The sequence below is a fragment of the Ochotona princeps genome, chromosome 17, assembly GCF_030435755.1.
Source record: "Ochotona princeps isolate mOchPri1 chromosome 17, mOchPri1.hap1, whole genome shotgun sequence".
Taxonomy (NCBI): Eukaryota; Metazoa; Chordata; class Mammalia; order Lagomorpha; family Ochotonidae; genus Ochotona; species Ochotona princeps.
The window spans coordinates 35,954,041-36,170,104 of NC_080848.1; the positions used below are offsets into that span (position 1 = coordinate 35,954,041).

The 216,064-nt window shown below is 49.9% G+C and overlaps 6 protein-coding genes and 1 long non-coding RNA gene across 14 annotated transcripts; 3 read left to right on the plus strand and 4 right to left on the minus strand.

Annotated features, from left to right (window-relative positions):
• Positions 1-4,696: 4,696 nt before the first annotated feature.
• On the plus strand, positions 4,697-8,742 carry ERAL1 (Era like 12S mitochondrial rRNA chaperone 1). Of its 2 annotated transcripts, none has more exons than XM_004593921.2 (10): positions 4,697-4,982; positions 6,192-6,319; positions 6,433-6,510; positions 6,862-6,908; positions 7,068-7,129; positions 7,275-7,387; positions 7,479-7,712; positions 7,847-7,996; positions 8,114-8,194; positions 8,299-8,742. In XM_004593921.2, exons 1-10 carry the CDS (start codon positions 4,697-4,699, stop codon positions 8,419-8,421), a joined length of 1,302 nt encoding a protein of 433 aa, XP_004593978.2. In that variant the 3' UTR covers positions 8,422-8,742. The 2 variants fall into 2 exon arrangements, with proteins under 2 accessions (XP_004593978.2, XP_058532179.1); XM_058676196.1 differs by lacking the exon at positions 4,697-4,982 and adding an exon at positions 5,551-5,828.
• Positions 8,743-26,282: 17,540 nt separating this feature from the next.
• On the minus strand, positions 26,283-45,665 carry FLOT2 (flotillin 2). Of its 5 annotated transcripts, none has more exons than XM_036495947.2 (11): positions 45,443-45,665; positions 36,806-36,887; positions 33,039-33,129; positions 30,462-30,585; positions 29,268-29,386; positions 29,044-29,157; positions 28,823-28,942; positions 28,520-28,734; positions 28,037-28,220; positions 27,574-27,723; positions 26,283-27,486 (listed from the first exon to the last, which is right to left on the minus strand). In XM_036495947.2, exons 1-11 carry the CDS (start codon positions 45,489-45,491, stop codon positions 27,448-27,450), a joined length of 1,287 nt encoding a protein of 428 aa, XP_036351840.1. In that variant the 5' UTR covers positions 45,492-45,665; the 3' UTR covers positions 26,283-27,447. The 5 variants fall into 5 exon arrangements, with proteins under 5 accessions (XP_036351840.1, XP_004593979.1, XP_058532698.1 ...); XM_004593922.4 differs by lacking the exon at positions 33,039-33,129 and adding an exon at positions 31,506-31,596 and having other exon boundaries at positions 45,443-45,661; XM_058676715.1 differs by lacking the exons at positions 33,039-33,129; positions 36,806-36,887 and adding an exon at positions 31,506-31,596 and having other exon boundaries at positions 45,443-45,661.
• A 142-nt stretch (positions 45,666-45,807) lies between these two features.
• Positions 45,808-49,681, minus strand: DHRS13 (dehydrogenase/reductase 13). Its single transcript, XM_004594018.4, has 5 exons — positions 49,385-49,681; positions 49,186-49,304; positions 48,120-48,243; positions 47,671-47,982; positions 45,808-46,709 (listed from the first exon to the last, which is right to left on the minus strand). The coding sequence occupies exons 1-5, from the start codon at positions 49,509-49,511 to the stop codon at positions 46,255-46,257; spliced, it is 1,137 nt and encodes a 378-aa protein (XP_004594075.2). The 5' UTR covers positions 49,512-49,681; the 3' UTR covers positions 45,808-46,254.
• Positions 49,682-51,170: 1,489 nt separating this feature from the next.
• Positions 51,171-102,651, minus strand: PHF12 (PHD finger protein 12). 3 transcript variants are annotated; one of them, XM_004593923.3, is made up of 15 exons: positions 101,980-102,646; positions 101,128-101,309; positions 72,280-72,352; positions 69,079-69,472; positions 67,213-67,333; positions 65,903-66,035; positions 62,226-62,390; positions 59,358-59,516; positions 58,006-58,801; positions 56,333-56,458; positions 55,557-55,700; positions 54,172-54,270; positions 53,460-53,542; positions 52,725-52,863; positions 51,171-52,417 (listed from the first exon to the last, which is right to left on the minus strand). In XM_004593923.3, the coding sequence occupies exons 1-15, from the start codon at positions 102,043-102,045 to the stop codon at positions 52,083-52,085; spliced, it is 3,015 nt and encodes a 1,004-aa protein (XP_004593980.1). In that variant the 5' UTR covers positions 102,046-102,646; the 3' UTR covers positions 51,171-52,082. The 3 variants fall into 3 exon arrangements, 2 of the variants coding, with proteins under 2 accessions (XP_004593980.1, XP_058532697.1); XM_058676714.1 differs by lacking the exons at positions 101,128-101,309; positions 101,980-102,646 and adding an exon at positions 73,007-73,121; XR_009247005.1 differs by lacking the exon at positions 51,171-52,417 and having other exon boundaries at positions 52,807-52,863; positions 55,557-55,647; positions 101,980-102,651.
• Positions 102,652-106,374: 3,723 nt separating this feature from the next.
• On the minus strand, positions 106,375-150,521 carry SEZ6 (seizure related 6 homolog). The gene is made up of 17 exons (XM_004593924.3): positions 150,385-150,521; positions 127,913-128,575; positions 127,462-127,595; positions 119,017-119,212; positions 114,642-114,827; positions 110,765-110,933; positions 110,461-110,627; positions 109,757-109,951; positions 109,400-109,538; positions 109,102-109,298; positions 108,345-108,539; positions 107,844-108,035; positions 107,538-107,735; positions 107,247-107,285; positions 106,880-106,997; positions 106,687-106,795; positions 106,375-106,518 (listed from the first exon to the last, which is right to left on the minus strand). The coding sequence occupies exons 1-17, from the start codon at positions 150,437-150,439 to the stop codon at positions 106,489-106,491; spliced, it is 2,982 nt and encodes a 993-aa protein (XP_004593981.2). The 5' UTR covers positions 150,440-150,521; the 3' UTR covers positions 106,375-106,488.
• A 9,119-nt stretch (positions 150,522-159,640) lies between these two features.
• On the plus strand, positions 159,641-162,960 carry LOC131482449 (uncharacterized). Its single transcript, XR_009247006.1, has 3 exons — positions 159,641-159,772; positions 162,074-162,785; positions 162,917-162,960. It is a non-coding gene; the product is annotated as an uncharacterized LOC131482449 (long non-coding RNA).
• A 27,097-nt stretch (positions 162,961-190,057) lies between these two features.
• PIPOX (pipecolic acid and sarcosine oxidase) lies at positions 190,058-203,421 on the plus strand. The gene is made up of 8 exons (XM_004593925.3): positions 190,058-190,199; positions 191,353-191,501; positions 199,900-200,113; positions 200,381-200,563; positions 201,271-201,417; positions 201,711-201,869; positions 202,461-202,536; positions 202,797-203,421. The coding sequence occupies exons 1-8, from the start codon at positions 190,086-190,088 to the stop codon at positions 202,925-202,927; spliced, it is 1,173 nt and encodes a 390-aa protein (XP_004593982.2). The 5' UTR covers positions 190,058-190,085; the 3' UTR covers positions 202,928-203,421.
• Positions 203,422-216,064: the final 12,643 nt, after the last annotated feature.

Here is a 216,064-nt window from a genome sequence, read left to right on the forward strand (position 1 = left end):
TGTAGTGGCTAAAGTCCTCGCCTTTTACGCCCCGGGATCCTATATCTATATGGGCGCTGGTTCTAATCCCAGCAGCCCCGCTTCCCATCCAGCTCCCTGCTTGTGGCCTGGGAAAGCAGTCGAGGACGGCCCAAAGCCTTGGGACCCTGCACCTGCCTGGCAGACCCGGACGAAGCTCCTGGCTTTGGATCAGCTCAGCTTTGGCCATTGTGTTCATTTGAGGAGTGAATTAGCGGACAGAAGAACTTCCCTCTGTCTCTCCACTTCTGTATGAATCTGACTTTCCAATTAAAAAAAAGTAATTATGTACTTAGAAACTCTGATATTACAGCATACACTACTGACTGGGAGGCCCTGGGAGATCTGAGGTCTTCAAATTCAGTCCACATTTCCCAAGTGCATGCTATGTACTGGCTGAGAATCTCTGAGGCAACCCATATTGGCATCAAGAATTTACAGGAATGGGCCCGGCGGCGTGGCCTAGCGGCTAAAGTCCTCGCCTTGAAAGCCCCGGGATCACATATGGGCGCCGGTTCTAGTCCCGGCAGCTCCACTTCCCATCCAGCTCCCTGCTTGTGGCCTGGGAAAGCAGTTGAGGACGGCCCAATGCATTGGGACCCTGCACCCGCGTGGGAGACCCGGAAGAGGTTCCAGGTTCCCAGGTTCGGATCGGCGCGCATCGGCCCGTTGCGGTCGCTTGGGGAGTGAATCATCGGACGGGACATCTTCCTCTCTGTCTCTCCTCCTCTGTGTATATCTGACTGTAATAAAATGAATAAATCTTTAAAAAAAAAAGAATTTACAGGAATTTGAACTGTAATACTGCAATAAGGTGGAGCAATCCACCATGGGGGGTGGGGATGGGGAGGGGATGGGGGAACATCAGAGCCTATAAAACGATGTTATAAAATGAAATGCAATAAAAAATTTTTAAAGATGCAAAAAAAAAAAAAAAAATTTACAGGAGTAGTTCCCTGCACATACAGCTTTGCATAGGCTGACCGTATGCAAACTGGTGAAAAAATCAAAACTTTAGCCTAGTGAGGCCCAACTTTGAGCCCCAAGAGACCAAACTCAAGTCCTAGGACTTCAACATTGCAGACTTCAAAATAGTTGTCATGCTATGCATTGCCACCAAACAGAAGAAGAAATACAGGATTAGGGACCTCAGCAACTTCTTTCATCTCACCTGCAAGACGAGGAATTTAACTGCTAAGCTAGCGTGTCGGCCTGAAGATATTTTTCTCTTGCTCTCTGTGTAACTATACCTTTCAAATAGGTTTTTTTTTTTTAAAGATTTATTCATTTTATTACAGCCAGATATACACAGAGGAGGAGAGAGAGAGGAAGATCTTCCGTCCGATGATTCACTCCCCAAGCGACCGCAACGGGCCGGCGCGCACCGATCCTAAGCCGGGAACCTGGAACCTCTTCCGGGTCTCCCGTGCGGGTGCAGGGTCCCAATGCATTGGGCCGTCCTCGACTGCTTTCCCAGGCCACAGGCAGGGAGCTGGATGGGAAGCGGGGCTGCTGGAATTAGAACCAGCAAGCATATGGGAACCCAGCAAGGACATTAACCACTACACTATCAAGCCAGGCCCAATAAATAAATCTTTAAAAAACTATTTGAGGGCCCGTCGTGGTGGCCTAGCGGCTAAAGTCCTCGCCTTGAACACGCCGGGATCCCATATGGGCGCCGGTTCTAATTCCGGCAGCTCCACTTCCCATCCAGCTCCCTGCTTGTGGCCTGGGAAAGCAGTAGAGGACGGCCCAAAGCCTTGGGACCCTGCACCCGTGTGGGAGACCCGGAAGAGCTCCTGGCTCCTGGCTTCGGATTGGCTCAGCTCCAACCACTGCAATCACTTGGGGAGTGAATCATCAGACAGAACATCTTCCTCTCTGTCTCTCCTCATCTCTGTATATTTGCCTTTCCAATAAAGATAAGTAAGTTTTTTTTTAAAAAAAAAATTGATTCATTTTTATTGGAAAGGCAGATATACAAAGAGGAGAGACAAAGAGGAAGATCTTTCATCCGATGATTCACTTGCCAAGTTACTGCAACGGGTACAGCTGAGCCAATCCGAAGCCAGGAGCTTCTTCCAAGTTTCCCCTGTGGGTGCAGGGTCCCAAGGCTTTAGGCTGTCCTTGACTGCTTTGCCAGGCCACAAGTAGGGAGCTGGATGGGAAGTTGGGTCTCCAGGATTAGAACCAACACCTATAAGGGATCCTGGTGTGTTCCAGGAAAGGACTTTAGCTGCTAGGCTATAATGCTGGGCCCAAATAAATATTTTTTAAAGTATTTTTCCAAATGAGCTATTAATAGCTAATTAATAAAGCTATTATATGAACGACACAATATTTCATTTGATTATTTTCTCCTCACAAAATACAAAATTCCCCCATGTTATCCTTCATGGGAAAATTCTTTAGAATTTAAAAATGCATTTTGACTGATCTCCCTCAGTCCTATGTGCCATCCCTGGAATTCTTCCACAGTTTTATCCAAATCTAGCATAGCCGTACTTTGTTGGAATTTCTTGGATGATTTTGCATGTATATATTTAAGTTCCTCATCTACCTGTTTAGCCAGAACATCTTCCTTCACCCGAACTGTAGTTGAAATTGCATTTCCCCTCACTTTCCATCAGACTCACATTTTTCTGCTTATTGGCTGTCCCTCTTATTTGTTCTCTGGGTACCCATATGCCCAAAGAACATTCAGAATATCCTGTTCCTTCTACCAACAGAGCAGGCGGCCTGAAAGCTGGAGCCTGGCACCCTTTGCAAACCATCACTATGTGTGGCTCTGTCAATCCTGGCCATTCCAAGAGCCTCTGTTCCTGCTTCAGCAGCCTGGCAGGCTGCATCTCTCCACTCCTCCAAGTTCACCCCTTTCTACACCATCAGTTTCTTTTTCTTTTTCATTTTTTCTTATTTTAAAAAGATCTACGTATGTTTTTTATCATTTTTCTTATCACTTCTCGGCTGTTTGGCTAAGATCAAATTAAGATTTATGTATTTATATTTGACAGTCAGATATATAGAGAGGAGGAGATATACAGAGAGGAAGATCTTCCATCCGATGATTCACTCCCCAAGTGGCCTCAATGGCCGGAACTGAGCCAATCTGAAGCCAGGAGCCAGAAGCTTCTTCCAGGTCTCACACGTGGATGCAGGGTCCCAAAGCTTTGGGCCGTCCTCCACTGCTTCCCCAGGCCACAGGCAGGGAGCTGGATGGGAAGTGGGGCTGCCGGGATTAGAACCAGCATCCATATGGGATCCCATCGTGTTCAAGGCAAGGACTTTAGCCACTAGGCCATGGCGCCAGGCCTTTCTCATTCTCTCTTACACTCTCTCTCCATTTAAGCTTTCCCCCAAACTACTGTACTGAAATGTCCTGTCACTAATCTTTCTCTCTCTCTCTCTCTCTCTCTCTCTCTCTCTCTCTCTCTCTCTCTCTCTCTCACACACACACACACACACACAGAGTTTTGGATGGCCCCAGGACACCAGTGTGTTACTCCTGTGACAGAAATTTTTGTCCAAATTGCTCAGTGCCTCTAGCAAATGCTCAGGATTTGCACACGCTGCTTACTATATCCGCATATTGACAATTCCTGCAAGATTTACATTTCAAGAATTTAAGAAGCTTCAGACGATGAAGAGGCTCAAGGACACAAATGGGTCAAGATCCTTCCTTCCGGTTCCTAACAGCCGAGTTGTAGGTTCCAGATGGCTAAGCAGATCCCAGATTTTCCTCTAGATTGGAACAGGCTTAGAGAATTTTAGAGGGTTACAGGGAGCTGGGGCTTCTGGGGGGCGGAGGGAGGGAGGGAGAATCGGGGTCAGTGGCTCATCCCCGCACTGATCAGGGCCCCCTCAAATGCAGGGCCCAGAGCGGTAGCCTAGAGGTTTTAGTCCTAGCCTTGCACACTCCGGTTCTAATCCTGGCAGCCTCTCTTCCCATCCAGCTCCCTGCCTGTGGCCTGGGAAAGTAGTAGAGAACAGCCCAAAGCCTTGGGACTCTGCACCTGCGTGGGAGACCCAGAAGAGCTCCCGGCTCCTGGCTTCGGATGGGCTCAGCTCCGGCCATTGTGGCCACTTGAGGAGTGAATCATCGGATGTTAGATCTTTCTGTCTCTCCTCCTCTCTGTATATCTGACTTTCCAATAATTTATTTTTATTTTTTAATTTTTTTAAAGATTTATTTATTTTTATTGGAGGTGCAAAGCAGAGGTGAAACCGCTAGAGGCCGCGCGCCCAGATTGCCCAAGCCGGAGCGGGACTGGGAGGGACCCCCACAGGCCAGAAGTACTAAGGAACTTCAAAACAAACAAACACAACAAAACAAAAACCCCGCCCACAGTCGCTTTACCCTCCCACTGCTCATGGGAGATGGAGTCCTTCAGGAGACGGCGCTATCAGGGCCTTTAATAGAACAGACAGAAGGAAGAACCGTCACTCGTACGAGAAATCCTTTGCGTTCTGTAAACTCTCACAGACTCTAAATTCTACACGTTTCCCTTTTCTCCACCTCGACCGTTCTCCAAAGCTGTTTCTCCTGACTTTACCTCCGGCATCCCGGGAGTCTCGGCTCTGCCCGGGCCTCTCTAGCTCTCTTCTCGTTAGTTCGTCGGCCTCTTTGTCCAATCGCAGATGCGCTCCAGGTCGGCTCCTAGGGTGCATTGCGGCTGTCATGGCTGCCCCCAGCCGGCATGGGGTTGAGCTTGTTCGAGCGGCCTTAGGGGTCTGGCGGCTGAGCCCCCACGCTGCGAGGGACTGGATGGCCCCGCTCCCCTCGCTAGTAGCCAGCTGTCAATTCAGGCGCGTGTCCTGTGCCGTGGGCGCGGCTTCTTCGGGGCGCCGCCTTGCCCCAGACTCTGGCCGTTCCAGCCAGGTCTCAGCCCTGGACCGCTTACTCGGATTCCCTCAGCCCGACAGTTCACTGACTGCCTGCGCTCCCGCCGTATCCATGCACAGAGGTAAAGGATCCCGAGAGATTTTTCCCGCAACTGTCACGGTTCTCAGTACTCAGGAGTTCCGCGTCAAGGAAACCCCTGCCGTCTCCGGAAAGAGTCTGATCCTGTTTGAAGTCAGTTATTTTGACACCCTGAGAGAAGATCAGCTAAGTGTCTCCCAGCACAGTGATATTAGAATCGGGCAGTTCGCAGGGGAAAGGCAACCGACCTGACCATGAGCAGAAACACTAATGGCACGAGATTGAAGCGCCACAGCTAGCCACGTGGAAAACGATCCAATAAATGCTTGTTAAGACAGTGAGTTACACCTTGGAAATAGCATGCTTTATTCTTCAATTAGCAAAGACTAGAATCAGGTGGGGAGGCTGGCTAACCAAATGGGCATTACCGCACAATGTCAAGGAGCTGATACAGAAGGACTGAGGAAACTTGGCAGCACTGTTAGCGGAATGAGATGGCCAGAGCTGGGGGAAATTCTTCTAAACTTCCTGTCCTCTATACCTGCACATATATTTTCCAGCTGCAGAGTAGAGATACCTACAGTAAGTGCCAGCTACTGGGACTGGTGCAATAGCTCAGCTGGCTAATCTTCCCATTACAAGTACCTGGATCCCATATGGGCACTGGCTTGTGTCCTGGCTGCTCCACTTCCCATCCAGGTCTCTGCTTGTGGCCTAGGAAAGCAGTGGGGGATAGCCCAAGACCTTGGGGTCCTGCAACCACATGGCAGACTTGGAGGGCTTCTTGGCTTCTAGCTTTGGATCAGCTTAGCTCCCACCATGTGGCCATTTGGGGAATGAACCACCAACCAGATGGAAGATCTCTCTCCCTGTGTCTCTCCTTCTCTTTGTAAATTTGCCTTTCCAAAATAAATACATACATAAGTAAACAAATCTAAAGGGGAAAAAAAGTAAGTACCAGCTACTATGCTGAATGGTTTTTAAACAATTGCCTATTGTCAAGGGAAAGTTACAAAGAGGCAAGTTCGAACTGTTAATATCAACTCCATTTTGCAAATGAAGAAATTAAGAGTTTTAGGCTAGAGAAGTTGAGTTAGTTACATCAGTAAATTTTGGGCCAAACTAAGTCTCAGCGTCAGGGCTAGGTAGCCTCAAGTTGGTGCACTGATCTTGTGTCGCTGCTTTCTTTGTGAGCTCGGAGACTGAGCGCTTGAGAAGGAATGCAGATCCCACTGTTCTCACCCACACACAGGTGAACAGGATCTCCTGTTGGGCCACCCCCCTGACATGCCTGAGAATCCCCGGGTCCTACGAGTTGTCATTCTTGGAGCCCCAAATGCAGGAAAGTCGACACTCTCCAATCAATTGCTGGGCCGAAAAGTAAGCTGCGCCTCTGTCACAATTCTCCCTTTCCATCCCATTTGTTTCTTTACCTTCATATGTGGTCCTGATGGGGATCTAGCATCTCACTGGGACTTCTTTGTTTCTGACAGGTGTTCCCTGTCTCCAAGAAGGTGCATACCACTCGATGTCAAGCTCTGGGAGTCATTACGGAGAAGGAGGCCCAAGTGGTGAGTACCTATAGAGGGGGTTCTGGGAACAGGATGGAGGGTAATGCTTAGATTCACGTACCTGAAGGAAGGCTGGTTCTTCCCTGAGGCCTGTGTAGTTCTCTCTTCTTGTCTTTGACCTCTGATCCAGTAGATCCCATTTCTTTTTTGCTGCTTTCTAATCTCTCTTTTAGTCACAGCCATATTTTTTTCTCTTGTCTGCTCTGGAACTTCAACAACGCTGAAATGTAAAAATTTAAAAGTCACCAACAGCTCTGCCAAGAAGGGAGGGCTAAGAAGGGATGGCCTCTCTCCCCAACTCTTCAGTTTCATCTTTTCTCCTGGCTCTGCATGTCTCTCTTCCCTGTTCAGGTTCTGCTCGACACACCTGGAATCATCAGTCCTGCTAAACAGAAGAGGTAGTGGCTTTGGAAACAAATGGTGGTAGGAGGGAGGAACTGAAGTGGGGATGGGGAGATTCCATCACAGCAACTGGAAACCCCCCTTTATCACATCCCATCATTCATTAGGGTTGCATCCGTCATCAAACCCTTTACTACCTCATGTCTGTTCCGTAGGCACCATCTGGAGCGCTCTTTGTTAGAAGATCCATGGAAGAGCATGGAATCTGCGGATCTTGGTTAGGTTTAAGAACATGATGCTTTTTATTCCTGGCAGTGTGGAGGGAAGGAGGATGGCCAGAGCCTATACCATGAAAGCTTTCATGGGGACAAGAGGAAGAGTGGTCATATCCTTGTCCTTCTGCCTCCTGTTCCATCTTCTAGTTGTAGTTCTTGTGGACGTCTCGGACAAGTGGACTCGGAACCAGCTCAGCCCCCAAGTGTTGCAGTGCTTGACTCAGTTTGCCCAAGTCCCCAGCGTCCTTGTCCTGAACAAGGTGAGCACCGTCCACCCAAGGAAGGGGTCTGCCTCTTGCCAAAACAGCCATCTTGCTGACCTCAAACCCTTTGCTCTTCCTGCATGCCCAGGTAGATTGTCTGAAGCAGAAGTCGGTCCTCCTGGAGCTTACAGCAGCCCTCACTGAAGGTGTGGTCAATGGCAAGAAGATCCCGATGAAGCAGGCCCTCCGCTCAAGCCCCAACCCAGCAGCTAAGGGCTCCAGCACACAGTCCAGGGAAAACCCTCAGCGGACTGGCTGGCCCCACTTCCAAGAGATCTTCATGTTATCAGCCCTAAGCCAGGAGGACGTTAAGATGCTTAAGGTCGGTTAGCCTCGGTCATAGTCTAGCCCTTGGTTTTTCCCCTGTGGAGACAGGCCTCAGATTTTCTCCTGAAAACCAGAGTAGGAAAGTTCTGGCTGGGGTGACATAGCCACCCGTTCTCTCTGGGTCCACAGCAATACCTTTTGGCCAAGGCTCAGCCCGGGCCCTGGGAGTTCCACAGCGGAGTCCTCACTAGCCAGACACCTGAAGAGATCTGTGCCAACATCATCCGAGAGAAGCTCCTCGAGTATCTGCCCCAGGAGGTGCCCTACAACGTGCAGCAGGTGTGGGCCGAAGGAAGGGATCAGGCAGCCTCTGGGCTGAGCAAACACCCAGAGCAGTACAGCTGATACCAGCGAGGCAAGGGGATGGGCTGATGTGCCTGATGTCTCTCTGTGCAGAAAACAATGGTATGGGAGGAAGGACCAACCGGGGAGCTGGTAATCCTACAGAAACTTCTGGTGCCTAAGGAATCCCATATGGTAAGTAAGGCTAGGCCCAGGAGAGAGACCAAGGCTGTGTTAGGCCCACTCTCCGCAGGCAACCATGCAAGCAAAACATGGCCTTCTCTTTGACCCACCCCCAGAAACTCCTGATTGGTCAGAAGGGCCAGATGATCTCTCAGATTGCACAGGAGGTGGGCCACGACCTCATGAACATCTTCCTCTGTGATGTCCGGATCCGCCTCTCTGTAAAGCTCCTCAAATGACCACCCTCTACTGCCCCTCCCAGGGCTGCAACAGGGGAAGTGCCCCTTTCCTGGAGGCCTGACAAAGACGTGAGGGTCCTGGGTGCTGGCTGGCTGGCCTGGCCTTGTCAGCCTCTGCCCAGCCATGATGCCTACTAGAGAAGCCTCAGCTCACCATCAGGTTGTTCTGCCTGGTGCCACAGCTACTTTGGCCTCAGAAATTGGCCCCTTGGTGGGAGTGATGGCACCCTACCTCCTGGGGCATTGGGCCTGTGGTTTCTCTATGAGTTGCCAGGTGTTAACAGTGAAGATCTCTTCCCCCAGGAAGCTTTGAAGGGTCCAGGTCCTTGCACCTGTTCCCAAGACTATAACCTCTCTTACCTCTCCCTCTCCCCAGTCTCAGATGCTAAATAAATAATAAATAATAAATAAATAAAACAAGCATTGTGGTTCTCATCTTTATTATTATTTTGGAATAGGAAAGAAAATATTACCTATCCTCCCCACCCCCACCTCCCTCCCTTTCTGTCATTCTGTCGCAGAGTCTTGATCTCTCTTCCTGGCACCTTCTTTGGGTACAGCAAGAGAACCGTTACCATTACTAAACTCAGTAATGGTAACGGTTTCCTCGCCATTCCCCAGTGCACCGGTGGTTGGCAGGCTGTGACAGGCTGAGTGGTGAGCCCCTTGGGCTTGCAGCACCTCCCCTGTGTCTTCAGCAGGCTTCAGAGATGGGGGTGCCCGGACTAGTACATCATCTATACTGTAGTGTCTCATCTCAAACTTACAGTATACGATGATATCCCAGCCAGGGCCCTGCTGGGGATGCAGGAAACAGGCCGTGGAGGGCGCTGCAGGCTGAGAGAGCCAGGGGGCTGGGTAGATCAGTCTGGGTCAGGGCTGGAAAAGGAGGTTTCCTCCCACCCCCCAACACCTAGGTCCAAGGCTCCCTCCAGGGCCAGCATCTTGATTCTCTGCTCAGGAGGTTAGGGTAAAGGGACTAACCCAAAGAGGGCCCTGCAGAGTTAGGATCTGTTATCTCTTAGGGACCCAGGACCAGGTTAACAAGCCAGAGTTTAACGAAGCAGAAAATTCTAGTCAGGCCAAGAAGCAGAGGGACACCCAGAGGAGGAGCACTTACCTACAGCTGTGGCTGGTACCAGGCAGGCCCTACCTCTGCTCTCCAACTGCTGGCTTTTTAATCCACCAGCTCCTCCCCTTGGGTGGGGCACTTTTCCCGGGTTGTAGAAGGTCCTGCCTCTTAACTCTTCCCATGCTGGTAGTAGCTATGGAACAAGGACCACTGGCCCTTCTCCCTATAGGCCTTTATTATTACTTTGAGACTGCTGCCCACAATAGCAGCGGTCTTCCACTGAGTGGCAAGGATTGAAAATTACTTGAGTCACCACCTCTGCCTTCTAGAAGGATCTGCCTTAAGCTAGAACGATGGAATCACAAACCCAGGCACTTTGGGGTGGGATGTAGGTGTTCTGAGGGCTTAACCATTAAAACAAATTCCTGTCCATTTATTGGATCTACTTTCACACTTTCTAAATTTGAAAGGCAGAGAGACACAGATCCTCTATCTGCTGGCTCATTCCCCATTGCCTGCAAGGATCAGGACTGAGCCAGGCTTCAGCCTACAGCTCCATCCAGTCTCCCACACGGGCGGCCAGGAACTGTTGGATCAGAAGCAGGGACTGGTTGCTCCCGTCTGGAGTGCCAGTGTGCCAAGTGGTGGCTTACCCACCATTGTGGCTGTCGCCTTCATATGAGTGTTGAGGGATATTACTAAACCTAATAGTCATCCTTAACTCCCATCCCCAATTTAGGGCTGAATTTCTGGTCCAGGGTTGGGTTTTTGGCATTTTCTCCTGCTCCCGTGTTTTGGGTTTTCCTGGTGGATGAGGGAGTGTTAGCTGAATCTCTGCCAGGTCTTCAGAATTTGTCCTCAGGGCAAGCTCACTGGACCCTTCAGTCTAACTCTCCTTAGGCTCTATCTGTGTTAAAGCTGAGCCTAAGATGCCCAGAACTAGTCAGGCAGGGAGAGTCCCTGCCTCCCAGGGTGCTGGCGAGGTCTTCAGCATGGGGAGTGTTGTGCTGGGAGGTGTGAAGATAGTGGGCATCCAGTTCTTGTGAGGTCAGCCTGAGAGACGGAGGAGGACCCCCTCTCCAGAGCCCAAAGTACTTACCAGGAGAATCCTGTCTCCAGGGTGGGGGTCCTCTGAGGAGCACTCCCTCCTCTTCACCGATGCTGCATTCATGGAGGCAGTGAGTGTTCTCTTCTGCAGGAATGGACTAGACTCGATATGAAGTAGAAGCACAGACCTCATCCAGTGTGGGTTCTTCAGAGGTGTTCTAGCTCCTTCTGCCACAGCACTGGAGCACATGCCTGCCTTTCACTCGGGGTCATCTTCTCTCCTTCCTTGGCCAGTTAACCCTGTTGTCTTCAAATAGCCAGGGTCGATATCGACAAGGAAGTCTTCCTTTGTGGCATAAAGGATTACTCAAGTTCAGTATATTTGCAGTGACTAGCATCAGTTGGGCCTAATGTGATGTGAGGGAGAGAAACCTTGACTTGGACAGGAGGACACAGAGCTGTGGCTCTTACAGACAAACCACTTCTCTTAAACCCTTCCTGCTCTCCGTAGTAAATAGGAATAATGACGTCCCTGATGCACAGTGTTACCACGGCAGCCTGTGAAGCACTTAGCACAGGACTGGGGCTGGTCCATGGAAGTGGTTCAAGCAGATTAATTCTCATCCTTTCCCACCCTGACACCACAGGTGAGGCCAATTATAGACAGTTGAAAGCCATGGAATATTCTTCTTTAAAAAAACGTTATTATTTGAGGGCCTGATATGGTAGCCTAGTGGCTAAAGTCGTTGCCTTGCACGCACCGGGATCCCATACGGGCATCAGTTCATGTCCCTGCTGCTCCACTTCCCATCCAGCTCCCTACTTGTGGCTGGGAAAACAGTAAAGGGTGGTCCAAAGCCTTGGGACCCTGCACCCACGTGAGAGACCCAGAAGAGGCTCCTGGCTCCTGGCTTCAGATTGGCTCAGCTCTACCTGTTATAGCCGCTTGGGGAGTAAATCAAAGGACAGAAGACTTTCCTCTCTGTTTCTTCTCTTCTCTGTATATCTGATTTACCAATAAAAATAAATAAATCTTTTTAAATTCTCTTTAAAAAAAACCCCAAAACTGTATTATTTGAAAGGCAGAATGACAGAGAGAGGGGGAGAACTTCCATCTGCTAATTTACTGCCCCAATTTGCAACAGTCCAGATTGGGCCAGGCCAAATCCAGGGTCCAGGACTTCCATCCTGGAGCCATGACCTGCTACCTCCCAGACATGTTAGCAAGCAGCTGATCCAGAAGCTGAGAACTCTGATAATGGGATACAGGTGTCTCATGTGGCAACTTACCCAAAGCACCACAATACCTGCCCTCACAGAATATCTTTTTTTTTCCCCTTAAAAAAGGATGTATTTGTTCGTATGAAAGACAGAGTTACAGAGAAAGAAGGGAAGAGAAAGAGAAATCCTTCATTTGTTGGTTCACTTCCCAAATGGCCATAACAAAAAGGACTAGTTTAAGCTAAAACTAGGAGCCAGGAGCTTCATCGGGGCCCCCTGATGTGGGTGGCAGGGGCCCAAGAACCTTGGCATTTTCCTCTGCTGCCCAGGCCGAATCTGAAATAGCACAGCTATGATTAGAACAGGTACCTGTGTGGAATACTGGCATTGCAGGCAGCAGCCTAACTCACTAAGCCACAAGGCCAGCCCCTTGAAGGGGGCTCAGAACTACTGAGAGTCAGATTTAGAAGAAAAGGGTCCTGAGTGACAATCTCAATACCACTATATTCAGTTCTGTGACGCACCTGTTTTGTTTGGAAGGAAGAAAGAGTTCATCCTTCTATTGGGCCACTCCGTGGGTGCACACAATAATTGGTCCTGGGTCAGGTCAAAGGCAAGAGCCTAGACCTAAATCCAGGTTTTCCATGTTGGTGGCAGGAGTCCAAATACATTGGCCATCACTGGCTGCCTCTCAGGGTGAACTCCAGCAAGGAGCTGGAGTGTCTGCGGAACCTGGGTTCAAGCCCAGACATTCTGATGTGGGATGCAGGTGCTGCCTAGGCAGCACGTAGCTGCTGTTCAGTATGCCCACCCACTGCAGCCCATGGCTTTACACCACATGCTTTCATAGTCAGTCTCTCAAATGTAAAGTGTGAGTTAAAACTGTCTTATTTATCCGGTGATTGTGAGCACTAGGAGCACTCCTCTCAGACCCCCAGAGCACAGCCAGCTCTCAGGATGCTGTTGGCCTCCCTTGCTCCCTCTGTCCTCCCCTCTTCACCGCATGACAGTGCAAACTGCGAATCTCTGAGTCTTCCCACGTTGTAAAAACCAAGTAGGAAAACATGGGTGAGAAAGCATCAGGAACTAGGTGCTCTAACCAGGCAAGGAATCACCACTATGTCTGTGTCTGCCTCCCTGCGACCCCTTTTCCTGTCCTGTCCCCAACTTGCAAGGCCACCCCTACTCAGAAATCCCACAAACAGTTCAGGCCCTTTACTGGTCTGAGAGAGCTCTGTGCACTGAGCCCACTCTTTGTATCACTCACTGTCTAGACCCCCACTCCAAAGGAGAGCACGGGCAGAACCAAGGGGTTGTGGAAGCAAAAGGGGGAGTCCTCAGGCAGCTCCCGGCTGGGGGACAGGGGTGAGGCTGCTATGATCAGGGTGTGGGCTGGAGGAGTCTGGGCCTGGTGGGGTAGTCTGGGGGCCTTGATAAGTGGACATAGGGCTATCAGGGTGGGGGCCCAGAACCTTCTGCTTATCAGCAGGTTGCAGGTGCCAGAGCAGGACCTTAGATGCTTACCCTCCCTCACACCCCAGGCAGCCTCCATGGATGGCTGCTCTTCCATTCCTCTACCTTCCTAATGCTCCCGTTCCTGCCTCTGGACCCAGGAGCTCGAGTCCCTTGCTCTGCTACGGATCACCTGGAGACCCCGACCAGCATGGGGCTGGGGGAACACCACTTAAGTCCTTGGGCCTGGCCTCAAATTTTGACAGCTTTTGTTTCAGACCAAGAGTACCTGAAGCCTGTGCAGGCCGCTCTGGGACCTTTATCCTTTTGAAATCTCTAACTCTAAGGCCTCCACTGTAGCTTTATGGCACTGACTCTTGCTTAGAACTTCCTGGTAAATGATGAAATCAGGACCAGACCAAATCCAGGAACTAGAACTTCCATCCAGGAACCATTCTGCTGCCTCCCAGGCACATTAGCAAGAAGTGGAACCAGAAAACACTGATATGGGATGCAGGTGTCTCATGTGGCAACTTAACCTTGGGCATGTTTGTAAGAAACCTTCAGAATTTGGCGATCCAATCCTCCATGTGTGTAAGAGAGGACATTGAGGTCCAGGGAGGGGAAGAGAGCCATCCAAATCCTCAGAGACTCCTCCCCCTCCAGTACCAGGGACTAAGGCCAAAAGACGAACAGAAAAGGCAGTAACAGATATCCACAGGTACACAGAGGGACACACATAGTATGCTCACCTTACTCTCACACACACATACACACACAGGTAGGTACCCAGCACATAGAGAGACCACATACATACAAGATTTTTATTTATTTGAAAGGCAGAATGACAGGGAGAGGGTGAAATAGAGATTTTCTTCCATCTGATGGTTCCTTCCCCAAATGTTCCTAGCAGCTAGAGCTGGATCAGGCCAAAGCTAGAGCTTGGAACTCCATCCAGTTTTCCTATGTGAGAGGACTTGGGCCATCTTCTGTTGCTTTCTCAGGCACATTAGCAGGGAACTGGACCAGGAGCAGAGCAGGTGGGACTGGTGCTCTGATCTGGAATGATAGTGTTACAAGCTGCAGTCTACCTGCTGGGCCACAAGCAACAAGCCCTGGAATCCCCAGCTTCAGAGTCCACTTCTGTCAACGCATCTTGGGTGGGAATATGTGATGGCTCAAGTCCCTGGGCCACCGCCACGCATGTGGGGGACCTGTTTGCCCAAGCTGGGTCACCTTGATACATCTGTGACACTCCTCTGTCCCTCTCTGACTCCTGCCTCTGTGACTGGGCTTCAGAGTGACTCCTTCTGTATCCTTCATCCTACTCTGGCAACTTTCCTAACACTTTGTCTCTAACTCCTCTGCGAATGGAACCCTTCGTTTCACTTTCCTCCTTGGCCCAGCACCCTTCCCAGGCTTTGTCCTTATACTTTACACTGAGCAGATGCTGCTCCCTGGGGACAGCATGTGCTCATCACTCAGCATGTCCCATCATACCCCGTGTACCCCTCAGCCCCACAGGCGACACACACATGTTCCCAGAGCCCTGAGGAAGGTCCCAGGCATGGGCTCTGCCTGTAGCCATCAGTTTCCTAAAGACAGCTGCACGCCCAGTAGAGAGATTCAGGCTCAGGCAGGCTGTAGCAGAGCAGTGAAAGAGATGGGTCTCTAGATTCCAGACCCTGGGTCTGTGCACAAACCTCCCGTGACTGTGTCTGTGGGGTCCCTTTTGAGTTTTCAGAAGCAATGTGCTTCTTCCTCAGATATGCCAGGGACAGGTAATGTGATTTTGAATGTATCGCTTACTTTTGGTCTCCAAGCCTCGGTATTTGAAACAGGGATAACAAAGACACCTATTTTCCAAGACCGTGGAGGAAGATTCAGTGGGTGGGAAAGCTGCTCAAGGACACAGGCATTTCCTCCTTATGTCCCCTACCTGGGACTCCGCCTACCCATCCCATCGCCCATCCCATCCCTTAAGCATTTTTCCCCAGTTTATCCCAGTATTACCTTTGTTGTTCATTTGCCAAGTGCCCTTGATGGCCAGGACTGAAGCTTCGTGTACCAGACTGAAGCCAGGAGTGGGAAATTCAATCCAGATCTCTGCTCGCATATGGGTGACAAAGACTTGACAGTCTGAGACATTACCTGCTGCCTCTCAAGGTCTGTTTTAGCAGGTAGCTGGAATCAGAAGTGAGAGCCAGGTATCAAACCTGGCACTACCATGTGGGACACACACACACACACACCTTAAAAAAAATGATTCATTAGATTTATTTAGGTAGAGTTACAGAAAGAATCTTCCTTCCTCTGGTTCACTCCCCAAATAGCTGCAATGGCTAGGTGGTTGGGGCTGGACCAGGACAATACCACGAGCTTCATCTTGGTCTTCTGCATGCTTTCCCAGGCACACTGATTGTATCAGAAGTGAAGCAGCTAGGACTCAAACCAGTACTCATAAGGAGTGATAGCATCACATGTGGCAGTTGAACCCACCTGCCACAGTGCCAGTCCCAGCACATGTATCTTAACTGTTGTGCCAAATGCCTGCCCCTTTAATCACCTGTTTAAGGGCCCGTCGTGGTGGCCTAGCAGCTAAAGTCCTCGCCTTGAATGCGCCGGGATCCCATATAGGCGCCGGTTCTAATTCCAGCAGCTCCACTTCCCATCCAGCTCCCTGCTTGTGGCCTGGGAAAGCAGTCGAGGATGGCCCAAAGCCTTGAGAGCCTGCACCTGTGTGGGAGACCTGAAGGAAGTTCCTGTCTCCTGGCTGCAGATCAGCACAGCACCAGCTGTTGCGGTCACTTGGGGAGTGAATCATCGGACGGAACATCTTCCTCTCTGTCTCTCCTCTCTGTATATCTGACTTTGCAATAAAAATAAAATAAATCTTTTTTTAAAAATCACCTGTTTAAGCCTCTTTCACTGCTGCTCTTGGTCAGCTTCAAGCTAGTAACTGTTCCCTCTCCTTCCTCTGTCTTCCTACACCCTGCGAGCCACTCACACTCATTCACAGTTCCAAGGCCTCATGCCTTGAACCACTTGCTTGTTTCCCTGACTGCTCACAGCCGACAGGGCAAAGTCATAGTCTGGAATTTGTCAGAGACAAATGATGGTGGCCTCTGCCCCGATCTTAGAGCCTTGGTTTCTCCATATATATATTTTTTCCCCTCTGATGGCTTCGAAGAGTAGACAAGATAGAAAGGATGAATATTTCTAACTCAGAGCCTGGCCCATAGACAGCAGTTCAACAAATGCCATGCTCCTTCCCTTGAGGAATTGCAATGGACTTTCCTACCCAAATGTGCGTGTGCTCACATAGATACCTGTGCAGACGTATGTGACAGTGTGTCCCTTGCACACCTGCTGAGACACATGAGTCAGAAATGGCAACTTTCCTGTTAACCCCTCCCTAAGTCTATGTTCATCAGTAACCGGTTCCTACTCTTTGGGTTAAGGCACCTCTCCCGTGCCCCACATCCAGATTTGGGTCATGTCCCCTCCAGTCTCCAGATACCCTCTTGAAGGAACTATTGGGTTGAAAAGGATCCCCAGGGAGCCTGGATGTCCCTGTGTCCTCAAATCCTTCCCGCCATCAGCCAGTAACTTTGCTTCCATCCCTCCCTGCCAGGGCGACCTGCCCATCTCACAGCTGCATTAGGAGAGATAATAGAGCCTGGACAGCCTGGAGAGATAGGCAGCCAGACAAGGCCCCTTGGTGACAGTTCCACCCACTGTGGAGGCAAAGGCTCCAGGACCCTAGCCTTAAACTCTCTGTGCTGGCCCCTCAGATCTTGGGCCTCAGGGGGTCAGGGAAGGAGTAGGTCTGTGTCCCTTACTCAAATTCCTAAAGCTGGAACCATGAGAACCAGAAAGTAGGGAAGCACATCACCTGTGTCCTCAAGGAGTCCAGTCAGCATGCTGGGCTTGGGGAAGCCCCAGGTGAAGAGGGGTGATCAGGGCAGGTCTCTGATGGTGTATCATCCACTCACCTCTCCCCAAGACTGGTCCAGGTACTGAGATGCAGGCCTGGTATTGCTCATCCTGGAAGTCCCTTGGTTACAGCACAGACACTGTTAAAGCCTCTGCCCCACACCTACATCATTTCCCTTACTCCTCTCCAGCATCCTTCAAGATTCTTTCAGGGGTCAGCACCATGGCACAGTGAGCTAAGACACCACCTAAAATGCTGGGATGCCACACTTGAGTGCTGGTTTGAGTCCCAGATGTACAGCTTGCAATCCAGCTCCCTATATATCTGCTGGGAAGGCAGTGAAAAATGGCCCAAAGTGCTCAGGCCCCTGCCACCAGGCTCCTGGCTTTGGCCTGGCCCAACCCTAGCTATTCATTGTGGCTATTTAGCAATGAGTTAGTGAAAGGAGGATCTGTCTCTCCCTGTAGAGATAGATATGGAACTATTATAAAACTCTCTCAGATAATAAATACATCTTCGGACCGGCGCGGTGGCCTAGTGACTAAAGTCCTCACCTTGAATGCACCGGGATCCCATATGGGCGCCGGTTCTAGTCCCAGCAGCTCCACTTCCCATACAACTCCCTGCCTGTGGCCTGGGAAAGCAGTTGAGGACGGCCCAAGGCCTTGGAACCCTGCACCCGTGTGGGAGACCTGGAGGAAGTTCCTGAATCCTGGCTTTGGATCTGTGCAGCTCCGGCCGTTGAGTCATTTGGGGAGTGAATGAGGGGATGGAAGATCTTTTTGTCTCTCTTTCTCCCTGTAAATCTGCCTTTCCAATAAAAAATAAATAAATCTTTAAAAAAAAAAAAAAGAGAAGGAAACACACACACACACACACACACACACACACACAGATCTTTCACTGAGTCACTCCCCAGATGGCTGCAATGACTGGGACTGGGCCAGGATGAAGCCAGGATCCCGGACTTCATCCACGTCTCCCACGTGGGTGCAACATACTAAGCATTAGGGACATCATCCTCTGTCACTTTCCCAAAGCATTAGCAAAAAGCTGGACTGTAAGTGGAACATCTTGGACTTGAATTGGCACCTATATGGAATACTGGCAGTGCAGGTAGCAGCTTAACTTGCTGTGCCAAGCACCTGCCCTCAGACTCAGTAACTGAAACTCTTCTTTGATTATTTTAAGATTTATTATATTTTAAAAATATAATAAAATATATTTTTATTTTGGGACTCTGCACCCGCGTGGGAGACCCATAAGAAGCTCCTGGCTTAGGATCAGATCAGCTCTGGCCATTGAGGTCAATTGGGGAGTAAATCATCTGATGGAAGATCTTCCTCTTTCTCCTCCTTTCTGTGTATCTGACTTTCCAATAAAAAATAAATGGATCTTTAAAAACAAAACAAAAAACCTTGAGCCACTTCTTTTACCTCTAAGGCAGTAAAAACAGCTAGATGGAATGCAGTTTCCAGGACTTGAGCCTGTATTCCAGCAAGGTATGTGCACAACCCAAGCTATAGCTTAATCTGATTACCACAGGACTGCTGTAAATTAACTTTTTATTGAAGTAGAAGGAGATTTTACAAAGATCATGAAAAAAATGAAATTATAAAACAAGTTTATTTTGGTGCCAAAACTTCTGAAATCCATTCATAGTTTTTTCACGATATATATTTTCCCTAGACTTTTTGAAGACCCTCTTGTAGTGTGCATTCCAAAATTTTGTGCACCAAGATAAACTTTATCTCTTATTTCAATTTTCCATGAACTTTTTGACGTATCCTTTAACAAGATACTTAGGAGCCTAAGTGAATTATCACAAAGTGAACACACCCATGTAACCACCACCCAGTGCAAGAAACCAAACATTGTCAGCATTTTACGAAAATATTCTCTGTCACTTTTTTCCTCCCCAGAGGTGAATTCTATCCTGACTTCTAATTTCATGAGTTGGCTTTGCTTACTTTTTGGATTTTCTGTAATGGAATGATACTATAAGCAACATTTTCAATCTGTCTTCTTGCACTTAACATTATGCTTAAAGGTTTATTCAAGCAGTTATGTGTAGCAGTAGCTGCATAATAAGTCATTTCATGAGTACAATATCAAACTTTTATTCTACTGCTGATGAATATTTTAGCTGTTTGAATTTGAGGGCCATGATTTGTAATGGTGCTATGAATATTTCTGTATTACTTTTCTATGTATGTTTCTGCACAGTGAATTGTTTTAGTTAAAGGGGGTGTTCAGGTTCACTTTGATGGATTATTTTTGTTTTCAGGTCTGGCATTGCAGTGCAGCACGTTAAGTCACCGCTTACAATCTAGTACCAGTTTGAGTCCCAGCTGCTCTTCTCTGATCCAACTCCCTGCTAACGTACCTGGAAAGGCAGTGGAAAATGTAACAAGTACTTGAGGGTTCCTGCCAATCACATGTAATAACAGAATGAAGTTTTTAGCTCTGAGCTTCAGCCTGGCCCAGCCCTTGCCAGTGAAATAGATGGACACACTCTCTCTTTCCCTTTCTCCCTCTTTTTTTTTTCTTTCAAGATTTATTTTTATTGGAAAGGCAGTTTTACAAAGAAGGAGAGCCAGTGAGACCTCCCATCCACTGGTTCATTCCTAAATGCCTACAACAGCTGGAGCTGAGCCAATCTAAAGCCAGGAGCCAGAAGCCTCTTCTTGGTCTCCCACGCAAGTGCAGGGCCCCAAGGCCTGGACCATCTTTTGCTGCTTTCCCAGACCACAGGCAGGGAGCTGGATGGAAAGTGGAGCACCTGGGACACCCAGCGCCCATACTGGATGCCAATTTTTGCAAGCAGAGGATTTGCCAACTAGGCCATTGTATCAGCCCCCAGTCTGCCTTTTGTATAAACAAATAAATCTTTAAAACATAATTATGTTAAAGGTACAGAGATACAGAGAAATAGATAGCTCTTTCATATACTGGTTCACTCCCCAGTACCTACAACAGCCAAGACAGAGGTGAGCCGGGAGCCCAGAATTCAGTCCAAGTTTCCCACATATGCTGCAGGAAGTGGCTGGGCCATCAGCTGCATCAGCTACTGCCTCCCAGAGTGTACACTAGAAGTAGAGACAGAACTTGAACCCAGAGCACTCTGATACAGGGTGTGGGCATCCTAAGCAGGATCTTAACCGCCATGCCAATTGTCCATTTCTAGCTCTATTAGAATTTGCCACACAGACTTCCAGCACAGTTGTATGGAGACACATTCCTACTGGCAGTGCATGAGAGTTCAATCGTTTCACATTTTGATTTATACTTGGAGTTGTCAATTTCTTCTATTTTAGTCATTCTGGTGGACGTGAATTTGTATCTCATTTAGTTTTCATTTGCATTTCTCTGCTACCTAATGAAGTTATGCATGCTATTTACATTATTAATTGCCATGTAAAAAACCATCCCAAATCTTAGAAGCTTAAAAAATTAAAGTCTCACACAGTCTCAGTCTCTGGATTTTAGGACGTTGTCTGGGATTGAACTGGCTTGGGGTCTTTCTTGCCTATGTAACCATATGGAGGCTGCAGAAGCTGGGCCTGGCCAAGTATTACTCATCATACAGCCCAGGTCCTGGTCCTTGGATCTGGGCTTCCTCATAGTACACACTGCTTCATGGTGGCTAAAAGCCTAAAGAGAAAGTATTCCAAGGGCCAGTGTCTGGTCTAGCAGTTAAGACACTGGATGCAATGCCTGTGCTCCACATCTGAGTTCCTGACTATGGCTTCCTGCTGCTGCAGATTCTGGGAGGCAGCAGGCGATGGCTTGAGCAGTTGGGTCCCTGTCAGCCAGACAAGAAATCTTGATGGAGCTCAATGCTTTCAGCTTTAGTCTAACCCAGCCACAGAAGTTGTGGCATCTTCTCTGGGTGGCTCTCTCTCCTTGCCTCTCAAACAAGAGAGTAGAGAGAGAAGGGACAAGATAGGAGGAAAGGGGAGGGAAGAGGAGAGATCGAGGGGAGGGAAAGGAAAAGGAGAAGAGAGGAGTCGTGGGAAGGGAGGAGAAGAGGAGGAAAGAAGAGCAGGAGAGTAGAAATTTCAGTTAACAAAGCAGAAGCTACAACACTCTTTACGATGTAGACTCAGAACTTAGTGTCACTTCTGCCCTGTCGTACTGACTTAAGTAATTAGAAAATGCATCCAGAGCCTGGTGCAGTGGCCTAGCGGCTAGAGTCCTTGCCTTGAATGTGTGCCGGCACCCCATATGGGTGCCGGTTCTATTCCAGCAGCTCCACTTCCCATTCAGCTCCGTGCTTGTGGCCTGGGAATGCAGTCGAAGACAGCCCAAAGCCTTGGGACTCTGCACCCGCGTGGGAGACCCAGAAGAAGTTACTGGTTCCTGGCTGCTGTTGGTACAGCACTGGCTGTTGGGGTCACTTGGGGAGTGAATGAGCGGATGGAAGATCTTCTCTGTCTCTCCTCCTCTCTGTACATCTGACTTTGCAATGAAAATAAATAAATCTTCAAAAAAGAAAATGCATCTAAGGGCCAGTAGTGTAGCATACCATATTGCACTGCTGCCTGCAATGCCAACACCTCACATGAGCATCTGGCCGCTTCACTTTAAACTCCCTGAATGCAACCAGGAAAGCAGAAGATGGACTCCCACCCATATGGGAGACCTTGAAGAAGCTCCTGGCTTAGGCCTGGCACAGCTCCAACCATTATGCCCATTTGAGACGTAGGAAAGCAGATGGATGATCTCTCTCCCTGTAACTCTGCTTTTCTAATAGATAAAGAATTAAAAAAATTTTAAAGAAAAATTGATCCAGTTTCAGGGGAAGAAGGCTTGGGCTCTCCTCCACGTGGTAGAACTGACAGAACCACAGTGTGAGACAATTATATGGAATGGGTGACACTGTCACCACTAACTTTGCAAAATATCCTTTGTCTTACGTATCTACGTCCATCAATTGGACATTCTGTGTACTGTCTAAGCCTGTCATTGGGCTATTTTTCTGCTTTTTAAAAAAGATTTATTTTTATTGGAAAGGCAAATGTACAGAGAGGAGAGACAGACAGGAAGATCTTTCATCTGACGGCGTGTTCAAGCGAGGTTAGCCACTACGCTATCGCAATGGGCCTTTTTAAAAAAGATTTATTTATTTTTATTGCAAAGTCAGATATACAGAGAGGAGGAGAGACAGAGAGGAAGATCTTCCGTTTGTTGATTCACTCCCCAAGTGACCACAACAGTTGAAGCTGAGCCAATCCGAAGCCAGGAGCCAGGAGCTCTTGCAGGCCTCCCACTAGGGTGCAGAGTCCCAAGGCTTTGGGCAGTCCTCAATTGCATTCCCAGGCCACAAGCAGGGAGCTGAATGGGAAGCAGAGCTGCCTGGATTAGAACCGGCGCCCATATGGCAAGGACTTTAACCACTACGCTATCGTGCCGGGCCCCATAATTAGTTTTTCAATCAAGAACTTCTTTTAAAGAGAATTGCAACAAACTTATCACTTGAGAATTGGTATATTTACAACAGTGAGTATTGAAATTCATGGGTACGGCATATTAAGGGCTTTTTAATATTTACTTATTCTTAATGGAAAGTTAGATTTACAGAGATGGAGAGATAGAAAGATCTTTCATCCAGTGGTTCACTCCCCTAGTGGCTGCAATGACTAGAGCTCAGCCAATCTGAAGCCAGGAGACAGGAACTTCTTCCAGGTCTCCCACGTGGGTGCAGGGGCACAACACTTTGGGCCGTCCTCTACTGCCTTTCTAGGCCACAGGCAGGGAGCTGGATGGGAAGTGGAGCTTTGGGGACATGACCCAGCACCCATATAGGATCCCAGTGTGTGCAAGGCGAAGATTTAGCCACTGAGCCATCGTACTGGGCCCATAGAAGTGTTCTTGACTTCTCTTTTGTTCTCATTCTTGACATCAGCACTTCCTGTTATAAACACATCCAGCACCTGAGTTCTACTCACCACCTTCAGTGATCCAAGGGGCTTTCACATTTCATTGGCAACATTGATGAAAAGCAACCAGATTTTCCGCCGCCTTTGCCTCTCTTTTCTCTTCTATTTTTTTTTTAAGATTTATGTATTTATTTTTTATTGGAAAGGCAGATATACAGAGAGGAGAGACAGAGAGGAAGATCTTCTGTCCGATGATTCACTCCCCAAGTGACCACAACAGCTGGAGCTGAGCCAGTCCAAAGCCAGGAGCCTCTTCCGGAACTCCCACGCGGGTGCAGGGTCCTAAAGCTTTGGGCAGTCCTCCACTGCTTTCCCAGGCCACAGGCAGGGAGCTGGATGGGAAGCGGGGCCACCTGGATTAGAACCGGCGCCCATATGGGATCCTGGTGCGTTCAAGGCGAGGACTTTAATCACTATGCTATTGCATTGGGCCCTTCCATTCTTGTTGTGGCTGGGCATTCAGAGTGGTGTCCCTACTGAACTAATACTGATTTGTAGCTCTTCTTATATATACTGAATAAGTTTTTTATTAGATATCTACAATGTAAGTATTTTTCTGATCATGTGTTTTTATTATTACAGACTTATTTTTCATTTGGAAGGCAGAGTTATATATACAAGACAGAGATCTTCTATCCACAGATCCACTGGCTCACTTCCCAAATGGTTGCAAACACCAGAGTTGGGGTAGTCCCACGTTGGCAGCCAAGAGCCTCCTCCAGGTCTCCCACATGTGTGTAGGCCTCCATGCACTTGTGCCAAACTCTGCTGCCCTCCCAGGGACACCAAAGGAATCGGTATTGGAAACGGAGCAGCCAGGACTGAAACCTGTGCTTATAAGGTATGCAGGCACTGCAGACATAGGATTAGCGTAGTATGCCACAGTGCAAGCCCATATTTGCCTTCATTTTGGTTAAGTTTCATCTGATACATAGACTTTAGTTTGTTCACGAAAATGGAATAAAAATGTGAATTTATTTTGGATATAAAGGAATTTTGAAACCTATAGTTTAGAAAGAAGGGTTTTCCGTGAACTTTCTGAAGGCTCTTCATATGGATTGAATTGCAAACTATCTTGCACAAAAATAACTTTTATTCTCACTTTAAAAGACAGAAAAACACAGGAGAATGAGAGACACAGTGCTCCCATCACTGGTTCAATATCCAAATGCCTGCAGTGGCTAGGGCTGGAGCTGACCAATGGCAGTGGCCAGAAACTCAGTCCCAATCTCCCACATGGACTGGATGGCAGGATCCTAATTACTTCAGCTATCACTGCTGCCTCCAAGGTCTGCATTAGCTGTAGTTATTCCAGGCATGCCAATGTAGAATGTGTGTGTCTTAACTCTTGGGTCTTCTCATTTTCCATAATTTTTTGAAGTACTGTCATATGTTGTCTAATATGTTAACATATTTTATACTTTTCTGAATTTATATTTAGAGCAAGAGTGAGATCTTCCAACTGCTGGTTCACTCTCCAAATGCCCCCAACATTCAGGGCTAGATCAGGCCAAGGCCAGGAGCCAAGAACTACAACCAGGACCCCTGTGGTTGGCAAGTAGCTTTCATCTACTGCCTCCCAGGGCGTACAACAGCAGGAAGCAGGATGAGAAGCAGAGCAACGGGGCCTTGAACCAGGTACTCCCAAGCAGAGGTTTAACCTGCAGTACCCCACACCCATTCCTTCTGGTTCTTGCCTAAGGACATCCTGCCTAGGCTAAGGTCATGAAAACACCCGACTATCCTGCAACCCCATGGTTTTTGTTTTCTGACATTAAGTTCATGATCCATCACAAACTAGTTTGGTATATGAAAGGTACATGAAGGTGGGGTTTCTGATTTCATTTTCCCCTAAATAAACCCAGGTGTTCCAGCACTAATTATTGTAGATTTTCTATTTTTGAATTGTCTCAGTGAAAAGCCCAAAATATGCTTCGTTGACATTCTAAGGGGGTTGTGGTGTTACTGGCACCACGGTGTAACATGCTAATCTTCAACCTGCGGTGCTGGCATCCCATACGGATTCCAGTTTGAATCTCAGCTATTCCACTTCTGATCCAGGTACTCCGAAACAGAGGCTCTTTGTTAATGTACCTGGGAAAGCAGCAGAGGATGACTAAAGTCCTTGGGCCCCCGTACTCATGTGGGGGATTTAGAAGAAGCTCCAGATTCCTGGTTTTGGATCAGCCCAGCTCTGGCCATTGTGGCCATTTGGAGAGTCATCAGATTGAAGACTTCTACTCCTGTCTTTGTAAATCTGCTTTCCAAATAAAACAAGTAAGATTCTACAGGCTGACCTCAGTCCTGTTCCTGCCCTGCTGGAGGTGTCCCCATGTTCCCTTCTCCTCATTGCTCTTCCCACCACCTCTGTCCCGTTCCTGCCCCACTGGAAAAAAAGAATAATAATTAAAAAAAAAAGATTCTACAGGATGTGAAAACAAGTCTATGTCCTGATGTCACCTACCAAGGTTCTTGCTCAGTTAGCTGCTTGTTTCCTAGTACACAGATCCTGCTGTTCCTTTATCACACCACTGTGGGTAGAAAGCCTACCCTTTAGGCACGTGCATGACTCATCCCTGTATTTTCCTCAGCGCCACTGTCTCAATGAGGCCTTCCTTGGAGCCCAACAGCTCAGTACTCTACTTTTCGTTTCTTTCCCTGTTTTTTTTCCCTCATTATTACTGACCATTTTCTAGCACACTGTACATTCAATTTTTACAAAACATTTTTATCTATAGGTAAGCTGTAGAAGGCATTGTTCTGCTCATTGCAGTCTCCCCATTTAATACAAGGCCTTACACAGAGCAAGTATTAGACATGTTTGTAAAATGGATAAAACTACTGACACCTATGGAGGTAAAATTGTCCAGGGTTATACAGGTGACACCAACAGAGCTGAGATTTAAACCAAGCAGAGTTCATACCCTCAAGTCTTGGAGGTGGGCTCCAGCAACTGAGTAGCACACAAGTGCAGACAGCCTGGTAGTCCCTGCCACCTTTTCCCTGTTTGCCCAGCTTCTTGGTCAACCACCACCAAGCCCCAGGCTGTTTTTGGGGGGCAAGGCCAGTGTGCTAATGCCCCCTAGTGGCAAGGGTGGGAAAGGACAAGTTGAGGGCAGCCTTGAGACAGAGGAACCTGATTGGTTCTTGGTTCCCTGTCTCTCCTTTCCCAGAGACAGAGCATAGGGGGTAGGCAGAAGAGATTTTTATTGGACTAGAAAGGGCAGGCAGTGGGGCAGTGCAATATCCAAGCCCCAGACCAGACATGCAGCATCCACATGCAGGAAGAGCTACACAGGCTGGGGCAGGCCTGGGGGTTGGGGGTTAGGGCCCAGGACTAGGGGAAACCCACAGCATCTGCACCAGAGTGCTTGGGCCCTGGGCTTTTCTGCCTCCACTGGAACAAGGAGACAAGACTGGGCTGTGTCCACATGGCTGAAACCTTATCACTCTGGCCAGGAAGATGGCACATGGGGAATAAGGTCTGGCCAGTCTATAGCACTTGATTCTATACAGGGTTGGCACAGCCTTGCCCCCGACAAGGGCCTGGTACCCAGGGCCATGCAGCCATAGCAGAAAGAGGATCTACACATATTCTTGTCCCCAACAGGGCTAGATCCTGATCCCAGACAGACTTAGCCCACGCCCCACCCCACCTATCAGGGACATGCCCATGAGGAGGCTCTCCCTGAGCACAAGCAAGGACCTCCTAAGGCAGTAGTGGAGTGAGGGAGCTGTTAGACAGGAGGCCTTGCCCCTGTGCCCCTAGGGTAGGGAAGAGGGCGGCAGGAGAGCAGGTCTAGGCCTCAGGAGAGATGATGGAAGACTGGGATCTGTAGCCATGGCTACCCAGGTCTAGAGGGGCAGGGGTGAGAGAGACTATGGGCTCCCCAGGGGAGGACTTAGGCTGGGAGGACCAGGCCAGGAGAGGGGAAGAGTGGTCAGCTCACCCAGAACCCCTGCTTAGCTCTGGCCAGGGCCACAAGAAATATAGTCAGATGCACAAAGAACTTCAAGGCACCAGGATATGAGGAGCAGCAGGGCCACCCTGCCACAGATAGTGATTACAATAAACATCTTCAGTCTAGGCTACGTGATGTGCACAGGGAGGAAACAGAGGAAGAGACCCATGAGGAAACTAGGTGGAAGACACATGAGATGAACATGGCAGTGAAAGTGAGAGTGTTGGAGAGAGGAGAGGAAGGGGAGACAGACAGGAGAGGCAGGAAGACAGTAGAGATGGCCTGAACACGCAGCACTTCTGGTCCCTACAAATAAGGCACCAGAATCAGTAATGTTTCCGTTGTTCCTGTGGTGGTAAAACAGGCGCTGAAGGGGACAGGCCTGCGGGAGCCTCACACCTGTGCACCGGTGGCCTTCTTGATCAGGGGTATCTGCAAAGATGAGAGATGCCATGAAACCTTGGTGCTGGGCTTCTGGGCCTCTCCACTGGGCCAGCAGGCATGTGGGCAGGTACACACCTTAGATAGGTCCACACCCGTGAGGGCATGCACGGAGGCAGGTAGCTCGGCCAGTAGCCGGTTCACTTCTGATGTCACCTTGCTGTTGTCCCCGCTGAGGACTACAATCTCGTCGACTTTGGTCAGAGGAGCTGCGATTTTGGCGGCGATCTAGGAGGCAGGGTGGGGAGCAGAGTATGGTTGGTGCCACGATGCTATCCATGCACTTTGCCCATCTTCTCTCCATACTTTCTCTGCCTCACCCAAACTGCTTACTTAGAAGCTATGGTATGGGAGAGGCCTGTGGTCCAGGGGTACCTGGGCCTTCTGAGGGAGTTCTGTTTGTGCTGAGCGTTTCCTGCCCCATTCAACTCTTCCAGTCTGTGACTGCTACAGACAAGGCCCCTAGAAGCTCTGGTTCTTATCCAGCTAAATAAGTGAGGACACGCCGCCCCCAGGTCTCAGCCTGGAGCAGGAACCTTACCTGGGGCAGGGCCTCCAACACTAAGGCCATCTTGGCTGCATCTCCGTACTTCTGGTAGGCCTCTGCCTTCAGCCTCATCCGTTCGGCCTCAGCCTTGCCCATTGCCTCGATGACAGCTGCCTCCGCCTCTCCGATTTTGCGGATCTTCTCGGCCTCTGCCTGTGCCAAGAGGACCTGCTTCACCCTGAGGGAGCCCAGGCAGGCAGGTGAATGGCAGGTGCTTGGCTTCCCTCCAGCCCTCTCTGGTCTGACAGGTGCCAGGAGTGGGAGACAACTGAAGGGGGTGCCCAAGGAGAGGCTACTGGCTACCAGCTACAAGGGGGAGGAGGACCTGAACAAGCTTTTGGTACCTCTCTCCCTGACTTGGTTATCCTGGCAACATTCTCCCAAATGGTGGTTGGTGAGGTGCAGGGGGTGTGCTGATGGCAGAGGAACCTAATGGGCCCTACCTATAATCCCGCCCCCCATCCTCATGGCTCTCACTTTTCACCCTCAGCGATTTGCTGTATGCGATGGGCTTCAGCCTCGGCAGGTCGGCGAACAGTGGCGATGAGCTCCTTGTCTGTGCGCAGGATCTCCTGTGCCTCCACTGCGATCTGCTTCTTGCGCTGCACCACCTCAATCTCGATCTCTTCCTGTCGGATCTTCTGCTGCTCACGGGCCCCTTGCAGCTCATAAGCCAGCTGGGCCTCGGCAGTCTGTGGTGGGACAGCCAGCATGTCAGAGCCCGGCCACACGAGGCTGAGCCCTGAGTTCTAACCCAGGCTGCCTGGCACGGCTTCTCACCTTGATGTTGACCTCCTCGCTGAAGGCTGACTTCTGTAACTCAAAGGCCCGCTTGGAGTCAGCAATCTTGGTGTCTGCCATGAATTTGACATCTAACATCTCTTTCTTGCACTCGGCTTCCTGGGGGCAAGAAGGGAAGGTACTAAGTGTCTTCCTAGGAACTATGGTCCCATGGTCCCCCAAGGCCCAGTCCCTGAGGGTGGGGAGAAAATCCCACATACCCGGATACCCGCATCCCGCTCAGCCTCTGCGACACCAATGTCAGCGTCTCTTTGTACCACGGCAGTCTGTGTCTTGCCTAGTGAGCTCAGGTAGTCTACTTTGTCATACACATCCTGGGGAGGGAAGGGGAGTTGTGCCAGGCAAGAGTTATAAGCCCAAAGAGGACGAAACTCCCACATTCCAGATGCATGCTGGGGGACATGGCTCTCCTGGCACACCGTACCTTGATGGTGAAGCTGAGGATCTCAATGCCCATGCGGCCTACATCAGGTGCTGCCACCTCCCGCACCAGCTTGGCAAACTGGTCCCGGTCCTGATAGATCTGCTCCACTGTCAGGGTTCCTAGGGGCAGAAGGGTCACAGGCTGGCTCCACAGAACCCCCAGCCATCTGGGAAGAGAGACGGCACACAAGACCAAGTCTGGGCACACATAGGGGTTGTGCAATTCTGAGCTGGGTTTTGCTGGGATCTTTTAAACAGGGTTTAACACCTGAACAGCACAGACTGGGGAACTGGCGGACAGTGCCAGTTGCGTGAGCACATGGCCAGCCTCCAACTCCACCCCAATGCCCTTTCCTTCACTCAGGTCATCTGAAATTTTTTTAAGATTTATTTTATCTTGGGGACGGAACGGTAGCCTACTAGCTAAAGTCCTCACCTTGCAATGTGCCAGGATCCTATATGGGTGCCCATTCATGTCCCAGCTTCTCTACTTACCTTCCAGCTCCTTGCTTGTGGTTTAAGAAAGCAGTAGAGGATGGCCCAAAGCCTTGGAACACTGCACCCACATGGGAGACCCAGAAGAAGCTCCTGGCTCCTGGCTTTGGATCAGCTCAGCTCCAGCTGTTGTGGCCATTTGAGGAACGAATCAGCAGAAGGAAGATCTTTGTCTCTCCTTTCTATAAATCTGCCTTTCCAATTTAAAAAAAATCTTGAAGAAAAGATTGACTTTATTTTTACTTGAAAGGCATAGTTATTAGGAGAAGGGGAGACAGAGAAAAAGAGAGCTCTTCCATCTGCTGGTTCACTCCCTAAATGGCTGCAATGGAAAAGCTAGGCTGGTTTGAAGCCAAGAGTCTGGGGTTTCTTCTGGTCTCTCACATGGGTGTAAGGGCCTAAAGACCTGAGCCATCCCTCTGCTGCTCTTTCAGGCCATTAGCAGAGGTGGATGGGAAGTAGAGCGGCTAGGACACAACCTAGAGCCCATATGGGAATGGTTGACATTTCAGGTTCAGAATTAGCCTGCTATGCCACTGTGCCAGCCACAAGTCATCTGAAGTTTTGACATGAAGTACTAGTAGAAGTAGTGTTTCTACTTGACACCTTGGTAGGACAGTTCCCCTGCCTGTCCTAGGACACCTCCATGGCCCTAGCCTGGGGACCCCTCAAGGCTCCTCCAAGGCTGGGCAGGACTCACCGAGGATGGACCGTAGATGCCCCTCCAGGGTCTGCAGGACGACGTTTTTGATGTCTTGCACATTCTTACCCAGGAACTGCTCACAGGCCACAGCTAGGAGCTCCTTCTCTGTCATGATCTTCACCTGCCAGGGTCACAAAGGTGCCTGAGTCAGGCTGTAGAGGCAGAGGGAGACCCCAGACCCAGAGGAGTGGAGGCTGGTGGCCATATCCGTCCTCCCTCCTCAGACTGGAAAGCCCTGGGGTCTGTGAGGGGGGTCAGAGTTTATCTGAGGTCTCTCATGGGGAAGACAGGCAGTACCGGGAGTTCTCCTTACACTGTAAACTTGGCCTTCATTGGTGGCCCCAGGGCCTGACCTGGCCTCCCGGGCACCTGGGTCTCACCCCTCCACCGCTGCAGCCAACTGCTCCCTTACTAGCTGAGTATAGGCTCCTCATGGATGGGAGACTTTCAGGCTGAGGAACAGGGTAGGAAATGGAGAATAAGCAAAGCAGGGCACAGCCACCAAGCCAGAACAGGAGATGGGTCCAGGGAGCATCCTTCCCAAGATGCTCAGTCAAGACCCTTACCAGAGGCTCACTTGACGCTTGAGCCTCGCTGCCCTGGGAAGTCAAGAGGGGAATTAGGGGAAGAACCCCTCACTGAGACCTCAGTCTATGACTCACAGAGCCCAGCGCTTCCCTGCCTCACGTGGCCTCTCCCTCTGGGCCCCTTCCACCCCCTTCCTGGGGAACAGGAGAATCTAGGCTTGGTATTTCCAACACCTGCAAAGAATGGGATGGGGTTAGTCAGATGGGAGCCCTCAGCACTGGTTCTGTCCCTCGTGGGCCGCTGAGAAGAGAAGGGGTGTCTGTTAGTCCTGCTGGGTGGCCAAGGGAGCCGAGTGAGTATGTTCCAGTAGCAACGACCCTCTCAGGAAGTGGGGGCAGGGACAAGGGCACCAGGGAGACTGCCCCTGGCTGCCATCCTTTCCTCCTCCCCCCGACCCCAGCATGAGGACGAGGTAGCTGAATGGACATGCGCAGGGCTGCTGAGTTACTATACCTGGGCGACACCCGTCACAGTTAAAGCTACCCCCTCGGCCGTCTCTACGTCCTCGCAGCGGGGCTGCAACGTCATAATCTCTAGGGAAATCCTGCCAAGAAATGCAAAACAGGGGCATGGGTCTTGGGAGGCCCAGGGCCTGAGGGCCTGGGAACAGAGTCCAATGCCTCACTGCTCCAGCTGGGCTGGGCCAAGGGTCCTTGTGAGGGTCGTAGCTGGGAACGTGTGAGAAGCTGAAGGGCAGACAGAAGGTGCAGTTAGCACCAAAGGAAGGGGAAAAATGGGCTATGCATGAACATATGTCCTCTGCTCCAGTCAGCGTGGCTTGAATGGCAAGGAAGAGCAAGGAGGAGGTAAGCAGCTATGGTGACGCAGGGCTGGGGGCATCTCGGTATAGCTGTGTATGTCCTCGGACAGCACGCGAACACTGGTGTTTCATGCTGTGTGTGTGGGCAATCCATGGGTGCTGTGTGAGCATCCCTCAAGGGCCCTTACTCCTTCCCTGAGTCTTCCCTGGATCTTCTCCCCACCCCAGGCTGCTCCGGGAGGCTACCTAGAAAGTTCTACCTGGTAGGCTGGTAGGCTGGGGGTCTGAGCATTCCTAGGTCAAGATGGAAGTGATTCTGTATCTGCCCTTGACCAAGGAAGCCTGTGTGATCTCATCATTTAGCAACAGGCTATGATTACAAGTATATTGTCTGACATAAGGCACATTACAGTCCCCTCGGCAGTAAGTATTAGCTCTAGAAAGAGGGGCTCTGCCCAGTCAGTCTGACTCCTCAAAGGACCATAATTACTCTGCTTAACAGGACTTGGGCATCTGTAGATGGTTCTCCTAAGGGGAACAGGGAGGGGGATAAGGCCACTCCAGGGTCTGGAAGGGGGCCTTGGCCCTGCCATTCCATACAAGGGCCCCCCTGAGTTGGTTCTCAGGCCTCCACAGTGATGCTGGCCCTCCCATGGCCACAGTGCTGCTGAGACAGGGATGACCCCCTCTGATCAGAGCTGGCAGGATGGGAGACAGGGATAATGAGGCAGGGCATTCTGCCTGAGAAGATGGAGGGGTAACTTAATGCAGAGGGAGGAGGGTTGGCCTGCATCCACCCCAGGGACAGAGGCCTTCTAATGCTGACGGCTGCATTTCCAGGACCTGAGATCAGGGAGGTGTTCAGCTGGAGAGCTGGTGAGTGAAGAGAAGATGATGGAAACGTGTACCTTACAGAGAAAACTGGGGGTTGCCCAACCTAGCCCAGAACTAATCCACCAGCAGCGGCCACATGGTAATGAAGGCTTGGCATCCAAGGACAGCCCCTGGCCGACCAGAAACCTCTGCTCTTTTCCCACTCACAGCCCTAGGGGGCAAGGGCAAGAGACCTAGATATCTGCAGGGATCCATCCTGACACCCAAAGCAGCAGAGGTGGGAACAAAGGGAAAGGAGGTATGCTCTCCATCATCCGACTCCTGCCTTCTGGGCCCCACCGGGCAGCAAGACAGAAGGTTAGAAACAGAGGAGGAAGCAGGTGGGTTATTACCTGTGCAACCCCTGTTACGAATAGCGGGACCCCCTCCGACGTCTCAATATTCTCACAGCGACACAGGATGGTCATAACCTCCAGAGACAGTCTGAGGAGCATCCGGGGAATAGGGAAAGGTAGGGGCAGGAAGGGGTAGGAGGGGACACAGCAAACACACACAGTGGTTACCAGATAAGCACTGATGCCTGATGCCTGGGGGTGGGGTGGGGGTGCTCTCAGGACTTCAAACCCCCACTGCCAGTTCAGTGAGGGCCTACACTCTTCCACCAAGGAGCTGCTGGGCCGGGGAGGATCCTGGGGCAGGAGGCTTGAGCACAGAGAACCTGTGTTGCCTGTCTCACCTCTTTCCCAGAAGACTCCTCTCACCTCCTGGAAGATACAGCCTCAGCTCCTACCATAGCAGGCCAGCCCAGGGATTACTAACCCACAGGAAATACAGACTCCTGTTCAGGGTATAAAGCCTGTGCCAGCAATACAAAAACCTCAGACCTGGGGCAGGTACTGTGGCACAGTGGGTTAAGTTACCACTTGGGAGACCTGCATCCCATCATCAGGGTGCTGACTGAGTTCCTGCTCTTCTATTGCTGATCCATTCTTCTGCTAATGTGCCTGGGAAAGAAGCCAAGCATTCAAATATACGGGTCCCTGGCAACCATGTGGGAGACCCAGATGGAGTTCCTGTTTCCTGGCATTAGCTTGCTCCAGCCTGGTTGTTGCGGGCATTTGGGGAGTGAACCAGTGGATGAAATATCTTTCTCCTCCTTCTCCTTGTCACTCTGCCTTTCTAAATAAATAGATCTTTCAGAAAAAAAAAAAAAAAGGAAAAAACCCCAGTTTGTATTACATATGGCTCAGAAGGTGACAGACAATTTAAGGCCAAAAAAGTCCAGAGAAAATTTGAGATTTTCTGGCTTGGGCCTGGAGGCTTTGAAAAAGATTGGGGGAAGAGGAAATGCTCCTGCCAGGGTATTCACAGGGACAACTGACAGAGTAATCTGCTCTGGGATTTTTGAAGCTGGGCAGGGGCAGAGAAAGAATACTGGCAGGCCTGGCACAATGGCTAAATTCTCGCCTTATAAGCACTGGGATCCCTTATGGATGCTGGTTCTAGTTGCTCCATTTCCCATCCAGCTCTCTGTTCGTGGCCTAAGAAAGCAGTCGAGGATGGTCCAAAGCCTTGGGACTCTTTACTCAAGTGGGAGACCTGGAAGAGGCTTTTAGCTCCTGTGTCAGATCAGCTCAGCTCTGGCCACTGCAGCCACTTCTGAGTGAAAGAGTAGAGAGAAAATCTTTCTCTCTGTATCTTCTCCTCTATAAATCTGCCTTTCCAATGACAATTACAAAAAATACTGGCAAAGAAAACAGGCACCCAGAAGTGACCTGACCTAGCCTGCCCTACCTGTGTACCTGAGCGGGTGTGGAATGGCAGGTTAGGCAGAGGCCAGGCTGTGGACACAGCAGGTCTCCTTAAGGCAGGAGAAGGTACGGAGGAGAAGAGGCTGAGGCTTAAGGGCCAGGACCAGGTAGATACAGGGATGGAGAGAAGGAGGCACTGTGGAGTCCCCAACTCAACCCTGCAAGGGCTGCTCTCACAAACATGCAAACATGCAAAGGTTGGTTAGTTTGAGCCCCAAACACTAGCACCCTTGGTCCTGCAAGGACTCTCGACCCAGCACAGACAGGAACCCATCAAGCTCTCTTCTGGGGAAGGTGAAAAGGAGGCAAGGAGGAAGATAGGAGGGTAGTGGAAGCCGCAGCTCAGATGCCAGGGGTGGAACTGCGCAGGTAGGGGAGGGAAGGGGGCTCACGTCAGGGCCATGAGGTAGCACAAGAGGAAGCAGCCAAATGCAGCAGGCTGGAGTTCACTGAGACTGAAGCCTGGCTGAGAAGGAGGGGTGAGTGACATGCCAAAGATGGTTGTTCAAAGTGCCTCAAAAGAGAGGATGAGCTTTCAGGCAGACCTAGAAGCTTCTATTCTGATCCGAGAGGCTCAGTCTATGTAGGAGAGGGGGAGGTAGACTACCTCCAGAGAAGGGAACAAGAAGGCTTGGGGTATAGGCTCTGACTATCCAGCAAGTAGGACCAGAGGGCAGTGCCAGAGCCTGGTTCTGAGCATCTTCTTAGGGTGAGGTCAAAGTCTTCACCTCCACTTCTCAACTCCAACCCCACCACTGAGGAGGAATGACCCTGCTATTCCTGGAGCTCTGCTACCTTGGGCAAGAAGGGAGAGCTAAAGACCAGGATGTGAGGGAAGGGCTGCAGGGCCACTGTCTTGGCAGTGGCTGCCCACCAGGACAGGCCTCTGGGCAAGGTGCAGCAGCGTGACCTCTTACCAGGCTGCCTGGGCCACTCCACAGTGTGATCCTCTCACGTGGAAGTCCACTACTGAGGACTCTGACGGACACCTCTCATCTTGGATGAGAAGAGCCCCTGAGACTGCTCAGTTCTGCTAGGGTAAATGTAGAGGAGGGGTGGGAGAGTAGAGGAGGTTCCTAGAAACCCAGGAAGTTATCAAGCTGTGCTGTGCTTCCCACCTGCACCCGCAGACACCCTCAGATCTCAGGGGCACCTCTCTACTGACTGCTGGGCTTAGGAAGGGGGGATTTCCAGTGGAATCTTGAAAGCTTTCCCTCTGGGATAACTGATCTCCTTGCAACACACTCACAAACTCACAGCTCTGTTGCACTCGTTGCCTGAGTTCTGCAAGGATCTGCCCTAGGAATGGGGTGATAGTGGAAAGGTGGCTGGCCTGCCTCATCTCCTGGCGGGCAGTGAGGGTGCAGGAGAGGCCAGCCCACTGGTGGCACCAGCCAGTGGGACCGGAAGGCAGGCGCTCTGGAAAGCAGAGTCTTCCTTCCTTGGTGAAGTATTTCAAGTTGACTTAGGAGGTCCAAGCTGTCTGCCTAGCCCCAGCATTGGTTCATCAATTTCCACCCCCTTCTCCTCATCCTTAATCCGCCCACTATTCTGCATCATAGAAACCACTTCTGATGGTACGGTGTCCCCCACGTTCCATAGGGTCTGGTTCCAGCACCCTCAGACACCCAAACCCCTGAATGCTCAAGTCCCTTATGAAAAAATGGCACAGTATTTGCATATAACCTGTGGCTGTCATGTTGTCAGAGTTGTTTAAATCACCTCTAGATGATTTCTAATGGTTAACGTGGTATATGGTATAGTAAATGTTCTGGAGATTGCTGTATTGTGTGTGTGGGGCGGAATATGTCAAGAAATAAGTCTGCACATGTCTGGCATGTCTGTGGTTTCTCCCAGTATTTCCCATTGGTTTAATCTAGGGACGTGACATCTGCAGGATGGACACCGACAGCATGTCCAATCCCTGACACTTGGCTCAGGGTCTGCACAGGCAAGGCTCTGTGTATGTGGTGTCTTCAGCATTTCTTCCTGGCAAACACCTACTCTAAAACAAGTGTATAGCTAAGAATTCCTTGATAACTTGCAGCTAGAATTGGGAATCTGAGATTCTGCTAGAGCAGGACCTTGAATTCTCTGGGATGGAGATGATGTCACCTCTTGTGGAAGAAAGAGCACGCAGCAAGGGGAAGGGTCGACCTTGCTGCTGTGCACGTCTCAGGTCAGAGTCAGCTGTTCCACCTGCTGCTTAGGAGACTCCCACTCCCCAGAATGGCAAGTGGTGAATGGCGGGGGCTCCTGGTTGACTTGTGGGGTAGGTGGGTGCAGATGATGGAAACCCTTCTCTTCCACACTCACGATGACAGGTTTTGGGGATCCCAGGCTCTTACCTCTGAGTGTCGGAGATACACCACCAGGCCCAAGCCCAGCCGCCGTAGACATACTGTTTATAGTCGGAACCACAACAGCCCCCTGGAGAGCAAAGCAAACCACTGCTGGTGAGTTCTCAGGTCTCTCCCCCTCCCCAGTTCCCTGAAGGCAGCTTCCCAGTAACTCCTGAGGTGCTGGGTTATACATAAATGGGAGACAGAGGGGTTCCTTTGGCATTTAAAGGACTTACACTCTATCTGGTAGACAATTTGCTTCAAAAGGCTATTCAATGAACACTTCCAGAGAAAGAACAGGAAAGTGGGTGGGGCTGGTCTGGGAAAGCATCCATTTTTCACTCAGCTCAGAGTGTTCTTTTGCACCAGATACAGAGCAAAAAGACAAAAGTCACATCCGAAGGCGGGAAGATGAGGAGGAGGAACTGCTTCCTGATAGAATTACTGTAACACCAAGTGGTTCACCTGCTATCAGCTGGTGTAGTGGGAAGAAGGGTGGAGTCTAAGGAAGGCACCTTGCTCCCTCGGGCAGGCACATCCAGGGAAGCTCCTGCCCCCAGGCATTCAGTGGTTCTGTTGCCCTTGTGGGAGTGAATGGGGAAGGCAAGGCTTCAAAAGAAAGTGGTTCCTGTAAACTGGGTATCAGCCCAACAGAACATGCCATGAAGCCAAGACCCTGATCCAGTGTGCTCTCTTTATAGAAATGGAAATAGACTGGAAGGATAGGATTTCAGCAGAAGCCTGAAGGTGTCATCACTTCTGTGTTCACAAGCTTGGGTTTTCCTGAAAGCCTCAGGTGCCTGCCTCCCAAGAGCAAGGCTCTGGTACAGTTTTACGTAGCTGGGTTACATGCCTCTGAGGATTCTGGAAGATGTGGGTGGGGCAGCAGAAGGCACATCACAGAGTATGTGGGAGTGACTAGGTGAAAACTGCATGTTGGAAACAAGAGGCTGAGGTCAGAGAGAATGGGCAGAAGCCTCCTACACTAACCCAGGTGAGGCATGGCAGCTGAAATGGGGTATCTCCTAGAGCAGTCTTACCCAAGAATGTGTCTCTCTGTGAAGACAGAATCTTCCAGACCCATACTGTGTGATACTGCAGTCACAAGTTACATGTGGTGTTTGTGCATTGTAAATATGGCTGGCTATGCCCAAGGAACTGAATGACTAATTGAATTCAAATTGCCCTGTGTGGCTAATGGTGTACCACATTAGATAGTGCACTCTAGCACCGGGTTTGGGTTGGGTGGTAAGGTCAATGAGCATAACAGGGATGATGGAGGGGAGAGCCGAGTTGGGTGAGTGTAGGGCTGGTGCTGTGATACAGCAAGTTAAGCCGCAGCCTGTGACACTGGTATCATATATGGGAGTGCTGACTGGAGTAGCTGTTCTGCTTTAGAGCTTGTTCCCTATTAACACACCTGGGAAGGCAGTGGGAAACTGTCCAAGTACTTGGGCTGCTACCACCCATGTGGAAGATCTGAGAAAAGTTCAGGCTTCTGGCTTCAGCCTGGTTTTAGTCCAGCTGTGACCATCTGGGGCATGAACCAGCAGATACTAGATCTCTCTCTATGTCATTCTTTCATTTATTGGAAAGGCAGATCAGACTTACAGAGAGTAGAGGCAGAAAGATCTTCCATCCACTGGTTCACTAAGTGGCTGCAATAGCCAGAGCTGAGCCAATCTGAGTTCAGAAACCCAAAGCTGCTTCTGGGTCCCCCATGTTGGTGCAGAGTCCTAAGGCTTTGGGCCTTTCTCAGGCAGGGAGCTGGATGGGAAATAGAGCAGCCAGGACATGAACCGGCGTCCATATGGGATCCTGTGCTTGTAAGGTGAGGATTGGCCCCTCCACCTCCCTATTGAGTAGGGAGGGTTGACATCTGAGATTGCTCACACCCAGCAAACTCAGTGTCTTGGGTCTGCCATGATGTAGAGTGCTAGTGCAGGCCGAGCACCTCCAGCTCCCAAACCCCAAATCCAAAACGCTGTAAAATCCAACAAGAGCTGTAACAGAAGCTCCAACATGATGATACAAACAAGAATTCTGTACCTGCCTCAAGTGATGGGTAACAGTGAGAACATCATCGCACCAGAAATATCATATAAAATTATGTTCAGGGTAGGTGTACAGGTATATACAAAACACAAAGGAATTCTGTGTTTAGATTTGGGTTTCCTCCCTAAGATATCTCCATCTGTATAAGCAAACATCCCCCAGGGTGATATAATTAAGATGCAGTCTGAAACACCTCTGGCCCACAGCAGTCAGATAAATGACACCCAAGCTGCAGGAAGCACCAGAGGCACAGGGATATAAGAGTAGCCCCACCCAGTGGGGGCACAGGCACTAGCAGGCAGACCTCGGGTGTTTCTTTTGGGTGGAAACATCCGTTCAACATCCAGCACAAGCCATTACAGGCTTCTCTGGCCTGGAAGGCAGAGTAGAGAAAACCTCTGGAGGACAAGCAATCTGAAACCCAAACCATCTCGGGATCAAGTGGAGAGGGAAGAGGGCCAACAACCTCCACTTTAGTCCACTTCCCAGGCCTGCTGGGGGCTGGGGCATGCTGCCTGCAGCCAGTGCCAGGAGATGGCTCACTGTGCTGTGGTGGAGAGGGAAGGGGTGGTGGAACACTGCAGGTGTCCATTCTTCATCTTTAGTTCATCTTTGACCTTGGGAGCAGGCCACCTCCTCTCACATGGGGCCTCTGTCAGGGGCAACATGGCCAGGTTCTCAAGGGCAGCAACACAGTAACAATAGCAAGCTGGGACTGGTGGCCTGCCCCACCTCCCAGAAGGCTTCATCCTCCAAGCTACCTCTCCCAAGAGTACAGTTAGGTGCCTGTCTCCCATGATTGCTCCAGTTCTCACACAGCTGCTGACCTGCAAGTCTCTCCTACTTTCATCTCCTTTTTAAACCCAACTCATTCTCCCTTACTCTGCCCCCAGTCAAGCTGAAGAAACACAAATACATCCAAAGCAACTTCTCCTCAATCTCTCAGTCTTGCCAGACACAACTTCTACTCTGCTCTCTGAGAAGCACCCTGTCTTCCTGCCACCACACTTCCATCATCATCTTCTATTAGCAGGCTCACACTCTGCAGGCGGGTTTCAGTCTTTTATCTGCTAACCCTCTTCAGTGGTTTGGCAATGCCTAAGGATCCCTCCTCAGAAAGTTTAGAGATACAGGAAATAAAATTCCAAAGAAGGGCAGACATTTAGCCTAGCAATTAAGATGCCAGGGCGCCTTAGCTCAATTACCTGGGTATATATATACACACACATATATATTTACCTCATATATGTGTGTGTACATTTAAGGTTTACATGTTCATTTGAGACAGTAGTGCTCAAGACAGATCAAGTCATTGGGTGTCTCCGTTCCATATGGGAGATCAAGACTAAGCTCCCAGTTCCCAGCTTCAGCTAGCTCAGTCCAGGCCTGTGGGCTTTTGCGGGAGTGTGTACCAGTATGTAGGTACACAAACTATTTCTTTCTACTTCTCAAAACAAAAACACACAAGAGGGGCTGCTATTGTGCATAAGTTGGTTAGGCTACCACTTGTGACACAGGCATCCCAGATCAGAGGGCCGACTAAAGCCTTCCAGTCCAGCTTCAGGCTCTGACACTGAGGGAGTCAGCAGAAGACAGCTCAAGTACTTGGGTCCCTCCACCCATGCGAATGACCAGGATGGAGACTCCTGGCTCCTGCCTTGGACCTGATCCAGACCTGGCTGCTATGGATATTTGGGGAATAAACCAGTGGATTGAAGATCTCTCTCTCTGTCTTTTCCCCCCTCTGTTATTCTGTCTTTCAAACCAATTAATCTTAAAAAACAAAACAAGGTAGGCATTTGGCGTGGTTGTTAAGGTGCCTCTTGAAATGCTTGCATCCTTCGCTGAAGTACTTGGTCTCAAGTCCTGGCTATTCCACCTTCGATCGGGCTTCTGCTAAGGTGAATCCTGGAAGGGCAGTAGATGATGGCTCACATACTTGGATCCCACTGCTCATGTGGGAGACTCATTGAGTTTCAGGTTCCAGCCCTGTTACAGTCATTTAAGAAGTGAAGAGGTAGGTGGAAGAATCTCTTCCTCTCTCTCTGCCTTTCAAATAGAGAAAAGCTACTTTAAAAACAAGAGAAACAGATATTAAAAGTTATCAAAATGTTAAGACAATCAAGGGTATTATATAATATTATACATAATAAGCTGCAGCTGGAGATCTAATTACTACCTTAACTTCAGAGCAGCAATGAGCATAAATGATTTTCAAGGCACCTGCATCAACTCTAGTACATTAGGGAAAAACCTGCTAATGCTATCAGGGATTGCTGTCAGCACTTATAAGAAATACTATATTGGGCCTGGTGGCGTGGCCTAGCAGCTGAACTCCTCGCCTTGAACGCCCCGGGATCCCATATGGACGCCTGTTCTGGTCCTGGCAGCTCCACTTCCCATCCAGCTCCCTGCTTGTGGCCTGGGAAAGCAGTCAAGGACGGCCCAAGGCTTTGGGACCCTGCACCCGCGTGGGAAACCCGGAGGAGGTTCCTGGTTTCCGGCATCGGATCAGCACACCACCGGCCCGTTGCGGCTCACTTGGGGAGTGAAACATCGGATGGAAGATCTTCCTCTCTGTCTCTCCTCCTTTCTGTATATCCGGCTTTCCAATAATAATAAATCTTAAAAAAAAAAAAAAAAAAGAAATACTATATTTTAGCCACAGTTGGCAAAAATGACAACACACTCCCTTTCTCCCCCAACCTTAGGAAGATTTCCCCTGGCAAATATTTTAAAGTAAGAAAAAAGATTTTTTCTTTCTTTTTTTTTTTTTTTTTAATTTTACAGAATGAAGGAGGGATGTTAGATACTGAGAGAAAGGAGATGAACATGAGTTTTCTACAGAGGCTGGGCTGAGGCATAAATCGAACAGCAAGGGGTACATGGCTGGGCCTGGAGAGTCCATGACCACTGCCTTGATTTCCATAACCCCCAGGTCCTACTGTCAGACACTTCCTCTCTCCCCCTACCTTTTTTGGTCTTAGTGTCCTTAAATTTCCGCATGCTCCCTTCCCCATCTTTACAACAGCTTTTTTTTTTTTTTTCAATGTTTTAATGCTAACCAAACTTTATTGTATATTAACAATTCTCCACCCTAGAATTTCAATCTTAAACAAAATTTGCTATAGCTGTGAAAACTGCTTTCCAGCATTTTAATATGACTCAAAGTTTTCTTCAAAAATATAATTCTCCTTTCTCAGTGTTTAACTATGATAATATTGTTCTTTGTCTATGAAAAATGACATTCATTTCCAAAATTTTCATGCTAATCAAACTTTCTTTCTGCCATGAAAAACAGTTCTCCTTTCTAGAATTTCAGTCTTAGCCAAAGTTCCCTACCAGTACGCAAACTTATCTCTTTTCAAAAATTTTCTGTTAATCTAAATTTTGTTCTGCTATGAAAATGAGTCTCATTCTAGATGGTTAACTTTTAACAAAAAATAAAATTCTTCAGCTATGAAAAAGCATGTTGTTTCCTAGCATTTTAATCTTGATCAAAATGTATTGTATGACACAGAACTCTCCTTTCTAGAGTTTCAACCACAGCCACAATTTCCTACAGCTTTCTTTCTTTTTTTAATAATTAATGAATTTATTTATTTTTTATTGATTACACTGCATTTTGTGACAGTTTTATAGGCACTGGGTTTCCCCTCCTCTCCCCTGCATGGTGGATTCCTCCACCTTGTTGCATTACCACAGTTCAAATTCAGTTGAGATTCTTTCATTGCAAGCATCTACCAAGCACAAAGTCTGGTATCTTATTGTCCAGATAAGTTCAACGGTTTCTTGGGAAGACCATCTCTGGTCTGAAGGTAGAGCTGGCAGAGTATCATCCCGATCAATTAAAAGCCCCAACATTACATCAGTAACAATTTATACCGTTATGGAATTAGTTGACATGGTATTGAGTAACCAATATGTTAAAAGAGGTAAAAAAAATGCAAGTTCTAAACCACATCCTGTGACTTCTACATTGACATTTCAATTATTAGTTTATATACAACCGGGTTCTATACACCTTAAAATGGCTATAGATTACTATTCAGCTGTCTCATGTCTATTTTAATTTTAGTATTTAGCAGTTCATAGTGTTGAAGCATGATTTTGCTGAACCTGGCTGTTTTTCGGGTAGTCTAACTCTATAACTCTAACAAGACATATGTCAATAGTGTAGGTGAACAGTTTTTGGGGGGGTGTACAGAGAAATCTTCCATACCCCAGTGAGGAGTAACTAATCTTTGTTTCCCACCTAGTGAGTTATAAGTGCATCCCCGCTGTTTCCTGTCTTGTTTCTAAGCTTTCCTTGTTTTCTTTGACTATCTATTCTAGTTTGTTTGCTTGTTTGCTTGTACAACAGCTTTCAAAAAATGTGAACATTTCAACAAATTTCTGAAAGCTGCATCGTTTTTTCATAACATGTATTTTCTATGAACTTTCTATACAGCATCTCCTGGACCTCTGGCCCAAGCAATAAGTTTCCTGTAACCATAAGACAGACACTCACACACTCACACACACACACACACACACACACACACACACACACACGGCTGGTGTCATGGCTCAACAGGCTAATCTTCCACCCTGTGGTACCAGCATCCCATATGGGCATTGGTTTGTCTCAGCTGCACCACTTCCAATCCAGCTCTCTGCTTTTGGCCTGGGAAAGCAGTGGAGAATGAATCAAGTCCTTAGGACCCTGCACTTACGCAGGAGAAGCAGAAGAGACTGCTGGCTTTAGACTGGCTCAGCTCTAACTGTTGCGGCCACATGGGGATTGAACCAGCAGATGGAAGACCTTCTCTATATCTCCTTTTCCCTACAACCTACATTTCAAATAAAAATAAATCTTAAAACAAAAAGAAAAATTGCTAAAAAAGAAACAGAAAAACCAGGCAGAGTGGCAGGTGGTTGGCACAGTGGTTAAGGCACTGCAGCCTGGGACTCCCACATGACATCTGAGCATGCCCAGGTTGGAGCTCTGGCTCTGGGTCCTGGCTCCAGTCTTCTGCCTTGGTGAGTAGTGGGGGTGCAGCTCAAGCACTGAGCTTCAGGCTGGAGTTCCCAGCTCCTGGCTTCCACCTGGCATAGTCCCAGTTCTTGTGGGTACTTGCAGAATGAACCAAGGGATGGGAGATCTCGGTCTCTACGTTCTGAAAGAATTACTAAAAATATTCAAAAAGTGTTGGGTAGAGTCAGGTTTTTACACGCCTTCTCTAGGTGTGAGGGTTGGTAAGCAGTCTCCGCCCCTGGTGTTCTCCCTCTTGATCCTCCACACGTGGGGTCTCTTTTTTCCCTCACACAGTATGGCTTCGGTCAGGGATTGTGGGGGAATGACCAGGTGGAAAGACTCAATTAAAAATTTTTATTTGAAAGACAGAATGAAGACAGGAAGATAAGACAGAACAAGATCTCCCATCAATTGCTTCACTCCCCTAGATCATCATCCAGGCTGCCTCTACGGGTGGCAGGGGTCTAAGCATTTAGGCCATCTTCCTCTGCATTCTTAGACATATTGTCAGGCAGCTAGATTGAAAGCAAAGCAGCTGACTGGAACTCCCATTCCAAGAGGGGTTTCCCAACACAGGGGTCCGAGAGATTGAATTTTTAATTCAAACTGAGCCTGAGGCCCAGCTTTTGGGGTGAAAGCTTTTCAATCATGTGCCAGTCTAAGGGACAGACTCAGGGATTCTAACCCTCTCTACCTGCTTCAGCAGCCAGTCCTACCAGCTTCACCACAGGCTGAAAAGCAGTAGAGGGAGATCACACTTGAAGAGCTCCTACAGCCTCTCTGACAACACAGTCCCTTCCAAAGAACCCAGGGTGGGGGAGGGGGACAGGGGCTACACGATGTGACAGCTAGAAAACACTCAGCCCTCTCCGATGGGCTCCCAACGCGCAAGCTAACAGCAGGCTGAGGGCAGATCCAGCCTCGGCCCCTCACCTCTGCACACCCTTGCAGCAGCAGTCTCTGAGCCCCAAGACATACGCCCTAGTGTAGCATTTTGCAACTGGAGCCTCACACTCCACAGCCGGATTTCCCAACCTGTAAGAGGCCGCAGACGCGCCTGCAGGGCGGGCCTGCCAGGAAGGCTCAGCAAGCCCCAGCTTGCTCGGAATTAACGGGTCTGACTGAACCCTGAGAAAAGGGCCCACGTCCCGGCCCCTCCCCCACAGGCACCTGCCGCTAGGGCTGCGCGCCCTGGAAGTCAAGCCCGAACTGCCCAGTTCTGGTCACCACTGACTCGTCGCCGCTCCCCTCCCCCGAACCCACGGCTTCCAGAGCGTGACTCCCGTAAAGCCCACCGTGGAGCCGAAGGGAGGCCGTGCCTGAGGAAAAGGAGGCGGAGAAAAGAGGAAATAAATACGGGAAAACACGCGGCGGGCGGGCGGGGCAGCCTCCAGTGGGCGTCTGAGGAGGGGGCTCTCCGGCCAGAGGATGAAGGGAAGCTCCCTTCTAGAAGGGTCTCAGGTGCGGCCGCGGGGCCGGCGTGCAGCGCAGCGCAGCAGAGCCGGCTCGAGCCCAGCCCGCAGCGCCCCCACCCCTTCCCGCGGCCCTCCTCGGCACCGGGCGCCCCTCACCTGAAACCACCAGCGCCTCGTTGGGCCCCACCGTGTGGCAGTTGCCCATGGCGCGGGCGGGACGCAGGGCCCTGGGCCCGGCTCCGACGCGGACAGCAGCAGCGGGTCTGCAGCGCCCGGCCGCGCCCAGCCTACGCCGCCACCCCCAGCACCGCCCGCTCGCGGCGCCCCTCCGTGGTCGCAGCCCCGCCGGAAGTGTGGCGCCGGAGGGCGGGGCCGGCCGGCCGAGAGAGGCAGGGACGAGCGCGAGCGTCGCGGCCAGCACGCTTTATTGCTTGGGACTCCGTGGCGACCACGCTAGGTCGCCGCCTAATCGCACTCCGTGCCCACTGGCTTCTTAGGAATCACTGCCCAGACAGCCAGTCAGTCGACGAAGCCCTGGAGTCCCAGTCCCGGGTTCGAAGCCCAGCGCCTGCTCTCAACTGGCTATGAGACCTGGAGCGGGAGTCCCATCCGGCCTCCAGAGAAGTGGAGGGTAGCTGAGTCAGCTAGCTGGTCTGCTGAAAGGGCTCTGTTATTGTCAGTGTCAGCAGGGCCACCCTGGCCCTGCTCCAGCTTCCAGCACAGTCACTGAGGGTGGGGACTGGCAAACTGCCATTCAGGGTTAGCACGCCTCCCACTCAGTCTGGGGTCCCTCTGTGGAAGAAATGTCAAACGACACCCATTACTTGGAACAGAGCCATCTGGGACACACCTGGAGGACCCCACAAAGCAACCTTGGTGGCAAAGCCCTCAATGCCCAGGGTCCATGTGGGTCTAGCTGGAGTGGGCAAGGGCCACCAAGTGCCATGGGAAGCATCCCAGCCTGGAGCCTAGAGGTCTTGGGACTGAGGTCCAGCTTTAACCGGAATTCGCTGGGTCACCTTAGCCCAGTCTGGTGAGCTCTTAGGGCTGGGGGAGGGTTCCGAACAGGTAGCCTCTTCTGTGTGGGGGCTGTTCCGAGATGACTGGGCCCCTGGGTCTTCAGACTGGGGCTTTTCCTGAGGTTCTTCATCCTCATCCCCAGGCCCAAGCCCTGCCAATCTCTTGCTGGCCTCCCACAGCCGGTGGGCTACACGGTCATCTCGGGCAGCTGGGGAGACCTCCTCCACGTGGCAGTTGGCAAAGTATCTCCCAGTGAGGGGTTCAAGGCCCTCTTGCAGAGCACAGTACAGGGGGGTCTGAGCACCCCCTTTTGGTGCTCGGAGCACCAACCAAGCCACTGGACGCAAAAGTGGGCGCAGCCATCCAGGGACGTGGCGCAAGAACAGGTCTGAGTTCACAGGGCCTGTGGGCAGGAAGAAAGACAGGAGTTGTCAGGATAAGGGCCAAAGGGACTGGGTGGGGCGTAGAGGACACAACCTTTTCTAGGGCAATATCCACCCCAGGCATTCAGGGGCCCTAAACCTAACATCACTCATTGCTAAAGGAGGCCTCCTTCCTCCAGGAAAACTGCTTGACCATCCAGCTCTTCCAGGTTTGGGTCATGCTGGGTCCCTGTTTCCACAATTTTGTTTCTTTCCATATTTTCTTTTAGCTTGAGCCCTGTTCCTTTGTGTAACGAGCATTTGTGAAGCACCTAAGGTATAGCAACCACTGTTTCGACATTAGGAATGTGGACTTGTATTAAGGCCTAATGTTGCTGGTGTCTTCGTTATAATTACCAATGAGCATTAGGCAGTGATTTCCTAAAATGCAGGATGCTAACTCATAAGGGTAGGGCAGATCTCATACAACCTATTTCCTAAACGCAAAGAAGAGTCAGTGCACTAATGGTTTACTCAAAGAGTAAACACCACAATGCCTACAGCGGACTGCCAGCCCCTCATGACCCAGTCCCTCTCTGCAACACTATCTCTTGCCATTTTTCCCTTCTCTTTATCCACACAAGCCTCCCCTGAGCACACCAGAAACTTGTGCCATAGAGCCTTTGCATTTACTATTTATACTCAGCAAATGCTTCCTGAATGAATGTATGATTATTAGCTATCATCGTCATCATCATTGTTATCATGTTCCTCAAGGGTAGAGCCTGCATCTGCATTCATGGGAACCTGCCCTATATTCTGGACCGAATTTGTGGTGTGAGAGGAGGAATTGGAAGACAATCTGACTGTAAGGCCATCCCTCCCTGGACAGGGTCTTTTCTGCTTGAGATTCTGTGCCTTAGTGAGTGGAAGGGGGAAGCACAGGATGGAGCAAGGATAGGAGAGGGAGAGTCAGGAACAGCCAAAAAAATCTGGCCTTACCTGGGTGAGCTGCATAGCAGGTGACACCAGTGCCCTCAAGCTGGTTGGCAAGCTCCCGGGCAAACAACACATTGGCCAGCTTACTGTCGGCATATGCCCGCAGCTCCTGCTGCCAGCCTACCACGGGGCGGTCCAGGCAGGTGAAGTCAAGACGTCCACGTCGGTGGGCAGCCGAGGATACTACCACCACACGACTGGGTGCACATGTCTTCAGCCGGGGCAGCAGCAGGTGCGTCAGCAGGAAGGGGCCCACGTGGTTCACCCGCAGCAGCAGATTGAAGGTCTCCCGTGTCCGGCCACAGGAGCTGATCCCTGGGAGAGGAGCTGGGTGTGAGCTGCTCCACAAACAGTCATCAGTGTACCCACAGATCCGCAGAAAAAAACTGGCTGAGGGAGACAGTTATCTTTGGTCACTCCCCACCTCCCCCACAGGGATTGCTGCTCCTCACCAGCATTGTGGATGAGGATGTCCAGCCGTGGCTCTGAGCTCAGGAAGGCAGTGGCAAAGGCCCGCACTGAGGCCAGACTGGCCAAGTCCAGCGCCATGAAGATGATCTCGTTGTTCCCACTCTCCTGTGGAGCGACACAGGCTGGTTTGTCACCATGCAAATTCCCTCTTTTTCCTTCTTCCTAGACCCCAAATTCTGAGTCTCCCTCCAAATATTAACATAGGCCCTAAGGGCATTAATGTAATGGATAAGTGTGTGGATTTAAATCCTGATGTTGCCTCTTAGATTGCAAACTAGGGTCAAGAAAGTTAGTCTCTGTGGACCTCATTTCTCTCACTGTAAAATGGTAATAATAATATTTAATAGAGCTGGAAGGATTAAAAAGCTGATGTATGTAAGATACATGCAATGAGTATTATGTTGGGACTTGCCATTATTATTATTATTATTGTCATCCCCTTTCGCTGTTGCTACTCACCCTGAAATCTATGGCAGATTCTTACTGGTCTTCTCTTACCTTCTCCTGACCCCTCCAGTCCAGGTACCACATAGCTACCAAGGGGGTTTATTGCAAGGGGCCAATCTGACAGTCCAGGGCATGCTAGGGACCTGCTGCTCATCTTGCTGCCCACCTTTAAAATCCAAACTCTTCCCAGGATCTCTCAAGCCCCTCCAGAAGTGGCCTTAGCTCACCCTTCCAGCCTCTTTATTCTGCTTCTCTGCCTCCTACTTCTTGTTTTTGCCTTGGTAACTCCCCTCTCAGCCCCCAGTTTTTCTAATCAGGTCAGCTGTGCTGCCTCTGGGTCTTTGCATGTGCCATTCCCTCAGCAGTTCCCTTCCTTTTGTTTGCCTTAACTCCTACTGAGCCTTTGACGTCACAACTGCAGTTACTGCCTCAGAGTCTTCGCAGTTTGGCTCTGGCTTCCCTTCCTCGTCCAGAACCCTTTGCACCCCTTCTTCTAGGTTTAAAGAGCTCCATTCGCCTCACCTGGGGGTTAAGACTGTGTCCCGATGCGGCCTGGGCTCAAGGGCACCCCATCCCCCCGCCCCCGCCGCCTTCCCTCACCTGGCGGAGGTCGAAGGCGGCCGCCTCCCCGCGTTCCCGGCTGCGGCAGGCCAGCACCACGCGCGCTCCCCTGCGCGCCAGCTCCAGCGCTGTCATCTTCCCGATGCCGCTGTTGGCGCCTGTGGATGGCGGGCAAAAGCTGAGCTGAGTCGGGTGGGCCGCTGCCCCCAGCCACCCCGACCGCCCCCGCAGCCCTCACCGGTCACCACGGCGGTACGGCCCCGCAGGCTGCCGATGCCGCCGCACGGAGGAGCCTTCACCAGGTTGTAATAGATTAGCACGTAGGCGCCCAAGAGCAAACCGGCGCCCAGCAACAGCGCCTCCATGCCGGCGGCGCTTCCTGGCTCCCGCCCCTGGCCCGCGCGATCCTGGATTGTCGCCCAGAGGCTGCCGATCAGCCCGTTCGGGCCTGGAAAGTCAGGCGCGCCTCGGCCTTCCGAAGGCGGAGGCAGGCAGGAGTGTTTGTGTGCGTGCGAGTGCGTGGGTGCCCTGTGAGCGCCCCCTAGGCGTGCGGCTCCGTGGACCCTTTCAAGTGTATGTGCTCATCACGGCCACCCCGGGAGGGCGCGCTAGGTCCTACGTGTCTGTGCGAAACCTCTGGGTGTGAATGACTTCCAGGTGTGGGTGTGTCCTCGGGCCCCACGGCACACTGCAGGCTGGTAATTCTGTGCTTGGGAAGTGAGGGAAGCCCCTTCAGGCGTGGGCGTGCTGTGTAGTCATCCCAGCGCCTTTGCTATTGTGGCTGAGGAGCTGCTGGAGATGTGTGTGCATGTTCCTGTGTCTCTTCAAATATCACCAGTGCGGGTGCCGTTTTTCTTAACACTTTAAATAAAACAATGTATTTGAAGGGCAGAACACAGGCAGGGAGAGATCGCGAAAAAAAAGGTTTTGTTTTGAGTTGCACTATGGACTCAGGATTTAAATTTTATTTGCCATATATCTTTCTCTGGAGAAGAAACTTAATTTCCTATCCTCACATCTAACCCTCAGCTTCTGTCTTCCCAGTTCTCCCCATACAGGCCAGAGGTGACCCTGTGCTCACAGTGGTGTTGGCAGTTAACGACTATAAGGAATGGAAGGTTCACTCATTCCTTCTTTCCTCTAGCCAGGTTCTGAGGGGAAGCAGGAAGAGAGGTCTTTGTCTTTCAGGAGTGGAAAACAAGGAGGTCCCATCACACAATGGAAGAAACAACTATGGTGTTGAGGAGGCATTCCTGACCAGGAGGGAGGAAATCATTGCTGCAGAAATCCTGATCCAGGATAATCTCATAACCAGTTGTTGCACTTTGGTTAGCCTCAGGAATACTGGGCAAATGTGTGTTTCTGCTGTTACCAAATGCAAGAAGCCCATCAGGCAGAACAGAATGACTGAGGCCAGAGTCAGAGTGGATGGAAGCCGGATAGCCCCAGTTCCAGGGTATGTTACCTCACTTAGCTGTACTATGTGCTCAGGGTTCAATTGTAGGTGCTGTGGGAAAAGGCCAGGGATAAACTGTTTCCTCTGTGTCACCAAGGCAAAATTCTGATAACCCCACAAGCACCACCTGCTCACCCGAGACTGTTCTGAAGAGACTGTCCTTAGAAAAAACTCCTGGGGAAGATTCTCAGGCCTGGGGGAGGGAATGATGGAGGCTGGTTGATGAGGACTTCAGAACTAAGGTAAAACAGCAGACTCCGGTTCTGAAGAGGAACTGCCACTGTAGAGGAGCCAACATTGCAAGTCACTTAACTATGAGTGGTGTGAGTTTCTAAGGACTGGAGGGCTCTCCAGAGGATACCCCAACCCCACACTGAGTAGATGCACCCCGTAATTTTCCACTGTTCTCCACCCAGCTCAGGCTTCTTTCCCCATATGCCTTCCCTCACTCTCCAATTTCCCATAGGGATGGAGACCTGTTCTAACAGTCTCCCACCTGCTGGACCCACATCGAAGGGAGGGTCCCCTAAGGGTGATGACAGGTAGGACAGACAGGCAGAAAACATAATTTGAAATCTTTTTGTTTTTTTATATACAGAATACAGGAAAGTTTCTGTAAAGTCTAAAACATTACAATTACTATGTACATTGGTACTAGTTGTGGGGGTGGGAAGAGAGGAGGGAGCCAGGGATTGGAGGAAGAGAGAACAAAAAAAGGAGACAAAACAGATTTACGACAAAACATTTTTGCTACAATAGACAATTTGAAAACGCTCTACCACATGTAGTACTGTACAGTTTTTAAAAACATTGAAAAATGTCATCACTAGATGTATTTACACAAAATCCAAATACACTTTTCCTTATCTGAAATAAAATAGATGGACAGCCAGAAAAAGAATCCATTTCTCATTTGTCCATAATACACAGTAGCTACCTGTAGTGCAACCGCTGCAGAAAGGGAAGTAACTCGGAGGGTGGGGATTGTGGAAGAGGGGTGGGTAGCGCTTTATATTAAATAAAACAATGATATTGTATAGATTTTGCTGTATGAAAACTGTATTTTTTTCTTTTAATATAAAACTATTGTCACTGCCACAAAATAGAACAAGTTTCTGATTATTTTACAACGGCGGGCGAGGGGGAGGGAGCAGAAGGTGGGTGGGGAAGGGCTTTGTGTTGGAGGAAGTATCCAGGCCACAGGTCTTCCCCTCCCTGCCCACGCTGTTCCTCAGCTCGGGTCTGCCGCTTTCCCATGAAATGTTGAGTACAAATATATGTGCAAATGCCCCCTAGAACTTGAGAAAAGAAAAAGTTTTTTTTTCCCTTAAAAAACAGTCAAAAGGTTTTCTTCATTTCATGCAAAGATTGTAGTTGAAGGGTTTCTGGCAGAGTCTAGAAAACACCGGGCTTGGTTTGTGTACATTTTTGCATTGCAGGAGTCTTGGGTGGATAGGCTAGTGGCGGGGTAGCCACTGCCCTAGGGAACAGAGTTGGAGCGCAGCACAGGGCCCTGGTGAGGTTTGAGAGAGAGTTTCTCTGCTAAGACCCCATCCTGCAGGAGGCTGGCATCGCCTTTGGGCTGTTTGGTCGCAAACTCAGTGATGCTGAAGACGAACTGCAGGCAGCCCAGCTTGATGTAGCTGCCATGGTGCAGCAAGGCCGTGCCCTCCCAGCCGGCCCCACTGCCCCCAATCAAGCTTGAGCTGCTGGCTTTGCAATTGCAGGGCCTCCGCTGCGGTCCCTGTGCCTGGGAACTCATCATGGCTGCCTCCTCACTTGGCTCTTCATCCTGTTTCTGGTGCCGGCGGCGCCCTGGGAAAAATGGGGACGGTCACAGGAAAGGAAAAGCGTACAGCCAACCCATCTGGGCTGCTGGCCAAGGCGGGGCCCCCGCATCTCCCCACTCCAACTGCTGCATGACTAGGGATGAGGGATGCTCAGAAAGAGTCTGAAGTTCCCAAACAGGGCTGTAAACAGATGTGGGTGGCTCAGCACTTGCTTCTCTGTAGCCTTCCCTGGACCCACAAGCAAGGAGAGCTTGGCCAACAGGATAGGGAAGGCAGTGAGTCACAAACACCCTGCCTTAGCTTTGGGGCCATAGGCCTCTGCTCCAACTTACTGATGACACTCTGCACTTTGGCAACAATACTGCTTGGGGGGGTTGGCGGGGTCTTCTCAGAGAAGTCACAGGAATACAGCACATTGTCCACCGTTGTCCCGTGCTCACTGTAGTTTAACAGCTCATAATGTTTGGTATTCTGAGGAGGAGGAGGGGAGATAAGATGTGTGGTCGGCTGCGTGGGGCCTGGGGCTAGGGGAAGAGAGGACACATGGAGAAGGCTGTGCTGCTCTACCTAGGGAGCTCTCCCTATCTGCCCTCATCATGTCCCTAGACCTGTAAGAAGGGAGCTTGGGTTATACCTCCTTGGGGAACCCCTCCTTCCCACTGTACCACATCCCTTTTCTCCCACTGATTAGTCTCTTTCTTCCTCAGCACTGGATCCACTGAGATGATGCACACTGGCACAGCACCAGAACATAACTCACAGGGCTTGGTCTTTCTGTGCTGGTCCCCTCCCCTGCTTTAGGATTGGCTGCCTATGATGCACTGTGACCAACCTCAGGTGAAATGATAGCCCTGCTCCTAGGAAGCAGGCAGCACTGCAGGATGCCCTTTTACCCCCAGATTCTTCTCCAGGGAGGGAAGTGGGGACCCAACTCCCACCCACCCCAGAGCACTGAACAATAAATAAATAAATTAAATAAAGTAAAATAATAATAATTAAAAAAATCCCAGTCTCTGGGAGAGGCCCTAGGTTGGAAACACTCCCTCCCACCCCACGTCTGTCCTTACCTCATCGTAAAATATACAGGCGTGTTTCCCGGACACGTAGTTACAGTGACCATAGTTTGTAAGGCACACATCCATGTCAGCTCCTACAAGGTGGCAAGAGTAGAGGAAAAGGAAGGCACAGAACAATCTGTAAGGTGTACGTGTGGGACAGGTGAGGGAGGGAGGAAGTTAGCTTCTGTATGGGTACCAGCAGAGATGCCAAGGGGAGAGAAGGCTCAGGGCCCTCTCCTCATACTTTTGAACAAAACTGATGTCTCTTCCACGCACCTGCTCCTGCCAGCTGATCTGCTTCTGAATATATGGCTGCTACTCAGAGGGGCAAAGTGAGCTACCGAAGAGAACACAATACGGGAGTATCATTTCTGTTGAGACAGAGGCATTTTGGGGCTTAGGGCTAATTTGTCTGCCCTGTGTGCCAGCTGCAGGGCCAGGTATGTGTGAGCCGATGGCTTCTGCAAAGACCCCAGGGACAGGCATTTGCCCTCTCCTCAGTCTCTTCCATGGTGTTTATAAGAGGATGCCTGATACTACACTGAATCCAGATAAAGACAAAGAGCCTGAGCCAGGGCTTTATTAGTCTCTCTTACTTGGTCATCCATCGGGTTACACCAGTCACTTTGGCAAAGGGCTTCTCTCACCCTTTTCTAGGAGTGTCAATCTTTTAAAGGCGCAGACAAATTCAGGCCATATCCCAGCTTCCTGGCTGGCTCACCTGTCCCGATGTAGAGGGTTCGATAGCACATGTTCACAGCTCCTCCCAGCCCTAAGAGGGGGTAGAACACAGCTCGGGCCTGTACCTCCTTTCTTTGTACTGTAAGACAAACACAGAGACAGAATAAGTCAGAAAGAAAGAACCCGTGATGCAAATAGTAATTAACAAAGCTAGACCTTTGGTTCAGGGCCTGGGGAAAATCCCACTGAACGACTCATCTTTCCAAACTCATGCCTGACACAGAACCACTTTCAGGTAAGATTCTTTCTCTCCCCACTTATGTTATACCCAACATGGTTGTCGAGGGAATTACCTTTGAGGATGGTCATGCAATTCATGGACAGCAGTATTTAAGGTCCTAGGATATGGGTTGGCCATATCCTATGGGATATGAGATAATGGGATATCTCAGTGGACATTACTCCGACAAAACAGGGGAAGGCATAGATTAGTAGTTCTCAAATTTAATGTGAAAAAAAAAAAAAAACCACCTAGGGCTTGTTAAAATGCAGATACGAGTCAGCTAGTCTAGGTGGGCCTGCATTCTGCATTATTTATGAGCTTTCAAGTGATGCAAACGTTGCTGCTCTAATGATCAGGCTTTGAAGAAGCAAGGCTCTCAGAAAGTAACGTTTAGAGATATCTATGCAGAGTTAATCATCTGGGAAGAAATTCAAGGAGCCTCGCCTGCTTGTTATTCTACTTGGCCTTCTAAAGTTCCCTCTTGGGCAATCCTTCTAATTGAAATATTTGAAAGCAACTCATTAGAAAGCACACCACATATATCCAAAGGTATGGGGAGCTGCTCAGCTGTCTTGAAATGGACTCATATGAAAGTAAGTTACTTGGGCCTGGCGCCGTGGCCTAGCAGCTAAAGTCCTTGCCTTGAACACGCCGGGATCCCATATGGGCGCCGGTTCTAATCCCGGCAGCTCCACTTCCCATCCAGCTCCCTGCTTGTGGCCTGGGAAAGCAGTCGAGGAGGCCCAAAGCATTGGGACCCTGCATCCGCGTGGGAGACCGGGAAGAGGTTCCTGGTTCCCGGCTTCGGATAGGCATGCACTGGCCATTGTGGTCACTTGGGGAGTGAGTCATCGGACGGAAGATCTTCCTCTCTGTCTCTCCTCCTCTCTGTATATCTGACTTTGTAATAATAAATAAATCTTAAAAAAAAAAAAAAAAGAAAGAAAGTAAGTTACTTTCCAGTGTGATCTGCCATTTTGTTCCTGCTCTGTGGGAGGTAGGGTGGTGGGCTTTACTAAACCATTCCAAGGCACACAAGGACATATGAGATACTGGAAGCTGAGTTTCTCTATGGAAGTTGGTGGCTAATCACACACAGAGGGGAGAGCTGGCAGTTTACTGGCAGGTGTGTGCATGCGCACCTTCTGTGTGGTGCCCTCCGGAAGCCGGTGGATGTGTTCCAACACTGCCTGGTGAAGTTTGGACCCGGGAAGGGAAAAGCTGATGTATTCTCTGCAAGGCCAGAAACTTGATCAGCTTCTCGTCCAGCATATTTATCTCGATTTCTATTAATCAAAGAAAAAGATTAAAAAGCAGCTGAGGTGGAAATGGAATATGGAAATAATTAAAAGTCAGAGCAAACAGTTCAGCACTTCTGAAATCCAGCCACACGGCACTGAATACAGAGTCAGGCATCTCGCCATGTGACTTCAGGGAAACTGGTCCTAGAAAGGCAGAGCAAAATAAACCACTTGCCTGTCTAAAGGGACAGGCTGGTTGTCTGGCTTTGAGACTTGGGTTTCTACCCACTCTCCTCTCTTCATAGAGGTCAAGGATCTGTACCCGTTCCCCTTGACTTTGGGGGTTTCCCAGAGATGATTCCTCGACTTAGAGAAGGAAGCTCCTGGTTTTGTTCTGAAGACCAGGCGATCTGCTAAAGTGACTTTGTTCTTTGTTTTCTGGTTTGTCTTGGCTCTGTTGACTCCCTTACAGATACACGCATGTGCAGAAGACAGAACTAGCTTTCTTAATCCAATTTTCTACCCAAAGTGATACTCCACACACAAGCCCCCATGCCCTAGTCCCTTGAGATAAGGTGTTCATCCCTTTTCTTCCTCTCTGAAATGAACCACCAGACAGATAGGAATGGCCCCGACACCATAGCAGTCGGTAGGACAGAAGCAGCTCACTTACTCACCTCCGTTGACATCCATAAATGCTCGAAGTGAGTTGGTGAGGTCCACCATGGCAGTAGAGTTGGCTGGGAAAGAGGGTACGGTTAAAGCGCTTCCTATGGATAACGTGCCGGGGCTGACCTTGCCATCTGGGGACGGAGCAGGAAAACTTGTTACTTACGTCGCCTGAGGTAAACCCACTGATCCAATCCCCCACTGCTGAGACAGGTCTGGATTTCGGACCAAAGGTGACGTTCCCTTCTTGATTCTCAACTCATAGGCTCTGGAACTCCTAGAGCTAAAAACGTGTGGTGAGGAAGGGCAGATGGAACGACAATGCACCTGGACACGCAGCAGTCTCCAGAGCAGAGAGCCACTGCAATGCACTGTTCTGGGAAAGTGGTGGGGCAGCTTCATTTTCTGGGCCTGGTCACCTCTTCCCTGCTGCCTCTATCTTAAAAGTAATACCTGCCCCTGCAGATCCTACCTATTGAAGTCTGACTCAGCGTGCAAAATCTATCCATGGTGGTAGTAAAAGATATAGAGACAGGAAAACAGCCTGAGAGTAGGGCCATGCTGGGACCAAGAGCCCCCATGCAGGGAAATCAGTCGCCTGGTTACCCAGACTCCCAGCTGACTAGGAGGCTGACTTCAGTTCAGATGGGAGAGACCACAGGGGGTTTCAACAGTATCTAAAACTTGGTTCAGGTGCTGGGGGTCAGTAACTTTGGGGTCCCGAGAGGTTGCTGGGGCAGCTAAGCAAGCAAGCCCCTATTCATCCAAGTACAGACTTAAGGGATGGCCCTTTGGGATGGAGTCTGAGGGCAAACTTCTAGGCCAGATCAACCCCAGTGGGCATCCCACTCAGCAGCTACTATATAAGGCAGTGCTACTTGCTGTTCCTGTTTCCCTGATATGGTAGCTCCTCAAATGAGCTAGCTCCAGTCTTACATGGAACATGAAACTGTAAGGCTGTCACTCAGACATTGGTGATCCAGAGAGCATGCACTACTTCTGAAGATGACAGAACAAAGCAGGTAGAAGCCTACGGCCTGGAAGGTGGGAGAAATCAGGACATCCAGATTATAGTTCCAATCCTGCCGCTGACTTTGCAGGTCACAGTTAAGGAAATCATTTGAGCTCTCAGGGCCTAAGCAGTCCCATCTTTAAATTGGGACAGGTTCACACATGTTTCCTCTTCTATTACACAAACAGGGTGGGGAGGAGAACACAAACAATAGAGATCACAATCCTATATGGCTAGCACTGTGCCACAGAGGGTCAAGTCAGCATTTGTGATACTGGTATCCTGTATTAGGAATACTGATTTGAGTTCTGGCTACTCTCTTCCAAGCTAGCTTCCTACTAATGTGCCTGGGAAGGCAGTGGTGGATGGCCCAAGTATTTGGGTCCCTGCCACCCATGTGGGAAACCTGGACAGAATTTGTGGTTCTTAGCTTTGGCCTGGTCCACAGCAGGCTATGGTGGCCATTTGGGGAATGAACTAGCGGATGAAAACTATGTCTCTTCCTTTCTCTCTCTGATGCTCTGCATTTCAAATAAATAAATAAATCTCAAAAGAAAAAAAAAGTCCTGTGAAGTATTCACAGGAGTGTAAGTACTTCAGAAATTTTAAGTCTTATTTGCTGGGCAGAATGTAAAATACCAAAATCACCCCAGCCTAAGCAGCACTCACCTGATGATGGCGCTGGTGAGCAGAATCGCTGGTTGGCTCCTGTGGTCAAGATCCCGTCTCCTGCTGCTTGAGGGGGAGTAAGCACCCGGGTGGCATTTTGGGGTGATCCCAGTGGCCTTGAATCTGTCAACGGAGGTCCTATCTGTGGTTGGACAGTCTTTCTTTGCAAAGTGCTGGTGTTCTCAATGCTGGCACAAGAGCTAGGAATGGAAGGGGGCAGGCTTGGGACAGGAACCAAACTCCTCTGGGGGCAAGAGCTAGGGCCAGTGGCATTCTCTGTCTTCACAATGATGCCGACGGTGTGGTTCGGAAGCCCCCCAGCCGCTGGTGGTGTGAGGGGCCGGGGCCAGCCTTGCCGGTGTGAGAAGCTTGGTAGGGGGGTGCTGGCGCCTGGAAGTCGCCGGGGGTCCGTGGAATCAGTGGGGCTGTTGTAGAGGTGAGGACCATTGGCTTTCACCTCTGTGTTCACTGGCCCATTGGCAGTCCCACAAGGGGCTTTCTTGGATTTTTCCGCACAAGAACTGCAGCTGATGTCCTCTAGGGCTGAGGGCTGGTGGGGTGGAGAGCAGCTCATGGAGTTTTGGGTGCTAAACCCTGAGGGGCAGGACAAAGGGTAGTGGGCAGATGTAGGTGCCTTGTCAGCTGTTTGCAGGGAAGTGGTGATTGAGCTGTCAGTCACAATAACAGGCTTAATATCAGCCTTCTCTGTCTGTTCAGAGTCCCACTGCGAAGGCATCTGCTTAGCAGATAAATGTTTCAATATGCTGCACTGGAGCGCAACAACACTACAGAGCCACTGCAATGGAAGGAGAGGAGAGGATGGTGAGAGGCCTGGGAGGCGCTGATCCTTCCCGCCACAGCAGAGCCGACAAGCACTGTTTCCGAGGTCCCGTGGTCAAAGCCCAGAAGGGGTGTGCTTGACTCCTGATAGGATTCCATTTCCTTTCCCAAGCAAGACTTGTTGGTACCGTCAGCAGGCAAACCTGGTCAGCAGAGCATGGGATTTGCACTTGGGCTCTGTCCCTAAGGCTCACCTTGTGACCAATATTCAGCAAGAACCCTAGATACTTGTTGCGGTCCAGCATCATCGCTTCACCTATCTACAAGAGCTACAGATGTGCCCATCTGACAGTGTACTGGGACCGATGGAGAGAAGCAGACCGTTGACTGTAGTTCTGTCTTACTTGCCTTTGGGATCTGAGCCAGTGGTTGTCTGTGGAACATTTACTGGGGGATAAGGGCAGGGATTGGAGGTATGGAGATGGGAACAATACTGAGGCTACTTTCAACACCAGCTGTGTGAGATGGCAGAAGACTGATTTGGAACCCAGCCCTGTCCTGTCTTCACTCACCTCTTGTTGCTCTGCCTGGGTAGCTAAGTGCTCAGAGTTCAAAAGGTGCGTCTGTGATTCCTCAGGGATCCCATTGCAGATCAGCTCCCCATCCCGAATGGCCGCGGGTGCAATGAGAGGGGGTGGAAACTGGTACTGAGATTTTATAGCATCAGGAACCTGTTTAGGATGGACAGAGGGAAGGAAGGAAGGATGATATGCCAACATGCGCAGGTGCTTCTGCCCTACCACACTGCTCTGTGGTCCTGTACCCGAGGAACCATCCACTGAGGACAAGGAGGCCATGTATGCCACAGCTGGTCTGAGTCCCCCATCTCAGTGACTGATACATGCATTGGCCTGAAAAGGCACAGGCATGAAACTTGGATCCCCCTAGTTTCTTTCTCAAGAACTAAGGCCTGTAGACCCCAGACACCATTGTCACGTGTCTTCTGCATCAGCCTAAAAACATCTGACTGGACAGGGCTTCAGAGTAGTATTCCAGGTTCTTATTGCTTAGTGTCAGGTTTGGGAGACGGGTAAGCAATCACTGAAAGAGATGCTAAATGAGGTCTATTCATGGTGGAAACGCATGGCATGAGGTCTCACTCTAGATATGCATGCAATCAAATTATAGCTTTCTTCATCATTCATTCAAGACGCATGAAACAACGGAAGACCTCTTTTTTGGACATATAGAAGATCTTCTTTGAATCACAGCATGCAAGAATGAAAGAGTCACGCAAGCCAAGAGTCATTCATACATTCGACCAACATTTATTGAACACCACCTCCTTATCGGGGCTCTGTTCCAAGTCCTAGAGATCCAGAGGTGAACAAAATTCAAGCCCTGCCCTCAAGGAGCTCACAGTCTAGTGGAGAGAAAATGGAAATACTGTTCTATTCCATAGCAATAGAGGAGCAGGGGCTTAGCCTACAAGTTAAGAAGTCTGTGTCACAAGTAGGAGAGGTCTAGGTTCCTGACTCCAGTTCCCTCCTATGAGGCGGTGGGCGGCAGTGCTGACTTAGGTAGTTCCTTTTATCCACATAGGAGATAAACCTTAGCTCCTAGCTCCCAGTTTTATAATGACCTCATTCCTGCCATTATAGGCACTTGGGGAAAATGGACCAGCAGACCAGGGACTCTGTCACAAACAAACCCATAAAGGTGTGAGTGCTTATTTTAATTTGGTGGACAGGAAATATGATTATAGAATATTTTATAGGAAGTAATTATTTGAGCGAATCTTGGAGGTGAAAAAGGAAGCTGGCAGACATGGAAGAAACAAGAGAAGGAGAGGAAAACATACAGCCCAGAGCTGTGAAGTAAGTAGTGGATTTGAATAACATCCAGTGAACCAACAGATTTGGTGACCAGGTCCTTTCAGAAGAAAGGAGCTAAAAATGGTTTCTAAGATTTTAGGCTTGTGGGACTGGGCAGAGATCACAGTCATTAACCAAAACAGCTAACATAGGAAGAACTAATATGGAAAGGTGGAAGACTTTTAGTCTTGGGCAGACTGATACTGAGGTATCTGTAGGATAAGCACACCAGATATGAGAGAGGGGAAAACCACTGAATACAGAGTTCAGAGTCATCTCCCTGCGTTAGCCAGTGTGATGGTTTTTTCTTGAGATCACCAGGAATGCAGCAGTGGGCTAGTTTAAGGCTGTCCCCATGCCACTCCCTGACAAGAGTGAAGAAATAGGTGGAACAAAAACCTACAACACAGACATTAAGTTTTCAGCAAGGAAAAAGGTTAATGCTCTGGAGAGAGCTGGGGTTCACTGCTGTCCTATGCTGCTCCAGTTGTCATTTCAATCTCCAAGTGCAAAATGCTTTTCAGAGAGCTGATACCCTTGGATTTTCCTCACAATAGCAAAAATACTTCACAAATGCTGTGTTCCTAATCTACATGGTACACGATACTCTGGATTGCTCTTAAATCTGTTTGAGGTAGGAGGTATGCCACCTCTAACATCCCTTACATTCAACCAAAAATACTTTAATTTTTAGAAGATCTGTGTTTCCACTGAAGTATAAATATTTACTCAGGAAAGAGTTTGTTATTCAATTTTCAACAAATAGCATCTTGCTAGAGCCAACACCCTCTGGAGGTGATGGGAGTGGTGTGATTGATTTCATAGTGTGGCTGCCACCAAGTGGCCATATTTCAGAACTACTGATTTCCGTTGGCACAGAGGATTATCAGATCAATTAAGAGAAAAATGAGTTTATATTTGGGTACACAGTGATGGGCTAAGTTAACTGAATGAGGCAACTGAACATCACCAAATGTGATCCTCAGCATCACCAAAAGTTTTTCAATGAAGGACATTTTTCTGTTAATTTCTGTGGTCACTCTCAAGCAACTATCATACACAAATGTTAGATATTATATCAACACTACAATTTGGGCTACTGGTTATATAACATCATTTGATGATGTAATTGGTTATTGTTTAAAAAAATTAATTTTCCTTTAGATATTTTCCTCTTACGCTATTTAGCTATGAGTAGCTCCTCATTTTTCATGGAGCGCTCTCTGCTTAGGCAGTCCCATTTTTAGCTAACCAGATAGTTCTGAGACAGACATCTAACAAGCAGAGATGGGATGTGTCAGGTGGCAGGAGCAGCACTAACAGAGCACTTACCCTTCAGAGCACTAGAAACTGGCAGACTTTCAAGGCTGACTAGGGGCTGGCCTCCATAATCTTCACCACTACCAGCAAGTACTAAAACGTAAGTACTTGCCACTCATTACTTGCCAAGGCACCACACACATCTCTAGGGGGTCCAGTCTCTCCTTAAAACAGGGACAATTCTTTGTCTATCCCATAAAGGCCCAGTGACTCCTATCCTTCTGTTTGCACCAAGCTGTATCTCACCTTCAAACTTCTTCTTTTGACAGACTGGAGCACACGGCGATTAGGAGGGTGTTTCTTATGGATTCGGTTCAGGAAGTCCACTTTGACAACGTGCTGTGAAATGGTGTCCTGGAAACGATCAAATACCTGACACCGATTACTCAGTGTCATATTCTTCTGGTTCAGCTGGGGACAAAGCAAACAACCATGTGATGGGGCTTGAAAGCCAACCCTATCTAGCTAACCCTATTCTCTGGGCTTAAAAAATAGGCTTAAGGCGGTGCTGAGCTGTAGGAAATAAAGCTGGCACTTTCAGGGCTGCACACCATATGGGCACCCAAATGGTTGTTCCACTTCTAATCCAGTTCCCTGCTAATGTGCCTCGTTAAGCAGCAGAGGCTGGACTCTGCATCTACAGGGGAGATCTGGCAGAAACTCCTGGCTCCAGAATTTGGACTTGCCCAGCCCTGACTGCTGTAGCCACTTAGGGAATGAACCAGTGATGGAAAATCTCTCTTTTCTCCCTTTCAAGAAAGGAAGGAAAGGAAGGAAAGGAAGGAAAGGAAGGAAAGGAAGAAAGAAAGGAAGAAAGAAAGAAAGGAAGAAAGAAAGAAGAAAAAAGATGTCCTTTGCTAAATGGATTTCAATCAGGGGAAAGGATGTCAACACTTCTGTCAGAAGGCCAGGGACCATGGCTGAGAATCTGTCCTCCCTATCCAGTGGAGTGCTTCACATTCCTGTTCCCTAGAGGGATTTGAGGGACAGAAATGAAATTCTGCTTTAGCACAGAGCATCCTTTGTCTGGGGACCCTAAGAGTAGCACAAGTTTCAGAGGAGACACACACGGGCTTTGGCCCTCAAGAAACCCACATTCCCTTTCAAGCAAAAGGGAGTCTGACAGGAAGCAGAACTGTGTTCTACACAGGGGCATAGTTGAGTGCTGGGTCAGCACTACCCTGTGTGCCCTGCCTTATTCATAGTCCATGATACCATGTCTTTCCAGTTACACTTTTTGTTGTTGTTCATTTCTTTTTTAATTGGAAAGGCAGATCAAATTTAGAGAGAGAGATATTAAGAAATAACTTCCATTCGCTGGCTTACTCCCCAAGTGGCCATAACAGCTGGAGCTGAGCTGATCTGAAGCCAGGAGCCAGGAGCTTCTTCCTGGTCTCCCATATAGATGCAGGGTCCCAAGAACTTGGCCCATTCTTTACCGCTTTCCCAGGCCAGAAGCAGGTAGCTGGATGGGAAGTGAAACAGTTGGGACATTAACCAGTCCCCAAATAGTATCCTGGCACTTGCTACGCAAGGATTTAGCCATTGAGCCATTGTACCAGGGCCCAGTGAACCCATCTTAGCATCACAGTCTTCTATGGGGCAGTGTGGGGAAGCGGTGATCTTGGAAGACTATTAGAGGTCAAATGGAGGGAAGAAAGTAGAATTTCTGCAATAGCATATGCAAGGCATACTGAAAATATGGCCCCTATTCTCTTAACACATCTATCTATATACTTTCGCACCAAAAATTGTTTTACAGAGAGAAGAGGGAGGGAAGCAGGAGGGAGGGAGGGAGAGAGATCTTCCCTCCACTGGTTCATTTCCCAAATGGCTACAACAGCTAGAGCTGGGTTGGTTCAAGTCAGGAACCAAGAGCTTCTTCTGGGTCTCCCCTGTGGATGCCAGGTCCAAAGCACTTGGGCCATTCTCTGCTGCTTTCCAAGGCACATTAGCAGGGAGCTGGATCAGAAGTGGATCATCCAGGATGTGAATCAGTGCCCATGTGGAAAGCCAGCACTGCAGGTGGAAACTTAACCTACTATGCCATGATGCTGGCCTTGACCTACATATTTTAATTTAAAAGAAAAGAAGGATCTGTTGTGGTAGCTTCCTAATTAGTAAATTAGGCCAAACATTTAAATGGCTAGCAAAAAAACAGCCAACTAATAATTTCTCAAAGCTGGAACAATGTAGTTTAAAACTTATATTTGGGGACTGTGATGCAATAGGGCTAAGCCTCTATTTGTACCATTATATGTCACAGCACAGGTTCAGGTTCTGGCTGCTCTGCTTCTGATCCAGCTTTTTGCTAATGATCCTAGAAAGGCAGCAGATGATGGTCCAAGAGCTTGGGTTCCTGTTGCCAATGGTGCGATACAAGGATGGAGCTTTCAGTTCCTTGCTTCAGCTAAGAACAGCCTTGGCTGCTGTGGCCATTAGGATAGTTAAGCAGTAAATGAAACATGCCTCTTTCTCTCTGTAACTGCCTGTCAAGTAAAAATAAAACCTGGGCCCAGTGCGGTAGTCTAGTGGCTATTGTCCTCACCTTGCACACCTGGAATCCTTTACTGGTGCTGCTATACTGGTCCCTGCTGCTCTGCTTCCCATCCAGCCTCCTGCTTGTGGCCTGGAAAAGCAGGTGAGGATGGCCCAAGCCTTGGGACCCTGTAACCAGGGGAGGACCCAGAAGAAGCTCCTGGCTCCTGGCTTTGAATAGGCTTAGCTCCGGCTGTTGTGGTCTCTTGGGGAGTGAGACAGCAGATGGAAAATCTTTTCTCTCTGTACCTCCTCCTCTCTGTGTATCTGCCTTTCCAATAAAAATAAATACATAAAAAGAGCTAGTATTATTGGCAATGGGGTTAAGTTTCTACTTGGACGCTGGTATCCCCTGGTTGCTGCGCTTGGTTCAGCTCCCTCCCAACTCTCCTTAGAAGACAGCTGAGCATGATTCAAGTGCTCAAGCGGCTGCTACCCATGTGGGAGCTCAGCCTGTAGTTCCTTACTCCTGCCTTCAGCCTGCCCCAGCCCTGGTTTTTACTGGCACTCAGGGAGTGAACTAGTGGATGGAAGACCTAGCTCTCTTAGTTTTTCTCTAGTATTCTGCTTCTCAAAGAACTAAAAAAAAAAAAAAAAACTTCCAAAACAAAAACAAAACACTTCATATTTGAGTCAATTGCTACAATAACTTTATTTCTGGCTCAGCAGGAAGCAAAACAAGACACTGAGCCTCAGAGAGAAGCTTCCTCCTAGAAAACCTTTCTTAATGGCTGAGGGAAAATAATACTAAGTAACTTCTCTTCCAAGTGTGTGGAGTCAAATAATACTACAAAGCTCTTAATGTTCCCTACATGTGTAACTTTTTAAACTGAGGATGGCCTGGGAGTACACACAGTCAACCCACAGTGATCATCTTTGACAGATAATGCTGTAACCTTTTTCATTCAGAAAGGCTGTGTTTAGGAGGGAATGTCCCCAGAGCCTCTATTTTCGACCTTGTGAGAGACTAGCCTAATTGCCTCTGCCAGGGTTCTAAACCTCCTCTGATGCTGGTAAATGAATGTTTCCTTTTAGCCTGGGAAGCAGTCCTTAAACTGCCCAGAGAGAAGGCAACAGGACCCTCTCACAACATCCACTGATGTAACTCTTACGTGCCATCCAAAGGTGGGACAGGGAATTGACATAGTCAACCATTTATTTCCTCAAAAAGTTGGATCTAATAAGCTCTATAAGAGGGCTATATCATCAACTATCTAATATTCTGGGAGAATATTAGAACCGAGTAGGATGGTCTGCAGAAGTGGGCATCTGTGGGATTATCATGAACTCTGGCACAAGGCTGACCTTAATGCTAAGCTTTCTACCTAGTCAGTTCATACTGCAGCTGAGCCTGCAGTGGACTGAATGGCCACTACTGTGCTTACCACCACATGTTCGATGTGATTTGGACACATCCATCTGCCCAGGGGCATGGCAGTGAGCGGTGGCTCGAGGCAGTCCATGTGAAACAGGAGGGGGCAATAATCACACTGGATGAGAGGGGCCACACGGCAACTCCTGCAAAAAAGAGACGTAGGCCATTTCTGTGGCAAGATGGGAAAACACATACTCAATTTTCCTCATTAATCTTAAAACACTGCCATCATATCACACCCCCCAACCAACCATTCAGTTTCATTCACAATGAGGAAGGAGAGGGAGCTACTATAGTTCTATTTTCTAGGAATGCCTCTGCAGAAGTGGGTGTTTATTTGGAGTATGGCAAAGTTGTCAGAGCAGAATTATCAGTGCTCAATAGAATGCTTTCCTGGGGGAAAGCAGATAACTCTATTCTGATCTATTTACTTCTTGAGAGAGGGATTACCTTTCTTAAAATAAAAAAAACCACTAGAAATTTTCTACAATCTTAAATACAAGTAAGAAGAAAAATTCTGCCTGAAGCTCTTGGAAAAACTGACAAATATCTAGAAGTGTGCTGTGAAAATGGTTTTGTAATGTATTCAAGTAAACATAGTTCAAGGGATGCTTAAACAGTATGATTTGCAGCGATACTCCTTGGGTCCCTGAGGTGTACTAAAGACATGGTTTGTACAGCTAGGGTTCTGCTCTACTCCAGTTCTCTACAACTTCTGCCACAGAACATTTTTTGATGGCTCTTTTTTCCTGCAGTTTTGTTCTAACCAAAACACAGTCCTTCTATCACACCCAAGCCAACAAGTCCTGCTTCGGTAATTGAAGTGGCTGGTTTCTGTCACTGAGGAGATCCTATTTGAAGGAAACCAGTGTCCCAGGGAGGAAACAACTGGGGCAGTCCAGGAGCTTTTGGAAGGCATCCAGTGCTATGCACACTGACTTCCATGGAAACTTGTACTACTTTTAAACTTATCTTCATGATTTGAAAATGTTTTGCTTTTTCCAAGGACTTCTGTCCCTACTGACCAGAATCCTTCCTGCTAGTCTAAATATCTCATGCCTCAATCTGAATCCAATTCCTCTCTAACTTTTATCATCAGAGTTAACAACACATGTATTCTGCAGTTCTTTAGGGACTGTGTTGCTAACATGTTCAAGTCTCTGGGCAGGCAGTGAGTCAGTATCTCAGATGCTCATCAGAATGAATAGGAATGCCCAAATTTAACACATATAGTTTGGAAGAGTTAACGTAAAGAGAGAGAGAGAGAGAAATGTCACTTGCCACATATGAGGAATAGTCCCTTGGTACCAAAGAAAATACCTGTTACACGTGAAACAGACTTTGACTGGTAAAGGAACAAGACCATTGTGATCTAACTCATGCTGGGTCTTCTTAACATTTTTCCCTGTGGTTTCCTCTTTTCTTCTCCTCTTGCTAGAACCTGGAAGAGAAATTAGTGGTGCTGAATTATTCCTGGCTTCAGAGCTCCCAGCCTGGGATATAGAAACAGAATAAAAGGAACACGCCATGGGCCAGACATGGAGTTCTTCCTGAGGCCTCTGGGGCCAGTTAAAAAAGGAGGTGGGGGTGCGGAGGGGAAGAGAGAGTGACTGAGAAGGGGTGGAGAGGAGTGGACTAAGACCAAAGTTAGGGCTGTGACAGGAAGTCACCTCTGAAGCAGAAACACTCCTCCCTGTTTCATGAACATTAAGTGGTCAGAATGTTAAGTTAGATCCTGGCAAACCAAGAACTGCAATTGTCCAGCTAAAAGGTCCAAAGACTATTCTGTGGAGCTGGCTGGGGAAGAGGTCACAACTGCACTTATTTTTGTAGAAATCAGAAAAGCTGTGATTCCATATGCACCATTTCTAAGTCAACCAATTTTTTTAAAAAGATTTATTTTCATTACAAAGTCAGATATACAGAGAGGAGGAGAGACAGAGAGGAAGATCTTCTGTCTGATGGTTCACCCCCAAAGTGAGCGCAACAGCTGGTGCTGCACTGATCTGAAGCCAGGAGCCAGGAACTTCTTCTAGGTCTCCCAAGCAGGTTTAGGGTCCCAAGGCTTTGCACCGTCCTCAACTGCATTCCCAGGCCACAAGCAGGGATCTGGATGGGAAGTGGAGCTGCCGGGATTAGAACCGGAGCCCATATGGGATCCTGGGGCATTCAAGGCGAGGACTTTAGCCACTAGGCCACGCTGCTGGGCCCAACCAATTTTTATCCAGCAATTCTAGCGGGAATTTTAACACTTATCTATACATGTGTACAGTGATATATTCACAGTTACTTGTTTAAGCACTACTTATAGTAACAAAAAGATTAAATTATAGCACATCTGTATAATAGATTACTATGCAACCATTAAAAAACAATAACAACATAAAAACAGGACATTTTACACTGTTATGGAAATATCTGTAAAGAATATTATAAGTAAAAAAACCAAGATGCAGAACAGTGTAGCTGGTATGTTGCTCCAGGATAAACTAAAAGCATGTCTCCATTTACTTCTATAGGCACAAAAAAATTCTGGCAGGAAACACAAACATAAACCAGTGGTTATCTGTGAAAGGCAGGATAAAAGAAAGTAGGCAAGTGGCAGACACAGATGGGAAGGAAAATTTTCCCTGTAAGGCTTTTTTATATTTTTAAACTTTTGAATCATTTGACTCTAATACCTAGTTTAAGAAGAAAATACTAGGGTATGGCACGATAGCCTAGTGGTTCATGTTCAGGCTGCTCCATTTCCCATTCAGCTTCCTGTTTGTGGCCTGGGAAAGCAGTTGAGGATGGCCCAAAGCCTTGGGACCCTAAACCTGCTTGGGAGACCTTGAAGAGCTCCTGGATCCTGGCTTCAGATTGGCTCAGCTTTAGTCACTGCTTGGGGAGTGAATCAACAGACGGAAGATCTTCCTCTCTATATATCTGACTTTCCAATTTAAAAAAAAAAGAAGAAGAAGAGGAATAATAATAATAATAATACAATAGAAAGGGGCAGGAAGGGAGTTGAGACTCAGAAAATGGGAAAAATGAATATACGCTGCAGTAGTTGAAACCGTGAAAGACTTCTCCAGGCAGAATTGGGAGCCTGAGACAGTGGCTCCACTAGTACTGCTCTTCTGCTGGACAGCAATCTTTGGGGGAAAAGAGTGGAAGAAAGAGATATGGTGATGTTTAGCTAACCTGGTAGTGCAGTGGTACAAGTCAGTTCATTGGGTAACTGAAACTGGGTGGGATTCCGCTCCATGGCAGCAGCAATCAGCAGCTCAAAAGGGCGCCTCAGCTGTGGCTGCACATAGTCCGGTTCTGCTGCGACAGGCTCCTCGTCCACATCAATGATGTCCTCATCGACGTCATTCTGCTCAGAGGTGGGGGTCTCTGTGCTGGCGTTGGATGTAGGCGTACCAGGCCTGCTGGCTCTCCTTTCCATGATCCGGGCATGGGCAATGGCCTTGAGTTCAGTTTTGCTAGCTGATCTGTCCAACAAGTCAGTATCACTGCTGGGGGATGTAGTCCGTTTGCCAGATTTGTCTACCAGTCCATTGACATGACCTAGCTCCTTTTTCTGCTCTCGTTTCTGTGCAAATGAGAAGGCACGTCCATCACAAAAACTACCACAAAATAGAAAGAGATGGCTACTACAACATCCCTCTAGACCACTAGCCAAGTTGACCCAAATCTCATACTTATCAGAGTCATCCATCTGGGGACTTGGAAAACTGGTTTGCTGAAGCTGACACAACTGCACTGAACTAAACCTAAGAAAACTACTGAGGCAGGGAATCACCAAAAAGCATGGAAAATTACGGATGATTACACAAATTATACACCATTAACTCTTCACCACATGTCACACACCTTCTAAACACAAAATACAAGGCAAAGAACCAAAAAGTTAACACATTGAGAATGAATTTAATGAGTCTGAAGTGAAAATAGTGAGAGTACCATAGTGAGAATCAACAATTGCTGGGGTTTTCCTTAGAGCATCTTGACCTTCTGAACGATTTTTAAAAATTGGCTCAAAAGAAAAGAAGTTCGTGAAAGCAACAGTAAAATATAAAACAGCCCAAGAAAGCTACCTATTCAGGGAGGGAGGGAGGGTGCCAACATGTGAAGTGACTGCATTTCAAGGTTGGAGGAGTGGTGTGTGGCAAGCTGCAGCTCTGCAATCATGGGATCAGAGGATAGCAGCTTTCAAAGTTTCAGTTTTAAGGGAACTTGGCAAGTGGCAATTCTTAGAAGGTGAGGAAACAGAAAGACTAAATATACTCAACAGCATATTTGGATGATTATATAATTTCCTATGGGACTCCAAATAGTGTTCAAGTGAAAGTTTAACACTGGTCTCCAGTCAGGAGATCTGTGACTTTGGCCCAGTTCTGTCACTGATTCCTTCTGACCCTGGGTAACTTGGGCCTGATGAGCTGAAATTTCTCTCTATATAATGTCAGACCAGTAAAATCCCATTTATTCTCCTTCTCTCAAAGACATGGTAGAAATAGACAAGTCCATATACATGAAAGGGAGGGTTCAAAATTGGGAGGAACACCTATTCTCCACTCAGAATCACGATAGACCTCAACATCAGTTTGACCTGAGGATGTATCATTTCAATACACTTTAGTGTAAATACAGGAGGCCAAAGGGGAGTAGAGGTGCTGGGGGAAAAAGCAGATTTGGCACCGGTAGGCAAAGAGGTCCATGTTAAAGCAGGTCAGAGCAGCATCTCAGGATAATCACCCTATGTTAGAAAAAGGCATAGTATAATCCCAGTAAATAGTCCTGCTTCTAGAAAACTTATAACAGAGCTTTGGAATTAGTTCAAATCTTGGCCTTGTCAATGCCTCTGAATCCTTGGGGGAGTTGTTCTACACATTTGAGCCTTAGTCTCTTTCTAATTTGGAGATCTAGGGGTAGGCACTGGTGGAGAGTTTAAGATACTGATTGGGATGCCTGCAGCCCACATCAGGTAGTGCGTGTAGGCCCTAGTCCAGTTTTCCTGCTGATGTGAAGGGCATAGGGTGACAGTCTAAGTATTTGGGTCCTTGCTAAATCTGGATTGAGTCCCTTGACCCCAGCTTTGACCTAGTCTGGCAGCAGGGGTCCTATTTCTCTGCATTCCAAATAAATAAAAAACAAACAAATAGGACAGAGATCTTGGACTGGCACACTTTGAAAGTTGCATGGATTAAATCTGGCATATGATGGGAACTAACCCAACATAAATTACATTTCTCTAGCTTCTTTTCCTGGTTTCACCACTTCTCCTTCCCCTCCTCTTGACCCTTTCAGGCCCAGCTTCTTTTGAGTGCCAAGTTTCTGAAAGTCCATAACTGGAAGGTGCCTCTAACTGCCCTGTTCTAAACTAACTGGGAATATACAGTAATAATCTTGGAAAACATAACAACATGGTTTGTGAACTTTAGGAGAAATCAAACTAAAGCTGTGGTTAGGTGGCTAATTTGACTTTGGCTTGCTTCCTATTAGGAATCCTTGTGCATACAGTTGAAATACAATGTCTAATTGTTTACCTTCTTCTCAAATGCCAAAAACTGTGTACACACAAACCACAATCTCTGAATCATCTCATCCTGTTTCTGCAACCAAGGAAGTAATCATACATTGTGACATCATGTTCTGGGGCCAGGAAACAGAGATGATGTCACAAGAAAGGAGTGGGTTGGTGTGTAATTAGCAGGAGAGGGAAGAGAGTAGTTTACAATCTAGAGAAAATTCTAATCCACAGCTGATAATTTGAGGTCAATCACTACCTGAGTAGAAATAACCTTATTTCCTTTTTTTGATAAGGAAGAACTGAGCTCTTACACCCCACAGCAATTCTCAAAGTAGGAAATAATGAACAACATTCTTTAAAATAAATAAACAAATAAATAAATAAATAAAAGGTACAGAATTATCAAAGCCGAGGGAAAGGGAACTAAAGTTTGATCAGGCTATTTGGGGTACAAAATGTGTTCAGAATCTTCTTCCCTTAATGTATGTGGCCAAGCCTATACCAGTAACCTATATGCCTTGGAATGAGAGAAAAATTCTCCTCCTATCAATCTGGAGAAGGAATCTTCTTCTGCCATGAATAAGGCCAATACATGAAAGCCACTTATTAGCTCAGACTTCTTGTTACTAATAACTAAATGGAGGATTAAACTAGCACATCTCTTCCGTCTGTTTCAGCAGCCCATGTTTGGATTTTTAAGCCTTATTGGATCGCCAACTTCACAATGGTGAAGTGGAGGTGATTCCAGGGCTAAAAGAGACAGAAGAACTGAAAACACCTTCAGGGCCAGGCTGTCTTAGTTCTAGTATATCAGTGCTCTAGTTTTGGCAACTCTGAGCAAAGCTTTCAGAAAACAGCACCATTACCTTTCGGCGAACAGTACACCGGTGACACATCCATTCTCCAGGTGGCAACATCTCTTCACTCAGTGGAGGGTTACTGCAGGGAAAGACAAGCGCAAGACTAAGAAACTAACCGTTTGATGCAGCATGAAAATGCCTAGCCAGGACTTGTACAAAAAACTGTGTCCCTAAACTCCTGTTTTGACCAGTCTACAGTATTGGAAGGATTCTTTCATTCTTTAAAATGTTTATTTGGCATCATTTATAACGGTCACAGCAACAAGCAGCATCCCTTTATCACACCCTAAAAAATAGGTCAACCCAGAACTACTATCACTGGACCTACAGGAAAAGGTGCAAAGAACTATTTTGGACAATCATTCGCATATTCTGCATCACTGCTAAATCACATCACCAAAAAGTCCTTTGTATTGTTCGAGATAAAGTTCCTTCATTTGCTAATCAAGTCAAGTCACAGATTGCAAGTTCCCAGGTCCCTTTCAGGTAAGTATTCTCCTACTCAAATTGAGACGGCTATTTCTGGCCTGTCAAAACCTCATTCATCCTTTAAAGCCTGCCACAGCCAGCCTGTGATGAATGAAAGATGCCTGCAAATTCTTTGTTCTACCTCCCATCCATAGGTAGTCCATTTCTCTCTTCTACTGGGATTGCCATGTAGGCTATTTTCACCAACATTTATAGCAGAGGTGACAGTGTTATAACTTCCAATGCTGGGTCTCAAGGCACCTACAGATTCATACTTCTCTATGCCCAGAATGTTTCTTCTCATAGCACAGCTGTAAGTGATGAAATGCCACAGGAGACTTGATTCACTCCAATACTCAACTTCAGCTGAATCCCAAGCCAATGGGCAGCACCAATTAATTACTGCCATGTAAGTCTTCTTGCATATACCAGCTCAGTCAAACCTCCAGATAACAGCAGCCCCAGCCAAGAGCTTATGGAGCAAAAAACCATCCAGCTGAGCCCAGGCAACCCTTACAACTGTGAGAGGTAATAATTAGTTTCTGTTCCAAGTTACTCAGTTTTAGGGAAGTTTGTCATACAGCAATAGAAAAACGAACACAGCCACTCTGTGAGGTCTTTCAAATTACTCATTTATCATAGACTTGTGTATGTTTTAATTCTCTTTTAGCACTTCTCAGGTTTTGCCTTATGAGTCACTTCCTGCATTTTTTTTTAATTAGAGGAACAAAGACAATTATTGGGTCTCTTCCCGGTCTTATCGTTTTCTAAAAAGATTTATTTTTATTGCAAAGTCAGATAGCCTACCACCCATCCCAGGTGCCCGATGTGAGGCTCGCTCCAAGGGTCCTGCTCAAGCAGTTTTGATAGTTTAACAGTTTTGAATTGTTGCCAATCTCACCCGTTCCAATAGCGATGAAATCTATTCAGAATCCACTGGCTGACATAGTCTCTTCATAGTTGGGGTTCTGAGATCAGCAGTTCAGTTGGAGGGATTGCCAAAGAAACTTTATCTGAGGTAATCCCAGACCTGATTCTTGTGTGTGCTTGCCAGTACAGGCTATTTTAATTAATTTGTCATTAATTGTATGGGTTCTCATTACTGAGTGTCCTTTGGACTTTGGCTCTAACCTGATTCCTGAAAAGAAGGACCATGTCTGAAATCCCAGCATATTCCCTGTGCTAAAATAAGTGTCCCATAAATGTTGAATGAATGAAACACTGGTCTTTTCTCATTCAAGGTGCTGGGTTTTTGTTTTGTTTATGTTTTCCCTTAATGTGGTAGATGATAAATTACTTGCTTTTTGTTTGTCCTCCAATGTGGTGTTCAGTGCATCTGTTAGCAAGCAATGGAAACAAAGTAAATACTCACTGATTTAGAAGGAAATGCTTGACCTCAGGGTTAAAAATAATAATAACAATAAAAAAAAAAAAACCCAAATGGATACTGCTCTGTGTCCTACTTGAAAGGAAGAGCAAGAAGAGACAAAGAGCCATACTATCCACTAACTCATTCCACAAATGCCTACAATACCCAGGGCCATGTCAGGCCAAAGTCAGGAGCCCAGAGTTCCATTTAGGTCTCCATCCACGTGGATGATAAGGGCCCAAATACTTCAGTCATTATCTGCTGCTTCCCAGAATTCACTAGCAGGAAACTGGGTCGGGAATGGGGTAGCTGAGACCCAAATGGGATCAAAATCCAAGGTAGGATATGCATGTCATAAGCAGTAACCTATCTGCTGTGCCACAGTGCACATCTCAGGGAACTGCTAAAGGTGCTTAGAAAATCGCTCACACTCAAGATTTGAAAGAACCAGGAAACTTTAATTTGGATTCTGCTAATTGGCATAAAATAAACCTGTTTCTTCACCTGTATGATTTGAGTAAGAATTCATTATGTCTGTGTGGTGGTGAAGATAAAATAAGAGCATCTGTTATAATATTTTTTGAACTGTGAAACACTAGATGTAATAGGAAGTCACCAATCTGCTCTTTCTAGGTTTAGGATTAGGAAGAATGTTGATGACAAACAGCATTGTCTCATTACAGTGTTTCCATGGTTTGCACTGATGAACAGCTGAAAATCTGATAGAGTAACCTTAGCATTACCTGGCTCTTTCAATGCTTTTTTTTTCTCCCAGATTTATTTTCATTGGAAAAGCAGATTTACAGAGACAAAGAGATCTTCCATCTGCTGGTTCATACCCCAAGTGGCCACAGTGGCCAGAGCTGAGCCAACTGAAGCCAGGAGTTTCTTTTAGGCCATCCACGTGGGTACAGGGTCCCAGGCTTGACACAAACCTGCACCCATTTGGGAGATTGTGCTTGGAGTTGGAAGATTAGCCAATTGAGCCATTGCACCCCCCCAATGATTTCCTTCTGTAAGGAATGGCCTTTGGGGCCAACATCATAGCATAGCATGCTAAATATCTGCCTATGGAGCTGGCATCCTTTGTGGCTACAGGTTTAAGTCCCACCTGCTCCACGTCCAGTTCAGCTCCCTGCTAATGTGCTTGGAAAGCAGTAAAAAATGGCCCAAGTGCTTGGCCCATTGCATCCATGTGGCAGACCCAGAAAAAGCTCCTGGTTTTGGACTGACCCTGCTACAGCCGTTATGGCCATTTAGGAATTGAGCCAGTGATATCTATCTCTGTCTCTGTCTCTCTGTAAGTGCATTCCAAATAATTTTTTCATATCCTTTAGCACCCTATTTTCAAATTGCTTAAAGAGAAATAAAATAAATTATGGGCAGGGTGATTAAATAAGAAACTGAGGTCTGTTGACTGGGATGATACTCTGCTGGCTCTGTCTTCAGACCAGAGAGGGTATACCTAAGAAGCCGTTGAACTTGACTGGACAATAAGATGCTGGACTCTATGTTTGGTATACGCTTGCAATGGGGGAATCTCAACTGAACTTGAGCTGTGGTTATGCAACAAGGTGGAGGAATCCACCATGGTGGGAGGGTTTGGGGAGGGGTGGGAGAACCCAAGTATCTATGTAACTGTGTCACATAATACAATGTAATTAATGAAGTTAAATAATAAATAATTAAAAAAAAAAAAAAAGAAAGAAAGAAACTGAGGTCTGGCCCCAGTGTCATGGCCCAGTTGGCTAATCCTCCCCTAGCAAGTGGCAGGATACCATAACGATGCTCGTTGATGTCCCAGCTGCTTCACTTCCCATCCAGCTCCCTGCTTGTGGCCTGGGAAAGCAGTTGAGGACGGCCCAAAGCCTTGGGACCCTGCACCCTCGTGGGAGACTGGAGGAAGGTCCTGGCTCCTGCCTTTGGATCAGCTCAACTTCAGCCATTCTGCCACTGGGGAATGAACCAGCAGATGGAAAATCTCTGTCTCTTTTGCTCTTTTCTATAAATCTGCCTTTCCAATAAAAATAAATAAATTTTTTTTAAAGATTTATTCATTTTTATTACAGCCAGATATACACAGAGGAGAGACAGAGAGGAAGATCTTCCGTCCGATGATTCACTCCCCAAGTGAGCTGCAACGGGCCAGTGTGCGCCGATTCGAAGCCGGGAACCAGGAACCTCTTCTGGGTCTCCCACGCAGGTGCAGGGTCCCAATGCTTTGGGCCGTCCTCGACTGCTTTCCCAGGCCACAAGCAGGGAGCTGGATGGGAAGCAGAGCTGCCGGGATTAGAACCGGCGCCCATATGGGATCCCGGGGCTTTCAAGGCGAGGACTTTAGCCGCTAGGCCACACCACCGGGCCCAAAAATAAATAAATCTTACAGAAAGAAAAAAAAAAGAAAAGAAAGAAAAGGAGCAGCAATTGAGGTCTGCAAGTACAAACTTTGATTCCTTCATTTTACTGTTTTGTGATTTAGTGTTTTTCCAGTTCCTTAAAAGCTTTTGAGTATCTAGCACATACCAGGCTTTGTGCAGTTAAGTTACAGAGGTAAGTTAGGCATGGACAGGTGGATTCAGGGTTACAACGGTTTGGCAACAGAAATGTTCTGGTGGAATCATGAGAAAGGTTCCTGGAGAGAATACCTGACTTGAGTCTCAAACTCACCAGTTGAAGGAATAGTGGAAGGGTTGTATGACTATGGGTACCAGCCCTGGAATGAATGAAGAGATAGCACTGAAAACCAGTATGGGAAGGGTGGGGAGCTGGCAGACTGAGCTAGGGAGAGAGGCAAATTTCTGGTCACATAGATCTTACTTGCAATATAAAAAAGCTGGAACTTAATTTTGTAATGGATACAGAAAGGGCTCCATTGAAAGGTCTTTGTAGTCAAGAGTGATATAAGAAAAATCTTTCTGGGCCCGGCGCCGTGGCCTAGCGGCTAAAGTCCTCGCCTTGAATGCACCGGGATCCCATATGGGCGCCGGTTCTAATCCCGGCAGCTGCACTTCCCATCCAGCTCCCTGCTTGTGGCCTGGGAAAGCAGTTGAGGACGGCCCAAAGCTTTGGGACCCTGCACCCGTGTGGGAGACCCAGAAGAGGTTCCTGGTTCCGAGCTTCAGATAGGCGCGCACTGGCCCGTTGCGGCTCACTTGGGGAGTGAACCATTGGACGGAAGATCTTCCTCTGTATCTCTCCTCCTCTCTCTGTATATCTGACTTTGTAATAAAAATAAATAAATCTTAAAAAGAAAAAAGAAAAAAGAAAAATCTTTCTACCACCAAGTTCGAGAACAGGTGGGGTAAGGTCTGAAGGACAGCTGAGAGACCATTCACATCTTGATGAAAGATCTCAGTCCATACCACCCTGCCTTGCTCTTCTCTGCTCTACATGTTTGATGTTGGGTTTCTCAGCACAAAGCCAGAGGCAGAGGAAAAGAAATAAAGAGAAGCAAAATCAGAAGTGACAGCCTTTAAGGTTAATTATGATTTGACAGCTGCTGAAGCATAGCAGAGTCTGCAGATCTTTGCAAATTACAGGCTTGCGTTTCATTAGGTTTGGTATTGCCTATTGTAGAAATATAATAGAGAAAACTCGGGAAGACTTTGCAGGTGACCATTCACTGGTGGTCCTCCAGAGCTTGCAGACCTGTCTCAGTAGACTGCTTGCTCCAATTTTCTGCTTCTTAATCAGCAACCTCCTAAGATTCCACTAAAGAAGCAAGTAGATGAGGAAGCGATGAACTGCGAAGGCTTGGTACATATCTGTTGTGTATGTGCCCCATGATCCAGAGAAACAAGGCAATGCAGAAACTAGGAAAATCTGCCATGTCAAGTGCTACTTTAAGTAGAAACAATAAGAGTATAGCATTAAACCCTGGAACTTAAAGCAAAATTCCTGCATAACTTGAAAATGCCCAGGAAATTTTTCTTTAAACTATTTGTCACATTTGTTTAAGGAGATTTTTATCCTTAACATTCTACGTAAACGATGTCTAAGAATCAACAGTAAGAAAATATTTTTGGGCCCAGCGGCATGGCCTAGCGGCTAAAGTCCTTGCCTTGAAAGCCCCAGGATCCCACATGGGCGCCGGTTCTAATCCCGGCAGTTCTGCTTCCCATCCAGCTCCCTGCTTGTGGCCTGGGGAAGCAGTCGAGGACGGCCCAATGCATTGGGACACGCACCTGCGTGGGAGACCCGGAAGAAGTTCCAGGTTCCCGGCTTCGAATCGGCGCGCACTGGCCCATTGCGGCTCACTTGGGGTGTGAATCATCGGACGGAAGATCTTCCTCTCTGTCTCTCCTCCTATGTGTATATCTGGCTATAATATAATGACTAAATCTTTAAAAAAAAAAAAGAAAATATTTTTAATTTATCTGAAAGGCAAAGAAACAGGTATAGTGGGGTAAGCCACTTGTGACACCAGCCTTGCATTTTATTGTGATAGTTTGAGTCCCAGCTGCTCTTTATTTGATACAGCTCCCTGATAATGCAACTGGGAAAGAAAGCCCATAGGATAGGTGGTACAAATGCCATTCACATAGAAGACATGGATGGAGTTCCTGGCTCCCAGCTTCGGTCTGGCTTAGCCCTGGCTGTTGCAGTATGAATCAGCAGATGAAAGGTTGGTCAGAGTCTCTCTCTTACTCTAACTGCCATTCTGCTTTTGAAACCTTAAAAAGTCCTTGCCTTGCACTTGTAAGGATCCTGTATGGCTGCCGGTTCCTGTCCCGGCAGCTCCACTTCCCATCCAGCTCCTTGCATGTGGTCTGGGAAAACAGCTGAAGACGGCCCAAAGCCTTGGGACCCTGAACACATGTGGGAGACCCGGAAGAGTTTCCAGGCTCCAGGCTTTGGATCAGCTCAACTCCAGCCATTCAAGCCAATGGGGAGTGAATCAACAGATGGAAGACCTTCCTCTCTGTATACCTGCCTTTCCAGTAACAATAAAATAAACCTTTTTTTTTTTTTTAAGTTTCTTAAACACAGACTTAAGTTTACGCCCAGCTGTAGGCAACTGCCTAGTTTGCCTTGTACCTGGGCAAGTGTTACACTGCTGGGAGAATAGCAGCCAATAGCTAACAGGCATTCTGAGCCTGGTTAATGTCAAATTTGTGTTAACTATGCTAGTATACCAGCATGGTTGTTCCTTCCTTCCTGCCTTCCCTTCCTTTTTTTTTTTTTTTTGTAAAATAATCAGGGGAGGCAGGGAAGGAATGCGGGCAGAGCAGCTGAGAAGAATTGGTTTAGAGGGAGGAAATCAGAGGGCATGTCTGGATCAGGCCAGGGTACCTCCCCGTGTGGGAGACCTGGACTAGGCTCAGTAGCATCACCTGGCACCCACTGGTGCTCACAAAAGCTGCTACTGGGGGGCATGCCTGGCTGGGCTAGGCTGCAATACCCACCCATGAGTGTCAGGGCAGGGGTTGGGCCACATCAGACTGGGCAATAGCATCCACCAGAATATGAGAGAACCAGATCTGAGGGTGGATTCTGTAAAGGACTTGTGAATTTATCTCTGTGGGACTACACCACTTGACAGTTTATGTGGAGAGCTTGGGACTGCGATGGGTTAAGCCAGGCTGGACTACAGAATTCATGTGACAAAAACCCACCTGACACTTGTGGGGCCTGGGGTTGGGCAAAGGCCAAATGGGGTGAATCTCCAGCATACCCTGGCACATGTAGTTGCCAAAACTGGTCCATTAGGTCAGAAATTAGATTTCAGAATTAGTATTTCTAATAAATTTCCCGGTGCTGTTGACCTTGGGACCACACTTTAGTGTGGTCTGTACTGGCTGCCACATGGTAGTCAGGTCTGAGATTACTCCAGATGAGGGTTTTCGGGGGACTCCCTAACTGGACCAGTGGACTCAAATCTCCAGCCACAGGGAAGATCATAGAATTATGATCCAACCTTGGACCACCTGCATGTGTCAGGACTGGGCTTCCTCAATTACTGATGCCTATGCAGTGGACAGCATGCCCAGGTGCATATGGGGGACAAGATTGCCAGGTCGTTTAGGTCTGCAGAGGATGGTGAGTGCGATGTCAGAAGATGGAGTACAGAACTGGTTGGACAATTTTCCTAGCTGAGCTTTGGCAGCGAGTGTCTGGGCCAGTGGATGCACTCGGGTCGACTGTCAGCTGGGTGGGGCTTCTCCCCTGACCCCAGTTACAGGGAAAAAAAGTGATGATATTAGTGTGGAAACAAAGATATTACCCACTTTCCTGTAGCCTTTGACCCTTTGTACCCTAATCAATTAAGTAAGATTATTTTAAAAATTAATGACAAATTAATTCTTGCTACACAGGTCCTCACGGGACTTAATTGCTCATAAATGCAAGAATCAAAGAAGAGCCCAAGAAATCTGGTCATTTGGTACCCAAAGGTGACAAGAGTCTCTTTTCTAAATTTTTCTTTCAATTTATTTTCATAACTCAGAGCTAGTCAACCAATGATAATTCAGTCAGTAACTTCGAAGACAATGTAATTAATAATCTTGAGGAGTTTAGGAGGAAGCCATAGTTTCACAAGCAGGCATCTTTCTGTATTTCGATAAACTACCTTGGGAATGTATAGTTAAGTCCATCAAAAGCACAACACTGTTTGAAACTTCACATTCCTCTAGAAAACTGTGCAAGTCTTGCAAAGTTGGGTCGTGGAATGTTTGTCTTTCTGTACCTTTAGGCAAGAGGACAAGGCTCTCTCATTTACTTTCAGTCTTAAAGGAATTGTGTGGGGCCCAGTTTGATAGCGTATGGTAAAAGCCCTTGAATGCACTGGGATCCCATACGGGCGCCAGGATTAGAACCACTTCCCATCCAGCTCCCTGCCTGTGGCCCGGGAAAGCAGTCGAGGACGGCCAAAAGCCTTGAGACTCTGCACCCGCGTGGGAGACCTGGAGGAGCTCCTGGTTCCTGGCTTCGGATTGGCTCAGCTCCAGCAGTTGTGGCCGCTTGGGGAGTAAACCATTTGACAGAAGATCTTCCTTTCTGTCTCTCCTCCTCTCTGTATATCTGCCTTTCCAATGAAAATAAATAAATCTTTAAATAATATGCCTTTAAAAAAAAAAAAAGAATTTGTGTGATAGGGACCCTTCTCCACGGCTGCAGGAGAGAACTCTGTAAAGGACTGCAGCTCTTGCACTCTTGCAAGCACCTTCCCAATCCTGGATCAATTTCCTTCCAGGTCATATGTTTAAAAGCCCTGTCCTGCAACTCCTGGCTAGACAGCAGCAACTGTTCACTGCCTTCCAATTCACTGTTTATTTTAACCACTACTTGACCTTAAAGACATTCTGTCAGCTGTAAAGTAGAACAACAAAGCTCTGAATCTTCAGAGATCATGTACAATTGAAGGACAAGCTTCCCAGAGTTCTTGGAGGCCCCAGAGCCCACCAACTATTAACAGTAGTATTTACATACAAACTGCTTACAAAACTGGCTGAGGATAATAATTTCTTTCTAAAGATTCATTTATTTGAAAGGCAGAGCTACAGATAGAGAAGGAGAGACAGAGCTCTAGCATTCGTTGGTTGAAGCAGGTGGGTAGTGTCCCAGGCCAAAGTGAGGAGCCTGGAACTCCAACAGGGTTTCCCACTTGGGAAGTGGGGGCTCAAGTACTTGGGCTATCTTTCACTGCTTTTCCCTGGCATGTTAGCAGGGAGCTGGATGAGAAGTGAAAAAGCCAACACTCAAACTGGCACTTTACATGGGATGTCGGTATTGCAGACAACAGCTTAACAAACTGTATCACACGTTGTTGGCTCCGAGGACACTAATTTTCCAAAATCAAACTTTTTAAAAAAAAATTATTTATTTTTATTGCAAAGTCAGATATACAGAGAGGAGGAACTTCCATTTGATGATTCATTCCCTAAGTCACCACAACAGCTGGTGCTATGCCAATCCGAAGTCAGGAGCCAGGAACTTTCTCCAGGTCTCCCACATGGGTGCAGGGTCCCAAGGCTTTGAGCCATCCTCGACTGCTTTCCCAGGCCACAAGCAGGGAGCTGGACGGGAAGTGGAGCTGCCGGGATTAGAACCGGTGTTCATCTGGGATTCCGGTGCATTCAAGGCGAGGACTTTAGCAGCTAGGCCACGGCACCGGGCCCCAAAATTAAAACTTCTTTAGGGCCTGAAGCAATGATCAATGGTTGAATCCTTACCTTGCAAGCACTTGCCAGGATCCCATATAGGTGCTGGTTTGTGTCACGGCTGTTCCTCTTGCCATCAGCTCCTTGCTCGTGGCCTGGGAAAGCAGTGGAGGATGGCAAAGCCTTGGGACACTGCACCCACATGGGAAGACCTGGAAGAAGCTTCTGGCTCCTGCCTTTGGACTGACTCAGCTCTGGCTGTTGAGGCCAACGGGGAGTGAATCAGAGGATGGAAGATTTTTCTCTGTCTCTCATCCTCTCTGTATTTCTTTCTAATAAAAAGAAATATATCTTTAAAAAAAATTTTAATGGGCCTGGCTTGGAAGCCTAGTGGCTAAAGTCCTCACCTTGCATAGTCCGGGATCCCATATGGGCACCAGTTTCGTGTCCCGGCAGCCCTGCTTCCTATCTAGTCCCTGTTTGTGGCCTGGGAAAGCAGTCAAGGACATCCCAAAGCCTTGGGACTGTTTACCCGCATGGGAGACCCAGAAGCAGCTCCTGGCTCCTGGCTTTAGATTGGCTCATCTCCAGCCACTGCGGTCACTTAGGGAGTAAAGCAGCCAATGGATTTTCCTCTCTGTCTTTCCTTCTCTCTGGATATCTGAATTTCCAGTAAAAATAAATAATAAAATCTTAAAACAAATTAACTTCTAGAATCCCATAAATAACCCCAATAACTTTATCTAGCAATGATCAGAATATCCAGATCAGTCTATTTCTGGAATCATCCAAGAGAAAATGACAAACCATACCCCTTAGCTAAGTACAATGTCTACAGCTGCAGACCGGCATTTGTCAAATATTCAAAGTTCAGATCCAGATGATCCCAACTCATAGCCAAAGGATAGAGTCCAGTTTTAACGTAGCAGGCTTCTCTCAGGGCTGGCATGATGGCTAATCCTTCACCTTCAAGTGCTGGCATCACATATGGTTGTGGGTTGATGTCCTGGCACCTCTACTTCCCAACCAGCTCCCTGTTTGTGGCCTGGAAAAGTGGTTCAGGATGGCCCAAAGCCTTGGGACCCTGTACCCGTATGGGACACCTGGAAGAGGCTCCTGGCTTCTGATCAGCTCAGCTCCAGCTGTTCTGGTCATATGGGGAGTAAACTAGCAGGTGCAAGATCTCTGTATCTCTCCTCTCTGTAAATCTGCCTTTTCAATAAAAAATTTGAAGAAAAAAAACAAAAACCTTCTCTCATTCACTAATGAGGCTGCAGCTCATCACTGCAAGTAGAGGATGTTGGTAGTTGTCATGGTTCTTGGCTTTCTAATTAAGGATCTATTTCAAGTCATATACCAATGTGCTTGATCTGAGTCTAACCTCCCTCATCTTCCTTGCCTGTTAATACACGTGAACCTGCACATTAACATTTACTTCAGATTTAGTCACCACCAGTGGGACCTGTTGCTCCATAGCACAGTGTTAATTACCCATCCAGCACAAGCAGTTTTTCAATATGGAACTGGGAGAGAGATGGGAGAGGGTAAAAAGAGTACATAGGGAGGAGGGGAGAGGTGGGGGGAGAGAAGCAGACCATGAGGCAGAAAGGCTGCCTTCCATTTCAGAGAGACCTCTGTTAGTTGGACAATGTTGGACTCTAAATGCTTTGGGGTTTTTTTTGTTTTTTTTTAAAGATTTATTTATTTTGTTACAAAGTCAGATATACAGAGAGGAGGAGACAGAGAGAGGAAGATCTTCCGTCCGATGATTCACTCCCCAAGTGAGCCGCAACGGCCAGTGCGTACCAATCTGAAGCCAGGAACCCAGAACCTCCTCCAGGTCTCCCACGTGGGTGCAGGGTCCCAAAGCTTTGGGCCGTCCTCGACTGCCTTCCCAGGCCACAAGCAGGGAGCTGGATGGGAAGTGCAGCTGCCGGGATTAGAACCGGCGCCCATATGGGATCCCGGTGCATTCAAGGCGAGGACTTTAGCCGCTAGGCCACACTGCCGGGCCCTAAATGTTTTCTGTTTTAAATACTGATGTGTAGCTTGCATTGTCCAGCCACCTAAGAGATTGTGACATTTTAAAATTACAGCCAATGGCAGCCTGACACATAAAAATCTCACTTAAAGTAAAACCTTTGATGTGTATCTTAGGACAAAAGGATGTGTGGCTAAAAATGTTTAAGAAAGAACACACTCCTTTTCTCTTCCTAGACTGACAAAATATTCTATTTAATACAAATGCTTAACAGAAACAATATGCAAACAGCTTATCTATATACAATGCATCAACAGCCTTGTGTTCTGTTCTAAAAGAGGTCTGTCACGTGAACTGGTAGGGGCCTTTCTGTCAGAACCCATCATTCTCCAGGAATCAGAAGCTCTCTAACCATTTATGGCAGTTTCCATTGAGATAAAATATCAGACTGACAAAGATTGTACTGCCCTCACTATCTTCTGTATGTCCCTTCGCCTGATTTTGGTAGAGGGAAGAGGTGTTCAGCAAGCAAACAATAGCATTGAGCACTTTTGATTTTTAATTTCACAGTTCATGGGTCTCATCCATCCATCTGAGGTCCATTCTCAGATAAAATTCCTGCAATTATATTTAACGGCATTGCGTAAAACCAACTGCAAAAGATAATGCATGCTTAGAACAGGCCTACTACTATCATTCAGAAGAGCCCTGCTCCCCTTAGCTCAGAAAATGGGTTGGTAGTAGCCAAAATGGGGAGTAAGGGTGACTGCTGACAGTACCACAATTATGTCTCAGGCTCCCAGTGGCCATTTTGATCTATAAGGGATCTTTCACAGATAAAAATGAGAGGACCTGGCACAATGGCTAATTGGCTAATTCTCCCCTTGCAAGTGCCAGTATCCCATGTGGGGTGCCAGTTCTTGTCCTGGCTGCTTCACTTCCCATCCAGCTCCCTGCGTGTGCCCTGGGAAAGCAGTGGAGCATGGCCCAAAGCCTTAGGACTCTGCATTTTTGTGGGAGACTCAGAAAAAGCTCCTAGCGTTGGACTGCCTCATCTCTGGCCACTGAGGCCACTTGGGGAGTGAGCCAGTGGAGGAATAAAGAGGAACGGGTGTTTGGCATAGTAGTTGGGATACTGCTTGGGATGGCAGCATCGCAGATCTAAGTGCTTGGATTCAAGAATCATCTCGGGTTCCAATTCCATCTTCCTACTACTGTGTACCCTGAGCAGCAGCAGGTGATGATCTAAGTATTTGGGTGGCTGCCACCCACTTAAGAGACCCAGAAGGAGTTCTAGGATCTTGACTTGAATGATCCAGTCCAAGTTTGTTCAGTGAATCAAGACCTCTCTTTCAAATGCAAGTAAAAAAAAAACAAAAAAACAAAAAAACAAAAAAACAAAAAAACAAGCAAAAAACCAAACCATAACAAAACAAAAAGAAAACCAAAACAAACAAAAAACAGGAAAGAAGAAACAAAACTAAATGCAGCTTACGTTTTGAACAAGCTATGGGGTGCTGGATAAAGTTTAAGGTTACAAAAAAATTAAGGGGCCAGTATTATAGCATAGCAAAACAGCCAACACCTGTAAGACCAACATCTCAACGGTTCCAGCCCTGCCTGTTCACTTTCCCATCCAATTGCTTGTTAGTGGGATGGGCAGACAGCACAGGATAGCCCAAGTGCTTGAACTCCTGCACCCACGCGTAAGATCCAGAGAAAGCTCCTGGTTCCCTGCCTTTACCTATTACAGTCCTAGTCATTGTAGCCATTTGAGGAGTGAGTCATCAGATGGAAGATCTCTGTCTCTCCTTCTCTCTGTAATAACTCTGCCTTTCAAATGAAAAACATTTAAAATTAAACACGGTACGAATACACTAGTATATACCTTCAGCCAGTTTTCCCTGGACACTTGTATTGGCAGCTTTTATCTGCAAGTATGGTCTAGTTTTCAAAGGTAGAAAAGATGGTCACATTGAAGGATACTGAAGAGATGAAGCAGAACAGTTATGGGGTGCCTGAACCTTCAGCCCTTACTGTTTTTCATCCTAGCTACTGACTCTAATACAGCTAATGTCCCAAAGTACAAGAAAAGTACAAGGACCGCTGGTTTTTTCATGCAAAGCCTCAGCGGCAGTGTTAACAAGGAAACCAATGAAGTGCCAGGCCATTACAAATGCCCCATTGAGACTCTTAGCCAGTTGCATCACTTCCGCAGGCATACAGTCCTTTCAAACTAGCCGACTGTGCCCCTAAATTTTATCGCCTTCTATGTAGAGCTGGCTTGTGGTATCCTCTCAGCAAAGGACACCTGGAGGAGTGTTACAGGAAAGGAGGGAGGAACAGCAACAGTTACACCAGGTGTTTTCCTCTGCTAACTCTTCTACAAGCTGAGTCCCAGTGCCGCAGAGCTTGATCTATTGCTGGCCTGGTTTCTTTTACAAACCTGGCTTCCCCACAATGGAAGATAGGCCTCCTGCAAACATTAAAAAAAAAAAAAAAAAAAAAAAAAAAAAAAAAAAAAGACTTCATGCATTCACTTCCTGGTAGATGCTAGTGTCCAACTACTTGAAAAGGGTTGACATTCTGGCCTCAACAGTCATTCTTTAAAGTGCTTAGGTAAAGTTCTATTGGAAGAATCAACTACTGCAACTCTGTATTCCAGAAGCGTCTCGGAGGTATGGAAAACAGGATACCCGTTCTGTTGCCAAATCTCAGTCAGCTACGAAGAAAAAGGAAACAGGCCACATTCCTCTAACAAACACAGCTCAGGATCTGGACTAGTTTATGGTTTATAGATACTGTATGTAAAATTCTATAAAGGCTCAGAAAACTAATAATCACACTAACAAATTCTTTATTTAAAGCCCAAGTGCATCTAGAGAACAGGCTTCCTCTTAAGACCAGCTGATTTTCCCTAAGGACAGATTTCTGCTTCGTTTACCCTCCAATGTTAGTGTCTATGAGAAAAGGAATGACAGAATACCACTTGGGCCATAACAGCACAGGACTGATTTCTAGCCTTTTACCCTTACCCTCTCCCATCCCCCAACACATAAACCTCACCACCCGCCCTACAGTACTGCAGTAATCTCCTGGGCATGCTGTCAGACCTTGCTGTCGTGGTTTGACGCCACAGTTAACTGCTGACTTGGGTTTCTGAAGCCTTCCAGTTTATACCCCAAGTGACCTATTTAGGAGTTGAACATACTTTTCAGAGATAGAGTGCCATGATTTTTCCCTTTAGTCCACTTTTCTCTCAAATAGTCCCAACCAAAGAATGAGCACCCTGAAAGTCATAATTCATAGAAATAAAAGGTAAGATCTGAGGTACACCCATTGAGAAGTGAATAAATCACTCAAGCATTGGGCATAAGTATTGCCAAAAAAAAATTAAGTGCAGATATTTTTTTTTAAAGCTGTCAAAGGTGTCTGATATTATTGAATTAGGCAGTTCTTTTGGCATGAGTTTGACACCTTAGAATGGCTAAGTGTCAGCTAAGCCACATAGAAACATGAAGACCACAATGGAGGGATTCAGCAAAACAAAAATTAATGTAATCTAATTTTCATAACGCATTCTGACCAATAACTGATGACTGTTAATTTAAAAAGTTCATTAGTTTCTTTCTAATGTTTTTTTAAAAAGATTTATTTATTTTATTACAAAGTCAGATATACAGAGAGGAGGAGAGACAGACAGGAAGATCTTCCGTCCGATGATTCACTCCCCAAGTGACCGCAACGGCCGGTGCTGCACCGATCTGAAGCCGGGAACCAGGAACCTCTTCCCGGTCTCCCACGTGGGTGCAGGGTCCCAAAGCTTTGGGCTGTCCTCCACTGCTTTCCCAGGCCACAAGCAGGGAGCTGGATGGGAAGTGGAGCTGCCGGGATTAGAACTGGCGCCCATGTGGGATTCCAGCGCATTCAAGGCAAGGACTTTAGCCTCTAGGCACCGGGCCCTAGCCACTGGGCCCCTCTTTCTAATGTTTTTAACACTTTGTTAGAACAGAATCAGCAGCACTGTAGGGGTTCAGTGAGCAGAAATTAAAAAGCTCCCTCCCAGCTCATCATTCCAGGAGCACAGGGATAGTGGAAAGAAAACTATAAATCTGGGGAATGGCAATGGTGGCAGAAGCATCCAATGTGGGTGGCTATTTGTGTCCCAGCTGCTCCACCTCTGATACAGGTCCCTGCTTTTGGCCTGGCAAAGCAGTGGAGGATGGCCCAAGTTCTTGGGATCCTGCACCCACATGGGAAACCAAGAAAAAGCTCCTGGCCCCAGCTTTGGATCAGCTCAGCTCTGGCCACTGCAGCCATTTAGGGAGTGAACCAACAGACGGAAGACCTTTTCTCTATCTCTCTTGCTCTGTGTAAATAAAATAAAATTTTAAAAAAGATTTATTTTCATTGTAAAGTCAGATATAGAGAGGGGAAGAGGAGACACAGAGAGAAAAATCTTCCATCCGATGGTTCACTCCCCAAGCAGCTGCAACGGCTAGAGCTGAGCCAATCTGAAGCCAGGAGCCAGAAGCTCCTCCAGGTCTCCTACACGGGAAACGGGGCTGCCGAGATTAGAACCAGAGCCCATATGGGATCCCGGCGTGTGCAAGGCGAGAACTTTAAATACTACGCTATCGCGCAGGGCGCATTTGGAATTTTCTCATTGGGGAATTCAACACTGGCTCTATGCAGTGGTGCTTCCCTTTCTTGAAGGGTTAAATCAATGATTTATTTTTTTGTCAGCAATGATTTATTTTTTGTCAAAACCTTCAGCTTTTGCCTCTCTACCACTGTGCTAAAACTTCATCTTTATTTCAGCAATGATACCTAGATTTAGAAATATCCATGGATTAAAAGATGAAGACTTTGATATCTGGAAATGGCAGAAGAGAAAAAGAGTTACCTTCTCATTCTTCTTAATTGCTCTCAAGTCATGGGAAGGCACACAGCTAGTGACTTGTGTCCTGGGCACAATGACAAATTTGCAATACCAAAGAGCCTTTCTGAAATTTGGTCTAGGACTTGTACTAAAAACAATGTCCTCCTCTTTCAGGAAGCTGGCAAGGGGATAGCCAAACCCTGTGCTGTGTCTTATGGGGGGAAGCTAACATTATGCATAAGTGCTCTTATAAGTGTTACTCATTGAATGGCAATGCACCTGGTCATGTTGTACTTCTAGGTCAAAAGAGGAGATGGGGAGGGGGTAGGTAGGAGATGGTGGACATTTTGTTTTCTATTCTAATATCTACCATCTTAAAATAAAAATGCCATTTCCAGGAGACTGTGCTGCACTGACATAAGGGGCCATCATAACACCAACCAGAATCTTTCAGCAGGGTAGCTTACCTAACCACACACCAGAGGAACGACTGTCCCTGGGCCTCGGGTAAGACAACAAAGTTCAGAGATAGATTTCAACACTTTAACTCATGATCAAAAATGCCAACATTCAGCTTAATCTGCTTCCTGCTATTCTCACTTGCAGGAAAAAAGATGTGCTACTTCCACTAAGAAGCAGGACACCTGTATTTCTAGGTGGCCAAAATCTGAGAGAATCAAAGCAGACTATGAGCTATGTAAAATTTGTAAGCAAGTATTTGCTGTGCTGTCTCCCTGTTTACTAACTACCTAAAACTTACATTAAGATGATCAGGTGAATTTGCTGCAGGCAACATTTTCTTATTCTTGTTCACTGGACTTAAAAGACAGCACATTAACTGATTCAGAGTTCTTTCTACCCCCAAGCTGTTAGTAATCAAACTGAGCCAATTAAAACTCCTTCTTCAACCAAAACTCCTTCTTCCACATATGAGAAGTGTTCAGACACAGAAACTTTCTCTTATGGCTGGTGAGCACCGGGTGGGGCATCTTGCCTGCAGCCAGGTGGTTTGGTTTTGTATTTCCTCTAGGATGACTTTTGGCCTCAGGCATCTTTGCTAGGAAAGATCACCCAGAAAAGTTGAAGCAACAAAGTACCAGAACCCATTGTAAGGTTCTTGCCTTTCAGATATACTATCCTGACTCAAGCCTTTCAGATATACTATCCTGACTCAACTCAGAGGAAACTCTTTATTCAATTATTATTTTTTTAAAAAGATTTGTTCATTTTATTACAGCCAGATATATACAGAGGAGAGACAGAGAGGAAGATCTTCCGTCCAATGATTCACTCCCCAAGTGAGCCGCAACGGGCCGGTGCGCGCCTATCCGAAGCCGGGAACCAGGAACCTCTTCTGGGTCTCCCATGCGGGTACAGGGTCCCAATGCATTGGGCCGTCCTCGACTGCTTTCCCAGGCCACAAGCAGGGAGCTTCATGGGAAGTGCAGCTGCCGGGATTAGAACCGGCGCCCATATGGGATCCCGGGGCTTTCAAGGCGAGGACTTTAGCCACTAGGCCACGCCACCGGGCCCTCTTTATTCAATTATTACATCAATAACACGGGTACAGATATTAGTGTATCCTGAAATCAATAAACTTTATCTAGGTAAGACAAAATAAAGTGTGTGTATGTGTAAAAAAATACCCCACAAAATAGCAGAACATTGCCAATTAAATATCTGACAAGGGATTTACAGGTAGTATGTACCAGAGCACTTCAAAGAATTTGTGTAAAATGGACTTAAAAGTTTATACTGTTGCAATTTTTTTTTAATTTTTTTTTTAAGATTTATTTTATTTTTATTACAAAGTCAGATATACTGAGAGCAGAAGAGACAGAGAGGAAGTGGAGCTGCCGGGATTAGAACCAGCGGCCATATGGGATCAAGGCGAGGACCTTAGCCACTAGGCCACGCTGCCGAGCCCTGTTGCAATTTTTTTAAAGTCCTTGCATATGAAGAGTCTCCTTAAAGCTCATAAAAATTGCTATAAAAAACTGCATGGGGCCTGGCAGTGTGGCCTAGTGGCTAAAGTCCTCACCTTGAACGCCCCGGGATCCCATATGGGAGTGCTGGTTCTGATCCCGGCAGCTCCACTTCCCATCCAGCTCCCTGCTTGTGGCCTGGGAAAGCAGTCAAGGATGGCCCAAAGCCTTGGGACCCTGCACCAGCGTGGGAGACCCGGAAGATTCCCGGCTCCGGATCGGCACAGCACTGGCCGTTGTAGTCACTTGGGGAGTGAATCATCGGACAGAAGATCTTCCTGTCTATCTTTCCTCCTCTCTGTATATCTGACTTTGTAATAAAAATAAATAAATCTTGGGCCTGGCGGCGTGGCCTAGTGGCTAGGGTCCTCGCCTTGAAAGCACCGGGATCCCATATGGGAGCCGGTTCTGATCCTGGCAGCTCCACTTCCCATCCAGCTCCCTGCTTGTGGCCTGGGAAAGCAGTTGAGGATGGCCCAATGCATTGGGACACTGCACCCGCATGGGAGACCCAGAAGAGGTTCCTGGTTCCGAGCTTCGGATAGGCGCGCGTCGGCCCGTTGTGGCTCACTTGGGGGGTGAATCATTGGATGGAAGATCTTCCTCTTTGTTTCTCCTCCTCTGTGTATATCTGGCTGTAATAAAATGAGTAAATCTTAAAAAAAAAAAAAGTCTTAAAAAAAAACTGCATGTACTTAAAATTTCTGTACCAACATGAACTCATCCTTAATTCCATTTTACATGAACTTTTTGAAGAACTTTTTAAAGATTTATTTTATTTTTACTGGAAAGTCAGATCTACAGAGAGGCAGAGACCGAGAGATTTTCTGTCCATTGAGTCACTCCCCAAGTGGCTGCAACTGTTGGAGTTTCACTGATCTGAAGCAAGGATCCTGGAGCCTCTTCCGGGTCTCCCACACAGGTGCAGGGTCCCAAGGTTTTGGGTCATCCTCGACTGCTTTCCCAGGCCACAAGCAGGGAGCTGGATGGGAAGCGGGGCGCCGGGATTAGAACCAGTGGCCATATATCCCATATGGAAGTGTGGAAGGCAAGGACTTAGGCCACTAGGCTACCACACCAGGCCCTTGAAGAACTCTTGTATAATGAACTCTCACAACTCAATAAAAAAGTAAGTAAAATGAACAAAGATTCTGGATATCTCTCCAAGCAAATATGCAAACAGAGAATAAACACATGAAAAGAGATTTAACTTCATTAGCTCTCAAGGAAGCACAATTCAAAACCACAAGGAGATCCACTAGCATGGCTGTGACCAAGAGTAATAAGCACTGCTGAGCATGTGCAGCTGGGAGCAAAGGGAGATGCTGCAGTAGGTCTGGAAATCCCAGCAAGTTCACCTTGATTCATCCAAGAGATGGAAAATATGTCCACCCAAAAGTTCACAATAGCGAAAAGTAGAAACGACCCAAGCGTTCACTGACAGCTGAATAGATAAAGAATGTAATATAACAATGGAACATTACTCAGCTAAAAAATGGAATGCTGTACAGATCAATGCTACAAAGATGAGAGGTTTACTAAGTGCTTGTATATAATTTTTTACTTTTCACTTGTAGTTTTACTTACAACTGAATAAAAATCTATGTGTTTCACCCAACATATACTAATGACTACCTGGATTCCTTTCCAGTTCAGATTCCTCTGATCTGACAAAAAAAAAGGGGGGGGGGGGAGGAAAAACTCTTGCAGGCATATGTGAACAAGAATTTATTACAAACCAATAGGAATGCTATCTCCAAGTTCAAACAGAGAAGTACCCAAACATGTCTTTAGCACATTTTTTGGTTTGTAAGCACTCCAAACACTCCATTTGTAAAATATTCAAGAGCCTTGAGAAACAGCAGAGGTTCATGAGATTATAACTCCATCCTGGTTTTTTTTGAAGAGAGGAGTTACAACAGAGATCTTCCACCCACTAGTTCATTCCCCAAACGGCTGCAACAGCTGGAGCTGGATCAGTCCAAAACCAAGAGCCTCTTCCAGGTTTCCCATGTGGGCACAGGGGCCCAAGGACTGGGGCCATCTTCTGCTGCTGTTTTCCCAGACTATTAACAGGAAACTGGATCAGAAGTTGAGCAGTAAGAATTCAAATCAGCACCTTCGGGATACCAGCGCTGCAGGCAGAGCCTTATCATGCTATTCCATGGTGCTAGCTCCCGAATCCTACTTTGACTATCATAATTGACTCTGGGATAGAACCAAAATGAAACATTCCCCACAACCAATAGTTCTTGCTTTAAGTTCATCCAGCGTTTCTGATACTTTCTTTTTCAAGCTAAGCTATTTGTGCCACACACATTTTTTTTCTTGTGACTAGCGAGCACAGCCAGTGAGGAGGAAGCTAAAAACTAGAACTTATCTGAGTTTCTCAAATGAGTGGCAAGGACCCAAGTACTTAAGCCATCACTGCTGCCTGACAGGGGACACACACACAGGAAGCTGGAATCAGAAGTGGAGTCAGAACTCAAACCCAGGTATGGTGAAACAAAATCTGGGTGCCTTAGCAACTTCCTAAATGTTGCCCCAAATATCTGTCTTATTGCCTATTTTTTACAGATCTGTCTATCTGAAAGCAGAGCGAGAGCAAGAGATGTTTCATCTTGTGGGTTCTTTCCCCTGATGATCACAAAAGCCACAACTGGGCCAGCTCAGCGTAGGAACCCAGAACTCCATATTAGTCTCCCATGTGAACAGCAGGATCCTAAGCACTTGGATCAGCATCCACTGCCTTCACAGCTGCGTTAGCAGGGAGCTGGGAAGAAGGAATCACAACTCCAACAGGTACTTGCATGCATGTATTGCAAACAACAGCTTAACCTGCTATGTCTCAACGGCAGTATCCTATTCTTATATTTTTAAACAGTGACTACATTATTTGAAAGGCAGAGTTAGAAAGAGAGAGACAACGTTTCCTTTACTGGTTCACTGCCTAAATTCTTGTAGTAGTTGGGTCTGGTCCAGGAGGAACCCAGAACTCCACCCAGGTCTCCTGCATGTATAAGAAGGGTCCAGGCACATAGGTTATTTTCCATTTCTTTTCCTGGCACATTAGTAGGGAACTGGGTTGGAAGCAGAGCTACTGGAACTCAAGTCAGCATTCACATGGGCTATTTGCATCATAGGCAGAAGGCCTAATTGCTAATGCCGGTTCCAGTGACTACCTTTTAGTTAAAGCACTCATAAGATTAGTTTTTGAGTCACATTAAGCTTAAGAAATATGGGGCCAGGACTGTGGTGTAATAAGCTAAGCCTCTGCCTGTGGAGTTGACATCCCATAGGTGCCAGTTCATCCCTTAGCTGTTCCATTTCTTATGCAGATTCCTGCTTATGGCCTTGGAAAGCAGCTGAGGATGGCTTGAGTCCTTGGGCCCCTGTACCCATGTGGGAGAACCAGAAGAAGCTCTTTGGCTCCTGGCTCAGCTCCAACTGTTGCAGCCATTTGGGGAGTGAACCAGCTGGTGGAAGATATTTCTGTCTGTCCTTTTCTCTGTAAATCTGCCTTTCTAATAAAAATAATAAATCTTAACCAAAAATCAATCAATCAATCACTCAATCAATCAAATCCCGGGCCCAGCACGATGGCATAGTGGTTAAAGTCCTCGCCTTGCATGCCTGGGATCCCGTATGGACTCTGGTTCGAATCCTGGCGGCCCTGCTTCCCATCCAGCTCCCTGCTTGTGGCCTGGGAAAGCAGTCGAGGACGGCCCAAAGCATTGGGACCCTGCACCCGCGTGGGAAGCTGGCACTGAAAAACTGGAGATGATATCTGGGTTCCCAACCATCAACCACTCTGTCCCATTAATAGTAGTCATTTTACAATAAGTATTGTTAGCTTGTTTTTATGTTTATTTTATTTATTTGCTGGGTTGCATTGGGATATATGTGTGGGATTTTTTTTTTTTAAGATTTATTTATTTTGTTACAAAGTCAGATATACAGAGAGGAGGAGAGACAGACAGGAAGATCTTCCGTCCGATGTTTCACTCCCCAAGTGACCCACAACGGCCGGTGCTGCACCGATCTGAAGCCAGGAACCCAGAACCTCCTCCGGGTCTCCCACGCGGGTGCAGGGTCCCAATGCTTTGGGCCATCCTTGACTGCCTTCCCAGGCCACAAGCAGGGAGCTGGATGGGAAGTGGAGCTGCCAGGATCAGAACCGGCGCCCATATGGGATCCCGGTGCATTCAAGGCGAGGACCCTAGTCGCTAGGCCACGCCGCCGGGCCCAGTGCCAGCTTCCTAAGCCTGCTTTTGTTAAAAACAGATTAAGGGCTGGTGTGATGGCTCACTCAGTGGCTAAATCCTTGCCTTGCAAGCACCAGGATTCCAAATGGGTTCTGGTTTGTGTCCTGGCTGCTCCACTTCCCATGCAGCACTGTGGTTGTGGCCTGGGAAAGCAGTAGGGGACGGCCCAAAGCCTTGGGATCCTGCACCTGCACAGGGGACCCAGAAGAAGCTCCAGGCCCTTGGCTTCAGATCATTTCAACTCTGGCCATTGTGACCACTTGAAGAGTGAACCGGTGGATGGGAACAGATCAGGCCAGCTGGATCCAGTAGCAAGGAGCTCCATCTGGGTCTCCCAAGTAGGTGGCAGGGGCTCAAATGCTTCAGTCATTCTCCACTGACTCCCGGGCTCATTACGGGTAAGCTGGATCCAAAGCATAGAGTAGCCAGACTCTGATATGGGGTATAGGAATCTCAAGCAGCGGATTAGTTGGCTGTGCCACCATAATGCCTGTCCCTAAGATACATTTAGCCAATGAATTTCTTTAAAAAAACAAAAAGTATTTTTCTTTAGAAAGGCAGATCAGATTTACTGAAGGAAGAGAAAGAGAAGGATCTTCAAATAGCAGGACCAACAGGGTGGCCTGTGGCTCAGCCGGTAAAGCCACCACCTGTGTTGCCTGCATGTCTTTTGAGTGCTCCACTTCCAGTCCAACACCCTGCTGTGCCCTGGCAAAGCAGCAGATGACGGCCCAAAGCCTTGGGACTCTGCATTCGCATGGGAGACCCGGAACAAGCTCCTGGCTCCTGGCCCTCAGCTACTGCAACTATTTGGGGAGTGAACAGGCAGATGGAAGACCTCTCTATCTCTCCTTTTTCCTTTCTGTAACTCTGCCTTTCAAATAAACAATTAAACCTTAAAAAGAAAAAAAAGTTTGAACAGCAAAGATTTTTCATACTAAGTTTTATATCCTATGTGTGAAACCTTTGTTATGACTCACTGAAAATTAAATATGCAAAACTCCAAGCTGAGCTTAGTTTTGCTTGTGCACAGACCTTTTCACTCTCGTTCTTAGAAAACCTCATTTTGGATCTCACTGCCAATACCAGAGAGAGGAAAGCCAGCCAACAATTCCAAATATAACATGCGGCGGCAAATGCTACAGAAATCTGTCTGACGGGAAGGGACCATGCTGAGGTCTACTGAGGTAGATGCACTTCCCAATCAGACTGTTTCAGGTCCCTCAGTCTGAAACAAAAATTCCATGAGAAAGCAATCAGAGGAAACCAGCCAGTTTCCAGTCAGCCTCATTACCAATATTCTAGGATAATCACTCTTGCTAGCAACAACAACCCTTCCCATCTCAGATGGGTCAGCGGCAGCTAAAGCTTTACCAGTTATTCTAATTTTAAATGGATCTTAGAGATCAGTTCAGAGAGAACACAATTTTCAGAAAGCTCAACTTATGACTTAATTATGAAAAAGGACAGGTTTATAGGGGAAAACTTAAAAACCCATTTCTTCCCAATTCTCCCCCCTACTTTGCTCTGATTAACTGAAACACCATTGAACTTGGATGAAATGACCACACTATCGTTTAAACAAATACAAAGCTAGCAGCTCTCTGAGTTTAAGTCTTCAGTGAGGTCATAGTACCAAGCCCAGAACATCTTACTCCCTAACCTAGATCATTACAGAAAACTTGGAAACTATGCTCCCAGTCTAATTGGAAAGAGGCAATGTTCCTCCTGCAGAGCACTGGCCTCTGAGAAAAGACAGGACAATTAAACAGCTTATGTGCCAGTCATTTCCTCCAGTCGTTTATGTTAGAAAAATCCCCCGTGGTTTATGGCTGTCATGAAGCCCAGGAGGTAACGCTGGCTTGAATCACTTCTGGAACATTTTACTAGATCCGGTTCACAGTGAAGGAGACTGGTAGAACAAGGACTGGTAGGCATGAAGTCTGAATGGAGAACTACAGCAGCTGTAATGACGACCTGCTGCGCTCGCAAAATTCCAGCTTCACTCTTACACATTCTCTTCATAAAGGGAATTATCATTACTGTGCTTATCTAAACAATTCAGTCTTAGCCAGCTGGAAAACAAAACTACAGCTCTATCTCCTAACCTCACACTCATATGGTACACACAAGTAGTAAAAGGACAACAAATGAAAATACACTCAGGAACCAAACATTTTTGGAGACGCTAACTGCTTGACCCACCTACTCTGTCTGGTTCAGTGGGTTAACAGAATATTTCACTCTTGAAGTGTGGGATAAACCTCATTTATTGAAGGAAACTCATCTAGGAAATTCCTATTTTAAAAGACTTCCTGATTCTGCCATCTAGAATGTTTCTGTGATTTAGATAAAAGCTCTGATAAAGTCAGCTCAGTCCACTGGTATCTTCAAAGGAAGAACTGGAGCTGTGAAACAAGTCCTACCTCATTTACCACAGCTGTCAAATCTCTGCTTCCCAGTTCCCATTCATGAGCTCAAAGGGGGTGGGGGAGTTCAATGAAACGCTCAGCCTGGGTGAGCCTGAACCTCACCAACAGCTACCCTCCCTCTCCTTCCAGCTAGAAAGTGTTACAACGTGACAAAATTTAAACCCATCTAATTAAAAAACAAAAACAGAAACAAAAACAAAAACCTCAGCTTAGCTTTCAGAGTTAAAAAGCCTAATGTCAGGGTGGGCGGTTGGTGTGAAGGTTAAGATGCTTGGGATGCCGGCATCCTAAATCTGAGTACCTGGATCAAGTCCCAGCTTTGCTATTTTTTTTTTCTTCAATATTTATTTATTTGAAGGGCAGAATCCGAGAGGCAGAGAGAAAAAAAAAATCTTGCATCAACTGGGTCACTCCCTAAATGGCTATAACAACCAACGGTGGGCCAGGCTGAAGCCAGTAGCCTCATTAGGATCTCCCATGAGTGGTGGCTGCGGACCAAGGGCTTGAACCATTTTCCACTGCTTTCCTACCCACATTAACAGCAAGCTAGACCAGAAGTGCACCAGCCTGGAGTAGAATATGTGTCTATAAGAAATGCCAGTGTGCTGCAGGCTGCAGCTTAACCCAATAAAGCATGCGACAGCTGCCCTGGCACAGGCTGCCCAGCTCTGTTCTTGAACCAGCTTCCTGTTAATGCCTACCCTGGGAAGCAGGAGGTAACGGCTCCAGTAGCTGGGGCTCTGCCACCTGCATAGCAGATTCAGACTAAGTTCCTGGTAGTTTTTGATGACATTTAGGGAATGACGTAAGAATTTCTCTGCCTTTTTAAAAGTTAAAAAAAAAAAGTGAGCCTGATCCCATGTAAATGGTATACTTTTTACAATTCTGAAGTTTCCACTAATTCCAGCTTTATTAAAAAAATCAGATTGAATATAAACTTTATCAAATTAAAAAAATTTACTTTCAAGATTTATTTATTTGGAAAGGCAGATACACAGAGAAAAGGAGACACAGAAAGACCTTTCATCCACTGGCTCACTCCCCAAGTGACTGCATTGGCCAGAGCTGAGCAGATCCAAAGCCAGGAGGCAGGAGCCAGAAACCTCCTCCAGGTCCCCCATGCAGGTGCAGGGCCCCAAGGCCTTGGGCCATCCTTTACTGCTTTCCAGGCGATAAATAGGGAGATGGATGGGAAGTGGAGCTGCACCCATGAACCAGCACTCATATGGGATCCTGGCACCTACAAGGTGAGAATTTGGCCGTCAGGCCATGGTGCTGGGCCCTATTCATTTTTATCGAAAGGTAAATTTACAGATAGAGAGACACAGAGAAAGATCTTCCATCCACTGGTTCACTCCCCAATTGGCTACAATTCTGAAGCTGAGCTAGAACCTTCTTCTGGGTCTCCCGCATGAGTGCAGGGTCCCAAGACTTTGGGCCATCCTCCAGTGCTTTCCCAGACCACTAGCAGGAAGGAGCAGCTGGGACACACACCAACCAGAGCCCATATGGGATCCCAGCACTTACAAGGAGTGGATTAGCCAATTGAGCCACTGCACCAAACCCTTATCAAATTCTTAATTAGCAATCTTGGTTAACACCCACTTTACTCCAGAGATAAAACACTGGCTGACACATTGAGTCAAGGTGTTCATAATTCCAAGCTAGCACATGTCTCAAGCACAAGAAAACATGTGCATGACTGATACTAGTACAAGCAACCACAGTATGTCCGGGTCCAAATCTCTCCTGAGCTTCAGGAATCGAGCAAGCAAAACTTCAAGTCAATTACACCTTATGGCAAGTAAAGGCTCAAAACCACAGGCCCTTCCTGCTATTAGTCATGTCATAAAAATTTTAAAGCTAACAGCAAAGCTTCCTCCAGGATAATCATTTTTGCCCATACAACATAACAAGCCAAGAAGAAGTGCCCTCCTGGGCAAAACAATCTCGGGCATCTCATAGGAGCTTCCTATCCAACTTCTGACCAGACTTCTTGGTCCACCATCAATCTTGCAATAAGTGCTCCAAACCTACAATTAAGTACAACTATCATCCACAATCAAGAGCATAGGAATGGAACTGAGGAGAGAGGTAAGATTTCCTTTTGCCCCAAACAGGGCTAAAAAAAAAAAAAAGCAGCGTCAGAAACCCGGCGAGAATACACAAGAACGGCAGCTCCTTGCAAATGCACGCCTCAGTCCACTGCCGCTGAACCCACCAGAGCCCACGCACCCTAGGCTGGCCGCACAAACGTGGAAAGCAGAGAGCTAGCTCTGTGTTTTCGGTGTTAGCTCAGGTTTTCAGAGCTCTTCGTCCCAGGATTGTTCTGACTGAGCTGCCGGAGGATCAAGCGGCCGGTGATAAACCCAGGTCCCTCCCTCTCTTCTCTCTGGTCTCTCCCCTCCCGCGTTCAGCATGGGGAGGGGGCGAGAAGCGCACGTCTCAGCTCCTTAAAAACCCCTTTTTGGATCCCCAGTACACAAGCCTGCCCCCGGCAGCAAGGAATTTTGCAGCCGAGGGCGCACCAATCCAGGCAGGAGAAGTGAAATCGCAGCCCAAGGGCAATTTTAATTGTCTAACCCGGCCCGATTTCCTAAGAGGCAGCTGGGGGGGGGGGGGAGGACGCGGAGGTGAAGCAGCTCCGAGAGGCAACAGGGGGCAAAGCGAGGCAGAGAAAGGGTACCACGGCGGGATCCCAGCCCCAGCTCCCAAGGAGCTGGCGCAGAAAGGACTCCTGGCTTGCCCCGACTGTTCTCCAAGAGACGTTTGCAAATCATATATGCAGCCAAAATGGCGCTGAGAATAAAAATATAATTTAAAGGCAGGTCGCCATATTGTAAACACAGAGGCAAAGACGAGGCCGATTCGAGACAACCCTCCATTTCTTCCACAGCCGCAAACGCCGGGTCGTGCGGCCTGCACCAGGGCGGCGCGGGGCGCCAAGGGCTCGGCGCACCCACCCACCGGGAGGAGAGCCCGGCCGGCCAGGAGCCCCGAGGGCGGCGGGCACGCGGGCCGAGCGGCACAGGACCCGGAGCTCCTCCCCTTCCTCCCCCGCCACCGCCGGCCGTGCCCAGCCGGCTCGGTCCCAGCTCCCCCGGCGACTAGCAATCCCAGATGGGACTCTCCTCACTCCTCCCAACCCCCACCCCAGGGTCCGGACGCAACGCTGCTCCCCACCCCCAACCCCCGCCCCGAAACGGCCAGATCCCAGCAGACACCTGGGGGCGGGGAGGCGCTCGCTCAGCGGCTGCACGGCGCAGCTAGCGGCTGCAAGCGCCCGTTATTTCGGCAGGCAGGGGCAGGCCAGGTGAAGGAATGCGCGGAGAACGGTCCGCCGAGGGGCCCTGGAGCGGCGCCCAGACCTTACCAGCACTGAAGATGGAAGGCGGCCGGGCAGTGGTCGCAACACAGGAGGTCTCCCCCTTCCTTGCAGCTATCGCAGCTGTCGTGGTTGGTGGCCCTGCCGCTTCTCCGCGGCTCCTTCTCGGGCTTGCGACTCCGCTTTTCCGCCTCATCCGTCTTGGGGGGAGCCAGCAGAGCTTGGATTTGCTGCACACACATACAAACGGCATGTGTGCACACGCGGAGCTCCCGGGCGCTCCTTGGCCCCCCCGGCACGCCTTCGCCGTCACCCAGCCCTCTTCCCCCTTTTGTCCTTCTGCCTCCCATCCCGGCTGCTCCCAGAACCTCTCAGCACCCCCGGAACCAGGGGAAGCCCACCCTAGCCGCGTCCCTGCAGCGCAACAACAGAGCAGCTTCTTCCAAACGGGAAGGCTCAGGACCGGGGGATGGGGAGGAGGGTGCGCGGTTCCCTTCTCGCCACTTCCTTGTATGGACAGTGGGGGACTCCAAAGCCTGGCTCGGGAGAGGCCCGAAGCTCGGTGCCCGGACGTGCTGGGGGAAGCACAAAGGGGCCGACGAGAAGGGGGTGGGGAGACCCGCCGGTGCAAGGAGATGAAGTGGGCTGGCGCCTCCGGAAAGCGAATCGAGGGCGGCGGGTCGGTGAAAACTGCTGCAAACGTCCTCCAAGGTTGAGTTCATCCTGCCCCCCACCCCCCAAATCGCAAAGATGGGAGGGAGAGGCTGGGTAAGGAGGGCACCCCCCTCTCCTGGCCCTCTGGCGCTTCGAGCTTAGGGCCGGCTTTGTGGGGTGGAGGGCGGAGGTTCCCTCCCGGCGCTGGGGTGGGGGAGGAAAGGGGATGAGGAGGGCCACTCTTACCTCCATCAGCCCCCCCGACGTGTCCAAGTCGTACACGATCGTCTTGGTCTCCATTTTCTCCCACATTCATCCACCTCCCGGGCTGGGCGCTCTCGGCTCCGGTCCCCCCAGCCCCGGGGGGAGGGGGGAGGCGGGGGGAGGGGGTGCTCCTGACCCCGGCCCCTCTTCTTCTTCTTCCCCGACTTCCTCGCCCTGGCTCCCCCCCACCCCCCGGCCCCCAGTCCCTGGGACGGCAGCGTCCTCCCCGCGGGCCGCGAGGGGGGGAGCGGCCCCTCAGCCTCGGCCCGGCGGCTGGCTGCACGGTGGGCCCCGGCTCCGGGGGGCGGCCAGGCCTCGGCGGGGCCTAGTCCCACGGGCTAAAGCCGGTGCTGGAGACGGCCGGTCCGGCCGGGAGGGCTGGCGGGCGCTGCCATTCCCGGGGCTGGGGGGGTGGGGAGGACGGGAGGCGGGGTGGGGGGTAAGGGGTTAGGTGAGGTTGTGGTACGTGAGGTGACTCGGAGGGGAGGGTGATGGGGGGTGGTCCCCGGGCTCCGCCTCTCGCCGCCGCCGCCGTCTGCGTCCCGGCTGCCGCGCACTTGGCGCAAACTTACCGCGAGCGCCCGCAAAGCCACCCGCGCAGGCGCCCCGGGATCGCCGCTGGCCGCGCGCAACCGCAGTGACAGCCGGCGGCCAGGCTCCCGCGCAGCCGCGGTGAAGGGGCACCCCCCGGCGCGCAGCCGCGCTGGCATTCGCCCGGCGCCGCGGAGCCCCGCCCTCCTGCCCTGCGCCGGCGTACTGAGGGAGAGGGGCGGGGCCGCAGGCCGTGCGCAGGCGCCTGGGGACGCTCCGCGGGGTCACGGCGCAGCCGCAGGACCCCGAGGACGCTCCTTCCATTGGTGTTTGTGCTGGGACCGAGAGGCCTCGGTGCCCGCGCAGGCGTGCTGGGGAGGCTTCCCTCCCGCCCCGTACCGACGCCGCCGCCTCCCGCGCAGGCCCTAAACAAGGAGTCGGCTCCTTTCGCCATTTTGGTGCTGGAAACAGGGCTGCCATGTCCTTGCAGTCCCGAGACGACGCGGACGGGAAGGAGCAGGGGGGTGTTGGGTGGAGCTGGCGGGCTGTGGGTGACGGCAGTGTTCGTAGACACGGTGTGTGCACTGGACAGTCGGTTCCAGCGCCAGGTGTGGCTGGACCATGCCGCCATGTTGGTAAAGAGAAAAGAAAGAGCAGCGCGACGGTGCTCGCCTTGGGGGCGGCGGGCTGGGGGGCCCCCGGCTCCGCGTCCCGCCCTGAGCGCTGGCGGCACCTGCCCGCTGCTGCCCCGCGCTTGGCCCCGTCCCCGGGACCTGCGCAAAGCACGAGTTCGTAATGCCTGACAACGCCCAGTCGCCGGCCCGCACAGGACTTCCTCTCCCAGGGCGCCTTGCGCCAGGCCTCGCGCGCCCGGCACCCTGGGAACACGCTTTGCGACGGGTCCGACGGATTGTGGGAGTTGTAGTTCGGAGGGCTTGAGACGTCCTGAACTGTATGCGGGAGGAAAGCAGTCATTTGCTTCTTGGGAAGGTATTCCGTGCTGCATGCTGGGATTTGTAGTCCTTGGAATGCTGGTCAGGGAGGCGCGCTCTCTTCCAGGGCTCTCGCCCTTCTGCTGACTATGGCCACAGACCATCGGTTACTGCTGCCCGACAGCGGATGAAGCGTTGAAGAAGGAGCCACATCGTTGTGCCCAACAGTGGGCGTTTCACCAGCATAACTGACGGCTGCGTCCTGCCCCACCTTTAATGGGATGTCACACAGCATTTTTGAGTGTTACAACTGGAAAGTGCTAAAAGACCATCAGATTTAATTTCTTCGTTTCCAGATGCACAGAAATGCCACATAACGAATGTATGGAAGCTCTAGGAATGGTACTTGATTCAGTCCCATTTGTTTCTTCCTGTGTATGAACACATCACTTGATAACCAGGCAGACACTGTTCACTGTAGGTATTCATTGTACCTGGAACACTCAGAAAAATGTGCTCCTGAAGGATGGGAATATTAGGGTCTCTTTTTGTGATGACGCCCCTAGTGGTTGGAATGAATGATAAAATCATGGAGGAGGAGTGCTGGAGAACACAGGATCCAACAATAGACGGTATTACTGCGGGCCAGAGATGTGACCCTTAGAGGGGAGGACTGAGTTAAATCGCTTGTATGGAAGGGATCAAACCACTCAACAACTGAAACTTCATGTATCGTCTCTGGTTGGTTCCTGCTACTCAGGGCCCAGCTGTGCTGCTGTGTCAACCTGCAGACATGCCGGGGCAAATAAACCATTGGCATACTTCCCATAAGCAAAGCTTTGCTCTGACCAACTTTAGGAGCAGCCACTGAACTAGTGGGGGGAGGCGCGAAATCTGACTCTGTTGGCAAGTGCCAGGGGTAACTAATCTCTCCACAAACCTTCCTCTTGGAACTTGAATGAGGTCAGGCCAGAGAGGGTCAGGAATCAGTGCCACCTTGGAGAGCTCTGGCCCTGGCCCTTCAAAGGGGATTGAAGAAAGCAGGTGGGATATAAACGGCTTTGGAAGTGACCTCTGGTGGCTAATCTAGGCATTGCACTCTGCAGGATCAGCGTCCCCCTCCTTCAGCGGGGCTTGAGAGCCAGGAAGTGGGCTGTTGGAAGACTGTAAGGTGGAAGATGCAGGTTCTAGTATTGATTCAGGAGTTTGTCTTCGGGTTTCCTTGGATAGGCAGAGTGACAGAGAGCCTTCCGTGCAGCGGTTTACCACCCAAATGACCATGATGTGGCTGGGACAAGTGTCTCTCACGTGGGTGGCAGGGGCCTGAGTACTTGACCATCTTCACTGCCTTCCCAAGAGCATCAGTAGGAAGCTGAATACGAAGTTGAATAGTCGGGACTCAAATCAGCATTTTGATATGAGATGCTGGCTCTTCGGGCAGTAGCTTAATCCACACTGTGTGTCACAGTGCTGGTCCCTCCTCCAAAAGTCCCTGCTGCTTGTCTCTTGTCCTTTTTCTGGATGATAGCTGCACTCGGCACACCTCGAAGTATGGAATATCCATGCTAGAAGCCAAAGCTGGGCAAACGCTTCTCATCTCAGAGTTTGCCAAGGACTACAGGGAAGGGCAGAAGTTCAGCAGATCTCGCCCAGCCAACTCATGTCAGAGCCAAGGGGGCAGAGCTTCTGCCTAATTTAGGAGCTAAACTCCCAACAGCCTGGATTTTCACTTGAGACAGAGCCAGACCGAAGTCTCAAGTTCAGGTGTTCAGTCTCTAGTCCCTGTTCTCCTTTCCCAATGCATCAGTGTTCGTGAACCTTGTGAGCTAGCTGGTGGCATTGAGAGGTCCTGACCCAGCAACAAGGAGGAAATGGCTGCTTGAGCAGTTGGCTTCCTGGGTTCCCACGCACCTGTGATAGCAGCCATTGAGGCATCTCCTTTTGCTTGACAGCCGATGCAGAGACCTTAATGAGGACAGTGGTGCCTGCCCACTCATGCATCACTGATGGGTCCATGTCCCATCCATCTCCCACCTCCTTCCCCAGTAAGAAAGCAACATTCATCTGGCCATTGCTTGCTTTTCTCCAAAACACCATTTTAATAAGGAAAAGACAGAAATAAAAGACTGTTCTGTGGCTGGAGCCCAGACCCCATATAATACAGTGTATGTACAAAGTGGCCTTCAGCCAGCTCCTGGGCCTCTCACTGAGGCTCTCTGACCCCCTGTTCATGCGAAGTTCCTGATCCTCGTGAGAACATGCCTGCCAGCTCCCCTTATCCCACAACACAGTGGCTAGGAGGGGAGCCCAGCAACTGGCCAGGCCTGGAGGAGTAACTAGAGGGGAAGAGGATGTTTGTAACAGCCAGACAGATGTTACAGGATACTCTGCCTCTCTTCAGGGTGTGGACTGCCAGGGGAGTGATGGGGCATCCTGCTTTGGTGTGGAGCATGAGGGCCCAGGGAAGCCCAACCTGAGCTTGGGGTAGGGTCCTTGAGCTCCTGAAGTTCCTGGAGAATTAATGCCTCCATGAGAGTGAGGCAGGAGGCAGAACTGTGTGTCCCCCTCCCCACGACCGAGGGGCTCCTGGTGGCATGCCTGGCCCACCTAGAGGTCATCCTTAGAATGTGAGCCACTGGCAAAGGTCCCATGAGGAGTGCTCTGGTGCAGTCTCCAACCCCGATGCAGGATTCACGTGTAGAGGGGTGCTCCTGCTTGGACCTGGGACTGCCAGACAGGAGCTCTGGGGCACAGGGAAAAGTCAGGAGGGTGCTGGCTGCTGCTGCTGCATGTGCTCCAGAGGCAAACGCCCCCCCATCACAGGCCCAAGGAAGGTCCCTAAGTGGGCAGCAGTGTTAAGAAAACAGGCCATGGTGGGCATTGCAGGTGGGGAAGGGCACAACTCCTAGAAGGGCTGGCAGCATCTCTTCCCAGATGGTATATACAGCAGGCAGAGGGGCAGCAGGAAGCGAGGAGCCCTGCTGCTGGCCTGGGATGCAGGGAACAGGCTCCCATGGGCTCCCCCTGCCTAGATGGAGACCTCATATTCTCTCAGCTCCTGCAAAGGAAAGAGACTGCTGGGAGTTGGAAACCTGAGTAAGGTCTGCCAGACCATAATCCACCTGCCTTAGGAAAAGGGCGGAAAGTGAGAGGGCTTAGCAGGAGCCTCAGGGAGCAGGTAATGGGGTCTCGTAGAGTGGGGGTCGAGGCTGGCAAGGGTACTCACGCCAGCTTCATAGGTCGGATTGTCAAACGCTGACTCCACAGTGACACGGCTATAAGGGCGGGGGCGGGGTTGTGTTCCAGAAAGCTGCAGAGGGCTTTTCCCCTGGAGCCTGCGGGCCAGAGGAGTTTATGACCGTGGTGTGCTGGGCAGGAGTGAGTCAGGTATGTGGAGCAGGAAGACAAGCCAGACTCACCTGGAGAAGTAGAGGTACACACCTCCCACCAACAGCACCATGGCCACCAGTGGTAAGAAGATAGCAGCAGCAATGTGGGCAGCATCCAGGGTGCTGGCGGCTGCGGGGGCCTTGGCAACTGGGAAATGGAGAGTGCGTTATTCTGAGCCCACTCCCCCTTAACCTTGCCCTTGCCCCTGCCCCCAACCAGGTCATCTGGCTACCAGCTCTTCCCGGTGGGCTGGCACCACGGAAGGCCCTTTTGGTCTTGGCAGGCCCATACCCCTTTCTTTCTCTGCCCTCCTTCCTTGAGATAACCACAGCCTGTGAGCTGTGAGAACCAGGGGCGGGGAGACCACTTCCCTGGCCCCCCCGTGTGGGGACTCACCATCCAAGCTACGGCCACCGTAGAACCCATCCAGAGAGGCTGGAACAAGAGGGGAGGGTCAAGGGCAGTGGGTGAGTCCACTGGACCAAACCACTCATACAGGGAGTGGAGGTGGTGAGCCGGCCAATTAGGGCAAGGACTGGTCCAGGGAGAGCCCTCTCCGACATTTGTCATGGGGTGAAGCAGGGAGCAGGGGCAGGTGGTCCTGGTTTGGGGCCTTGGATAGCTTTGCCAGAGCAGTTCCTGGGCTTGACAGGGTTTTGGAAGTATAGGAGCTGGCAGAGCACTCACCGGCCCTACAGATGGGTGGGGAGTCACTCCAGTGTGAGGGGTGTCCGGGCACGCACTTGATGCTGGCCTGGCCCTGGAGCACGTAGCCAGGGGCACAGGAAAAGTGGACGGTGGAGCCTGCTGGGTGTGCATGCTTCTCAGGACTGCGGGCGCCATTCTTGGGGGCACTGAGCCCATGGCAGGGCTTGAGCTGTTCCACTATGAAGCAGGCAGAGGTCAGTGAAGGGGGCCAGGTTCCTGGGTGCTGGCAGCAACATCTTTTCTATCCTGCCAGAGGCCTCCCCCTCCTACCCATCTGGCACTTACGGAGACATTTGGGGGCTCGATCACTCCACTTGGGGCTGCCAGCCTGGCGGTCATGGCAGGTGAGGATGGCACTACCCGTCAACACAAACCCCTGGTCACAGATGTACTGCACAGTGGCTCCCACCGGAAAGTTGGGACTGGACACGAGGCGTCGGCTGTGTTCCACATCCCCGGGGTCATGGCAAGAAGTCACTGTGCAGGGGGAGGGGCAGAGGGAAGTAGTGGTCCGAAGGGTACTCAGCCATGTTCAGGCTGCTCTGGCGGTGTCACCCGGCTCTACCCCCTATTTCTCTGCCCCTTCCATTTAGTGGCTATGTCCCCTTCTCATCCACTATGATCAAGAAACCCTGATGTCCATCTACCAGGAATGAAATAGTTATAGAGCACTGGGTTGGTAACCTCTTGAGAAGGTATTATGCCCACTTCACAGGTGAGGCAACTAAGCTTACTCCTAAATGCCAGAGGGAGCGGGGCAGGGAGCACAGGGAGCCAGATACTCACCCCGCTGGCACGAGGGCAGATCCTCACTCCAGCTCAGGTCCCACTGGCACATGAGGACGCTGGGTCCCACCACCTGGTAGCCAGGGTAGCACTGGTAAGTGACCACAGTGCCGTGTACCAGCTCCGGCTGTGATGGGCTCTTCCAGCCATTGGGGATCTCCGGCAGCTCTGGACATGTGTCGTTGCGAGGCACCTCTGGGGGCACGAGGCAGCCAGATGTGGGCCATCAAGCAGCACCAAGGCAACCACGGTAGTCCCCTTGCCCTGAGTAACCTCCAGCTCCAGCCTGTTCAACCTGGACCCAGACCGGCCTGGGCAGGCTCAGGGCTCCCCGCTCCTCCCTGTCCATTTCCAACATCACTCTGTCCCCTGCTCCTTTTAAGGTTGTCTTCAAGGCCTTGGCACCTTGGCCAGTTCCTCAAACCTGAGAGTCAGGGCCGGGTAGGGTGAGAGAAATCGTCACCTCTAGTACAGACTGCTGGGAGGCTAGAAACTAGCTTCTTAAAATTCTCAACTTTTCTTGGGAAGTTCTTCCTGCTGTTTACCCTAAATTCCTCTTGCTGTAACAGAGGGTTCCCTGTCTGTTTATGCTGGTGCTCAGGGAAGGTGGGGAACAGGACCAGCTTCCTTGAGGTGACACCTAGAGCTCTCCCTTGTTGAAAGGGGCAGCCGGACCCCTCTGGCTTCTGACCATGCCATGGTTCGGGTTCTGTGTTGAGTTCCAAGCAGCATGGGAAAGGAACAGGGACAAGCTTACCAAAGAAGTGGATGACAAAGCCCTGCTGGTAGCCCAGCACTGAGGTCCCAGGGTCCGACTGGAACTGAATAGTGACGTCAGCCATGGAAGTAAAAAGCTTGACATGGCCCCGGGGTCCCGAGTACTGGCCCAGGACCCGAGCTGTCAGGTCATCCCCATCATAGAAGGTCAGAACATCCCCAGCGCCTATGCGCAGCCTGTGGAGGAGGACAGTCAGGGTAGCAGGTCTGGGGGTCCGGGAACTGGCTAGGCAGGTGACATCCCAGACCATCCCTGGCCATCTGGGGTAGGCACTCACACTCGGATGTCCAGCATGATGCGCTTGTCCTCTTCCACGTGCACACCCCAGATGCAGTCTTGCCCGCGGCCATAGGGCTCTGGCCAATTGGGGGACAGCACCACACCAGCTGAGTCTGTAATCTCCCCGCTGCACACAGCTGGAAGACGGGGAGGCCCGGGGTGGAGGCAGGAGGGCTGGTGTTTGTCCCCTCCATGTTCCCCCTCCCAGCACCGTGTCCTAGTACTGCCCATCCTCTGCTGGGAGCCCCTGCCTGCTCCCCATCAGGGGAAAACCTGAGTCACCCTGTCCCAGGGCCCCTGTGGCCTCAGGCTCTGAGGCTGGCTCCCTGGTGCCCACACACCAGTGCTTACTGACCTCGGCAGGCAGGCTCTGTCTCATTCCACTGGGGATCATGGGGGTCCACGCACTCGATGATGATGGAGCCCTGCTCCAGTGTGTAGCCAGGGTCACAGCTGAACTCCACAGTGGTGCCCACAGGGTAGGAGGGTGCGCTGCTGCTGAAGTTGCCGTATTTGACAAAAGGCTCATAGCAATGGCCCTGCTGGAAGGCTGTAAACCACAGGCCCCGCCTGGTTCAGCCCTCCTGGTCAACACAGGGCCCAAGTGTCCTACTTCCCTCCCTGGAGCCTTTGAGGACAAATGTCTACAGCTTGGAATGGGAGTGAGGGGTGAAGCTGCAGGGAGAGCTCACAGGGACACCCATGCCCAGGAGGCTTAGGGACCTGGCTGCTCGCCCTGTGTACACAAAAGATGCTCAAGAAATGTTATTTATTTTTAATGAATGTTTGCATGTGTGAATGGCTCCAGGTGGTCTCTTGCAGCCAGTTCTTCCCTAGAAGGGCTTAGTGTTCTCACATTCATTCTCTTGACCTGTGGGGCCTGGATCCAGGCATGGGTTTACTGCAAGGGGACCAAAGGGAGGGGCAGGCAGAGGGGTACCTAGGTGCCATGTGCATAGGGACTGGTGTGGAAGGGATGATGGAGATGGGGAAGGTGCAAAGGAGAGAGGCTAGTCCCAGATCTGCTCACTCCGCCATATTAGGTCCCCACAAGCTCACCCTCATAGCGCAGGGCCATGCCTGCCGCCGCCCCACTGCTGTCAGTACTGAGCTCCACAAAGAAGTGTCTGCTAGAGCTGAGCAGGCCCTCAATGGGCAGGTATTCCACCTCGTAGGAGTCATACACAGGCGGGGCTTCCACGTTGTCTCCGTTACGAATGATGAGCCTGGGCCAGGAGGGTGGCAGCTGTGTGGCCGGTGGCAGGCCCAGGTGGGCTGTGGCCCGAGGCTCCGGTAAGGGTCCTTCCAACCAGTCGTCACCAAACCAGGCATTACTCCCCTCCCTGCCAGGACAGCCCCTCACCTGTCATCATCCTCGGCCAGAGAAACCTTCTCAAAGTGCAGGTGTAGCCGCTGGCCCTCGGGAGCCTCCAGCAGCCAGTGGCAGGTGAGGTTGTTGCTGTAGTTGCCGGGGAAGCCGGGAGACACGATGCGGCCGGTGGTAGCATTACGGATCACTCCGCCACAGGCAGCTGGGACACAGGGACAGGATGTGAGACACCTGGCCTGATTGTGGGCAGCCCCACAAGCCTCCCGCTCTGTACCCTCTGTGTGGATGCAAACATCTTTGCTGTTGTGGGTCTGAGGTCATTCTTTTAGCCCTGAGAGCCTAAGCTCCAGGCAGAATCCCACCTCGGACCTCTTGTTTCCCCCTCCTATCCGCATACAGCAACCCTGGCTGTAGGTAGAGAGGTTACTGCCTGGCAGGGCAGCTGGCCAGGCCAGAGCAAGTCACTTTCCATTTCTGCTGGCTCCCCTAGGAGGCCCTCCCCAGCCCATTGAAACCCGCCATTTGCCTAAAGCCAGTTGTTTGTTTGGCTGTCCCTTGATCAAGACCCCCAGGGCAGGGATGGGGGCAGGAAAGGTCTCTTCACTCCAGGCCCAGAGCTGGCATTCTGTGTTGGCTGAGTGACATGAGTGACTACACTTTGGGTTAGGAGCAAATGAGGACAAGGAGTGCCCTACGTGCATGTCACTATCCTAAAAGCTCACACCCTTCACCGCTGGCCACGGGCACTTGCTGAAGTAGCTTTTCTGGGTGTTCAAGGCTGACCCTTTTCCAGCGTTGACCCCTGGAATTTTTTTAAAATTTATTTATTTTTATTGCAAAGTTAGATATACAGAGAGGAGGAGAGACAGAGAAGATCTTCTGTTCGATGATTCACTCCCCAAGTGACCACAACAGCCGGTGCTGTGCCGATCTGAAGCCAGGAACCAGGACCTCCTCTGGGTCTCCCACGTGGGTGCAGGAACCCAAGGCTTTGGGCCATCTTCGACCACTTTCCCAGGCCACAAGCAGGGAGCTGGATGGGAAGTGGAGCTGCGGGGATTAGAACCAGCACCCATATGGGATCCCGGTGCATTCAAGGTGAGACTTTAGCCAGTAGGCCATAGCATCAGGTCCAACCCCTGGATTTGAGACTGTCCTGTTGCTATGGAAGAGCTGACCTGGCAGTGAGGATTGAGGCTTACTCAGTCACAAGCTTCTGGCAGTTAAGTGGAGCCAGGAAAGAGGCCTCGAACAAGAGGAGGCTGGTAGCAGAAAGGGCTTTCCTCTCCTGGTTTTAGCCAGCTCTCAGAGGCCCACTACCAGGGGTCTCTCTGCTGCTTCTCTGCACTCAGGGCAGACCTGCCATTGGAACTGCCTTTCAATCCTCCTGACCAACGCCCCATCCTTTGCTTCCAATTCTTCAGTAGGTCTCTCTTATGCTCAGGAGAGGGTTCAAGCTCAAGGTGACATTCAATTCCTCCAGGTTCCCCACTCTCCTGAGCACCCCTCCCCCATGTCCACTCAGTAACTGTCCCACCTCTATGCTCCCCGCGGAGACAGCTCCAACTGGGGGGCAGCTCTCATTCCCTGCCTCCCAGCCCACAAGCTGACCCCACCACAGCCTCTCTTCCCATTAGAGTTGCTTAGCACCAAGAACACATCTGTCCAACATCGCTCTGGCTGTGATTGGCACCCAGGAAGAGATTACAGAATGAGAGAAGATTCTAGAACCCAAACTTACTCACTCCTACCCTACAAAAGAAAAAAGAAAGCCCTACTTGCCTCTCTCAGTTCATGCCATGTGCTCTGTCCTTTCTCCTGCAACCTGTTTTTCCCTCAGAGTAGCCTGGGCCTCTTGAGCACTCAGGACTGGTGGCAGGGAGTTGTGCTACTCACCCCTTTTCCATGTTGGCGTCCCTGTAACTTCTGCCCAAAGTCCCCATCTGATTTCAGCCCCTCATGGCTGGCTGGCCTGCTGATCTGCAGACATCACCTGGTTGGCTCTCCTGAGCTCCTTGGTCTTCCTCTCAGAAACCTCCTTGTGGGCCCGGCGGCGTGGCCTAGCGGCTAAAGTCCTCTTCTTGAACGCCCCGGGGGTTCCCATATGGGCGCCGGTTCTAATCCCTGCAGCTCCACTTCCCATCCAGATCCCTGCTTGTGGCCTGGGAAAGCAGTCGAGGATGGCCCAAGGCTTTGGGATCCTGCACCCGTGTGGGAGACCCGGAAGAGGTTCCTGGCTTCGGATCGGCACAGCACTGGCTGTTGCGGTCACTTGGGGAGTGAATCATTGGACGGAAGATCTTCCTCTCTGTCTCTGCTCCTCTCTGTACATCTGACTTTGCAATAAAAATAAATAAATCTTAAAAAGAAACCTCCGTTTCGGTTTCCCCACTCATGCTGGTGCCGTCAGGGTCCTCCCACTGCCCCCTCCACATTGTCTCAGGCTTCAGCTGACTCTGGCTGTCTTCCATAGCCTGGAGCATCCTCATCTTCCTGCCTCTGTGTCACCATCCATGTTGTTTAGGAAGCTTCCTCAAATGCCTCCCTGAAGAATGAATGCTTCCAGGGCAGACATTTGGGGCAGTGGCTGAGACACCACGTGGGGTGCCTATGTTCTGTATCCCTCTCCACTCCAGCTCCCTGTTGATGTGAACCCTGGAATCGTCACCCAGGTGATGGTTCAAATAGCTGGGTCCCTGCCATCCACGTGGGAGACCTGGACTGAGCTCTGGGCTTCTGGCTTGAGTTTGGCTTAGCCCTGGCTCTGGTGGGCATTTGAGAGATGAATTAGCAGGTGGAAGAATTCTGACTTGGTCTCTCTGCCTTCCAAATTAAATGAAAGCAACTTTAAAGTATATATTTTTTTAAGATTTATTTATTTTTATTGGAAAGGCGGATATACAGAGAGGAGGAGAGACAGAGAGGAAGATCTTCCATCTGATGGTTCACTCCCGAAGCGCTGCAATGGCTGGAGCTGAGCCAATCCGAAGCCAGGAGTTAGGAGCTCTTCCGGGTCTCCCACGCAGGTGCAGGGTCCCAAGGCTTTGGGCCGCCCTCTGCTGCCCTCCCAGGCCACAAACAGAGAGCTGGACGGGAAGCGGGGATGCCAGGATTAGAACAGGCATCCATATGGGATCCCGGCGTGTTCAAGGTGAGGACTTTAACCACTACGCTATCACACCGGGCCCAAAGTATAATTTTTAAAAGGAATGATTGTGGGGCCAGCATGATAGCTCAATCGACTATTCTTCCCACCTACTACAAGCACTTGTGTCCCATATGGGTGCTGCTGGTTCATGTCCCACGTGTTTCACTTCCTATCCAGCTCCCTGCTTGTGGCCTGGGAAAGTAGCAGAGAATTGCCCAGAGTCTTGGGATCCTGCACCCACGTGGGAGACGTAGAGGAGATTACAGGCTCCTGACTACAGATCAGCTCAGTTCAGCTATTGTGGCCATCTGGGGAGTGAAACAACGGGTGGCAGATCTTTCTCTCTGTCTCTCCTTCTCTCTGTAAATGTGATCTGCATTTCCAATAATAAATAAATCTTCCAAAAAATAAAGAAGAAGGTGTGATTGCCACCCCCCCCCCAGGCCACTTTAGGTCTCTTCCTTGGTACTTTTTACTTCCTGCCCAGATGTCGGTGACCGTCCTATGGGTGTCCTTCTTCTGCCCATTCCCCTTCTTCCAGGACCTGTGGGTGTTTGGATGACATAATCTCTATGTAGTTCAGTGTGTGCCTACACACAGCAGGTGCTCATTCAGTGCATGGCAGGCAGATGTCACCAGGGGCTGTTACCATTTCCTGGCTCCCTTATAGGAGAACCAACGAAAGGTAACCACTGGGAGTGGGGTGAGTCTCCACTGCAGTCCTGCCTCCAGCCCTGAGCCCTGTCTCCTGGGGCCACTCACCGATGCAGACAGGCTCCCGGGAATCCCAGAAGGGCTGAGTGGCATTGAGACAGGTAAGGAACCTGGCACCCTTCAGCTGGTAGCCAGTCGCACAGTGAAAGCGGGCGCTGCCCCCTGGGTGGAGACTGGTGACTGTCACATCCCCATAAGAGGGCCTTCGGGGAAAGCGGCAGCTCAGGAGATAGGCTGCAAAGAGAGAATGAGGGACACTGTTATGTGGGGTGGTTTCAGGACAGGTATTGTGGGAAGGGGAGAGGCCTGTGGAAATTCTGCCAACCTGCCTAGAGGTGGTGCCATTTGGAGCCAGATCTCTATGCTTTGTTCATGCAGAACCCAAATTGAATCTCCTGTTAACATGTACCCTGGGAGGAGGCAGTTGTTGCCTAAATGTGTGTGGGTCCCTGCTAGCTGCATGTGCGACCTGGATGGAGCTGCAGGCTTGACTTCAGCCCAACCCAGATCTAGCTGTCATGAACACTGGGGGCGTGAACCAGGGGGTAGACAATCTCTCTGTTTTTCAAATAAATGATTTGAAAAGAAGAAAGCTTCCATAATATTCATTGAGGTGTATTAAAAGCTCAATGTCTGGGTCCAGTGCAATAGCCTGGTGGCTAAATCCTCACCTTGCATGCACCGGGATCCCATTTAGGCTCCAGCTTGTGTACTGGCTGATCCACTTCCTATCCAGCTCCCTGCTTGTGGCCTAGGAAAGCAGTGGAAGATGGCCTAAAGCATTGGGATCCTGCACCCATGTGGGAGACCTAGAAGAAGCTCCTGGGTTCTGGCTTTGGATTGGCTCAGCTCCAACTATTCTGACCACTTGGAAATTGAACCAATGGATGGAAGATCTTTGTCTCTCCTCTCTGTAAATCTGCCTTTCAACGAAAATTAATAAATCTTATTAAAAAAATTTTTAAAGCTTGATGGCCAAGGTTATGGACTACTTTTGCAAACAGGGTGAGAAGGCAGAAGAAACTTTCTAGAAGCTGGGAACTTGCCCTGGGGAACTAGTAGCTTTTGGAGTTATTATACCAAGTGTGACCAAATGGTGGCAGCAAATCCTACAAAACTACCTAGAAAATTAGAAGCCCGGGGCTGAGCTAGTGAGGTAGCTAAAACCAAGGGATCCAGCCTGGGTTTGAGAGGTGAGAAAAAAGGCCCACAGGGGGTTAAGGAGAAATATTGGGAGAAAGTTTGGGCTGTTGGACCTGACAACCCTTGGGATAATAGGAGGGATGGGGTTGAGAGTAGGGGTCAACCTCACAGAGCTCTTCAGGTGTCCCAGCCAGGGTCTCTACTGGTCCTTACCAGGCTTCTCATGTATATGGGAAGGGATGTCCTTGGGCAGACCAAAGTCCAGAAACTTAAGTTTTGTGACTTGCACCCACCCTGGCCTCAGTTTCATGTTTCTGACGGAGATGATTCCTGCTCCTCTATCTCCCAGGAGGTCCTTGAGAAGACGGCCACTTAAAGGGGATCGTGGTGACTGGCAGATGGCACTTGGACATGTTCAGGAGGTGGACTCTGGGCTTGAACATAGCCTCCCCTCCTTGCCATGCCACCTTGAGTAAGCCAACCATATTCTCTGTGTCTCAGACTCCTGGTCTCCCCAGCCATTTAAAGCACTGCACTCCATGTTGTAGAGGGTGGGTGAGAGGATGCCTGGGCAGCGCCTGGTACAGAGCAAGCACTCAACACATCAGCCTGCTGCTACTCTTGATGTTTTGCGTCCTACAGGCCTCTTGCAGCCTCATGTACTTTCTACCTCTAAAATGCCTTCACACTCTGCTACTTGGTGTCCACCATGTGCTTGAGAGAAAGGAAGGGTGGGTTAGAGGTTGTTAGCCCATTGTCAGATGAGGAAGTCTGAGGTTCAGAGACCCTGCCTCACCACATGACAGAAAGTAGAGTTAGAACTTCTGGCTCTGAATCCTTCTCTCTCTCTCCCTACCTCCTCTGCCCTGGTTTAGATAGCAGTTGGGGTTCAGGGGCCAGCATTGTGGCTGCCTTCTGTGACATTAACTGCTCCACTTAGGATCCAGTTCCCTGCTAATGGCCTGAGAAAGCAGCAGAAGATGGCTCAAGTCCTTTGGCCCTGCATCTATGCGTAGACCTGGCTTTGGGCTTTGGTTTCAGCCTTGCCCGCAACAACCAGACAAAGAGGAATGGAAAATCTCTCTCTGTCTTTGTAACTCTGCCTTTCAAAGAAATAAGTAACTTCAGGAAAAAAAAAAATCTCAATTCAGGGGTCAGAAAAACCTGAGAATAACTGCCAAGATTGCCCTGGGTGGTTGTCGCAGGTAGCTCTTCATGAGATTCTGGGGAGAATTCTCCACCAGAATGGGACAGGGTGGGGGAAAAGGGTACAGGCCAGAGCGGGAGAGGCTGGGAGCTCACTGACACCCTGGGAACTAGATGCTAGCTTAGCACCTGCACCACCTGCGTGGTGAGGGCCCTGGGAGGGGTAGGGAGGTCCCCCATTTCACAGATGAGAAACCTGGGCTGAGATGGTTGGCTGCGGAGGATGAAGCCCCCAGACTCCATAGTGGGCAAAGTGCCACTTCCCAGGATGAGCTTCTCCCTGTTGCCATGACAACCATTCCCGGAGAGCCTGCTCCTCTGCAATCTGTCGAGTTATTTTCTCACTGGCGTCTGTTTCTGGGGCCAAGTTCAGTGCCAGGAACGTTGAGGATGGAGGAGCCGGGTGCCTGTTGGCTCCCCCTCTTCCTCCTCACTCTCCCTGAGGCTGTGGGAGGGAAGCAGAAGATTAGTCCTGCCAGGAGACCCCTGTGTGTGTGGAGGGGGGCATCCTGGTGATGTCAATATCAGCTTGGACAGCTCCTGGCTGGCGTGGGTATGGAGCCCCTCTCCCTTCTCCTGGCACCCTCTTCTTCCAGCCCACAGAGATGCTTGTGTGAGCACACGCTCCTCCTGTTCCCATCTCTGGGATCAGGGCTAATTACAGCCTATAATTAGGGGAATTACACTCATTAAGGAAAGAGCTGATCATTGACAAAAACTGGGCCGAGGAGGGAGGGCTTCTGGGAGCCGAGAAGGAGGCAACACGGGCCAGTTCTCCCAGTCTCTCCTTGGGGTCCACTCCCCCTTGCCGATCTCCAGTGCTGCCATTCAGCCACCTTTGTTTGCAGGCAGAGGGGAAGTCTAAAGCTCTGGGCAAAGGAATTTGTAGCAAGAGAAAGGGTTTCTGCAGCGTGAAATCGTGCCGGCTACCCGGGACGATTGATGAGGCTGTTCAGGAGGCTGGCCCAGCTGCCTAGACGCTCACCCTCTCCCAGAGGGTACCTTGCCTCTGCCAACCCTCTCCCATGGCCAGGATCCCTGTTGCCTTACCACGCTGCTCCCCAGTGTGGTGGAGAAACCAGAATAGGGCAAGTGCTTCTTGGTGGGGGGCGAAGGGGGTAGGGTCTGAGGCTCCCTGTGGAGCTGCCAAAGTGGTCTGTGACAATGTGAGACAATCCCATGATTATTCACACCAATTATTTCCCTGTTAGCCCACCCCAGTTAACCTGTGGAAGAACGCAGGCTGACTTTGTGCCAGGGATGGGAGTGAGCAGGAGGGAAACAAGAGGGCAAGCAGCAGAGTTCAAAGCTCTCCTCTCTGTCTCTGTCCCCATCCTGCCAGACGCTTTATGCCAGTGTCTTTAATGGAGCTTGTGCTAAGCACCGGACATGCAAGGCTTTGTTTAATTCTAACCTTGACCTTGTGGGACAGGCACTTTGCTTTCATCTTATGGCAGAGGAAAAGGTAGGCCAGAGAGGTCAAATGAACTGTCCAAGGTCAACAACCAAGGAGAATTTGCAAATATGATGCCCCCTCACAGGACGCCACCTTTCCAGAGGTGTGCTGAGCTGGCTGGAGCAGAAGCTGCTTCCAGGCTGGCAGCTGAAGACCTTGGTGGTCACTGTCTGACCCTTCTGACTTGACACCCTTACACTTGGGTAAAAGGGATTCTGAATTGTTATTGCCTATTTCAATGTCTGCCTCCTCCCATGATTCTGAACTCACTGAGTGCAAGGATCTTGGCTGGTCCATCTTGATGCTGCCGATGATCAGCATGGCAAGGAACAGGTGCCTAGGTGAGTTTACTAAATGAATGAATAAGGTACAGTGGGCATACCCTGGAGCTACCTGAGCCTGAGTCAAGCCCAGCTCTCTACAGAGTGGTGGATCCAGAGGTGTCAGCTGTGTTCCCTTGGGTCTGAGCTTCACTGGAAACCTGTGCTCTGTGGTGCTAGTTGCTGGCCCCTTCCTGCTCCCCGCCCCCCCCCCCCCCCCCAGACTGCGATACACACCTGAGACCCCTCCCCTGCAGGGGGAAGCCAGTCAGGTTGTTGTTCCCTCAGCTGCCCTTACCTTGGTAGTGGAAATGGAAGGTACCAGGCCCAGCAGGTGGTGGGAGGCTCTGAAACCTCAAGGCTGCTTGGTGGGTGGGACTGCGGATGACTTGGCCTCGAAACAGGAAAGACTGGTTGGCCAGGGGTAGTGGGTCAGGCCCTCCCAGGCCCTCCACGGTTAGGGTCTCCCCTTCTAGGAGGCTGATGTTCTGGACCTGCCAGGAGATTAGAGAGCAGTTAGACTTGAAGCCCCAGGATCGGAGGCTCCACAGGCCCCAAGTTAGCCACTTCAGTGCAAGAGGAATTCGTCTCAACAACTCTGTGAGCCATGAGCTGAACTTCAGAGAGATTTAGGAAATTACCCAAGGTCCCATGGAGGTTCTTCGCAGAGCTGGGATTGGAAAGCACATCCTTCTGTGCGTCCAATACTTTTCACACACATCAGTTGCTTCCCATTCCCTCCCCTTCCCTGACTCTGTTTTCTCATCTGTGAAGTGGGGGCAGGATTGGGTGGCTGAGGGCCTGGTCACTCATGGGATGTCTTGAGCCTCAGGCACCTGTGCCCAGCTTCCTCTGGCTGCCCTCTCATGCCTGGCTGCCCTCTTCCTCCAGCTAGTAGCATCCTTAGCTTCTATTATCAAGGAATGTCCTCACTAGGCACCTGGGTCCTCAAGTCAAGAACTATCATCTTGTCTCCTCCATGCTCCTCCACATCCAATCTGTCCTTCAGTCTGTCGGTGGTGCCTCATGTGTGTCCACTACTCTTCATCCCCTTTGCCACACCTGGCTCCTCACTGCCACGACTGGAATAGGTACCAGGGGTGTTGCTGCCCTGCCTACACGGCTCACTCGCTCTTTCCTCTACCCTGACACTGCTTGAGCTGCAGCTGGTTCTGACCAGTGTTGCATTTAATTCAAATTCCCTGTTTGTCCCATGAAGCTTTGTTCTGTGTGGCCCCACACTACGCCCTTCTACACGGCAGGCATGATTCTCCTCTCTCGCCCTTCTCTGGGCCTCTCACTCCAGTGCTTTCTTTTGGATGTCATGGACTCCTCCATCCTCAATTCCTACAGCATACTCCTGGGCTCCTAGTTTCCATGTAGTCTAACAAGAACTGGGCTCCATCCAGAGGGGAAGGGGCAGTTTGGCTCAGTAGAAGCTGTCAGTACTGGGGTGGGGGCCTGACGCCAGGGGCCCTGATGACCACATGGTCTTGGGAGAAGTCTGCTTGCTATGTAAGTTTCTGTTTCCTCATTTTAGGAGACGGCCTTGAGTAGATCTTTGCAGCTTAAACTATGATCCGTGGGCCAGCAATATTAGCATCATGGGAAAAGCAGTCTTAGACCCCATCACAGACTGCCTAAATCACAATCTGCATTTTAACAAGATCCGTGGGAAGCTCAAAGCCTCAAAGCCCCCATCTCTGATTTCTGTGTTCTGCAAGGTGTCCACCATGCTGCCCTGAGTCAGGGCCTTCCAGAGCTAACCCTGGGGCCAGCTCGGTGGGACCTAGTGAGTTACCAAATCCTCTCCAGTCCTACCTCCCAAATGAGCCAGTTGGCTCCCTCTCTTTTTTTGTTCCCATCTTGGCTCAGGTCACTTCCTGCCCATTGTTCCTCTCCTGAGAATGGTCTTCCAGCCATCTGTCTCATCCCTCCTACCTTCTCCAACTCAGCTCCGGGCCCTGGCTGCCTCAGATAAAATCATGTCTCTCTCTTTTCCAAGCCCTGCTGGGGGCTTCAGCTTGCCCAGATGATGAGGACCAAACTCCCTGGCCCACAGCTGCCTCCAGGGGCTTTGCCAATCTCACTCATTTGCCTGCTCTCCTTCCCCAGTCCCCCGGGGCCTTTGCATAGGGAACTCTGCTCCTCTTCTGATGATACTGGTCACCCTTTGAGATCTCAGGGCCACTGTCTTCCGCTTCCCAGGCCAAACTTGTCAGTCCCCCTAGTTACAGCTGTCCCCGACAGGCACTTTATTCTTTAAAGCCTGCACTGGCATTTGAGGCCACAGGCTCTATCACTGTTTGGTCTGAATCAAGACGGGTAGAGAGGTCTAGCTGGCATTGGGAGTACAGGTCCCGTTTTGAAGTTCTAATTTGAGTCCCAGCTACTGGGCCTGGGAAGGCAGCAAAAGGTGGCTTGGGCCTGTGCACCCATGGATGAATTTCTTGGCTCCTGGCTTCAGCCTGGCCCATCCCTAACCAACTGTCGTGGTCATTTGGGTAGTGACCCAGCATATGGAAGACTTCTCTCTGTCTTTCAAACAAATAAAATGAACCTTTAAAAAATAAAATAAACAAATGAGTAGAGATCAAATGTGTGGCCACCATAAGCCCAGCCAAGTCCAAGGAGATGACCACTGCCAGGCTCAGGTCCCCCACCCCCGAGGGTGGGTGCTGAGAACAGATGTACTCTGGGGCCTCCAGAGAGTGTAGCTAGGCAGGGAGGAGAGACTTGAGGAACCTTTGGGGCTGATGGTGAGGCTCAAAGAAGAGTGCTGGGGCCCCTTCTGAGCACTGCTGCCTGTGAGAAGTGCCCCGCCTGCCTGGCTGCTGGGGCCATTTGGGCGGGAGCTCCCTGACCATCTGCTGGGGACACTCCACAGGGAATTCCTGCAGCAGGCGGAGGCTGGATGAGGTCCCTTCAAACTTGGAGACTCTGATTCTAGAGTTGGGGAAACAAGACTCACACACGTGGAATCCGTAATTACTGAGAGATGCCAGGCAGCATATAATTCTGCCTTAAGTGGCACTGAATGCATGCAGCAGGAATTCTGCAGGGGAGAGCCCTGTGCTTGGAGGCTCTGGGAAAGCACATGGAACAAGCAGGTGGGGCTCAGAGCGACTTGGAGAAGAGGGGAGTGCTGGGGGAATGGGGAGTGGGGAGAACATTCATTGCAGGGAAATTCCTGGGAAGGCAAAGGCACAGAAGGAGAAAGGAATTTATTCTTTTCCTCCAAGGTGCTGGCTTAGTTTTCCTATACACTTCTAGCGTCATCTCTAGCTTCTTCCTCCTGCTCCGGATCCTGCTGGCTTGCTGGAACCAAGGTCAACAGCAGCAGTACTCATGATTGCTATTAGAGGAAGATTGCTGTCGTGTAGACACATCTACAGTGTGTCAAGACATGTACTCCAGTACTCCATGCTTTATGTATCCTCTTTCATCTTCCCCACAATTCCACAAGGTAGGTGCTAAAATCCTCTTAAGTCAACAGAGGCTCAGAGAAACTAAGGAACTTGCAAAAGGTCACACAGCTATTAAGAGACCACATCTTGCTTTGCCAGAAGCAAAGATAGCTCTCTCTCTTCTCAACCTCGTGGGCACATCATCTGCAGAAATAGATTTCTTGGATGTCTTAATTCCCAAGCTTCAGCAACCCCAACCCCAGGTTTAACAGAGAGGATTACAGACTGGCCTAGTATTTCAAGAAGTTGGGATTTGAATTCCCACCAGTCTGCCTTCCCCCCTTTGCACCTTGTAAAGTTGGGAATACTGGGAGTTGACATCTGTGGCTCCTTCCTGTCTGGGGGAGGCATGACCTCCCCCCCCCCATCAAGCTGGCCTGGCTCCTATCCATACAGTCCTGTGTGCTCTGCCAGAAGCTGCCCATAAAGCTCTGGCCCCTTGGGTTTTAAGCACCCACTTGCAGGCCTGCCGCAGTGGCTGCAGTGCGATTTGTCACTTGTTTGAGGGCCAGGCTGACAGGGGCCAGACAGGCCTGGGTGTCCGACAAGGGAGGGGATGAAGTCTTGATGCAATTTGCAGGCAACTGAAGCGCTTGGGAGACAGATTGAAACGTCAGCTCTGTTCATGAGGGCTGTCTTCCTGTACCCCCAGCCAGCCACAGCACGGGGAAGACAGGAGCCGAGGATGATTCCCACAGGACCCTGGGCTATCTCATACTGCAGCCCATGGAAGGAAGCCAGTGCTTCTAAGGATAAGGAGTGGGGAGGATTCAGGTTGTTGTCTTCCCTGGCCCATTGTTTCTGTGGAAGCTGCCAGTCAGGCCTCCAGTACTACTCTCTCTGGAGTGACCCCTCAATGAGATGATGCCAGTGACAGCACACAGTCAAGCACAGGTAGGCGAGTGCCTGGTTGCTGTCCCCCACCCCACCCAACCTGGGTGCTGGTCTGGCCACAGCCCTGCTAGGCTTTCTTGGTCATCAACTGCACGTATACTCTAATATAAGCTCATCTGCATACACACTGGCATGTGTGTACCTTCCCATACATGTGCCACTCACACAAGGCCCTTGTAAGTTTTTGCAGCCCTTTCACATCCACTGTCCTCTAGTGGAGCCTTAGAGAGGGAGACAGGACAGGCTGCGTTCACCTGCTTTGCAGCCAAGGGTCCCCTGTGATCCAGGATCAAAGATCATTTTTGGTTACACAATGAGCCCAAGGCAAAGCATCCCTGGTTCCTGACCCAGTGCATGTGCCTGTTCCTGCTCAGAACTGGGAGAACTCCAGCAGCAAATGGGGTTGGCTGAGAAACGGGTTTGAGAAGGCCTCAGGACAGAAGGCTACCAGGCTCTGTTCTAGATCTGTCTAGTGCTACACCCAGGCCAGTCACCTAGGTCAGGCTGTTTGGTTCTGGGATGCAAGCCTGGCTCCATCATGGGCCAGTTATCCCAAGAAATGGGGAGGATGCTCTAGCCATGTCATGGGCATAAAGAATCAGTTAGATCCTGGTCATAAGAGACTCAGCACGGAAAGTCACAGCAGTCCATCTGTGTCTCAGAGCTACCTGGGCCCCATGCTGAGGAAACCTTGCCATCTGCTGAGGTGATAATTGGCTTTGTAGCCACCTCACTCCCAGGTCTGCCAGGGCTCTGTCTGGAAGGCACTGTACCTGGAAGTCACCTCTCCCTGCCAGGGTCCAGGACTTGAGATGCCAGCACCCAGTCAGGCCCGTGAGAACCCAGAGCAGAAGCCACAATTGGACTGGCTGAAAGGGCCTTGTTCATCCTTGGGTTCAAACTCCTTTTATGGGGCATGGGGAGAACCGGGGCCCAGCGCTTAGCCAAGTCACTGAGAAGTGGGCTGTATAGCCAGGACTGAAGCCCCAGGCTTATATGCCAGCTTCCTGCCCTTCTGAATGGGACTTCTGGACTGTCTAATGGGGTAAGATCTGTTATAGGGATTATGGGGAAGAAGCCGAAATTCAAGGGGCCAGACCTATCTGTGCTGCTGCCGACCTCCTCAGATGGGCCTTCCTGAAGCCAGCAATTAGAACCTTGCCCAGAAATGCCACTTCACAGGCCTATCAGCCAACCCCGGTGCCCACATCAGGCCTGGCCATGGCCCAGATGAGAAGGGCAGGGTGTTATGGCCATCAGAATGACAGCTGGCTTGGTGTAAGAAGGTTGTGTGCCAATGGGGCCACCTGGGGCATGCGGGCAGAGACTGTGGGCAGCTGTGTCCAGGCTCCAGATGGCACAGACAGCAACCAAGCCAAGATACAGCCTGGCAGTGGGAAGGCCCTTGGAATGCCAAATGCAGTAAGAGGCATTGAGCCCTCAGGGGGTGCCTGGCTGCCTGGGGAAAGGATGGGGTCTGCTTGGACCTCAGGGCTCATTCTCACCCATCCTGAAGGGCTTTGCTTTCCTGGCCCTCCTCACCCAACTCCCAGGTAAAGAAGGCAGGTTTCTCTGATCATGGAGCCTGCCCTGCCACCTCTCTGAGGGCAGCTTGGAGCCTCAGCTTGAGAGGGCCTCAACCACTGTAGCCTCCTGAGGGCAGAGGGGAGGCAGGGGAAGGAGCAGGTTATGGGGGCTGTGGGCCAAGTTGTGCAGAGCTGGGCTTTTTAGGGATTCTGATCCCTCAGAGGCTGCTCTTCCACAAAAAAGGGACTTGAGAAGGACTTGAGAGGATCTTACCCAGGGCCCCAAACTTCAGGACAGCACTGCAGTCACAGGACAGGGGCTCAGCATAGTGTCTGACTGACCTACTGAGGCATGTGGTCTGTGGGTCCTTGAGACAGCCCTCTCCCCATGGCTCCTCCCACGTCCTTACCAGACCCCCAGGCCCCATCCTGACCACCCACCCTATGCAGTGGGGGTGGACTCAGGGAGCCCCAGGCAGGGATTTATCTGTGGTGGGGAGAAACCGTAGTCAGTCCCCTCTCCCATAGAGAGGAACCCAGCATAGCCTGGTTCCACTGCCAGTTTGGGGCCAAGCTTCTGGCCAGAGCAAAGTCTGGAAGTCTGACCCTCACCCTCACTCCTATGCAGCAAAACTACCTGTCTGGAGCAGCCAGAACTGCCATACCCACTGCTCCTCCGCCCACGTATGGGTGTTGATTGGCTTCCTGTGGGCCTCAGAGTGGGTATGTTCTGCTTCATGCTGAGGCAGGTGGGCTGCCTTTCTTGCAGCCCCCACACTCATGTGCTTTTCAACCCTATCCCTGTCTGCGGTCTTTGCTTCTGACCTCTGTCTTTCTGCACCCTGCATTGCCAGTCTGTGTCCCAGGTGGTCAGTGCAAACTTAGAGCTCAATTTATACTTGTCAGACAGACAAATCCACTCATGCAAAACCACATGCTAATGACTGAGAGTGACTTTATGCTAGTTCCTTTCCTTGACTGGGCCCCAGTCTCCCCAACTATCCAGTGAGACTGGTCTATAGTGTCAGTGAATCTTCAGGTCCCAAGTGGCCCTGCGGGGTGTAGTTAGGAGGCCTAAGTAGGAGCAGAAGTTGCTGGAACCAGCCCTGGGAGGAGAAGAACCTTAGATTGTGCTGCAGTCCTGGTTGACTCTGTCTCTTGCTCCTCCCCTAAACTGGGCACTGATCCAGTTCTGGCGCCACCCTCTCAGGCCATCAGGAGTGACAAGGACCCCAATGGCGCTGCTTCTAATGGTGCCAGGATAGAGGCTGGGGCCCACATCTGCCATGTTTCCCGACAGCAGGCTGGGGCTGTGGCAGGTCTTCCTCTCAAGGTTGCCTGGTAACGGCTTTTTCATTCTGATGAAAAAACTGTGGCAGAACCAGACAACGCACGGATCTACTGGGAGGGTAGGCATCCAGGGTGGGGCTTGTGTCTGGAACAGGGCAAAGATGGGCAGAGATAGCAGCTTCTGTTGCAGGGGGTACAAGGGCTGGTACCAGGGTTGGGTCTAGTCGGACTCTGCAGGCTTCAACGGGTGTGGGAGGCTCGGGAGGCAGGTGGAACCAGTCTGGGCCTGCAGGGGGGCACCTAGTCTGGCATCTGCCCCTCAACTCCTACTCTACACCTGCAGCTGGCGCTTTCCACCCTGTGAACCACAGCCGGTGCCACCTCTCATTAGGTGATAATTTTACATTAATCACCTTAATTAAGCGACACTGAGTGCTAATGGCTTGAGGGGGGGTGGCTGTTCCTAATTACCCTGCAGTCAGCCCTGAGTTGGGGGCATAGAGCTTGGCAGAGCAAGAGCAAACAGTTGCAGAAAGAAGGGGAGAAAGTCAGGAGGGTTAGGGGTTCCCTGTCTGCAGGCTTGGCTTAGGGACCCTGACCTGGAGTCCCAGGGAGAGAGCTGGAAACACAGGTATAGCTGGCTCCCGGCCTAGTTACCGGGGCCTGTGTGGGCTGGGCTGGACTGGAGGAGAGGTCCTGCCCCACAGACTCCCCTCTGCTTTCTTCTCTGTGGCTCCTCAGTCCCTTGCCTGAGTCCCTCACCTGAGCATAATGCCCCTCCTGCCCATCCAGTCAATTTCCATAACCTAAGTGGAGGGAACATTTCCCTTCCTTCCTCCCAATCTTTCCATTCAGAGGGGTCTGTGGAGAACCCGTTCTGGGCCCTGTCCAGCAAGGTATCCTCCAGGAGCTCACCAACTATGGGGGGAAGTGGATGGTGATAAACAGATTGGCAGAATGCAGAGTTAAGATAAGGAGTGCCCTGGGATTGGAGATCGGGAGAGAAATTCCAGTGAAAGTGATGCCAGGTGTGAGTCCTAATAGCAGGTGAGGTGAGCTGAGGGAGCAGCAGGTGCAACTGGGACTGTTGGGGAAAAAAGGTTCAGCCCATTCAGCTGCAAGGTAGCATGCATGTGCGCATGTGGGTATGTGTGCATGTGTGTGTGTTTTCATGGTAGACCCAGGGAACTGTCCTTGAGCCAGAAGCTTCATGGGAAATGTGAGGGACAATGCAGGTGCAGAGTTCACACCCACCCAATCCCCTGCCCAGTCAGGACCAGAGCTCCCTTCTCAGGCTCTCCTGAGCCCCTGACCAAACCCCTGGAGAAAGAGGATGGTCACATCTGTCCCTCCTGCAGCACCTCTGGACACTCCTGGCCTGGAGCATTGCCCACCCCACTCCCTGGTGCACACAGGAGAATCTAACCAGGCTTTAGGATCATGTCCCAGCCCCAGATGTGGGACTCCCTTCAACTGACATGTCCCCTACACTGCAGCATGTGCCTTTCTGGGAGCCCAGAACACAGCAACCCCCACTGGGGACCCACACGGAGCCAGGTCACTCACCTTGATTTCCACGCCATAGCCAGGGTAGACGGAGATGTAATAGAAACAGTCCAGGCTGACACCAGGGGGTGCACTGGGGGATCTGGGGGCATCCAGAGAGCCCTCTGGTCCTGAGAAATTCCAGTTACAAGGGCCTGAGAAATAGGAGGAGACAAAAGGCTAAGCCCAGCTTCGGAGACAGGTCCAGCCAGGACTGAACTGTGTGCACATGTACATGTGTGTTCAGTGTGTGTGTGCATATGTGTGTGTAGTCCACCTCCCCACCCTGGGTGGAGCAATGGTGATTCTGTTGAAAGAAAGGAATTGCTTTTTATTGAGCCCCTACAATGTGGGATCTCGCCTCCTGTTCACAACGGTCCAGGGAGGTGGGTTTTCTTATCACTGCTTTACACACAAGGGAGAGTAAATAAATACCAGAGCTGGGGTCGGGTCCCAGTACAAAGACTCTGACCTGGCGGCTGGACCATGGTGATGGTGGTGGTGACAATGGTGGTGGTGGTCTCCTCATCGTCCCCTGAAGTGGTGGCTGTGGCAACTATCCCCTTGGTCCCGAGCCCTGTGGTCTGAGACACGGGTTCTGGAGCCCATGGCCTGCCCTTATCTCCAGGACCCTCTTGGGTTGGGGTCCATGCTCGGCTGGGAGGTGTGGTATTGGGTCTTGCTCCTGGGCCCATTGTGGGCACTGCCATGCTGAGTCCTGGCTGGAGGGGAGCCAGGAGGTGAAGCTCGGGGAGTTCTGATTCCAGGCCCCAGGGTCCCTCCCTGGACTGTGGTGGAGTAGGAGCAGCAGCCACAGCTGGGGTGGGGCTGGTGAAGACAGGACGGCTGTCCTGGTTGGCCAGGCGGGGCAGGGGACTGGGAGTGAAGGGTGTAGGTGGGTCAGGCTGGAAGGGCAGTACAGGCCTCAGCTCCTCCTCCCCGCCCTCCAGTCCATCTTGTAGGAATTCCTCCAGCAGTGGGTGGTGATTAAGTAGCTTCAAGGTTGGGGCCGTGGTGACAAAGTGGACCCCGTGTTCTGGCTGCTCCGGTGTAGGGGCCACAGTCAGCTCTCCATCTGCCTCTTCCATGCCTGCAGCCTGCCCCTCCCCCAGAATCGGGTCCCGAGAGGAGAGTCCTGAAACGAGAATGGATTATCAGAGGCTCCCCCATTGCTCCACAGTGAGCAACAGCCAGCCCGGCCCAGGCGACTAGGAGATTCATCTCTCCCTTGACAGAGCACCATGGGGAGTGTGCTCACTGTTGAGAATCATGGTGCAATGGCATCTCAGAACAGGGAGATGACATGGCGTACTTCAAGCATGTCACCCTCTATCCTCCAGCGCTGGAGGCAGACATCATTAATGGATCATTGCATGAATTCCAGCTATCCTCAGATTTGGCCTCAGAATCCTTCTCAACACAAGATTCCCTGCTGCCATGCCTGGTACCGGAAGTCAGTATTTACCAGTCCCAATGCTGCCTTATTTTACTAACGAAGGTAGGCCAGGGAAAGGAGGCATCTTACTCAAAGTCACACAGCCAAGAGCAGAACTGGCAACAGCACCAACCCTCACTCCAGTGACTTTTCTGCCTGTGAGTACAGGGCTTCCAGCTCATTTCCTGATTTCAGTGAACTGCTGGTCCTTAGTCCCAGATGATGCCTCGTGTATTTGGGATTTTATCTTACATTTCATTATGAGTGCATGACCTCTGTGTTAGGTCCCACTTCTTTTACTTCTCGGAGAAGCATGTCTTCCATCCATTTTCTGGTTTTGATGGTGCTTCTAAGTGCAGGCAGATGAACAGGGTGGAAGCAGCCAGGTGTTACAATCAGGCAGATGTGGCAGGTACTGTGGCCCAACTGCTTAGGTCACCACTTGGGATTAAGTTGCTCAAATCCCACCTGGGACTGTTGGTTCCAGTTCCCACTGCACACTGCTTCCCATCCAGCTTCTTGCTAATGTGCCTGGGAAGGCAGCAGAAGATGGTTCAAGTGCTTGATTCCCTGCCACCAACATGAGAGACCTGGATGGAGTTCCTGGCTTCTGGCTTTGACCTGGTCCAGCCCCAGCTATGAAGGGTTTCTGGGGAGTAAACCAGCAGACAAGCAGACAAAAGGTTTCTCACACTGGCTTTCAAATAAACAAATAGCTAAATAAGTCAATCTACCTTTTAAAAAATCTATCTATGCTTTAGGGAGCTATGTGACTTCAGGTTAAAAAAAAAAAAATCCAAATTCTGCAGGCCGATGCTGTGGCATAGTGCAGTATAAGCACTGGTTCAAAGCTTGGCTGTTCCACTTCTGATCCAGCTCCTGGCTAATGTGCCTAGAAAGCAGTAGAAGATGGACCAAGTCCTTGGGCCCCCTGCCTCCCATGAGGGAAACCCAGATGACACTTCCGGCTGCTGGATTCATCCTGGCCCATTGTAGCCATATGGGGAATGAACGAAATGTTCAACTGAGGATGAAATGTTCATTTGATTAATGAGGATGAAAGACCTCTCCTTTCTGGTCCCTCTCTGTCTCTGTGATTCAAGTAAGTACAGGAAATCTTAAAAACAAAAAAGCAGAGGGCTTGGCAGTGTGGCCTGGTGGCTAAGGTCCTTGCCTTGATCCCATATGGCCGCCGGTTCTAATCCCGGCAGCTCCACTTCCTCTCTGTCTCTCCTCCTCTCAGTATGTCTGACTTTGTAATAAAAATGGAATAAATCTTTAAAAAAAAAAAAAAAGCAGAAACAAAAGCCTCTAAATTCTCTCAACTTTAGTTTTCTCATCTGTAAAACAGGTTTTTCTCTTAATATCATTTCCCTTCTCCATATGATGCCTCCTTGAATTCCCTTTTTCCTTCTCCTATCACTACTAGTCAAGGTCTATTTAGGACAGGGTCTAAAACAGGATAAGGGACATCTGGGGACCAGCGTTTGTGCTGGCCACCCATGTGGGTGCTGGCTCATGTCCTGGCTGCTCCACCTTTGATCCAGGACTCTGTTAATTCTCCAGGGAAAAGCAGCAGTAGATGGGAGAGCCAGATGACACTCCTGGCTTCAGGCTGACCCAGCTCTGGCTGTTGCGACCATTTGGTGAGTGAACCAATGGATGGAAGATGTCTCTCTCTGTGCCTCCTTTCCCTCTCTCTAACTTTGCTTCTCAAACAGAAAAAATATAAATCTTTAGAATTTTTTAAATGAATAAATCTTTAATAAAAAGGAGGGGAGGGGGACATCTGGTATGCTACCTACCACAATCTCCTCCCCTCATTAAAAATTAATCAATTTTGGTTATTTCTTGCTGAAGTCACATGGGACTTCAGAATCCTTCTCAACACAGTTATCCAGACAGCCATAATCAATCAGTCGGGCAACGGAGAATGAAACTTATGCTCTGCTGTTGACGATGTTGCTGTATTCAACCACAGAGCCAGAGAAATGATGCATACACTGCTTTGGCCCACAGGTTCCCTAGATCCTTAACTGCCAAGAAAAGGTCAATGGATGCTGGCTCCAGATCCAACCCACCCAGAACCTTGCCAGCTCAGAGACAGCTGGGAGGATGCTCCTAATCCTTACAGCTTTCAAAATGGCTGCATGAGGACTGGAAGGGAAACACAGCCAGGGCGCGATCACAGTCTGCATGGAGAAGGTCGGTCCCTCCGCACGTCTGGTGGGGGGTGGCTGTCATTCCACAGGCTCACACCCACCCTGTGGATTGGCAGGAGTGAGGAAGTGCCAGATGGCCGACATTCTGCTCAGAAGACCACGGCAGCTCTGATGTGTCAGACAAACGGGAAGAGGGAGGAAGCTGGGGTGCAGGAGGCGAGTACAGGTTGGAGGGCCTTTAGTTGCTTTGGGTCTTAGAGGCCTGGGGACCCTCAAGCCCTGGAAACTAGGCCCAACCTCACTCTCTCCTGTGATGCTTATGGAGGCAGCCCAACTGTGTCTTGGCATTCCATGGCAGGCACTGATAACACAGTATCCAAACTAGATGCCCAGCCAGGCTCATGCCCCCTAGAGCAGATGGTCTGCCAGTGCCCTATGTCTTTTGTCTGAGTCAGTGATGGAGAGTCCAGGCAGTGCCTGTGACATGCCAGCCAGGGCTACTCTCTTTTTGCTCAACCCCCCCAGATGTCATAGGGTCTTTGCCAGGTGATCTAAAACCGATCTTGGCACAGCACAAGGAAGAAAAGCTCTTCCTGCCACACAGACTGGAGTCCCCTGGGCTCATGTGCATTGCTCACATGTCCACCTCCAAGGCTGCCCAACAAGAGGTGTCACCCATGGCTCTTAGGGTGGGTACCTGTGGGATTCTTCCTTGGTGGAGGGAATGCACAGAGGTCCCCTGACTTAGGAAGTGACTGTGCCGGGCACCGCTCTTCCTGCTGGCTGCTGAGTGGGTGCTGAGCAATGGAGCAGGGCTAATGGGCACCTCCCGTCACTGTTGAATGCACTGATTGTGTTATCTGGGGGGACTGAACACTTGCTTAAATGGAATCAAGATAGCATATCAAACAAGAAAATTGATTCTGAAATCAACTGCCACTTGGTCCTGGCAGGTGCCACCCACAGTCAGACAGGGTCAGATAACCTGAGGAAGATGAGCTAGGTCTGAGAAGGGTGTATCCAGATGCCTCAGGAATGCTGTTGGAACCCTCTAGGTTCCTGGAGTTATGGCCAGCCAGGTCAGGGGCTGCTGTCTGGTTGGCCTGACTGAGGTCAGGTGCAGGAGCTGACATAGGGGGAGAGTGGGATCCAGAGCCCTACAGGAGAGATCAGGTGCCCTAAGGCTGGTCTTATCATGCTCCTACTGTGTCAGCTCTCCTCCAACTGTATTCTTTAATTGGTACTGCAACTCTGAGAAATGGGACTCTCACTCCGGCCCAATAAAGAATCCAAAGCCTGGAGAGGTGAGACAAAGACTTGCCTGAAGTCTCACAGTGGTGGACCTGGAATTTAAACCCACTGTGGGGGCTGGCACTGTGGCATATCAGACTAAGCCAGAGTTTAAAACCGTATCAGTTCAAGTCCCAGCTACTCTACTTCTAATCCGATTCCTGCTAATGCGCCTGGGACATCAGCAGAGGAAGATAGCCCATGTGGGAGATCCAGAAAGGGTTCCTGGCTCTTGGCTTTGGCCTGGCTCAGCCCCAGCCTCTGTGGACATTTGGGGAGTGAACCAGCAAATGGAAGATCTCTTTCTGTCTCTCTTCCTCACTCTTCCTTTAAAATAAGTAAGAAGTGGCACTGGGATCACTACTTCTGGCATCTGGGACTCAGGTTGTGCCTGAATGGGAACCTCATCCTCCAGAGGCTTTCTGTCTGGGATATTGAAGCTCCTACTCATTCCTGAAGCAACTGAGTATGGAAACCTGGAGGGGACCATGGGACAGAGGGAGGCAGAACTGGGTTTCAGTGTCAGCTCTGCCACTTAAAAATCGGGTGTCTGGGCCCGGTGCGGTGGCCTAGCAGCTAAAGTCCTCGCCTTGAACTCTCCAGAATCCCATATAGGTGTCGGTTCTAATCCCGGCAGCTCCACTTCCCATCTAGCTCCCTGTTTGTGGCCTTGGAAAAGCAGTGGAGGATGGTTCAAAGCCTTGGGACCCTGCACCCACGTGGGAGACCCGGAAGAGCTCCTGGCTTCGGATTGGCTCAACTCGGCCCTTGTGGTCACTTGGGGAATGAATCATTGGACAGAAGATCTTCTCTGTCTCTCCTCCTCTATATATATATCTGACTTTGCAAAAAAAATAAATAAATCTTTTAAAAAAATATTAAAAGTCGGGTGTCTGGAAAGTCATTGTTCAGGGCCTTCACCTCTTCCCTGAAAAATGGTCACTTTGAGGGGTTTTCTGAGAATCAGAATGCTTTAGAACAGCAGTGTGTGTCTGAGATATAGAGACTGTCCCCATAGTAAGATAATTCCCCACAACCCCATCCACAGGTCCCCCTGGTGCCACATACAGGGGGACATTCTCTGGCAGCTCTGGGCTGCCTCACCCAAGTAGACTGGCTGGGAAATCCCTCTCCCTCTCCACCAGCATCACCACTCCATCACCATTGGTCATCCCTCCCCTACCCCGCAGGAGGCAGCCCCGGAGTTTCCACGTAGTCCCTGCCTTGGTGTGGGCCCCATCACCGCGTGGGCCCTCCCCCCACATTAGCTCTTAAGCTATGCAAATAGACATCGGAGGGAGCCCTGTTTAAAGAATTTAGACGCAATGAAAAAAAGGCTTTCATCGGCACTAATGAGCCATTCAGGATGCCTCCCCAGTGGATTCTTTCTTGCACTGCCCTGCGCTGTCCCCCTGTAGCTCCTCTTGGGACTGGAGGTCCTCTTTGCCCTACCCCGGCCTGGGCCTCCAGGGGTGGGAATGTAGAGCCCTATCCTGCAGCTGGGTGGGGCTAGAGATGAAGGTCCAGTGCCCCAACCCCACTAGATTTGGCCAGGATTGGAGAGTAGGACCCAGCCTCTGTCTAGCAGAACCCATAAGCTATCCAGCACCTGCTCACAGATGGACAAATTGAGGTTCAGTGACGCCCAGGGTAAAAAGCTGTGAGCAGTGGAGCCCCACCCCAAAGGTCCACAACTCCTACCCCCTGTCCTGCTAGGAGAGAGGGGTTCTGTCCCGGCCTGACCCCCAACCCATGGTACCTGCAGGTACATGGGGAGCAGGGAGACCACTCCTTCAGGTTCTGGAGGTGAAAGCTGGCCCAACCCTGGGAAATGAGAATTTAATAGGACCCATTTATTATCCCATTAAAATTAATGAGTTTATTCTGGAGGTTTCCTGGACCCTTTCAAGTTTTAATAGTGGGTCAGTGAGGGTTGGCCCCCAGCAGGTCCCTATTATCCCATAGTCCAAGAGAGGGAGAGGGACTCTGGGAGGAACAGTGCCTGGGCCCCCAGAGCCTGAGTTCCCCAGTGACAGTCTCATTAGGCCCAGCCTCACTCCTGTAGTGAGGGGTGCTAGCTAGAGGGCCCCTGAGGTCTGAGATGTGGTTCTAGAGGCTTCCAATTTCTTCTTTTTAAAAATTTCTTATTGGAAAGTCAGATATACAGAGAGAAGGAGAGACAGAGAGGAAGATCTTCCCTCTGATGATTCACGCCCCAAGTTGCCGAAGCTGTGCCAACCCGAAAGCAGGAGCCAGGAGCTTCTTTTGGGTCTTCCACGTGGGTGCAGGGTCCCAAGGCTTTGAGCCATCCTCAATTGCTTTCCCAGGCCAAAAGCTGGATGGGAAGTGTATTAGCTGGGACATCAACCAGTATTCTTATGGGACACCCTAGAGGCTTCCAATTTCATGTGCTACTGAACTAATGACCCTTTGGCACCCACCCATGTTCAGCTTCTGGGGCTGGGTGGCAATTTGTTATTGACAAAGAAGTCAGCTTCACCAACAGAAAAGGAAACCAAGGTCTACCACTGGGATACAACTTCTCCAACATTACCCTGAAGCCATGGTAGAACCAGATTGGAGAACACTGGACAGCTTGCTGTCTGTGGTCTCAAGCCAGGCAGCTGAGCTGGGAATAGGTGCCATCTACTGCCTCTGCATTCTCTGTGTGCCAGCCACATGTCGGGACCCCCTTGTGATTTCTCCTCCTCTCCTTGCTCCAGGGAGACTCCATTCATGATGTCAATAGAGACAGATGATAGGGTCCAGTGTGGTTAAGTTACTTGTACACAATCACACAGACTATGAGTAGAGCCTGGGATTGGAACCAAGGGCTAAGCAGCCCCACAGCTCAACTTCGTCCCACTGATCCCACTGGCTTTCAGCTCAGCTGGGGTGCTGCTGCCCTAGGGCTCTTGTGCCAGGAGACCAGTAGCTTATAGTGATGGGGAGGGAAGTTGTTAGGGTGGACACACAGAAGGGAAGGTTTTCATGGCCAGAGCAGGTACTGGTCCTCTTTAGTCCTGTGGTTCACATGATTCTGTCTTTGCTTACTCAAACCCTATCTATTCTCCAGGGAAGAGCTCTTGGTCCCCTGGGGAGCCATCCATGCTGGACATTCTGCTGACCATTTCCTGGTGACTCCTCAGCCATACAGTTGGCATCTTTCTCCCCATATATTCACCCATAAATATTGACATTCAGTTCTAGGTGCAATGAAGAATGGGCTCAGGGTACAGTTTCCAAGCCCAGATTATGTGTGCATACTCAGCAAGTATGCTGCTCCCCAAAGCCCTTGGCCATGGGCCAGCAGGGATGGGCAGGGGTGGGTCCTGAAGGGAGCAGACGGGCAGCCAGCCCTTGGCAGTGCCCCAGCACAGCCCCAACTGGCAATCTGTGGGGAGTGTCTGCTGGCAGCAGCTGGCAGGTTCCCCCCAGACTACCACCCTGTCATTGATTATCTTCATCACACTCTCTATCCATCCCATCCTTGCTTTTCTGGTCACCCCTCTAGGACCAGTCAAATATGAGTTGCTTATGTGAATGGGTGGAGGGGGAGAGGTGGGCGCCTCCTCTTGGCAAGGCTCCAGGAAAGGAAGTGGCTGTTTCCCAAAATCTGAGCCCTGTCACCTTTGCCAACATTTCCCACCTCCCTGACAGGCCCAGAAGGAAGCTGAGCCCACAGGGTTTGACCAGGTCCAGCAGCAAACCTGAGACAGGGCTGGCTGTTGGGATGTCAGAGATAGGGAGGCACCTGGCCTGCCTACAGTGAAGAGTGGGCTCTCCGTTGGGTATGTCTATCACCTTGGGCATACTTCTGGGGACAGAGAACTCACTGCCTCCTGAGCTGCTGGAGCCAGTTACCTTACAGGTGGGTAACTCCTGGGCTTCAGCATCTTCAAGGTTAGGATCTTATCGACAGACACAAAAAGCATGGCTAGTACCTCAATGGGAGGTAGTGGGCATTGGCCAGGAGTAGGGCTACCTGTCCCACCTCTAACAGGCAAGTCTCTTGGGAAGGGTCATTGACAGATTGCCTACCACAGTGCCTGCCAGCATTCTGAATGTCCAGCCAGAGTTAATTCACTGGGTTCCCCCAGGAACTCTTGTGAGATTTGAGTTGTTACTATCCTGTTTCACAGAACAGGAAACTGGAACCCAGACATGAATAGTTGCCAAGTTTACCATTGAGAATGTCTTAGACTCCCCACCTGGCTTCTCTGGCCCCAGAGAGGCACTGTCCAGTAGGACTTTTCCCAGTGATGGAAATGTTTGTATTTGCATCTCTAATACGGTAACCAGCAGCTGCACTTGGCTGTGTAGCTCTGGAAACGAGGCTGGTGCAAGCGAAGAAAGTTTCAGTTTTCTTCTGTGTCAGCGAGTTTACATTTACACAGCCCACAGCAGGCAACTACCATGACAAGAAGCACAGCTCTGTTCCCTGGCTTCTCGGCTTCTGAAGTATTGGCTACCTGACAGGCAGAAAAGTCCAAGGTAGCACTTCTGAAAGAGACCTAAGGCAGGATGTCTGCTTTCTTCCTTCTGGGTCTGGGAACTGGGACTGACACTGGGCAGGGAGGGAGATGACGGGGAACTTCAGTACCTCCTAAGATTTGTCCTAAGGGTCTCAGGAGAGCTGGGCCTACCAGTTGCTCACTGTCCCCCAAAGGCCATACTTGCTCCCCAGCACTGGTGAGCGCTGGTGTCAGATGGTTAACTGTGGGAGCGCAGGTGGAGCCCGGTGAAGAGGATTTTGGATTTCATGGGTAGAAGGCACCCAGAACATCTGCCCTCGTATGGTCTGGCGCAGGACTGGGTATGTGCCTGTTCTGTGGAATGCCTTCTGTGTCCTCCCGACTCACCCTCATCTCACTATCCAATTAGCAGCACAGAGAGTAGGGGGCCTCTGGGACAGTTCTGGAGCTGGCTTGAATGGCTGCTTGCCCTTGGGACCAAGGTAGAGCACCCCCATATGCCAAGCATGCTTTGGGCTATCATGCCTTGGAGAGGTGGCCTTGTTTGTATAGAATCCACACCATCCACTGTGCAGGTAAAGACACTGAGGACAAAAGGCAAAGCGAATCATCTTTGTTCATGTGAAGAAGCAGCAAATAAAGGGTTTGGCTAGGTCTGTCTATGCCCCAGCCTGAGATCAACATTTCTACTGCAGTTGTTACTACTTCTTAGAATCTATGTGCTCATGTGCATGACTGGATGGTCATGTGTGTGTACATAAAGGTAGATGTGTGTGTAGGTATGTGTATGTACATGAGGGTAGATACATGTGTAGGCATATATGTGTACACTGGCGTAAATGTGTATCTGTACATGTGTGCACATGAGGGAAATATGTGTGTGTATACTTGAGGATAGATACATGTGTGTAGGCATATGTGTGCATTTGAGGATAAACACATGTGAATATGCAGGTCCAAACACATGTTCAGGCTGCAAATCATTGTCATTTGTCTAGCCCATAATGCCATGTGGTGGAACCTGGTTTTGTCCAGGTTCTAAAAAGTCCTACTTCCCAGACAAAGGGGTGCACTTCTGCCCAACACAGCTATTGGGTTTTCTCCTTTTCACCTTGTCTGCTTCTTGAATTTTAACCTTATTCTTCCTGGGGTTATCTGTCTTGGACAATTCCTCAGATCTTGAGTAAGTGGCAGGGGTTGGGAGACACTGCCCTGGGCTGTGGCTGGACCAACCCTGCTGGCCTAACTCTTCCCTCCTTCCTCTGAGGCTGTGACGGGGGATCCAGAGTGGAGGGAGCTCCCAGCTAACTGCTACATTCTCTGCTTTCCAATTTAAAATCTAATATGGTCTCGCCACTGCAGAGCTGGGGGCTGGAAAGGTGATTAATGAGGCCTTGGCTACGGTGTCACCTGCTGCGTTCAACACCTTTCCCTGCAGCCTGGTGTTCCCCACCTCTGTCTGTCTGCTGGCCCTAGGGTCCTGGGGGACCTAGCCCTGTCTGCCATGGCTCCTGGGACTCGGTAGGTGACTCAGAAGCTGGCGTTCTGTGATGGGGGAGTGGGGAAATGAAGGGATGGGCCTGAGGATAGAGTCAGTAGAGCAGGCCCCTGCCCCTGGGGTGGGTGGAAGGAACAGGAAGAACCACAGTGGCCCTAGGGCATCACCCCAGCCAGCTGCCATATCACATCCTGATTATGCCAGGCCTGGTCACGTGGCCAGGGCAGTGGTCTGGATAGGGGAGGAGGCAGGTTCTAGTTTTTCATTATTCTTGGAGGGGTTTCTGTTCCTGGATTCCTTTTGTCCATCTGCTACCCTCAGGTCCCTTCTCCTGCAGTGGCTCTGGAGGGAATGAGGAGCCACTTGCTAGTTTCAAGGTGAATAAGAGTAATGGGTAAAGGGACATGGCCTTGAGCTAGGTGCTCAGGGCACAAACCTCCCAAGTGCCAGCGGCTCCCACTATCACCACCATGTCTGCAGCAGAGACCGTATTTCTCTGAATGTGAAACCTTGGAAATGTCAGCTGGGATGAGGAAAGCTGCAGACAGGAACTGCATTCTCTTTGGAGCTATAGAGGCCAGCTCAGCTCAGCACAAAGCTAAAGTTAGGGCACAGGGCTCACTGAGGGAGATTAGGTATCCCCCTCCACCCTGTCCTGCTGTCCAGCTGCAGACACCTGGCAAGGACAATCTCTCCCAGCCACAGAGCAAAGTAAGGCAAGACCATGAGGTGCTAGGGCCCAAGAGCAGGTACCTTCCTGAACCTCTGACCAGCCTCGGGACTACTGCCCCCTCCTTGGTCCTACCCTGAGGTTTAACAGTCAGCATCGCAGAGGCTGTTCCCAATAGTGAGTACTCCTCTGAGCTGATCACCAGTGATAACCCCAAGATTATGCAGTCTTGGGTAAGATGAAGGAGTTTGTTCTGTACACAAGGGCCAAACTGACCTCCTTCTGCCCTGTGGCTGCTTTTTATTCTGCTGTATCTGGGAAGAAATTATGGGAGCTTGACCTGGGAGGAGCCTTAAGCCTAGGGCTGCTGGGGCTACCTTGGTTTTCAGTGCTGAAGTGGGCTCTGACCACTTCTTGCTCTAGAGATCCCTATGGAGGAGTCTGTTCTTAGCTGCGGGGATCAAGGAGCCAGGCAAGGTCTTGTCACAACCGTGGCTCCTCTATGGGGACACAGCTGCCACTGGCTGGGTGACCTTGAGCTTGTTTAGCCCTCTCTGGGCCTGTCTGGTTATTCAGTTGCTGATTTTAATTTTAGCCAGTTTTTCACTAGGTGGGATAGTCATAACTTCTCTCTTATTGGTGGCCAACCTCAGGGTCTGATGGAGATTGTAGATGGGCAGGGACAGAGTGGAAACTATGCTTTCCTTCCATGTGCACTGGAGCCCATCTCCTCACCCCCATCTGTTGGTCAGTATTTGCTGAACACCCAGGTTAGGCTATGTGATGAGTGCACACAGGTGTTGAGTGTGTGTGTGGCATGTGCATTCACACATGAGTATACATGTACAAGTGTGTGCATACATGTAAGCATGAACAAATACGATTGCATGTGAGTACATGTGCATGTGTGTATGTGGTATGTTAGTGTGAGTGTATGTGGTGCACAGATGGCGGGCAAGGGTGTGGGAGACTCTGAGGAAGCACCGGCGTTTAGAGCATCTACTGTGTGCCAGGTCCTGGTCACCATTCACCTATATTATCTGATTGGTCTTCCCCAGCCCACAGGGCCAGGAGCTGATATGACTTGCAGAGGTGGTAGCCAGGAGGCAAATCCTTCCCCACCTGCCCGCACCGCGCCCTCCCAAGCCATTTCTTCTCTGCTGAGCTCAAGAGACAGACTGAAAGACAGATGGAGAAAAAAGCAGAGACAGCCTGAGGTCAGAGGGCAGGCAGATACTCAGGAAAGCCAGGACTGCCTTCCCTGGAGTCCCTTGGTTCAGGCCTCTTGAACTGCTCTCCCCTCTTCCCTGCCAACTGTTGCCAGCTCCCAGAGCAGCTGGGGCAGTGATGGGGGCGTCACCCTTGAGCCGCAGGGGTCTGGTGTTTTGGCAGACCTGAGCAGAAGCAGGGCCTGATCTCCCTCTGGGAGCGTGAGGACAGCACCTGGAGCTCCTGCCTCTGCCTCTCAGTCCCAAGCATTTCCCTCCTCCCCACTTCCTCATGCACCAAGCCCCTCTGCTTCTCCTAGCTTCTATGATGGCACAAACCCTGGCCTTACTTCCAAATGGCCCAAGGAGGAGTCCCTGAAGGCCTGGGCTCTGTCCTTAGGGATTTGGGATTTTGGGGAGTGGGAAAGGTGGACGGTGGCACAGAGGGAAAGCCATTTGATATTTTCTCTCAGTCCCAGGCAGGTGGGCTAGAGTTTAGACTTTCTCAAGATGTGCACCATGCCCATCCCACACCTGGGGCCTAGCCCAGGCTGGCTCTCCTTATCTCCATGGCCTTACATGAATAAGGGGAAGGGGACCTCACCTGCCTGGTACCATAGCCTAGAAGGCTCTCCAAGTTTGTCCTGTCCCTCCACTTCCCCAGCTAGCCTGAGTGGGGGAGGGGAAGGGAGGTGAGGGGAGGGGTGCAGATTGCTAAAAATAGCAGCAGTTCCAGCTCCAGTCTCCTTGAGGGGTCAGCAGAGCCCAGGATTGGGGAGGAAGAGAGTGGCCTGGGCTGCAGGGGAGGCAGAGAGACCAGCCTGAGCCCCAGGTTGCAGCCCCAGGACACTGGACAGAGGGCACAGATGCCAGAGACAGGTAGAAAAGACAGGCAGACTCCCAGAGACATGTCTACCTCCATACTGGGGCCTTCTCTCCGAGAACCTCAGGAAGACAAGATGGAGCCAGCTGAATATGCTCCAGCCCTCACGCCTCTCCCTTACTGCAACCTTGCTTTGACCTCCAGCTTGCAAGGCCTCCACTGAGCTGGGTGAGCTCTCCTCATCTGTACCCATTTGGTTCCTCTGCTTAAGGCTCAGGGCAGGGAAGGACCAAAGAGAACAGAAGCAATCATAAGAACTGACTAGACATGGGCACCAGTTAATCGCTGGGGGTATGGGAGCATCACCCTGATCAAGCAGGAGGCTTCTTTCTTCTCTGGGCTGGCAGACAGAGGGGAGGAAGGAACAGAGGTGACATTGCAACCCCAGGGCAGGACCAGGGCTCTGTGACAAGATGGGCAAGCACTGAGTGGGCAGCAGGGCAGATGTGGGGGTGGTAGAGATGGAATCTGGATAAGTAAAGGCATGAACCACTTCCTCCATGCACCTTGTCAGGTGCCACCTTTGCACCTTTATCCAGAGGTTCCAGGGGCTCTTTGATCCACACAAAGTGACTCCATCCCCACATTTCCTCTAACCAGGAAGAAATCAGGGCCTCACAACAGCAGGGGACCTGCCAGCTGCCAGGCCAGATGTTCCCAGTCGCACATCTCCTGGATGTAAATGATCTCTGAGTCAAGGTCCCCCTCCCCTGCCCCAGCAGTGAGCAGCGAGCCAGAGTGAAGCACCCTGGACCCAACTTTCATCCCTCTGCACTGCTGATCTCACCTTCCTGGACTGACAGGGCCAGACATGCGCTCACGTTTATGGCTGACACTTGCCTGCACAGTCCAGCTAGGGCTTTCTTGGGAACATGACCTTGCCCCTCAGTGGCCAACTGACAAGCCCCTCCTGCTGGATATAGTTCTGGCTGTCAGAGGATGCTTCTCTCAAGCAGGGTTTCTGGTTCCTTCTCTGTTGCTACCCTCTGTTTTTCTTTAATGCTGATGCCTCCATGAAAGATGTAGGACAGGGGCAGGTACCACAAATTCCCAAGAAAACTGAGGCACGGGAGGTGACACAACTTATCCAAGGTCACAATACCAGCAAGAGTTTGCACTAGATTCAAAATCTGCTATCCTGACCCCCTGGCCAGATTCTTCTGATCTAGGGTTTTTTGTTTGTTTTTGTTTTTTCTGTCTAGGACTTTCCTCTCTCTCCGAAGCACAACTTGGCTCTCTACTCTGCCTGATCCCTCCCTCCCTCAGGCTCTGGGACTCCCTAGGCACCTGCTGGCTGGTGGGATCCAGGCCAGACACTCAGCAGGTGGCTGCTTGGGGGACAAAGGAGCTGGTGCTCAGCTGCTGAGCCTGGAGGGAGGGAACGAAGGGAAGCGAAGTGGGAGGGCTCTGGGCTGGTGTGGGGGGCAGCGTCTGTTTCAGTGCTTTTAACAAGGAGCCAGCAAGCAAAGAGGGGCAAAATGGTATGCAAATGAGCATCTGTGGGGCGGGGGGGGGAGAGACATGCAATGGTTCAGACCCTTTTCACAGTCTTCCTTCCCTCTTCCTGTGTTGACCAGCTGATGAGAGGGGCTGAGAGCAGAAAGGAGCTTGTGCAGAGGAGAGTAGAAGGGGTTGAGGGAGACGCTGAAGCCAATGCCAGGATGTCAAGATTCTGGTTGGGGTGTGGGCTTTGGGCCTCGTGGGTAAGATGCTATTTGGGATATCCATGTCCCATATAGGAGTACCTAGGTTTGAGTCCAGGATCTGCTTTTGATTCTAGCTTCCTGCTAATGTGCATTCTGCAGGCAGCAGGTGATGATGGTTCAAAGTAGTTAGAACCTTACTATCCATGTGCGATACCTGGATTGAGTGCCCAGGTGTTAGGCTTAGGCTTGGCTGTTGCAGACATTTGAAAAATGACAAACAAAAGCACCCAGCTAGTCCCTTATGGAGTGCACTGGTGATAGAAGCCCACTGTTTGAATTGTGCAGCACACAGGGGTTGAGACCAGGAGGGGCTCTGCACCTGCTCTGCCATGGTGGGTTTGAGGCAGTCAGGCTCAGCAGAGAGGGGAAGAAGAGTGGCATGGCCCAGGAATCCCAGGGACTGTCTAGGCACTCCCTCATAGACCCAAACACTAACCCCTTCTGCTACAGATGAGAAACAGAGGCCAGAGTTCCCTGTCCTTCCGAAGGTCCAAGTAGCTGGATTACGTAATGTGCCATTTGGCATTTCTTCTGGACCTCAATTAAAATCACAAGGCACTGGTCTGACGGAAGAGATGGTCACAGCTGAGCTTATTACAGAAGCAGCCCTGCATCAAACAGGTAGGCATTGTGCTGCATTGCTGCCTGTTAGAGCACCTAGTAGGTGCTGAGTTGGGGGGTATGGATGGAGAAGGATTAAGCAGATGAGGGAAAGAAAGGCTAAGTCCTTGATGGGTGATGGGTGGCATTTGGTGTTTGGGGAACACAGTGATCAGAAAAGGAGGATGGGAGGACAGGAATTAGCAACAGGACTTGGGATGGCATTCCGGGTACATAACAATGGCTGAGTAAAACAGGAGAGGTTGGGCTAAACAAGGGGTGAGCAGGGTCTAGGAGCCCCTGCCCCCAGTCATACTCACTGTATCTTCCCATTACCCCCCTTCCTGCTCAGCCCCTGCTTACCTCCTGGCAGAGCCCCTTCTTCCTGCTGGGGGGCCCAATCAGGACCTTCTACCCCAGCCCCTCCCTTCCTGCCAGAGTGGCTGCCAGCAAGGCTGCAGATCTGCAGTGAGAGACCCGGATTGTTGTTGGAGAAGTGGCAGGTTTGTTTGCTCCTGAGCCCGCTGAGAAATCTCCACAATCAATGGCCAAAAACACTCTGCCTGCGGCTGCAGCATCGATCCTCCCCTCCCAGGGCTGGCAGCTGGGGCGGCAGGTAGGCAAGTGGAAGGGAGAAGGGGCAGGCTTGGGCCTCCCACTTGGGGGTTGGCCCTCAGCAGAGGCCAAGGTGGTCGGGCAGGGCAGCCCAGGATGCCAGCACAGTTGAGATTGGTCCTCTAACATACCCAAAGGATAGAATAGTTACTCACCCAAGGCCTCAGAGCTCAGGTCCTCTGACTGCCTGGTTCCATGCTCTTTCCTGGCCTCCAAGTGCTGGGAAGAAGAGCTTATTCCTTTGCCACCAAGGACTGAGCAAGCTAAAACATTCCTAACCTGCTGTCAGTAAGGTTGAGAGTAGACAGCAGCAGGAATGTGCTAGGATAAAGTTAGGAGCTGTTTATGCCTTGAGTCTGTCTTACAACACAAGCTAGGACTTGGCCAATAAAAGGCAGATAATAGCTTCTATCTCATAGAGATGACACGAGGGCTAAACGAGCTAATGTGTATACAGCACTTAGTGGAGGGCCTGGCACAGTTGGTACCTAATAAATGTTTGCTAACACGGTTGCTGCTATTATTATTGTTTGGCTAGTGACAGTCTCCTGGCTTCTGCCTGCCCGTTCTGAAGCTTTATGCTTGGCTGGACACCGTGTTGGTTGAAGCTGCATTTTACCAAATGAATAGGCACTTGGGAGCAGCTCAGCTACTGACTGGTTGTGCTGCCCAGGGTAAATGACCTAATTTCAAAACTCAGTTTTCCCATCTATGATGTGGGAGATGATTAATCTTATCTCATAATATTAGAAAGAAAAGGCAGGTGCAAGGCTTGACCAGTGAAATCTGGGACCCTGGGGGTTCTAGGCCAGACTCCATAACTCAACACACGAATGGCAGATTGAAGCATACCAGAACCAGCTTTTTTTTTTTTTTTTTTTTTTAAATAAAAGAGTTGAATTACTGAGGTCCTGGATAATTTGTAGTTGTGGGTTCCTGCTCTCCACTCAAGGTCATACAAGATGCGCATGCTCCACTTCCAATCCAGCTACCTGCAATGTGCCTGAGAAAAGAGTGGAAGGTGGTTTAAGTGCTGGAGTCCCTGTACCCAAGTAGGAGATCCTGATGGAATTCCAGTCTTCTGGCACAGGCCTGGCCAAGCCTGGCTCTTGTGGCCATTTAGGTAGTGAATCAATGGTAGAGTTCTGTGTGTGTGTGTGTGTGACGATGTCTTTCAAATAAATAAATCTTTTCCTTTAGATTTATTTATTTTTATTACAAAGTCAGATATACAGAGAGGAGGAGAGACAGAGAGGAAGATCCTCCGTCCGATGATTCACTCCCCAAGTGAACGCAACAGGCCGGTGCTGCGCCGATCCGAAGCCGGGAACCTGGAACCTCTTCCAGGTCTCCCACGTGGGTACAGGGTCCCAAAGCTTTGGGCCGTCCTCCACTGCTTTCCCAGGCCACAAGCAGGGAGCTGGATGGGAAGTGGAGCCACTGGGACTAGAACCGGCACCCATATGGGATCCCCGGGGCATTCAAGGCGAGGACTTTTAGCTGCTAGGTCACGCCACCGGGCCCCAAATAAATAAATCTTTAAAGAGCATACAAGCTCAGAGCTGCTCCCAAAGGTTCATATCAATCCCTTCCAGGAGCATGACAGTGTCTAAAGCTGAGACAGACGAGAGAGCTAGAGAGACAGCTGACAAGTAACTGTCCCTCCCTCACCTGGGGCCTTCAGTTCACCCGCAGCCTCCCTCTCAGCCAGCAGGGCTGGCGGGTGAGTGCTGTGAGTGGGACCCTGGTCCTAACCTCTACCACTGTCTGCCTCACTAATTTATTCTTCCTTGAGCCAGACTCTGTGCGGGTGGGGACACAAGCATTCACGGGGGACTGGGAGGGGGGCTTTGGCTTACTCAGAGTGGCCAGCATAACCCCACCCCCAAGCCACCTCAGGCTGATAGCATGACAGTTTAATTTGTAGAAGGAAAAAACTAAGTAAAGGCTATAATTTACAGTTGGGATAATTGGCCAACTGTTAGGAATAGAAAAAAAAAAAAAACCAACATACAATCTATATAAAAATAGTATGCTTGCTACGCAAACTCAGCTTTAAGACACAGCCCAGCTGCCACGGTCCCACTTCTCTTTTCTAAACAGCCAGCTGACCCCACATTTCCAGACAGGCACAATGGAGCTGCCCCAAGATAGAAAGGGTGGGCCAAACAGACTTGGGGTCTTTTCTTCTGAGTTCAGTCCTGTTGCGGGGGAGTATCAAGCAACTAGGCACTTGTGACCTAACACAGGAGAAGCCAGGGCATGCTGGGAGCACAGACGTCCCACCTCTCCAGATCCAGGCTGTAGGAATATGAGCCTTCCCCTGCAGAATCATACGGCAGGTGCCCTTTAAATGTATGCTGAAGAGTTACTTGAGGTGCCAGCTTAGCCGATACTTGAAGCATAAGGTAGAGTGAGCCAGGTTGGCCCAGGAGGAAAAAGAATTTCTAGCAGAAGAAATGCCAAGAGCTCAGAAGCTGTTGAGAACTTGGCTAGTTTGGGAAACTGAAGCTGAAACTCCTTTCACTTGGTTGGCTGAGCAGGCTTCCCAGAACTGCTGCTTCCTGTGGGGATCTGGCTTGGGAGACCTCCTAGTCTGAGCTCCACCTCCCAGCTACAGACCGGGTCTGGCAGCATTGCCTCCTCTGTATGGGAGGGCAGGGCATTGAGGATGCAAAATTACTCTGCATGACATGACAAGCTCTTCAAGGCCCCAGTGTGCTCCTGGACTTGGCCACCATGGGCTGGTACAGCTTTACATTCAAGGCTGCAGAGGGTGGAGGCCCAGAAGGGGCTAGGCTTGTAACTATCTGGGTTGAGAGGTTCCCTCACCCAAGTTAGCCCTGTCTATGGCCTTTCCCTTAGTGTTTAGGGATGGAGTTGGATGGAGTGAGCAGTGTGGAGGACTGAGGCTTCAGAGTTCTGCCCAGGTGAGGATGCAGCATCCTGAGCAGAGCCCAGTCAGGCAGAGGAGACCTGATAGGGCTGAGGTTGGGACAGAGATGGAGGGAGGAGGCTGCAGGACTTAGGACTGACAGGGAGGGAGGGGTTGAGGAGGCGGGCTGATAGGCCCTCACCTATCAGGATGGAGGGTGAAGGATGCTCAGTTCTTAATTAAGCCTAGTTTCTAATTAAGCCCAGCCTCTGTATCTCCTTGCTCCCCATTAGCACCCCACTGCATCAGTCCCCAAGGCGCTCTAAGTTGCCATCCCACTAAGGAATCCAGGATGGCCTCCAGGACCTGCCAAGCTTGAAGAGCTTGGGCCTGAGAGGGGAAAAAAACCAACTCTGGCTTTCTCCTGCTGCTCCCGGCATTCTCAGCTCCTGGGGGCTCCTTGGAAGCCTCCTGCCCGCCTTGCCAGTCCCTGTCTCTGAGTAGAATCTGGACTGTTCTCCCATAGGGCCTCTTTCACCACTTCTGGACCCCCACATACTAGGTGAGGACTGGAGGCAGGATCTCCTGGCAGTTTTGGGAGCAGCCCCCAGACCCAGTGATGGACTGTCAGGCTGTTGGAAAGCAGCACCTACCCAGGAGTCTGCATGAAGCAGTAATTACCATTTTAGGTTAAGGCAGGCCTAGTTTGTTAACTCTTGCAGCGTTGGCTCTCCTTCCCCTTCCCCCTACCTACTCCGTCTCACCTCTGAGACACCATCTCTTGGTTCTGAGCAAAGTGAGCTACTGAACTAGCCACCCCAGGCTTCTCTTCCTACCACATTCTCAAGCCAGCTCAGAGAGGTGGAGCAGCTTATCCAAGGTCACACAGCCACGGAGGCAGCCACCATCCATGGAGACCCCACCTCGGCTTGGTCTCAGCTGCTTCTACCTTCACAATCTCCCCAGGCCACATCCACACATGCAGAGTTTAATTAACTTTATTGATATTCAGAAATTAGGAGAATGACTAAAGGTAATTGCTCATTAAAAACCATTAAACTGACACAGCAGGCCTAGCACACACACACACACACAGAGTCCTCCCCTGCAGCCGCTTTCCCCCCACTGTGGCAAGATCTCCTGGGCACCTCCCGCAGGTTGGGAGAGCACCCAGTAGCCCACTGCATTCCTAATGCCTGAGGCTGCAGAGACAAAGGGGGACTAAACCTGGGGGTGGGGCTGGGCCAGCCACCCCACCTGGGCAGCTGCTGCCTCCCTGCCTCAGCTTCAGCAACCGGTCCCAGTCCCAGGTGTGAGCTCAGCTCCATTGGCTGTTTTGAGACCCCAGGCTGTGAAGCTGGGGAACACACCTCCCCGCAGCAATGGCTGACTGCCTGAGGCCTTTGCTCCGAGTGGCTCGCCTTGGCGCAGCTCAAGACCTAGGAGCTCCCAGACGACCAAATGTACTGCTTTCTGGTGAGACGCCTTGGTAGCCCAGCTGGGAAGGTGGCAGCTTCTGGTCCAACCAGCCCTGACCTCCATCCATGCCCTCTCACCCATTAGGCTTGGCACTGTGGGCTGCTTCCTTGCCTCCCTGGTGGGGCAAAACGTGTTGTCCTACACTACCTTCTGCCTCACACGTCTGTCCCTTCAACAGATCACCCCATAGCACTGGAAATCCTGCTGGGTCAGAGATGGGGACTGAGGAGAAAGACTCAAGGACTGCAGGGGATCTAGACGCCTTCCAGCCCTCAAACCTACACCCGCAGCGTGGGACTGTTCAGAGCTCCAGCCAAGCCAGTCTTCTTCCTGGGGATGAGCAGTCTCACTTCAGCCCTGCAGGGTGCTCTCTGTTAGCTGTTGCACCCCCACACAAGGGCCCCACCCCTACTCACTATTGAGCCTTCACTACCCCAGCATACAGGCTTTGCAGGCAGACTCCACCCTCGGAGAACCCTGATTACATTCACTTGGAGACAGATCCATGTAGCCAAACCCCAGGCTCCATGCCAGGGTCCTAAGCTCCCAGGGAGCTGCCCAGAGGGAGGACGTGGCCACCCTGAGACAGATTCCAGACGCTGAGGGACACTCTAGGGCAGCCTTCCTCCCTGTTCCCCTTCTCAGTGTGTGGCTTGCGGGATTCTGTCTCCTCCCCCAATCATGAACATATGGTCTAAGTTCCCTGTGAGCCTGAAGACTGGACTTGGCTTGGACAGCCAGGTGGCAGGGTAGAAACACTGGGATGGCTGTGCCAGGGGAGCTAGAGGCTCAGAAAGGGGCTTCCACGACACAAGAAAATTGTACCACAAGAAAATTGTTATCCAGGGGCCAGCCCAGTCCAGTAGTGCTGCACTGACCTCCAAAGCTGCAGGGAGGGCAGGGGGATGGGGTGGTGGGTGGAGATCCAGCCCGGAGGTTGGAAATCCCCACCTTTCTCCCTATCCACCAGGTGCTATCAACCATACGGACGGAAATGGCATGTCTCACTCCAACTACAGTTCTGGCGACCTCATCCACTCATCCGTAAGGACTGGAGAAGGACATGGGTTTCTGTTGGTGTAGCCAAAGCTTGTCTGTGCCGGGACGGCGGATCCTGACACGATTCACACCCCTCACCCCCATCCTCTTCCCAGGCTCGTTTGATACCCACTCCAGGGCGGCGTCCCTCAACCCCAGACCAGTGAAGTTGGGCGCTGGACTTGGAACAGAGGGCTGGGAGCCGCAGGGTAGGGAACCGTTCCTTCCCCCACGAGTCTGCTGCCGGGATGAATGGGGGCCAGAAAACAAGGGAGGCCCAGAAGAGAGGCAGAGCTCCAGGCGTGTGCGCTGTGTGTGCCGGCGCAAGGAAGGGACTTCGGGGAGGACGGAGGAGCTCAGCTGCTGCAGCTCAGGACACAGAGAAGAGTTGGACTGGAGGCTCTGGGTTCCTGAGTTTCTTCCCAGAATTGTGCTCCAGGCTCTTTGGCATTGCCGCGCCAAGGTACAGGGAGGTGAGCGACGACTCGACCTCAATCTATTTGCCATGTGGTCCCGACCCTCTGCAGTGAGGATGCGAGGGGCCCCAGAACCGGCGGCAAAGTCGAGCGAAGTTTGGAGGGCGGCCGGGGAGGCGCGATCACGGTTCGCCCAGCAGGACCGTCCCGACTCACCACCCTGCGCGCCCCCGCGTGCGCCCCGGCGCCCTTAGACGCCTGGAGTGTGGCGAGGTAGCGCGCGGGTGAGCGTGTGTGCGCGGGGAGGGGGATGGCGTGATGAATTGCAGCAAAGAAATCCCATTAGATCCGGGGAGATGATTAAAGGCGAGGTCTCGGCCGGGCGCGAATGGCGGGAGCCGCGGCAGCTTCCCGCCCGCGGAGCCCGCGCCCCGCCCGGCTCGGCCGGCGCCGGGGGCAGCGCAGCCGGCGGAGCTCTGTGCTTGAGCTGAGTCTCCCGGTCGCGCAGGGCTGGCTGCCAGAACAGTCCTCTCCGGGCGCCCCCGGGACCCCACCCTCGCCTCCGTCCCGCCGCCGGACGCCGGGGTCTCCTACCGTGAGCCAGGAGCGCCAGGAACGAGGGCAGGAGCAGCAGGGCTGCGGGGCGCATGGTGCCGGTCGCGGCCGCGCCCCGGGCAGGGGCCGCGACTGGAGGGCGGGAGGCCCTGCGGGGCGTGGGCGCAGCGGGGCAGAGCCGGTCCGGTCGGGAAGAGGGAGCCGGGCCGCCGCTGCCAGCGCCTGACAGGATCAGCACCACGGCCAGCGCCTGGCGTCGGCGCCGGGGACCGCCGCGCGGGGCTGGGGGCGGGGGCGCGGGAGGAGCGGCTTACCGTAAAGTCGCAAGCAGAAGCGCAGCAGCCCCAGCGGCAAGGCGCACGGTCTCCCGCGTCCCCGCCAGCCCAGGGGAAAGACTGCCCTAATAATGGGGGCACATGGCCCTTGTCCTTCCGCGCCGCCCACGCTCAGCCGAGTCCCCCATTCTTTCCCCCATTAGCAGCTTGTTTGTCCAGGTATGGGTTTCGGGTGGTACCAGTCCGATTCTCCGTGAGTGAGAGCAATTCCTCCTCATCTTCCTCTACCCCATCCTGGTACCTGAGGGCGCCAAGGGTGACCTAGGAAGATATTAACGAGTGAGGCAGCTGATGAGGCCCGCGTGCCCTTGTGGCAACTCCGTCCCGGGCCGATAATGAAGATGGCTTTTGAGCGTACAAAGGACAATAAATTATTACTTTGCGCTCAATAAATGCCAAGGCTCCAGGCAGCTGCATCAGCAGCAAACTGTGCTCACAGAAAAGCTTAATTATCCTGATATTATAGTTAAAAGCCAGTGGCACTCGCGTCCTAGGGAGACATTCTTCATTTGGCAGGAGGCAACCTGGGCCAAGCTGTGGGCAGCTTCAGAGAGTGTCCCCGGGTCCCAGGTGGCACAAATTTCCAGGATACTGCCCTGCCTCCTCTGCAAGGACCAGAGAAGCCCCGGTGACAGCTAGTTGGCACAGACTTTTCCTGCCAATCCCTGCTCAGGTCCTTGGAACTGGCAGAGAAAATGAGCCAGGTGTGGGGAGGGGGTCCCCAGGGCTGCTTTAGAAAGAGACTTGAAGGAGGCTCAAGGGAGTAGCCAGGGAGGGTGAACCATTCCAAGGAGTGGGAAATAAGCTTCCAGGGCTCTCCACTTGGGCTGAGGAGTCCCTGTGAGGCAGTCATGGCTCTGCCACCCCTAAGGCCGCTGCTAAGACAAGGGCATCCCTGATGAGGGGACTTTCTCTGAGAGCATCAATGGATGCAGGAAGGTGTGGCCCTGTGGCTGATACTCAATCCTGGCATCCTGGGAGACTCCCCCGGAGAAGGGCAGCTGGGCTTAATTTGTTTCTGGTGAACTTGGCTCTTCCTTGAATGTTCCAGTCCCCACTCATTGTCCACTGCCCTTCCTGACCTCACCCTCAAGAACCAGAGGGGCACAACTTCTGCTGTTATTCGTAGGAGACCTTAAGCCCACGTGACGCTCCCTTTCCTTTGGCTCTGCTTGTGGCATCCTTTCCAGAGCCACATCTCTGCAGCTCTGGGGTGCCACCTGAGCTGACATGCACAAAGCCAGGCAGCAGACAGGTGGAGTGCAGCATCAGCGCAGGAGAGACCCTCTGGACAGCTGTTTTGAGAAGCCAAGGACAGGAGGGCAATGGAGAAGGGTGGGTGGCAAGGAGGGTGGTGAGTTGGCAGAAGGCAGGATCAGAGGTGAGAAGTCAGGAAAGAAGGGACTGAGGAGCAGGGCAAAGCATTACCAACAGAGGAAGGGAACAGGTTCAGGGTAGAAGTTTCTGGGGCTGAGAGAAGTTTGGCTAATGTGATATTCCTCCTTTTCTCCTTGAAGCTATTCCTGGACTCTTCCCAGACCCTGGGGTCCCTCAGGAGTAGACATGGCCCATGGGTGGAACTTGCCAGAATGAATCTTTTTTTTTTTTTTTAAGATTTGTTTATTTTTATTGGAGAGTCAGGTACACTGAGAGGAGGAGAAACAGAGAGGAAGATCTTCCATCTGCTGATTCACTCCCTAAGTAGCTGCAACGGCTGGAGCTGAGCCAATCCGAAACTAGGAGCCAGGAGTTCTTCCGGGTCCCCATGCGGGTACAGGGTCCCAAGGCTTTGGGCCATCCTAAACTGCTTTCCCAGGGAGCTGGATGGAAAGCAGTGCTGCCAGGATTAGAACCGGCGCCCATATGGGATTCCAGCGCATTCAAGGAGAGGACTTTAACCACCACGCTATTGCACCGAGCCCGCAGAATGATTCTTTTTAAGATTTATTTGTTTGGGGCCCAGTATGGTAGCTATAGCCCTCAACTTGCCTTGCCAGGATCCCATATGGGCTCCAGTTCATATCCTGGCTACTCCATTTCCCTTTCAGCTCCTTGCTTATGGCCTGGGAAAACAGTAGAGCTCGGTTCATAGCCTTGGGATCCTGTACCCAAGTGGAAGACCCGGAAGAAGCTTCAGACTCCTGACTTCTGATTGGTTCGGCTCCGGCCGTTGCAGCTACTTTTGGGATTGAACCAGCGGAAGGATCTTTCTATTTCTTTCTCTCTGTAAACCTGCCTTTCCAATAACACAAAAAAATTTTTAAGAAATAAAAAAAAATTTTTGGGAGCCCAGCGATGTGGCCTAGCGGCTGAAGTCCTCGCCTTGAACGCCCTGGGATCCCATATGGGTGCCGGTTCTAATCCCGGCAGCTCCACTTTCCATCCAGATCCCTGCTTGTGGCCTGGGAAAGCAGTCGAGGACGGCCCAAAGCTTTGGGACCCTGTACCCGCGTGGGAGACCTGGAAGAGGTTCCAGGTTCCCGGCTCCGGATCGGCGCAGCACTGGCCGTTGTAGTCACTTGGGGAGTGAATCATTGGACGGAAGATCTTCCTCCCTGTCTCTCCTCTCTGTATATCTGACTTTGTAATAAAAATAAAATCTTTAAAAAAACAAAAAAAAAAATTTTGAAATTCAAGTTACAGAAGAGATAGAGATTTTCCACCCACTGGCTTACTCCTCAAGTGATCTCAAAAGCCAGGGCTGGGATAGGCTGAAACTCAGAGTCTGGAGCTTCATCTATGTCTCCTGTAAGGGTGCATGGGGCACAAGCACTTGGACCATACTCTGGCATATCAGCAGGGAGCAACCAGGATGTAAACCAAAACCAGTATGGGATGCTAGTATTGCAGGCAGTGGGTGACTTTATTGTTTAATGTTATGATATCTGTCCCCACCTGAGTGATTATGGGAATTGTTTCCAATTTTTGTTTATTTGTTTAATTGAAAGGCAGGGTAAGATCAGTCTTCCATCTGCTGGTTCACTTCCCAAATCCCTGAAACATCCAGGGCTGGGTGAAGCAGAAGCCAGGTACCTAGAACTCGACCCATGTCTCTCACATGGGTGTCAGAGACCCAAATAATTGAGACAACAGCTGCTGTCTCCCAGGATGCACATTAGCAGTAAGCTGGAATCAGGACCTAAGCTGGGGCTCCAAGTCAAGCACTCTGATGTGGGGTGCAGACGTTCTAAGCATATTCTAACTGCTAATGCCAAATGCTTGTTCTGGGAATTTGGAGGCTGATGGCAGGCTTATCTAATTCTGCCAACACCTGGGCAATTTGATGAGCTGAACAGTAACCATAAGAAGGAGGGGAGCAGAACTGGCCAGAAATTTGCCATGTCACCATCCCTACTGCCTGAACTAATTTACATGTGTGGGAATCAGCAGTTTGGGGGGTGAGGTATAGTGGTGATGGTAGTGGTGGTGGTGTGTTTATAAGACAGACTATGAATTCCAGGCAACAGCATTCTGCCCTGGACTCAAAGGATGGGTTCATACTGCATGACGGGATTAATAATGCATCTGGGCTGTCCCTCCCTCCTAGTGATAGTCAACTTTATGTGTTAGGATGAGGCAGAGCCTGGACAGGTAGGAAAGTAGTGCAGTTTGTCAAATATCCTCCCTCACGCTTTTCAATGGATCATTCTGCCCAGATCTTGGCATTACCCACAAATTAAGAGCAATAAAATGCCCAAGAAGATTTAGCTGTATATATGATTTGCAGGCTTAAAGGCACATTGGGAAGTGGCATGTTGGGGGACTTGCTAGGGGTTCCCCCCTTGGTTTCCTTTTCCCATTTTCTTCATATACCTCAAATGGCTCTTTGCCCACTGTCTCTGTACCACTAGCTTAAATGTCTGTCTTCAAGCAGTTGTGACTCTGTGAGGATATGGGCCATGTTTGTTTTGTCTAACCCTAACCAAGCCTAGTTACCACAGTGTTGCAGATAATCAATATTTATGAATAAATGAGGTGGTAGGGAGCATCTACTGGCAGGTAACTGGTGCCAAATAAGTGCTGTGAAATAGTAAATAGGAGACAGGTTCTTTTGGGGAGGTCAGTGAAGGCTTCACATAGCAGATGGGTGAAATCAAGTGAAAAATATGTTTAAAGTTGTTTTCATTTTACTTGGCTAGTGTCTGTCAGTGAGAGATAGAGAGACAGAGGCAGAGAGATCTGCCATCCATTGGTACACTCCAAATGCCTGTAACTGGCAAGGGAGCACCAGGCCAAAGCTGGGCGCCCGGAGTTCAGTTTGGTTCTCCCACGTGGGCATGGTAGGGACTTGAGCCATGACTGCTGCCCCCCAGGGTGGGCATTATCAGGAAGCTGGATCAGAAGTGGAGAAGGTGGGGGCCAGTGTTGTGCCACAGTGAAGAAAGCCACTGTTCAGGATACTGACATCCTACATGGGTGCTCGTTCATTTCCAGGCTGCTCCACTTCTCATCCAGCTCCCTGCTAATAGCCTGGGGAGAGCAGCAGAGGATGGCTCAAGTACTTAGGCTGCTGCACTCATGTGGAAGATCTGGATGAAGATGCTGGCTCCAGGTTTTGGCCTGGCAAAGCCCTGGCTAATGTGGCCATCCAGGAGTTAAACCAGTATATAGAATCTCCTCTCTCTTGCCCTCTTTCCCTCTCTCCCCTTGTCTCTTTTTTTCTGCAACTCTGACTTTCAAATAAAGAGGAAGGACATCAAAGATGGGGGCATGACTTATGGAAAAGTAGCGGAAAATACGAGGCCTTTGGGGTCAATGAGATTGGGTCTGGTGGAGCAGCAGGTCCCTGTGGGAAAACAGTAGCAAGGACCGGAGCAGGCTGGGGCCAGGCCAGGAGAGGCTTTGTGTCCTCTGAGCTGCAGATATCCCTGGTGGCCCCTGTGAAGGGGTAACCCACTGTGAAGACCTGTACATGTAAACAGGGGACTATGAAATCCTTAAAATGGGGTTTGAAGCACCACGGCCAAGTGGGTCGGAACTGCAGAGTACTCTGCCGACTCAGAAGAGGAGGCTGTCATTGCTGACCAATGGCTGTATTAAGATTGAAAGCAAGAGACAGGAAAAGAGGGTTCTTTAGTCCCTGTGACTCATGAAGCCCCTGTCCAGGTAGTGCCAGACATCCCTAGCGAGGCCAGTCTTGCCTCAAAACAGCTCATCAATTTGCAGGATCACAGGCACATTGGTGACTTATTTTGAAGTCTCTGCTGGGATGACACTTGCTTTCTGAGCTACAGAAGGAGAAAATTACTCTCCTCCCCAACAGCTTTCAAGCCAGAGCTCCATCTTCGGTGGAGCTAAAGGAGTTGTGGGGTTTCCGGGAAGCAGGGGCAGGGGCTGCCAGCCCACTCCAGGGCTGCTTGCTCAGCTCCACCCACTTGTTGGAGGGGACTCCCAGATTTTACAGTGTGTGAAACAGTCAAGGGCTCCCACCAGGCTTGCTGGCTTCCCAGAAAGGAACAGTTTGAGGCTAGGGGCAGGAGGAGGGCCCTGCCCTGGTGATCGCAGAGTCCTGGCTCCAGAACCTTTGCTCCCACTCCAGGAGTGGGACCAGTTGTAACAAGGGCGTAGGGTGGATGGAGACAGCAGCAGAAAGTGGTTTGAAGTGAACTAGTTTCCATCTCCAAACTGAAGCCTCCAGCCTGCCCACCACCCCCAGCCGAGGCCTTTGATTCTCCATAGCTCCATAAATGTTTAATGCCACCGGCTGGGCAGAAATGAGGCAGGTACTGGAACAGCAAGACTGGGGCTGGGAGTTAAAATCCACGATGCTGGCTAGATGGTTTTCACACAGAAGCCCTGGGATGGGTTGGAGGAGGCTTCTGCCCTTCCCACGAGGAGGGAGAAATCCCAGGGTTCAAGTTTGTGGCACCAATAAAGAAAAATCTTTGAAAAACACCAAGAGGCTGAGAATAAAACAAATAATCAATTGCAGAAGCCCAATCCCTGGTTTGATTGAAGGAGAAAGATGGAAAGTTAAATGACAATCAAATGCAAATACAGCTCAACAAACACCACAGCAATTACCCAGTGCAGGAACCACATGGTGCTTGCAGGCAGCGGGGGTTGGCAATTTGGAAGCCTGGGTCTGTGTAGAGGTGATGGGCATGGGGCTATTTTAATGGACAGTTAAGTAGATGCAAAAAACACTGCATCTACTTTGCATACATTGCTGACAAGTGGGGAACTGAATCCTGGCATCCAGATGTCGGCTGTGCTACCTTCTGGGCTGCCCCTACCTCATTTCAGAGTGGAAGAAGCCCTGAATGCCTAGAGGTAAGACTACTGTGAGCAGCAGATCAGAGCATCTGAGAGGTTAACCGGCCTCTAGGGAGGACTCTTGACACCAGCTGGTGCTGAAGATGCAAGGGCTATGGCTGAAGGGAGCCTGAGGATTCCGCCACGAAAGGCTCAAGGCTCTGGCCTTTCAACAGTCCAAAGGCCTCTGTAAGGGTGGCCTTCTCCTCCAGATTTGCATAATGCTTTGCATCTCATTTGAATGCTATTAATTTGGTGTCAGACTAGGTTGGCGCCAAGTAGGAAAGAGAACAGCTGGCCTTCTCCCTCCCTGCTGTACCTCTGGGGTTACGTTGAGTATAGCGCCCTCCCCAATTTAGTGGGAGGGAGGGATGTAAGGGGCTCCATCTCCACTATTCCTGCAATGGTGTGGTCATTTGGGAAGTCTCTTGGTGAAGCTGGTTGCTAAAAGCCAAGGCTGCTCGGGCAATGTGGCCACCTGCAGAGTTTTGCTGAAGGACACAGAAAAGGGCTCCCCAAGGTCATCTGTGTCAGATCCAGAGACACCACAGGAGGATACTGGGAGCCTTTCTAAGCAATCAAGGCAGCGTGGCTTGGAGAGAGTCCAAACACAATAATCAGGAGAGGGAGGGCATGAAGACAGGTGATAATCCCAGAGAAATATAGAGGGCTCTGGAAATGAAAATACTCTGAACTCAATATTTCTCATGCTTGAACGTACATAAAATACAGCTGTTCAGTGGCATTGGGTTTAGGGTACTGTCATGAAACTGGGGCCCTGGTACCAGGTTCATGGCCATGTGATGAGAGTGGGTGTTCACGCAGGGCGAGCTTCTGAGAAAAGGGGGGCTGTGGGTCCCAGGTACATCTTGTGGACCGCCTTGCCCCTGCTAGACACAAATCAGGGGCTACAGTGAACTAGGGGTAGGATAGGTGGGAAAATTCTTACCAGGTTGGCTGGAATGCCCAACAAAGGTATGTGAGCTTTTTCCCACAAGGAGTCTGCCTAGAAGATCCTATCGTCTTGACCTATAACCTTGACTAATAGACTGGAGAACATTTACATGTAGGATAAGGCAAGGAAAAGACATTGGCTACAGAAACCTGGTCTCCTTTTGTCATCCCTTGACAGCATTCATCTGGGGTCAAATCATGGTTGGGGGCAAAAAAATGCTCCCCCAGTTTTTTTTCGTGCCTGAGATAGGAATGGAGAGTTGCTCTGGCTAATAGGAGAGGACAATTATGTTTTCCCCTTTTAGGAGCAAACCCAGGCACGAAGCTTTGCAGTTATATAAGGGATGGACTTAGAGCTGATTCACATGTACAGAAGAGCTTTAAGTATTTCCTTTCCAAAACAATGGCCACAAGCATTTAAAGCAAATTCACGATAATTCTCTATATTCCCCATTTTCAAAAGGAAGTTGGCCCCTAAATCTGGTGAGCCTCTTCTGATCTCTAAAAATAAGCAAAACAGCACCATTTATTTGCTGTTGCTAGGCACTGAGCTGAAGAATTTAATTACATCCTTACAATAATCCTGTGAGCTACATATAGTACTGTTTTGTTCCCATTTTAGAGATGACAAAACTGAGGTCCTGTGATTACTAACTAGTTAGTGGTAGATTCACGACACCCCACTAGGTCAGGGCAGAAGTTTGCAGGAGCAGGTGGGGGCAGGACCACAGGTTCCCTGGGCCTCTGGCCTTTGCCCTGGATTTACTTGTAGGAAGAGGAGGCCTGTACCAAAATGGATGGGTCTCTGGAAACTGGTAGGACAGGGGTCCTACTTTATCGGTTTGACAGGTATTTATTAAACACCCACTTTCTGTACACTGTCGTGAGTGAAAACCACACTGTTCCTGCTTCCCCAGAGCTCATTGTGTAGCATGCCCACTGTGGAAAGCATTCCCTGAAGAGGCAGTGATATGAGTAAGAGGGAAGGGAGGTGCACTCTGTGCAGAGAAAAGTGCATGTGCTCAGGTGGGGAGAACTAAGCAATGCTGAGTGTGGCACAAGTGTGGTGTAGCATGTAGCTGCACAGGCAGACACTGCATGCCCACATTCAGGGAGAGGGGTTACATACAACCTTTAAGCGCCCTACCTGCCCATTCATCTGTCCATCTCAAATCCTTTTCCCACCCAAGTCATTCATTCATCCCTCTTTTTCACTGAACTAGAGAAAGTTTACCTAGTGCTTTGTGTGTGTCAGGATTTAAGCTGGCTCCTGCAGTGGCTAGAGCCCTCCAGGACCCCTTTGCCAGAGAGGGGCAACAGAGCCACAGCACTACAAAGGAAAAGTGAGCTTCCTCTCCAGGGAGATCTTGCAGCTATATGTCCCCTCCTGGAGTCTAACCCTTTTCCTTCCTGCCGCAATGGCAGTGACTTTGGGCAGCCCCGGCAGCGGGAGGAGGGAGGGTCAGTGCCCTTACTGTCCCTTTGCAATGACCCTTCCTTTGGGTCTCAGAGGCATCACAATCCCAGGAAAACCTAGGCAAGTCGACATAAGATCTCCCTTGGGTTCCTTCAGGATCTAGCTTCAGGTCTGCCCTTCACCATTTCCTTTGCTGGGCACCAAAATAGGACTGAACTCCTCCTTGAACTACTTGTCCTTTGCTTGTGACATCACAATGGTATCTATGGCAACTGATTGTGAGGTCATCAGTCCTTAAAGCAACAGATCTGTGTGTCCAGACAATGGCCTGGAGGAAAGAGAGAGAACACAAAACAGAGGCTGAGGGCAAAGCCTCTCCCTCTCTCCTCCCTCCTGCTCTAGGGAAAATGAAAAGGCCACTTAGGAGCTATGGTGCAAGCAAGACACAAGCAGCAGGAAAAGCAAGGTCTATTGGAAAGGGAGAAGTAGGGAGAAGTGGAGGGGGTGAGAGGGTGAACAGAGAGAGAGAACCTTCCAACTTCTGCTTCAATTCCCAAATGGCTGCAACAGCCAGGGCTAAGATAGGCTGCAGCCACAAGACTGGCCTCCCATGTGATGGTAACAGTCCGAGTACTTGGGCCATCTTCCACCGCTTTTCCAGAAGCATGAGCAGGGAGCCGGAACAGAAGTGGGACAGTTGGAACTCCAACTGGTACCCATTTGAGATAATGGCACTGTGAGCAGCATCTTAACCTACTGTATACACCACCACAGCACCGGCCCCTGTAGTATCCATTTCTAAAATGAGGGGTCTAGGAAGCCATGTGATTTGCTCAAGATCACCCAGTATACATGCATAGCCCCTATAATCTTTTTTTAAGATTTGTTTATTTTTATTGGAAAGTCAGATATACAGAGAGGAGGAGAGAGACAGGAAGATCTTCTGTCCGTTAATTCACTCCCCAAGTGGCCACAACAACCAGAGCTGTGCTGATCTGAAGCCAGGATCCTGGAGCATCTTCTGGGCCTCCCACGTGTTGCAGGGTCCCAAGGCTTTGTGCTGTCCTTGACTGCTTTTCCAGGCTACAAGCAGGGACCTGGATGGGAAGCGGGGCCTCTAGCGCACAAACCAGCACCCATATGTGATCCTGCCACATGCAAGATGAGGACCTTAACCACTAGGCTACCAAGCCAGGCCTGCCCCTACACTCTTAACTCCTCCATTACCCCTAGCCCCATGGGCCCCGGTCCGTCCGTCTGTGTAGCCTTGTCTGCCACCCTGATTTGCTTCCCCAGTTCTCCCACCTACCCTCCCTATTCCTCCATCTTGCCACTGAGTCTGTGTCCACTGCAGCCCAAAGAATGCATACTCTTTCCCCACCTGCCTCCGCCTCCTGCCTCCCCCTTTGCCGAATTAAAGCTGCGGCTGCTGCCGACACAGCTGAAGCCACCACCGGATCCCTTGCTTATTTCAAGTCCTCTGAAAGCTTGTTGAGTTCTTAACTTATTAAAGATAAGCACATGGAAATAGGGAGCAAATCTCTTTATTTATGACATAATCTCCAGCCCAGAAAAGCGGCAGGAACAGTGTTGCCTATATTAGGGAACCAATAGGAAAAAAATCAATTAGATCCGCCAGAGTGTTTCGCTGTTAACTTTCTTCTGATGTGTCGTCTCTTAAGGCTGGTGATGGGGGTCCCCACAGCAGTGGCACTGGAGGACAGAGGAGAGCTTGGTGGAAACAGGGAAGGCAAGGGGACCAGGCTCCCAGAGCAACATGGGAGCTGCTCCGCCTCTGGTCTCCTCTGCTGCATCTCAAACCTCAGGCAGGAAGTCCTGCTGCTGATTCAACCTCTAAGTCTCTTGCTGAGATGGCAGTTCCTATCCTCAGGAATAGTGAAGTGTGCTGTTGCTTCTGGTACACTTGAACCTCATGACTGACCATGTCTTTTCTAGGTCCACTGGGGGGCAGAAACTTGTTCCTGCAAGAACAATATCCTGATTTCTGCTAGAATCTTCTTCCACCAGGTTAGTGCAGCATCAGATCTGCAGCCACTCCATCCTCATATCCACCTGCCTGCAGCAAGTCCTGGCTACTTCTCAGAGACATGGCCCACATCATCTCTGGGATGCTTCTATAGTAACTCCAGACTTCATCTCCTCCAAGACTGGGCATTACAGCTTGGTTGGTAGCTTTCCCTCTGAGCCAGGCAAACTGCAGGTGTTCAGTGAAGGGCCATTGACTCAATAATGATAATAGTGCCATTGATTGGATGCCCACTCTATGCCAAGGCCATGAAGGGCAGATGTTTTGTTTCTCTGCTGTTCCCTGAGGCAGAAGAGTTCAGAGAAGTCTTCCAGTTTGGTTTGGTTTGGCCTGGTCTGGTCCGTCTTTGGGCCAGGAGCAGCAGCTGCAGTGCTAAGTAGTGTTTGGCCTAGTGATTTCTAAGTCCCACGCTGAAGAGCTTGGGTTCAATTCTCAGTCCTGGATCCTGACTTCAGGATGCAGCTGGTATTGTCTCTGGAAGGCAGCTGGTGATGGCTCAAGTGGCTCAAGGTTCCTGCTGCCCATGCAGGAAACCTGCATTGAGTTCCTGGTTTTGGGAACTTTCTGTTAGTTTATCTTTCTCTGTCTCATCTCTCTGCCACCAGAGGAGGGAACAGAAAGGAGGAGTAACTAGGTAAATCAGATATCCTGTGTTTCTCCACTTTTGATCACTAGGAAGTTCTTCTTGAGGTCTAAGCTCAGCCTCTCCTGTTCCAGCAGGTCCCGGTGTCCTCCTAGTGTCACCCAAGCAGAGAACAGCATCCTAGCCCATCCAAACTTCTGTCAGAGCAGGAGTGTCCACCAGTTCTTGCACATTGCTGACTCAGAATGAATATTAAACACCAGACTTCACAGAGGCCAGCCCTGCAGGGCAGGCAATGAACCAACCCTACTCATGCCTGTTCATTATTATAATTAATATTGAGCCAGAGTTGGTGGCAACCTCGCCCTCGCCAGGTATTTGGGCTATTTTAGAAGCTTATTCAGATCAATGACAGACAGCTCCGAATAGATAAACTCCCCGCCATCCAGACGAATCAATTGCAACACTGCCGTCACAACAAGCCCAAGAAATCAATCTGATTTCAGGCGACATGGTAACTCAGCACTGGGCAAGCGGGTTTTAATTTCCGCGTGGCTGAGACCCGGCTTCCTCCGCCTGCTGCAGCTCCCCTCTTCCCCAAGCACACAGGTGCTCAGGGTCCTCAGAAGGTTCAGGCCAAAGGAAGCAGCTGTACAGGGTACAGGGTGTCCAGGAGGCTGTGCGATTTGAGGAAGGCTCCTGAACCCCCAAACCCAGGAGAAGCTGACTCAGATCTGCCGACAAGATCCTTGTCTTGCTGGTTTCAGCTCTGATTTTCCGCTGCCCTCTGCAAAAACCAAGCCTGGAGGCCCTTCTGGGCTGCTTCCCAAACCAGGGAGCTGCTGAGAGGTAGGTAAGTCTGCCTCAGGCTCCAGGACGATGGCTTCCGTCCTGATCTGGGGGATTGATCAGGAAGGGCAGGGCAGCAAAAAGCTCACTGGACAAACATAGCTGCTGACTGGGTGCTTGTTTTTATGCAGGAATGGTGCTAAGCAATGCACATGCATCATCTTCTAAACCCACACAACAACTGAAAGAGACAGGTAGCCATGATCCTAATTTTGCAAGGCTAAAGGTGTGGGTGGGGTGGGGGTAAAGTTCAGAGTTAGGTCACTTGTCCTGAATCACAGCCTGTAAGGGGCAGAGAGAATTTTTTTTTTTCAGAGCAGAAATTTGAACCCCTTATCTTTTAGGCCCCCTTGCCTAAGATCTAGCCGCCACACAGTGCTAAAGACATCTGAGGTGCAGTCATCCCCCTGCCTGGATGCAGCCAATTAACGGTAGCCAGGTTTTTCCTACGGGCTGCCCAGAAAGGGGAGCCTGAATTTCATGTATTCTCACAATCATCAATTATTCTGCGACCTTTCTCCTCCTTACTTCAGGCACTGAGCTGAGGGTGCTGAGGACATGAGAGGGTCAGGAGGCTGAGCTGGCCCACACCCCAGCCCTGTCCCCCTCACCCTACTGGAGCAGAGAGCGCAGGAACAGGAAGCAGTGTGCTGAGGTTTTGGAGTCAGCTGGTCTGGGTCCAAATTCCAGCTCAATCACTTATTAATACTCTCCCCCCCCAACACACACACTTCGCCTGGGGCTATTCTCAGCCTCTTGGACTTGTTACCTTCCAGGTCTGTTCGCTTGGGATGATGAGGCTGAGCCACAGATGGGGAGGACTTGGGGATTCACACGGGCGTCATTTGTGTTGGGCTCCTTTCCCCTCTCATGCCCTGCGTGGCCAGTTCTCAGAGGCCCAGGTCAGGGCTTTTCAGACACTTTTTTTTTAAAGAGTTATTTATTTGAAAGGCATAATGACAGACAGGAAGGGGAAAATGGGAAAGAGAAGAAGAGAGAGGGAGGCATGGAGGGAAGGAGAGAGAGAATAGGAGAGAGAGAGAGAGAGAGAGAGAATCTTCCATCTGCTGCCTAACTCTCCAACTGGCCATTATGACCCGAGTGAAGCCAGGAGCCAGGAACTCCATCCAGGTCTCCCCGTGGGTGAAAGAAGCACAAGAATTTCAATGCATCTTTTGCTGTCTTTCCAGGAACATTAGTAGGGAGCTGGATTGGAAATGGAACATTCAGGCCTCAAGCTCCCAACCCCATGGCAGCCTCTCAGGAGCTTTCACAGAGCCCTGGCTGGGAGAGGGTGTGTGGTGGTGGTGGTGATTTCCTGGCTGCAGGAATGCCACCACAAGCGTGTTCTGGGTTTGGAGTATGACACACGGGCACAGATTGGGTGAAGTGCCTCTGGCCATGGAGAGGCCACCTGTAATGTCTGTTCCAGGTTTAGGCATCCCAGATGGGGAGGTGCAGATCTGGGGCCAGACGGTCCTGGAGTGTAAAGGGGGAACTTCCACCTAGCCAGGGGAGAAATGGGCCTGCTGGCTCCTAGAAATAGATGCTTGTTCAACAGGCTTAGCACCGGTGTCCTCCTGAGAGTGGAAGGGAGAGTAGCACAGGACAACACACAGCTACTAAGCTACTGGGGGTGGTGGTGGAGAGAGGCTCCCTCTCCTCCCATCAGTCCGTCTACCGTCCAGTCCAGAACAGGAGAGAAACCTACAGGACAGCCGGAGAGAATGGGATTAACTACTGGCAAGGACTTCATGACTCATTAGCTTGTCTCTAGGTTGGGTTATTAGAGAGGCAGTGTGCTCTCTCTGGAGAGGCTTCCAGTGGGGTCTTAGTTCAGTGTGGCCCCTGTGGCTTCCACCTCCTGAAAGCTCCTGAGAGCCAAGTTGACGTCGACTGCATGTGGCTTTGTCTTCTGTCGCTTTTCTATTCTGGGCAGGGTACAGAAGCTAACCAGTGTCCCAGTTCCCCTCCTCAGAGGCCAGCAACGTGACTTGTTTACAGGCTTAACACAGACAAATAGGGACACAGGTTCTCTTTCCCTCAGCCTTTTTTTTTTTTTTTTAAGATTTATTTATTTTTATTGGGAAGGCAGATATACAGAGAGGAGGAGAGACAGAGAGGAAGATCTTCCGTCTGCTGATTCACTACCCAAGCGGCCACAACTGCTGGAGCTGAGCCAGTCAGAAGGCAGGAGCTTTTCTCAGGTCTCCCATGTGGGTGCAGGACCCCAAAGCTTTGGGCCATCCTCCACTGCTTTCTCAGGCCACAGGCAGGGAGCTGGATGGGAAGCGGTGCTGCTGGGATTAGAACCGGCACCCATATGGGATCCTGGTGCGTTCAAGGTGAGGATTTTAACTCCAACGCTATAGCGCTGGGCCGCTCCCTCAATCTTAATACACAAGCTGCAGCAGGCCCTGCATACTATTTGCTGCCTTGCTCTGTCACCTGACAATGTATCTTGGATTTAACTCCAAGTCAGTACATAAAGAGCTGCCTTACTCTCAGGTGTCTTTTTATGTTCACAGGGTTCGCAGGAGCTCAGAAGTAATCACTTCTGGTTAGATTAGCTTCACATTTCCGTTTATGACATCCCAACCTACCAGAGAGGGCAGGAAACCTCTCCAAGGTCACTCAGCAAGGACCAGAGGTGCGCGTCCGGCTTCTCTCCCTCCTATGTCCCCAGGTTCTAACCCCAGCCACCTGGAGGCTGAGCGATGCTCAGACAACCGAGGGAGACGTCCCTAATTGAAATGCTCTCTGCGCTGCGCGTTTGCGATCCGCATCTGGCGCGGAGCACGCACAGCGCAGGAAGCCGGCTGGGCGCACACGTGGGTGCGGGTGAGGCCGCTCCGACTCCCCGGGAAACCGCGCGCCGCGTGCTTCCCCGGTAATGAGCTCCCAAGGCCCGAGGTGAGCTTCCCCCGCTGCTCATACGGCAGTCGCGTGGCACCAAAGAACACGGGTACTTTTTTTTCCTTCCGTGCCTGACAGCTCATTAGAAGAATTAATTTACTCCAGCGTTTGCAGTTTAAAGGACATTATTTACTGGTTAATTGTTGTTATTACAAAATGTTAAATATCATTATTTATTTCCTAGGCCCTGACAGCTTCGCTGACAGGAATGCATTAGGTGGGACTGTATTCCGGTGGGTGGGGTAAGTGTTAAGGGGCAGGTACCTTAAGGCCTAGGTCTGCAGGCAGGGCTGGCACTTCAAGAGGCAGAGCAAAGGGGCTGCTCCCTGGCCCATCCCTCCTCATCTCCCATTTCCTCGCAAACTTAATGTGGGGTCTCAGAGAGGGGCTATGGCTGCAGTTTGGGAAGCTGCTGCCAGAACTTTTTGGGTCTTTCTCTTGAAGGTTTCTTTTCAGAATGTGCTTCTTGGGACCACCTTCTCCATCTCACAGAATTTAAGAGCTGGGGGTGGGGTGGGGTGGGGTGGGGAGCACAGTGCTCAGATTGGCAATTGGCAGCCTTCAGGCTTTGCATAACCTAGGAACTTGAGCTTGACCTGTTCAGGAGCCTGCACACATGAACCCAGAGTTCTGGCTTCTCCTTAAAGATTATGTTGCCAGATTTGACTCCCAGTCGTGCTACCATGGGGGTTGATCAGAGGTTTAGAGGGGGTCACACCTGCTCCTACCCTGTGCTTCCCACATTATGCTACTTGCCTGGCCCATGTGGACCCTTGCGCCTTCAAGCCCTGGCTGTGCTCATGAGCACAAAAAAAGAAGAAGTTGAGTCCAGAGAGGTCAAGTGTGGCAGGCCAGAGCACCCTACTCTGCTGCTCCCCCAGTGTCTCTGCCTTCCTCTTCAGGGTCTGGCTTGGAGTGGATTCTGGCGGCCTGAAGGCTTGAACAAGAGGCAGCCTAGTGGGAATTCACAGGGCTCATAGCTCTGTGCAGCATGTTTATTCACTCTGTAAGTTGTTTTGAGGACCTACTATGTGACATCTGGGAGCAGGTATTTGGCACAGGAGTTAAGATGTCCGAATCAGAGTGCCTGGGTCCGAGTCCGAGCCTTGCCCCTGATCCCAGCTTTCTGCTAATGTGCACCCCTGGAGTCAGCAGATGATGGCTCAAGCAATTGGGACCCTGCCAGTCACATGGGAGACCTGGACAGGGGTTTAGACTCCTGGCTTCTACCTCAGCCAGCCCTGGCTATTGCTGGCATTTGGGGGAGTGCTTCTGTGAATGAAAGGTCTCTCTCTTTCAAACAAAAACAAATAATTTAAAAACTGATTTGAGGGCCCAATGTGGCAGCCTAGAGCTAAAGTCCTTGCCTTGCATCTGCTGGGATCCCATAAGGTGCTGGTTCATGCCCTGGTCGCTCTACTTTCCTTTCAGCTCTCTGCGTGTGGCCTGGGAAAGCAGTCAAAGACAACCCGAAGCCTTGAAACCCTGCACCCGTGTAGAAGGCCTGGAAGAGGCTCCGGTCTCCTGGCTTCGGATCAGCTCAGCTCTGGCTGTTGTGGTCGCTTGGGGAGTGAATGGGGACCCTCTGCTCTGACTGGGCAACAGTCCTGTGGGCAGTCTATGACCATCACCCATCTCTCATGGCCCATCTGTGGGCAAGGCTGGATCCCTTTCATTCGACAAGTGAGGAAGCTGTGGCTCAGCGGCAGACAGCCAGAGCTGGGTGCTGATGGACAAGCTGAGTCCAGGAAGGAGAGGAAAGTCTTGTCTGAGACCAACACCGAGCCTAGGAAGTGTAGCTTTTGTGCACAGACTTCAAACAATGACCCCTTTAGACAAGGTCGTAGGTCCCATCCTTCCCTCCCCAGGAACCTGACAGCAGCAGGTAGCCTCAAGGAAAACCTGGAGAACCAAAGGGAGATTAAAAGTGCTTTGAAAAAGTACGAGAGAGAATGGGCTCAACCAAGCCATGACTGTTGCTGTAAATTATTATCAGGTTATTTCTGGCAGGCAGCCTGGTTTATTTTAGACCCCACCTCATTTCTTCCCAGTTATAGGCCCCAATTCCTTGCCTGGTGAGACAGAAAGAGACGAGCGCCACCGGAGTGAATCCTGAGCAGATACAGAAACTGTAACCACAGCACGACGGATTTTACAGATTCTCAAAATATCAGGGCTTGCCGTCCTTCGGAGGTCTTCTCCACCAGCCCCCTCATTTCATTTTACTGCATTATTAAATTTTTAAAAATTTTATTCATTTTTGGAATAGGTACTACGTGCCCAAGGAGCAAAATTCTAAAGGCATAATAAGCGAGTACACTGTGAATAGTCTCCCACTCCTCAGAGCAGCCAATGCCATCCATTGCTTGTGTTTCATCGTATTTAAAAATAGAATTGTTTCCCTTTTCTGTTCATGTAGGAAATACAATAATTCCTGCAGAAGAAAATCAAAAAATCATCTGCAATCCAGCTTTTAGAGCTGAGTACTGCTCACATTTTTGGCATATAATCAGCCAGCCTTTTCTCTTTGCACAGACACATGCATCTATATTTACAAACTTGCATAACCTGGTTTTGTCACTTGTTTACATTAAATATGATTCTTCAAAAACAAGGCTTGCAGAGGAAACATGCTGAGATGATGACAGCGGGCACATTAGGGGTAGTAATGAGACGAGGTCAGGAGTAAGGGGAACTTGACTATTATTGGAAATTATTTTTAGAATGAATTTCTATTTATATGTTATTTCCTCCTGGTACTCTTCTAGAATCTAATTTTATTTATGTTAATCATTGTTATTTTCAAACAATATCTTTTTTATTTATTTCAAAGGCAGAGAGACCAAGAGGGATCTTCCAGCAACTGGTACAGCCCCCATATGCCTGTAACACCCAGGACTGGGCTGACCTACACCAAGGACATGGGAACTCACTCTGGGGTTCCCCTGTGGCTGGCAAGGCTCTGGCACTTGACCCATCACCTGCTGCCCCCCAGGGAGCCCATTAACAAGAAGCTGGATTAGAATAGAGGTGGTACTTGGATTTGAACCCCCATACAGACACTGTGTCTTAACACACAGCCTTAAAGTCTATTTTTTTTTTTTAAAGAATTTTTGGTTTAAGCTATTTGAAAGGCAGAAGTGTCAGAGAAAGAGGAAAAGACAGAAAGGTCTTTTATTTGCTGGCTTTTGGTCCAAGTGCATTCAGCAGCTGAGGATTGGCCATGCTGAAGCCAGGAACTCCATCTGGGTCTGCCACGTTGGTGCTAAGGACTCAAATATTTTGGTTATCATCTGTTGCCTCCCAGGTACCTTAGCAGAATGTTGGATCCGAAGCCAAGGAGTTGGGTCTTAAGCTGAGGCACTCTGTTAGAGGATGCCAACATCCCCAGTGGCGGCCCTGAGTGCTACAATGCTCACCCCTAGAATCCAATCAGAAGGATACTATTTAACCAATCCTTTATTACTGTGATTTTTTTAAAAAAGAGGATCTATTTATTTGAAAGAGCACTAGCAACAAAGATCAAGATCTATCCACCGTCACTGGATTTATTCCCCAAATGGCTGCAACAGCCAGGTCCAGTTTAGGGTGAAGTCAGAGCCAGGAATTCTACTTGGGTCTCTCACATGGTGCCAAGGACTTAAGCACTTGGGCATCTTCTGCTGCCTTACTAAGTGCATTCACAGGGAGCTGGATTCGTAGGCAGCAGAGCAGCTAAGATTTGGCTGTGACATGGAATGCTGGCATTGCTAATGGCAGCTTAACTCACTGTATCACAACACTGGCTCCTATTGTGATTTAATTTTTCAATTTTTTGTTGGAAAAGCAGATATGGAGAAGGAGATACAGAGAGGAAGATCTTCTGTACACTGCTTTACTCCCCAAGTGGCTGCAATGACTGGAGCTGAGCTGATCTGAAGCCAGGAGCCTGTAGCTTCTGCCAGGTCTCCCATGTGGGTACAGGGTCCCAAGCCTTTGGGCCATCCTCTGCTGCTTTTCCAGGCCACAAGCAGGGAGCTGAAAGGGAAGTGGAGCAGCCGAGATATGAATCGGTGCCTATATGGGATCCTAGCACATGCAAGGTGAGGATTTAGCCACTAGGATTTTGCACTGGGACCCACCTATTGTGATTTTTAAGGTGTTGCACATTTTGCTGTTATAAACAAAGTTGGGACAGACGTTTTTGTACATCTTTGCATGCTTTTTCAGAGTCTCCTTGTTAGTCAAAGGGCAGGTTTACTTTTAGGCATTTTGATCCATCCTATGAAATCCCCTTGCTTTTAGGTAGTTCCCATCTCCCATTCCCCTAGCAGTGCCGGTTCCACAAACCCACACACAGATTTATGGTTTGTGGGACACAAAGGGGAACTGATGGGAAACTGACAGGTTCTTCTCTGGGTACAGCCTTCTAGGATGCTGGCAGAAGCCTGGAGGGTTCTAAGTTGGGAAGATCAAGGATTGGGTGCAGAGCCCTCAGGCAGGTGGGACAGGGGCCCCCACAAGTCCAGATCACAAAGCCAAAGTGTCCTGCAGCAAGCACTTTAACTTGATCCAGTTCCTTCCCGCAGGTATCCCAGGCATCAAGGTGAGGAATTCTTTTGCATCAGCAGCAGCTTTGCAGGGCCAAAGGAACAGCTGAGTTGGTTCCTCTTGGAGCTCTCTCAGCCATGAGTTACATCCCTCAAGCTTACATGACATATGGAGGACTTTTCAGGATCTTCCTCTAAGTGTCAATCCTCTCTGTGATTCCAACTGCCTGTCAATGTCCAATTCTTGTGGGCTTTACTCATAGCCTTTTCACCCTTTGATTCTCTGGGAAGTTGACCCATCTCATTTGGAAAGCTCTACGAGAAACAAGATGGACATAAGATGGACTTGTTGATTCAGAAGATGGCTTTCAGGAAGCATCTGCTCCCCTTGGGAGCTTGGCTTCTCCTCAGTAGCTGAGGTTTCCTATTGATGGGGTGAAAAGAGAAAGCCCAAGATTGCATCTCATTGGTGAGATGAATAATACATTTGAAGCATCTCACAAACTGTGTTTGATCCGCCTAAAGCTTCAACTGCTAGCGTATTTCTCTTTATCCCCAGCAAGGGAGGGCTAGGAACTGTCAACATTTTCCTTTCTGCCTAATTTGTGCCTTCTCCATAAAAAGAAAAATGGGAGAAAAGGAGGCAGGGAAGGTGGGCAGTGACACTCCATGGAACAACACAATGAGCCACAGGACTGGGGGATGCTGTCATGCCTGGGAGTCCCCAGCATGGCCAGGACAAAGCAAGAGGAAGAAGACTGGGCAGAGGGTCTGTGTGGTGTGTGATGAAGCTCTTCAGGGGTCTAGTTGCCCCTCAGAGGCTGGTCCTCGGGAGGGTTCATCTCCCGTGTGTCTGGTGAGAGGCCAGTGGGGGAAGTTGAGGTTTGTCAGTTGCTAAGCACCCATAGTGTTTCCTTGCTCTCGGGAGGCAGAGGATATGCCTGTTGCAAACTGCCCCTGACTGAGCTCAGGGACCAGTGGTGACCACGTGTTTCAGCCTACAGGTTTCTAGCCCCTTATTTGTCTGACCACCCTGGTGCTCAGGATCCTGCCTGCAGTGCCAAGAAGGGGCAGGGGAGGACTGCTGACTGCCAAGTCCATCTTCTTCATGGCAGTGCTGTTCTCTCTCGAAGCCTGCCATTCTTTGCCCAAACTGTCTGCTGTTTTGCAGGGGAGCAGAGAGAGGTGGGTAAGAGCCTGGGTTCTGGAGGTGGGCTGCTGCCAAGGCTCAGAATCCTGGCTTCTTCACTGAGCTCCTCACCATGCCTCCATTTCTTCGTCTCTGTCCCTACCTTATTTCCTAGTCCCTTCCTTCTCTGCTCAACCTGGCTTAGGGCCCCCACTGTTACATCCTCCGTTCCTGATGCTCCCATTTCTGGAAGCTGCCCTCTGCCTCCCTGTCGTGCCTGTCACATGCATCAGACTTCACCAAGCTTTTTGCTTGATTTCTAATCGGTTCTCTCATTCCCATGGACTTTGCCAGTTTTCATGCCTCTTTTGTCTCCTGCAATGGCCAGTTCAGGAAACACCCAGTCCATGGGGACCCAGCAGTCCATTTTTACAGGCAAGAGTGCACCAATAGAGATGCCTTCCCTGGAAGGGAGACAGAACAGATAATCCCCACAAGGGAGGGGATGAGGGATGGAAGATCCAGAGTAATTATCCTAATAGCTGACCATGACTCTCCATCCTGAGCCGGGGGTCACTGTATTTCATAGGCTTCCCAGTCCAGCTCCTTGTGGAGAAGTCATGTATTGTGTCTTCATTGGAACTTACACACAGCTGCCCATTTGCAAAGCAACACCTTGGAATTCTCAAGTGTGGAACAGGGCACAGAAGTCACCCACACAAATTGTGAAAGGAGAGAACCTCTTGAAAGTGTGGGTAGTGATAGCAAGATCCTTGGGGGACAGCACCTCTCCTGGCAGGGCAGAGCAGTCACATGGGTCCCCAGCAGCCTGTCCGGCATGCCTGCCCAATGTTCCCAAGCCCTTCCATTCAGGCCTGGCATCGCACAGAGGTGGCATTCTGCTCAGGAGCTCAGAGCACAGCCAGGGAGGCGGGCATTGCCAGAGAATCGATTTGCGGGAGCAGCGGGGGCTTTCTCTTCCTCCTTACTTCCCTGCTCTTTGATCTGCCCTCCCTCCATAGTCCCATTTCTTCCCTCCCCCTGCCCACAATTTCTCCCCATTTCTCTCCTTTAGCCTGATCCTAGCTGCTTCCAAGAAGGGAAGCAGGCAGCCAGTTCTTTGTCTGCTTGCTTCATCTGGCGTTCAGGGTGGGGGGAGGCAGTCCCAGCTTCCTACCCTAGTCATGAAGCAAACCGTAGTCACGATGAAAGGACACACACGCACACACGTGGATTTGAAAAGCAAGAGCTGAACTGGAGAAAAACCAAGACAGAGGGGGAGAGGCAGAGAGAAAGACAAGATCAGAGCATCAGAGAGACAGTGAAAGACAGAGACGGGAGAGTCAGAGACGACAAAAAAAAAAAAAAAAAAAAAAAAAAGAGGGAATTCAGCAAATTAAAAATTTTACAACCATCCAGCAAGTCTGCAAAAATGATCTTCCCTGCGGTCTTTCATTTATCTCATTATCTGACTCCTAATGTGCTTTTTCCCCCTTTTCTTTTCTCGCCACACTTGGTGCAAAATCTTATTAGCTTTTCTTTTTTTTTTTCCTTTTTTTTTTTTCCTGGCCGGGGCTTCATATAGTCTTTTTCATTACATTTCCTAATAAAAGCAATCACTGGGACAGCACGGCTGGAGGATTAAAAAGCTACCTCAGCAGCCTCCTGGCCAGCAGAGCCATGGCTGACCGCTGCCTTGTTCACACCGTGTGCTGGGGAGCTGGCTGGCCCAGGCAGGCAGGGTCAAAGGAGCAAGCAGGCTGTGCCGTGGGAGGATCTGGGCTGGGGTCCCAGGCTCCAGCTGTCCTCCAGTTTGTGAAGGGGTCCCTGCTGTTTAGGAGCATGCTGGACAGGAACACCTGCGGTCAGTCCACCTGGCTCTAGTCCTTTCGTTCTGATTGAGAAGAATTTTGGGTCTTTCTCTTCATATTTGGGCTACCCTACCATGAAGTCTTTTGAACAGTGTCCGTGATATCAAATCTTCACCTTTCGAGGGTAGAGTTGGTTTTGTTATCAAGATGTTTTAAAAAATAGTGGTAGAAATAAAATAACAGCAAATTTACCATCCGATCATTTGCAGAGTACAGGTCAGCAGTGTTAAAGGACAGTCACCCTGCTGTGAAACCATCATCACTACCTGTGGCCAGGACTTTGTCACCGACCCAGAATGAAACTCTGGTCTCTTTAAGTGGTAACTTCCCATGCTCTCTGTCCCCAGCCCCTGCAAATCACCATTACTTCCTGGTGTGTGAGGTTGCTACTTTAGGGACCTCACTGTTGTGTCTGACGCTTAATTTTGTCTTGAAGTTTCATCCATATTGTAATGTGTCAGAATGTCTCGCCTAGGTTGGGCATTGGTCTGGTGGCTCAGACACCTGCATTCTATGTTGGAGTATCCGGATTCTGTTCCTGACTCCAGCTCTTGATTTTAGCTTCCTGCTCTTGTGAAACCTGGGAGGCAGTGATGATGGCTCAAGTAATTGGGCCACTGCCACCCATGTGGGAGGACTTACTTGGGTTTCATTTCTGGCTCTCAGCTTTGCTGTGGCCCAGCCCCGGCCCATTTCCAGCTGTTGCTGGAACTCTGTCTCAAATAAAAAGTTTTTTAAAAGGTGTGGAATATGGAATTAAAGTTTACAAATATATTTAAAAAACACTATTCCTTTTTAAGGTTGAATAATATTTCATTGTATACATATACCACATTTTGTTTATTCTACCCTTTGTGAAAACAAGAACATTTCCACACTGGAAAGATGAATAGAAAACTCACCTGGATTCCTCTCCCTTCTGTGTGTTTTCATCCCTCTTTTGCTCCTCATTACTCATCCATTCCTTTGCCAAACAATCCCGTCCTCCGAGGCCTGCTCCGAACTGCTCCAAGAAGGCAGCTTGGCTGAGCCTTTGGTATTTGGCAGAGCATAAGTCACAGGGAACAGACCTGATAAATCAAGGGAAAGGAAGGATGTTCCTATAAAGCAACAGGACATTTTATAGCCTGGGCCATAAACAGGCCCTGGAGGAATTTCCCATGTCACCCTCTGAGATGACTGGGCCACACACAGAGCATCCCTGGATTAGCTACTCTGCTTCTCAGGGGGCCAACTTGGAGAACAGTGGTTGTTCAGAAATGTCTGGCTTGGCGTGTTCCAAGGCAGAGGTACAAACATCAGATTAAAACACACGTTTAAATGTCTGGTTGCACTGGGGCCATCCCTGGCTAACTGCTACTTCCCTCAGGAATGTGGCCAGGGATCTATGACTTGGCTGCAAGCAATATTTGTCAAGAACCAGAGAGCAAGGCAAAAACAGGTGAGCCTGGTTGGCAGGGGTGCTTTACAGAGATACAGGCATCTGTGCTCACTGCACCTCAAGTTGCTCCATGGGCTTGCCTGCATATCAACCTCTGGTCCGATTAGTAAAGAAAATGCTGTGACTCAGAGTGCCCCCCTCTTTTTTTATTCTAGACTTCCTTATTCGAAAACTAGAGTTAGAGAGAGATCTTTTATCTGCTGGTTTGTTCCCAAATGGCTACAATAGCTGGGACCTAACCAGGAACCTAGAACTCCATCAGGGTGCCCCAGTGGATACAGGCACCTAGGCACTCAGGCCATCCTTTGCTGCTTTCCTAGGTGCATTAGCAGGGAGATGGATTGGAAGTGGAGCCCTGACGTGGAACGCTGGCGCCACACTTCATTCACTATGCCCCCACACAGTCCCTGGGATTCTTTCACCTCTCCTTTCTTTCTATTCTCCTCTAGGACCCATTTCCTCTAAGTATCTGCCAGCCTCTTCCTGCTCGTGGACCCCAAGAGGAGGCAGGGTCTGCTTAGACCGAATGTCTTTCCTTCACTTTGTGACACAATCCCTGAAGTGCAGCCCTGGTTTTATCCCTTTTCCTCAATATGCAGACGCAGGAAGTATTTCTTTACCAGGTGCCCGTAACAACAGGTCTTTGCTTTGTTGGTAGGTACACACACACACACACACACACACACCCCTCTGCTCCACCAGCATCACCTTTGCTTGAACACTGCCTCTCTTTTGGAGAAGCTGCCCCCTCCCTCCCTACAATGCTCCAGGGGGCTTTTATTTTTCTTTCATTTCCAGCTCCCTATCAATCAAGGAGCAGAGGAAACAGTGGATTGAGCTCTTGGTGAGCAGCAGCAGCAACCAGAAGCTGCCAGGGCTGTGGGAGCTCCATTGCTGGCACTGACGTTTACAAATGGAGCATAGAATTCCAGGAGGGACTGGAATCAATCACCCCTGCTCCTAAGCCCCCTGGGGCAGCTTTAGAATTGTTCCCCACTAGGGGCCATGCTCTTTTGCTCCCTTTCAGGAAGGGGAGAGAATGTTTCCTGGTGCACAGCACAAAATAAGCCACATTGTTATCCAATTTTTTGAAGAACCAAGCCCAGGATGCAGGACCCAGGAGCAGCGTGGGTTGCAGTGAGAACCCTCGGTGTGGGAAACGCTGGGAAGTACAGTGTTGGGGATGCTGGCTCTGTCGCTTCTACTTTTTTTTTTAAAGATTTATTTATTTTTATTACAAAGTCAGATATACAGAGAGGAAGATCTTCCGTCCACTGATTCACTCCCCAAGTGACCACAACGGCCAAAGCTGTGCCGATCCGAAGCTGGGAACCAGGAAACTCCTCCGGGTCTCCCACATGGGTGCAGGGTCCCAATGCATTGGGCCGTCCTCGACTGCTTTCCCAGGCCACAAGCAGGGAGCTGGATGGGAAGTGGAGCCGCTGGGATTAGAACCAGCGACCATATGGGATCCCGGGGCGCGTTCAAGGCCAGGACTTTAGCCTCTAGGCCATGCTGCCGGGCCCCACTCTACCTTTCAAAGTGAACAAATCAAATCTTTGAAAAATGAACTGGAATGGGCATTTGGTTTAATAGTTAAGTTACCTACACCTTGTTTCAGAGCCTCTGGGTTGGAGTACCAGCTCTGGTTCCGGATTCTAGCTTCCTGCTAATGCACATCCTAGGAGGCAGCAGGTGGAAAGTACTCAGGTCCCTGTTACCTATTTGGGGCACCTGGATTGAACTGCTGGCTCCTTGCTTCAAGCTGGCCCAGTCCCAGCTGCTGTGCACATTTGGGGAGTGAACCCATACATGGGAACTTTGTCTCTCTGCCTCTCTAAAAAAAAAAAAAAATAAGATGGGCATAAAAATAGAGTGCATGCCCACTCCTCAGAGGTGCTGTGCCAATGAGTGAGACACCTGTGAAGAGAGCTCCTATGACCTGGGACAAGCTCCTGTGGTCCGTGAGGGTTCTGAAAGCGCTTAGACGAGGAACAGGGCTGTTCAACCCCCAGGATGTCCAAATTGCTTTCTGGATGAGCTCCAGTCAGCCCCTCCCCGGCCCATTCCAGGAACCTCTGCCTTCTCCCTTCCTTTAAAATTTCTGGGCAAGGAGCCCAAGGATCTGTTCCAAACACAGCTGGAACCTTCCCAATGTCTTTTCTAAATCTTTTTTGCTTCTGCCCCTTTAAGCAGCAAGAAATGAAAGGTGGACAAGTAAAAGCACTGAGAGAGAGAAAATAAAGCCAAAATTCCACTCAGGAGGAACTGGCTGCCAAGGACGAGAAAGCGGGCAGCAGTTGGTTAATGTTCAGTATACCACTGAGAACTCGGCACGGGTCCTCTCCAGGTTCTGCACCCTGCTTGGTGAGATGACACCCAGCATGGGACCAACAGCCCCACTTCCTTTATGCTGTCTGCATTTCCAGACACTGCATCCCACTCCCCTCCTGCTCTCTGGCATGTCTGTGGATTTCAATCCCCACTCAGGCCAAAGCCTGTCTGTGTTTGGGAACGTGGGAGCAGGCAGGACACGGATGATGTCCGGAGTCCATCCCTGAATCCCCTTGGGAGTGCACTCATCCATATGGTTTTCTGTTAAGCCTTTTTTTCTATACTTGTATTCTGCCCAGCTTCACTCCCCAGAGGCAGCTGCTGTTGCCAGTTTCTTGCTATCCTTATGGAGAGAAAATGGATTTTCTTTACCTGTGTGTCCACCACTTTTCTAACGGAGGTGAGGTGCTACAGAGGGCCAGGCTTCTTTGTTGTTCTGAGCAATTCAGCTCTGGTAGGTAATTGCCTCCTCATTCCTCAAAACAAAACCATGCAGGAAGCAAGACCCTCTGTGAGCTGAAGGTGATCAACCCTGAGGGGATCACAGCCTGCACCTGCATCCACTTCATTAACACAGTCTTCCTTTTTAAAGACATATAGCGATTCCCTAAAAAGCGTTCTGGTCAACAACACGCTCTTCTACCTCATCCCAGGTCCCCATGACACTGGAGGGTCCCATGTATACAAGCCCCTTCTGTCCAAGTCTGGATCTTGCTCCCATGCAGGTTTTTGTTAGCAGAGTAGCAGATGATGACTCAAGCATGTGGGATCTTGCCATCTGCCTGGGAGACCCAGATGAAGTTCCTGGTTCCTGTCTTTGGCTCGACCCAGCCTTGCTGTTGTAGGCATTTGGGGAGTAAACCAGCGGATGGAAGGTATGTCTCTCCTGCCTCCTCTCTCTGTGACTCAGCAGAGAAGTCTTCTATTTGCTAGTTCACTCCCCAAATGTCCATAATGGCCGAGCTGGCCCAGCCCAAAGTCAGGAGCTTTTTCTGGGTCTCCCATGTGGGTGCAAGGGCCCAAGTATTTGGACTATCCTCCACTGCTGTCTTGGTCACATTATCAGGGAGTTGTGTTGAAAGTGGAGCAACTGGGACTCAGAATGGCTTGCTCACATGCCACAGTGTTGGCCCCACAGCTCTCAAAGACAATCTGTTAATCCCAGCTACTCTGAACCTTCATTTTGCTGGTCTGGTGGAGGAACGGAAGTAGAAATTCAAATGCAGAATCTGCACTTTGTGGAGAGTCTGCTATATTCTCCCCTCAACCTATCGAGGCCCCAAAGGGCTGCACCACAAGGCTATAGTGAACTATAAACTGTCTTGTTCCCACTGCCTGGGCTTTTGGGAAGTTGGACTAGAGAGTTCTGGGCTGGTCATACCTCTGGTGAATACAATTCTCTCCAGGGGGAGATTCAACTAGGTTTATTCCAATACATTCTGTTCAAGCAGTTGTTAGAGTATCAGTAAAGATAGGCAAGTCTGCAAGAAAATAAAATTCAGGAGCAAGGAATCATAGAAACAAGAGACAAATGAGGAACAGCTGTCTTAACACATCATCTAACAGAAGCCCCAACACAATCATCCAAGACTAAAATGCCATCATGTTCAGTTACTGTGATCAAATCAACAAGACAAGCAGGTTAGGCTGCCGTCTCTGATGTGGTATGTTGTATGAGTGTGGTTCAAGTCTCAGCTATTCCACTTTCAATCTGGTTCCCTGCTAATGTGCCTCGGAAAGCAGCAGAAGATGGTTAAAGTGCTTGGGATTCTTTACCCATATGGGAGGCTTCATGAAACTCTTAGTTTGTGGCTTTGGCCTGGTCCAGCCCTGGCTGTTGTGGCCATTTGGGGGAGTGAACCAAAGGATGGAAAATTCTCTGTAACTCTGCCTTTAAAATAAATTATTAAATCTTACTTTTATTTTTAAAAATATTTATTTTTATTGGAAAGGTAGATCAGATTTACGGAGAGACAGAAAGGTGTTCTATCCATTGTCTCACTCTCTCAGTGGCCACAATGGCTGGAGCTGAGCCATCTCATGAGCCAGGAGTTTCTTCTAGGTCTCCCACATGTGTGTAGGGTCCCAAGGCTTTAGGCCATCTTCCTCTGCTTTCCTAGGCCAAAAGCAATGAGCTGGATTGGAAGTGGGGCAGCCAGGACACAAACTGGGATCCTAATACTTGAAGTCAAAGGATTAGCCAAGTGAGCCACCGTGCTGGGCCCTAAGTCTTACTTTCAAAAAACAAACAAACAAAAACTTCCATGGAAAAAAAAAGGATGCAATCAACAAAATGGACTTAAATACAAAAACTTCATAGAAAGACACAAAAACTAAATCAATGGATTTCAATTAAAGCTCAACTTACTCATTTAAAAGCAGTTCAGATGAATTGGATCGTGGCAGTAGCAAAGAAGAAGGTAATAGGGATAAATTACCCAGAATGCAACATACTGGGGGGAAAAGCAGCTTGAGGCTTGAGAAGACGGAAGACAGGAGATATAGTGTGTCAAAGTCTAAAAGATGTTAATTAGTGTTCTAGAAAACAGAAGAACAAATAGGGCAGAGGCAAGAAAGCTAGCAGATACTGGCTGGGAGTTTTCCAGAATTGGTGAAAAGCACCAGTCCACAAAAGCCAGAGAATCCCAAGTTCAGCCAACAGCGAGACAACAGAGGAGGCTGCAGTGTGTCTCAGAGTTGTTTTCCTAGCTGCCATAGGCTTGAAGTCTGATAACCCCAACCCAGATCCTAACCACCTTCCCCTAGTCCTCTGATCCCTGGTCCTAACCAATCAGAAGGAAGAGCACTGAGCTTCCCACCAACAGGCAAACAGGCAAAGTCATGGCTTTGATGCCCGATATTACTGGGTTCCCGAGGCCTTTTTTTTTTTCTTTTGCCTTGAGGCCTGCCAATAGCCAGGCTTTGGCACTCAATTCCATCTCTTAAACCTTTCTCTCTTGACCTGGATGGGAGGAAGGAGGCCCATGAAAAAATAAAATAAAATAAAATAAAATAGGCTAGGATCGGCTTGGGGTGGAAGGTTAGGAGAACTGCAGGCATCATGACTCAGACTGGCTTTGGGATGAGGCTGGAGTCCATGAGATGGTGGGGACTGACAGTGACTTCCAAGCTGCTCTCAATCCCTGCTTTCCAACAAATCTTTCCTGTGATTCTCTGCCTCCATGACCTCCTGTTTGGCAGCACAGCATGGGCAGGACCTGAGCTGTCCTGTCTGTCTCCCTGCTCCTATAACAGCAGCATCAGCAGGCCAAGCTAGAGAGGTGACCAGGGAAGGCAGCACTTTCTTAGAAAGTACATAGTCCTAGACAACTGGGTCCCTGAAGCCCTTTCTCCTGCTGAATTTTGGTTGCCACCTGGCACCTATCAAACAAACCCAATCCATGCATGTTTCCTGTTCAGCCCTTGCTCTTCCCCCTACTCCATACCTCAGAGTGTGGGACACCAGGCTATGGAGTCTGGGAACGCCATGGACGGCAATCACTGCTCCAGAGCAGGGAAGGCATGTGTCCAGTGTCTATTGCAGACACTATGACCTGTATCTGGATGTCCATATGTGCAAAGACACCTGTTGTTAAGTGTATAACTACACATGTGTTTTGCATAGGATAGGGACAGAGATGTGGAGACAGGTTGAAAAGATTCTAGTGTTTTCTTCAGATAATTTTTTCCTTAAGACAAATGAAAAACACTGGCCCATTAGTGAATTTTCCCCTGCCTGCAGATCTGAGAGTGCCCTTCCATAGGTGTGTCTCCCTCTTCAGGTTGAATATGTGGTTTGTTACAATTCTAAGGACTTTTCCTATTTTCCTCTCTTTCCTGGAGCCTGCCTAGCAACCGCACTTCCTAAAAAAATTTGAAAGGTAAAAACCTACTCACCTTTTCACTCTTCCTCCAGTGCCTGCAACTGCCAGCAGGTGCTTAGCTAAGTTGAAGGCAGGATCTGGGAATTCAATACAGATCTCCTCAGTGGGTGGCATGAACCCAACTACTTGACCCAACACCCCTGCCACACAATGACAGCATTAGCAGAAAGTTGGAGTCAGAACGGAGTGGGGTGGGGGATGTAGGCACTCTCAGGTATATTTAACTGCTGAGCCACTAGCCTGCCCCTCACACTCTTAAATCTTTTTATTTATTTATTTGAAAGGTAGAGAAACAAAGAGAAAAATCTTCCAATGCTGACTCATTCCCCAAAAGCCTGTAACAGCTGGGTCTGGACAAGCCTGAAGCCAGGAGCCTGGAACTTCATCCAGGTTTCCCAGGGAGGTGGCAGGGGTGCAAGTATTGAGTCATCACTCTGCTTCCCAAGGTTTTCATAAACAGAAAGCTGGATTGGAAGTGGACCAGCAATGGCATGCAGGGACTCTGTAGGGGATGTGGGCATTGTAGTCCTGTGATGTAAGCCCTCCACTAAACACCCATCACTACATTCATATCTTGAAGGAGCACAGTTGACTTATATTTCATATTGAACAAATGCAGAAACAAAGTCAGGACAGGAGGCAGACGCCAGCTCTGGGTGCTCTCACCCCTTACCTACTGGTCTGAAAGCATATTGGGCAGCTCACAGAAGGCACTGTTAGCTTTAGGTTAACATGGCTGTGCAGAACAGGTATCTGGTTCTCCCTGAATGCCAGTGGGACTACAAAATCACCAAAGTCTAGGGCACCTGTATTAGTCACAGTAACCCACTATCCATCAGCACTACATATGAATACCCTCTCTGTCCCAAAGGCACTCCTGCCCCGCCCCATGGAAGAACACCATGTCATTGGGAAGAACATGCCAGCTCCTCCGGGTGATGTGGATTGCGGAGATAAAGAGAAATCTTGAGGTGTTGCAGACTATGCTACTTCTGAGATAAAAATAATAATAATAAAAAAAGAATAGATGGTGTAAGTATGTTTGCATACCCATAGAGCATCTCTGGAAATACACAAAAGAAAACAGTAACAGTGTCGCATCTGATGGGGAGAACTGAGCGCTGAGGTTGGGTGGCAAGGAGACCTCCTTTTCACAGTGTTCTCTTTTGTACCCTGCATTGTTGTTCCATATGTATGTATTACCTAGGAAAAGTGACAATAAAAGGAAGACTCCCCCCTCCCTTAAGGCGCTTAGGGGAAGGCAACATTGCAACCACCACAATACAATGTGTTCATTGTTATCATGGAGACTCCCTCGGGTGGGAAAGGAGGATAAGGGAGGCCAGTGGCGGGAGGGAGTCTGGGCATTTGGAGTCACCATGGTGAGCCTGCAGCCAGGGCACAAAGAGCACAGTGAGCAGCGACTCATGCGGGAGCTTGTAAGAGCAAGCAGCAGCCAGAACACAAACTGCCGTGTGCTAAGGAGTTTAGATTTTATCCTAATAGCAAACGGGCAGCTACGAAAGAATTTTCAGCAGGAGTGCTCTGTTCAGATGTGCTGTTTAGAGAGATGACTGCAGCAGGAAATATGGAGGCTGCATTAAGAGCTGCAGGGATGGAGTGGGGTGGGGGGAATCCCATGTGAGGTTAATGCAACCGTAGAGGTGAGTGAAGGTGGATAGATAGCCCAGGGCAAAGGCAGCAGGGCTGGAGGAGGGATTCAGGCTGAGGCAGAAAATGGGGCAGCAGGTGTATGAAGAACTGTTGTTCTCAGTTGTTTGCTTGTGCTGGCATGCTCTGCACATTCAGTGCCCCAGACATCCCTGGCAGCTGGTGGGATGGGTCTGCAGGGGCCCTTTCCAGCCTGCCTGCCTGCCTCCTTGCCCCAGGCTTCAGCTCCTTGGCAAAACAGGGCAGAGAAAAGCGAACAGAAGCCGCTCCCTCGGCATTCAGCTCCTAGGTTTCTTTTCTTTCTCTCTTTTTCTGTCTCTCAATTTGGGTCCTCTCATTATTTCTGAGCTGTACAGTTTGCTGCTTCCCTGGCTCAGCTTCCCCCTCTTCCCACATCTGCAGAGTGTCAATCAAGCCATCAGATGAGCAGCTCCCGTCACATCCCTGTGGCGTCTGTGCCCCAGGACACGCGCTGTGATTGCTGACACACAAGCAGCAAGGTGTAGGGCTGCCGGCTCTCCCTTTAATAGTCTTCCGATCCAGAATGGGTGTTAAAATGGAATTTGAGGGGATCACTTTTCCCTGCCTGCCCCTGTCAGGACATCGGCAAGGACGGGCAACCCTGAGAGACTGGGAAGCCTTCAGAAGTCGATTTGCTTTTCATTTCAAGGTTGGGCCGTGGCCAGTGTCTGCTTTCGGAGGAGCTGTTTGAAATTCTTAACAAGAAGCAGGATGCTTGAGTCCAGGAATCCAGGGCAGGCATGTGAAGTGGGATTGGGAAATGGAATTGTCATTTTATCTCTGAAGGGGTATTATATTAAACAAGGGGAGGGGGCTGCACGCCGCTTTACCGCTTCCCTGGAGAATCAAACAATAAGAAATCTCGGGGGCAGCAGGAAGAACCGAGATGAGAACAAAGAACAAACTTCCCCACGCTCTGGAACCCTGGCCAGGGAAATCTGAAGCATCTGCTTCCCTGGGGGAGTTGTTCTTTTACCAGTTGTGAATGGAAATGCAGTTTTTATAGAGTATGGGAATTAATGAGCATTAAGCTCAACTACCTCACCAAATTCTCTTCCAATCTTTGATAATACACACACACACACACACACACACACACACACACACACACCCCTCATACTGAAGATCCACATATCACTGTTTCTGGTCCTCAGGCTGGCCATTTGGAACAGCCACGTGGCAGGCACCCCAGTGTGTCATTTGTAGAGTCTGTTTGACTATTCCCTGTGGTGAGGTTGCTTCCAATTTGTAAAATATGTATTATAAAAGCGGTGATACACATGTCTTCCCATAAATGCCTTTTTATCCCCTTAGATGATGGTTTCCCAAGTAAAATTTCTAGGTCAGAAGGTCTGAATCAGGTGGACATTCAGCCTAGGGGTTGAGATGCCAGTTAAGATGCCTTGGTACCTTGGGGCCAGTGGTTCCATATTAGATGTCAGCATTCTATGTTAGAGTTACCCCTTAGAGTCCCAGCTGCTCTCCACATTACCACCCAGCTCCCTGTTAAATGTGCCTGAAGATGGCCCAAAGTACTTGGGTCCCAAGCCACTTACATGGGAGACTGAGATGAAATTCCAACCACCTAGCTTTGGCATGACCCAGGCCTGGCTGTCATGGTCATTCAGGGGAATGACCCAGCAGACAGTTGAATCTTTCTCAGTGTTACTTTACTTATAAATCAAATAAATAAATATTTTTAAAAAGTGAGACACCATATCAAAATGTCTGGTGTTTGACACCAGTTGGCTCCTGACTTGCTAATGCAGACCATGAAAATCAGTGGTAGATGGCTCAAGTGACTGGGTTCCTGCGACTCACAGAGAAGACCTTGAATGTGTTTCTGGCTCCCAACTTCAGCCCTAGCTGCCTCAGGCATTAGGGGAATTAACCAGAACACAGGAGCTCTCTTTCTTTTTATCTCTCTGCTGATTAAGTTAAAATAAACTAAATTTAGGGGCCCTGTGATGTGGCCTAGCGGCTAAAAGTCCTCGCCTTGAATGCGCCCCGGGGATTCCATATGGGCGCCGGTTCTAATCCCGGCAGCTCCACTTCCCATCCAGCTCCCTGCTTGTGGCCTGGGAAAGCAGTAGAGGACGGCCCAAAGCTTTGGGACCCTGCACCTGTGTGGAAGACCCGGAAGAGATTCCTGGTTCCCGGCTTCAGATCGGCGCAGCACTGGACGAAAGATCTTGCTCTCTGTCTCTCCTCCTCTCTGTATATCTGACTTTGTAATAAAAATAAATAAATCTTTAAAAAATAAACTAAATTTGAACAGCAAGATGTGAATGATCCACATTGTTTCCCTGCTCTATTTCTGTTGCTGCAGTACTGACAGCAAAAGATTTTGGCATTTTTATTTGTTTTTGCTCATCTAATAGGCACACAGTAGTACCTTTGTTATTTAACTCCCTTCTTTCCTTGTTAGTGAGACTGGGCACATGCTCATGTGAAGATTTATTGTCTACTTTTTCTTGGGTACAAACTGCTCTTCTCTGACATCTCATCAAGAAAAACCCAGGGGCTGACCTTATAAGTCTTTCTGTACTTAAATAGTGTATTTTTATTGCTGATATCTGCATTTTTTTTTTTTTTTTTACTCTGGGGAGACATTTACACTGCTAGGGAGGCAGATGCTTTCCTGTTCCTTGCAGGGTGGGGATGGCAGGGTGTTGACAAGACTTCTGGACTCCAACTTTTTTTTCAGAAGGAAGAGCAAGCTAGTCAGATGGTATCCTTCCCTGGGTGTCTGTATTCCTGGGAAAGGGAGGAATGCTGAGAGGAAGCTAGTTGTCAAGGCCACCTTAGGAGATGCTTCCTGTTGTCACATGTGCTTCCCAGACCCTCCCACCTGCCGTACGGCCACGGAAGAAACAGCAAATATTAAAATCAAGATCACTGTTATGAGTTTTTGACTAATCCTCACTATGGCACAGTGGTTAAAAGAGGGCTAGAGGCTGGGCTGCAACATAGCCAGCACACACAAAGGTTGTCACTGCGGAGCAGATTCCTGGGTAAGGGCCTAGCACTCTCTGGCATGCGTAAGATCTGGATCTGGGAGTGGGCCTGGTGGGGGAACTTGGGAAACTCCCCTGGTGGGCCGTTGCTCCCACTGGTGAGTATGCGAATCAGGACTGGGTGTTCGTCAGGCCAGGCAGGGCTGCCTCACTTGTCTGCAGGTGTGTGGGTTGGTTCTGTAGCAGGCTGACCAAGCAGGGACAGGCCAAATCATAGCACACTGGCATTTGAGGGAGCCAGGATAGGGTACGGGCCATTCCAAGTTAGCCTAGGCTAACATACCTACCAGTTTGCATGAAAGCTAGGGATGGAGACAGGCTGGGCAGGACTAGGCTGCAGCACCCACCAGTGAGAGTTGGGACTGGAGGTGTGTCAGCCCAGGTAAGCTGCAGCAGCAACTGATAGCAAAGGCCAAGCTGGGTGGTGGGTTAGACCAGGCTGGTCAGAGTAATCACTAGCATATACAACATTTGTGGCTGGGAGTAAGCTTGGTTGGGAGCTAAGGGGACACCCCTGCCGATTTGCAATTTCCACTAGTGAGCATGACAGCTGGAATGGGAGGTGGTGAACTGGGCTGGACATGGCTGCAGCATCCCTTGGCATCAGTGTGGACTGGGTCTGCAGTGTGCCAGACTGGGTTACACTCTAGCACTCACTGATGCTTGCAAGAGCCAGGGTAGGTATAGGACAGGCTGGGCTAGGTCTTTGAACACACTGAACACTGGACACGGGGGTGGACCAGGCATGGCTGGGCTGTAGCACCCCACAGTAAGACCTAGAATGGGGGGGCGGGGCACGAGCCCAGCAGAGCAGCTGCTGCTCCTGCTGGTGAGCATGAGAGCTGGGACTGGTGGTAGACCAGGTTGGGCAGGGCTATAACACCCACTGGCTTGCATGTGAACTGAATTAGGGGGAGAGCCAGGCTGGGCTAACCAGCTGTATCCACTGGTACATACATGAGCCAGAGTAAGTACAGGCTGACTGGGTTTTGCATCAGCATCAACTGGTAAGTGTTGGTACTGGGAGCAAGTGCTATCAAGCTAGACTGCAGAATCACCCAGAAAATGCAAGATCTGGGATTGAAAGTGGGCCTCCCCCCAAAAAAAAGAAAAGAAAGTGGGCCCAATAGGGAAGCTGTGGGTACCTCTTGGATGGGTTGCAACTCCCACTGGTGAGCACGTGACCCAGAATTGGGGGCAGGCCTAGCTGGACAGGCAGTGGCACTCACTGGCATGAGTGTGGGCTGGGTAGTTGTGCTAGTTGGGTTGAGCTAGGCTCCAATGTCCATTGTTGTGTATAAGAGCTGAATGGGATGTGAGACAAAGTGGATCAATTTGCTGCATAAATTGGCATGCACAGGAATCAAGGCTGAGGGTAGGCCTAGTGTGGGTTATTGGGGATTGCTCCGACTAGGATGCTGTTGCTACTGGTGTATGTTAGGGCCAAGTGTGTGGTGGGCAGAGTTAGGCTGGGCCACATCATCCATTGGATTGCATATGAGATGGGGCTGGGGACAGAACTGACCAAGTGAGTGCAATTACCAGTGTGTGTGTAGGCTGATGTGAGCAACGAACTGAGCTAGACCCTGCACTGGCTGGCACACACAGGAGTCAGATTAGGGTCATGTCTGGCAAGGTTTCTTTGGGGACCCCTTCCAACTGGATCACTGGACTCAGAACTCCAACCACAGTGCAAATCACAGGATCCGTGGTCTGAGCACGGAGTGCCTGAGTCAGAACTGGGTCTCCACAGTTGTTGAGGCCTGTGCAGTGGATGGCATGCCCAGATGCTGATGGGGGACATGACAATAGTTCATGAGGCCTGCAGAGGACATCTAGTACCGTGGAGGGCAGAATAAATCGGACAGCTGTCCTAAACAAGTATCTGGGTGAATCAAGACTCTAAGGTGAACTATGTCAGCCAATGCACCTTGGAAGAATTTCCTCAACCTTGGAACAATGAAATCAACAGCATCTCAGAACTATCAAAACCACTTAAACCTCAGAACATGCTGCACACTGGGGACCCCGGGATGACATGGAGTGGCCTTCCCCCATTCCTGGGTCCTGATGCAGTTGAGTTACTGGGAGTGGCCCTCTTCCCTTCTCTCTCCACTTTTCTTTTTTCCACAAGAAAGAAGGAGATTAGGGGCACGGCGGCGTAGCCTAGCGGCTAAAGTCCTCGCCTTGAATGCCGGGTTCTGATCCCGGCAGCTCCACTTCCCATCCAGCTCCCTGCTTGTGGGAAGGCAGTCGAGGACGGCCCAATGCATTGGGACCCTGCACCCGCGTGGGAGACCCGGAGGAGGTTCCAGGTTCCTGGCTTCGGATCGGTGCAGCACTGGCCCGTTGCAGCTCACTTGGGGAGTGAATCATCGGATGGAAGATCTTCCTCTCTGTCTCTCCTCCTCTCTGTATATCTGACTTTGTAATAAAAATAAATAAATCTTTAAAAAAAAAAAGAAAAAAGGAGATTGGAGGCAGATGTCTCATTCACTTTCTCCCATTCTTTGCTCCTCCCCACCCTAATTGCAGGTCCACCTGAGCATGCATCTCTCTCACCTATGTAAATATCATTAAAATAAAATGAATTTGTTATTAAAAAACAGAGAGAGAGGGATAGGAAGCAGACAGAGCTTTTCACCTAGTGTCTATGGACACCAGGTAGGTCGCTCTGGCTGAGTTACAACCTCTCTAAGCATTTCTATCTGTGGTTGTTAAAAGGTGTTCTGGTTATGGATTTTTTTTTTAATATCCCAAGTAGCCATTTTATAAGAATGATGGCATGGGTCAGGAATTCGAAGGGACATGATTGGATAATTCTGCCCCATGCAGCCCTACCAGGGTCACTTAGCAATGGTCAGTGGGTGACCTCCCTGAGCTCCATGGTCCTGGATGGCTTCATTCCTCTGACTGCATGTTTCCAGGGCCTCTCCACACAGTGTCTCCCACAGGGTAGCTGGATTTTCTTCTTATTTTTAAAAGATTTACTTATTTTTATTGGAAGGTCAGGTTTATACAGAGAAGGAGACATACAGAGAAAGATTTCTATCCTCTGATTCATTCCTCAAATGGTCACAACAACTGGAGCTGAGCTGACCTGAAGCCATGAGCTAGGAGATTCTTCTGGATCTCCCACATTGGTGCAGGGTCCCAAGGCTTTGGGCCATCCTCTACTGCTTTCACAGGCCACAAGCAGGGAGCTGGATGGGAAGTGGAGCAGCCAGGACATGAACTGGGCTCATACAGGATTCAGGTGATTGTAAGGTGAGGATTTTAGCCACTGAGCCATTGCGCTGGGCCTGGTGCTCCGAGACAGGAACTCAGTGCTCCAAGACTGGAAGAGGAGGCTGCCAATCTCTTAGGGGTCAGAAAGACTCATGGTGTCACTTGTGCTGTGTTCTGCAGGTTAAGCAGTCACAGAGCAAGTGAAAAGCCACAGAGAATCTGGAGACATCTCTCATCTGCCAGAACTGGCGATGAATGTCCTCTCACCGCTGTGAGAACTCAATGAGATAATGCACACAGAGGCAGATTTACAGGGAAGCTAATGAAACTTCAACCATGGGGCTTCCTAATTGAATGCTTCTCTTCCAAGTCTTGGCACCTCATTTTGTATTCGTAATTCTTCTTTCCTTTTCCTCCTTTAAGAGAACCTCCAGATTGTTTGCGCACCAGGTCCTCCCAGTCCTGGCTCTGTCCTGAATGTCTGCTACAGCACTTACTTAGCCTGGCCTGGTGGGAGGCTCAACCTGACAGTCCTTTCACACACCAGGCTGTTAGTCCCCTCTCTGTGCCTTAGGAGAGGGCTCCTCCTCTTTCTCTGTCCTCTCCCATTTTTCAAGGGTCAGTTTTTTTTTTCTTTTCCCAAACCGAAAGTAAAGCACACTGAGAATAATTTCATAATCACAAAACTGCCCTCCCAATTGGCCCCTGAATCCACCCCCTGACCTCACCACCCACAAGGGAGGAGGGCCTTACACCGGGCAGCTTGCCAAGCTCTTTGCTGGCCCTGTAGAATCTCTAAAGGAAATCAGGCTGAAGAGAGGAAAACCAGCAGGGGGAGGCAGCATTCCCAGTGCCCAGCTTGGTCTAGGAGGCATTGAAATTCCAGGGCCGAAGTCCTGAGACAAAGATCATAATGAGACAGGAAGGTGGCATAGGAAGGAGCCCATTTGCATGACAATAATTGAGCCAAGAATAGAAAGCTAGAGGGATGCAAGGGTGAGGTTGGCAGCTGAGCTGGGCTAAACCTCACAAATCAGAATACCCAGCTCTGCTCTGCAGGGGAGGCGGAGGCTGAGCCCTGTGCCGTGCCAAGCTGTGTGGGGAGGGTAAGTGAGAGCAGGACAGGCCCCAGGGGATTGTGGGAACACTGGTCAGGCTGGACTTTGCCTTCCTCGGCCTCTTTCAGTGCAGAGCCTGCGGCCTCTGTGGGAACTCAGCTCGGAGGGCTCTGAGGCTATAGGGCCAGCTAAGAGGGCAGCATGGCTGCTCAGAGTGTTCTTTATGATGCCATTGTGATCGGGGCAGGCATCCAGGGCTGCTTCACTGCATACCACCTAGCAAAACACAGGCAGAGGGTCCTCTTGCTGGAGCAGGTACTGTATCTCTTCTGTAAGCCTGACCCTAAGGCTTGTCCCCTTCTCCTCCCCTCCAGGCTGTGGGGCGCTGCCAAAGGGCCTGAATAATCATGCATTCTGTGTAATTTGTAGCTGAGCTGTTTGTGGTGTTCCTGGGAATACAAAGCAAGAATCCCTTCCCTTAGAGCCACATTAGATTTCCAGGTACATCTATTCTTACACTGCCCCCCAGCTCCTATTCTAGATTGAGAAGCATTCTAGGCCCTGTTCTCTTCCTTCTTGCCACCCTGATCCTTCTATGATCAAAAAGTAGATACAGACCAGAAAAACAGCCACTTCTGGGTTAGTCTTAAGATCACATTGCAAAAGGTGACATGTCAGCCTGTTGGGACTTTTACCCTTGCTTTCCTGGTTTCTCACTCCAGCACCCAGCAAAAGTTTGTGTTTTCCACCACCTCTGGAAAATAGCAGCTTCCCATTTGGCATACAGGAAGTAAGACTTATGTGGCTGCAAAGGAAAGGTGATTCCAGGCAGTGTAATCTGTAGTGACTGCACATGTGTGCATGGGCTTGAGATGTTTGCAGGGTCCTTCAAGGGGCAGGTCCATCTCCCAGAGAGGTATCTGTCCTGGAGGACTCTCTCTTCCCATTATGCCCAAGCTACTCATGCTGCTTATGGTTTACCCTGGCAATGAAATGGAATGGTTGAAAATTCTCATGTTAATCCTCAAAGCCCAAGAGATCCCTGGTGCATCCTCTCAGGAAACTCCGTCTTTTGCTCTATTCCAAGGTGGTTCCTTCAGCCTCAGTGATCTGTAACCACAGACATACAGCCAGTATCAGTTTCTTTATCTATAAAATGAAGGGACTAGACCAGAATGATCAGGAAAGTTCTTCTAGTTCACTTCTCTATGAAGTGGGGTGAGCGTAGAACAGATAAATGCAGACTAACTCACACAGGGACTTGGGGTATGAGTGATGTTTGTAGAAAGGAAGTATAAGTTAACATGGCTATAGAACCTGTCTTGGTGGCTATGTCAGCTGATTGGCCATAAAGAGAATCTGGAAAATCTGTATGGAATTATCTAGAGTAAGAAGCAGCTCTTGGTTGTGCCCCACAAGATGGAAGCCGTGTTAGGGGTGACGGTTTACTGTTTCTCTCATTCTCCAGTTCTTCCTGCCACACTCCAGAGGGAGCTCCCATGGACAGACCCGGATAATCCGAAAGGCGTACCCTGAAGACTTCTATGTCCACATGATGGATGAGTCCTATCAGCTATGGGCCCAGCTAGAGCAAGAAGTTGGAACCCAACTGCACAGGTGTGCAGGGGGAGGAAGTCCTTGAATATCGGGGGGTCCACACCTGCAGGAGCTTTTGGCACATGGGGAGGCAGGGCCAGGCCCAGTTGAGATGGAATGTGAGTTTCCAAGTCCACGGAGGGCCAGGCATATGGGAGACTTCTTCCCTTGGTGATGACCACTCCTCAGGAAGCGCGGCTCCTGTGGAACTCTCTTCCACACTGGCTTAGAGCCTGTATGCACGTCTAGCAGTGGCTGTACGGGGAAACTACAGAACAGACGCCATGGGTGGCTACCCAAGGCAGAAAGGCCTGCATGGGATCTGTGAGATTTGCATCTATGTGCTCTGCAGTGCCCTCAGAGACCCAGACTAGGGTTTGGGACAGAGCAGGGGGTTGCTTTGTATTCCTGGGAGTATCCTACCTTTTCATGCTAGGTCCTTTCCCTTCATCTCCATAGGGACCCTATACAATCACATCCCATAAGAACAGCACTCCTCAGGCTGCAGACAGGCAGTGAACCTGCACTTGGGGCCCCCCATAGGCTGCTCCCTGGATCCCTTAAGATTCCTCCCCCATTGACCTTTCAAGCAGAAAACTTATGTTGCATCAGGAACTTTAACCACCCAGTCTCCTTTTTCCCCTCCTTTGTGACTCTTAACTGAACTTTCTTTACATAACCCTGGTTCTAGCCTTCAGGGTGGCAGTTGTTTTAATGGCCAAGAACCAAGAGGTTAGTGTTCTGTTGCAAAAACACCATTAACTTAAGAACAAAGTGAAATCCATTATGCAAATACAGTCAGGGCAGCTAATTACACATTTACTCAGAGGCAGCTAATGCACCCAGCACCTTAATAAAGAAGCGACTTGCCGAGGGGTGGCCTGGCAAAGGGACCCCTCTTTGTGTATCTGTGGATACTGCTGAGTCTTCAGTGCTAAAAGAACTGCCCAAGACCTTGAACAGCACACTTTTTTCCCAGCAGACAGTGAGGCAGCTGTCAGCAAAGTGTTGGAATCTTCCAGGAGGAAGATGATGATGCTGTAATTACCCAGACCTTGGTTTGACTTTGTGTTCTTTCCACTCTACAATCTTGGAGAAGTTTCTTTTTTTAAGGTTTATTTTATTTATTTGGAAGGCAGAGTTACAGAGGAGGAGAGAGATGTTCCATCCACTGGTTCATTCCCCAAACTGCTGCAATGGTTGGGGTTGAGCCAGGACAAAGCTAAGATCCTGGAACTCCAACCAAATTTGCCACGTGGGTGACAGGGGCCCAGGCACTTGGGTCATGTTGCTTTCCCAAGCCATTAGCAGGGATCTGGATAGGCAGTGTAGCTGGGAAATGAATTTGTGCCTACATGGGATGCTGGCATTGCAGGCAGCAGCCAACTCATTGCACCACAATGGCATCCTTCAGGATGTTTCTTTACCTCTCTGCCCTTTTTACTTTTTAAAAATATTTATTTATTTTTGTTGGAAAGTCAGGTATACAGAGAGGAGGAGAGAGTGAGGAAGATCTTCCATCAGTTGATTCGCTCCCCAAGTGACTGCAACAGCTGGAGCTGAGCCAATCCAAAGCCAGGAGCCAGGAGCTTTTCCGGGTCTCCCATGCAGGTGCAGGGTCCCAAGGCTTTGGGCCGTCCTCGGCTGCTTTCCCAGGCCACAAGCAGGGAGCTGGATGGGAAGCGGGGTTTCCAGGATCAGAACCAGCGCCCATATGGGATTCTGGCACGGTCAAGGTAAGGACTTTATTTACTAGGCTACTGCGCTGGACCCTCTATTTGCTGAGTGAGGTTAAATGAAACTTCTGTGAAATATTTGACAAAATGCCTAGCACCTTTCAATAAGTGACAGTCATTCCCACCTATTCCGTCCTCGGCTGCTTTCCCAGGCCACAAACAGGAAGCTGGATGGGAAGCGGGGCTGCTGGGATTAGAACTGGCACCCATATGGGATCCTGGGCATGCAAGGCGAGGACTTTAACCACTACGCTATCGTGCCAGGCCCAGGTTGAGCATCCTTAATCCAAAATTCTAAAATCTGCCCAAATCCAGAACTTTTTGAGCACTGACATGACGTCACAAGTGGCAAATACCACACCTTGTATCAGGTGACTGATACGAGTCTGAATGTGTGTGCCTCATCAATGCTGTATGAACTTCCCTTGAGGGTGAGTGTAAGGTGCACATGAAGCATAAATGAATTTAGACTTGGGTCCCATTCCCAGGATACCTCATTCTATATGGTATACTGGATAAGGTATATAGGACTTGTATGATAGTACCTCAAAAAGTCCATGGAAAGGGCCCGGCGGCGTGGCCTAGTAGATAAAGTCCTCACCTTGAACGCGCTGGGATCCCATATAGGCACCAATTCTAATCCTGGCAGCTCCACTTCCCATCCAGCTCCCTGCTTGTGGCCTGGGAAAGCAGTAGAGAATGGACCAAAGCCTTGGGTTCCTGCACCTGCGTGGGAGACCTGGAGGAAGTTCCAGGCTCCTGGCTTCAGATCGGTGCAGCACTGGCCATTGTGGTCACTTGGGGAATGAATCATCGGACGGAAGATCTTCCTCTCTGTCTCTCCTTCCTCTCCTTCTCTCTGCATATCTGATTTTGCAATAAAAATAAATCTTTAAAGAAAAAGTTCAGGGAAAAATGGAATAGAAATTTTATTTGCATGTAAAAATTTTGAAAGCTTTTTCATAATGCACCTTTTCCATACTTTTTAAGGACCCCTCATATGCATGAATTCAACCTTTTGTACCAAAATAAACAGTCCTTCTATATAATTTTCCCATAAGCTTTTCAAAGTACCCACACGTACATTTCATTTCTGCTCCGTATACCTTTGGAGAGGGTTGCCACTGAGTCACCAATGTCAGCCATTCATGCATATAACAGCATGCCAAACTCTTAGTTAACCAGCAGACGTTTCCTGTACGTGCCCATACAGTATTCGAGGCTTCATGGCCCTGTGGTCCATTACAGCTGTTCAGCTCTGCCTTCATAGTGTGAAAGCAGCTGCATACAAGGTGTAAACAAACAAACCTGGAAGTGTTCCAATAGAACTATTTATAAGCATTGAAATTTGTATTTCACATAATTTTTCTGTTATGAAATAGTATTTTACTTTTTTATCAATCACTTAAATTATCAAAAAATATTGACTTGTGGGTGAGAAAAACACACAGAAAGCCCAATTTGGTCTCTGAGTTGTAGCTTCCTGGCCCCTGATCTAGGAGATACCACAAACTGGTGATCTCATCCCTTTTACTGTCACCAAACAAGTTCCTGTCTGAATCATCTGGGGTCAGAAGACTGGACATTAAAAAAAGAAATATCATAGGCCCTTTTTTTTTTCTTTTTCAGGGAAAGTAGGACTTATTAACAGTCTTGCAAGACCGGATGCCTGATGGGACAGCTCCCATAGGCCATCTTAAAGGAACATTCTGGAACAGGTCTAGTGATTAGGAGGCTCCATATTCTACACAGGAATATCAGGATTCAGTTCTGTGCTGACTCCAGCTTCTTGCCAGTGTGCATCTTGGGAGGCAGCAGGTGTTGCCTTACATAATTGAGTTCCTACCACTTATATGGGAGACCTGGATTGCATTCCTGGTTCCTGGCTTTGATTTTTTTTCCTGTCTCCGGTCTGAGTCATTTGGACATTTAGCAAGTGGACCAGAAGATAGGAGCATGCTTTCTGTCATCGTTGTGCCTCTCAAAAAAAACTCCACAACGCAGCACAACACAACATTTTGATGTCTCAAAACAATTATGAAAAATGAGTAATGTGAACATAAATACCTTTCAGAATGTGTAGTATTGCTGCTGCTGCTATTCTGTTATTAACATGTCCTTTCTTCTAGTTAATCTGATTTACTGAGATGCACTAACTTTATTTTATTATTTTACTTAGTAGGGACACAGGGTAGAAGCTTCCCATATTGAGTGGCATTTGAATACATTTCTGCCTTTGGGCTCAAAGCCATTTTACTGTCTTTCACTTTTACTCCTAAATCTGATTTTCTAAATGATTCATCATTTTTGTGGTTCTTACTTCTCCCTAGGTTCTTCTGAAAAAACCAGCACAATACTGTAACTAATAAATATGGGCATATTTCATGCTATTTGATGATGATTTCAAGGAAATCTTGAGGAGGTACTACTTAAGGCAGTTCTTTTTATTCTGTTCTGCTGCGTCCTGTGACAGCAGCATACTAAACACAGGTGGGCTCAGACTATTTGCATATATTCTGGAAACAGACACTGACACATGTGTCAGATCACAAGGTCTGAATCTTTTGTGATGTGTACAGGCACAACGCAGACACCAACAGCAAAGCCCAGTGCTGTGGCCCCTCTCGCTCCTGCCCTGCCTTCTCCCTTTGAGTCCTACTATCCAGCTCCTGACCCAGGCTGCCCCTGCTTAGCTGACAATATCAGACAAGATCACAGCCGTAGGCAATACAGCTGCTGGCAGAACCTGGTGGCCCCCTCCGCAGCTGCTGCTTCCTGTGTCTGCGAAGTGTCTGGCTTGTCAGCCACATCCCCTCCCTGGAGCAGTCTCTGTTAACCAATTCCACCTCGGCCCACTGAGCGGAAGATGAAACACAGCGAATGCCTCCAAAACCAACAAAGACAGCAGCCATTACCAAGTCGCTTCCCCAAGGTGTCTCAGAGAAAGCTGGCTTGCCTGGTACTCTTAACCCAGACAGGGAAACACTGGAGCCTGGGGTGGGAGACAGCAGGTGCAGGGAGCCGTCTCCTCCCAAGACCTCCCCACTGCATTGTGTACCCTGTCTGGCCTGAGTAACGGGTGGAAATCCACGATCACCAACTCCCTATATCACATCTGAGAAGTTAGGCTGTAGAGGAGTCAACAAGGCCCTGGGGAGGAATCTTCAATTACTTGCTTCTGGTGCTAGACCAAAGTAGAGTTGGGAGGAAGCAGTAGTGCATGCCTGTGCTCTTGACCCAGCTGATGGGCAGCCTGGGAGCTGGGAGCAGCAAATATGCCAGGATTCTGACTACATGAACACTGGCTTTTAGCCCTCCTTTCCAGGCCAGCTCTGACCAGTCATTTTCTGATCTTCCCCCCTCACGCATAACCCCATGTGGATGCCCTTGTCTCTCTTCACCCTTTTCCTTCCCAAACTTGTAGCCTTGGTCGGAGCACAGCAGAGAAAGAGGAGGGAGCATAGGGGTGAGAAATTGACACAGAATAAGCAGTCTATTTATTGGGATCTAGGAAAAGCCATTAAGAAAATAAGCACTTAAATGATTTTCAATCTGCCCATGGAAGTCATCTATCTTCATACTGGGGGAAAAGGCCCGTACTCCGATCCTGGTTTTGATTGACTGATTTCCAATTCTCTAAGCATTTCCCATAGGAACGTCTCACCTATCTCCCATAATGACAGGCCTTTGCATTTCCAGGCAGTGTTTTACATTTATTTCCGATTTGCTCATAATGGTCAAAAATCTCTCTCCAATCCACGGCATTTCTCTGGCAGTGCATGGTTTCCCTCAGGCCAAATAGCTCGGCTGTGATCCACGGAAAATGAGAATTTCCCAAACGCATCTTAGGACCAGGGGAGGGTCCGGCATCTCAGATTCAGATGGAAAATTTCCCACTGTTAGATCAATATCTGGGCTAAGAAATAAATGCCACCAGGGCAGAGAGCTGGAGCAAAATGATTACAATCGGCACAATTACATTCACCGGCAGAATCAGCTCGCTGATTACGCCCAGGCAAGGGGAGCTCCCGCTTCATCTGCCACAGGATGGCTGTGAATTAGAACGTCACTCAGCATTTCATCATCGGCCAGATTCACCCGTTACCTTGGCATGCGTTCATTTCCCCCATTCACTACAACCCTGTAAGAAGACTTCTCTTTTTAAGGGAAGAAGGAACGAAGGTAGAAGGACAGAAGGGAGGAGAAAAGGAATTATAAAAATACATGTATGCATACATATGAAAGAGAAGGTATGGGGTTGACATCATGGTGTGTAGCAGATAAAGTTGTATGCTAGCATCCCATAGAGGAGCTGGTTGGAGTCCTACCTGCTCTACTTCCCCTCCAGCTCCCTGCTAGTACACCTGGGGAAGCAGTAGAGGGTGTTCAAGTGTTTGGGCCACTGCCACCAACCTGGGAGATCTGGATGGCGTTCCTGGCTTCAGCCTGGCTCAGCCCTGGCAGTTAAAGTGAACCAGTGGGAGGCAGATCTCTGTCTCCCCCCTCTGTGTAACTCTTTCAAATACCTACCTTTTTTAAGATTTATTTTTATGGGAAGTCAGATTTATAGACAGAAGGAGAGACAAAGAGAAAAATCTTCCATCTGCTGGTTCATTCCCCAAGTGGCTGCAACGGCTGGAGCTGAGCTGATCCGAAGCCAGGATTGGAAGCAGAGCAGCCAGGGCATGAACTGGTGCCTACATGGGTGCCCAGCGCATGCAAGGTGAGGATTTAGCCACTCACTAGGCTACTATGCTGGAACCACACACTTATCTTTAAAAAGAGATCCCATATGGGTGCTGGTTCTTATCCGGCAGCTACACTTCCCATCCAGCTCCCTGCTTGTGGCCTGGGAAAGCAGTAGAGAATGGCCCAAAGCCTTGGGACCCTGCACCCACGTGGGAGACCTGGAAGAAGTTCCTGGTTCCTGGCTTTGGATTGGCTCAGCTCTCACCGTTGTAGCCACTTGGGGAGTGAATAAATGGATAGAAGATCTTTCTCTCTGTCTCTCCTCCTCTCTCTCTCTCTCTCTCTCTATATATATATATATATATATATATATACACACATATATATATGAATTTCCAATAAAAATAAATCTTTCAAAAAGAGAGAGAGAGTGTAAATCTCAGAGAATATGAGAGACCCAGGATGCTATAGATGCTGTAGTGCAGGCAGGGGTCACAATACATTGCTTTGACATAAATTTCTAGGCCTGGGATCAGACATGGCATCTGCTTAGGCAAGTAGGATTTCCCAGAATCCTATCCAGCTGGGATCCTATTGGCAAAAAGGGCTCAAGAACATGTACCAGTGTACCTAGGGGACTATATCGCTTTACGATCTTGTTGACCAAAGCATTTGCTAGGCAAGTTTGTATTACCTGAGAACCAATCACAAGTCCTTTAGGGGGCTACAGAGAAGAGGCTGTCAGCAGGCTGCTAGGGATCACGTCAGCCTTGCCTCTGAGGAGCTCTGAAGAGCAGAGGCTCTCGCTGCTATCTCACTGTGCTGAGAGCTGGGGAGGCGGGGCCATGGCGAATGGATTGGGCACGCTGCGCTGCTCTGTGTACTGACACCAGCCCCAGGGCCCAATGTGTCCCTCCCACCTCCCAATCGTCTCTTTAATCCCCCCAACCAGATAATGTGGGATTTGGAAGCATGTAATATCCATGAGACTCCATTATAGGCTATTACGAGCTTTCCACGCAGCACCTGGGGATGTACCCGGCTGCCGCTGGTCAGTACGACTGTGCAACCAGAAGGGGCCACAGGATCAGTCCTGGGGGCCAGAAGGACCCTGCCCTCTGCTTAGCTCATTTCCTGCCTAAAGGGAGCGTTGGTCTCTTGTGGCAGAGAGGCAAGAAGTATGCAAGAGAAACAGCTTTCACTGCTTTGGGAAGGATGGAGGGAGGTGCTGAGAGAGACATAATCACTCAGTTTATGTCCAAAGCCACAACAGACCACCCAATGCTATTTAACTGTGAAGGTGCCTTTGGCATTTGGGGTGGAATTTTGAGCATTTAAGGTTTAGCATCCCTACACATGAGTTGCAACTCCAGACACTGTAACAATTACAAAAATGACCCATGCCTTTCTATCTTTTGGGTGGAGGAGGTGGGTACTGCCCTGATGTGGAATCTGGGCCCAGAGATGGGACAACCAGATTCAGGTCACATCAAAGTGATGCCAAGATCACAGCCAAAACTGGTTTAAGATCTTCCCACGAAAATCAGCCTCTGAGAAGAAAAAGAGAAGCAGAGACAAACCAGGAGGAAACAGTGCACAGCAGGACAAGAAGACAGGAGGTGGCTGTGTCCTGGGGTATGTATAGAGTAGAGGGATGGGAATAGTGAGGAAGGGGAAGACATCTCACCAGATTGGCTGAATGCACACCATCCTCCAGGTGTAAAGGTGAAAGGGATGTGGCAGCTCTGTTCTCAAGTGCAGGATGGAGTAACAAGCAACCCAACAGAGGGAGACAAGACAAACTTGCAAATGGGCTGGACAAGAGATGGAGAGTACCAGGACTCTTGTGCCCAAATCTAGGTGGCTTCAATTCTTCTCTCAGTGTGAGGGCTCATTCTCCTCAGTAGCTAGGCCTGGACCTGGTACCCTTGTAGATGGCCCTGGACCTTAACATAAACCTTCATCCAGGTGGTCATTCCTGTTTGTTTTTATAGGCGCACTGGACTGCTGCTGCTGGGAATGGCAGGGAATCCAGAACTAAAGGCAACGGAGGCCACACTGTCAAGTCATGGGCTGGATCACCAGTATCTTTCATCTGAAGAACTGAAGCAGCATTTCCCAAATATTCGGGTCACCAAGGGAGAAGTAGGACTCTTGGACAAGTCTGGAGGAGTTCTTTATGCAGACAAGGCCCTCAGAGCCCTCCAGGTGACCTGTCCAGCCCTGGGACAATATATCTCCCTGCTCTTGGCATCCTGAATCCTAATCCTAAACCAGCCCAGGATTTTCCTCCAGATGCATGCAGGCTTCTGTCTTGGCCTGCAGGGCCATTTTATGCATCCTGTTGGTCTTCTCAGTTAGGGAGAGGGATCCAGATTCTACACTCTGTTCTGAGCCCTAAGTGAGAGGCTCTTAGTTCACCAAGGCAAACACAAACAGAAAAAAATTTTCCTTTCTCTGTTCTTGTTCCTTCAGGATGTGCTTTGCCAGCTGGGAGGCATAGTATGTGATGGAGAGAAAGTTCTGGACATAAAACCAGGTCTGCCAGTCACGGTGACAACCACCTCCAGGAGCCACCAAGCCAAGAACTTGATCATCACAGCAGGACCCTGGACCAACAGGCTCCTCGGTCCCCTGGGCATTGAGCTACCCCTCCAGGTAGGGAGAACTGAAAACCTGAGAGAAGATATTTAAGTAAAGAAGCCTGGGAGGCTGACAAACTCAAGTTTGAGTCCTGAACCTGCCATTTGCTAATGGTTGATCTTGAGAAAATTAGGTCACCTTGCTGAGTCTGTGGTTCTTCCAAATTGCACTCAAAGGTCAATGTTGGGCCAAGGCCAAAGTTGGGAGCCAGGAACTTGATCCAGATCTCCCACATGGGCTTCCTGAACCATCATTGCAGCCTTGAGGGTCTGCATTAGCAGGAACCTGGAGTCAGGAGCCAGAGTGGAGAATTGAACACAGGTACTCTGATGTGTGATACAGGCATCTTAGCCAGCAGCTTAACCCCTGTGCCAAATACTCACTCCCTCCCTGAACTTCTTGAAGATCCCTTGTCAAACCTTTAGGAGATGGCCTGGCTTTAATAACTAGCTGGTGTCATGAACTCCTGCAAAGAGCAAGAAGAAGGGCTGGGGTGAAGGTAAGAGAGAAAACAAAGAACAGGGGGTAAGACAGAGTCCAGAGATCTTTGTGTATCATAAAAAATGCAAGCCAAATGATGGGCGGATTGGTGAGCAAGGGTGGACAAGCAGAACTGGTTTCTAGGCTTGTGGTTGTGCTGCAGCACCCCAGAAGGTGTTGTTCGCATGGTCTAGAGTGCCTGTGGCTTCCCCTTCACTTCTCACTCCTGTCCCTTCCTCAAGACCCTGCGGATCAACGTGTGTTACTGGCGAGAGATGGTTCCTGGGAGCTATGGTGCTTCCCAGTCCTTTCCTTGCTTCTTGGGGCTGGGCCTGACTCCCCACCACATCTATGGGCTGCCCTCCAGAGAGTACCCAGGACTCATGAAGGTAAGTAGAGGTGCCCACAAGATGGGGCCCCTTCACAGATGCCTTCTAGGTTCCAGTGAGCAGTACCCCAGTTGAATGAAGGCCCTCCCTACAAAGGGTGTCCTTCCTATGCCAACACAGGGTAGGGTGGGACCAGGCAGCTGGGCAACTTCAGGTAGCAACAAGGAGCCTGTGTCAGACAGAGGATGGTGGGATGCCAACTGGGGCCATCCTGTGTAGGCTACTGCCCCCTTGTTGATGTGTGTAAGTGGAAGGCTGGCTGTGTCACTCACATAGCTTTGATTTGGGGACAGATCTGCTATCACCACGGGGATGCCGTGGATCCTGAGGAGCGGGACTGTCCCACAGCAGTGACAGACATCCAAGACGTCCAGATCCTGTGCCATTTTGTCCGAGCTCACCTACCTGGCCTGAAGCCAGAGCCTGACATCCTGGAACGCTGCATGTACACAGTAAGGGGCTGGTGCTCCCTGCAGTTCCCTAGCTCCTGCTACAGACCTGGAGATCAGTAGAGAAAGGCAGGTGGACCTCATGCTGGCTGGGCCTGACTCTGACCCCTGATACCGCAAGCAACTTTGCAACAAGCGAGCTGAGCTCTGTGGGTCGGCTTTCCTCTCCCAGACAGGGCCCATGAGGGATTATTCGTATTCTTTTTCATTAGGCAATGAGCTAGGCCTGGCAGTCCCTGACGATAGTCCCCAGAAGAGCTCTAAAAGGGTTTTTGGCAAGATGTGCTTGTTGAGCAGGCCTCAGGGACAAAGAGAAAAGACAGATGCCACCAGGGCCTGAGGCATCTTGGCTAGAGTGGGTTTGGGAGGATGAGTTGAGCACCTACTGTGTTCATCGCTCTGCAGGAGAGACAAGGACAGATGGACAGATGGGGAGACTGGCATCCAGCGGGGGCTGGCAGGTAGACAGCAACCCACTCTCCTTCCCCATTCTCCCTGGAAACAAACTCAGTCCAAATCCCCTTCCCTCAGAGCCTGTGGTTTTTCTTCCTGCCTTTGTCCTGAAAGCATACAGGTGTGAATGTTTCTTTCTAGAACACCCCTGACATGCACTTTGTTCTTGATCGCCACCCAAAGTATGACAACATAGTCATTGGTGCTGGATTCTCTGGTGAGTTGAGGAGGAGGGGGATGTGGCGTCCTTAAAGCTGGCAGTTCTCAAGGCAGGGCCAGATGGTTTCTTCCTCATGCTCAGCTGTCCACACAGGTGCTAACGCCTGGCTCTGAGTAAATAAGGGGGCTGGAAAGTCAGAGGAGGGTCCCTGGGACATGACCAGGAGAGTCAGCCCTCAGCGTGGGTCAATGGGGAACTGGTCGGGAGTCCAGCCAGCCTGCCTCTGAATCCTTGACCATTTTCTTTTCTTTCCCTAGGGCATGGATTCAAGCTGTCCCCTGTTGTGGGGAAGATCTTGTGTGAACTAAGCATGAAATTAACCCCATCCTACGATTTGACACCTTTTCGAATCAGTCGCTTCCCTGGCCTAGGCAAAGCTCACCTTTGACCTCCTATTTTTGACCTCCCTTCTGTGCCCAGGATCCCTAGACTGTGTGAGAGACCTTGCAGAGAAGGGAAGTGGCCCTGACATGTCTCACTTTTCTCCTGCCTCTATTGAATCCTCAAATGGTTTAGTCAACCTACTTTTCCTGTCAAGATCCCCAAGCCTAGTGACTTCCTTGCTTCCAGAAGGTCAGTTCCATAGTCTATAATCACAGAGGAGCAAGGACTATCGAGATGAACATCTCAAAGAAGGAGGGGGACACAAAGACTGGCCTAGGAGACCAAAACAGTTTTTAAAATTCTCTTCACTGGACATTCATGAACTTGGCATGAATTTGACTAAACCTGCTCGGGCAAGAGTAAATAAGATAATCTCTTACACTTCCCTACCACATTCCTTTCCCTTAAACTAGAGACAGTCTCCATCACAAACTCTTTACAAAATTCAGCTGATCTTAAGTGCACCATAAATGTTTGTTGAAAACGAATTGTGGAACAAACAAATAAATAGTTGCATTTCATTTAGGTCTGTGGTGGGCTTTCTGTTCCATACGACCTCATTTCTTGTGAGCTCTAATTGTCTAAATGAGCACCACGGAATCTATTACCCCAGGAATGCTGAAAGTCTTTATCTCCTAGACTCACGGCACCCCCTTTCTCTGCAGCCTTTGTCTCATCTTCCTCCTCTCCCTAGTTCTATAAAGATGCTCAGCTCCCCAGTCCCTCATTAAGGTGTATTGTCAGGTCCTTATGAAGATGGAGCTGTTATACCAGGAAGAAAGAGAGAGACACACTCGCTTAGAAACCCTGTTCAATGTTTGAATGTTAAATGTGCCATTTTATTATCATTAGGATTGCTCCCACTTAATGAAACAGCATTAGCACGGGTCGGCTGGCCTCCTTGCACTAATTGCTTTGCAAAGGAACAGGCTCATAACCACCCCAGGGTGGGTGGAGGGGTGAGAGGTGTAAGCAGGGATTCCAGCAGGGTGGGGTTCACACAGATAAACCCTGAGCAGGAGGATGTCCAGGTGAGGCCGTCCCAGAGAACAGAACACACAGATACCCCGAGGAGTGAACGATTGAGCCTGGGTGGGATGCGTATGTTAGGAAGGCTCACTGAGGAGGTGGCAACAGGAGCATGAGTCAAAATATTCCCAAAGGAAAGACAACAGAGATGAAATTACTCTGCAGCTGCTGGAGTCCTTAACAGCCTAGGCACATGTATTAGTACTGATTTCTCCAGCGAGGTATAAAAGCCAGCCAATCCTGTCAACCCCACGCCAGATCTATTTTGTGTGGTCTCAGATGGCTCTCTGAACCTCAGCCTCTGTAAAATGGGAGTAATCATTTATATAAAATGGACTAATCATCCTGGCCGCCTACACAGAGCTGTGTGAAGATCAAATGTGCCATTCCTCCTCTTGTCCAATGCACACGTCTGTTGAGCCACTCCGTATTCCAGGCACTGTGCTAGGACATTGTCACAGCTACTGTCACTGCATCAGTGAACAAAGGAGACAAATCGCTGTTCTAAAACAGTACAGGTGTGCATTTGTTTATGCCACCACTTGCCACGCCAGCATCTCAAATGAGTACTGGTTAAAGTCCTGGCTGTTTCACTTCCTGTCTGTGGCCAGACTCACAGAGTTCTAGAGATGGGTTGCCTAATCATATAGATGTCCTTGAAGCTGTTACACTGTACACACAAATGATAAAGATGTCAAATTTTGTGTTTTGTGCATTCTACCACAATTTAAAACATTCTTGTTCTTGTGGTTCTTACAGGACAGTGAGAAGACAGATAAGCAGTACACACAAGTGTCTACCATCATACAAAACGTGTTAATAAGTTGCTCTGGGGAAGGGCACAGTTGAGGGCTGAATCTGGCCTGGTAGCTAGGTGCTTAGGCCAGAATGCCCTGAGGAGGCAGCCTGGCAGCAGAAGAGGAGGAGAAGCTGTGAACCATGCAGATGTTTGGTTGCATGCAGAAGAGTGTTACCAACTGCAACACAAGCTATTGTGTGATCACTGAGGGGGAGAGAAAAATGAGGCGCCAGGAGTGAGCCACGTGAGATCCCACCAGCTCCTAAACTGACACGTTGGGGAAAGGGGTGTTGGGGACGTCCCCATTAGCTGTCTGCAGCTCCCTCTGTGTCTTTGCTCAGTGCCACCCTCCTCCCCCAGCCAGCTGCAGCTTCCCTTCCAAAATATCTAGCCTTGTTCAGCTTGCTGGTAACAGCTAAGGAGGGGACCGAGTGTCTTGCGGAGGCTGGGAAAGGACAAGTGGGGGATGCTACCAAGTCATGCCTGAGCTGGCGAAGGCCTTTACAAATGAGCCCTATGTGTCGCAGAAAAGTAGAGAAGGAGGCTGGCAGCACTGAGTGAGGCAGGGTAGTCTGAGACCAACATGGAGCCAGGCAGCATGCAAGAAGGCAAGCCAGGACCTCCAAGGACACGCAAAGCCAAAGGAAATGGGCGTGGAGCTCCCAAGTGGGAAAAAGCAAGTTTTTAAAGGTTTATTATATTTGCAAGGCAGATAGCATGCAAAAGAACACTAACTCTCATCTGTTGTTTGACTTCCCAAATGCAGGCAATGGCTTGGGGCGGGGGGAGGAGGGGAGGCCAGGCTGAAACCAGGAGCTGGGAATTCAATCTAAGCCTCCCACAAGGGCAGCAGGGACCCAAGCACTTTGAACATCACTGCTGCCCCCCAAGGTCTAGCTGGAGTCAGGCACTAGAGCTGTGGACAGAACCCAGGCACTCCAATAGGGGGTATGGGTATCTTCAGCCTGTGTCTTAACCACCAGGCCAAGCTCCTGCCTGCAATGCGCATGCTTCTTGGTTGGAGCAGGGGAGGAATAGAAGGGAGAAGAGGTGCAGGGAATAGCCTATGGGTGAGCGGGAGAGCAAACATCACTGTAGGAGGAGTTAGAGACACGTTGAGGGTTTCAGTAACATTGAGACTTTGCCCAGACAGACAGATCAGGGTCAGCTGGCTGTAACCCTTTCGCAGGAATGTGGCCAGCCACCCTCTGTCAGGCAGCCCCTATGTATCCTCAAGATGGAAGAAAATAAAAATCAATTGGGCAGACAGTAAGAGACCTCTGAAAGGTTAGCCAGGGTCTGCACAAGCTGCAGGGGAGAGATAAGGGCAATGAAGAGAAAGAGGCCAGTGTGGTTGCCAGCCAGTCTAAGGAAAACAGAGGCAGGCTAAAAATAGAGTGGGGGCAGGGAGGGAGTGAGCCCAACCAGAAAGGCAGGGAGAGCTGAAGCAATCGATGCTTCGCAACACTGACCCAGTTCTTCATGTCGCAGCCTCATAAACCATGGTGGTGGGGAAACAGGGGAAATTGGTGGAGGGAGAAGGCAGGAAAGTCACTGAGTTTCTAAGGGGCAGGAGATGGTGGGGTGTAAGTCAGTGACCACAATGAGGTGTTAGCATGAGCTAGTTATAATAGTGCCAAAGGTTGGTATCTCGGAACAAGTTCAAGAGGTTAGGGAGGGTAAGGCTAATTTGGAACGAGGTTCAGTCATCTAGACAGGTAAAAGCTGGGGGCTGGCATTATGGTTCAGCGTGCAAAGCTGCCGTCTAAAGCACAAGCATTCCATGTGAGTGCCAGTTGGAGTCCTGGCTGCTCCACTTCCAATTCAGTTCCCTGCTAATGTGCCTGGAAAAGCAGTGGAAGATGGCCCGAATGTGTGTGTCTCTGTCACCCATGTGGGTTTGGCCTGGCCTAGATCCAAACCTAATCCAACTGTTGTAGCTATCTGGAGAATGAACCAGTGGATAGGAGATTCTTCTCGTGCTCTCCTTCTCTCTGCTTTTCAAATACATAAATTTCTTAAAAACAAAAAAAGGTAAAAGGAGGCAGCAGGTAGAGTCAGCTTGGAAACAGTGGGCTGGAAAGTGACTTGATGCATTTTATTCCTCAGAAGAGGATCAAAGTGAATTTGCCCATTGCAGTGGAGGGATTTTCACTGCAACAAGAAGGACTTAGGTTAGACATCAAGAAATCCTTCGCACTGGTAGATGTGTGAGATACTAAGTAGGACTTTTTGTTACTCCAGAGATGGAGATCATTTTTCTGCCAAGGGCCACGTGGGTATTTAAAACACCATTCGCAGGTTATACACAGTTACCAACTGAAAAATCAGCCTGCTACACATATATTGAATTTCTAGTCCTGTCTACAGTTGCCTTCTTAGGCCATACCAAATAATTTCACAACCCATGGGCCAGATACGCCCCACCCCTGCCTAAACAGGGTCAATTGGCAGGGTCCTAAGACAAGGAGAAGGTGGGCACCCAGGAGAGCAGGTGGTCCAAAGTGGACAGGGCATGCAGGCCTGGGACAAGGGGCTGGATTCCAGCAAACAGGACCTAGTGGCATGTACCCAACTTTGAATAATAAATAAGCTCAGCCCTGGGGTTCCTCGTAAGCACTGCTCATCTGCATCTTCATTAAGCTTTCTAAATGATTCCGCTTCCCCATCCGCCTTTCCCAGCCCCTGCCCAGCCTGCCCCAAGCATCAGGGTAGCTGATTGCTCATTATTTTAAACTAGATTTGTTTCACCAACATTCAGTGAGGCATGGAGTGGGGGACACAGGAGGGAGGAATGAATCCAAAAGGCAAGTGGAGTGCAGGGCTGGGAAGCGAAGAGCAGGAACCGTCGTGAGCTTCATTCTCTACCATGTTCCAGGGCCAGCACCTTAAGGCAAAAACGGTTTCGCAGATTTCCCCAAATGTGCTGGGTTCAAGTTGCACTCAAATCCCTGGGTTCCCTTACATCTGCTGCCAAGCCCCTGGCAGGCCCCTTGCTCAGCTCCAGCGCAGCCAGCCAGAGCCACTTGAGCAGCCAAACCAACGAGTACAGCCCCCGGGGAAGTTCTCACTTTTTTCCTGAGGCAGGAATTTTGCTATTTTCAAGCAAAAGAAAAAAAAGTCTGCTATGTTTGCAAGGCAAGAACGAGCACCAGGCATATTAGAGGAGCCAGAGCAAGGAAGAAGCAGTCTGAAGGGAGAGCAGCTGCTGTGTGCACAGAGATCCAGCCCACCTTGAAAGAAGAGCCCGGAGACAAGGCAGCCATCAACTTGTCCAAGCAGGCTTGTGGAGGCCGTGCCCTCAGGGCTGGTGAGAACCGGAAGAGGCTGAACAGCTTGGTAGTGGAGGAGTTGGTAGCAAAAAAAACCACCTGGCGAGCTTTGCAAATTATGAAGCTTGCCCCCAATAAATCAGTAAATCAGAATCCCCTGGGAAGAAGACCCCCTGGGCACAGAATTTTTTGAAAAGCTCCTCAATTTCATTTGGCTCCTAGTTTGAACAAACCGACTTTTACATATTCCAATACTCATACCTATACAGTAAAATCAAAGAAATTAAAATACTGACTAGCTATTTGATATTAAGGAACTGATGACTTCTTCTTTTAAAGATCTATTTATTTTTATTGGAAAGTCAGATACACAGAGAGGAGAGAAGAAAAATCTTCCATCCTCTAATTCACTACCCAAGTCTCCCACATGGATGTAGGAGCTCAAGCACTTGGGCCAGCTTGGCTTCTTTCCCAGGCCATTAGCAGGGAGCTAGACTGGAATCGAATGGCTGGACTCTAACCAACGGGCATATGGAATGCTGGCTTAACAGGTGACAGCTTAGCCCACTATGCAACAATACTGGCTCCCTGATTATTTAAAAGATTTTTATTGGAAAGGCAGATTTCTTCACTCAACCCAACAACACAGCTTCAGAGCCCCAGAAGAGTTCCCTGAGCATATGTCTCAGGGCTCTGGCCTCACCTTACCCATCTCTATCTATCCTTAGCCCCTGGGTGAGATATACATCCCAGCTCCAAGTTCTGGACCAAACCTTAGCTCTGACCTATGTCCTTGGTCATGTGACTTAGGCAGTACCTAAAATTTTCCTTCTCCGCAGGTGAATAAGTGCAAATTGATTTTTTAAAGTTCTAGTATATTGTCAAACAGTTGTGTTTATCATTTGTGGGTACCTTTTATGTTGGCTTGAGGGTTTTTTTTAAAGGCAGATTTATAGAGAGATGGAAAGACACAGAGAGAGAGAGAGATCTTCCATCCACGGTGATGGCTGCAGCTGAGCTGGTTTCAAAGCCAGGAGCTTCTTCAGGTCCCCCACACGGGTACAGGGTCCCAAGACTTTGAATCATCCTCTACTGCTTCCTAATGCCACAAGTGGAGGGCTGGGTTGGATGTGGAGTAGCTAAAACACAAATTGGTGGTAATATGGGATTTGACCCTAGCAGGCAGATGATTAGCCTGTTGAGCCACAGTGCCTGCACATCCCTGTCCCCAACTGTTTTTTGTTTGTTTGTTTGTTTGTTGTTTTTTTTAAGAATAGTGTTATTTTGTTTGAGGGACATATACTCAAGTATTTCCTCATGAAGTGATATCAGATCTAGGGTCAGCAAAAATAATCTGTCAAAAGGAATGAGGAAATATGTTGGGGGCATGGATGAAGTGAGATTCACCTTGCTAACAACCAAGCCTGCATGGCGAGGAAACAGGCTTTTCAAGTATTCCTTTCATTTCCTGTACAGCAGCCCAAGCAACAGCTCCTAACAGTGCTTCTAACAAGCAGCCAGGCAGAGCAGTCCTGAGCCAAGCGTTAGGGAAGACAGGAACCTCCTTGGAGCTGATCTCCATAACCTGCTCTGAGGAGAACAGGTTTGCAGACCCGAAAATAAAGAGGGGCTGGCCCTGGCATCCTGTGCCCTGGGCCCAGGCAGCACAGCAGGGACCACTTAGGAGAAAATAAGCAGCAATTAGAGATGCAATCGGGGGCGTGAGGGCTGTGCTAGCTTCTTGCGTATATTCCACACAACCTCTGGGGACCCACAGCCCCCACTCTGTGCATCAAGCCTGGTACCCCAACTGAGATGAGCAGCCTGCTTGAGGCACCCAAGGCAAACTATCAGCCTGGCCCTTCTCTCTCCCACCTGCCTGGCTCCACAGGGAGCCAGACTCCTATCTCAGACAGCACCCCACTGCCATCACCACTGCTTCCCCAAGCTGTCCCTGCCCCAATAGGCACATCTGCCTCTGCCAGGGAAAACTGGCCCAGCTGACCGTTCCGGAAGGGGAGAGGAGGCCAAGTGTCAGGTCCCAAAATCACAGGCACCCCAGCACCCACTGACATTGTCAGGGAGAAAAGGTCTTGACCCTATTTGCTTATCGTACCTGTAATGAACAAATCCCGCATTCCCAAGTCTCCCCATACAGAATAAGGAGGGCATCTCACCCATCCCCATTGTCTCCACGTGCTCTCAAGTAGAACTATGTGCGTAGTCCAGGTAAACGCCCCACCTTGCAGTGGACCGCAGTCCCACACTGGGCACCACCAGCTGGGCCCTCTTGCTCCTTTGAGGCTCTATCAGCTTCCTCTGCTCCACTCCATCACCTCCCTCTGCTAGCCTCTGGGGGCTGGGGGTACAAGAGGGCTGGAGGGGATTAAGAGAGTTTTGGGATCAGTGCCTGCCATCACCCGCTGCCGTGAGTTATTTCAGCGCCAATGTTTGTCTCGAGCTGATTATTCCAGCCCGAGAACAGGTGGAGCAGCCTGCGGTGGCTTATTCGTCAGCCAAGGCCATCTGTTCCCAACAAGCTGAGATTTGTAGCTGATTTCTACTGGGGAGCAAGGAGTGGGGGTGGGGAAGGAGGTGGAGATCATGAGGGGTGGGGTGGGGTGAGGACTGACTCCTCTCAGACTTTCCGGGGGTGCCCCCTGTGCTATGGATACCTCCTTCTGTGCTCAGAGAATCTCACTGGTCACCTGACTTGGCAATAATCTGTTTTCCATGGGGGGTAAGGATGAAATGAAGTATTAGAAGCAGGAATCTGCCAGCCAGGTACAAACTTTGGCCACTGAGCCATGTTCTCTTACAGATCTTAGAGAAAATAAAATATAAAACCATGGCACCAATATTCTTAATGACATTCTCAATTCTTGGCTCCTCATTCTAGTTCTAGAATCAGCCCCTTCATCAACACAAACGGCTTCACCTGCGGGGCTCCGGGCTGTGAGGGAAGGCAAGATCTAGATGCTCACCCCCACCCCCACTACTCCACCTTCCAATCTGCTCCTCTTCCAGCTTCCACTTGCAGCCATGCCAAGAGATGCCTGCTGCTTTAAGAATGGCTTTCCCTGAACAAGGCATCTAAGCAGTTTCTAAGCTGCTTTGCCACATGGTTTACCCCCCTCGGCTAAGATTTATATCTATGAAATTCCATGAAAGAAACTACTCATGCAGTCACACAAACATGACAGTTTGGGGCCTACTTTGGCACTGGTGCACACACCTGTATTGACTTAAGGAGAAAACTTAAAAAAAGATTGGGTACCAGTGTTGCAATGCAGTAGGTTAAGCAATGGCCAGCACTGGTTCAAATCCTGGCTGCTCCATTTCCAATCCAGTTCTCTGCTAATACACTTGGAAAAGTAGTGAAGGATGGCCCAAGTGCTTGATCCCCTGCCACCCATATGACAGATCTGGGTAGAGTTCCTGGCTCCTGGCTTTGGCCTGGTCAAGCCTAGTCTGTGGCAGCCGTTTGGGGATTGAACCAGCAGATGGAAGAACTCTCTGCCTCGCCTGCTAATAAATATTTTTTAAAAAGAGATTATGGGATCTAGTGTTACAGTTCAATGGCTAAATCCTTGCCTTGCGAGTGCCAGGATCCATATGGGTGCTGGTTCATGTTCTTCTAGCTGCCCCACTTCCCATCTAGCTCCCTGTTTATAGTCTGGAAAGGAGGAGAATAGAGGATGGCCCAAAGCCTTGGGACCCTGTGCCTGCGTGGGAGACTCGGAAGAGGCTTCTATCTTCGAATCAAACAGTTCCAACTATTGTGGCCACTCGGGGAGTGAATATGTGGATGGGAGATTTTTCTGTCTCTCCTTCTCTCTGTAAATCTGCCTTTCCAATAAAAATAAATAAATCTTTAAAAGAAAAAAATGATGTAGCGACTTACATTAGAAGCACAGGCTCTCCATCTATAACCCCCTACAGTTTTCAGAGGTCCCTAGTTATGCAATGATCCACATTTTCCCATGTACTTTTTTTTTTTTTTAAGATTTATTTTATTTTTATTACAAAGTCAGATATACTGAGAGGAGGAGAGACAGAGAGGAAGTGGAGCTGCCGGGATTAGAACCAGCGGCCATATGGGATCAAGGCGAGGACCTTAGCCACTAGGCCACACTGCCGAGCCTTCCCATGTACTTTTGTCACATGCACAGGTGATCTTAGAGGCTCAAGAACAGAGCTGGGAGACCACCTTCTGTTCTGGTTGGTTCTCTAGTCTTTGTTTACCAGTCCCTGGAAGCAGAACCTTTTCTGTCATTAAACCTGATTCAGTGGTTGAGCTCATGGCTCACCAGAGAGAGCAGCCCACCATCCCCAACTGAGCTGTGGGACCCACCGAGGCAATGCCAGACCCTTGTGCGTCCAGTGTAGATGCCTTCAGGGGACAACCACTCACCAGGACCACTCCAATGCTCTCCGCAGCACAGTGGTCCCACTGGAGCCAGAAGCGGCCCTCAAAAAGGGTGCCAACCTGCAAGTAATGCCTGGCCCCAGGGTCACAACATGCCAGGAGACCCATGTCATCCAGACACACATGTTAATATTTGCCTGGCTACTAGACACTGACCTTTCAAAGAGCGAATGTTTCTGAATCCATTGGCTGCTTCTTTCCCATAAGCAGAATCTTTGTTTTGTTAAAAACCCTTTACAAAAAATCCTCCACTTTAAAATTCCCTAGAGTTGGGTTCGGCAGCGTGGCCTAGTGGCTAAAGTCCTCGCCTTGAACGCCCCGGGATCCCATATGGGAGCCGGTTCTAATCCCGGCAGCTCCACTTCTCATCCAGCTCCCTGCTTGTGGCCTGGGAAAGCAGTTGAGGACGGCCCAATGCATTGGGACCCTGCACCCACATGGCAGACGCAGCAGAGGTTCCTGGTTCCCGGCTTCGGATCAGCACGCACCGACCCGTTGCGGCTCACTTGGGGAGTGAATCATCGGATGGAAGATCTTCCTCTCTGTCTCTCCTCCTCTGTGTATGTCTGACTTTGTAATAAAATAGATAAATCTTTAAAAAAAATTCCCTAGAGTCTTCTCTTCCCAAATCCATTTGCTTCTTCTCCTAGTCAGATCACAAATGTGGCACTGAACATACAAAAATTTATAAAATGTGGATGCTCTGACTTTTAAGCCACCTCAAATATAATTTGCCTCAATGGTGTCAAAACGTAATGTCCTTTTAAACTTTTTTTAAAAATATAAAACTGTCATAGCTGACTTTTGATACTGAAAGCAAATTCTATCTTCACATACAAGCATTCTGCCCAGGATAACTATGTCACCAATTTCATTCACAAGGCACACACCCTTTTTGGAATTTTCCCTAAAAATGTGACCCATCCCTGGGATACAGGCTATAGAAAATTCAATTTCTCTGTCAAATTTCTTCTAAGCACATCTAGTATCCTTGTTAACGCCAAGATGGCTATCGCTTTGAAAATCTCTCCTCTCAGATCCAATTGCAGAGAAAGGCCTGAATCGTTCTGTTGTGGTTTCATGATATGAGGCTGAAGTGAATATAGCTCAGAATATGCATTCTGGGCCATGTGGGAGCGTTATTCATATTGTTGGCAATGTGGGAGGGACGTGCCAATGCAATAATGTTTGAAGGCAACATGCGCTGAAATTTGTAAAGAGCGTGGCGAATGTGTGGTAGGTGTTTCTCCCCTCAGTTGCCCAGAAGTGTTTCCTTCCTCAGGAATGTCAAGCACACAGCGACTTGGGACTCTCCGCCCCTCCCTGCCCAATATGGGCCTGGACGCCTAGCCAGGGGCCAAAGCACTTACCTGGGAAGATGCTGCCTGGGTTTCCTCAGAAGTCGACACTTTCTGAACTTAGGATGGTGAGGAGGGTGACAAAGTCCCCATGCGTGTGCACTCTTATCTGGCCTTCATCACGAGACCGGGCGGGCTCCTTCAGCCCCGTCACTGCCTCAGCCTCGGCTCAGGTCACGGACTTTCCAGAAGCCCCGAAAAAGGCGGGAAAAAGCACTACCCAGTTGCCTAGGGGGCAGGCGTATCCTCATTAAAAGGGCGACGCCTGGGCAGGGCCCTTCGCTGCTATTTAAGACAGCTATCTATTGCCCTCTTAAGGGGCGTGGCTTCTAGGAAGTGTGGGTGGAACCTTCAGACGGGGAAGAGCCAAACATATACATATGCAAATAAATCTGAATATGGTAATAACTTGGTTCCCAGTGAACTGCAGGTGTCCAGGGAACCTGCCTGGACGAAGCAGGCAAGGAGGAAAGAAAATGAGAGGATACCAGGAGGAAAAGGAGCAACTGGACAAGCAGACTGGGAGAAGACATCTCTTTCCCAGCCCCAGAATAGTGCAGTTCCACTGGCACCACCCGTGGGTCTCCTCAATAGGGGGTGGTTGAAGGGTTGGGACTGGAAGATCCTATTGACTGGAGTAAAGAGCTCTGAATTTAAGAGTCAAAAGGATCATGCTGGAAGATAGCTTTGAAAAGTGGCTGAACTTGGTACATTACCAAGCACATTCCTGACTGCCCACCCAGTTGGAGGTTTTAGACAGGACTATGCCCTAGGGGAAGATGAAAGGAGTTAGGGTGGTGGCCAGTTAGTAGGCAAGGACAAATCGCTGTGGACTGCCTTGGAATGGGTTGCCTTATAAAAGGTGATGAAATGTTCCAGCTTCCCTGAGAACTGGCTCAGAGGAAGTGAAAGGGGTAGCAGACAAGACTAGGGTGAGATTTAAGACAGTTCTCCCAGGGATGACAATGGAACCCTACAGTCTCAGTCCCCTCCCTTCTGCTTTTGCAGCCTTTGGGGCTCCATCTCCTTCAGGTTCCGCACAGCTTGCCTGGAGGACTGGGACGAACGAAGTGATTTTGAAAAATCCCCATGTTTCAGGTGGGAGGCTCTTGGCCTGGATGGGCCTCCTGCGCTGTCTGCTGAGGGTTAGGGCTGAGGACCACAACTGCTCCGGCTCCTAGGCCGTGGGGCTGGTGGTGGTGTAACAGTAGTTGTGGCACCTCTCGCAACACGCTCCCTGCCAAATTGATTCAAATTGGCTTGGATATGAACATATGATTAAAGGAGCAGAGCGATTCATTTATCAGGAGAGATTAAAGAGCAGCATCTGCGCAGCCTAGCTGGGGGACAATTAAGGAGCAAATCGCTAAGTGTCTGTGCCACCAGGCATGGGGGCAGGGGACGTGGTAGGGAGAAGACAACTGGGATCATCTACCAAGGGGACACAAGGACAAAATGAGACAAGTGGGGGTGGGGGTTCACTGCTTGATGCTGTCGACTCTGGAGTCCCACCAGGCCAGAGCTCCCCCCTCTGTCCCACAGGGAGAAGTCGGAGCAATCCTGAAGTCTACAATTAGAGGGGAATATCGAGGAAGTGCCTCTCGAGCCTGGCACAGGGCAGATCTGCTGCTTCGTAGGAAGCCCATGCATTTTAGCAACCAGAACTGCTGCAAGGGTACAGGCAAGGGCAAGGGCACAGTCAAAATGAAAATGCACTTTGGTGACCCTGTAGGTCTCTGGATGCCTGAGGAGAACTGACACCCACTCCTTTCAAGCATGGAGCTCAGCGCCCTGGCCAAGAGGCTTTGCTTAGAGAAGGACCATGGCACATGGAGCGAAGTCCTCTGTCCTCCCCAGACGGCCTATGGCACATTTGTATCACCATCTCCCCTACCTCAGGACCTTCACATAAACACCTCTTTCTTCCTGGTATGGTTGTCCCCCAGAGTGTCTGCCTGTGGAGGCATTATCCTTTCTTTCAGCCCCAGCTCAAAAAAACTTCCCCAGTCCCCTCCTCCCATCCAAAGAGAATGCGTCTCTCCAAAACATGCCCAAAGTAACATCTTTGCTCTTCGATAACATCTCATGCAATCACTTCACACGGCTCTGCTGCAGCTCTAGACCACAGTCCCTGAAGGACGCGCACTATTCTCCCTCATCCACAGGAAGCTGGCAAACACTGGCAGGCGCAGTGTCTATGTTGTGCCTGAACGTATCCATACCTAGGACCTAGACTGGTGCCTGGAGCCCAGCT

Coding starts and splice junctions, on each gene's coding strand:
- FLOT2 (XM_036495947.2), bottom strand. CDS start 45,491: ATGGGCAACTGCCACACGGTGGGGCCCAACGAGGCGCTGGTGGTTTCA. Junction 30,586..33,038: donor TCGTAACAGGGGTTGCACAG/GTAATAACCCAC, acceptor TGACCCTGGCAG/GTGAAGATCATGACAGAGAA. Junction 28,735..28,822: donor GCGAGGAGGTCAACATCAAG/GTGAGAAGCCGT, acceptor GTCCCACCACAG/ACTGCCGAGGCCCAGCTGGC.
- ERAL1 (XM_004593921.2), top strand. CDS start 4,697: ATGGCTGCCCCCAGCCGGCATGGGGTTGAGCTTGTTCGAGCGGCCTTA. Junction 4,983..6,191: donor CGCCGTATCCATGCACAGAG/GTAAAGGATCCC, acceptor ACCCACACACAG/GTGAACAGGATCTCCTGTTG. Junction 6,511..6,861: donor CGGAGAAGGAGGCCCAAGTG/GTGAGTACCTAT, acceptor TTCCCTGTTCAG/GTTCTGCTCGACACACCTGG.
- SEZ6 (XM_004593924.3), bottom strand. CDS start 150,439: ATGCGCCCCGCAGCCCTGCTGCTCCTGCCCTCGTTCCTGGCGCTCCTG. Junction 108,540..109,101: donor CTTTGTCATCCACTTCTTTG/GTAAGCTTGTCC, acceptor TCGTGCCCCCAG/AGGTGCCTCGCAACGACACA. Junction 106,796..106,879: donor GTGTACCTCTACTTCTCCAG/GTGAGTCTGGCT, acceptor TCTGGCCCGCAG/GCTCCAGGGGAAAAGCCCTC.
- DHRS13 (XM_004594018.4), bottom strand. CDS start 49,511: ATGGAGGCGCTGTTGCTGGGCGCCGGTTTGCTCTTGGGCGCCTACGTG. Junction 48,244..49,185: donor CCGCCTTCGACCTCCGCCAG/GTGAGGGAAGGC, acceptor GTCGCTCCACAG/GAGAGTGGGAACAACGAGAT. Junction 46,710..47,670: donor CTGCTATGCAGCTCACCCAG/GTAAGGCCAGAT, acceptor TCCTGCCCACAG/GCCCTGTGAACTCAGACCTG.
- PIPOX (XM_004593925.3), top strand. CDS start 190,086: ATGGCTGCTCAGAGTGTTCTTTATGATGCCATTGTGATCGGGGCAGGC. Junction 201,418..201,710: donor AGTACCCAGGACTCATGAAG/GTAAGTAGAGGT, acceptor ATTTGGGGACAG/ATCTGCTATCACCACGGGGA. Junction 202,537..202,796: donor CATTGGTGCTGGATTCTCTG/GTGAGTTGAGGA, acceptor TTCTTTCCCTAG/GGCATGGATTCAAGCTGTCC.
- PHF12 (XM_004593923.3), bottom strand. CDS start 102,045: ATGTGGGAGAAAATGGAGACCAAGACGATCGTGTACGACTTGGACACG. Junction 62,391..65,902: donor ATCACATCGAACATGTGGTG/GTAAGCACAGTA, acceptor CTTTGTCCCCAG/CTGAACCAGAAGAATATGAC. Junction 59,517..62,225: donor TCAAAAGAAGAAGTTTGAAG/GTGAGATACAGC, acceptor CATCCTAAACAG/GTTCCTGATGCTATAAAATC.